This window comes from Rana temporaria, chromosome 3, assembly GCF_905171775.1.
Source record: "Rana temporaria chromosome 3, aRanTem1.1, whole genome shotgun sequence".
In the NCBI taxonomy this organism is placed as follows: Eukaryota; Metazoa; Chordata; class Amphibia; order Anura; family Ranidae; genus Rana; species Rana temporaria.
In genome coordinates this window covers 265881360-266169717 of record NC_053491.1, presented here as the reverse complement: position 1 = coordinate 266169717, position 288358 = coordinate 265881360, and the positions used below count along the sequence as shown (strand labels likewise).

At 44.9% G+C, this 288358-nt stretch overlaps 1 protein-coding gene across 1 annotated transcript; it reads right to left on the bottom strand.

Moving 5' to 3' along the window:
* Positions 1-131424: 131424 nt before the first annotated feature.
* Positions 131425-231777, bottom strand: LOC120932331 (solute carrier family 22 member 5-like). Its single transcript, XM_040344645.1, has 10 exons — positions 231243-231777; positions 183897-184000; positions 177907-178061; positions 176014-176185; positions 164656-164782; positions 154038-154138; positions 149712-149926; positions 139382-139564; positions 135408-135543; positions 131425-133026 (listed from the first exon to the last, which is right to left on the bottom strand). Exons 1-10 carry the CDS (start codon positions 231633-231635, stop codon positions 132948-132950), a joined length of 1665 nt encoding a protein of 554 aa, XP_040200579.1. The 5' UTR covers positions 231636-231777; the 3' UTR covers positions 131425-132947.
* Between the last annotated feature and the right edge of the window lie 56581 nt (positions 231778-288358).

Sequence of the window (288358 nt, the reverse complement as noted above, 5' to 3'; positions counted from 1 at the left end):
TGGGAGGGGTGAACTCATTTTTGGGAGATACTGTATATTTGCTGTCTTCAGCTTTCTATACTAGAAAGTGCACATCCTGTTAGAAATGTTCTCTTAGGCCCCGTACGCACGGTCGGACAAAACCGATGAGAATGGTCCGACGGACCGTTTTCATCGGTTCACCGCTGAAGTGGCCTGACGGCCTGATATGTGTACACACCATCAGTTCAAAACGCGGTGACGTCAAACACACGACGTGCTGAATAAAACAAAGTTCAATGCTTCCAAGCATGCGTCGACTTGATTCTGAGCATGCGCGGGTTTTGAACCGATGCTTTTCTGTACTAACCATCGGTTTGGTCCGATGGGGCAGCGGTCCATCGGTTCGGTTTTGAAGCATGTTTAGAAATTTTGTACCGAAGAAAAACAGACCGATAGCCTATACACACGGTCGGTTTGGTCCGATGAAAATGAACTTCGGTTCATTCTCATCGGACCAAACCGACCGTGTGTATGGGGCCTTACTGTTCAGCACTGGGTGTGGAGTCTGGGCATACACTGTGCGACAGCTGATTAGCTGATTGGAGGAAAGGCACCCCCCTCCACATAGGCAGTGGAAGGAAGAAATGTGCAGAGCTGTGCTGTGACAAGACAAGCTATTTGCTAATCTATTTACAGAACCCACCATCACAAATTTCAGGCTGGTTTTATCTCGGTTGTCGCATAATTTGTCAGAAGTTATCATGCAGAGAACGGAGCAGCAGAAAGACACGAGGGCTTTGGAGAGAGATAACTAATCATTACTGTATTTTGGCCTTGGATCTTTCAATATGTTTCAGTTAGACCCCTTTAACACTGAGGGCGTTTTGCAGGTGCTATAGCATTAAAAATAGAGCCTGCAAAGCGCCCTAAAACAGCTGCTCCTCACACTCCAGTGCCGTGCGCTGGCAGGGCGTCAGAAAAAGACCTGCCAGCAGCTTCTTTGGAGCGCATTAGGAGCGGTGAACTCACCACTCCTAATGCACTCCTGCCCATTGAAATCAATGGGCAGCGCCGCCGGCAAAATGCCAATGTAGCAGTGGTTTGCGGGTGGTTTTAACCCTTTTTCAACCGCTAGCGGGGGGGTTAAAAGTGCCCCGCTAGTAGCCGAATAGCGCCGCAAATCCAACGGTAAAACTCTGGGGGCGGCACAGTGTGAAAGAGCTCTAAGGTAGCTTTATGGCTCTATAAAATGGTTCACAAAATGGTTCACAAGGAGGTCAGGATTAAGTAACACAGATAGTTCAGGAGTCAGGCTTAAAGTGGAGTTTCCATCCCAAAAAGTTTTTTTCATTATTGTGCTCATTAGACCTAAAAAAAAAAAAAAAAAAAAAATTGTTTTTACTCACCTGGAAATGCCTGTTGCTATGCGGTCCCACGAAATCTACCTTCGGAATCACCTAGGATTCTGACATCATCTCCCTCGGCATGCTAATGCTCCTGGGAAATGTGTGTCATCATTTCCCAGGATACAGTGCGCTTCCCCATTATAACTCCACATCCAAGACTTCCAGGAAGTAAGTGCTTGTGGGCTTCACAATGCCCACAAGCAAAATGACAACGGTGTGGACATAGTTTTATAAGTTATCTTTTTTTAATAACTATGCGGAGCGGCGGTGGATTTTAAAATAGTAAGTGACCAGATTTATATTATAAAAAGGCATGATGAAAGGACATACATTTAAAAAATGCTAATTGTGGTTGGAACCCCGCTTTAAGTACCACAGAGTTCAAGGTTCAAGTGTAACACAGAGTTTAGGGGTCAGGATTAGTTAACTCCCTGAGTTTACGGGTCAGGATTAAGTAATTCCCAGTGATAAGGAGTCTGGATTAAGTCATATAAAAAATCCAGGGGTCAGGATCAAGTAACACAAAGAATTCAGGTGTCAGGATTAAGTAACAAATATAATAATGTAACCTCTCCCCACTGTCATTGCGACACAATTCACAAAAATTTGTATTCACGTGTGTGCAAATTGCCACAGTTGAATCTCCCACATTTATCACAAGCATCAAGTTCAAAAGATGATCCTTCACATAGTACAGTGCCATATCTCCCAACTTTCTGAGATCAGCAAAAGTATGCGGGCATAGGACACACCCCTTGCCACACCCCTTTTAAAGGAGACTTGTACAAAAAAATTAAATTGGTTAAACCCACAAGTGCTTTTTTACCACTACTATTCCTTTATATTGGCTTTTAGAATTTACAAATGCAGCAATTTAGAAATCGGATGAAAGGTTAACACCGGAAAACACTTTTTGATAGATAAAAAATGCATTTTATATACAACTCTATATAGATCAGATCAAAATGAGGGACAAATGAGGAGAATGTGGGACAGAGGGACATTGCTCCAAATCAGGGAAAGTCACTCGAAATCAGGGACACTTGAGAGGTATGCAGGGCTATAATACAGTGAATCTATCCTGCTCACCCCTAATCAGTGATCATGTGCCCAATTGCCCTCTAAAGTAGGGTGACCAGACATCTCTGGTTTCTGGGGACAGTCCCTGGATTGATGACACTGGGGGGGTATTTTTTCCATTATCTGTGCCCCTTTCTGATGATCATGTGCTGGTCGAAGCGGAGGAAATATTTCTTCAGTTTCGGGTGCATGCCCATTCCGCTCCATGTTCTTCTGCCTTGGCTCAAGTCCCAGCCAGCCGCCTGCCTATCGCCTTGCCTTCCCTGGCGGAGTGATCTTCCTCCGCTCCCCACCTGGTAGTAGCCAGGGGCCCAGAGAGTTGACAGGCTGTGAGGCGGGCGGCTGCGACAGGCAGAGAGTTGCTGATTGCCACCATTACCAGTAAAAATAAATATGTCCCCGGATTTCATTTAAAAAATTTGGTCACCTTACTCTAAAGTGTGCACAAACATTAATCAATTGTCAATAACGATCACTCAATACATAAAAAAGTGTCCAATACAATTATAACTTCTTCCCCTTGACCAGTTCTTCTTCATAATAAAACCATTTAACCAGTGGATCTTCAAAAACAATTCCCGCTAGTCAATAGGGCTTCCTTTATCACACCTTGGGAATCACACTCACCAATGCAACATGCCTGTCTTATCTCAATATAGGCAGAACAGTTTGGGTGAAACCTGGAGAAGTAATCTTTCTCTGCCTGCACTGGATTCTTGGGAGGATGGATGGATGACAGCCACAGAAAGACATCTCATATAGTGTGACATTTTTCATATAATTGTAGCACTTACTCAGAAGGAGCTGCTGGTTTGTTTTGGGTGGCATGTTACCTCATGGCTCCTCCGCCGTCTAGGGGTGTATGGTGAATATAGTAGTAATGGAATGTCCACGACAGGTGTCTTTTTCTGTGCTATTTATTACCCAGCCGGATAAAAACAATAAAACTTGTGGTGATAGAAGAGTTGAAGTAAAAGGAGAAAAATAAATAAAGGTCTGGTGTCACCAGAGACACACCTCCATCCCTGCATATAGACAGGGCCGCTGATAGGGCAGTACAACCAGCCCTGTTGTACCGGGCCCGCACAGATCAGCTGCACAGTGGGCCCGGCAGCATTACAGTTAATTGCTGCATTAAATAAAAATAAAAAAATCGAGTATGCTAAATTGTTCCCCCCGCTCCTACTTATTTGTGGAGTGGGGTTATACCATTTTCCTGGGCCCCATCAGGTCAACAGAGGGGCCCAGGTTCTCACAGAGGAGGGACTATTTTTTCATTTTCGTGGCGCATGTACATCAAGCCGCCCCGCTACTCAATTTGTCCCGACCGGTGGAGTGATACCATGATTCTCCGCCCAGCGCCCACCTCCAGTTCTCACTTGCCAAGACGCGAGGTGGCTGACAGGAAATATCTGAAGGAGATCGCGGCTGCAATGGACACAGTGAGTGGAGAATAGAATCTTCACTGTGTCCTAATATACAGTTTATGTCACAGCACAGCGGACTATTATCAGCATTTTAATAATCAGCACAGGCAGCACATCTCTATCATGGCTCTATACCACATGGCTGCTGAGGGTGCTGACTTTGTTATGGCTGTGCTACAATCTGTTGCACACAGTACAGCCATAAGTTAAAAAGTCAGTAAACAGCCATGTGACACAGAGCCATGATAGAGCACCTGTTTAATGTGCTGCCTGTGATGATTATTGTAATGCTGATCATAAGACGTTGAGATACTACTTTACACTTCAGTTGGGGGAGCAGTAAAAGTGCAGTGGAACTGCATTTTTACCACCCCCCAAACCAATCCCCTTTCACCGCTTCCCATTCAGTGATGTACTAGTACGTCGCTGGATGGGAAGTGTGATATCTTGGTCATCACTGCAGCAATGATTAAAGCGGGAGTTCACCCATAAATGTTTTTTTACCCTTAGATGGATGCTCATTTAGTCTAGGGGAATGGGCTAGTTGTTTTAAAATCCGAGCAGTACTTACCGTTGTAGAGGGCGATCTTCTCTGCCACTTCCGGGTATGGGTCTTCGGGACTGGGCGTCCTTCTTGATTGACAGTCTTCCGACAGGCTTCCGAAAGGCTTCCGACGGTCGCATCCATCGCGTCACGAGTAGCCGAAAGAAGCCGAACGTCGGTGCGGCTCTATACTGCGCCTGCGCACCGACGTTCGGCTACTTTCGGAAAATCGGGACGCGATGGATGCGACCGTCGGAAGCCTTTCGGAAGCCTGTCGGAAGACTGTCAATCAAGAAGGAACGCCCAGTCCCGCAGCCCATACCCGGAAGTGGCGGAGAAGATCGCTCTCTAAAAAGGTAAGTACAGCTTCAATTTTAAAACAACTAGCTGATTCCCCTAGACTAAATGAGCAGGAATCTAAGGGTAAAAATAGCAATTTACCGGTGAGCCTCCGCTTTAAGCTATCATTTTTTAGCCCCAGCAATGTACACAAACCACTAGCAGCTTGAACAAGTATCTGATCAAACTGATCTTGGTTTGATCAGATGCTTTGGCGGCCAGAGGTCAGATATAAAAGACCCCAGATCTCTTCATAAAGAGGACCTGCCATGGCTCTTGCTATCACAATGGATGTTATTTATCCCTTGTGAAGGAAAAAAAAGGTAAAAAATACAGTCTACATTTCTAATAAAATAAAATGAAAAATGTTTTTAAACTGCCCCCGCTCTTTCGTGCTTATGCACAATTGCGAACTCACAGGTTGGCCCCACATAAGTGTGTAAACAGCAACAAACCTGCATTTTGTTTTGAGGCGGGGCCAGGGGTGAGAGGTCAATGGCATGGCTGAAGGGGGCCCTGTCAGGTAGGCTGTATGGGGCCCCATAATTTCTAACAGCAGCCCTGCATATAGCGTCAAAAAAGAAAAATTCGCCCTTGGGACTTTGAGTGAGGTGAGCACTATGGAGCCAATAAAATAACAGGAGTAATTGCAGTATATGTTTAATTCAAGTAAAAAGCAGTACATACATTAATGTCATGAACATGAGCCGATTCATACAGAATACAAAAAATAGGTAAAATTATATTACAAGTAACTGTCCATATTGAAAAACACACAAGCATCAAGTGTATAACCGACGCGTTTCACGAGGCTTAGTCCGCTCTTCAGGGGTAGATGCTTGTGGTATACCTAAAATGAAAGGATAAAGTATGTAGTATGATATAAAGGGCACAGGGTAAGGGGGGGCCCCTGATATGTAAAACCCTATACTCACCGAATGGACATAGCCAAAGACCAGCGCATGTGAGGCTCCTAATACGGCGGCAGCAAGTGCCCTGCCAGGGAGCATCATTTTACCTATTTTTTGTATTTTGTATGAATTGGCTCATGTTCATGACATTAATGTATGTACTGCTTTTTACTTGAATTAAACATATACTGCAATTACTCCTGTTATTTTATTGGCTCCATAGTGCTCACCTCACTCAAAGTCCCAAGGGCGAATTTTTCTTTTTTGACGCTATATGCAGGGATGGATGTGTGTCTCTGGTGACACCAGACCTTTATTTATTTTTCTCAATTGTATCCGGGTGGAAGACACCCACTAGCCCAAAACTGGTCTGTGGTCACGCCATTAAAAAATACATATATGTATGCATTTTACATTTCTATCATGCACTAGCCGCCTGATATTCCAACTACATCTCACAATGGGCATATATTCCAACCCAGCTGATGTGCTGCTCTCTGCTGGTGGCAGTGTTTTTGTTTTGCTTTGGGAGTTGCGATGTGTATCAAGGGGGGCTTCATGTCCCCTGCTGTCCCCGCCTGCCCATTTGGGCGTGCGGGGCCACCTACACATCAGCGCCATGCTCATGCGTCAGCTGCATGACATCTGCGATTTCGCAGCATCACTGTGGCTGGAAGCATTATACCATCGAGATGACCCGGGGGAGTGTTTGGGCTTGTGCACCGCCTCTTGACAGTGGGCGGTCCCCTGCACTCGCTTCTTAGTCATCCGTACATGGCGTTGGGGGAGGAGCCTCTCAAGCTCTTCCAGAGCTCCTGTTATTTTATTGGCTCCATAGTGCTCACCTCACTCAAAGACCCAAGGGCGATTTTTTCTTTTTTGAAGTAAAAGGAGAAATAGCAGATTCAGGCGTACAATAGGGAAACAGTCCTGCTTCCAACAACACTTATGCCGCGTACACACCATCACTTTATGTGATGAAAAAAAACGATGTTTTAAATCATGAAATAAAACGGCGTTTTTGAAACTTCATTTTCAAAAACGACGTTGCCTACACACCATCGTTTTTTCAAAATGCTCTAGCAAAGCGCAGTTTTGTTCAGCACTCTTTTCCATTGAAGCTAGCTTCATAACTTGCTTCTGAGCATGCGCGGGTTTAAAAACGTTGTTTCAAACGTCGTTTTGCCCACACACTATCATTTAAATTGACACAAAAAACGACGTTGCTTCAATTTTTTTTGTCGTTTTTCACAAGACATAAAACTAAGTTTTCCCCCACACACTGTGGGCCAGATCCACAAAAGAGATACTCCGACTTAACTGCTGTTCAGTCTGTGTGTAACTTTGGAAACGATCCTCAAAAGGCTTTTTCCAAAGTTAGGCAGAAGATCCGGCATGTGTAATTGAATTACACTGCCGAATCTTAGGATGCAGTACCGCATCCGCCACTGGGGGCATTTCGAGTCGAAATGCCGTTTCTAGTATGCAAATTAGCACTTAAGGCGATCCACAAAGCTTTCCAGCTTCGTTTTTGCGCCGTAAGTGTTATTTTGCAAGTGTAAAATTAGGGCTGGTTCTACAAAGTGTAAACTAGTCACACCTTGTAAAAGCCCATTCCAGCGACGGCATTTGGTATGCTTTCCCGAGGGAGAACTCCACGGCAATTTGTAAAAACAAAACCGGCATGGGTTCCCCCCCAGGAGCATACCAGGCCCTTAGGTCTGGTATGGGTTGTAAGGGGACCCCCCCTACGCCGAAAAATCGACGTAGGGGGTCCCCCTACAATCCATACCAGACCCGTATCCAAAGCACGCTACCCGGCCGGTCAGGAATGGGAGTGGGGACGAGCGAGCGCCCCCCCCCTCCTGAGCCGTGCCAGGCCGCATGCCCTCAACATGGGGGGGTTGGGTGCTCTGGGGCAGGGGGGCGCACTACGGGCCCCCCCACCTCAGAGCACCCTGTCCCCATGTTGATGAGGACAGGACCTCTTCCCGACAACCCTTGCCATTGGTTGTCGGGGTCTGCGGGCGGAGGCTTATCGGAATCTGGGAGTCCCCTCAAATAAGGGGGCCCCCAGATACCGGCCCCCCACCCTAAGTGAATGGATATGGGGTACATCGTACCCCTATCCATTCACCTGTAGGCAAAAAGTAAAAGTTAATAAACACACAACACAAGGCTTTTTAAAATATTTTATTATTCTGCTCCGGATGCCCCCCCTGTCTTCGTTATTAGCTCAATTACCAGGGGGGGCTTCTTCTTCCGCTCTCCGGGGGTCTTCCACTCTCCGGGGGTCTTCTCCGCTCTCCGGGGGTCTTCTCCGCTCTCCGGGGGTCTTCTCCGGACTCCGGGGGGGGGCTTCTCCGGACTCCGGGGGGCTTCTTCCATCTTCTCCCCTCTTCCGCTGTTGACTCGGCGAACCCCGGTTCTTCTGCAGATGTCCGGTGCCTTCTTCTTCAGCGCTGGCTGCCTGCTATGTTTGTGTGTTAGCTCAATTTCTAACAGGCAGCCGGCGCGGTCTTCTGTGACGTCATCTTCTCTTCTGTTCTTCTCCCCTCTTCCGATGTTGCCTCGTCGCCTGTTGTCGCTGTAATGATGGAAGCGCGCCTTGCATCCCATTTATATAGGCATCACCGTCCCATCATGCTCCGGCAGGTACCCACGTGGTGGGTGCACGTGGGTAGGCACCCACCACGTGGGTACCTGCCGGAGCATGATGGGACGGTGATGCCTATATAAATGGGATGCAAGGCGCGCTTCCATCATTACAGCGACAACAGGCGACGAGGCAACATCGGAAGAGGGGAGAAGATGACGTCACAGAAGACCGCGCTGGCTACCTGTTTGAAATCGAGCTAACACACAAACATAGCAGGCAGCCAGCGCTGAAGAAGAAGGCACCGGACATCTGCAGAAGAACCGGGGTTCGCCGAGTCAACAGCGGAAGAGGGGAGAAGATGGAAGAAGCCCCCCGGAGAGCGGAGAAGACCCCCGGAGAGCGGAGAAGACCCCCGGAGAGTGGAAGAAGACCCCCGGAGAGCGGAAGAAGAAGCCCCCCCTGGTAATTGAGCTAATAACGAAGACAGGGGGGGCATCCGGAGCAGAATAATAAAATATTTTAAAAAGCCTTGTGTTGTGTGTTTATTAACTTTTACTTTTTGCCTACAGGTGAATGGATAGGGGTACGATGTACCCCATATCCATTCACTTAGGGTGGGGGGCCGGTATCTGGGGGCCCCCTTATTTGAGGGGACTCCCAGATTCCGATAAGCCTCCGCCCGCAGACCCCGACAACCAATGGCAAGGGTTGTCGGGAAGAGGTCCTGTCCTCATCAACATGGGGACAGGGTGCTCTGAGGTGGGGGGGCCCGTAGTGCGCCCCCCTGCCCCAGAGCACCCAACCCCCCCATGTTGAGGGCATGCGGCCTGGCACGGCTCAGGAGGGGGGGGGGCGCTCGCTCGTCCCCACTCCCATTCCTGACCGGCCGGGTAGCGTGCTTTGGATACGGGTCTGGTATGGATTGTAGGGGGACCCCCTACGTCGATTTTTCGGCGTAGGGGGGGTCTCCTTACAACCCATACCAGACCTAAGGGCCTGGTATGCTCCTGGGGGGTGAACCCATGCCGGTTTTTTCTTTGAAAATTGGCATGGAGTTCTCCCTCTCAGGAATGCATGCCGAGCGACGCTGTCATTTTTATTTTTTTTTTCCCCGACGCAACTTTTTTAAGCCGTCGCGATCCTCAAAACTCGGCGTAACGTAACTTTGCGCATGCGCAGTACGGCCGGCGCGGGAGCGCGCCTCATTTAAATGGGACTCGCCCCATTTGAATAGGAACGCCTTGCGCCGGCGGAATTTTAGTTACACAGCCTGAAATTTCTAGATAAGTGCTTTGTGGATCAGGCACTTAGGTAGAAACTTTAAGGCAGTGTAACTTAAATCGGATTTTTTAAGTTACGCCAGGTTTTTGTGGATCTGGCCCTGTCATTTTAATTGACGTTTTTCAAAACGTCGTTTTTTTTCATCACATAAAGTGATGGTGTGTACGCGGCATAAGTCTTCTTCGCCACTCCAACCGAAGTGGGTATAGCGTACCTGGACAGGCCTCTCTCACTGACCTGGCAGCCAGAGTATCACTCGGAACTTAGAGGAAAAGTCTCTGCCACAGACCCTCCTTAGGATTGAGGTAGAGGAGGTAATCCTCCTTACTAGACTTTGGCCTGGATCTCCTTCAGGTAGTTTGCAGGTTACCGACTGATAGGTGACCAACGTCCAGCCTTTCAGTAACCTATTTCCTTGATCCCGGTGGATTGTCGAGACCCTCTTGGATTGCCAGCCTCTCTTGGCTCTCCTCAGATGAACTCCCCACCGAACAGCTTCCTCTCACTGGGAACACGCTTGGGATCTTCTCAGGATGGGGACCCAGTCGTTTACTGGGGCCCAGCCACAGCTTAAATGTTCCGGACCAACGTGATCCCGGAAACCAGGAACACCGTGTGGCACGTGCACCCCGGCCTGGAAGGCCATTTCGCCGGGGCACCATGATGCAGTCACCCAAAAGGTGGGTACCGCACTCGAAGAAGTACCCAGACCAATGGCGTCTGTCCCATAAATACCCTCCCCCAGCATGCACAGCGAGGAGAAACCCTCCTGATAGGCTGCTGGGGAAAAGCACCAAAACCTCGACTCCACTGCTGCCACCCATCGTCCTGGGGTGGGAACAGCACCCCAGAAACAACAGAATGATCCCACAGCACAGCCAAGCTGAGACAGAGACCCCATTTGAACAGATTAACTGGATCAGAGCCAATTAACTCTCTGATCCCCCTTTAAATTTACAAAGCACTGGTACTTGGAAGTAACCAGGCGCTACATAATCATTAATTAAAAATAACATCTATACTGTATCTATATGAAAGCACTAAACCATGGAAAAGGCCAATACCTAATGAATCTTCAAACAAAGTTCACCACTGATTGATAGTGCCCCCTATACCATCCTTTAGGTACTGCACTCACCAATGCAGCATCTGTCAAAAAAAAGGCAAAAGCAGCTTGAGTAAAACCTGGAGTGATTCTCCACTGTCTGCGTATGTGACTGCTCCAGATTCCAGGGAGGATCGCCACCATAGAAAGAAATCTCACAAAGTATAACATTGTTTCATAAAAATATTTATTATAAAAAAATCTCTATATACTCATATAGAATTCAAAGACTGAAAGTGTTATGACACAGAGAAGGTTAATGCAGCAGAGCCCTGCAGATGTTTTGGGTGCTTACTGACAACCAAGTATTAAACTGGGGCATTGCACACATAATTCAGGGGTCATGTACTGTATAAGTAACGCCCAGAGTTCCGGTTCAAGATGAAGTAATGCCTGTGGTTCAGAATTAAGTAAAGCATAAAGTTCAGGGGCTGGGATCAGGATTAAAGTGGTTGTGAACCCTTATATATACCCAGTGAAGTGACTGGTCTCAGGTGAAACACAGAGCTGAAACAAATCCTCCTACAAAGGTTGTATCCATCTATCTGAAATCTTCTCTACATCCATTCAATCATAAGCTTGTCTGAACTGTCAGAAAAAAGGGCTGAAGTTACACTCTGCAGAGCACAGTGATGAGAGCTCTGAGACACCTCTGAGCTCTGCAACACCCCCCAACCACGCTCACTGGAGCACTGGGTTGTGGAGGGGGTGGGAGCAGCCGGTTCAGGCTCTCAGCGGCTCGTTGAGAGGCTGACTCTGGTGCCGGTCCAGGCATGTGAGCTGATCCCGACCATATGGTTGCGATCTTTCCCAAACCTGGACCGGCTCTGCGACAACAACCGACAATGGGCTTCAGCCCGCTGTCTGCTGAAAACGAGTCACAGGAGTACAGAACAAACTACACTCCTGTGATCTACAGGAGAAGTACAGCCAAATGAGTTTTGGCTGTACTTCTTCTTGTAAGGGTTGGGATTAAAGAAACAGAGTGTATGGGTCAAGATTAAGTAACAGAGGGGTATGGATTAAGTTCAGCACAGAGTTCAGCATTCCAAATTGATTAACACCCAGAAATCATGAGTCAACAAGGTTCAAGGTGATCTCAACATCTGGCTTTCAAATTCTTCTCCGCTTCTCTGTCCCAGTCATTCCCCTAGAGCAGGGGTCTCCAAACATTCTAAACAAAGGGCCGGTTTATTGTCCTTCAGACTCTTGGAGGGCCGGACTTTGGCCAGCGGGAGTGAAAATTTTCCTGGCATCAGTGGGAGTAAACATCTGATATTAGGGGGAGGAATAGTGCCCCATTAATGGTGGCAGTGGGAGAAATGGTGCTCCATTGTCAGTGTCAGATGGCAGAATAGTGTCTCATATCATTGGGAGGGATAGTGCTCCAAGGGTCGGATAAAGGCAAGCAAAGGGCCGCATCCGACCCTCGGGCCGCAGTTTGGAGACCACTGCCCTAGAGCCTGGCACTGTATATAATACATTTTTCTTGCTTTCTTGGGGCACATTCAATCTGTGGATTGTAATAGTAGCATATTTGAAATCTTTTTGGATTTATTTCACATTCTTTTGATGGATTGAGAAATTCATATGTTATAGTTTGGCACAGGGCACTGTATTGGTATTTATTGCACACCATTTGTTAATTGTTTGCACATTAATTAATAATCATAGACACATGTACATACTTTTTGTTTTTTGAGTAACAAGTTCACAGGATCAGTTGTGGTAAAATGTTTACATAAATATAAGTTAGCGCAATACACTTCACAAATACACTGTATATTAACCATTGCAGTGCACAGCCTCAAACTCAAGTCACAGGGGCAGATTCACGTACCTCGGCGCATATCTCCGCCGGGCGCAGCGTATCTAAGATACACTACGCCGCCGTAATATATATTTTTTTCCGAATCCTCAAAGAATTTGCGCCGTAAGTTACGGCGGTGTAGTGTATCTTTGGCGGCGTAAGGGCGCGGAATTCAAATGGATGTGATGGGGGCGTGTTTTATGTAAATACATCGTGACCCGACGTAAACAATGTTTTTTTTGAACGGCGCATGCGCCGTCCGCGGGGGGTATCCCAGTGCGCATGTTTGAAATTAAACCGGAACAAGCCAATGCTTACGACGGTGACGTCATTCTACGCAAATCCCTATTCGCGAACGTCTTACGCAAACGACGTAAAAAATTCAAAAGGCGAGGCGGAAACGACGGCCATACTTAACATTGAGTTTGCCTCATAATAGCAGGGGTAACTATAAGCCGGAAAAAGCCAAACGCAAACGATGTAAAAAAATGTGCCGGCCGGACGAACGTTTGTGGATCGCCGTAACAAGCTAATTTGCATACTCAACGCGGAATTCGACGGAAACGCCACCTAGCGGCCGCCGAAAAAATGCACCTAAGATCCGACGGCGTACTAAGACGTACGCCTGTCGGATCGATCCGAGATGCCGTCGTATCTTGTTTTGTAGATACAAAACAAAGATACGACGCGCAAAATTTGAAATTACGCGGCGTATCAAGAGAAACGCCGGCGTAATTCTTTTGTGGATCTGTCCCACACTGTGTAAGTGCCAGCCCTAAATAGCACATCAGATGCAACCTGGCTTGCACAGCAAAATGGCCCACCCACAGCCTCCCCTGTGGCATGATTTTGCATTGACGCGTTTTCAGTGTGACCTACTGTAAGTTGGAGAACCCAAAATGCAAATAAAATTTGATTTAGGCTCAACCTTCTTCTATACTTATATAAGTATTATAAGTATTAAGTTTAAGCCCAAAGAAAATGTAACTGGAATTAATACTTATATAAGTATAGAAGAAGGTTGAGCCTTAATCCATTTTATTTACTTTTTGAGTTATCCAACTTACAGTTAGGGATGAGCCGAACACCCCCCCCCCGTTCGGTTCGCACCATAACCTTCGAACAGACCGAACGTTTGCGCGAACATTTAGAACCCCATTGAAGTCTATGGGACTCGAACGTTCGAATTCAAAAGTGCTAATTTTAAAGCCTAATATGCAAGTTATTGTCGTAAAACGGGTTTGAGAACCTGGGTCTTGCCCCAGGGAACATGTATCAATGTAAAAAAAAGTTCTAAAAACGGTCGTTTTTTCTGGAGCAGTGATTTTAATGATGCTTAAAGTGATTTTTTTTTTTTTTTTAATTCCTTTAAATATCATACCTGCTGGGTGTCTATAGTATGCCTGTGAAGTGGCACGTGTTTAGAACTGTTCCTGCACAAAATGAGATTACTATAAGAAAAAAGTAATTTAAAACTGCTTGCGGCTTTAATGTAATGTCTGGTCCCTGCAATATGGATGAAAATCATTGAAAAAAATAGCATGGGTTTCCCCGCCCCCCTCCCCCAGGTCATTACCAGCCCCTTTGGCCCTATATACTTTGAACAGCAGTATACAGGCGGTGCAAACAAGACAGGGACTGTAGGTTTGCTGTTAAGTAGAATCTGTTTGTAATTTTGAACTGGTACTTCTTTAAAGTGTAGCTCCAGCCATAAAATCTATTTTTAAGCTTTTCTGAAAACATAGAGAAGGGTTATCACCCCTGTAACATTTGTTTTGCTGTCTGTGTACATCTGTTCAGAATATTGCAATTCACTTTCTGTCCCAATGACAAATGATTTTTTGAAAATGTGGGTTTTTTAGTGAAATAAGGATTGGTGATAAAGCATCAGTGGACATGAGACACCTCTTACAGAAGGGAATTTCCCTTCCTAGGGGTAGATTTCCTCTCACTTCCTGTTGTCTCCTTCCGTTTGCAAGTAGGAATCGTTTGTAAGTTGGATGTTTGAAAGTAGGAGCCTGCCGTATATACTCTGCATACATTTGGGCCCTAGGTGTTGGTGTTGCCACAACACTGTAAGTCCTCACAGTTATGCCGCGTACACACCATCGTTTTCTGCGATGGAAAAAAAACGTCATTTTCAAAAACGTCAATTTAATTGACCGTGTGTGGGCAAAAACGTCGTTTTATGTCTTCTAAAAAACGTCAGAAAAAAATTGAAGCATGCTTCAATTTTATGTGTCGTTTTTGGCCGACGTCGTTTTCTGTGTTCTAAACATTGACCGTGTGTACGTAAAAACGTCGATTTAAGCCCGCGCATGCTCAGAAGCAAGTTAGGAGACGGCAGCGCTCATTCATGTAAAACGACTGTTCAGAATGGAATCAGCACATTCGTTAAGGTGTTTTTCAGCTTATAGACAAGAAAATAAAGCACTTCTTTAACCCCTGCTTTTAACTGCTACCCAGAAATGGACGTTTGTTGCGGCTGATCTTGTTGCATAGTTATGACAAGCTTTTAATTAGTTTCTTTCTTGTTTGATAATGTTTATGTTTGTGTTCTGTTATTTAGTTGTATCTTCCATCTTAAACATTTTAAATATATATATTGGTCCACCTTTTTTTTTTTTTTTTTTTTTTTTGTCACCAATTTGATTAGTAATCTCTATTTTGTTTTTATTTAGGAGTGTGTGAAGTGTCTGCAACAACCTAATTTTTTAGTTAACTCACCCACAAGCATGTTTTTTTACCTTGTTAATGTTTGCATTATTTATTTTGTAATGGGTCTGCCCACTCAATACTGATCTCTCAAATCTACAATAAAGAAACATGTTGAAATTTGGCTGAAAAATTAATTTTTATTTTAGTCTTCATAAAAATTTAGAAAAAAAAAAAGTGGCAACCCAAAAACACAACATAATAAAAACAAAGATGCCAAGGTAGGCAGCACTTTAGAGCATGCTTGTTTTTTTCTGAAAACAAGGGTCCCCGAAGCCACAAATACAGCCTGTGAGTCCACATTAAAATTCCATCAGGGGCACCGTATTATTTCTTCGCCCTTTTCTTCCCAGCAGCCTTCCCTGCAGTCTTCCCTGCAGCCTTCCCGGTAGCCCGAGTCCTTGGGGGCTGGGTTCCTGGAGGAGATGAGGTGGCAGGAGCCATAGCAGCCTCATGAGGTGGAGGAGCAGGAGCAGGTGGAGGAGCAGGAGCAGGTGCAGGAGCAGGAGCAGGAGCAGGAGCAGGAGCAGGAGGAGCAGCAAGGACAGGAGGAGCAATCCGCACAATGTGGGTGTCGTCATCGAGCTGCCCCAGGGATGCCATGGTTATGGCTTGGAAGATGAGGAGTTCGCAGCGCACACGCTGGCTCTGCTCCAGATTGTACATCTTGGCTGCAATGAGCGCTGCGAACCCCTCAACTTCACTGGGTGGCTCTCGGATGGCTGCAGTAGCTTGGCGAAGCAGGCCCTGGGTCTCCTCCTCCATTTGTCGCATACTCCTGAGCCGTTTATTGGGATTGCGGAATGGAGGGATCCGGGAGATGGTATCCCGCCGGCGTGCCTCCTGGGTCCCACTGGGGCCTGCCACCTCCTGGCTCCCAGTGGGCTCTGCCACCTCCTGCCTTGCAGTTGGCCCTGGCTCCTCCTGGCTCCCTGTGGGCCCTGTCTCTTCCTGGCTCCCTGTGGGCCCTGGCTCTTCCTGGCTCCCTGTGGGCCCTGGCTGTTCCTGGCTTGGGTCTGCCTGTGTATGAAAAAAAGGAACATATGTTATTTGTGTTTGTCATTAATCACACACATTTTTACAATCATGAGTGATGCAAATTGAATGTCAATATATATTACACACAGGGTCGCCATCCTTAATTATGTGGCCCCTTAAACACCTTCAGACATGGTCCCCCTGGAATTATGTGGGTTGTTGCATGCCTAATTTAGTAAATAAGTGGCCTTTTCCCCAAAAATTCATTTAATCAATTTAGTGTCAACTAGATAGTACTCAAAAAGGGTGTCTTCCATCTGGGACCCCTTGCAGGTGTATTGCGTTACTCCCCCCCTACTGGCCTATCTGAAAATGCCACCCACTCCTTCATCAACATTATTAATTTGCCCATTTTGACCCCATCATGTTTTCCCACTACTGACTATTGATCCTATCCCTAAACTTACGAGATTCACATAGAATTTAGAACAATAGTAACATACATTTACCATTATTACTATACTTGTCATATACTAACTAAATTCAAACAAAAAACACATACCATTCTCCACGGCTCACAATTGGGGTCCTCCAGGAACTCTTCCTCTTCCTCCGAGCTTGTCTGCTCTTGTCTGCAGGGAACACTGGAGGATTGGCTGCTGGGAAGCTGGGAGCTACCTCTTGGGGGAAGGGTAGACATGGATGTCCTGGTCTCAATGTGGTCGTCCAGGAACTGCAGCTGACTATAGTACCACAGGGTTGGTTTGTATATGGAGTCAGCTGCAGCCCCAGACCTCATTGAGGCCAGGACTTGGACCCGTTGGGCCCTGTAGGTGCCCCTGATGGAATTGAGTTTATTTTTCACAGTGGCTGTTGTGGCGTTGGGGACCCTTGTTTTCAAAAAAACAAGCATGCTCTGTCTAGCTTTCTCCCTGGCATCTTTGTTTTTATTTAGTGTGCTTTTGGTTTGCCACAGAACTGGATGTTCCTTCCATTTTTGGATGAATTCTGTCAGGAAGTCCGCATCCTTGAAGGCATCCATTCTTTCTGCACATGAAACAGAAGCCAAAACATAATGTAATTAAAGGCACTAGCTTACTTCCCCTAACTAGCCCACAAACTCATTCCCTATTCACTATAATAAAGTCGGAATTAAAAACTTACGTCTCGTCGTTAGGAAAGATCGGGATTTACGACTTCTTCCACAGACTATGCAGGCCGTTTCCAAACACGTCCCATCCCTTTTACACTACGCACGCGTGACGCTCCGCACGACACCCCGCCCCTGACGTTCGGTATCGTCCTTTCCACGCCCCTTCTCTGTCGTTTGGTGAGTGAGAAAAGATGGACAACATGGAGGTGTATTCTAGCTCTAGCCAGGAGGCAGGCCAGGCCCAAACACGCCGCAGATTCCGCTGCAGAGCCTCCAACATGAGCTTTAATGAAATGGTGGAGATGGTCACCATATTGAGGAGGGAGGACTATGATGCCAAGCATGGCCCCTACATGCATCCCAATAAAGTAAAAGCCCAAATTATGGAGAAGGTCATCCGTAGGCTCCAGCGGAAGTTTGGGAAAACCAGGAGCAGAGAGCACCTGCGCAAAAGGTGGTCGGATTTAAAAAAAAGGGAACCCCACCAACTTTACAGAATTAATAGGGTGATTCGAAGAAGAAGTAAGTTTTTTCCATGTGTATTTAATTATTTTGGTGTGTTCTTTGTGCCATTTTTTTTTTTGGGCCAGGTTGACCATAAAATGAATATTATGAATGTGGACGCATGATGCAGTCGTCGTAGTCGTCGTTCATTCGGTGACTTTCAATAATCCAAGACCATATTAATGAGAAATGGCATCATGCCTAGTTTGCATGTGCAAAGGGGAGTTGAAGCACTGTATCTGAACAAAAATCGTAAATTTAGGAATTGTGGGCGAATGAACGACGACTCCTATGACCAATTAGTCGACACAAATATGAAAGTTGTGACATTTTTGGGGCTTAAAAAAAAGGTGTATTCAATTCTGGAATAGATGGAAATGTGTTTCAGCTTATTTTAGAGGAAACGTAAATACCTTGAGATTCACAAAAAGGAGCGTTTGCTACTCCTTTTTTTATTGAACATGTGTACTCAGTAGCACAATTGTTTGTCACAATCACAACCTATGTTGGGTCACACACAGGGGTGAGCAGATCCAGGGGAGACTTGTTTAGCTTACATATCTAAACTTAAAAATTGTGTTAACTGATTTGACATTACTTTGTGAATGGATTAAATATTGGTCTATTTTATTGATAATTGTTTAAAAATCAACAATAGTGACCTTTTGTTTAGCATTTCTTATTTTTTGGGTGTCATTTCATGCCGCTCGTAATGGTTGAACCTCATGTTTTCCCTTTCTTCAATCTTGTAGGGCACAATGAAGCAGAAAGGCAGGAGGCACAAGCCAATCAAGCCACACCCCCGAGGGATGTAGAGGAAGAGGAACCTGCCTCAACATCCGGTAAAGTAACATCTACCACATTTTCTGTGAATATAGATATAGGCATACAATCTTTTAACACATGTTTTGGTTCCACATTTCAGGAGGAAATCGGGCTGGTCAGGGACTGGACACGTATAGTGCCCAGCTCCTCATCGGCGAGGTTCTCACCTGCAGGGCCCAAGTTGAGGACATACGTCTGGCCTGCCGTGAAATACGTCACAAAGCAAAGACGCTGGAACGGCAGCTTAAAAATTTTATTAATGTTTTGGGGAGGGTTTAATTTTTGGTGTATTTTCTTTTTTCCTTGAATTTGAAAAAAAAAAAAAAAATTATATTTTGTACTAATCAAAAAAGACCAAAAAAACAAAAAAATTATATTATATTTTGTAATAATCAAAAAAGACCAAAAAAAAAAAAAAATTATATTATATTTTGTAATAATCAAAAAAGACCAAAAAAAAAATAAAATTATATTATATTTTGTAATAATCAAAAAAGACCAAAAAAAAAATAAAAAAAAATTATATTTTGTACTAATCAAAAAAGACCAAAAAAACAAAAAAATTATATTATATTTTGTACTAATCAAAAAAGACCAAAAAAAAATAAAAATAGATTTGTTGTACTAATCAAAACTAAAAAAGTAACAAATAAATAACATTTTGGACTCCAAACAATTTGTGTGTAGTTATTGGTATCAATGCAGACTCATTCAATTACTCAGGCATATTTGTAGAGTTATTAAGATTTAACACTCATGGGAATTTATTACATCCCAAACACATGGCTGGATGAGAACCTAGGAAAAAGAAACATTACCCCCCAAAACTTACAAATAACTAAAATCAAACAAATAAACACTGTTTCATCAAACAAAAAGTAAATTTATTTTTTTAATCAAGATCAGGCATTGCAATGGCCCCCCTCCCCATAAAATAGTCCACATAGGATTGACGCACTGCACGTGCGGTTTGGGGGGCCAAGCCTCTATGGCTAGCCTGATGTCCCGGCTCCGGAGCCACAAGATCAGCCTCATCAGGCAATACCGTCAGGTACGTTTGAGAATTTCTTTTCAAAAAATTGTGCAAAATGCAACAAGATAGTATGATATAATTCCACTTGTATTCCGCCATGTTTATTGCTGTTAAAAACAATCTGAATCGGCTGGCCATGATTCCAAAGGCATTCTCTACCACACGTCTTGCCCTGGCCAGCCGATAATTAAAAACCCTCCTCTCAGGGGTGAGGGTGCGTTGGGGAAATGGCCTCATGAGGTGGGGACCCAAACCAAAAGCCTCATCTGCTACAAACACGAAGGGCAGACCCTCTTCGTTCTCCTCCGCAGGTGGCAATCCTAGGTCCTCCAACCGAAGCCGTTGTGCGAACTCCGTCTCCGCAAAGACACCGCCGTCCGACATCCGGCCATTTTTCCCAACATCCACGTACAAAAACTCGTAATTTGCAGAGACCACCGCCATCAAAACAACGCTGTGGAACCCCTTGTAATTGAAGAAATGGGATCCACTATGGGGTGGGGGCACAATGCGGATGTGCTTGCCATCAATGGCTCCTCCACAGTTCGGAAAGTTCCAACGCTGGGAGAAGTCCGCTGCCACAGTCTGCCATTCCTGTGGCGTGGTGGGGAACTGGATAGAAAGAAAAAATAAAAAACATTAGAACAAAGATTTTAAACAGAATATAGCTAAAATTACAAGGGATCCCACCAACAATTCCACAAAAAAGGTTAGTATTAAAAAATAACATGTGAACAATTAAGCATATTAATCACCCCCCTCTGATGTTGAAAAAATATATTTAGGGGGAGTGGGGCTCAAGATGAGATGAGAAACAACCCCCCAAAAAATATCTAAATAAGAAAAATAATTATTAGTATGTATTTCAAAAATCTAGGGGGGGGGGGGTTTGGACAATGGAGGCCACAAATAAACGGGGATATAGGGACACACAAAATGCAGCACTACAATGGAGGCCACAAATAAACGGGGATATAGGGACACACAAAATGCAGCACTACAATGGAGGCCACAAATAAACGGGGATATAGGGACTATGCTAGGTGGGTTTGGCCACAACATAGAATGATGGACAGGTTGGCTAAATTAAATAAACATGTAGGGCTTTACTAATTGTGTAGAACAGCATACATAGAGACAAAGTGAGCATTCTGAGCATATTAGAAAAGTATTTTTTTTTTTTTTTTTTGGGGAATTAGTTTGACCATTGAAAGAACACCACTTACCTTAACATAGTCCTCCTGAAGAACCTGAATGATGGCCGAACAGGTCTCAGGGATTATGAGGCCCAGAGCCTGGGGGGAGATGCCCGTCGAGAACTTCAAGTCCTGCAGACTTCTCCCTGTTGCAAGGTAGCGCAACGTAGCAACTAGCCTCTGCTCAGCAGTGATGGCTTCCCGCATAACGGTGTCCTGCCTGGTGATATATGGCGACACCAAAGCCAAAAGCTGCTGAAATACGGGGTCAGACATCCTAAGAAAATTCCTGAAATCATCAGGGTTATTTTCTCGGATCTCCCGCAGCAGAGGCATATGAGAGAACTGGTCCCTGCGTAGCAACCAGTTCTTGGTCCACAACCTCCTCCTCACCCTGTTCATGGACCGTCGCTGGGATGCAGCACACATCCTAACAACAAGCACAGCACGATCTCGGCGACGAGTTCGTACCCGCAACATGGCTAGAAAACGGTCGTCAAATCAGATCAGACTAAAAATTACGCCCTGAAGTAAAGAATGGCCTTTGAAGAACGACCTGCTAAACAGCACCGTGCACACCAAACGTAATGCCTAAACAAATACGTCCTTAGTACAAGCACTGTATCACAGATCCGACAACAAATAGACAAACTGTACGACAGAAAACGAAATTTAAAGCACAGTCACTGAAAATCACGAATCGTATCTCACCAAACTTTTACTAACACGCAGCAACACGATATCAGCAAAAGAGGCCGTCTTCCGCATGGAAACAACCCTTTATAGTGACGTCGTGCGTGATTGACGGAACTGCGCTGTGCTAGAGCGTTGTGAAAAAGCGATGGTGTGTATGCTACGTCGTTGTTCAAATTGAAGTTTGAAAAATGACGTTTTTTTAAAGCACATAAAGCGTCGCATTTTTCCATCGCAGAAAACGATGGTGTGTACGCGGCATTACTCTTGGTGGGCGCAGGAATGAGCCCTGCTGTGAAATATTAGATCAATAATCGTAATTACATGCCCCTGTTGAACGGGGCAGAAAAATTGGGCCTTGCACTGGTGCTGGTGCCACAACACTGCAACCCCTCACAGATACTCTAGTTGGAGTGCAGGAATGAGCACGCTGCAAAGTATTGCATCAAAAATTGTAATTACATGCCCCTGTTAAACAGGGGCAACAAAATTGGACCTTAGGCACTGGTGCTGGTGCCACAACACTGCAACCCCTCACAGACACTCTAGTTGGAGCGCAGGAATGAGCACACTGCAAAGTATTGCATCAAAAATTGTAATTACACGCCCCTGTTAAACAGGGGCAGGAAAATTGGGCCTTAGGCACTGGTGCTGGTGCCACAACACTGCAACCCCTCACAGATACTCTAGGTGGAGCGCAGAAATGAGCCCGCTGCAAAGTATTGCATCAAAAATTGTAATTACACGCAAATGTTAAACAGGGGCAGAAAAATTGGACCTTAGCCACTGGTGCCCAGAACCAACAATTTTCTTACAAGCTATCAGCATGATCATTGAGGAGGAAAAGGATAGTCACTCAGCATAACAGGTATTCACTCAGCATCAGCATAGGCAGTCTTGAAGGGATCTGACATTTCAAAAAAAATGATTCAGTTACATCAGCATCAGGTGCTTGGTAGCTGGTGGTGATCCAAGCCTGATTCATTTTTATGAAGGTCAGTCGATCGACTGAGTCGGTGGAGAGGCGCACCCTGTGATCAGTTACAAAGCCTCCAGCAGCACTGAATGTGCGTTCTGAAAGAACGCTGTATGCAGGTCAAGTCAGTAGCTCAATTGCGTACTGTGCAAGCTCTGGCCAGTGATCCATCCTCAAGACCTAGTAAGCCAGAGGATTTTCGGTGGGAAAGGTGTCCAAGTCTGATCTTGCCCCTAGGTATTCCCGCACCATGTAAAACAGACGCTGGCGATGGTTGCTGGAACTGGTCATACCTTGGGGCTGTGGACTAAAAAATTGTCTTAACACATCAGTCAGATGGCCACCTTCTCCACCGCTCCTTCTGTGACTGACCGAAGCCTCAGCAACAAGTTGTCCAGGACCAGGATTTTGTAACCACCCAGTCTCTGGGAACGCGTTGCACAGACCTTTCTGCAAGGTCTCCCGAAGATGTTTAATCTTCTGCTCCCTCTGTGCCGGCAAGATAAGGTCCGCAACCTTACTCTTGTAACGTGGATCAAGGAGGGTTGCCAGCCAGTAATGATCCCTCTCCTTGATAGCACGAATACGAGGATCCTTCCACAGGCTTTGCAGGATCATTGAGGCCATACAATGTAGGTTTGCTGAGGCATTTGGTGCGGAGTCCTCTGGGTCACTGAGGACAACATGATCCGCAGCCACCTCGTCCCAGCCACGTACAAGTCCATGGGTTTCTTGGGACTGTAATTGATCCCTTGAAGACTGCTGCTGATGCTGAGTGCTAGGCTCCACCTCCATGCTGACACAATCCTCCTCCTCCTCTTCCTGTGTGATAGGCAGGCAAGTAGGAACACTGTCTGGATAATGGGGGCCCTGAGAGGTAAGGAAGTCCTCCTCTTCCTCCCTCTGTTCTGTCTCAAGGGCCCTGTCCATCATTTCACGCAGCGTGTGCTCCAACAGGTGAATAAGAGTGACAGTCTCACATATGCATGCACTGTCACTGCTCACCATCCTCGTGGCCTCCTAAAATGGTGACAGGACAGTGCATGCATCCCTGATCATGGCCCACTTGCTTGGGGGAAAAAACAAGCTCCCCTGACCCTGTCCTGCTGCCATATTGGCACAGATACTCACTGATGGCCCTCTGCTGTGTGTGCAGCCGCTGCAGTATGGCCAACGTATAGTTCCACCTGATGGGCATGTCACAGATTAGGCGGTTCTTGGGCAGGTTGTATTCCTTTTGGAGGTCTGCCAGCCAAGCACTGGCATTATATGGCCATCGGAAATGCACACAGACTTTCCTGGCCTGCTTCAGGAAATCCTGTAAGCCCAGGTACCTGCCCAAGAACCGCTGCACCACCAAGTTAGGGACATAAGCAAAACAGGGCACATGTATCAGTTGTCCCTGTCGCAGGGCGGAGAGGAGGTTGGTGCCATTGTCGCAAACCACCATTCCTGGCTTAAGCTGGCGTGGCGTCAACCACCTCTGAGCCTGCCCCTGCAGAGCTGACAGAACCTCTGGCCCAGTGTGGCTCCTGTCCCCCAAGCACACCAGCTCAAGCACCGCATGGCATCTCTTTGCCTGCGTACCTGCGTAGCCCCTTGAACGCCTACGGAGCACCGCTGGTTCCGAGGACACATCAGCACAGGAAGAGGCCACAGAGGAGGAAGAAGAAGAGGAGGGGGTGGAGGAGAGAGGTGTGTCACAACCAGTAGTAGCATTTTGGAGGCGTGGTGGCGGAACAACCTCCAACACTACTGTACTTTGTCCTGCGTCCTTCCCAGCTGCCAGCAGAGTCACCCAATGTGCTGTGAAAGATAGGTAACGTCCCTGTCCATGCCAGGGAAATTTGCCTGGTACAATCTGCCATTGGTGTACCGATAGTAGATTGCCCGCAAGTACTTGGCTGTGACACACCTAATTCTACACCTTCAGTCCTATCAGTGCAGGCTTCAGAGAGAACTGAGGGTATAGTGGGGTTAAAGATCCCAGCTGATGAGGAGCAAGGAGAGGTCCGCTTTGTTCTTTGGTGTGGGTCTTTGAGGTACACTTGCCAACGAACTGCATGGCAGGTCGACATATGTCTGGTCAAGCATGTGGTGCCCAAGCGGGTGATGTTTTGGCCACGCGAGATACGCTTGAGACATATGTTGCAAATAGCAGCGGTGCGATCTGATGCACTCATTTAAAAAAAGGCCCACACCAAAGAACTTTTGGAATAACGCTGAGTGACAGCAGTGCCCTGCACATGAGTAGCTCTGCGTTGTGATGCAGTCAGTGTGCCCTAAAGCTGGCCCCTGGAGGGAATCCTGCCTTGTTGGAGATGTGCCTCCTCCTCCTCTCTCCTATCAGGCACCCACATAGAGTCAGTGACCTCATCATCCCCTCCCTCCTCATCACTGTAGAAAACCTGGCAGTATGCTGCAGCTGGGGGAGCATGACTGCCAGATTGCTGTCCTTCTTGGGCACCCCCTATCTCTGGGCTCACGTTACTGCCTTCCTCTAGCTGTGTACCATCATCGGAGCCTTCAAAACGCTGCGCATCCTCCTGCAGCATGTACCCAACACTGTGGTCAAACAGTTCGGGGGACTCCTCAGGAGGACATGGTGGGGCTAAGGAAGGAGTGACTGATGCTATTGAGCAGAGGGAAGAGGCTGTGTTGGCAGCTGCTTTGCCAGACAAAGTACCCTGAGTCTGGGTGATAGAGGATGAGGAGGATGAGAACGGCTTGGTCATCCACTCTACCAAGTCTTCGGTATGTTGCGGCTCAACACGGCCAGCTGCCGAAAAAAAGGACGAGCGTGTCCCACGGCCATGTGCTGATGAGGATGCACTGTGTCCACGACCAGCACTGTTGCCTCTAGACGCAGAGCCTGCTTGCCCTCTTTTATCGGCTTGTGACTCTCTGCCTCTCCTTGTTGTCCTTCCAGACATACTAATGGCCTGCAGAGGACACAGACAGTACACCACGTGAAAGTACTTGCAGCAATATCCCCTGCCTGTAGTATTAATATGAGCAGATCCCTGCCTCTAGGAGTAAATATGAGAAACAACAGCTTTATGTTAGGTGCACAATGTGCAGAGGACACGGACAGTACACACACCACGTAGCTTTAGGTGCACACTGCAGAGGACACAGACAGTACACCACGTGAAAGTAATTGCAGCAATATCCCCTGCCTGTAGTATTAATATGAGCAGATCCCTGCTTTTAGGAGTAAATATGAGAAACACCAGCTTTACGTTAGGTGCACAATGTGCAGAGGACACGGACAGTACACACACCACGTAGCTTTAGGTGCACACTGCAGAGGACACAGACAGTACACCACGTGAAAGTACTTGCAGCAATATACCCTGCCTGTAGTATTAATATGAGCAGATCCCTGCTTCTAGGAGTAAATATGAGAAACACCAGCTTTACATTAGGTGCACAATGTGCAGAGGACACGGACAGTACACACACCACGTAGCTTTAGGTGCACACTGCAGAGGACACAGACAGTACACCACGTGAGAATACTGCAGCTAGCACAATCACTTGCCTGCCTGTCAGTAAATTAGGAAGAGCGGATCTAGCTAAACTATACAATGTATAAATATATATACAACACCTGGGATGCACATATATCCTCTACACACTGTGGGCCGGATTCAGATACATTGGTATCCACCTAATTCAAATGTGGATGATGTGGGCGTGTTTTATTTAAATTCACCCCACGAATTTGACGTATTTTACGAACGGCGCAAACAGTGTGCATGCTCGAAACTACGCCGCAAATCGTCAATGCTTTAGACGTGAGCGTAACTTACGTACAGCCCTATTCGCGAACGACTTACGCAAACGACGTAAAATTTTCAAAATTCGACGCGGGAATGACGTCCATACTTAACATAGTATACCCCTCATATAGCAGGGGTAACTTTAAGCCGGAAAAAGCCTAACGTAAACGACGTAACAAAATGCGCCGGGCAGACGGACGTTTCTGAATCGGCGTAACTACCTAATTTGCATATTCCTCACGGAAATATACGGAAGCACCACCTAGCGGCCAGCGGAAATATGCAGCCTTAAATACGACGGTGTAAGACACTTACGCCGGTCGGATCTCAGGGAAATTCTGGCGTATCTAGCTTTCTGAATACAGAAAGAAGATACGCCGGCGCTTTGTAGTACTTACGCGGCGTATCAATAGATACGCCGGCGTAAAGGCTATCTGAATCCGGCCCAGTGGCGCTAGGTGGCGCTTCCGTATATTTCCTTGAGGAATATGCAAATTAGGTAGTTACGCCGATTCAGAAACGTACATCCGACGGGCGCATTTTGTTACATCGTTTACGTTAGGCTTTTTCCGGCGTAAAGTTACCCCTGCTATATGAGGGGTATCCTATGTTAAGTATGGACGTCGTTCCCGCGTCGAATTTTGAAAATTTTACGTTGTTCGCGAATAGGACTGTACGTAAGTTACGTTCACGTCTAAAGCATTGACGATTTGCGCCGTAATTTCGAGCATGCGCACTGGGATTTTTTCACGAAGGGCGCATGCGCCGTTCGTACAATACGTCAAATACGTGGGGTCACAGTGAATTTAAATAAAACACGCCCACATCATCCACATTTGAATTAGGCGGGCTTACGCCGGACCACAGACGTTACGCCGCCGTAACTAAGGGCGCAAGTTCTTTCTAAATACGGAACTTGCGCCCTAATTTACGGCGGCGTAACGTATCTGAGATACGTTAAGCCCCGCGGAAAGATACACCAATGTATCTGAATCCGGCCCTGTAACTCTAAGGCCCCGTACACACGACCAAACATGTATGCTGAAACTGGTCCGCGGGCCAGTTTCAGCATACATGTTCGGTCGTGTGTAGGCGCGAGCGGGCCGAATTCCAGCAAACATTTGCCCGCCGGGCCTTTTCCCAGCGGGCAAATATTCCTGGACGTGTTTTAAAACCGTCCGCTGGAATCCTGCCCGCTCGGACATGTACGGTCGTCAGTACAGACCTACCGTACATGTCCGAACGCCCGCCGTCCCTCGCATGCGTCGAATGACTTTGACGCATGCGTGGAAGCCTTTAAATGGCAGGCCCGCCCACGTCTCCGCGTCATCGCCGCGTTATCGTCGCGGCGACGACGCGGACACGCCCCGCGTATTGTTTACGCGCGGACTTCTGTACGATGGTTAGTACAACCATCGTACAGAAGCCCTCTGGCAGGCATGTACGGTGAAAACGGTCCGACGGACCGGTTTCATCGTACATGTTTGCTCGTGTGTACCGGGCCTAACTGATTAGCCTGCCTGCCTGCTCTATCTACCTGCAATAAATGACACTCTCTCTCTGTCTTCTCTTAACCACCGCAACACACTACACAAGGCCTTCCTGCAGGCGGCCTTTTATAGTGTGGGACGTGTACTAAACCCCCTGAGCCATTATTGGCCAAAGCCACCCTGGCTTTAGCCAATTATGGCTCTCCGTTTTTTGCAAGCTGTGATTGGCCAAGCATGCGGGTCATAGTGCATGCTTGGCCAATCATCAGCCAGCAATGCACTGCGATGCCGCAGTGAATTATGGGACGTGACACGCCACTCGAATTTGGCGCAAACGACCCGTAACGTTCGTATTTTGATGAACTGTCAAACATACGATGTTTGAGTCGAACGTGAGTTCAACTCCAACACGAAGCTCATCCCTACTTACAGTAGGTCACACTGAAAAAGCATTGATGCAAAATGGTTTTGCTGGGGAGGCCTGTGCGGTGGGCCATTTTGCGGCAAGCTCAGGTTGCATCCGATGTGCTATTTAGGGGTGGCGCTTGCAAAATGGCCCACCCCACAGGCTTTCCCAGCAAAACCATTTTGCATTGGTACTTTTTCAGTGTGACCTAAGTTGGAGAATTTAAAAAGTAAATAAAATTGGATTTAAGTTCAACCTTCTTCTATACTTGTATAAGTATTAATTCCTATGACATTTTCTGTGGGCCTAAACGAATGATTGGCTCAGACCAGGGGTAGGTAACCTTCAAGAGATGGAGATCTATGTGAACAACACCAATTAAGTCAAAGACCACTGGGTACAGTGTCCCCCCCCCCCCCCCAATTTTTGTTGTTGAGAGGGCAGAGTTTAGGAGTGCGTTATGCAGAGAATGCAGGGTTCACCAGTGCATTACGCTTAGAATGCAGAGATCAGAAGTGGGCTGCACTCAGAATGCAGGTTTCAGGAGTGCGTTACGCTGAGAACTTAGGGTTCAGTAGTGCGTTGCAGCCATAATGCAAGGTTCAGGACTCAGGAGTGCGTTACACTCAGAATGCAGGGATCAGGAGTGTGTTACGTTCAGAATGCAGGGATCAGGAGTGCGTTACACTCAGAAAACAGGGATCAGGAGTGCATTACACTCAGAATGCAGGGATCAGGACTCAGGAGTGCATTACACTCAGAATGCAGGGATCAGGAGTGTGTTACGTTCAGAATGCAGGGATCAGGAGAGCGTTACACTCAGAATGCAGGGTTCAGGAGTGTGTTGTGCTCAGAATGCAGGGTTCAGGAGTGCGTTACACTCAGAATGCAGGGTTTAGGGGTGCATTACGCTCAGAAGGCAGAGTTTAGGAGTGGGTTGCGTTTAGAATGTAGGGATGGGGGGGGGGCTGATGTGAAGGGTGGTAGAGGACACTGCTATGGGGGTGGCCCTGCCCATAACAGTCAAGGAAAACATGTGTATAGGCACTGCAACCTTCCTACATGAATAGTAGACATATGAAAAAACAGGCATATAAAATGTGACCCACAATAGCATGCTTAGATTTTTTTCCAAACTAGAACATCATAAAAATAGTGGGTGTGACATTGTCAGTTAACGACGCAGTGCTGTATAGCAAAAAATGGTCTGGTCATAAAGGGGGCAATGCTTCAGGTCCTGAAAGTGGTTAAATTGAACCGAACTGTCTCCCAACTGTCTGCGTAACCCTCTGATCCTGACAACAATTTTTTTTTATTGTATATGTTTTATAACAGAAAGTAGAAAATATCTGTTTTTTTTTTCTCAACATTTTCTGTCTTTTTTAATTTATAAAGCGTAAAAAAAAAAAAAAACGCAGTGGTGATCAAATACCGCAAAGGTAGAGTGCAGCACAGGGCCCAGTGGCACAACTCAGCGCCTTAATGCGTAAATTATTCTGATAAGTGATTGGTTAATCTATAATATTGATCATAAAGGACAGCACACTATCTCAATATGCCAATATTAAACTAATAGATCTATAAATGCGTTATCATGTTCAAGTGACAGAACCAAGAAGATAACCGTGTGGACAGCAGCTATTTAAAATACATTGTCTATAGACACATGCAGCAAAACTATATAAAAAGATCAAAAACAACAACAATAAAGTCCAAAATTGATAAACAGCACTCAGCTATTGGTTAATATGTCCAATTTCATTTGGTGCATTCATTCAGGTGCCGGTTAGAAGATCTTAGATGTGAAGACAGTCTATAAAGTATCCTACACCTTTTAACAGAGAAGAACACCACGCGTGGGGCACACCCCCCTTTGGGGTACTCACTCACCAGAAGGCTAGATACTATAGGCAATGAAAGGTATCTTTACACAGGATCATCCGTTCACAAGATGGAATCAATGAGGGTAGAGCTCCATATAAAATACAAGAGGATACCAAAACATAGTGTAATCCCGTTTTATTTTTTAAAAAGCAAACAATCCCCTCACAATTGACATCCCCGCTCAAAATGCACGTACCATTAGTAGATGGCAATACACATGGTACGAAAGTGGTAGTAGATTCCGACTGGTGTCCGTATCCCCAGAGATTCGCTCTCAATTCGAAACACAAAGTCTCTTCCTGGGTGAGACGCCAGTGGAGCGCATAGATGGAGCGCACACGTCACTTCCGGATCGCCGCTGACCGGTTTCGTTGTCAAATCAACTTCCACAGAGGGCGTGGATCAGCAGTTTCAATGTCCCTATTATATACAGCTAACCATCCACTCAGTGGACGGCAGCGGCGCATACTATTGACGTGAAACATTGTCAAGGACCGCCCGAAGGCCAGAAATAAACAATCAAAACGCCTTTGTAATGCGCCCGGGACATATATTTTGCACAAGTGAGATTACAAAATGAATCAGCGCAAATTAATGCACTAATATCCCGAAGCTGACCTGTGGTTAACAAAGATCATGGAGCAGATCAAAATGTTCAGTTTATTATGTAAAATAGAACTAAATAAACTGGGGTCATGGGTCACCAATCGGAATCACTTCCTGAAGGAACGTTATACATATAAGTATACATAGGCCCTAAACCAACATTTGATCTGTAGATGTTTAGTCTACAAACATTCAGACTGCAATAACAGGTGTCTGAACATATAATTATAGCAACAATAATTTGATATATAGTCCAAACATATTTAAAATGGATAATAGCCAGAAGAAACAATTAACCCCATAATCATCTCTTCCATGAAAGGGAGATCTGCAATGATTAGTCAATAATAGGGCAGATTGAATGTCATTAAATGAATCATTAAATAAATAATAAATTCATACAATGGGACAGATTAATAATATATTCAATAATAAAAATAAAATGAATATAAAAATATGTATATATATATATATATATATATATATATATATATGGGCCCAATAGAACATAGATCATATATTAAAAAGGACATAAAACAATATATAAAACCATATAAAATGCATCATAGAACACAGATAAAATAGACTACAAATAAGAAAATATGTCTATAAGGTAAAAGACCATAAGCAATATAGGAAAAGGTACTAATGATAATAGAGATATTATAAGAACATTTAAAAATCACTTATAAAACAATTGATATCCAATTCTATGTTTAGGCCTCTCGGAGCGAGAGTATCGAGACATTGTATCCATTTCGTTTCAAGTTTAGATAACTCTCGTATCTTATTACAACCCCTCCAATTTGGGCTTAGATGTTCTATCCCCCAAAATCTAAGTCCAGTTGGATTTTCATCATGATAGATCTTGAAATGCAGAGAAACATTATGGTCCTTATAGCCAATTTTGATATTGGCTATATGTTCTGCAATTCTTATCTTTAACTTTCTTTTTGTACGGCCCACATAGAGGAGCTTGCATGGACATTCTAGTGCGTATACAACGTAGGTGGAATTACAAGTGATAAAATCTTTGATCCGAAAAATAACATCGTTATGAGACGTGATCGAGTCCAGACCTCTGACACGACAAGTCACTTCTTTGCAAGGACCACACTTCCTACATGCAAAGAAGCCGTCCATCTCTAAAAAGGTTGCTGCTCTACCTGGTGGATCGAGAATCTTCTTAACGATCCTATCTCCATAATTGGGGGCTTTTCTATAAATAAAATTTGGTTTCAATGGAATCACATTTCTCAAGATTTTATCGAGCATTAAAATATGCCAATGAGAGGCAAAAATCTTTTCGACTTCTTTATATTGTGAATGGAAGCCTGAGACAAAGCTCAATTCATGATTGGTCCGCGGTCTAATAGAAGGAATGTTGTTCTGATCGGCAGGGAGTGGTAATATTGACAATTGTTCTATAATGACATCCAACTTCTTTTCACAGTAGCCCTTTTCTACAAACTTATTCTTCATAATTTTGGACTGTAGAGAGTAGTCCTCATTACTTGAACAATTTCTACGCACCCTCATAATTTGGCCTCTTGGTATGTTTCTCAACCAAGTAGGGTGGTGTCCACTCTGTGTTGGTAGAAAACTATTAGCGTCTGTTGGCTTAAAGTAGACCCTTGTCCCTAATTTGTCACCATCTCTATAAATCTGCAAGTCAAGGAAATGTACACTTTCTTGATTGTATTCACATGTCAAGCTGATGTTCTGATTATTATTGTTTAATACACTTAAGAAATTTTCTAGTGATGTAAGGGTACCAGTCCATATAAAGAAGAGATCATCAATATACCTGCGGTACATCAATAATTCATCTCTTTTAACGTTGAATATTGTCTTATCCTCCCATTCGGACATGAAAAGATTGGCGATGCTGGGGGCAAATTTAGCCCCCATCGCAACGCCGGTCATTTGGGAGAAAAAAGAGCTGTTGTACCAAAAATAATTGTGGCTTAAACAAAAATCAAGAGCATTGTGTAAAAAAACTTTTTGAGCATGGCACAGGTCATCCCTCTGGCTTAGTGCCCAATTTAGGGCCAGCAGAGCGTCGTCATGTTGTACGATTGTATAGAGCGAGGCGACGTCTGCGGTTACCAAGTAGACTTCCTCTTTTTCGGCAAGGCTGATATTGTTTAATAATGACAAAAGGTCCTTAGTATCTTTCAAGTAGGCCCTTGTACATTTGACACTCTCTTGCAGAAAAAAATCGAGGTATTGTCCCATACGTGATGTTATTGAACCTATCCCATTCACAATGGGTCGTGCCGGTGGATGGAACTTGTCCTTGTGAATTTTGGGTAGGGTATAGATCGTTGGGATTCGTCCATTACTTGGTACCAAATACGTTCTCTCTCTGTTTGAGAGAACCCCTGTGCGATATCCCTTTTCTACCAATATTTTAAGTTCCGCTTCATATTGAGTAGTTGGATCTCTATTTAACCTTTGGTAAGTAGCGTCTTCCATCAAAATATATTTTAATGCTCGATAAAATCTTGAGAAATGTGATTCCATTGAAACCAAATTTTATCTATAGAAAAGCCCCCAATTATGGAGATAGGATCGTTAAGAAAATTCTCGATCCACCAAAGATTTTATCACTTGTAATTCCACCTACGTTGTATACGCACTAGAATGTCCATGCAAGCTCCTCTATGTGGGCCGTACAAAAAGAAAGTTAAAGATAAGAATTGCAGAACATATAGCCAATATCAAAATTGGCTATAAGGACCATAATGTTTCTCTGCATTTCAAGATCTATCATGATGAAAATCCAACTGGACTTAGATTTTGGGGGATAGAACATCTAAGCCCAAATTGGGGGGGTTGTAATAAGATACGAGAGTTATCTAAACTTGAAACAAAATGGATACATTGTCTCGATACTCTCGCTCCGAGAGGCCTAAACATAGAATTGGATATCAATTGTTTTATAAGTGATTTTTAAATGTTCTTATAATATCCAATCTCTATTATAATTAGTACCTTTTCCTATATTGCTTATGGTCTTTTACCTTATAGACATCTTTTATTATTTGTAGTCTATTTTATCTGTGTTCTATGATGAATTTTATATGGTTTTAAATATTGTTTTATGTCCTTTTTAATATATGATCTATGTTCTATTCTTGGGCCCAGATATATATATATATACATATTTTATATTCATTTTATTTTTATTATTGAATATATTATTAATCTGTCCCATTGTATGCATTTATTATTTATTAATGATTCATTTAATGACATTCAATCTGCCCTATTATTGACTAATCATTGCAGATCTCCCTTTCATGGAAGAGATGATTATGGGGTTAATTGTTTCTTCTGGCTATTATCCATTTTAAATATGTTTGGACTATATATCAAATTATTGTTGCTATAATCATATGTTCAGACACCTGTTATTGCAGTCTGAATGTTTGTAGACTAAACATCTACAGATCAAATGTTGGTTTAGGGCCTATGTATACTTATATGTATAACGTTCCTTCAGGAAGTGATTCCGATTGGTGACCCATGACCCCAGTTTATTTCGTTCTATTTTACATAATAAACGGAACATTTTGATCTGCTCCATGATCTTTGTTAACCACAGGTCAGCTTCGGGATATTAGTGCATTAATTTGCGCTGATTCATCTTGTAATCTCACTTGTGCAAAATATATGTCCCGGGCGCATTACAAAGGCGTTTTGATTGTTTATTTTCGGCCTTCGGGCGGTCCTTGACAATGTTTCACGTCAATAGTATGCGCCTCTGCCGTCCACTGAGTGGATGGTTAGCTGTATATAATAGGGACATTGAAACCGCTGATCCACGCCCTCTGTGGAAGTTTATTTGACAACGAAACCGGTCAGGGCGGGACTACAGCGGCGATCCGGAAGTGACGTGTGCGCTCCATCTATGCGCTCCACTGGCGTCTCACCCAGGAAGAGACTTTGTGTTTCGAATTGAGAGCGAATCTCTGGGGATACGGACACCAGTCGGAATCTACTACCACTTCCGTACCATGTGTATTGCCATCTACTAATGGTACGTGCATTTTGAGCGGGGATGTCAATTGTGAGGGGATTGTTTGCTTTTTAAAAAATAAAACGGGATTACACTATGTTTTGGTATCCTCTTGTATTTTATATGGAGCTCTACCCTCATTGATCCCATCTTGTGAACGGATGAGCCTGTGTAAAGATACCTTTCATTGCCTATACTATCTAGCCTTCTGGTGAGTGGGTACCCCAAAGGGAAGTGTGCCCCACGCGTGGTGTTCTTCTCTGGGAAAAGGTGTAGGATACTTTATAGACTGTCTTCACATATAAGATCTTCTAACCGGCACCTGAATGAATGCACCAAATGAAATTGGACATATTAACCAATAGCTGAGCGCTGTTTATCAATTTTGGACTTTATTGTTGTTGTATTTGATCTTTTTATATAGTTTTGCTGCATGTGTCTATAGACAATGGGCCTGATTTACCAAGCCTTTACTCCATGACTCATGGAGTAAAAGCAGGAGTAGCAGCCGTTTGGCCATTTACTAAAGAAATACGCTGCTAGTGCAGTGTATTTCCCTAGTTACTAATGTGCTCCGTGCGCCCAGGAGAGGGTGCATTGTGCACCAGTACAGACCTGGCGCACGGCACATTAAACTGTAAATTGCGGGGGTTTGGGCGGGAGTTTATTAGGGGGGGAGGTGGGGGGATGCAGGGGAAGTGAAGTGACATGTGTTTTAAAGTGTTTGGCGGGCCGAATTGAAAGGGAAAGTGTTTTTTGAAAACAGATCCCCGTACGCTTGCACAGTGCGCCTGAACCTCGGGAGGTTCATTTGCATACTGGGCATGCGCAGAGAGAAAAGTCAGGGATTCCCGTGCGCCTTGTCAGTACGCCGTGAAAATCTTGGTAAATACCAAGCGGCGTACCCGTGATTGCGCTGCGTGACGCGGCGCACGGGAATCTCCGAGCTGTTTTCAGCCCTGAAGGGGAACTCGGCGCCAAATTTCAAACTTGAAATCGGCGCGGGTCCCCCTTCAGGGCTACATTAGGCTCTTAGGCTTGGTCCGGAACGTGAGGGGTTAAACCCGCGCCAATTCGGCGCGGGGGTCCCCCCCAGATCCAAACCAAGCCCTCATCCCAAGCATGCAGTCTGGCCCGGACAGGAATGGGGGCGGGGACGAGCGAGCGCCCCCCCCCCCTCCTGAGCCGTACCAGACCGCATGCCCTCAACATGGGGGAGTGTGTGCTGTGGGGGAGGGGGGCACTGCCCCCCCACCCCACAGCACTCTTGCCCCCATGTCGATAGGGACAAGAGCCTCTTCCCGACAACCCTTGCCATTGGTTGTCGGGGTATGCGGGCGGGGCTAATCGGAATCTGCGAGCTCCCTTTAATAAGGGGGCCCCCAGATGCCGGCCCCCCACCCTATGTGAATGAGTATGGGGTACATCGTACCTCTACCCATTCACATGGGGGAAATGTAAAGTAAAAAAAACACACCACACAGAATAAAATATTTTATTAATCTGCTCCGGAGCCCCCCCTTTCTTCTTTAGCTCTCTTAGAAGGGGGGGTTTCTTCTCTCCCGATCTTCCGCCGGGACCCTGGGCTTCGGTGATTTCTGCCGGGGGAGGGCGCCATCCCTCGGTCCTCTCCGGAGCCTTCCGCCGGATGCCCCCACCCCATTTAAGCTCTTTTTCATTAGGGAGGGGCATCCGGACTTCGGGGTCTTCTGCCGGGGGATGGCGCCTATCCCCCGGTCTTTCCGGTGCCTTCCGCCAGGGTTCCGGTCTTCCTGGTCTTCTGCCGGGGGTGCGCCAACTCCCCGGTCTTTTCTCTTCTGTCTTCTCTGCTCCCTCTTCTGCCTGGCTCCCCCGCGGAGCCAGGGCTTTCTTCCGTCTTCTTTCTTCTCTCTTCCTTCTTCTGCCTGTCTCCTCCGCGGAGCACAGGGCTTGTGTCCGCTGTCTTCTTCCTTCTCTTCCATTCGATGTTGACACGACGAGGTCCGGCGCTAGAATGCCGTCTGAGCAGTGGGCATGGACTTATATAGGGCAATGCCACCATGTGACCTCAACCCATGTGACATCACATTCCCATCATGCCCAGGGAATGTGATGTCACATGGGTTGAGGTCACATGGTGGCATTACCCTATATAAGTCCATGCCCGCCGCTGACACGGCATGTCAGCGCGGAACCTCGTCGTGTCAACATCGAATGGAAGAGAAGGAAGAAGACAGCGGAGACAAGCCCTGTGCTCCGCGGAGGAGACAGGCAGAAGAAGGAAGAGAGAAGAAAGAAGACGGAAGAAAGCCCTGGCTCCGCCGGAATCTGGGGACCCCTTTATTAAAGGGGTCTCTCAGATTCTGATAAGCTCTCCGCCCGCATACCCCGACAACCAACGGCCAGGGTTGTCGGGAAGAGGCTCTTGTCCCTATCGACATGGGGGCAAGAGTGCTGTGGGGTGGGGGGGCAGTGCCCCCCTCCCCCACAGCACACACTCCCCCATGTTGAGGGCATGTGGTCTGGTATGGCTCAGGAGGGAGGGGGCGCTCGCTCGTCCCCACCCCCATTCCTGTCTGACCAGACTGCGTGCCTGGGATAAGGGCTTGGTTTGGATCTTGGGGGGGGGGCCCACGCTATTTTTTTTTGCGCGGGTTTAACCCCTTATGTTCCAGACCAAGCCTAAGAGCCTGGTATGCACCTGGAGGGAACCCACCTTATTTTTTTGGGGGGGGTCTGGAGTTCCCCTTCATGAACAGCGATCTGTCATTTACACATGTCAGTCCCACCCCCCCCCCCTACAGTTAGAACACACCCAGGGAACATATTTAACCCCTCTCTCGCACCTAGTGTTAACCCCTTCCCTGGCAGTGGCATTTTTTGAGTAAGCAATGCATTTTTTACAGCACTGATCGCTAGAAAAATGCCAATGGTTCCAAAAAAGTGTTCGATGTGTCCGCCATAATGTCGCAGTACCGATAAAAATCGCTGATCGCCCCAATAACTAGTTAAAACAACAAAAAAATAAAATTTGTAGACGCTATAACTTTTGCAAAAACCAAACACTAAACGCTATTTGCGATTTTTTGGAACCAAAAAGATGTAGAATACGTATCGGCCTAAACTGAGGGGTTTTTTAGTTTTTAGAATATATATTTTTGGGGATATTTATTATAGCAAAAAGTAAAAATAATTTTTACATATGTGGGCGGGACTTACGCAAGTCCCGCCCACATATATAAACATCGTTCAAACCACACATGTGAGGTATTGACGCGTGCCTTAGAGCGAGAGCAATACTTTTACCACTAGACCTTCTTTGTAACTATAAACTGGTAACCTGGAAAAAAAAAAAAAAGGTCGCCTATGGGGATATTCACGGAATTCATTTTGGCCCCATTGCAGGAGTGTTTCCAATAGTAAAGCGTGACATGTAAGGTATCTATTTACTCAGTGTAACATCATCTTTCACATTATCCCCAAAAATTGGGCTCACTTTTGTGTTTTGTTAATTTTTAACCACTTGAGCCCGGACCATATTTCTGGTCAATGACCGGGCAAGTTTTTGTGATTTGGCGCGGCGTCGCTTTAACTGACAATTGCGCAGTCGTGCGACGTGGCTCCCAAACAAAATTGGCAACCTTTTTTTTCACACAAATAGATTATTAAATGTGCGTGTTTACTTCTGTCTTTAACACCTCCCCTTCAGGCTGGAAAGCATCAGATCAGGGGAAACAAAAAAAAAAAAGCTCTCATTCCATTGCAGCTTGGTTCCTACATGTGTGATGAACTGAGCATGCTCAAACACTTAGAAAAAAAATATCCTTTCTTTTTAAAAGGTGAAAAACACTCATTGGATGCTCATAGAGCGTGGTTTGGCTTAATTGCAGGTGTGCCCAATTACAAGCTCACCCAAACTAGAGACTGCAATTTGTTCATGTGATTTCAATTGCTTCATTACTAGCACTGTTATAAAAAGCTTGGATCGATCAGTCCTCAGCTGCCCTCAGAAGGGGCAGGCTGGCAGAAATGCTGTTGCTAAACACAAATGTGGTTTGTTGCATGGGTTTTGTTTTATTTTGCCAATGGTTTTGGTTTATTTTTAAATGATGTTCACTTTGATGTATTTGTCTATGTGGCCTTATTTTATGAAAAATGTGTGAAGCTATGGTTATTTAGAATTTTGAAATGTATTTTTGTTTGTTTGTCTTTTTTTGCTTTCCTTGTTTTGTTGACCAATAAAAATTACTTTAAAATTGTTAAGTTTGTCTTTTGTTACTTTTTCATGCTACATATGTTGACAGCTGCAGCTGAACTAGGTTAGGGCCTAACAAATTATGTGTGATTTTTGTCTAAGCTTCTTTCCTGGTGTGTAATCATGAAATGTTTGCCATGTTTATTCTCCATGACTTTAAAGACAAAAACTGGTAAGTATTTAATTTTTTCTGCAGTGGTCCTCAGCCCTCAAGTACCCCCGACAGGACATGTTTTGTGGATTTCTCTTATCAAGAATTGCTGTCCAGACTGTATTTTAAAGCACATGTGCAAGATGAAGGAAAACCTGCAAACATGGCCTGTGGGGGGGGGGGGGGTTTGCTATTGGTGGACAGGCTTGACGTGCTGATTTACAGCACTGTGCTTAAATCTAGCGCAAGGCAATCCTATTCAAATTGTGGGTGTTTGAGGGAAGCCAAGTGAGTGTTAGAACCCCTGCTTTGTGTTTTTTTTTATTTTTGTGTTGAGCTTTGTGTCCCTTTTCTTAAAATTGGCTTCACTTCCTGTCACACAGCTGAACAGGAAGTGAGGTTAAAACCCTACCAGTGTCATTTCTTGGGGACACAGGTCAATCTAACTAGTGTCCCCATTAAGCAAATTGCACTCCAGCACTGTTGTGTACACCCCAAATCATGGGTCTTCAAACTACGGCCCTCCAGTTGTTCAGGAACTACAATTCCCATCATGCCTAGTCATGTCTGTGAATGTCAGTGCATTACAAGGCCTCATGGGATGTGTAGTTCTACAACAGCTGGAGGGCCGTAGTTTGAGGATCCCTGCCCCAAATGATTATTTAGTTTGGGGTTTAGTAAAGGCAAAGCCACTCTGCAGTACAAGCATAGTTGCTGAAAATCAGAGAGGAAGCACTGATGGTTTTAACATCCAATCCTGTAGAAGCAAAGTTGTTTTGTTTTCTTCCTTGCTTTGCACTTGTAGGAGTGGATTTGCCTTTAGTAAATGGACCCCAAAGTCCAAGATCCCTAATAATTTGGGGTGTACACAGCAAAATGCTAGAGTGCAATTTACATAATGGGAAACTATTTAGATTGATCTCTGTGTCCCCAAGAAAATATATTAGTAAGGTTTTACCCTCACTTCCTGTTTGGCTATGTGACAGGAAGTGAATGAATTAGAAAGGGTGAAGACACCTCACAAATGTTGTCACTATCAGGGGTGCAGACATCCCTAAAAAAATGAGCAGATAATACTTATTTGCAAATTAATAATTTTTTAGTTAACATTGGGTGGGGTGCTCTAACACACACATACCTACATATTAGCAACGCTGTATCCTGGCCTATTGGCATGGTTATATTTTCTTAGGGCTCTCAATAAAACTCTATGAAATTTGTGCTTAAACTAGAACCAGGGGCGGACTGACAACTCATGGGGCCCCTGGGCAATAGAAGATTATGGGGCCCCTCTGGCTTACAGATGACCACCACGCCAGGAGGTAGTGCAGAGGCGGGCAGCTAAAATCTTGGGATATTCACATTAAAAGCATGTCATTTTTGGACATATCAGGGACAGATCTAATAAAAACACAGATTTTTACATACTGTCCCTGGTTTTAATGAGCCTGGCAACCCGGATGGGGCCCCCTAGTGGCATGGGGCCCTCGGGCAGTGCCCGAGTGACTCAATGGTCAGTCCGCCCCTGACAAGAACTATAATCAACAAGTTTTATTTTCTTTAATTTTGGATAGAGTGAGGGAGGGTTATAGGCCCTGTCAGTTTATTTTGTATTATCTGTGTCCAATTGGGGAGATTTGCCTTCACTTCCTGCCCCATAGCCAAACAGGAAGTGAGAGAAAAACTATGCAAATTAACCACTTCCCGCCCAGCCTATGGCCGATTTACGTCCGGGAAGTGGTTACACAATCCTGACAGGACGTCCTGCAGGATTTCATGCCGCACGCGCCTGTGGGGGCACGCAGCGCGGCGATCGGTGATGCGGGGTGTCAGTCTGACACCCTGCATCTCCGATCTCGGTAAAGAGTCTCTCACGGAGACGGAGACTCTTTACCACGTGATCAGCCGTGTCCAATCACGGCTGATCACGATGTAAACAGGAAGAGCCATCGATGGCTCTTCCTCACTCGCGTCTGACAGACGCGAGTATAGGAGAGCCGATCGGCGGCTCTCCTGACAGGGGGCGTTCGCGCTGATTGTTTATCAGCGCAGCCCCCCCTCGGATCACCACACTGGACCACCAGGGATGCCCACCCTGGACCACCAGGGTGTGCAAAAACAAAAAAAATATAGAACAAAAAAACAAAAAGCATTAAAAAATAAGAAAAAAGATGCCAATCAGTGCCCACAAATGGGCACTGACTGGGAAAATCAGTGCCACCCCACAGTGCCCATCCATGCACAGTGCCCACCTATCAGTGCCCACCTGTGCCGCCCATAAGTATCCATCAGTGCCACCCATAAGTGCCGCCCATCTGTGCCGCCCATGAGTGCCCATCAGTGCCGCCTATGAGTGCCCATCAGTGCCGCATAGCAGCGCCGCCAATCAATGCCACCTCATCTGTGCCATCAGTACTACCTCATCGATGTCCATCAGTGCCATCTCATCGGTGCCCATCAGTGCCGCCATATCAGTGCCCGTAATTGAAAGAGAAAAACTTATTTACAAAAAAATTAACCTAAAAAAATAAAAAGGTTTTTTTGTTTCAAAATTTGCAGTCTTTTTTTAGTTGTTGCGCAAAAAAAAAACGCAGAGGTGATCAAATAACAACAAAAGAAAGCTCTATTTGTGGGGAAAAAAGGACGCCAATTTTGTTTGGGTACAGTGTTGTATGACCGCGCAATTGCCATTCAAAGTGCGACAGTGTTGAAAGCTGAAAATTGGCTTGGGCGGGAAGGTGCGTAAGTGCCTGGTATGGAAGTTGTTGCTTTAAGTAATTGTATATTTAAGATTTAATATCTCGCATATATGATATATGGTTAAAAATAAGAGAGTTCAATCGTCAGAGTGGAAGTTTCAACATAACACATTTATTAGAGCTTATACAAAGTCTAGTCTAACACACAGAACCTATCTATAGTCTCAAAACTCAGAGAAATAGGTTAAAATACATACATTTACATGAAGGAATACAGAGTATATTCCTCTAAAACCTTAGATTGCCAGCATGGGCAGTTGCTACAAGTAATTATCATAGTTACCCCTTGTACTAAGCCCCAGGCCTGTAGGCCAGCTCTCCATCAAGACATCCTTCCATCAAGTGATGGTTCCATAAAGTGAACTCCATTAATTTGTGCTGTGGAGTATATCTTTCTAAGCTGACGTCCCATTGGTTGGCCTAGCTAGGATCATGATTGGAGGACTGACTACATAAGTCAGCCCCCTTTCATGCAAATCCTGATGACTATAATTTTCCCAAGGTTAACAGGGTGTGGCTATCTTGATTGGACATCCCAGCATGGGGTCCCTCACATAAGGTGGTTTAATTCATTGGCTCCACAATGTCTGTTACCAAACAATGAACCTTGCTATATGCTAAATGCCATGAATTAGCATGCTAAATGAACCATATACTCTGTACTCTGACTGAGATATCTTCAGCCTCTACTTAGAGAAATATATTCATAATTAGAATATATATATCTTTATATTCATACACAGACACAGCCATATACATATATATATATATACCCACATATCTCTATTTAATCTAGATTACCCAAAAACCATATGGCAACAGATGGCCCCTTGTGGCCAGTTGAGAATATGAGACTCGGCCACACCTACAATAATGGTTTTATGTGTAATCTTTCATTTAAAACTTTTTGGCCTTGCCCTCTGAAATGATATACACCTCTGTGAAAAAAAACTTTTTAAACTTTCCGTCTCTACAGTTCATATTTTTGGATCCCAGTACTGGTAGTCATCACTTGTTCTGGATGTAATAAGTCCATAATAAAAATCATAAGATACCAAACATACAAAAAAAATTAAGGGTGGAAGAAAACTGGAGGATCCTTGTTCTCAACCGTCCAATAATAATAGTGCGAAAGTCCATAATGTCAATCGGGTCCTGTTTGCCTTGCTTCTGGGACAGCCTTCCTTGGCGATTCCAATTGGATACATCATACAGTAATGGCCTTTGGACCACCTTTATTGGCTTTCTGTGCTTGTACTTTATTAGTGTGGGCAAAGTTAGAGAAGGAAAAACACGAGTACTTTTACAACATATGCCTTCCAATGAATGCTTATCTTGTCATTCTGAGTATTAAGGACCTTTGATTAAAATTGTTATAGATATACTATGACCTAATATGAGGCCCTTTACCATTGTCATGTGTAACAATTTAACCTTCAGCCCGTCAGCCAGGTAGTCTGATTGCCATCCCCCATCTTTCTTCCTCCATTGTCATATGCCTGCAAGTAACTCTGCCCCGCCTTCTGCGGATTGCCCCTGTGTGTGTGTGTGTGTGTGTGTGTGTGACCCTTCCAGTTTCCAGGCGGATCTTGTTGCCATCGCAACTCACCACAAACTCCTTTTACTGACGCTGTGTTCAGTTATACCAACCCTGATGGGTTGGTGCCTGGGGGGTGCCCCACTTTGGTGCATATAGCTTGGCTACCATGTGTAGCTGCTGTATGAGTCCTGCCTTTAGCAGACTAGGGAAGAGGTCATCACTTTAAGAGGTCTCCGTGCAGATTTAGGCAGTGTCATGTAAGCAGACAAAAATAACTTGATTTCAGAATGTGGATAGGTGTGATGTTACCAGTTACTTGTGGCTTCAGGAATGATTAGACTAAATTACTTAAGTACAATTGTACTATACTCTGTTATTTGCCAATCACTATGAGTCTCACCAGTCCCAGTATATCTATATGATCTTTAAGCATTGCTTTTTGAACTTAGTTATGGCACAAAAAGAAAACTGACAAACATAAAAAAAAATTACCCATGACCACATACATATGATGACTGTCCAATATTAGAACTGTAGAGAGGATACAATGTCACCTATACCAGGAAACTAGTCACATGACTGTTGCTGACTATTGTCATAGTTGGTAATATCTACAATGTCACACATTTATATAAAACATTTATCCAGTGTCAAAAGAGAAGAAAAACTGTTGGAACTTTGTCCCATCCCCAAAATGATATAGGGAAGCTTTAATATTCTATATCAACATTTTTGTTTTGTTTTAACTGTTCTAAATGTTGTCCATATAATGTTACCCCTACTCCCCTCTTTTTTATTTTTTTTATTTCACCATAGCAACCTCCAGAATCACCAAAAATAAAGTGATATAGGAAATGAAGAAAAATAGTTTTCCTTAGAAGAAAAAGGAGGAAACAAAAAGTACCCCCAAAAGGGTATATACAAAAAAAAAAAAATTCAGATTCAATGCTGCCCCAACCTTTGTATTGTTAAAGAGCATTGAATATGTATTTTGTTAAACCAAAAAAACTAAATAATTAAAAAAAATAAAAATAAAAACAAGTAAACACTAAAAAATAAAATTGCATTGCTGTTATACAAAAGGCAATGTCCTCTCTGTAGTGATTACCATATTAATTGATTCTCAGTGAAAACCAATTTTCCAGCCCAACAGGCCACAGGAAGTGGTATCAGAGAGAGAAAGAGACCCGGCCCTGTTTAATGAAACAGACCACTAAAAAAAAATTTAAATATATTTTAGAATTTAGTTGGGCCTGACTCTAATTAATTCTATTCAAGGATTGTCCTTAAAACAAACATTAAAAAAACCACGATGTTTTAAGGTCCTCTGTGTTTCACAGTATTTTGATCAGTCTTGGTTTCGATCCTCTGTCCATGTGTGTATTTCTTCCTAAAATACAAAAGTCCAAACCATTAATAACATCTTACTGTACCTCTTCTGAGGAGGTTTATGGGCTAACTGACAGTATATGCTTGCCAGCGGAGGTAATAAGTCTATCACCGTAAGTACAGTGACCCATGTAACTGACTCCCTCCTATATCTGTATGTTAACAAACTAGTTAACAAATTATAGGAAAAACATGGTGGGATTTGTAAGTATTTGTAAGTACTTACCGTCTAAGAAGACCTCCTGCTGACCTACCCCCTTTACGCATATTACCAGCACCTGCGTCAATTTTGGAAGGAGAAAAACAGAGAAATATAGGACCTACTGGATCCATAATATGCCACAAGGTGCAGCATAATGTTTTATGTAGTTTCCAAGTGTCAGAGTGAATGACACTTCACTCTAACCCCAGGAAAGGAGAGGGAAAAACAAAATAAACTTATCTTGTACCTGTGCACAGGGTTTTTATTCGCGAATACATTTAAGTTATAGAAAAGTATAAATTTAAACTGGTACCAGTATTGAGCTCATTACAAACAAGAGATTGGGGGAGAGAGAGAGAAAACAATTATGAATTAAACAAACCGTACAGAGTATGCGCATTAGTGGGATTACACTTATTGATGGTCATAAAACAGAAAAAAAAAAATCAAAACAACCAAAAAAGTATTGTTTACACATGGACCATTCATACCCTTTCATTCCATGACACACACACACACCTTCGTTTATCTTGAATCCCCTAGCTTTGGTAATTTGCAAATGAATTGCTAGGTGTTTCTGGCCATTGGGAGAATACAAAGGGACCGAATAAGAGAAAAACAAAACCCTATACTTGACCTTTTGTTACGCATATGTACTGCTTTCTGTGATTCACCCTGAAAAAAAAAAACTTGCAGCAAAACAATTATTACTTATCCCACTTTTTCTTATTTAAAGCCAACAATACAACAGTCTTACAGGTACCTTGGTAAACTTTGATCTAGTGAAACTAAATGTCCTAGACATCTAGAACCCTTCTAAATTTACTCCATCCATTTTTCAAATTCAAGTCAATAATGTTTCTTTTAAAGGACTGGAATTCTTTCACAAACTCATCCCTTTCCTGTTTCATTTGCCTAATCTCATACTGTAAAGCCTCATTTTGGGCCTTAATATTTGAGGAAGGGATGTATGAATTTGTATTTTCATATTTCTTAGGCTTTTCACCCCAGCGAGGTGAGTACACTTCTACGTCACGCCTCTTTGTTGTATACTGATTTGGTTTTAATATCTTTTCACCAGAAGCTAAACAAAACTGGGAAATGTGTCCGAATAAACCACACGAGAAGCATTTTATCTTTTGTAAAGTATTAAAGCGTCTTTTAACAACTGGTGTGGTTTTAGGCTGAGAACATTCAATGGCTACAACCTGATTAACACCGTTTGCTGTAAGAGAAATGGAGGTTCTTTCAAAAGAGCTCCCATCTTTCAATGAGCTGTTGGCATTATCACCTACTCCAGACGCAGGTACTTTCCTGTTGCAACTAGAAATACTGAAACTTGTTGCATTACAATCTATGGTATGTGTAGATTGTACCGTCTGCACTGTGCTGGAAGATGCAGATAATTGTTCACATTTACTGTCTTCAGCATTCAGCCCCTGTATTGTTGGCTGCTGGTGGCTAGAATTCGTATTTGTCATAGAAACTCTTGGAGTACTGATTTTACTTTTGGCAATTTCTAGATCTTGCTTGAGAGAAATGGTCTGCAATACTAATGACCTATAATTGTTGGCTAACCAAAATGCAGCAAAAATTAGTGCGGTCTTACCCTCACGTTTGCTGTATTTTCTCTCTGTAAGTTTTATATTTACATACTCTTGTGCATGGTGCCATGGGCTTTTGGATTCCTCCATTGTCCTTATTATCTCTGCGCTATTTTTAACTTTAGCCATCCTGGCCATCAATTTCTCCATGATTAAAAGTTCAGTGGTGATACAATAATACACCACAGAGCCGACTATCAAAGTCTAGAACTTAGAATTTGCCCCAGAGTGCAGATACCAGTTTTAACATAACACTACTATCTTCACAGAATGAAGTCTACACCAAAACAAAAGGGCTAAGATCCACACCCACGGAACAATAGGTTTGCTTTAGGTGCACAATGGGAATGTAAACACAGCTATGTTTACCCCAATATTTGCTACACCCAATTCAGTTTAAAAAAAAAAAAACAAAAACATATCTCCCACCAACTTAGATTATTAAATTATTAGTACTTGGTAGGGTTTATCCAAAAAAAAAAAATCAAGGTATAAAATACAGTATGCTAAATGCACCTTATTTTATCCTAATAATCTTTTGCAGAAATTAGTTTCAGTTGCAAGCCTTCCACAGTCTTGTACTTTAACTAACAACAATGAGAATATTACTACTTGTAACTTTACACCGTTAGCAATAACACCTAAGTTAAAAAAAAAAAAAATCTTTTGTAGATTTCCAATGTCCTCCAAATTTAAATTTTAGTGGACATACGATTTAAATAAAACAAAAACTTGTTGGATTCTTTGAACAACAAACGTCCAGACCACTATTTCAGTGTCTTTCTACAGACAACAGACAACCAGCACGTTTCTGTGTCTTAAACAAAATTGTATAAATTGCAAAAAATAATAATCATTTATTTTTTTCCACAAACCCAATGACCCACTCTTTCAGTGTGTCAAAGCTGTTTCTATCCCGGTATCTCCTCCCCAATTAATGGTACATCCAAGATACATTATGATTTTGGGATATTAATGAAACACAACAAAAAAAAATCAAATCACCTTAGAAAATATTAACATATATTTTCCCTAGCTAGGATAGGATAAACTGACTCAGTTTGAACTCCTACTAACCTTAAAAATAACTTGTGGGTAAGCTGACTCAGCTTGAATCCCTTAGTAAAAAAACTTGTGGTGTATCTTGTCTCATAATACCCACTAAAAAAACAAAAATATTTACTTATATGTTCCCTAGATAGGATTGGATAAGTTGACTCAACTTGAATTCCTCCTACTAAGCTTTAATCTCTAATACACACAATATTCTGCTATTATATTAAATACTTCCAGTCTGTACATATTCTGTGGTCGCCACTGTTGCTTTAAGTAATTGTATATTTAAGATTTAATATCTCGCATATATGATATATGGTTAAAAATAAGAGAGTTCAATCGTCAGAGTGGAAGTTTCAACATAACACATTTATTAGAGCTTATACAAAGTCTAGTCTAACACACAGAACCTATCTATAGTCTCAAAACTCAGAGAAATAGGTTAAAATACATACATTTACATGAAGGAATACAGAGTATATTCCTCTAAAACCTTAGATTGCCAGCATGGGCAGTTGCTACAAGTAATTATCATAGTTACCCCTTGTACTAAGCCCCAGGCCTGTAGGCCAGCTCTCCATCAAGACATCCTTCCATCAAGTGATGGTTCCATAAAGTGAACTCCATTAATTTGTGCTGTGGAGTATATCTTTCTAAGCTGACGTCCCATTGGTTGGCCTAGCTAGGATCATGATTGGAGGACTGACTACATAAGTCAGCCCCCTTTCATGCAAATCCTGATGACTATAATTTTCCCAAGGTTAACAGGGTGTGGCTATCTTGATTGGACATCCCAGCATGGGGTCCCTCACATAAGGTGGTTTAATTCATTGGCTCCACAATGTCTGTTACCAAACAATGAACCTTGCTATATGCTAAATGCCATGAATTAGCATGCTAAATGAACCATATACTCTGTACTCTGACTGAGATATCTTCAGCCTCTACTTAGAGAAATATATTCATAATTAGAATATATATATCTTTATATTCATACACAGACACAGCCATATACATATATATATATATACCCACATATCTCTATTTAATCTAGATTACCCAAAAACCATATGGCAACAAAGTGGTTAAGGGAATCCAGTGCCCCCCCAGAACTAGTGTGTGGGTCCCCTGAAAATTACTGGGCGGGGTTATACAAAAACAGGGTGTGACCTTGACAGGAAGGGGTGGGTCATTTTTCTATTAGGAGGTGCAGATATGTAGTCAGGCCTAGGGCAGAACCAAACCTAAATATACTACTGCATATTAGGGCTTATTTAGACCGGAACCGATTTACAGCGTGTTTTTATATTGTGGGAGGAAACTCACGCAGGCACAGGGAGAACATGCAAACTCCATGCAGATGCTGTCACGGGCGGGATTCGAACCAACGACTCTTTTGCTGCTAGGTCAAAGTGCTATACACTACACCACTGTGGTGAACGAACATGATTGCAGCTGAAAGCATGAGAACTTTTATTTTTTTTTTCAATACCATGCTTTCCAGCCTTATTGACCCCGCCTCTCTCCATAAAGAGGACCTGTCACACACTAGTCCTATTACAAGGGATGTTTACATTCCTTGTAATAGGAAGAAAACTGATCATTTTTTTTTTATTTTTTTATTTCAGTGTAAAACATTATAAAACTAAATAAAAATAAATAAGAAAACCCCAAAAAAATTTTTTAAAGCGCCCCGTCCCGACGAGCTCGCGCACAGAAGCAAACGCATACGCGAGTAGCGCCCGCATATGAAAACGGTATTCAAACCACACAAGTGAGGTATCGCCGCGATCGTTAGAGTGAGAGCAATAATTCTAGCCCTAGACCTACTCTGCAACTCAAAAAATGCAACCTGTAGAATTTTTTAAACGTCGCCTATCGAGATTTTTAAAGGGTAAAAGTTTGACGCCATGCCACGAGCGGGCGCAATTTTTAAGCGTGACATGTTGGGTATCATTTTACTCGGCGTAACATTATCTTTCACAATATATAAAAAAATTGGGCAAAATGTATTGTTGTCTTATTTTTTAATTAAAAAAAGTGATTTTTATCCAAAAAAAGTGCGCTTGTAAGACCGCTGCGCAAATACGGTGTGACAAAAAGTATTGCAATGACTGCCATTTTATTCCCTAGGATGTCTGCTAAAAAAAATATATAATGTTTGGGGGTTCTGATTAATTTTCTAGCCAAAAAATTGTGATTTTCACATGAAGGAGAGAAGTGCCAGAATTAACCCGGTGGGCAAGTGGTTAAAGTACTCATGGCTATAAAGAATAGAGTCATTGCTCATTAAAAAAAAAAAAAAAAAAAGGGGGTCCCTCCAAATTAAATTACCAGGCCCTTCAGGTCTGGAATGGATATTAAGGGGAACCCCGCCGTAAAAAAACCCCCAAAAAATGGCGTGGGGTCCCCCCAAATATCCATACCAGACCCTTCAGGTCTGGTGTGGATTTTAAGGGGAACTCCACCCCAAATTGAAAAAAAAATGGCGTGGAGTCCCCCTAAAAATCCACACCAGACCCTTATCCGAGCACGTTGACCTGGCCGGCCGCAGAAAAGAGGGGGGGACAGAGTGCGGCCCCCCCCCTCTCCTGAACCGCACCAGGCCACATGCCCTCAACATGGGGAGGATGTCCCCATGTTGATGGGGACAAGGGTCTCATCCCCACAACCCTTGCCCGGTGGTTGTGGGGGTATGCGGGCGGGGGGCTTATCAGAATCTGGAAGACCCCTTTAACAAAGGGGACCCCCAGATCCTGGCCCCCCCCCCTATGTGAAATGGTAATGGGGTACATTGTACCTCTACCATTTCACCCCAAAAAAAATGTCAAAGTGTTAAAAATGACAGTAGCCGGTTTTTGACAAATCTTTTAATAAAATCTTCTTTTCTTCTTTCCTTCGGGTTTCTTCCGCTGCTTCTTTCTTGGGTCTTCTCGTCCACATCTTGCCCGACGTCTTCTTCTATCTTCTCCGTCCGTCCTTCAGCCTTCTGGTCACGCATCTTGCCCGTTGTCTTGTCCTGTCTTCTTCTCCGTCCTTCCGCCAGCCTCCTCGCATCTTGTGTCTTCTCCGGTCTTCTTCTCGGTCCGCCAGCCTTCTCGTCCCCGGACCCAGCATTTGAATTTGATTTGGCCGCCGTTTTCCCGCTCCTGGGACCCGCCCCCCTCTGACGCCACAAGTAAACTCCTTAGAAGGTCATGTGCGTCAGAGGGGGGCGGGGTCACATGAGTGTGACACGGCGGGAACTTCTTCTCCGGGCGGCGCGATTGAAATTGAATTCCCCCGCTGTGTGACGCTCTGCGACCCGGCCCCCCTCTGACGCACATGACCTTCTAAGGAGTTTACTTGTGGCGTCAGAGGGGGGCGGGTCCCAGGAGCGGGAAAACGGCGGCCAAATCAAATTCAAACGCTGGGTCCGGGGACGAGAAGGCTGGCGGACCGAGAAGAAGACCGCAGAAGACCCAAGATGCGGACGAGGAGGCGGACGGAGAAGAAGACAGGACAAGACAACGGGCAAGATGCGGGACCAGAAGGCTGAAGGACGGACGGAGAAGATAGAAGAACACGTCGGGCAAGATGTGGACGAGAAGAAAGAAGCAGCGGAAGAAACCCGAAGGAAAGAAGAAAAGAAGATTTTATTAAAAGATTTGTCAAAAACCGGCTACTGTCATTTTTAACACTTTGACATTTTTTTTGGGGTGAAATGGTAGAGGTACAATGTACCCCATTACCATTTCACACAGGGGGGGGGTCAGGATCTAAGGGTCCCATTTGTTAAAGGGGTCTTCCAGATTCTGATAAACCTCCCGCCCGCATACCCCCACAACCACCGGGCAAGGGTTGTGGGGATGAGACCCTTGTCCCCATCAACATGGGGACATCCTCCCCATGTTGAGGGCATGTGGCCTGGTGCGGTTCAGGAGAGGGGGGGGGCCGCACTCTGTCCCCCCCTCTTTTCTGCGGCCGGCCAGGTCAACGTGCTCGGATAAGGGTCTGGTGTGGATTTTTAGGGGGACTCCACGCCATTTTTTTTTTCAATTTGGGGTGGAGTTCCCCTTAAAATCCACACCAGACCTGAAGGGTCTGGAATGGATATTTGCCGGGAACCGCACGTCTTTTTTTTTTTTTGGTTTTTACGGCGGGGTTCCCCTTAATATCCATTCCAGACCTGAAGGGCCTGGTAATTTAATTTGGGGGAACCCCTACACATTTTTTTGTTTGTTTTATGAATGAATCCCTTTAGAATTGTCAGAGCCGACAATTCATTATAGCCGCGTGTGAATTTTTAAATGACTTTTTTCCTTCTGAATGTCACTTTGTGCAGGGGGAGTTCTAAGTGCGGGAAAAATGCGCTATTTCACATGCTGACATTACACCCCCCCTAGGTACGAAATTTAAAGGAATATTTCACTTTTATTGTTTCACTTTAAGAATTATTAATTTCACTGCTCCCGAAAAAACGGCCGTTTTAAAAAATAAAAAAAGCATTGATACATGTTCCCTGGGGCAGGACTGAGGTCCCCAAACACTTTTTAGGACAAAACTTGCAGATTAGCCTTTAAAATGAACACTTTTGATTTCTCCCATAGACTTCTATAGGGAGTTCGGCGCGGCTTTACATATTAGTTTCAATGCGCCGGCTGCTACGCTGGTTCATGCGCCCAATTAAGCCTCCACCCGGAGTACTAATTAACGCATGAACCAGCGCAGCGCACAGAGCATAGTAAATCAGGCCCATTGTATTTTAAATAGCTGCTGTCCACACGGTTATCTTCTTGGTTCTGTCACTTGAACATGATAACGCATTTATAGATCTATTAGTTTAATATTGGCATATTGAGATAGTGTGCTGTCCTTTATGATCAATATTATAGATTAACCAATCACTTATCAGAATAATTTACGCATTAAGGCGCTGAGTTGTGCCACTGGGCCCTGTGCTGCACTCTACCTTTGCTATCTTTACTTATATATTAACATTGTTATTTATATATTTGTTTACTCTAAGCAGCCATGGATGCGTTGTTATTCCTGAGTAGTAGAACTTTAGATCTCAATAATATTTTTTCAGTAGATGAACAAACACCTGCACAGGTTAACTACAATGGAGTAATGAATGCCTTGGGCAATTGTCTGGAAAAACAGGTCCGCACCTGGTGGGACATTTTTACCTTTGAGCAGTATTTGAAAGAGGATATCATAGCTAGAAGTTTGAGGTGGGAAGTTGCCCCTCAGGACGGTCTGACTGACCAATTATCTATGTCAGAGTGGTTAGAATTTTTTAATGGAGTAGGAAGGAAACTCCAGGAATTAATTTTAAAAAGAAAAAAGGAAAAAAATGTCTAAGTTGGAAATAAGGATTAATGAACTACAAAAGCAACTTGACCCTATTAAGGAGTCGCAACAAATTATTGATTTTAATATACGTATAAAAAATTAATTGGAAAAGGTAGACAAAGAGACACAAAAAAAAGAAAATCAAAAAGTTTCATCGGGATTTAAATGATTTTAGGACCAAATCTGTTTACTCATGGCAATCCACACATATAGGGCCAAATCCTCAGCCAGGCGGCGTAACTTATCTTTCAGCAGTTAAGTTACACTGACTTAAAGTTTTTACCTAAGTGCCTGATCCACAAAGCACTTACGTAAAAATTTCAAGCCGTGTAAGTTAAGTGCCGCCGTCGTAAGGCGTTCCTCCTCTCCGGGGGGCGTTTACAATTTAAATGAGGCGCGCTCCCGCGCCGGCCGTACTGCGCATGCGTGTGACGTCATTTTCCCGACGTGCATCGCGCGAACGTAATTGACGCCGGGCGGCTTTGTGGATTGCGATGGGACACTAAAGTTGCGACGGGTGAAAAAAAGACGCGCCGGGAAAACAAATAATTAAAAAAAAATGACAGCGTCGCTCAGCATGCATTCCTGAGAGGGAGAACTCCATGCCAATTTTCAACGAAAAACCCGGCATGGGTTCCCCCCCCCAGGAGCATACCAGGCCCTTAGGTCTGTTATGGGTTGTAAGGAGACCCCCCTACAATCCATACCAGACCCGTATCCAAAGCACGCTACCCGGCCGGTCAGGAATGGGAGTGGGGACGAGCGAGCGCCCCCCCCCCCTCCTGAGCCGTGCCAGGCCGCATGCCCTCAACATGGGGGGGTTGGGTGCTCTGGGGCAGGGGGGCGCACTGCGGGCCCCCCCACCCCAGAGCACCCTGTCCCCATGTTGATGAGGACAGGACCTCTTCCTGACAACCCTTGCCGTTGGTTGTCGGGGTATGCGGGCGGGGGCTTATCGGAATCTGGGAGTCCCCTTTAATAAGGGGGCCCCCAGATACCGGCCCCCCCACCCTAAGTGAATGGATATGGGGTACATCGTACCCCTATCCATTCACCTGTAGGCAAAAAGTAAAATGTAGTAAACACACAACACAAGGGTTTTTAAAATAATTTATTATTCTGCTCCGGATGCCCCCCCTGTCTTCGTTATTAGCTCAATTACCAGGGGGGGCTTCTTCTTCCACTCTCCGGGGGTCTTCTTCCACTCTCCGGGGGTCTTCTCCGCTCTTCGGGGGGGGTTTCTTCTTCCGCTCTCCGGGGGGGGCTTCTCAGGACTCCGGGGGGCTTCTTCCATCTTCTCCCCTCTTCCGCTGTTGACTCGGCGAACCCCGGTTCTTCTGCAGCTCTCCGGTGCCTTCTTCTTCAGCGCTGGCTGCCTGCTATGTTTGTGTGTTAGCTCGATTTCAAACAGGCAGCCGGCGCGGTCTTCTGTGACGTCATCTTCTCTTCTGTTCTTCTCCCCTCTTCCGATGTTGCCTCGTCGCATCTTGTCGCTGTAATGATGGAAGCGCGCCTTGCATCACATTTATATAGGCATCACTGTCCCATCATGCTCCGGTAGGTACCCACGTGGTGGGTGCACGTGGGTAGGCACCCACCACATGGGTACCTGCCGGAGCATGATGGGACGGTGATGCCTATATAAATGTGATGCAAGGCGCGCTTCCATCATTACAGCGACAACAGGCGACGAGTCAACATCGGAAGAAGGGAGAAGAACAGAAGAGAAGATGACGTCACAGAAGACCGCGCCGGCTGCCTGTTTGAAATCGAGCTAACACACAAACATAGCAGGCAGCCAGCGCTGAAGAAGAAGGCACCGGAGAGCTGCAGAAGAACCGGGGTTCGCCGAGTCAACAGCGGAAGAGGGGAGAAGATGGAAGAAGCCCCCCGGAGTCCGGAGAAGCCCCCCCCGGAGAGCGGAAGAAGAAACCCCCCCCGGAGAGCGGAGAAGACCCCCGGAGAGTGGAAGAAGACCCCCGGAGAGTGGAAGAAGAAGCCCCCCCTGGTAATTGAGCTAATAACGAAGACAGGGGGGGCATCCGGAGCAGAATAATAAATTATTTTAAAAACCCTTGTGTTGTGTGTTTACTACATTTTACTTTTTGCCTACAGGTGAATGGATAGGGGTACGATGTACCCCATATCCATTCACTTAGGGTGGGGGGCCGGTATCTTGGGGCCCCCTTATTAAAGGGGACTCCCAGATTCCGATAAGCCCCCGCCCGCATACCCCGACAACCAACGGCAAGGGTTGTCGGGAAGAGGTCCTGTCCTCATCAACATGGGGACAGGGTGCTCTGGGGTGGGGGGGCCCGCAGTGCGCCCCCCTGCCCCAGAGCACCCAACCCCCCCATGTTGAGGGCATGCGGCCTGGCACGGCTCAGGAGGGGGGGGGGGGCGCTCGCTCGTCCCCACTCCCATTCCTGACCGGCCGGGTAGCGTGCTTTGGATACGGGTCTGGTATGGATTGTAGGGGGACCCCCTACGTCGATTTTTCGGCGTAGGGGGGTCTCCTTACAACCCATAACAGACCTAAGGGCCTGGTATGCTCCTGGGGGGGGGAACCCATGCCGGTTTGGATTTTACAAATTGCCGTGGAGTTCTCCCTCGGGAATGCATACCAAATGCCGTCGCTTGAATGGGCCTTTACAAGGTGTGACTAACTTTACACTTTGTAAAAGCAGCCCTAGTTTTACACCAGGCAAACTAACACTTACGGCGAAAAAACTAAGCACAAAAGCTTTGAGGATCGCCCTAAGTGCTAATTTGCATACTAGCAGAGGCATTTCGACTCGAAATGCCCCCAGTGGCGGATGCGGTACTGCATCCTAAGATCCGGCAGTGTAAGTCCCTTACAGATGTCGGATCTTCTGCCTAACTTAGGAAAACTGCTTCTGAGGATCAGTTCCAAAGTTAGAACCAGAGATACGACGGCTTACGCCGGAGTATCTCTTTTGTGGATTTGCCCCATAGTGACTACAGGTGAGGATGAAGATTTGAATAATATGGAAATCCAACAGGGGTCGAATATGGGTGAATCACAGAGTACTGCTCATCAGCAGGGCACAACTCATCAACCTTCCAACGTTGTTAGAGCTAAAATGCCTCCCATACAAAAAGCCCCTATACATCAATCTACACCAAACAGAAAGGATACCAATTCTGGAAGAGGCAGATCTGGGAATCCCAGACCGTCTAATCACTCCCATGGACAATATTCAAACAAATATTATCCTCCTGTTTATAACAGGTTTGAACCCCTTAAGAGATGATAATAATAGACAATACTATCAGTTTCCAAAGCCTTTTTTAGGAAGAGGCAGAGGGTGGCAGAAGAGGGGCAGAGGTTCGAACCCTCACAGAGGGAGGGCCTCCTTGCATCCCCATCAAAACTCTCAATACAGAGAGCAACAATCCACATACAACGAGAACCAACAGTGGAGGGATCCATCTCAATGGGAGAAGGAACAACAAGCACAATCAAGACCAATGAGACTAGAAGAAGAGGATGTAGGGCGGGCCGGCTCGTCCAAAAAAAGAGGAAGAAACGAATACGAAAGGAATCACGATTAAGTGGCATTTTCAATCTAACAGATGTAGTCTTATCAGATAAAGAAACTAATATTTTAAATCTAGGACTAAAATGTGGTTTACATCGCCCGATCAATAAGTTTGAGACCTATATTGACGTACACAAATATGTACGAAGGATCAATATGAAAAAATATTTCCTGAATAAGAATCTTAATTTGATCAATAATCGCGGTGTAATAATCGGTTCGACATTAGCACCAATAGACTCTGGACTTCGTAATAAGTCACTGTTTAATCCCCTGGTAGGTTCTAATCAACCATTAGACGTTTTCAAAGGTCTGGTACTGCGAGATTTGGAGAAAATTACCCCAAAAAGAAATGTCAATCCCCGGTTTATCAAGGAAGGTATAGCATTACTCGAAAAAAGAAAAGAAATAGTAATAAGACCAGACGATAAGGGTGGAGGAGTGGTAATTATGACCAAAACTTTTTATCAAGATCAACTATCAAATATTTTGATGGAAGACGCTACTTACCGAAGGTTAAATAGAGATCCAACTACTCAATATGAAGCGGAACTTAAAATATTGGTAGAAAAGGGATATCGCACAGGGGTTCTCTCAAACAGAGAGAGAAAGTATTTGGTACCAAGTAATGGACGAATCCCAACGATCTATACACTACCCAAAATTCACAAGGACAAGTTCCATCCACCGGCACGACCCATTGTGAATGGGATAGGTTCAATAACATCACGTATGGGACAATACCTCGATTTTTTTCTGCAAGAGAGTGTCAAATGTACAAGGGCCTACTTTAAAGATACTAAGGACCTTTTGTCATTATTAAACAATATCAGCCTTGCCGAAAAAGAGGAAGTCTACTTGGTAACCGCAGACGTCGCCTCGCTCTATACAATCATACAACATGACGACGCTCTGCTGGCCCTAAATTGGGCACTAAGCCAGAGGGATGACCTGTGCCATGCTCAAAAAGTTTTTTTACACAATGCTCTTGATTTTTGTTTAAGCCACAATTATTTTTGGTACAACAGCTCTTTTTTCTCCCAAAGGACCGGCGTTGCGATGGGGACTAAATTTGCCCCCAGCATCGCCAATCATTTCATGTCCGAATGGGAGGATAAGACGATATTTAACGTTAAAAGAGATGAATTATTGATGTACCGCAGGTATATTGATGATCTCTTCTTTATATGGACTGGTACCCTTACATCACTAGAAAATTTCTTAAGTGTATTAAACAATAATAATCAGAACATCAGCTTGATATGTGAATACAATCAAGAAAGTGTACATTTCCTTGACTTGCAGATTTATAGAGATGGTGACAAATTAGGGACAAGGGTCTACTTTAAGCCAACAGACGCTAATAGTTTTCTACCAACACAGAGTGGACACCACCCTACTTGGTTGAGAAACATACCAAGAGGCCAAATTATGAGGGTGCGTAGAAATTGTTCAAGTAATGAGGACTACTCTCTACAGTCCAAAATTATGAAGAATAAGTTTGTAGAAAATGGCTACTGTGAAAAGAAGTTGGATGTCATTATAGAACAATTGTCAATATTACCACTCCCTGCCGATCAGAACAACATTCCTTCTATTAGACCGCGGACCAATCATGAATGGAGCTTTGTCTCAGGCTTCCATTCACAATATAAAGAAGTCAAAAAGATTTTTGCCTCTCATTGGCATATTTTAATGCTCGATAAAATCTTGAGAAATGTGATTCCATTGAAACCAAATTTTATCTATAGAAAAGCCCCCAATTATGGAGATAGGATCGTTAAGAAGATTCTCGATCCACCAGGTAGAGCAGCAACCTTTTTAGAGATGGACGGCTTCTTTGCATGTAGGAAGTGTGGTCCTTGCAAAGAAGTGACTTGTCGTGTCAGAGGTCTGGACTCGATCACGTCTCATAACGATGTTATTTTTCGGATCAAAGATTTTATCACTTGTAATTCCACCTACATTGTATACGCACTAGAATGTCCATGCAAGCTCCTCTATGTGGGCCGTACAAAAAGAAAGTTAAAGATAAGAATTGCAGAACATATAGCCAATATCAAAATTGGCTATAAGGACCATAATGTTTCTCTGCATTTCAAGATCTATCATGATGAAAATCCAACTGGACTTAGATTTTGGGGGATAGAACATCTAAGCCCAAATTGGAGGGATTGTAATAAAATACGAGAGTTATCTAAACTTGAAACAAAATGGATACATTGTCTCGATACTCTCGCTCCGAGAGGCCTAAACATAGAATTGGATATCAATTGTTTTATAAGTGATTTTTAAATGTTCTTATAATATCCAATCTCTATTATCATTAGTACCTTTTCCTATATTGCTTATGGTCTTTTACCTTATAGACATCTTTTCTTATTTGTAGTCTATTTTATCTGTGTTCTATGATGCATTTTATATGGTTTTATATATTGTTTTATGTCCTTTTTAATATATGATCTATGTTCTATTCTTGGGCCCAGATATATATATATATACATATTTTATATTCATTTTATTTTTATTATTGAATATATTATTAATCTGTCCCATTGTATGAATTTATTATTTATTAATGATTCATTTAATGACATTCAATCTGCCCTATTATTGACTAATCATTGCGGATCTCCCTTTCATGGAAGAGATGATTATGGGGTTAATTGTTTCTTCTGGCTATTATCCATTTTAAATATGTTTGGACTATATATCAAATTATTGTTGCTATAATCATATGTTCAGACACCTGTTATTGCAGTCTGAATGTTTGTAGACTAAACATCTACAGATCAAATGTTGGTTTAGGGCCTATGTATACTTATATGTATAACGTTCCTTCAGGAAGTGATTCCGATTGGTGACCCATGACCCCAGTTTATTTAGTTATATTTTACATAATAAACGGAACATTTTGATCTGCTCCATGATCTTTGTTAACCACAGGTCAGCTTCGGGATATTAGTGCATTAATTTGCGCTGATTCATCTTGTAATCTCACTTGTGCAAAATATATGTCCCAGGCGCATTACAAAGGCGTTTTGATTGTTTATTTCCGGCCTTCGGGCGGTCCTTGACAATGTTTCACGTCAATAGTATGCACCGCTGCCATCCACTGAGTGGATGGTTAGCTGTATATAATAGGGACATTGAAACCGCTGATCCACGCCCTCTGTGGAAGTTGATTTGACAACGAAACCGGTCAGGGCGGGACTACAGCGGCGATCCGGAAGTGACGTGTGCGCTCCATCTATGCGCTCCACTGGCGTCTCACCCAGGAAGAGACTTTGTGTTTCGAATTGAGAGCGAATCTCTGGGGATACGGACACCAGTCGGAATCTACTACCACTTTCGTACCATGTGTATTGCCATCTACTAATGGTACGTGCATTTTGAGTGGGGATGTCAATTGTGAGGGGATTGTTTGCTTTTTAAGAAATAAAACAGGATTACACTATGTTTTTTAAAAAATAAAACGGGATTACACTATGTTTTGGTATCCTCTTGTATTTTATATGGAGCTCTACCCTCATTGATTCCATCTTGTGAACGGATGATCCTGTGTAAAGATACCTTTCATTGCCTATAGTATCTAGCCTTCTGGTGAGTGAGTACCCCAAAGGGGGGTGTGCCCCACGCGTGGTGTTCTTCTCTGTTAAAAGGTGTAGGATACTTTATAGACTGTCTTCACATCTAAGATCTTCTAACCGGCACCTGAATGAATGCACCAAATGAAATTGGACATATTAACCAATAGCTGAGTGCTGTTTATCAATTTTGGACTTTATTGTTTTTGTTTTTGATCTTTTTATATAGTTTTGCTGCATATGTCTATAGACAATGTATTTTAAATAGCTGCTGTCCACACGGTTATCTTCTTGGTTCTGTCACTTGAACATGATAACGCATTTATAGATCTATTAGTTTAATATTGGCATATTGAGATAGTGTGCTGTCCTTTATGATCAATATTATAGATTAACCAATCACTTATCAGAATAATTTACGCATTAAGGCGCTGAGTTGTGCCACTGGGCCCTGTGCTGCACTCTACATTTGCTATCTTTACTTATATATTAACATTGTTATTTATATATTTGTTTACTCTAAGCAGCCATGGATGCGTTGTTATTCCTGAGTAGTAGAACTTTAGATGTCAATAATATTTTTTCAGTAGATGAACAAACACCTGCACAGGTTAACTACAATGGAGTAATGAATGCCTTGGGCAATTGTCTGGAAAAACAGGTCCGCACCTGGTGGGACATTTGTACCTTTGAGAAGTATTTGAAAGAGGATATCATAGCTAGAAGATTGAGGTGGGAAGTTGCCCCTCAGGACGGTCTGACTGACCAATTATCTATGTCAGAGTGGTTAGAATTTTTTAATGGAGTAGGAAGGAAACTCCAGGAATTAATTTTAAAAAGAAAAAAGGAAAAAAATGTCTAAGTTGGAAATAAGGATTAATGAACTACAAAAGCAACTTGACCCTATTAAGGAGTCGCAACAAATTATTGATTTTAATATACGTATAAAAAAGAAATTGGAAGGTAGACAAAGAGACACAAAAAAAGAAAATCAAAAAGTTTCATCGGGATTTAAATGATTTTAGGACCAAATCTGTTTACTCATGGCAATCCACACATATAGGGCCTGATCCACAAAAACCCTGCGTAACTTAACTTTTGACATTTAAGTTACACCGCCGCAAAATCTCTACCTAAGTGCCCGATCCACAAAGCACTTACCTAGAAATTTTGAGCGGTGTAACTTAAGTGCCTCCGTCGCAAGGCGGTCCTCCTCTCCGGGGGGCGTTTAAAATTTAAATGAGGCGCGCTCCCGCGCCGGCCGTACTGCGCATGCGTGTGACGTAATTTTCCCGACGTGCAGCGCGAGAACGTAATTTACGACGGGCTTTGTGGATTGCGACGGGACACTAAAGTTGCGACGGGTGAAAAAAAAAAAAGCACCGGGAAAACAAAAACAAAAAAGAAAAATTGTCAGCGTCGCTCGGCATGCATTCCTGAGAGGGAGAACTCCATGCCAATTTTCAAAGAAAAAACCGGCATGGGTTCCCCCCCAGGATCATACCAGGCCCTTAGGTCTGGTATGGGTTGTAAGGAGACCCCCCCTACACCGAAAAATCGACGTAGGGGGTCCCCCTACAATCCATACCAGACCCGTATCCAAAGCACGCTACCCGGCCGGTCAGGAATGGGAGTGGGGACGAGCGAGTGCCCCCCCCTCCTGAGCCGTGCCAGGCCGCATGCCCTCAACATGGGGGGGTTGGGTGCTCTGGGGCAGGGGGGCGCACTGCGGGCCCCCCCCCACCCCAGAGCACCCTGTCCCCATGTTGATGAGGACAGGACCTCTTCCCGACAACCCTTGCCGTTGGTTGTCGGGGTCTGCGGGCGGGGGCTTATCGGAATCTGGGAGTCCCCTTTAATAAGGGGGCCCCCAGATACCGGCCCCCCACCCTAAGTGAATGGATATGGGGTACATTGTACCCCTACCCATTCACCTGGAGGCAAAAAGTTAAAGTTATTAAACACACAACACAAGGGTTTTTAAAATAATTTATTAGTCTGCTCCAGAGGCCCCCCTGTCTTCTTTATTAGCTCTAATACCAGGGGGGGCTTCTTCTTCCACTCTCCGGGGGTCTTCTCCGCTCTCCGGGGGGGGTTTCTAATTCCGCTCTCCGGGGGGGGGGGGTCTTCTACGCTCTCCGGGGGTCTTCTTCTATCTTCGCCGCTCTCCGCTGTTGACTCGGCGCACCCCGGTTCTTCTGCAGCTGTCCGGTGCCTTCTTCTTCAGCGCTGGCTGCCTGCTATCTTCGTGTGTTAGCTCAATTACTAACAGGCAGCCAGCGCGGTCTTCTGTGACGTCACCTTCTTCTCTTCTGTTCTTCCCCCCTCTTCCGATGTTGACACGTCGCCTCTTGTCACTGCAATGATGGAAGCGCGCCTTGAATCCCATTTATATAGGCATCACCGTCCCATCATGCTCCGGTAGGTACCCACGTGGTGGGTGCCTACCCACGTGCACCCACCACGTGGGTACCTACCGGAGCATGATGGGACGGTGATGCCTATATAAATGGGATGCAAGGCGCGCTTCCATCATTGCAGTGACAAGAGGCGACGTGTCAACATCGGAAGAGGGGAGAAGAACAGAAGAGAAGAAGGTGACGTCACAGAAGACCGCGCTGGCTGCCTGTTAGTAATTGAGCTAACACACGAAGATAGTAGGCAGCCAGCGCTGAAGAAGAAGGCACCGGACAGCTGCAGAAGAACCGGGGTGCGCCGAGTCAACAGCGGAGAGCGGCGAAGATAGAAGACCCCCGGAGAGCGGAGAAGACCCCCCCCCCGGAGAGCGGAAGAAGAAACCCCCCCCGGAGAGCGGAGAAGACCCCCGGAGAGTGGAAGAAGAAGCCCCCCCTGGTATTAGAGCTAATAAAGAAGACAGGGGGGGGCCTCCGGAGCAGACTAATAAATTATTTTAAAAACCCTTGTGTTGTGTGTTTAATAACTTTAACTTTTTGCCTCCAGGTGAATGGGTAGGGGTACGATGTACCCCATATCCATTCACTTAGGGTGGGGGGCCGGTATCTGGGGGCCCCCTTATTTGAGGGGACTCCCAGATTCCGATAAGCCCCCGCCCGCAGACCCCGACAACCAAAGGCAAGGGTTGTCGGGAAGAGGTCCTGTCCTCATCAACATGGGGACAGGGTGCTCTGGGGTGGGGGGGCCTGCAGTGCGCCCCCCTGCCCCAGAGCACCCAATCCCCCCATGTTGAGGGCATGCGGCCTGGCTCAGGAGGGGGGGGCGCTCGCTCGTCCCCACTCCCTTTCCTGACCGGCCGGGTAGCGTGCTTTGGATACCGGTCTGGTATGGATTGTAGGGGGACCCCCTACGTCGATTTTTCGGCGTAGGGGGGGTCTCCTTACAACCCATAACAGACCTAAGGGCCTGGTATGCTCCTGGGGGGGAACCCATGCCGGTTTTGATTTTACAAATTGAGTTCTCCCTCAGGAATGCATACCAAGTGCCGTCGCTTGAATGTGCTTTTACATGGTGTTACTAACTTTACACCATGTAAAAGCAGCCCTAATTTTACACTTGCAAAACTAAAACTTACGGCGAAAAAACGAAGCTGAAAAGCTTTGTGGATCGCCCTAAGTGCTAATTTGCATACCAGAAGCGGCATTTCGACTCGAAATGCCCCCAGCGGCGGATGCGGTACTGCATCCTAAGATCCGGCAGTGTAAGTCCCTTACAGATGTCGGATCTTCTGCCTAACTTTGGAAAACTGATTCTGTGGATCAGTTCCAAAGTTAGAACCAGGGATACGACGGCTTATGCCGGCGTATCCCTTTTGAGGATATGGCCCATAGTGACTACACTTGAGGATGAAGATTTGAATAATATGGAAATCCAACAGGGGTCGAATATGGGTGAATCACAGAGTACTGCTCATCAGCAGGGCACAACTCATCAACCTTCCAACGTTGTTAGAGCTAAAATGCCTCCCATACAAAAAGCCCCTATACATCAATCTACGCCAAACAGAAAGGATACCAATTCTGGAAGAGGCAGATCTGGGAATCCCGGACCGTCTAATCACTCCCATGGACAATATTCAAACGAATATTATCCTCCTGTTTATAACAGGTTTGAACCCCTAAGAGATGATAATAATAGACAATACTATCAGTCCCCGAAGCCTTTTTTAGGAAGAGGCAGAGGGTGGCAGAAGAGGGGCAGAGGTTCGAACCCTCACAGAGGGAGGGCCTCCTCGCATCCCCATCAAAACTCTCAATACAGAGAGCAACAATCCACATACAACGAGAACCAACAGTGGAGGGATCCATCTCAATTAGAGAAAGGAACAACAAGCACAATCAAGACCAATGAGACTAGAAGAAGAGGATGTAGGGCGGGCCGGCTCATCCAAAAAAAGAGGAAGAAATGAATACGAAAGGAATCACGATTAAGTGGCATTTTCAATCTAACAGATGTAGTCTTATCAGATAAAGAAACTAATATTTTAAATTTAGGACTAAAATGTGGTTTACATCGCCCGATCAATAAGTTTGAGACCTATATTGACGTACACAAATATGTACGAAGGATCAATATGAAAAAAAATTTCCTGAATAAGAATCTTAATTTGATCAATAATCGCGGTGTAATAATCGGTTCGACATTAGCACCAATAGACTCTGGACTCCGTAATAAGTCACTGTTTAATCCCCTGGTAGGTTCTAATCAACCATTAGACGTTTTCAAAGGTCTGGTACTGCGAGATTTGGAGAAAATTACCCCTAAAAGAAATGTCAATCCCCGGTTTATCAAGGAAGGTATAGAATTACTCGAAAAAAGAAAAGAAATAGTAATAAGACCAGCCGATAAGGGTGGAGGAGTGGTAATTATGACCAAAACTTTTTATCAAGATCAACTATCAAATATTTTGATGGAAGACGCTACTTACCGAAGGTTAAATAGAGATCCAACTACTCAATATGAAGCGGAACTTAAAATATTGGTAGAAAAGGGATATCGCACAGGGGTTCTCTCAAACAGAGAGAGAAAGTATTTGGTACCAAGTAATGGACGAATCCCAACGATCTATACCCTACCCAAAATTCTCAAGGACAAGTTCCATCCACCGGCACGACCCATTGTGAATGGGATAGGTTCAATAACATCACGTATGGGACAATACCTCGATTTTTTTCTGCAAGAGAATGTCAAATGTACAAGGGCCTACTTGAAAGATACTAAGGACCTTTTGTCATTATTAAACAATATCAGCCTTGCCGAAAAAGAGGAAGTCTACTTGGTAACCGCAGACGTCGCCTCGCTCTATACAATCATACAACATGACGACGCTCTGCTGGCCCTAAATTGGGCACTAAGCCAGAGGGATGACCATGCTCAAAAAGTTGTTTTACACAATGCTCTTGATTTTTGTTTAAGCCACAATTATTTTTGGTACAACAGCTCTTTTTTCTCCCAAAGGACCGGCGTTGCGATGGGGGCTAAATTTGCCCCCAGCATCGCCAATCTTTTCATGTCCGAATGGGAGGATAAGACGATATTCAACGTTAAAAGAGATGAATTATTGATGTACCGCAGGTATATTGATGATCTCTTCTTTATATGGACTGGTACCCTTACATCACTAGAAAATTTCTTAAGTGTATTAAACAATAATAATCAGAACATCAGCTTGACATGTGAATACAATCAAGAAAGTGTACATTTCCTTGACTTGCAGATTTATAGAGATGGTGACAAATTAGGGACAAGGGTCTACTTTAAGCCAACAGACGCTAATAGTTTTCTACCAACACAGAGTGGACACCACCCTACTTGGTTGAGAAACATACCAATAGGCCAAATTATGAGGGTGCGTAGAAATTGTTCAAGTAATGAGGACTACTCTCTACAGTCCAAAATTATGAAGAATACGTTTGTAGAAAAGGGCTACTGTGAAAAGAAGTTGGATGTCATTATAGAACAATTGTCAATATTACCACTCCCTGCCGATCAGAACAACATTCCTTCTATTAGACCGCGGACCAATCATGAATGGAGCTTTGTCTCAGGCTTCCATTCACAATATAAAGAAGTCGAAAAGATTTTTGCCTCTCATTGGCATATTTTAATGCTCGATAAAATCTTGAGAAATGTGATTCCATTGAAACCAAATTTTATCTATAGAAAAGCCCCCAATTATGGAGATAGGATCGTTAAGAAGATTCTCGATCCACCAGGTAGAGCAGCAACCTTTTTAGAGATGGACGGCTTCTTTGCATGTAGGAAGTGTGGTCCTTGCAAAGAAGTGACTTCGTGTCAGAGGTCTGGACTCGATCACGTCTCATAACGATGTTATTTTTCGGATCAAAGATTTTATCACTTGTAATTCCACCTACGTTGTATACGTACTAGAATGTCCATGCAAGCTCCTCTATGTGGGCCGTACAAAAAGAAAGTTAAAGATAAGAATTGCAGAACATATAGCCAATATCAAAATTGGCTATAAGGACCATAATGTTTCTCTGCATTTCAAGATCTATCATGATGAAAATCCAACTGGACTTAGATTTTGGGGGATAGAACATCTAAGCCCAAATTGGAGGGATTGTAATAAGATACGAGAGTTATCTAAACTTGAAACGAAATGGATACATTGTCTCGATACTCTCGCTCCGAGAGGCCTAAACATAGAATTGGATATCAATTGTTTTATAAGTGATTTTTAAATGTTCTTATAATATCCAATCTCTATTATCATTAGTACCTTTTCCTATATTGCTTATGGTCTTTTACCTTATAGACATCTTTTCTTATTTGTAGTCTATTTTATCTGTGTTCTATGATGAATTTTATATGGTTTTATATATTGTTTTATGTCCTTTTTAATATATGATATATGTTCTATTCTTGGGCCCAGATATATATATATACATATTTTATATTCATTTTATTTTTATTATTGAATATATTATTAATCTGTCCCATTGTATGAATTTATTATTTATTTAATGACATTCAATCTGCCCTATTATTGACTAATCATTGCAGATCTCCCTTTCATGGAAGAGATGATTATGGGGTTAATTGTTTCTTCTGGCTATTATCCATTTTAAATATGTTTGGACTATATATCAAATTATTGTTGCTATAATCATATGTTCAGACACCTGTTATTGCAGTCTGAATGTTTGTAGACTAAACATCTACAGATCAAATGTTGGTTTAGGGCCTATGTATACTTATATGTATAACGTTCCTTCAGGAAGTGATTCCGATTGGTGACCCATGACCCCAGTTTATTTAGTTCTATTTTACATAATAAACGGAACATTTTGATCTGCTCCATGATCTTTGTTAACCACAGGTCAGCTTCGGGATATTAGTGCATTAATTTGCACTGATTCATCTTGTAATCTCACTTGTGCAAAATATATGTCCCGGGCGCATTACAAAGGCGTTTTGATTGTTTATTTCCGGCCTTCGGGCGGTCCTTGACAATGTTTCACGTCAATAGTATGCGCCGCTGCCGTCCACTGAGTGGATGGTTAGCTGTATATAATAGGGACATTGAAACCGCTGATCCACGCCCTCTGTGGAAGTTGATTTGACAACGAAACCGGTCAGGGCGGGACTACAGCGGCGATCCGGAAGTGACGTGTGCGCTCCATCTATGCGCTCCACTGGCGTCTCACCCAGGAAGAGACTTTGTGTTTCGAATTGAGAGCGAATCTCTGGGGATACGGACACCAGTCGGAATCTACTACCACTTTCGTACCATGTGTATTGCCATCTACTAATGGTACGTGCATTTTGAGCGGGGATGTCAATTGTGAGGGGATTGTTTGCTTTTTAAAAAATAAAACGGGATTACACTATGTTTTGGTATCCTCTTGTATTTTATATGGAGCTCTACCCTCATTGATTCCATCTTGTGAACGGATGATCCTGTGTAAAGATACCTTTCATTGCCTATACTATCTAGCCTTCTGGTGAGTGAGTACCCCAAAGGGGAGTGTGCCCCACGCGTGGTGTTCTTCTCTGGGAAAAGGTGTAGGATACTTTATAGACTGTCTTCACATCTAAGATCTTCTAACCGGCACCTGAATGAATGCACCAAATGAAATTGGACATATTAACCAATAGCTGAGCGCTGTTTATCAATTTTGGACTTTATTGTTCTTGTTTTTAATCTTTTTATATGGTGATCAAATACCACCAAAAAAAAGCTCTAAGGAATAATTAATGAATTTGTTACAACATCTGTTTGGAACTGTCTAATCCAATCAGCAGTTTAAGCCTAGAGAAAACATAATTTAACCACTTCAGAAGTTTTGGCTGCTAAATGACCAGGCCATTTTTTGCGATTCGGCACAGTGTCGCTTTAACTGACAAATGCGAGGTCGTGCAACGCTGTACCCAAACAAAATTGATGTCCTTTTTTTTCCACAAATAGAGCTTTCTTTTGGTATTATTTGATCATCTCTGCGGTTTTTATTTTTTGCGCTATAAACGGACACATCGGACACTCTTTTGGTCCATTGGCATTTATACAGCGATCAGTGCTATTAAAATGCACTGATACTGTAAAAATGTAATTGGCAGGGAATGGGTTAACAACACTAGGGGGCGATCAAGGGGTTAACTGTGTTCCCTAGTGTGTGTTCTAACTGTGCATAGGATGCATTAAGGTGAAAAAACACGTAGGTTTACAACCCTTTTAATACTTATATAAGTATAAAAGAAGATGGAGCCTAAATCCATTTTATTTACTTTTTGAGTTGTATGGCTTTGTGGAAGGCTCCCCGTTCTCACTTGTCCAAGGGCTATTAGACCCTGTAGGATGTTTTATAATGGCATTTTGACCTACGTTGGAGCCTGTGCACTGCAGTGCTTACCTAAATGGTATCCAGGACAAATCCAGGGACAACTGTCTGCCTAGGACAGACCACTCACAATAGAGACAGTCCCTGGGAAACGGGAATGAATGGTGACCTTATAAAAATGAGAATTGAGTGCAAAGCATAATAGAAATCTGACTAAAGTGCAGACACAAAGAAGGGAAGGTACACAGTTGGATCAAACAGACCGGAATATCTCACCTTAAAAACCCTTTCTTTCTTTTAATAACTGATAGTAAATGGCTCAGGATAACTTCCAGTTTGTGGCCCAGGGGATTGCCTTGTTGGGAAACAGCAAATATAGTGCCAGCAGAGCGCAGACAGACAGAAACAGACGACAACAGTACAAGAAGAAACAGGATACACAGCTGTCAAAGCCAAGGCAGACAAACAATATCTAAAGCTGCAGCCAATACAGGTCAGGTAATGCAAAATAGAAAGGCTTATCCGAAACACCAAAGGCATTTGTAGCTCCTGTACCCAGCCAGGTCTTGTGCCACTGGTCTTATCTTTAACCTGTCTGTGCAGTAGTAATGGTTACTTTCCACTTTCCTGCTACCTGTGAAAAATAGCTTTTTGAAAATACAAATTCCCTCAGTTTTATGATCTCCTGCCTCAGCAAATGAAATAATGACGTGTACTGAGCTTACTCAGAAATACCTAACCTTTTTAAAAGGAAATGATTTCCCTCTCTCTCTCAATTAAAGATTAAAAACATTCTTTATAGCCAGGAATTGTATCTCATTTGATTTCCTGTCTACTGCATGGGTCAAGGTCCATTGTGTTGATACTACTTTATACCACTGTACTGTAGTAGTGCTTTTACACCTTTTGGAAAATCTTTATGAGAAATGTATATTTCACATTTCACAAAAATGTATATTTTACATTACATGTAGTGTCTGCTACCCCTCTCTGCCAACCCCTCCATTGGCTGCCACTCACCCAACCAATTAAATTCCAAATACTAGCAATAATGTACAAAGCCCTCCACAACTTAGCACCCAACTACATCACTGTTAGGTCTCCCAGACCCATCGTGTCACGTATAGGGGTAAAGGGCCAATGACAGCGGCCCTTTACCACGTGATCAATGCGTCCAATGATGGAGGGATCACTTGTAAACAAACCAAAGCACGTCCGGTTCGGCTTCTCCCCTTTCCTCATACAGATCGGTACAGTGCGTGAGGGGAGGAAGTGCTGTGTGCTGGAAATTAAGTGCTCACAGCGCTGATCTGTGTCCATCCCTGGCTCAACCATCCACATTCATGCTCCATCCATGGCTCATCCATTTACATTCATGCATATCCATGCTCCATCCCTGGCTCATCCATGCTCCACCCCTGGCTCATTCATCCTCATTCATGCTTATCCACGCTCCATCCCTGGCTCATCCGTCCACTTTTATGCTCATCCATGCTCCATCCCTGGCTCATCCATGCTCCATCCCTGGCTCATCTATCCTCTTCCATGCTCCATCCCTGGCTTATCCATCCTCATTCATAAATGTAAAGACAAGAGGTACTCCCGCGCTGTCAGAAGATCCTACTAAGTGAAACTGGGGCGGTGTTTAAGCTAAGGGGACACTGCTGCAGACACCTAGTGATCTATCCTAAAAATAAAAAATGTGTCACACGAAAAAAGGTGGTGGCTGTGCTGTGTAACAGAGACAAGGGCAGGGGAGGGCTGGCAGGGGGACAGGGTGGAAATCTCCCCCCGGGCTGGTGACACTATGAACAGCCACCGGCCGCCACTACCAAATGCTGTTTTTGCCCAGCAGGAATATGCCTGCTGGAGCTCTGTTAACACAGGTCACGGCCGCTGCTCACCTCCCACTGTGCAGCCATGCCTGTGTCAGCTCCAAGGTAAATGGCTGCAGAGCTGAGCTATGTCTCGTCTCACACATAGCTCAGCCTCAGCGAGCACCAGCGCTGATATCCCCTTCTATCTCTGCACAGACACGGGGAGAGATAGAGCTCATCTGCTCCTCCTCCATCTGAGTCTGCCCTGCCCACACTCTCCAGGCATGTGTGGGCACTGGACAGGAAGTTTGAACCCAAAAAAGCATCAGACAGCCTGCCTGCGCCTCAGCCTCCATCCTGGTAAGCTCACCCTCTCTAGTCTCTCCTGCCTCCCAGTGTATAAAACGGGGTGCTCTGTGGACTTTGTTAAAGGGGAGGGGGGCAAGCTTTGGTGAGCAGAGACCCTCTTTACACAATAGTCCACAGCATGCACCCTTAAATCAAGTTTCCCAGAACACCCCTTACATCAGATCTGATGTATATGGGGTCTGTGCGGACTCTGATGTATATGAGGTCTGTGCGGACTCTGATGTAAGGGGAGGCTCTGTGCGGACTCTGATGTAAGGGGAGGCTCTGCACAGCCTCTGATCTAAGGGAAGGCCTCTGTGCGGACTCTGATGTAAGGGGGGCCTCTGTGCGGACTCTGATGTAAGGGGGGCCTCTGTGCGGACTCTGATGTAAGGGGGGCCTCTGTGCGGACTCTGATGTAAGGGGGGCCTCTGTGCAGACTCTGATGTAAGGGGGGCCTCTGTGCGGACTCTGATGAAAGGGGAGGCTCTGTGCAGACTCTTGTGTTCATGAAAAATCTTAGACTGTTTTCCTCGATCCATCACTTTTCCACGCTCTATGGGCCACTTGACTGGACTTGCCCCCCAGGCCTAAGGCTGACAGCCCTCCCCTGGACAAGGGGGGGAGGGGGAGGGCAAAGGAGATAGATAATGTGACTATAATACACACTATATGCATAAAAAAGTGTCTATATAGACTGCCAAATATTTCAGATCTCTGCCTGGATCGATAAGTGAAACAAATATCTCAGAAAAAACATAAATTACAATAAAGTGAGTGTCACACTGTACACAAACAAATAAATAATGCATAAATATATAGGCCCAGATTCACAGAGAGCGGCGTATCTCTGTGCGGGCGTAGCGCATCTCATATGCGCTACGCTGACGTAACATAGAGAGGCAAGTACAGTATTCACAAAGCACTTGCTCCCTAAGTTACGGCGGCATAGCGTAAATGGGCCGGCCTAAGCCCGCCTAATTCAAAATAGGAAGGTAGTGGGCGTGTTGTATTAAAATTAGCCGTGACCCCATGTAAATGAATTCCTGAACGAACGGCGCATGCGTGCGCATGCTCAGAATGACGTCGAATTTACACCCTAAGATACGACGGCTCAATGGCAACGACGTGAACGTAACCTATGCCCAGCCCCATTCACGTACGACTTACGTAAACGACGTAAAATCCGACGGCAGTTCTGACGTCCATACCCTAACATGACTTAGGCCAGCTATTTGGTGGTTTATCTTTACGCCGGACGAACGCCTTACGTAAACAGCATAGCTTACTGCGAAGGGCGCAAGTACGTTCGTGAATCGGCGTATCTAGGTCATTTACATATTCAACGCGTAAATCAATGGAAGCGCCCCTAGCGGCCAGCGTAAATATGCGCCCAAGATACGACGGCGTAGGAGACTTACGTCGGTCGGATGGAGCCAGAATTCAGGAGTATCTCATTACAAGAATAAGGCGCATAGATAAGACGGCGCATCCATGGACTTACGCAGCATATATAAAGATACGTCGGCGTAAGTCTTTGTGAATCCGGGCCATAGACTTAATATAATAAATAAATGTAAGAGTCAAGCAAAGTCAGCATAGAATACGTGCAAAAAAATATATATATATTATATATAATAATATAATAAATAAATAAATGTATATAGGAAAGTCTCTGAGTGATGGTCCCAAAAAAACAAGTGTTGAGAAATGCTTCAGTGTGCAAGGGACACCTCTTGTGACTTCTTAGCAGTTTTACCTCACAGCTGTAGCTTTAAGGACCTGATAATTCTCAAGGGATACACATCCGATAATATAATCAGCCAGGCGGTAGGAAACCCAAACCAGTGAGTATCCAATTTAGCTCTTACACCAGCTAGACTAAATGCCCAGCTGGTATAGAGAGATTCTCTGAGTGGTGAATCCAGGAAACCAGCACCCGTGTTGGGGGGTAAAAAACTCCAAAAGTGCACACGCCTCCAGTGATGCCAAGCAGTTTACCTCAAAGCTGCTTTAATGACAGCTTATAGCACCTCATGTGACACAGCAGATACTGCGATGAGCTCATATGCGGTCAGGGGAATCACTCTCGGATGACACCATGTGAAAAGAAAAGAGATGTACAGTACCTGTTGCCGAGAATGTGTTTCCAGAACGACGACATTTCGCACTCGCTGGAATAGAAAAAGCACATTCCAGCCAGCGCCTCATAGAAGCGACGGGGATCCGACTTGGATTCCCGCCGATTCTAGCCGTGGCGTTTGGTATGAATCATGAGGAGGAACTCCACGCCAAATTTTAAATAAAAAAACGTCATGGGTTTCCCCCCAGGGGCATACCAGGCCCTTAGGTCTGGTATGGGTTGTAAGGAGAACCCCCTACGCCGAAAAACCGGCGTGGGGGTCCCCCTACAATCCATACCAGACCCGTATCCAAAGCACGCCGCCCGGCCGGTCAGGAAAGGAGTGGGGACGAGCGAGCGCCCCCCCTCCTGAGCCGTACCAGGCCGCATGCCCTCAACATGGGGGGGTTGGGTGCTCTGGGGCCTGCGGCCCTCCCACCCCAAAGCACCCTGTCCCCATGTTGATAAGGACAGGGCCTCTTCCCGACAACCCTGGCCGTTGGTTGTCGGCATCTGCGGGCGGGGGGCTTATCGGAATCTGGAAGCCACCTTTAATAAGATACCGGCCCCCCACCCTAGGTGAATGAATATGGGGTACATCGTACCCCTAGCCATTCACCTGGCGAAAAAAAAATGTAAAAAAACACACTACACAGGGTTTTTAAAGTAATTTATTAGTCAGCTCCGGGGGCCCCCCCTCTTCTTTAGCTCTTTTACGAGGGGGGGCCTTCTTCTTCGATGTCTTCGGCGGGGGGGATGTCGGTCTTCACCACCGTCTGGTTCTTTTCCGCCAGGGGGGGCCCTTTCTTCTTTAGCTCTTTCACAGCGGCCCCCCTCCCGGGTTTCTTTGACGTCTTCGATGCCCGGGCTTCTGTCGCCTTCTTCTTCGATGTTGACACGTCGCTTCCTCCCGCTGTAATGCCGTGTGCGCGGCTGGCACCGATTAATATAGGCCTCTGATGACGTCACAGTCCCATCATGCTCCGTGCACCTGGAGCATGATGGGACTGTGATGTCATAAGAGGCCTATATAAATCGGTGCGGGCCGCGAACACGGCATTACAGCGGGAAGAAGCGACGTGTCAACATCGAAAAAGAAGAGAAGAAAGAAGGCAGAAGGCGACAGAAGCCGACAGGGGCCACTGTGAAAGAGCTAAAGAAGAAAGCACCCCCCCCCCCGGCGGAAGAGAACCAGACGGCGGTGAACCATCGATGGCTCACCCATTCACATTCATGCTCCATCCTTGGCTCATTCATGCTCATCCATGCTCCACCCCTGGTTCATCCATCCTCATTCATGCTCCATCCTTGGCTCATCCATTCACATTCATGAATGTGCCCACAGTGCTGATCTGTGTCCATCCCTGGCTCAACCATCCACATTCATGCTCCATCCCTGGCTCATCTATGCTCCATCCCTGGCTTATCCACCCTCATTCATGCTCATCCATGCTTCATCCCTGGTTCATCCATGCTCCATACCTAGCTCATTCATCCTCATTGATGCTCATCCACACTCCATTCCTGGATCATCCATCCCCTTTTATGCTCATCCATGCTCCATCCCTGGCTCATCCATCCTCATCCATGCTCCATCCCTGGCTCATCCATCCTCATTCATGCTCACCCATGCTCCATCCCTGGCTCATGCATGCTCCATCCCTGGCTCATTCATCCTCATTTATGCTCATCCATGCTCCATCCCTGGCTCATCCATCCTCATTAATGCTCCATCCTTGTCTCATCCATTCACATTCATGCTCATCGATGCTCCATCTCTGGCTCGTCCATCCTCATTCATGCTCATCTATGCTCCATCCCTGGCTCATCCATCCACATTCATGCTCCATCCTTGGCTCATCCATCCACATTCATGCTCATCCATGCTCCATCCCTGGCTCATCCATCCTCATTCATGCTCATCCATGATCCCTCGCTGGCTCATCCATTCACATTCATGCATATCCATGCTCCATCCCTGGTTCATCCAAGCTCCATCCGTAGCTCATTCATCCTCGTTCATGCTCATCCACGCTCTATCCCTGGCTCATCCTTCCCCTTTTATGCTCATCCATGCTTCATCCCTGGCTCATCCATGCTCCATCCCTGGCTTATCCATCAATAATTATGCTCATCCATGTTCCATCCCTGGCTCATCCATCCTCATTCATGCTCATCCATGCTCCATCCCTGGCTCATCCATGCTCCATCCCTGGCTCATTTATCCTCATTCATGCTCCATCCTTGGCTCATCCATTCACATTCACGCTCATTCATGCTCCATCCCTGGCTCATTCATGCTCACCCATGCGCCATCCCTGCCTCATCATTTCAATTCACATTCATGCTAATCCATGCTCCATCCCTGGCTCATCCATCCTCATTCATGCTCATCCATGCTTCATTCCTGGCTCATCCATCCACATTCATGCTCCATCCCTGGCTCATCCATCCTAATTCATGCTCCATCCCTGGCCCATCCATCCACATCCATGCTCCATCCCTGGCTCATCCATCCACATCCATGCTTGATCCATCCACATTCATGCTCATCCATGCTCCATCCCTGGTTCATCCATCCCCATTCATGTGCCATTCCTGGCTCATCCATCCTCATTCATGCTCCATCCTTAGCTCATCCATTTATATTCATCCATGCTCCATCCCTGGCTTATCCATCCTCATTCATGTTTATCCATGCTCCATCCCTGGCTCATCCATACTCATTCATGCTCATCCATGCTCCATCCCTGGCTCATGCATATCCATGCTCCATCCCTGGCTCATCCGTGCCACATTCATGCTCATCCATCCTCCATCTCTGGCTCATCCATCCTCATTACTGCTCCTCCATGCTCCATCCCTGGCTCATCCACCCTCATTCATGCTCATCCATGCTCCATCCCTGGCTCATCCATCCTCATTCATGCTCATGCATGCTCCATCCCTGGCTCATCCATACTCATTCATGCTCATCCATGCTCCATCCCTGGCTCATTCATTATCATTCATGCTCATCCATGCTCCATCCCTGGCTCATCCATCCTCATTCATGCTCATCTATGCTCCATCCCTGGCTCATCCATCCTCATTCATGCTCATCTATGCTCATTCATACCCATCCATGGCTCATTCGTGCCACATCAGTAATCATCCGTGCCACATCACCAGTGATCATCCATGCCACATCAGTGATCTTTAATGCCACATCAGTGACCATCCGTGCCACATCAGTGATCATCTGTGCCACATCCATGCCACATCAGTGCTCATCCATGCCACATCAGTGCTCATCTGTGCCACATCAGTGATTATCCGTGTTGCATCCATGCTATATCAGTGCTCATCCATGCCACATCAGTGCTTATCCATGCCACATCAGTGATCATCTGTGCCACATCCATGCCACATCAGTGCTCATCCATGCCACATCAGTGATCATCTGTGCCACATCCATGCCACATCAGTGATCATTCATGCAACATTCATGCCACATCAGTGTTCATCCGTGCCACATCCATGCTACATCAGTGCTCATCCATGCTACATCAGTGATCATCTGTGCCACATCCATGCCACATCAGTGCTCACCTATGCCACACCCATGCCACATCAGTGCTCATCCGTGCCCCGCCCATGCCACATCAGTGATCATCTGTGCTAAATCCATGCCACATCAGTGATCATCCATGCCACATCAGTGCTCATCCATGCCACATCCATGCTACATCAGTGCCCATCCATGCCACATCAGTGATCATCCGTGCCACATCAGTACTCATCCATGCCACATCCGTTTTCATCAATGCCACATTAGTGCTCATCCGTGCCACATCCATGCAGCTACAGTGCACTTTTGTGCCTCACAAAAGTATAATAGGTAGTCAAATTAGATTTGAAATGTATGTCCCTAGAACACCTGATGGTTCTATCTGCATGTTGGGCCTCTGTATATGGCCAGGCTGTGTAAAAGTCTTCCACATGTGGTATCACCATACTCAGGTAACAGAATATATTTTGGGGTGTAATTTTTGCTATGTACATGCTATGTGTTAGAAATGTTTTATAAATGGACAACTTTGTGTAAAAAAAATGTGTTTTCATTATCTTTCCACATTTTCCAAAAACTTGTGGAAAAAGTTACATGTTCAAAAAACTCATTATGCCAGAATATATGCTAGGGTTTTTACTTTCCAAAATGGGGTAATTTTTTGGGGCATTTCCATTTTCATGGTGCTCCAGGGCCTTCAAAAGTGTAATGCCGTGTACACACGACCGTTTTTCATGACGTGAAAAATTACATTTTTTAAAATGGTTAATTTAAACGATCGTGTGTAGGCTCCAGAGCATTTTTCATGACGCGAAAAATGGGCATTAAAAATTTAGAACATGCTCTAAATTATCGCGCCGTTTTCACGTTGTCGTTTTTCACGTTGTCGTTTTTCACGTTGTCGTTTTTCACGTCGTGAAAAACGCTCTTGTGTAGGCTTTAACGACGTGAAATCGGCAAAAGCAGCCCAAAGGGTGGTGCCATCCGAATGGTACTTCCCCTTTATAGTGCCGTCGTACATGTTGTATGTCACCGCGCTTTGCTCAAGCATTTTTTTTCGCGATCGTGTGTAGGCAAGGCAGGCTTGACAAGAATCACGTCGAAAAAAAAATTGTTTTTCTAGACCATTAAAAATGGTCGTGTGTACGCGGCATAAGAGGTAGCCTAGAAATGATATGTCCCTAGAACGCCTGATGGTGCTCCCTGCATGTTGGGCCTCTGTATGTGGCCAGGCTGTGTAAAAGTCTCACACATGTGGTATCACTGTACAGTGTTACATGACTGAGTAACTGTCATTCAAAATGTGAGCATACTTAAAGCTGAAAATTGGTCTGGTTAGGAAGGGGGTTTAAAGCGGGAGTTCACCCGAAAAACTATTTTTAACATTAGATTGAGGCTCATTTTGTCAAGGGGAATCGGGTGGTTTTTTTTTAAATCGAAGCAGTACTTACCGTTTTAGAGATAGATTGTCTCCGCCGCTTCCGGATATGGTCTTCGGGACTGGGCGTTCCTATTTGATTGACAGGCTTCCGACAGGCTTCCGACGGTCGCATACATCGCGTCACGAGTAGCCGAAAGAACTTGAGCGTCGGTGCGGCTCTATACGGCGCCTGCGCACCGACGTTCGGCTACTTTCAGAAAATCGTGACGCGATGTATGCGACCGTTGAAAGCCTGTCGGAAGCCTGTCAATCAAATAGGAATGCCCAGTCCCGCAGCCCATACCCGGAAGCGGCGGAGAAGATCATTCTCTAAAACAGTAAGTACTGCTTTGATTTAAAAAAAAAACACCCGATTCCCCTAGACAAAATGAGCCTCAATCTAATGTTAAAAATTAAGTTTTTGGGTGAACCTCCACTTTAAGTGCCCAGTGGGCAAGTGGTTAATGCACCCAAGTTTACAATGTTCAGCATCCTACGGAATACTACTATGGTAAAGAGAAACTTGCTTGGATTGCAGGAAAATGAAAATTGCATCTTCCATCCAGGGAGGCTCAATGTTACACAGTGCCACCAAACCAGCTGCTGACAATGTCCGAGCTTGCAACCACAATGAAAAAAATTACTTAAACGGTTCAGTGCACTTCTAGTCTATTTACATCATTGTCAATCAAGCCCTGATGAAGGGAGTGCTCTTGGACCCCCCAAAACACATTGGCTACTTGTTTTCCTCTTCATTTTTATTAAAATAAAAATGTATCTACACCCCATTTCCCCCATGGAAGCTGGCAACACATGTTCAATCCAATGCATCTGAATTGACTTCTGAGGAGAGGTGACTGTGAGTGCATTTGCTCCGTCGTGTGCTTCTGAACAGCCAAAAAGTGGAAATGACCCTACATTAAGAGATGTTTTAATTTTAGTGCAAGAATGTAGAATGTAGATTGTCACAATGTCTACATTGTGAAAATGTACATTGTCCAAACTGATGCAGTTACAGAAGAAGAAGAAAAAGAACAAGAAAGACAAATAGTAATCATGGTGAATGAATGCATTGAAAGCTGAATGTGTCGAAATAATATCAGAATTGTTGGAATTTCCGGAAAGAATTTAGGGGGTAATACAACAGAGTACAATGAGAAATTGCTTCTGTCTGTGTCTGGGAAATATATATTTTGTTTCCTGTTTGCACATTAAGTCCCAACCTGCCCTCCTCCAACTATGGGAATGCCAAGACTGATCTTAGCCAGATTTTTTAATTAGCAAGACAGAGACCATATTTTGTGAAAATCATGTGGCCTCAAGGTTATTGCAATAAATGTTGCAAAGATATCATTATATAAAGATTTCTCTGAAAGATTCTAAGGAAAATGGCTAAGTTCCAAGAAATTAAAAGACTTGCAAAAGCCGAAAGTGTCTTATGCCATGTTCTTATCCAGCATAGCCAGAAATTGTTGCTAAGGATGATACACATTTTTTCCAATAAACCAGCAGCTGATGATAGCTTTTGGCTGGGCAAATTTTACGTTTACAGTATTGTTTTTTATTTTCTCCTTTCTCCAGGACTCATGCCCCGTACACACCATCACTTTATGTGATGAAAAACCACGTTTTTCCATTGAAGCTCGCTTCATAAGTAGCTTCTGGGCATGCGCGGATGAAAAAACTTTGTTTTAAACGACGTTTTTGCTACACACGGTCAATTTCTGTGAAGTAAAAGTTGACGTTTTGAAAAACGACACATAAAATTGAAGCATGCTTCAATTTTTTTTGGTCGTTTTTTAGAAGACATAAAACAAAGTTTTCCCCCACACACGATCAATTAAATTGACGTTTTTAAAAACGTCGTTTTTTTACATCGCAGAAAACGACCGTGTGTACGCGGCATTATGAGTGCAGGACTTCAGTGTGTGGAGTAAAGACAGGTTGTCTCCTGGCGTGTTTAGCCACTTCAGCCCCAGAAGATTTTACCCCTTTCCTAAACCAGAGAACTTTTTACAATTTGGCACTACGTCGCTTTAACTGACAATTGCTCAGTATGCAATGCTGTACCCAAACACAATTTGCATCCTTTTCCCCACAAATAGAGCTTTCTTTTGGTGGTATTTGATCACCTCTGCGGTTTTTAGCGGTACTGCAACATTGCTACAGACAGATCAGACATTTTTTAAACATTTTTGGGACCATTGACATTTGCTTAGGGTGTCTTCAGCCTGGGTAATACACCTTTTACTGGCAACTCCGCTGCTTCAGGAGTTGTAAGGGGGCACTAGTAACAAACTGAAATTTACAAAGGAAAAGATTATCCATTTATGTGAAAAACCATATTAACTAAAACATAATACAAATGCAAAAGCTCACCAGACCATCTTGGGGTCCACACACTCAAAGGGGAGAATATACAATATCTCCCACTGCGGTAGATGTGGGAGCGGGATTAGGCAGGGCCTTAAATACTGTGGAGTACAATAATATAATATATAAGTGTGTTATGATAATGCTGTATTAGCCCAATTAGGGTTTATATCATATACGGTATCAAGTAATTAACTACTACACACCTAAAATAGGCAGCGGCTGAGGCTTGGAATGCTTGCCCAACAAAAGCACATCCTTAAACCTGTACACAAAATGCACATCCATGAAGTATAGTGGTATAGACCTCATATAGACCTAGTATATACTAAATTCTTATTATCATGCAACACTAGAAAAGTTTCTTGCCAAAACATAAATAAAAATGTCCCATGAATACAATAAGATCCCAAGCAGCCAAACATAGACCACCATATAGGTACCCAAATACTCACCCACTTGAATATGTAGTATACTGCTAGGATCCCCAGAACCTCAAAATTTCCATCACAAGGACCATACCACAGTGCTCTTGGTACATGGGTATTCATGGGCCATTGTTGCTAATGTTTTAGCAGAACATTTCTCCACAGTGTTGCATGAATATAAGGACTCTGGATGTCCACATCACTGCCTGAATGATGTAGACACTTCCAATAGGCTGTGCAGTGGTGGGATCCTCTCAGGATGAAGAAGATGGCTGACGACAGTGGAAAGGACTGTAGGGGACTGGCAGTCACAGTGCATTTGCATCACTGTATTAGGGGTTCCCCATACTCAGAAACAGCAGTAGTGAGTGACTTAGATAGGGTACACACGATAGGTTAGTCTGATGAAAATGGTCTGATGGATTTTTCCATCAGTTATCCGATGAAGCTGACTGATGATCAGTCGTGCCTACACACCATCAGTTAAAAAAACGATCGTGTCAGAACGCTGTGACGTAAAACACAACGAAGTGCTGAAAAAACGAAGTTCAATTCTTCCAAGCATGCGTCGACTTGATTCTAAGCATGCGTGGATTTTTAACCGATCAGATGATGTTCCCTAGAACGAAACGCATCGGGAAGGACTACTGATGACACTGTTTGTGATTTTATGAGCGCTCTTTACACCACTGCAAATGTGAGTGTATTTCTTTCTTTTAATAAATAATATAAAATTATTCGCAGAATTACGCTATGTGCGCCCTTTTTTTTTTCTTTTTCCTCCTTCCTTCAATATGTACTGAATGGATACTTTGACATGATACTTTAAATTTGGAGCCTCTTCATTGAACCTCCTGCATCCTTTGAGCTGAGTTTTATGCTAGGCTCTAGGACCCATGATACATCAAGATATCTAAGATATTCATATTGTGGCTGCGTGAAGGGGTTAGGTATGTTCCCTGGGTGTGTTCTAACTGTAGGGGGGTGGACTTACTAGGGGAAATGACTGATCGCTGTTCATACATTATAGACGGTCAGGCATTTCTCCCCTGACAGGACCGGGAGCTGTGTGTAACGAGCGATCGCAGGTGCTCGGCAGTGATCGCCACAACCGGGCACGCGCGCGGGAGTCAGGATCGAGGGGCGCGCAAGCGGCCCTAGTGGCCGCTTTGACGTGGCTCCCAAAATAAATTGGCGTACTTTTTTTCCCCACAAATAGAGCTTTTTTTGGTGGTATTTGATCACCTCTGCGGTTTTTATTTTTTGCGCAAAAAAAGAGCGACAATTTTGAAAAAATTTAATATTTTTTACTATAATAAATATTCCCCAAAAAGATATAAAAAAAAATATTTTTTTCTCAGTTTAGGCCGATACGTATTCTTCTTCCTATTTTTGGTAAAAAAAAATTGCAATAAGCGTTTATCAATTGGTTTGCGCAAAATTTATAGCGTTTACAAAATAGGGCATAGTTTTATGGCATTTTTATTAATATTTTTTTTTAACTAGTAATGGCGGCGATCAGCGATTTTTTTTGTGACTGCGACATTATGGCGGACACATCGGACACTTTTGACACATTTTTGGGACCATTGTAATTTTCACAGTGAAAAGTGCTATAAAAATGCACTGAATACTGTGAAAATGACAATGGCAGTGAAGGGGTTAACCACTAGGAGGCGCTAAGGGGTTAAGTGTGCCCTAAGGGAGTGATTCTTACTGTAGGGGGGCGTGGCTGTAGGCGTGACGTCACTGATCGTCGTTCCCTATATCAGGGAACAGACGATCAGTGTCACTGCCACACAGAAGAACGGGGAAGGTGTGTTTACACATACCTCTCCCCGTTCTTCAGCTCCTGTGACCGATCGTGGGACACCGACGGCGATCGGGTCCGCGGGTCCCGTGGGCGCGACACTTCGGACCGGCGCACGCGCGTGACCCCGCGACTGGGATCTTAAAGGCAACGTACAGGTACGTGCCTGTGCCCACCCGTGACCTTCTGCCGACGGTCACGGCAGGTCCTAAAGTGGTTAAACTACATTGTGGCACCCGCCACAGGTGTGCCCATTATATCCTTCATTATTTGCATAAGCTATTGAACCACTGGCAGCAATACCAGCTACAGTAAGTCATATATTCTTTGGATATTTTTTGTTTTAAATAAGGCTCTGTGGGTTAAAAAATAGTGCTACATGTATATGTGGATAATGCTCTTTTCTTATTAGGAGATACAGGCCATACTTAGAATATGTTATGTCTACAATTTCCACCTTTGGTCAATTTTCAGGGTTATTAATAAATTTGAGAAAAGTCTGTGTTTCTATCAATTGATTCATTAAAATCTTTGGGCCAGATTCACAAAAGAGATACGACGGCGTATCTCCTGATACGCCGTCGTATCTCTGTGATCCGCCCGTCCTAACTATGCGGCTGATTCATAGAATCAGTTACGCATAGCTAGCCCTAAGATCCGACAGGTGTAATTGAATTACACTGTCGGATCTTAGGATGCAATTTTATGCCGGCCGCTAGGTGGCCAGGCCATTGCAGTCGGCGTAGAATATGCAAATGACTAGTTACGGCGATCCACGAACGTCCGCGTTACCCGTCGCTCTAACTTTACGTTGTTTCCGTCGAGATACGCGTCGTAAAATTAGGGCTGAGCCCTAGGTGTTCTAAGCAATGTTAAGTATGGCCGTCGTTCCCGCGTCAAAATTTAAAAAAACACGTCGTTTGCGTAAGTCGTCCGTGAATGGCGCTGGACGCCATTTACGTTAACGTCTAAACAAATGACGTCCGTGCGCAGTACGTTCGGCGCGGGAACGCGCCTAATTTAAATGGTGCCCGCCCCATTTGAATTAGGCAGGCTTGCGCCGAGCGAATTTACGTTACACTGCCGCAAGTTTACAGGTAAGAGCTTTGTGAATCAGGCACTTACGCTGTAAACCTGCGGCGGTGTAACGTAAATGGGATACGTTACGCTGCTGTGGAGCAACGTAAATGTATCTGAATCTGGCCCTTTAAATCTACTACTTCCATTAAAATACTAATTTTTAAAAAAAATATCTAGGTCCTAAAATTTCTTCTAATCCTAAAACATATATGTCATCAAATGTAGATCCACTTATTTTTACATTTCAGGCTCAGGCGTGTATGCAGCTCCATCCTTAGTGTAGACTACTGTCCACAGCTAGTACAGTTGTGCTCATAAGTTTACATACCCTGGCAGAATTTATGATTTCTTGGCCTTGTGTTTTGGATCATTGTCATATTGGGATGTCCAAATACGCCCCATGCTCAGCTTCCTGGCTGATAAATGCAGATGTTCCTCCAGTATTTTTTGATAACATACTGCATTCATCTTGCCATCAATTTTGACCAAATTTCCTGTGTTTTGTAGCTCACACATCCCCAAAATATCAGCAATCCACCTCTGTATTTCACAGTAGGAATGATGTACATTTCATCATAGGCCTTTTAAATCTCCAAATGTAGAGTTTATGGTTGTGACCAAAAAGCTCAAATTTGGTCTCATCACTCCGAATGACTTTGTGCCAGAAGGTTGGATGCTTGTCTCTGTGCTGTTTGGCATATTGTAAGCTGGATACTTTGTGGCATTTCGGTAGTAATGACTTTCTTCCAGAGACTCGACCATGCAGCCCATCTTTCTTCAAGTGCCTCCTTATTGTGCATCTTGAAACAGCCACACCCCATGTTTTCAGAGATTCCTGTATTTCACCAGAAGTTATTTGTGGGTTTTTCTCTGCATCCCAAACAATTTTCCTGGCAGTTGTGGTTGAAAGTTTAGTTGGTCTACCTGACGTGGTTTGGTTTCAACAGAACCCCTCATTTTCCACTTATTGAATAGAGTTTTTCATTCTACTACTACTATTACCGATTGGCATTCTCAATTTCCTTGGATATCTTTTTATATCCCTTTCCTGTTTTATACAGTTCAACTACCTTTTCCTGCAGATCCTTTGACAATTTTTTTTGTTTTCCCTACGACTCAGAATCCAGAAACATCAGTACAGCACTGGATGAAAGATGCAAGGGTATGTCAGGAGCCCAGAATCTCATTGACCTTTTATACACACACACTAATTACAAGTAAACAGATCACAGGTGAGGATGGATACCTTTAATAGCCATTCTAACCCCTTTGTGTCTACTTGTGTGCATGTTATCAGGCCAAAATCACCAGGGTATGTAAACTTTTGATCAGGATCATTTGGGTAGTTTCTGTTGCCATTATGATCTAAAAAGAGTAAACACAGTTGATTGATAATAAATGGCTTCAGCCAAACACTAACCATGAGTGAAAGAAATGTTTTTGTGTTATCATTCATATTCTCTATAAAATGGCCAATAAATCATAAATTCTGCCAGGGTATGTAAACGTATGAGCACATCTGTGGTTCCAACCTTAAAAGATGATGTAGATGCCTCAGTTATTACATATATCGTATTTATTGGGGTATAGCGCGCTCCCGCGTATAGCGCGCACCCCTAAAGTTGCAGCGGATTCCTGTGGAAAAAAGTTTTTTTGTACTTACAGTTTTGGTGTCTTGCGCGGCGTCCATCGGCGGCCTCGTCGGGTCCGGCGTCCGTCTGCGGCTTCGGGTGTCCTCTTCATCGGGTCCAGCGTCCTTCTGCGGCGTCCTCCCCGCTCGTTTCCCGCGCCGAGTTTGAATACTGCGCCGACATATACAGAGCGCAGTACACTTGTGTATTGTCCGGCAGGCTCAGCAACTCTCGCGCTGACGTCCTGTACGTCCAGGATGTGAGCGCGGAAGGAGCCAAGACTGCCCGACTATACCCGAGTGTACTGCGCTCGGTATATGTCGGCGCAGTATTCAAACTCGGCGCGGGAAAGCGGGTATCGGCGTATACCGCGCAACCACGATTTTGCCCTGATTTTCAGGGCAAAAAAGTGTGCGGTATACGCCGATAAATACGGTACTTCATAACACATCAAAAAAATTTTTTTTTTAAGGAATAAATCATAGTATTTTATAGATCTTTTCAGGGATCTCTCTCATAAATATGTAGGATACATATAGAAACATTAGAATGCCAAACCAATAAGGGAGGTAAAGCTATCTCCAATCAGGTTATATTAGCTCCACAGATGCAACATATTGTGAGTTGGGGTAAGGGGACCCCTATTTTTCAAATGACAAATACAAATTTGAAGAACAATCAAGGATTTATTAGGGCATAAAGGCAGTTACTTTTTTACACCTGTAACTCTTTGTATACGGAAGTAGAGAAGTTGGAGGGATATATAATATAGAAACAATGGGGATGTTTTGCAATGTATGCAATTGTATTGCAATGATTTCTCATAATAATTTCAAGAACTACAGGAAGAGTTCTCTATGACTAAGCAAAGTTTTTACTAATATTTACTGTTGCGTCATGTAATAGGTCAAGTGAAGATAAGGTTAATTATATACAGTATTATAAGATTACAGTAATAGAGGATGTAGTGTTTTCTGATCATACATAAGATGTTATCGCTTCTATATAAAATATTTTAATTCATAAACCTCTGATGAAATATCCTTTGAAATGTAGAGGGCATTGGTCTTGAGACATAGGTAATGCAGAAGAGGACAAATGGTCAGAGAAATTATCTACAGTGCCTCTCAGAGAATAAGTTATCTATTTATTGTGCATAGGACATATAGAAGGTCACAGAGCAGGTCTCTGAGATAGTCCTAACTGTACTAGGTGTGACAAGGCCCCGGGAGGTTTTATTCATTTTATCTGATGATGTCTTAAATTGGTATGATATTGGAAAGATGTTGTGCAACATATCAATGTTTTTTTTTTTTTTTTAAACAAGCACTGTATGTAACTTATATACTTGCATTATAGGACATCTAGAAGTTCCAGAAAATTGTGAGTGTGGCCTAGTAGAACATTGTTTCTTGCTAGAAAATGTATTGCACAGAAATGAAAATGCCATTTCAATGGAATTGTGACAATGGAAGAATAGATATCGATACAATTTGAAATTGAAGCAGTTGACTTTTCAGCATAGGGAAGCTCTAGACAAATTTCAAAAGATTTGGGTGGAATGGTTTCAGCTTCCTTGATAAGAATATTATAAATGTTACAACCAGGTTCGCCCTTAAAGTGGGCCAAAAGGGGCAGCTTCCCCAAGCCCAGTCATTGCTGTGGGGCCTAAAGCAGCTCCCCCTTGAGCCTGCAAAAATACGTTTTTGCTTATTTTGTTTTACTATGTGATGCCATGCGATTGGCATCACATAATACTTTGCTCCTCCCCTGTCCTACTCTGCATGCTCCCCCCCATATCACTCCGCAAAACTTTCCCCAAACTTTGATACAACTTCTCCCCAGCTGCCCTCTGTCGTCACCCTAGAGCAGAGGTCAGCAGGGCCATCCATCCATCTGACACTCAGTGGGGCTCTCGTGCAGCCCCAGCACAGCAGCTGGGGATGTACCTGTGCCTGCAGGAGGCACAAGGGCAACAAGTGACTGCTGTGGTGAGTGGTGAGCCCCAGGGGTGTATTTAGGTTTTGTGCTGCCCTAGGCCTGACTAAACTTGTGCACCCCCTAATTTAAATATGACCCACCCCTTCCTGTCAAGGCCACACCCCTCGGGGTTTAAGACCCACCCTGAAAAGTGGGGACACTAGTTCTGATGGCCAGGGGGGGGGGGAATGGATTCCCTTATTTTGCATAGATTTCCTCTCACTTCCTGCTTGGCTATGGGACATGAAGTGAAGGGAAATCCCTGCAAAGGGACAGGGATGGTAAAAAAATTGAAGCAACCCCCCCCCCCCCGCCCCACAGTTGCAGAATGCCAACCGCCCACATACTGGAAGCAGTGTGGCCGATTTATGGGGACGCTAAACTAATTTGCCTAACAGTGTAGCGCAAGCCGGTGGGGACATTGTCCGTGCTGCCCCCCTGCAAAGTGCTGCCCTAGGCCTGAGCCTTGTTGGCCTAGGCCAGGATACAGCATTGGTGAGGCCCTGCTACAGGTACTGGAGGGAGAAAGCGAGAGAGAGAGAGACTTGTAAAGCGCAACACATGCGAACTGAATCGCCTCTGGGCGCTGTATCCATTTCATGGGTAAGGAACCTCTTGACCTCAGAAGAGATGGGTTTTAATCTTTCTCCTGAAGGCCAAGTGGTCCGACTCTAGTCGGATGGTGGTTGGTAGTGCATTCCACAGGCGAGGTCCCTGGACTGCAAATCTTCGATCTCCTTTGGACTTGTATCTGGCTTTGGGTATCTGGAGGAGGTTTTGATTGGTGGATCGCAGAATGCGATTGGGGTTATGGGCTTTTATTTTTTCGCATAGATACTGGGGGGCGTTGCCTTGAATACACTTATTTATTAGGCAGAGTGCCTTGAAAGTGATTCTGTCTTTTACTGGCAACCAATGAAGGGATCTCAGTGAAGGTGAGATTGATTCCCATGTTTTTTTCCCAGTCACTAGTCGAGTGGCCGTATTTTGAATGACTTGCAGACGAGTGATTTGGTATTTGGGGAGTCCTAGATAGAGGGCATTTGCGTAGTCGAGTCTGGAATTGATGATTGTTCCCACCACGACTGCAATGTCCTCTTTCGGGATAAAGGGCGCGAGTCTGCGTAGTAGGCGCAGCAGATGGTGGGATCCGCTGACTACTGACCCTATTTGTGCATCCATTGTCATGTAGGTATCGAAAATGACTCCGAGACTTTTGACTTTGGTGCTAGGGGTGATAGTTTTACCCAGAATGGGTGAGGGAGTCCATGTTGACGCGGGGTGATTTTTCCGGTTAGCGTGAAACAGGAGAAGTTCTGTTTTCGAACCATTGAGTTTAAGATAACGGTTTGTCATCCAGTTATCTATTAGAGTGAGGCATTTCTCTAGTCCAAGAGAATGATCCTTTTTGTTGCAGATGCGGAAATACAGTTGTGTGTCGTCTGCATAGGAGTGGTAAAGTAACTTCTGGTTACTGATGATTTCAAAGAGAGGGCGAAGATAGATATTAAACAAAACGGGCGATAAGGGAGATCCCTGAGGGACTCCGCATGACACCGTACGTTTTTCAGAAGTGAAAGACCCCAATTTCACTATTTGTGATCGGTTTTCCAAGAAGGAGGAGAACCAGGGTAAAACACCTTCAGCGACTCCGGCTACTTCAGCTAGCCTAGCCAGTAGTAGTCCGTGGTCTACAGTGTCAAAAGCCGCGCTTAGGTCCAGCAGTATCAGGAGACAAGATTCTCCTTCGTCTGCGGCCTCTAGAGCGTCATCCCATATTTTGAGCGCACGCTTTTTCTGCTTGTTACTTTGTAACTTTTACACATGGTACATGAGTTGCCAGCTGCTGGGAAGGCAGAGTCTTGTGGTCCCATAGCAGACTCTCCTGCCATAGATTAGTACTGGATGTGATTATTACACCAGGCAGGCAGCCCAGGATTCTGTTTAACAAGAAGAATGTATACAAGTCATAAAAGTCTTAAAAAATATATATTTGGGGGAGGGGCATTGTTTTGTATGATTTTTGTATTCATTTTGGATGCTTAGGAGTGTGCAACAAGCGTCCTTCTGGCATTTGTTTTTGTTTGCCCAAGGCCAGATAAATATTAAAGATGGCCATGGTTACAACCTCAGAAATATTGGAGTGATATTTGGTATATGGGTTTCTTTTTTTGACCAGGAAGAATAGGATATAGTATGTATGTGTAATGTTTTATATGTGTAATGCTAGGTTACGTTTTGCTTTTCTGTTTTTCTTTTCTTTTTTCTTTTGGGTGTGTTTTGTCTTGCAATCATATGTTTTTTTTTTCTATGGTACATTTGTTTGTTTAAATACTTTTGAATAAATAAAATATAAAGAAAGAAAAACATAACATTGGGTTTGCTTGTGCAAATAAAAAAAATATATATTTTATTGAAAGGTTTTCCAGTACAAAACATATGCAACATGACTGCACACCAGTGCACAAAGTATGGTCCATAAAGACATGGATGAGGTTGTTTGGGGTGGAGGAACTTGACTGGTCTGCACAAGTCCTGACCTCAACCCGATAGAACACCTTTGGGATGAATTAGAGCGGAGACTGCAAGCCAGGTCTCCTCGTCCACATCAGTACCTGACCTCACAAATGCACTTCTGGAAGCATGGTCAAACATTACCATAGATTTACTCCTAAACCTTGAACAGCCTTCCCAGGAGAGTTACAGTTAAGCTGTTATAGCTGCAATGGGTGGGCCAACTCAATATTGAACCCAACAGACTAAGGATGCCATTTAAGTTCATGTAGGTGTAAAGACAGGCATCCCAGTGCTTTTGGTAATTCAGTGTACCATCAGGACATGATAATGTTCACCTAGTCAGAATTTGACAAAGCCAGTATCCATCTCCCATCCCCTTCTACATTGTGTTTTACAAACTGTATTATAGTATGGCATTATTCTGCGTAGTACCAGTGGTGTCACTAGGGTTGGTGTCACCCGGTGCGGTAAAACATGGTGTCACCCCCCCTCTATCTAGGCTGCCCAGCACCAAGCAGGCAGCGCACGGGCATGGGGCGCACCCCAAACCAGCCCCTGTAAATGATAGTATAGGGCAGTATAGTGGCAGGTTAGGGTAGTATAGAGTGGTATAGTGGCAGGTTGGTGTAGTGGGGTGGTATAGGACAGGTTAAGGTGGTATAGGGCACGTTGGGGTGATATAGGGTAGTTTGGGGTGGTATAAGGCAAGTTAGGGTTGCATAGGGCAGGTTGGGGTGGTATAGGGCAAGTTAGGGTGGTACGGGGCAGGTTGGGGTGGTATAGTGCAAGTTAGGGTGGCATAGGGCAAGTTGGGATGGCATGGGAAAGGTTGGGGTGGTACAGGGCAAGTTAGGGTGACATTGGGCAGGTTGGGGTGGTATAGGGCAAGTTATGGTGGCATAGGGCAGATTGGGGTGGTACACGGCAAGTTGGGGTGGCACAGGGCAAGTTGGGGTGGCATGGGAAAGTTTGGGGTGGCACAGGGCAGGCTGGGGTGGTACAGGGCAGGCTGTGGTGGCACAGGGCAGGCTGGGGTGGTACAGGGCAGGCTGGGGTGGTACAGGGCAGGCTGGGGTGCTACAGGGCTGTTTGGGGGGGTACAGGGCAGGCTGGGGTGGTATAGGGCTGTTTGGGGTGGTACAGGGCAGACTGGGGTGGTACAGGGCAGGCTGGGGTGGTACAGGGCAGGCTGGGTGATACAGGGCAGGCTGGGGTGGTACAGGGCAGGCTGGGGTGGCACAGAGCAGGCTGGGGTGGTACAGGGCAGGCTGGGCATGTCAGCTAAAAAAAAAACGGGATGGGGTCGTCACCCCTCTAGCGGGTGTCACCCGGTGCGGACCGCACCCCCCGCACGCCCCTAGCAACGCCTCTGCGTAGTACAGAAGTGTTAATATATTTTCATATACTTTTTTTTTTTTGACTGTGCCAAAAGGGCATGTCTTAGTTGTAAATATTGGAAGAACCATAGTTTAGGTATGCCACTTAAGGACCTTGCCTGTTTTTCAGACTTGGTGTTTACAAAATTAAAACATTTTTTTTTGCTAGAAAATTACTTAGAACCCTCAAACATTATATATATTTTTTTCTAACACCCTAGAGAATAAAATGGTGGTCTTTGTAATACTTTTTGTCACACCGTATTTGCGCAGCGGTCTTACAGGCGCACTTTTTTGGGAAAAAACTTTCTTTTTTTAATAAAAAAATAAGACAACAGTAAAGATAGCCCAATTATTTTTATTATGTGAAAGATAATGTTACACCGAGTAAAATGATACCCAACATGTCACGCTTCAAAATTGCGCCCGCTCGTGGAATGGCGTCAAATTTTTACCCTTAAAAATCTCCATAGGCGACGTTTAAAAAATTCTATAGGTTGCATCTTTTGAGTTACAGAGGAGGTCTGGGGCTAGAATTATTGCTCTCGCTCTAAGGTCGTGTACACACGATCGGTCCATCCGATGAGAGAGGTCTGATGGACCGTTTTCATCGGTCCAAACCGATCGTGTGTGGGCCCCGTCGGTTAGTTAACCTTCGGTCAAAAAAATGAGAACTTGCTTTAAAATTTAACCGATGGACTGATAACCGATAGGTCAAAACCGATCGTTAGTATGCAAAAGCATCGGTTAAAAACCTGCGCATGCTCAGAATCAAGTCTACACTTGCTTGGAAGCATTGAACTTCGTTTTTTTCAGCACGTCGTTGTGTTTTACGTCACCGCGTTCTGACACGATCGTTTTTTTAACTGATGGTGTGTAGGCACATCAGACCATCAGTCAGCTTCATCGGTGTCACGGAGCCATGAACCAGACGTACAACAAGAGATAAGTGAAAATAAGAAGGCTTTATTGAAAATCAAGCTGTAAAGCAAAAGTCCAAACAGATGGTGAAACCGAAGCAGAGTCTTTGCGAAGCCAGAGGTCAGGAACCAGAAGGGTAGTCAGACGAAGCCAGGATCAGGAACCAGCAGGGTAGTCAGACGAAGCCAGGATCAGGAACCAGCAGGGAAGTCAGACGAAGCCAGGATCGGAACCAGAAGCAGCAGCAGTCTTAGAAGCATGTGAACACAGGTGGACCAAGCAAGGAACTGAAGCCACAGACCTCCTATATATATGAGCCAGGCATCCAGCTCCTCCCAGTGGGAAGGAGGAGCCGCAGGGTGGGAGGCTACAAGAAACCCAGAAACCAAGATGGCCGCCAGCACATGTCAAACGAAGGAGAACAGCAAGGAGGTAAGACCATGACAGTACCTCCCCCTCAAGGGCCCCTCCTCCGCGGAGCAAAAAACGGTTTCTGAGGGAAGCGTGCGTGGAAGGCTCGGAGCAAGGCAGGAGCATGGACATCTGCGGAGGGAACCCAGGAACGCTCCTCTGGACCATAACCACGCCAGTGAACCAAAAACTGCACCCGACCGCGAACCAGGCGTGAGTCCAGGATATTGCTCACCTCATACTCCTCATGATTGCCCACTTGGACCGGACGAGGCCGAGGAACCGAGGAAGTGAAGCGATTGCACACCAGTGGCTTCAACAGGGAGACATGAAACACGTTGGAGATCCGCATGCCAGGTGGAAGCGCAAGGGCATAGGCTACCGGGTTTACCCTGCGAAGCACTCGGAAGGGACCAACAAAGCGAGGAGCCAGCTTGGGAGTGGGCACTCGAAGGTTGAGGTTGCGGGTGGACAACCATACACGGTCTCCGACCTGGTAGGAAGGAGCAGGCGCTCGTCTGCGATCAGCCTGGAGCTTCTGGCGCTGCGCAGAGACCTCAAGGGACTTCTGGATCTGTACCCAAGAAGCACGTAGGACGGAAAGGTGATCCTCCACAGCCGGAATATCCTGGGGAGAGAATGCCTCCGGTAACACGGCAGGTTGGAACCCATAATTGGCCATGAAGGGAGACGTCCCAGAGGAAGAGTTCACCGCCGTGTTCCTGGCAAACTCAGCCCAAGGCAGGAGGTCAACCCAATTGTCTTGGTGATCGGAGACATAGCAACGAAGGAATTGCTCCAAGGCCTGATTGGATCGTTCTGCGGCCCCATTGGACTGAGGGTGATAGGCCGAGGAGAAGGAGAAATGAATCCCCAACTGGGAGCAAAAGGCGCGCCAGAACCTGGACACAAACTGACTCCCCCGATCCGACACAATCTCCTTGGGCAAACCGTGCAACCGGAAGACCTCCCTGGCAAAAATCGTGGCCAACTCTTGTGCAGAGGGTAACTTCTTGAGAGGAACACAGTGGCACATTTTGGAAAACCGATCCACAATCATGAGAATGACCGTATGGCCTCGGGATGCAGGGAGGTCCACGATGAAATCCATCCCCAGGTGTGACCATGGGCGTTCCCCGGTGGCTATGGGTTGCAGAAGGCCCAACGGAAGGTGCCGAGGGGACTTACTCTGGGCACAAACGGAGCATGCCGCTACATATGCGGCGATGTCGGAACGTAGGAAAGGCCACCAGAACAGACGTGAAACAGCCCAGGACAGCCGATTCTTTCCAGGATGCCCCGCGGTCTTGGAGTTATGGTAGGTTCGCAACAACCGAGTGCGCAACTCCTCAGGCACAAAACATCTGCCGTTGGGTCTCCCAGAGGGAGCACCAGATTGAGCCGCCAAAATCTGCTCACCCAGGGGAGAGGTCAGGCTGGTGCGAATGGCGGCCAGGATCTGATTTGGAGGTATGACCGAAGTCGGAATCGATTCCTCCCTGGACAGCTCGGAGTACTGCCGTGATAAGGCATCCGCCCTGATGTTCTTGGAACCGGGTAGGTAGGAGACCACGTAATTAAAACGTGATAAGAACAGAGCCCATCTGGCCTGACGTGGTGTCAATCTCTTGGCCTCAGAAAGGTAGGTCAGATTCTTGTGGTCCGTCAGGATGAGAACCGGAACCACCGAGCCCTCGAGCAAGTGCCTCCATTCTTTAAGGGCCTGCACGATGGCCAATAACTCCCTGTCACCAATCTGATAGTTGCACTCCGCAGGAGACAGTTTCCGGGAGTAAAACCCACAAGGAAGCAGAGGACCCTCTGGTGTTCTACGCTGAGACAGAAGAGCGCCTACTCCCGTCTCAGACGCGTCCACCTCGAGGACAAAGGGCAACCCAGGGTTGGGATGCGACAGAATCGGAGCCGACACAAAGGCGGATTTTAGGGCCTCAAAAGCTCGGATGGCCTCCAGCGGCCAGACCTGGGAATTACTGCCCTTCCTGGTCAGATCCGTGAGAGGCTTGGCCAGCATGGAAAAGTCCCTGATGAACTTCCGATAATAATTGGCGAAGCCCAAAAAGCGCTGCAGGGAACGAAGACCACTGGGCTGGGGCCACTGTAAGACAGCCGAAACCTTCTCAGGATCCATGGAGAACCCCTCAGCGGAAATGATGTAACCTAGGAAGGTTACCTGGGATCGGTGAAATTCGCATTTCTCAAGCTTACCGAACAGCTTGTTCTCTCGTAACCGTTGCAACACTCGTTTGACATCCAGAATGTGGGCCTCCATGGATTCAGAATATACCAAGATGTCATCCAAATAGACCACCACACACTGCTGCAACAGGTCACGGAAAACATCATTGATGAATTCCTGAAAGACTGCGGGCGCATTGCACAACCCAAAGGGCATAACCAAGGATTCATAATGACCGGTCCTGGTGTTAAACGCGGTCTTCCACTCATCGCCCGCCTTGATCCTTACCAGGTTATATGCTGCCCTCAGGTCGAGTTTGGTAAAGACCGTGGCCCCTTTAAGGCGATCGAACAGCTCGGAAATCAAGGGTATCGGGTAAGCGTTCTTGATCGTGATGCGATTGAGACCCCTGTAATCGATGCAAGGCCTCAACTCACCGCCCTTCTTTTTCACAAAGAAAAATCCAGCCCCTGCCGGGGACGAGGATTTGCGAATGTGCCCGCGTGAAAGCGCCTCCATCACGTACTCCTCCATGGCCTCATTCTCCGCTACCGACAGTGGATAGACCCTGCCACGAGGAGGAACGGCACCAGGTTGTAACTCTATGGCACAATCGTATGGGCGGTGCGGAGGTAGGGCAACCGCGCGCACCTTATCGAATACATCCCGGTACTCCTCGTATTCAGGAGGCAACAGAGAGTCCGAGGAAGTACACAGCAACTTGACAGGCCCATGGATGCAACTAGCCCCACAATGCGGTGACCACGAGAGGATCTCGGCCGATCTCCAATCGAAAGTCGGATTATGCTTCTGGAGCCAGGGGTACCCCAAGACCACCGAGTAGTGTGGAGACGAAATAACCTGGAAGCAGACCGACTCTCTGTGAACGGCACCAATGGCTATCCCCACTGGAAGGGTCTCATGAGTCACGTGTGATGGCTGGAGGGGTCTGCCGTCTATCGCCTCAAGAGCCAGCGGGGAACCTCGAGCCTGCAGAGGAATGGAATTGGCGGCAGCGAACACACTATCAATGAACAGACCACCAGCACCAGAGTCCACCAACGCCTGGGTCATCACCGAACCCCCGACCCAGGAGAGGACAACAGTGATCAGTGGTTTGTCAACATGGGAAACCGGGGACGAGGAGACTCCACCCAAGATCTGCCCCCGACAGGATCTCAGGTGCGAGCGTTTCCCGGACGGTTCGGACATGCCAACCGAAAATGACCACCGAGACCACAGTACATGCATCGGCCCTCGCGTCTCCGGAGTGCCCTCTCCCCCTCGGACAGGCGAGCAAACCCCAGCTGCATGGGTTCACCCCCAGACAAGTCAACCCCAGGAGGCGTGGGAGGAGAGGGAGGCACGGGTGGGACAGCAAACGTAGGCGCCAATCTGTTAGGAGGCCTCCGCAGGCTCTCCTTAAAGGAAGGTCTCTCCCTGAGTCTGGTGTCAATCAAAATCAGGAAAGAAATAAGAGCCTCGAGCTCCACTGGTAGGTCCTTAGCTGCAACCTCATCCTTCAAGGCATCCGAGAGACCATGAGAGAAAGCAGCGACCAGAGCCTCATTATTCCAGCCCACCTCTGCTGCCAGGGTACGAAACTCAATAGCGTATTCGGCTACGGATCGTGAACCCTGTCTGACGGACATAAGGAGCTTCGCAGCAGAGGCAGCGCGAGCCGGAACATCGAATACCTTCCGAAGAGAAGCAACAAAACCGGAAAACTCGGCAACCACCGGATTGTTGTTCTCCCATAAAGGGCTGGCCCAGGCCAAGGCCTTGTCCGAGAGCAGCGAGATCAAGAAGCCCACCTTTGATCTCTCAGTAGGAAAGGCATGTGGCAGCAACTCGAAATAAATGCCCACCTGGTTAAGGAAAAATCGGCACTGAGTTGGCTCTCCCCCAAAGCGCTGTGGAAGGGGGGCAGAACCGATCATACCCCGAAACACCGCAGGCGCAACAACAGGTGTCGGGGTAGACTCTGGCGCAACAACCGGAGCGGCAGTAGGAGCGGGCCCAGGAGCGACCACCGACCCATCGGCAACGGGAGCGAAATGAGCCGTGCGTTCAAGCAGGGTTTGCAACGCCACAGCGAACCGACCCAACAGGTGATCCTGCTGATCAAGTCTGGCAACCAGCGTGGGTAGCGAGGATGGCCCTGTACCGTCAGAATTCATGGCTTGGTCCTAATGTCACGGAGCCATGAACCAGACGTACAACAAGAGATAAGTGAAAATAAGAAGGCTTTATTGAAAATCAAGCTGTAAAGCAAAAGTCCAAACAGATGGTGAAACCGAAGCAGAGTCTTTGCGAAGCCAGAGGTCAGGAACCAGAAGGGTAGTCAGACGAAGCCAGGATCAGGAACCAGCAGGGTAGTCAGACGAAGCCAGGATCAGGAACCAGCAGGGAAGTCAGACGAAGCCAGGATCGGAACCAGAAGCAGCAGCAGTCTTAGAAGCATGTGAACACAGGTGGACCAAGCAAGGAACTGAAGCCACAGACCTCCTATATATATGAGCCAGGCATCCAGCTCCTCCCAGTGGGAAGGAGGAGCCGCAGGGTGGGAGGCTACAAGAAACCCAGAAACCAAGATGGCCGCCAGCACATGTCAAACGAAGGATAACAGCAAGGAGGTAAGACCATGACAATCGGTGAACCTTCGGACCATTCTAATCGGATGGACCGATCGTGTGTATGCGGCCTAACGATCGTGGCGATACCTCACTTGTGCGGTTTGAACACCGTTTTCACGAATGCGTTTGCTTCTGCGCGCAAGCTCGTCGGGGCGGGGCGTGTAAAAAATGTTTGGGGGTTTTCTTATTTATTTAATTTATTTTATTAATTTTTACACTGCTTTTTTAAAAAAAAATGGGTCACTTTTATTCCTAATAAAAGGAATGTAAACATCCCTTGTAATAGAAAAAAGCATGACAGGTCCTCTTAAATATGAGATCTGGGGTAAAAAAGACCTCAGATTTCATATTTAGACTTAAATGCAATAAAAAAAAAATAAAAAAAATTGTCATTTGAAAAAATGACAACAGGAAAATATTCCTGTAACCACTTCATTACTGGGCACTTAAACCCCCTTCGTGCCCAGACCAATTTTCAGCTTTCAGAGCTGACGCATTTTGAATGACAATTGCGCGGTTATACAACACTGTACCCAAATTATATTTTTATCATTTTTTTCCCACAAATAGAGCTTTCTTTTGGTGGTATTTGATCATCTCTGCGATTTTTGTTTTTTGCGCTATAAACAAAAAAAGACAATTTTTTTTTTTAAAAAACACAATATTTTATACTTTTTGTTATAATAATATCCCAATTTTTTTAAAAAAAAATAAAAATTTCCTCGGTTTAGGCCGATACGTATTCTTCTACATATTTTTGTTAAAAAAAATCACAATAAGCGTATATTGATTGGTTTGCGCAAAAGTTATAGCACCTACAAAATAGGGTATAGATTTATGATTTTTTTTTTTTTTTTTACTAGTAATGGCGGCAATCTGCGATTTTTTTGTCGGGCTGCGATATTGCGGCGGATGTATCGGACACTTTTGAAATTTTTGAAAATTTTGGGACCATTCACATTTATACAGCGAACAGTGCTATAAAAATGCACTAATTACTGTATCAATGTGACTGGCAGTGAAGAGGTTAACACTAGGGGGTGAGGAAGGGGTTAAATGTGTATCCTGGGTGTGTTCTAACTGTGTGATCGGTCTCCTCTCTCCCTGACAGGACGTGGAGCTCTGTGTTTACACACAGAGCTCCACTTCCCTGCTGCCACCGCCGATCGCGGGTACCTGGCGGACATCGCAGCTTCCCAGCAATGCGCCGGGCACAGTGTTTCCCCGCTGTGCGCCCCCAGCGGCGCACACAGGGAATGTAAACAACAGGACGTCCACCCAGCACTTGAGAGCCGCGCTGTGGACGTCTTTCGTCTATAGTGCGGATCTCAAGTGGTTAAGAAGCATGGGCGGAAGTGACATTTTGACTTTGCTTCCGCCCTGCTATGCTATGGAGACGGGTGGGGGCCATCTTGCCATCACTCGTATCCTAGCAATGCAGGCCGAAGGACTCGATCGCCTCCGCCGCTGCCGACGGCTTCGGTAAGCGGCGGAGGGCGTGGGAGAGCTGCGGGAGGGGCCCTCTCCCACAACCGATAAATTGACAGGACCGCTCACAGGAAAGATGGATATCTCGGTTGTGGCAGCGGCTGCTGCCGTTACCGAGATATCCATTTTTAAAGTGCTGACGTATATGTACGTGAGCCGGTCCTTAAGTGGTTAAATAATTCTTGAATGTTTTGAAAAGATTGTGTTTGATTTTGATAGAGTCGGTGGATGTAAACTAAACTAAAAAAAAAACGTAACTTGTGTGCGTTAAATATAATAATAATATTACATTTATTTAGATATTAAGTAGATCAACATAGCACAATTACTAGATTACTTATGCCATTTGATTCCTTTCACTGAAAAAATATGTAATATCTGATTACAATTGTTTCATATCTACTAAATGAGGATCAGAGGGGGGGTTACAGTGATTGTGTAAATAGCACTCGCTTTATTATGCCATTCTGTCAATCCATCTGACTAAAGTCCAAATCTGAGCAATCTTGTTTTATCTACTCATGTGTATTCTTTACCAGTGTAGTCTAGATATCCCAAACCTTGTTTTACTGCCCCTGAACCATTCATCCTCCCCTAATCCCCCTTTCCTTACCTCCAATAAATGATAAGACCACACACAGGGGTGGATCCAGAGTCTTGTCTCGGGAGGGGCACTGCCAGAAAATACATATTTTTTGTGGGCATTTTATCAGGGAAATGGCTGGTGTTGGCGATTCAATCATCCCTGCACCATGGTTGTTATGGTGTCAGGATGATTGAAGCGCATTATTTATATTATTACACTGTTATATAAAATGAAATAGTTCAACTCACCATAATGCAAAATCAGTGGAAGCCCTGAGCGTGTGACCTGCCACACACTGCGGATGGTCACTTGCCACGTCACCTGCCACACATTGCGGATTGTCCCTTGCCACGCGTTGCGGTTGTCACTTGCCACGTCACCTGCCACACCTTGTTGATTATCGCTTGCCATGTCACCTGCCACACCTTGCAGATTGTCACTTGCCACGTCACCTGCCACACCTTGTGAATTCTCACTTGCCACGTCACCTGCCACACCTTGTAGATTGTCACTTGCCACATTACCTGCCACACCTTGTAGATTGTCACTTGCCACATCACCTGCCACACCTTGTGGATTTCTTTCCTCCTCTTTTGCATGTGACTGAATACAATTGGAAACATCTGATCGCTGCTGGAGGTTGTTGTAACCTGATCACATTGAAGTGAGAGTTGGCAATTAAGGAAGGAGCATTGCAGACTGACTGATTCATTATCAGGACTTTTTCATGATCTTTTCACATTTATTTTTTGCACCAGGCTTAATTGCTTAAATTTATATGTACGATTTATACTGCACATGAGTTGATATGAGCGCATCACCATTATTTCAAACCTTGTGGATTGTCACTTGCCATGTCACCTGCCACACCTTGTGGATTGTCACTTGCCTGCCACCAGATGCAGATTGTCACTTGCCCCTTCACCTGCCACAATTTGCGGATTGTCAGTTGCCACGTCACCTGCCACAGCTTGCGGATTGTCACTTGCCACATCACCTGCCACACCTTGTGGATTGTCACTCACTTGCCTGCCCCCAGATGCAGATTGTCACCTGCCACGTCACGTTTTTTTTTTTTTTTTTTAGGGGTCTGGAGGCCCACATTATATATAATTATTGTTATTATTAAAGGGCCCGGAGGCCCCCAGACGGCAACCCCTCCCTTTTTTATTTATTTTTTATAAAAAAGTTTTTTTATATATTTTTCATTTATATATATATATATATATATATATATATATATATATATATATATATATATATATATGTATAATTATTATTATTATTATTATTATTAAAGGGCCCAGAGCTCTCCAGGGCCCCCGGATGGCAACCCCCCCCTTTTTTTTTTAATAAAAAAATGTACATTTTTTTTTATATATTTGTTTTTTATTAAAGGGCTCAGAGGTCCCCAGGGCCCCATGTGGCAACCCCCCCTTTTTTAATTATTTTTTTATAAATGTTTATTTTTTTTATTTTTGTTTATATTTTTTTATTTTTTATTAAAAGGCCCAGAGGTCCCCAGGGCCCCGGATGGCAACCTCCCTTTCTTTATGTATTTTTTTTATAAATGTTTATTTTTTTTATTAAAGGGCCCATAGGTTACTTTTTTCTTTTTATTAAAGGGCCCAGAGGTCCCCAGGGCCCCGGATGGCTACCCCCATTTTTTTATTTATATATATATATATATATATATTTCTTCTTTTTTTTGTAAAGGCCCCCCCCGCTTCTCAATTTCAGGCGGCAGCACCCCCCCCTGGTTCTCTGCTCCATGCCTTAAGCTGTGTAAGGGGCCCCAAAATTCCTGATGGCGGCCCTGCGCATACCTCCCAACACGCACGGATTCTGCGGGACTATCCAGCACAGACAGCTTCTTCCCGCAGTCCCGAGAAAGGGTTAATTTTCCCGCACTGCAAGAGGAGGCAGCACGGAAGCAGGAGGAACCGGAGCGGTGTGTGGAGGACTGTGGCTGCTGAAGGGAAGAAAGCCGACAGCCGGGCTAATGACAGTCTGTGAGTCTGTGGCCCCCGCTGTCGGCACAGGTGAGAGGCACTCCCCCCACTCAACAACTGCAAAACACCCCCAGGAGGAACCGGAGTGTGTGTGGATGTCTGCTGATGAGAAGAGAGCTGACACATTCCGTGCACAGGTGAGAGGCACCCCCCCGCTCAACAATTTTAATGCGCACCCCCCCGTTCAACATCTTCGATCCCCCCCCCAATTCTCGGCTCCAGGGGGCCCCTTCAACACTCAAGCCCAGGGGCCCCCACCACCCTAAGTCCTGCCCTGCCTGCCACACCTTGTGGATTGTCACTTGCCATGTCACCTGCCACACCTTGTGGATTGTCACTTACCACGTCACGTGCCACACCTTGCAGATTGTCACTTGGCTGCTAAGGAGGTGTTTTGGTCTCTTGCTGTGTCCCAGACTCCCAGAGTCAGGCAGCAAAGAGATAATGTAATCTCTCTGCTGCCTGCACAGTGAGGACGGAAGTTACTGTAAGGATGTAGGGCGGGCGCAGGGGGGGTAAGAGATGATCTCATCTCTCTGTTCCCCCGACTAGCTGATTGGCCAACTGCCACACTGAGCCTGATCTCTCACTCTCATCTCAACTGCCAACACACTGAGCCACCCAGCCAGCTTACTTTCAAATTTCCCGCGTCGTATCGTTGTTTTGAATCCTCAAAACAAGATACGACGGCTTCTGGGTTAGATCCGACAGGTGTACATCTTCGTACGCCTTCGGATCTAAGATGCAATACTTCGGCGTCCGCTGGGTGGCGTTTTCCGCGTCGGGTATGCAAATTATTGATTTACGACGATCCACGAACGTACGCGCGGCCGTCGCATTTTCTAACGTCGTCTGTAGTCGGCTTTTTCCGGCGTAGAGTTAAAGCTGGTATTTTTCAGCGTATACATAGACTTGCCATGTTAAGTATGGCCGTCGTTCCCGCGTCTAAATTTGAATTTTTTTTTTTTTTTGCGTAAGTCGTCCGTGAATAGGGATGGACGTAACTCACGTCTAAGTTAAAAAAATGACATCCTAGCGACGTCATTTATCGCAATGCACAGCGGGAAATTTCGGGACGACGCATGCGCAGTTCATTCAGCATTTAAATGAAACCCAACCCGCCCAATTTCAAATCCGCCGCCAGAAATACACTACGCCGCTGTAACTTAACTTACGGCGCAAATTCGCTGAGGATTCGAATATACGCCAGGTAAGGTACGGCGGCGTAGAGGATCTCTGATACGCTGCGCCAATCTAAATGTATGTGGATCTGGCCCTCGGCCTCAGTCTCCAATCTATCAGAAAGTAATTTGAAAACTTCACATAGATAGCAACAGCAAAAAAATTATTTTAACCATTCAACCATTCCTTACATTTCCTTACTGAAAACAAAAAAAAAAAGACATCTTTAGATTCTCTTTAAGGAGCTCATTGATGGTATGTCTGTGCTTTATCTGAAAGACAAAAATAGGTTAATATTGTGTAAGTAGGAAATGCCTTACAGGCAAATAAGGCCCAAAATGCAAGTCAGCACTTATCATTAACTTGAAAGTTATACAGAAACTATAATTACCTTTATTTTTTTTATAACAGAGGACTTTGTTCTGTAGTGCATTTTTTAATATATTAGGGTGTCTAAGTTATTCAGATAAACAAAGTGAATCTATGCAGTCTACTGATGAAATGAGTTCAGTCAGTACAAAGATCAGAGATTTGCCAAATGACTATCATAAATATGACATTACTAAAAAAAAAATTATTGTCCATTGAGGAAAACAGGTGTAGTCATGCCCCCGTAGGGATTGCTGAATGTTGTGGTTCACCTGTCACCCTGCCCAGCTAGACATTTCTCAGTCATTCAAAGACAAAAACCAGTCCATAGCTTTGTTTTGTTTTTATTTGAGGGGATTAAACTTGGATGGGTATTTGGGAATTATGTGATGCCCATGAATTTTCAGTGCAAACTTGCTTGGGACTCCTATATACACTCCAGTATATACACTTCAATCTTCTTCCCAGTGCAAGCACTTGCTGCACACTGTTCCTCCTCCAGCACTTCACTTGCTGCAGATTGTAACTCCACCAGCACCTCCCTTGCTGCAGACTGTTATTCATCCAGGCTAGATAGCATCGCATAAGTAGGCATGACATTGCTTTAGACAAGCCTAAGTGAACTGCCTTTTGCGGCCAGGGACCCTATGCCCCTGTGGTGTAGAAATAGTTAACTGCAATCTCCCAGTTCTCTCTGGCGTGCCTTCCCAGTCCTCCCGAGTCCCGACTGTGCTCACTCACCAACCCTCCCGGCTGCGACCAGTAGTCCTCCCTGGAGACTCTTAGAAGTGTTCTCTCCCGCTGTCCTCTGCTTGCTCTCTCATGTACATCAGGATCTCGTCACTCTTCCTGGATGCACCCAAGCCCCAGCCCAGGGTCACCCCCCCCCCCCACACTAAGGAGCTCCCCATGGGCCCTGACAGTCTCCACACTCTCCCACTTAAGCTCTTCCACCTGACAACTCCTCCCCAGCTGGGCTGACCCCAGTATTTAAGGAGGCCTGCCCCATGCCAATTCAAGTTGGGGATTCATCAAGGCTCCTTAAGATACCCCAGGCAACCCCACCTTTCTTCCTCTCCAGTTTCTAAAAATAAGAGGGAAGTGACAGTGAAGTGATGCGGCCTGAGTCACCAACTGCTACCCTGAGCCACTCCCAGCCCAGAATGAAAACAAACAGGCATAGCAACCAGCTAGCCCTGCCTAAATGTACATACTTAATAACACAAGATTACAGCGCTCAGGGTGTTCATTGAGGATAATCAACATGAGAAATAGATGCAAGGGTATAATAACAGCAGCATTTCATGAAATAATATTAAATGTTAAAGTCCATAAAAATTAGTACAAGAGTCCATGCCAATAAGATGTATTCACCAGGCAGATATCAACAGGTAACCAAGGGCTGCTCTCCAAGAGTGAAGTCAACTCGAGCATACATAGGAAAAGAAAGACAGGAAAAGCGCATCTAAGTTATCTGGTTTAATTGTAATAACAGGTGCAGGTATCCAACACTTACATTTAAGATAACAGGAGCAAGGATTGAAGTGGTAGTAGTCAGATGGAGCCAGGCTGTGCCTGCAATCTGTGAGAATCTCCGTTCAGAAGCCGGGGGAGCCGAGTCTGCAGTCGTATGAGAGCGCTGTTAGAAAAGCCGCTCGTCTGCTGGGTGGTGACGTCAGAGGGACGGTGGCTGACGAGGATCACAAAGGGTACACAACGCGTTTCAGAGCGTGCGCTGGTCTATGGAGAGTCCTGCGCGCTCATTTCTCAAGTGTAAGGAGCAAGGAAGTTGGGAGGTATAAAAGGGAGTCATGGGATGGTTCACCAACCAATAGGAAGCCTTAAAATACGATCGGCTTGAGTAATACAAGTCAGTTATAGCAAGAGAAAATACAAAAGGAAAAAATAATAATAATAATAATAATAATAAATACAAAAGATCGCACTAATTTAGTAATTAAAATGGACCTGTTATACATCGTATTGGGCCAGCATGGCATGGAAAAATCATGCTCAGCAATATACAAATCAAGGGAGACTAAAGGGTCAGTATCATCGCTTCCTGCAGACACATGAGAGAAGAGCAGGAAGTGCCAGTAATAAACGATTTATATGGCAAATATAAAAGGAAAAATAATATATTAACATCATGGCATATAATAACACACATAAATGATATAATATAATAAGGCAATGTAATAAGTCAACAGTAGGGTAAAACGACAATAGTGGTCATGGTATCATTGGGAATGTTAAAATTCTTTAAAAATATGTCATTTAAAAATAAAAATAAAAGCTGATGATGAAAGATATCACTCATATAATGGATTACAATAACATTTTGTATATAATCAAGGATAATATACTATGTATGCAACGTTCCATCTACTTTAAGTAGAAATTATTTTTTAGAGAATGGTGTTAACGTCCAGTTCCTCGTTTAGGCCAAGGGGGGCAAGGCAATTGAGTGTAAAAATCCAAAAGGTTTCACGCTCGCATAATCGCGAAAAATGCTCAGCTTCAGATAACTTTTTGGGTATGGACACGATGACCCACACCCGCAGGCCATCAGTAGACTGATCGTGGTGTTGGAGAAAATGGCGTGGCACACTATGCTCATCACAGCCCGCCTCAACAAGACGTCAATGAGTACCGAAACGCTGCCTAAGAGGGTTGATTGTACGACCCACATATAATAATTTACAAGGGCATGTAAGGCAGTATATGACATGGTCAGTAGAGCAATTATAGAAGTTTTCTAGATGATAGGTTTTTTCTTTATGGACAAATTCTTTTTGACCAAGAGTTACAAAGTGACAAGTTTTACAGCGGGGGTTTGTTACATCTATACATCCCTGTAAGGGGGATCAGACAAGTAACACTAGATGTTGTGGGATCTTTAAGCCTACTGGGAGCTATTTTGTTTTTCAAAGTTTGTGCCCTCCTATAAGTAATTTTTGGCTTGTCGCATAAGGTAGTAACCAAGTAGGGGTCTTGTTTTAAAATATTCCAATGTTTGGTCAAGATGTGTTCCATTTTTTTGTATTGTTCGTGATACCCAGTTATGAAACGAACAGTAGGTATTTCAGGTGTTTTTTTCTGTTTTGGATTTTTTCCAGGAAGGAAAGTGTTATGGGCTTGATCTATAAGTGATTCGGGGTATCCCTTTTCCAAGAATTTTTGTTTAAGATGTTTACTTTGGGCGATATAAGCGCTATCTCTCGTGCAGTTTTGTCGCAATCTGCAGAATTGTCCCTTGGGTATATTTTTTATCCATAATGGGTGATGACAACTGTTGTAATGTAGGTATGAATTACCAGCAGTAATTTGGGGGGCGTGGCTTGGCGCATGGAGCAGTGAGACGTGCCTGCTCACAGCTCCCGGGTCCCTTGGCTCCACGGACCATATACTGACCAGGAAACCCGCCTAAAACACCACCTATGGGGAAGGACAAACACCGGGCATCGAGGGGCACCTGTGGGAATAGAAAAGGAGGCGATTTGGATGATCTTTTTGTGAGATTCAGGGCCGCCACACAGCGCCGTTTGGAATCCAAGATCGCGCTGCCGTCTCCAGTCCGCTCCGAATCATCCCTGAACACACAGGTGAGCACCCACAGCCTCTTCCGACTCCCTGAGTACCCTGAATTCCCCTCCATGCTCACCATAAGCAGGTCCAATGCCTCCCTAGGCTCAGGGGATGGCTGAGCCCACCAAAGCAGACTTTGAGAACTGTGATTGAAAAGGCTTACAAAAAAAAAAATCTCTGATCTTAAAAGAGACATGGGAGCCCGCTTTGAGGATGTAGATAATACCTCTGTGCAGGATCATGACAAAATCCTCAACACCGCCGTCATGCTGCAACAACTTTCCTACCAACAGGACGATATCGAAAATCTCAACCGTTGCAACAATATCCGCATACACGGGATCCCTGAAACGGTAGACTCCAAAAACCTGCACCTGTGACGGCTATTTTAAATCAACTGCTGCAATGTCCCAAAGACGACCCCATTGAACTGGACCGCGTGATGGAGTGAGTAACTTATACAGCGCTACAAATGCGAACTAAATCGCCTCAAGGCGCTTGGCATCTATTTTCCTTCTGTTTAACCTTCAGAATAGATGGGTCTTGAGTTTTTTTCTGAAGGCCAGGTGATCAATTTCCGTTTGGATGTTAGTTGGTAATGCTTTCCACAGTCGAGGTCCTTGGACTGCAAAACAACGTTCTCCTTTGGTCTTATACCGGGCTTTGGGGATTTGTAGTAATTTTTGGTTGGTTGATCGAAGAACTCAATTGGGGTTTTGGGGTTTTATTTTCTCACTTAAATATAGGGGTGCGCTTCCGTGTACACATTTGTGCGTCAGGCATAAGGCCTTGAAAGTGACTCGGCCCTTTATGGGCAGCCAATGGAGGGATCTCAGGGACTGGGTGATTGGTTCCCAGGGTTTTTTTCCCTGTTACCAGTCGTGCCGCCATGTTTTGGACGACTTGGAGACGGGCAAGCTGGTATTTTGTGAGTCCGAGGTAGAGGGCATTTGCATAATCTAACCTGGAGTTAATGATTGACCCTACCCCTACTGCTGTGTCTTCTTTCGGGATGAAGGGAACAACTCTTTGAAGGAGACGTAAAATATGGTGGGAACTGCTAATTACTGATCCTATTTGTGCATCCATTGTCATGTCAGAGTCAAAAATGACTCAGAGACTTTTGACTTTGGTGGTGTTCAGGTAGTCCTTGCCAGTTTCCTTCGGTTTGCATGGAGTTGAATGAGTTCTGTTTTTGCTCCATTGAGTTTGAGGTGACTCTCCGTCTTCCAGTTTTCTATCTGGGTGAGGCATTGTTCTAATACGGGGTATTGGTTCTTTTTGTCGCCGATACGAAAATAAAGTTGCGCGTCGTCTGCGTAGGAGTGATAGAAGGTCTTGATTACTAATAATTTTTAGGAGTGGGCGGAGGTAAATGTTGAATAGCACAGGCGATAGGGGAGATCCCTGGGGGACTCCGCAAGGCACGCTACGTGATTCAGATGTGAAAGGTCCTAGTTTCACTATCTGGGATCGATTTTCCAGGAATGATGAAAACCATGGTAGATCCGAGTCTACCATTCCAGCTACCTCTGTGAGGCGAGTTAGCAACAGTTTGTGGTCTACTGTATCAAAGGTCCAGCAGTATCAGGAGACAAGATTCTCCGTCGTCTGCTGCTTCGAGGGTGTCATCCCATATTTTGAGAAGCGCTGTTTCCGTCCTGTGACCTGGACGAAAACCCGATTGTAGTGGGTCCAGGAGTTTGTGGGTGTCTAAATGGTGTTGTAGTTGTTGTACTACTGCTTTTTCAATAACCTTGGAAAAGATGTTGAGGGAGGTTATTGGTCGCCGATTGTTTGGGTCTAAGTTTTTTTTTTAAAGGGGTTTAATTATGCCTTGCTTTAAGGGGGTCTGAACTATGCCTTCTTTAAATGATTTGTTTATAAGGTGAGTGATTGCGGGTGCCAAAATATCGGCACATTCTTTCACCACTTTTGTGGGAATGATGTTATTGGGAGATGTACTATCTCAGAGACTTCCGATGATATTTTTAGTGGTATCGATGGAGATTGGTACTAATGTACAGGACAGGACAGGACTTCGGGTCCTCGGACCCCCGATCCCTCCTTTGTGCGAGATACCCTACACCGGGTCTACTTTTACACTATCAAGGAGGACATCATGAGGGCTGCTAACTCTCAGACCACTATTTTCTTCAACGACACCCCTGTGATGCTTCTCCCAGACCTATCACGCCAGAGGCTGACGATGAGGAAAGCGTTGAAGCCGCTTACACAGCTGCTGCAAGCCAATCAGTTGAAGTATCAATGGCGATTCAATTTTTATCTCCGGGTACACCATGAGGGCAAAACCACCATCTTCCGCACTCTAGGAGATTTGCCTTCCTACCTCAGCACGTTAGAGCTTCCACAGATCTCTCTCCCAGAATGGTCGTTAACACCAACTACCCCTGGCCTACCCTTTGCACCTCAATGGCAGAAACAGGGCCCGCAAACGCAACTTCAGGCCTATGCCTCAACATTCCGGGGATATGCCCCCGCAGGATCCCAACGATTGAATACGGCTGGTTCGCTATTTTCTGTTCTTTTGCCTTTACAGGGACTACCCTTGTGACGACACAGGGTGACCGCAGACACGATTTTTCATAGTCTGCTCCCCCTGTATGTTACTAACCTAGTTTTTTTTAGTACTGTTTTTGAACTTCCTCAATCTGTTAATGGTTTCTTTTTTACAACAGTACAATCATCCTATGATCTGGACTATTGTACCTGTTCCACACATGTCGTTTTTCATTACCTCTCTCCAGGTGGCTTTGGTTGCCTTGCTCATACCCTGGGCCTCCCAATATGTGAAATTTTTCTACTGCTTCACTGTACATGGTTTTGTTTTGCTAATGCTCGCCGTTACTAACCAATATTTTGTATTACCATTTTCATACTGTGCTGCTTGTTTAATGGTTTTGGGGACCAGGGGGCTACCCTGCCTAGGTTTCCCTCGCACCCCCCTTTTTTCCAGTGCCATTATGGACACTGGTGGTATACTGCTTTATATCACGATGTAAGGCCTTTTTGTCACTTACTTATAGTTCTTTGGAGCCACCCAGTGGCCTTTTTTGTTTATGCTCATTTTTTTCCAAATTTGCCCTGTTGGTCGCCTTCCCCACTGACCCAAAATTTACTCTATTCATTATTTCTATTTTCCATTGTTGGTTTTGGGCATACCTCCCAACTTTTTGAGATGGGAATGAGGGACACATATTGAAAAAAGTATATAGGCATAGGACACACCCCTGCAACGCCACCTTAATAGGAGATTATACAAAAAAAAGTTGTTAAAACCACAAGTGTTTTTTTTTTTTACTACTATTATTACTTTATTCTGACTTTTGACATTTAAAAATGCAGCAATTTAGAAATTGGACGAAAGGTTTAGCATTGGGAAACACTTTTTGAAAGATAAATAGTGCATTTTATATACAACTATAAAGATCAGACCAAAATGAGGGACAAAGGAGGAGGAATGAGGGACATTGCTCCAAATCAGGGACAGTCCCTCGAAATCAGGGACAGTTGGGAGCTATGGTTTTGGGGACGGTGACCATGATCCAGCTGATTACCTTTATATATATTTGGTTCTTCTGACCTATGTCACGCTCTCTTTTTCTTCTTTCTGTTTGCTTTTTCTTTTTTCTTCCCTTGTCTGCCCCCCTTCTTTCTCTCTCTCTGGGCCTCCCTTGGCTTTGCTTTTCCCACTAAGAGCTGCTGACCTATGAGACACCTGATGTGCCTACCGCCCCCCTTTCCCTTACACTAATTTTACTATGGCTACTGTTAACCCGATTGCTTAAGCACCTTTCAACAACCTGGAGAAGCGGAGCCAGGTTCTGTATCACTTCCATAAAATGCGCTCAAATATTTTTTTCTCCAAGAACCGCACTTTCGTTCAGGCTCTTGTGTATAGTGCCTGTTGCATAGAGAAGGTACTTCTCTATGCAACAGGCACTATACACAATACTATACTCAGGCCAAATCTAAAGGGGTATCCATCGCTTTCCATAAATCTTTCAATCCTGAGGTCCTAGACTCTCTTATTGACGCAGCTGGTCGCTTCACTTTTCTTAAGCTGAAACAAGACAATTTTCTCTTTACAGCAGCCAACATAAACGTACCTAATGTGGACCAGGCTCGGTTTCTCTCATCCGTTCTCACCAGACTCCTCATTTGGGGGTCCCTGCTTTATCGTCTGTGGAGATCTCAACATTGTTATGTCCCTATCTGCAGACACTTCCTCGGGAAAGTCCCCTGTTTCTTTATCTACTCTGACATGCATCAAATCCCTACTATACTCATCTCATCTGGTTTATGTTTGGCGTGTCCAGCATCCTACAGAGAGAGATTACAGTTATTACTCAGTGGCACACAACTCCTATAGCAGACTCGACCACTTTCTGATATCACAATCCCTACTAGATACTCCCCTCCAGGCATCCCTTGGACACCTACTTTGGTCTGACCACGCCCCTGTCTACTTGACCCTAGCGCGCCCCCCGGCACGCACTGAAGGGTCAATGACAATCTGCTGCGGGACTCCGTCTGTGTAGCGGACGTCTCCAAAACCATTCGGAACTTTATATCTGACCACTCCTCCGACACTACCTCTCCTCTCATTCAATGGGAATGGGCCCTGAAATATGTGGTTCGGGGTGTACTCATACAGCATGGCCCCTGCCTCAAATGGATAAGAACGGATGATATCCATCGTCTCCTCGCCACCATAGCGGAACTCGAACCCCTCCATAAACGGGACCTAGACCCTGCCATGTTTGTCCAATTATCGAATGCCCATAGAGTCCTGCTACAACTGTTGAACTCGCATTCCCTGAAAAGGCGTTCGATGGAGTAAATTGGAGATTCCTCCGACTCTCGCTAGAAAAATTGGGCTTAGGTACTACTTTAATTTCTAAAGTGTGTCCCTGTACTCCCAGCCGTCTGCCTCGGTTTTGGTGAATGGATCTGCCTCTGAGCCATTTGACATTACCAATGGCACCCGGCAGGGTTGCCTCCTTTTCCCCCTTTTATTTGTCATTGTTATAGAACATGGGTGCTCAACCTGTGGCTCTCCAGCTGTTGCGGAACTACAATTCCCATGAGGCATTGCAAGCCGCTGAGAGGTACAAGCATGTCTCCCAAAGGCTGAGGCATTATGGGAATTGTAGTTTTGCAACAGCTGGAGAGCCACAGGTTGAGCACCCATGTTATAGAACATCTAGCGCGTGCCATCCGGCAGAACGCCTCCATCCAAGGTATCCAAACACGCTCCTCCCATCATAAGCTGTCCCTTTATGCCGATGACCCCCTGGTTTATATACAACACCCCCATACCTCCCTACCGTCCCTTTTCCATGAATTCTGTCGGTTTGGCTCCTTTAGTAATTTCAAACTCAACATATCCAAGACTGAAGCCCTCAATATTTCCCTCCCCACCTCCACAATGCCTCATTATGGTTTTAATTTTTATTTTCAATGGCAGACAAAGGGAATATCATATCTAGGGGTCATCTTTCCCTCTAACTTTTCCAACCTACTTTCCTTGAATTATGTTCCTCTGCTTTCCCGCATACGGAAGGGCTTAGAGGAGTGGGGTGGTTCCACCTTGCCGTGGTTTAGATGGATCAATACCCTTAAGATGGACACACTGCCTAAGCTTTTATACATTTTCCAGACGATCCCCATTATGGTTGCTAAGTCCTTCTTTACATCCCTACGCTCCCTCGCTATCAGATTTATGTGGAACCGGGGGTTGCCTAGGGTAAAATACAACTTACTTACCCTTCTGAGGCTGCAGTGTGGGGCGGGCCTACCTGATGGTACCCCGTCCCTTCCTGAAGTCTTCTGTTGCCATAGAACAGAACTTGGCACCCGTAGACTTCCGAGAACTTCTCTGGGGGTATAAAACTGACCTTGCCCGCCTGCCCTCTCCCTCACCGTTAACACTCGCCTCTCTCAGACTCTGGTATAATAGGGGTTTGTGCTCCACTCTGTCCTCTAACCCTTCCCCGCTGTCCTCCTTGTTTGAGAAACCCCGCTTTCCCCCAGGGCATAGGAACAGCAACAATGGGGCCCTTTAAACACCCAGACTGGCCCCAAGCTATCTCTTTTGTACACCCGCTGCAAGGGACACAGGTCACATCGTCAGGTTCCCATGACTGGCTCACCACCCCCCACTTATCCACGTTCACAAAACATCTACATTCTTCCTCCCAAACCCACTGCTTCTATACTGAATTTGAATGTCTGTGCTCCCTCTCTGAAACACCCAGACACCTTCTCTCAACCATATACTGTCTCCTACAAGCTCTTACATATGATGACTTACCACCTTACACCAGGATGTGGTCTGCAACCTTGGGAGAGGACATCCCCCGACCGGATTGGCAGACCTTGTATAATTTTTCTCACAAATCAACAATTTCCTGCTACTCTCAGGAAAAGAACTACAAGATTCTCTCAAGATGATATAGGGACTCATCCACATTACACAACAGGTTCCCATCTACTCCAGCCTCTTGTTTTCAATGTATTTCCACTACAGTGACCTATCTACATGTCTAGTGGGAATGCGAGAGGATCCATCCCTTTTGGATTCAGGTATTTGATTGTTATAATAAGATTTATGATGAAATACTGACACATTCCCCTAAGATTCAATACTCCCTGGGTCGATAACTTGGCAGAAACAGAATCTCCTCTGTTTTTTTATGTCCTCAGCGAGACAGCTCATCCCATCATTTTGGAAGACAACCACCACTCCTCCCTTTTCACAATGGGTCTCGATTATGAACGATACCATGAGAATGGAGGAGATGCTGGCCCTTGACAACGACACCTTTGATAAATACAAGGTACTGTGGTCCATCTGGCTTCTCTTCTCCGCCTCTGATACTCTCGCAAACATGCTGTCAACCCCGATACGATCACCCTAACGTACAAACTGACAGTGGGATGGGCAGGGCACATTACCTAGGGTCCCCCCTCACTGTCCTCTGGTAACTCCTTTCTACGTATATCTCTACAGCAGCCCTTATGCTCTTCTTCGACTATCTTTCTTCTATTCCTCTCCTGTTTCTTCCTTCCTCTTTTCCTCTCTTTTTCAATTCACGCCCATCTTTGGGTCGCTCTCCCTTTTTCTTCCCCCTTATTTTTTTTTATTTCTAATTTTTTTTGTATACAATTTTATTATGAATGGGGCTCTCCTAGCCGGAATCACTCTTTCCTTGACACTCGTCAATGTTAATAATATACTGTATGACAATAGGAGTTAAGCTGTGGGCGATATGTTCCCGACATGTTCCCTTGCGATTGTCACCAGATTGTAACTTTAGACGTTGTTCCTTGTATTGTCTGTTAAACTACCAATAAATATATTTTCAACTCTAAATTTACATACTTACTCTAGCACATGGGTGCTCAACCTGTGGCCCTCCAGCTGTTGCGGAACTACAAGTCCCATGAGGCATTGCAAGCTGCTGATAGTTACACGAATGACAACCACAGGCAGGAGCATGATGGGATTTGTAGATCCACAACAGCTGGAGGGCCACAGGTTGAGCACCCATGCTCTAGCACCTACCTAACTAGAGGGTACTACACAGGAATTTAAACAGTCAAGTTATACTGCTTCCTACAGGTGGTTGAGCACCTACCAAACTAGAGGGAGCTATACATGAATGTTTAAACAGTCTAGTTATACTGCTGCCTACAGGTGGTTGAGATACTGGCAATTTTTTTTTTTTTTTTTCAGTCAGTATTTATATAACTTCCCCAACGTTCATGCTTTTTAAAATGTTATAATTTTTTTTTTCATCTGTTCAATCAACATACAAGGTACACAGTTTTTTTTCATAGCTATCACAGTAGCTATCAGGATCGGCTTTTCCTTTTCCTCAGCAATAGCTTTGAAGGCCATACAAAAACTTTTCCAGTTGGACTGGAAGACTGCAGGGCTAGTCTTGAATGACGCTGCATTATGGTATTTTACAGACCTTTGTGTACTGGGTCAATCAGCCAGAGTGCCATCTGGGTTCAGGACTGTTGCACAGTGACCCAGTCTCTGAAAAATCCCTTTGTGAGTAAGGCCAGTCAAGCAGAAGCACTGGAAGCTATGGTATCTCACTGTTGCGCAGTTGTGAATTAAAACAAATCTCTCCACTGCTAGTTTTTCGACTAAGAATTAAGGCTGAAGGGCTTGTTTCATGAGTGGAGTGTGCACACACGCAAAGCTTTTTTCCCCACCATTCAACCTAGAGAAAACATCATCTTACTGCTGCTTCTGCTTCTAAAGCACTACACAGACCATCCGGTCTCTAGACTTGTTACACTGCATGCCTACAGGGACCTGGTCACTTCTGGCCCTCTGCAACCCTCAACACCAGTAACTTGGGTTTGAGACTTTGTCAGCTCTGTCAGGTGAGGCTGAGGCCTCTAACTTGCCCACATTCGTCATTTTGTGCCCAATTAGGGAGCAATATTCTTTGGGAGGCTCTAAGTTTGCTGACAGACAACTAGACTCAGTAGGAGCATTTGACTCAGTTGCCCTATAAAGGAATTTGTCTCATCAGACCAGCTTTTCACAGTCATTAGTTATACCACTGGGAATTGTAATGCATCACTTCCTCAATGATGGAGGTCAGCAGATGGTATAGAGGAACCCCACTCCAACTATTTCCTTCATATACTACAGTAAAAGTACCTCATATACAGTCAGAACCTACCTCCCATTTAAGACAGTCCACAATCCCCTCTCCTCAGCCTTCTGTGAAAAGGTGTTCTCCCACCTCTAGAAATGGGGGGCTGCTTGGTAATGCTACTGGGTCTTTTAATAGTTTCCTTCTTGGCATTTGGGTACTCAGGTCTCCATCTGTAGTCTCCACTCTAGGCTTTTGAGTCAGGCACCCTCTTTAGTTGCCCCTTCCCTTTACCGCACCCTGTAGTGCATCTTCCCAGTTTTTTTTTACAGTTCTCCGCACCCTGGTAACTCTGGTTTCTACATTGCTGGGTGCCTATCCTTGGGATTGGTATCCTTTCTGAACTTATACCTCCCTGGGCCCTCTCCTTAGCCCTATCCCTCTCCTGAGAGACCTCTTGATCTACAAGGTCAACAGGGATCATTCATTAAGGTTCCCCTTCCTAACAAAGACCTTCTATCAGCATCCTTATTGTGGAATAGGAATAAGCTTTATGTTCGACTCGAACATCGGGTGTTTGCCCGTTCGTTGAAAAACGAAGATTATGGGGCATTCACAGGAAATTCAAGGGGAGCGGAATGCCCCATAATGTACTACGAGACCGCAGTGCATTGCTGTATGATGATTGGCCAACGCATGCACCATGACCTGCATGCTTTGGCCAATCCCATAAATGGCCAAAGGCAGAGTGCTAAGTCTAAGTCCACGCTTCAAACTATATAAAGCTGCCTGCACGTCGGCCCTGTGTAGTGTGTTGTTGGCATGGACGGAGAGAGAGTGTGATTTAGATTGAGCAGGCAGGCAGGTTATTCAGTTAGCTGCAGTGTATTTTATATATATATATATATATATATATATATATATATATATATATATATATATATATATATATATATATACTCTGCATCCAGTGTAGCCTATATCTGACTGCAGACCATTCCTGGTGTACATTTTCTAACATACTTCAGGCGGTGTACACAATACAGTGCACCCATAGTTGCTATTAAACTTCTGGTGCTGTACACAATACTGTGCACCCCTAGTTCAGTTGCTACTACGTTTCTGGTGGTGTACACATTACACAATAAGTGCACCCATAGTTGCTATTAGACTTCTAGTGGTGTACACAATACCGTTCACCCCTAGTGCAGTTGCTACTACTTTTCTGGTGCTGTACACAATACAGTGCACCCATAGTTGCTATTACACTTCTGGTGGTGTACACAATACTGTGCACCCCTAGTACAGTTGCTACTACTTTTCTGGTGGTGTACACAGTACACAATACAGTGTAGTGTGGTTTTGCTAAACAAAATTTACATCATGTCCAGAAGGCCACCAAGGAGAGGCAGACGCTCACAGGCCACTAAAAGAGGGCAAGCAGGCTCTGTATCTACAGTCAACAGTGCTGGTAGTGGACATGGTGCATCCTCTGCACGTGGCCGTGGGGCACGCTAGTTCTTTTTTTTCTGAAGCTGGCAGTGTTATTGAGCCACAACATGCAGAAGAGTTGGTGGAATGCATAACAAAGCCGTCCTCATCCTCTGTCACTCAGGCTCAGAGTACTTTGCCTGCCAATGCAGCTGCCAAAGCGGCCTATTCCATCAGCTCCTTGTCAACAGTCTCTCCTTTCCTAGCTCCACCATCATGCACGGAGAAGTCCCCCAAACTATTCGACCACCGAGTCTGGTACATGCTGCTGGAGGATGCATAGCGATTTGAAGGCTCAGATGATGGTACCCAGGTTGAGGAGGGGAGTAACGTGAGCCAAGAGAGAGGGGGTTCCCAAGAAGGACAAGAAACTGGCAGTCATGTTCCCCCAGCATACTATAAGGTTTGCTTCAGTGACGAACAGGGAGGGGATGATGAGGTCACTGACTTTACTTGGGTCCCTGATAGAAGAGAGGAGGAGGTACATCTCCAACGAGGCAGTGAAGATGGTGGTCCCTGTCCCCAGAGGAGATGGTGGTGCCTGTCCACAGGGGAGATAGTGGTGCCTGTCCCTAGGGGAGATAGTGGTGCCCGTCCCCAGGGGAGATGGTGGTGCGATGGTGGTGCCTGTCCCCAGGGGAGATGGTGGTGCCTGTCTCCAGGGGAGATGGTGTAGGGTAAGGATTGGTGTATGGGAGAGATGGGGTTGTCAACCTCACTGTGACTGTGGTGTACTGTCAGGTTGATGCAGTGCAGTACTAGATCTTGGCCAGCATGATCTGGCTGTGCCTGGCTGCCCTCCAAGTACTTGGCCATGGTCACTTTGGCTCCCTCTAGCAGCACAGAGGACGATTAGCATCAGAAGCTGCATCTTCACTCCATGGGCTCTCTTCGTGAGGGGGCAGGGGGACTGGGAGACAAGCCTATGATGTTCTCCAGTAAGCTTACATAGGGCTACACCAGTGTGCTGGAAGTTTGTCCGGCACAAGAGGACTCTGTCTAAAGAAGGGAATGGATTTGACTCGGGGGGGGTCCCAGGACTGGGGAAGACACTAGACTGAGCAGCATTCTATGGGGCAGGAGAGAGGGGTCAGCAGAGGATGCTGATGGAGACTGAATAGCAGCTGCCGAAAGGTGCTTTACTAAACAGAAAAACTGTAGGATACACAATACAACACAGTTAATAGTTTACAAAATATGCCTACAAATATAATATGTACACATTAAGTAAACTAAACAGTTATAGCCGGTTCACACTGGGGCGACTTGCAATCCGACTTCATGACGCCTCAAGTCGTCCCAAGTCGCGCTGTAGAGGAAAACAATGGAAGTGAATGGGAGAGGTGTTAATACACACGACTCAAGGCGATCCGACTTCAGAAAAGGTTCCTGTACTACTTCAATCCGACTTGTAGGCGATTTGTACCCATTGATTTCAATGGAAGTCGCCTGCAAGTCTGATCACGGTCTTAACTGAAGCGACTTTCCAGGAAGATAACATACATTTCTCAGGCAAACCTCTCCTGACCCCCTCCCCCTCCCTCTCCCAGAGCTGATTGTTGTTTTATTGGCCACTGGAATGTCTCCTGTCCTGGAGACGGCTTCAAGTCGTGTTGTAAATCGCCCCAGATCACCCTGTGGTTCATGTTCAAGTCGTGTCGGAGTCGCCCCTGAAAGTCGCGCTGGAAGTCGTGTCGCCCCAGTGTGAACCGACTCTAACTCAACTTCGAGGTCAAGATGTAATATGCTTCATAGTTCCTTGCTCAGTCCAACTTAAAATGTCTCCAAAGTTATCTAGCTTCCGGCAGCTATGTGTGACTCCACCGTTCTTACCAACACTTCTGTCCGACCACGTTTCTTTCAAAAGACCCCAAGCCCATCCCAACAACCTATCCAACTGGTTTATTTACATGTCAATGCAGGGGAAGAGCCTCTGTAAACATATGCTCTTAAAATCGAAATCTATATTATTCTTAAAAATGTTTTATAGGGTGTACCTCCACTTTAACACTGCATCCAGCACTGTGCTGCATATAAAATGTCAACGACCTTGATTTTTTTTTCCCCGTAGATATCGTTTAGCCGTGGAATTCACCGCGGCTTCCGGGTAGGGAATCCCGCTGGAGTGGGCGTTCCTATTAACATGCCAATCAATTGGCATGCTAAACGACGGCGCACACAGCGCGTCACGACTTCCCGAAGGAAGCTCGGGTCGGCTCTATTCGGCGCCTGCGCACCGGCGCCGAATAGGGCCGAGCCGACGCAAGCTTCTTTCAGGAAGTCGTGACGCGCTGTGTGCGCCGTCGTTTAGCATGCCAATTGATTGGCATGTCAATAGGAACGCCCACTCCCGCGGGATTCCCTACCCGGAAGCCGCGGTGAATTCCACGGATAAACGATATCTACGGGAAAAAAAAAATCAGTGACATTTTATATGCAGCACGGTGCTGGATGCAGTGTTAATTTTTTTTTATAGGGTGAACCTCCACTTTAAGGACTGCTTAACACCGATATACGTCGGCAGAATGGCACGGCTGGGCACAGACACGTACCTGTACGTCGCCTTTAAGTGCTCAGTCGTGGGCGGCGAGCTCGCGACCCGGTCCGAAGCTCAGTGACCGCGCCCGCGGAACCCCATCGTTGCCGGTGTCCCACGATCGGGTCACAGGAGGTGAAGAACGGGGAGGGGCAAGTGTAAACAAACCTTCCCCGTTCTTCTCTGTGGCTTGTCAATGATCGTCTGTTCCCTGTCATAGGGAACAACGATTGGGGACGTCACACGTCCAGCCACGCCCCCCTACAGTAAGAATCACTCCCTTAGGGCACACTTAACCCTTAAGCGCCCCCTAGTGGTTAACCCCTTCACTGCCATTGTCATTTTCACAGTAACCAGTGCATTTGTATAGCACTTTTCGCTGTGAAAAAAATTACAATAGTCCCAAAAATGTGTCAAAAGTGTCCAATGTGTCCGCCATAATGTCGCAGTCACGAAAAAAAAACGCTGATCGCTACCATTACTAGTAAAAAAAAAAGATTTAGCTATTGACAACTGTAAAAGGTTCTTCCGAGAAAGAACTGGATGGACAGAAATACAAATCCTTTGGCGAGTAAATAAGCTTACTTATATGTACCGTATTTATCGGCGTATAACACACACAAGCGTATAACACGCACCCTAACTTTAAGAGGGAAGTTTTAGGAAAAAAACTTTCCACAACCCCCTGCGTATAACACAGAGGCACAGTTTACCCTCCATTTTCAGGGTAAAAAAGTGAGTGTTATACGCCAATAAATACAGTACTTAACCTGTGTATTTAGCTGTGTCCCTGGAGTTCAGCTTTAAGGGTATTCCATCATGAGCCACAGCTCATTATGTGAGGCCTTTGCCTTTCTGCCATCTTTTGTGTTGTTCATGGCAGGAACCCAGCAGGTATTCAGCACCTGTCTATACACGTTATGCATTGCACACTTTCCACAAGTGACCACCAGCCACTAGAGCCCTTAAAAGTATGGTAAAGTATTAAAACCTACATAAGTATAATTTTTATAAATAGTATACATGCCATTTTCTTATATTATACTTATGCCTCTGGGTTTGTAAACACGTTTAACATTTTCCTAGGCATCCATATTTAAATCACAAAACGCTTAAAATTCCCATCACCAATTAGCCATACAATTCCATAACTTATGTTTTGGGCCCTGAAAAGCATTCAGTTGTCATTGTTGCTGTTTTTATTTTTAAAGGATAAGGAACTTGAATAAAATGGCAAAATACACCACTGAAAACAACGAATGTGAATGAATTTTTTTTTACCATATGTATGTGAATTCTGTTCTGTAGTGTTATTCATAGGCATCAGTCACACGGTACAGTTGGGCAGAATAGATGACTCCAATAGTTGCTAGTTCAGTTTAACAGTTTCGTTGCCACCTACCCACTCACTGGACAGTGAATTAGTAGTGTGATAAAGCCAACTACTATCCAATGGGCAAGCAGGAGTCAGGTACGTGGACAGTACCCAGGCTGCCTCACACATGGCCACTGCGAGCGGCTGGTCTACCCACAGATTACACAGGTTCCCGGGCCTGTACCAAAAACTCTTCTAAACCTGTAATCTACTGTGCAGGGATGGTGGCTGGGGACCAAACCCTCCGATCTGCCTTAATGAGCTTGTATAACCCCTCAGTCCCCAGGGTTATCACATGCTGAGCCTGGCACCTGCTTCCAGGTCTGCACCAATAACATTCCTTCTGCTACACTTCCCAGGCCAGGGCTGGAATCATTCTTGCCAAACCAATCTTTTAATCTTCTACTAGGAGGTGAGCTGCCATCTAGATAAAGGAAGGCCCGTAGACGTGGTGTATCTGGATTTTGCAAAAGCATTTGACACCGTTCCCCATAAACGTTTACTGTACAAAGTTAGATCCATTGGCATCGACCATAGGGTGAGTACATGGATTGAAAGCTGGCTACAAGGGCAAGTTCAGAGGGTGGTGATAAATGGGGAATACTCAGAATAGTCAGAGGTGGGAAGTGGGGTCACCCCGGGTTCTGTGCTGGGACCAATCCTGTTTAATTTGTTCATAAACTACCTGGAGGATGGGGTAAACAGCTCAATCTCTGTATTTGCAAACAACTCTAAGCTAAGCAGGGCAATAACTTCTCCACAGGATATGGAAATCTTGCAAGACGATCTGAACAAATTAATGGGGTGGGCAACTACATGACATATGAGGTGGGCAACTACATGACATGAGGTTTAATGTGGAAAAATGTAAAATAATGCATTTGGGTGGCAAAAATATGAATGCAATCTACTCACTAGGGGGTGAAGCTCTGGGGGAATCTAGGATGGAAAAGGACCTGGGGGTCCTAGTAGAGGACAGGCTCAGCAATGGCATGCACTGCCAAGCTGTTGCTAACAAAGCAAACAGAATATTGGCATGCATTAAAAAGGGGATTAACTCTAGGGATAAAGCGATAATTCTCCCACTCTGTGCACCAGTCCCCATGAAGCTATGAATAAGCACTTTTGAAAGTGTGAAACGCGCCAGATCCTGTATTCCGTTGTTTGCTGTGGCTTGCATTTTTGGATTATTACCGCTTTTTAATAAAGGCATTGATTTTGAGTGCGGCGGTCCAGAATTTTCTCCTCACCAAATTGCCTCATGAAGGATGTACTGGAAATAGAGCGAGTACAAAGAAGGGCAACAAAGCTAATAAAGGGTCTGAAGGATATTAGTTATGAAGAAATGTTGCGAGCACTGAACCAATTCTCTCTGCAGAAGAGACTCTTGAGAAGGGGATATGATTTCAATTTACAAATACCGTACTGGTGATCCCACAATAGGGATAAAACTTTTGCGGAAGGGAGTTTAATAAGACACGTGGCCACTCACTAAAATTAGAAGAAAAGAGGTTCAACCTTAAATTGCGTAGAGGGTTCTTTACTGCAAGACTGGCAAGGATGTGGAATTCCCTTCCATAGGCGGTGGTTTTCAGCGGGGGGCATCGATAGTTTAAAAAACTATTAGATAAGCACCTAAACGACCACAACATACAGGGATATACAATGCAATACTGACATACAATCACACACATAGGTTGGACTTGGACTTTTTTGAACCTCACCTACTATGTATGTAATTCAACTGAGGGATGGCAACACAACGCAAACCGCCAAAGAAGAAACAGTAAAACAAAACACTACAGTGCCTGCAGTTTTAAAGCCATCAGCTGGCCTGTAACAGCAAGGGGTATGGGACAGAAAAAGTCATAGCCAGTGCTTTTGGATTATCTAAGGCAGGGGTAGGCAACCCCGGCTCTCCAGCTGTGGTGAAACTACAAATCCCATCATGTCTCTACCTCTAGTAGTCATGCCCGCATTTGTTAGGGTCTTGCAATGTCTCATGGGACTTGTAGTTTCAAAACAGCTGGAGAGCCGAGGTTGCCTACCCCTGATCTAAGGGATCAGAGCATTCAGCACATTGGGTACCCTTGTTTCAAGGTCCTTCCAGCTGGGTAGATAGTGGGTTTGTGCCTAGCATCCACTAAGTATTTGTCAGAGACAGGATCAAACCAGTGGGTAGTGCTCCTACTCTGTATAGAACCCTGTGGTCATTGTACTGTGTTGCATTTTCTAGGTGAGCGCCTAATGCAGGTGACAAACCATATTGGGCCCAAAGCAACATTACAGGTTGGCCCCACATCTTTCTGGCGGGGTCTAGGTACAGTCCCCCAAGGCTCAACCGAGTTGTCAACCCATCTGAAAAGCTGCTAAATGGAAGCCACAGTGGCTATAAGCATCTTGAAAACATGAAGGATGCAAAAAAATAGCAAATAGACAATAAAATAAGTTTACTTCTTTCAGAGCAGAGGGGAAGTATATGTATACTTGAGGGCACTAGCAAAAAAAAAATGGTGGCTTGCTAGGAGTGGGAAAGGTGGGACAGGTTATGCTAGGGCTGCACTTACAACTTCGTGCAATCATATGAAGGTAGCTTCATAACCCAATAATCTAGGGATAAGATTCTGTATCCTGTAAAGTACGATAAAGAAATATGTATTAGCAGCTTGCCTGAAGTCTTGCTATGAATTTTAGCTCTGCGCTCTCTCACATAAGCCACATACATTGCACATTTTTATGAAAGTAAAAAGTTCCCCCCTTCCCAAGAAATGACAATTTTTTGTTCTGAAAGGAATACAATTTATTAGATTTATTTCCATTACAAAATCTGACTTTAGTAGTTTTAATTTGTTTTTAACAGATATAGAACATACATCCGTACACACATTTTGCATTGATGTGCTTACATACACTTCAAGTATTTTAAAAAAGTGCTAAAGAACATTAAAAATAAATACAAAGTAAATCAGTGGAAATTACAGGCTTAAAAATCACTTTTAACAAGTGATTTACAAACATAAATGGATATTACAATTTGTATACATAACTGTACAAGAGGATTTGGATTTGCTGCTGATAGAAGGGACTTACCATAGATTAGTGCAGACAATGCATTCCTATGACCCCCCTTTCACACACTGCAGTTCGCAATAATTACAAAACAAAATGGTTTCCTACATTTGGAAAAAAAAAAAATAAGTTGACAGCATCAAGGAGCGATGTATCACAGCTTTCTGAACATAAAGTTGATTGCAATAGACAGTTTCATAGCTATAAAAAAGGCAAGAATTTACTTCCGCAGCTAAACACAGCGGCATGTAAATGCATGAAACTGATCACTGTGCCAGGAGTGGTGGATTTTCGAAATAAAAAACATGCATTTACAAGCAGCAGAACAGTATGTGTGAAAGAGGCCTAAAATAAATACAATAAAAAGCCTCTACTGTCAGAAACTAAAGGTATAGTTTTAACTCAGGGCTCAAAATTTCAAGCCCTGAGCTACTTACAAGCCAGGCCTCAAGGGTTACTCGCCACCAGATGTCCCACCCAGCCCGCCCCTAAGTCCACCCCTAATCACGCTCTCATAAAATGACACTCAAATGTTTTATGCAGAATTAGGTTATTAAAATAAATATTAACAACAACTGTATCCATGCCCACCAATGCAGGCTGCGTGTGTCCACCATGCAGCCTTTTGTCCACCAATGCAGACTTGAGCCTAATGCCCACCAATGCAGCCGTGTGCCCAGTGGCCACCATGCAGACTTGTGCCCACCAATGCAGTCTTGTGTCCACCATGCAGCCGTGTGCCCACCAATGCAGCCTTGTGCCCACCATGCACCCACCAATGCAGTCTTGTGTCCACCATGCAGCTGTGTGCCCAGTGCCCACCAATGCAGTCTTGTGTCCACCTTGCAGCCGTGTGCCCACCAATGCAGCCTTGTGCCCACCATGCACCCACCAATGCAGTCTTGTGTCCACCATGCAGCTGTGTGCCCAGTGCCCACCAATGCAGTCTTGTGTCCACCTTGCAGCTGTGTGCCCACCAATGCAGTCTTGTGTCCACCTTGCAGCCGTGTGCCCAGTGCCCACCAATGCAGTCTTGTGTCCACCTTGCAGCCGTGTGCCCAGTGCCCACTAATGCAGTCTTGTGTCCACCTTGCAGCCGTGTGCCCAGTGCCCACCAATGCAGTCTTGTGTCCACCTTGCAGCCGTGTGCCCAGTGCCCACCAATGCAGTCTTGTGTCCACCTTGCAGCCGTGTGCCCAGTGCCCACCAATGCAGTCTTGTGTCCACCTTGCAGCCGTGTGCCCAGTGCCCACCAATGCAGTCTTGTGTCCACCTTGCAGCCGTGTGCCCAGTGCCCACCATGGAGCCTTGTGTCCACCTTGCAGCCTACCTGTGCAGCCAAAGAGAGGAACAGGAGAGCCACCCAGGTGATCAGAGTGCAGTGGGGGAACAAAGTGATAACAGCTTTCATTTCAATAGCCGTGTTCCCACCATGCAGCCATAACTATGAGCCCTTTTTGAGCCTATGGTAGCTAACTGCCTGTTCTCTAATGGCTTAATTTCCTCAGTAATCCCAGTGTACGGTAAAATATGAATATAGGGCTCAAAGGGGGAAAGTAAAGGGGCTCATATTTAGCCTGGAGTGAGGCTTAAATCCTCAGGCAAGCAGCTACTGTAAATACACAGCTGAAACACTCAAGTAAAATGTTTTACCTTTCAAATTATTTGCGAGCCATTTCTGAGATCCATTTCAGGAATACAGCCCAGCCTGCTACTTGATCAGAGCGCAGCGGGGGAACACAGTGATAAAAGCTTTAATTTCAAAAGCCGTGTTCCCACCGCGCAACATCATATACAGCCCCGCCCCCTGGCCGAGGAACTTTGATAGACAGATCACCCGTCCAATCCCAGTGACGGATGATCTGTATCTGACAGCGAGCGGCGGGGAACGCGGCTATTGAAATGAAAGTCGTTATCACTGTTCCCCCCGCTGCGCTCGGAACACCTGGGCGGCTCTCTCTCTGATCGCTGGGAGGACTCCCATTTGACACAGGCTGATGGCTCGCCCCCCCCCCCTGACTCCCACGCAGCCCTTCCTCGCCAGACCTCAGAATCCACTTGCAAAATGCGAACAGGCGAGTGGATTTTTTGAGGGGTGGTTTAACTGATCAAAAACTGATCCTAAAGTTTATTTTTTTATTTTGAAGAGAGTGAAGAGGGATTACGACATCTGTATTTTTATTGCGGTCTTTCCCCCCATAATGGAGGCTTACCCTTTCTATTTGTCCTGTTTTCCGTTACCATTGAAAGTGAAATTCACAAAAAAATTCTAAATTTTGGGTTGTCCTCTGAAAAGAAACAGGGAAAATCTTCCAATTGGGACCTTCTGGTGACCTGGGGACTCCGAAGGATGCCCTTAATTTGCTGGGAATTCCCCTACTTCCTGTTTTGGCTATGGGACAGGAAGTGAAGAAAAATCTCCCCAATGTGACACAGATGGAGCAAAAAAACTGACAGGGGTTATAACCCTCCATTACTCAAAAAAAAAAATCACACACATTATATCTCAACTTTGATGAGCCAGTTAAGGATATTTCTAAGAGTTAGTGTGGCCTAATTCCTAAACAACTTAATATTCCAGAGGTGGAAACAGGAAGGTCTTTCCATACCAACCAGATCCCAGTTGTCTACGTTTCCTTTTCACATTTCAGCATTCTAGAAAACAGGGCCTGTTTTGTATAGGATGTGTGAACTAAAATACATTTTTGGTTCAACAGTTGTCACTAAACTTACCCAACCCATCAACTGATCAACAGACTGGTAAACTAGAAAATAATTTTGACCATTTGATCCATCAGTTTGGGGAGTGCAGGGAAAAATAAGGTGTTCTATAAACATACAAATGTTCCCTGATCTGTACATTACTCGTCAGATTGGGTAAACACAAAAATGTATTTCAGTTCTAAGAAATGGATTCAAGTACAAGACAAACTAGTGGCAAATTCCTTCATTATATTATATTTGACAAGACAGGAAATCTGTATGAAAGAAGCAGTTTGAAAAGTAAAAAGAATGATTACCTAGGAAGTGAACTGATTCCAAGTATTCTTTTGACTGAAGGAAACATGTGTTTGTATATATTTTGTAGTTCCGGAAATATGGTGACACGATCTGGAATTACAGAAAAACCTAGCACACTGTGTTCTGTAAGGTGCTCTAAGATCTAAAAAGTTAACGTGGTGTTCCATCCAAAAATTTTTAAAACCAGCTACACATACTGCAGCTGCTGGCTTTTAATAATAGGACACTTACCTGTCCTGTAGTGCAGTGATGTCGGCACCCGCAGCTGATGTTTCCATCAGCTGTCAGGTGCTGCCGCCGCCATTGCGGGTAAGGGTAACCGGCAGTGTAGCCTTTTGGCTTCACGCCGGGAACCCTACTGCGCATGCGCGAAGCCCCGCTCCTCTCTCCTACTGGCCCGGTAGCTGAGGGAGGAAGAGGGAGCCCAAGTCGTGACGTCAATATACATGGCTGAGGCTCCCGGAAGTGGGAGAGAATACCAGTCAAAAGACAGGTATCAGATGAGTGGAAGTTCCACTTTAGAATTGAACGCTGCTTTAAAACATCAAAAGAAATGTCTTTTTAAAAGGGGAAAAAAAGGAGTAAAAAAGTGTACCTGTAATGAGATTAATAAACCAAGAGCACCTTGAAACCCAGACCACTATTATGCACATACCCTCCCATGACTCATTATCAGGGTATTAGTGTGATGGGCAACTGCTAGTACTAGGCTCTAAAGACAAATTTTACCTTCATGCATTCCTTGCATTAAAGTAAAAAATGCCCCAGTAGTTGTATCACCACACCCACCTCTATAAATACTTACCTGAGCTTTTTCTCGATCCAGCGCTGTGCTCATTTGTAGCAGTGTTCTCCCTGCTCTCATAGGTAACATATGCAGCCTTTCAAAGCCATTGGCTCCCGTTGCCGTCAAATAAATCCTGCGAGTAGAGAGTGGGGCCCAGCCGCACAGTGTGTGTCTATGGATTCAGCTCAAAAGCGTGCCTGCATGAGTGCTGGAGGGGGACCGCAGAAGAGGAGGAAAAGGGGCGCTCTGTTGCACAGAGCAGATAATAACATGTTTATTGTTTTAGGGGGAAAAAAAAAAAATTGTCTTTATAACTACTTTAGGGGCCAACTTCCTAGCTGAGGTCAGTATTTGGATAAAAGAGCTCTACAGGAATCAGGGCGCCTTAGGTGATTTAATAAAGCTAAGTGAAGGAATCCACAAGGTGATATTTTAACATCATTACAGGTTTGCTTTAAAAAAATTTGCACCAGAATTTCAGTGAATTATTTAATATGCTGGACAGTGAATACAACACAAAATATAATCAGCTAAAAAACACGTGACACATATTTACATTACACTGGGGAAAACAGAGAACACAAAAAATAAAGAATAAACTACAGTAGAACCTCGGATTGCGAGTAACGCGGTTAACGAGCGTTTCGCAAAACGAGCACTGTATTTTTAAAAATCCTAACTCAGTTTGCGAGTGTTGTCTCACAAAACGAGCAGGATTCAGGCCAAAGCGGTGTGCAGTACCGCGTTTGGCCTTAGGTGGGAGGCGCCGGAGCCGAACAGTGCCGATCTGAGCCGTTCGGAAATGCTTGGAAAGACTCAGTTTCCGTGGTCAGCAGAGCTGTCCTCGGGCATTTCCAGCCGTTTCCCCCACATCTGGCCACATGCGGTATTGCATGCCATTGAAGTCAATGTGGAAAGAAATATTTTCGTTTCCATTGACTTCAATGGGGAAACTCGCTAAATCAAGTTGAGATTTTTTTTTTTTTTTGCTGTACCTGTCAAGGTTTAAAGTGGATTTAAAAACTCTATTCTCATTCTATGCATGAAGGTAAACAAGCTTCTGTGTGCAGCAGCCCCCTTTTCCCAGTGCCCCCAATACGCCCCTTAGCTCCCTCTCGATCCAGCGATTGTGCACGACAGCAGAGCATCTCCCGGGTTCCTCATTGGCTGAGACATTGGCTCCGGCTACTGTTAATCACAGCCAATGAGGACAGAGCAGGGGGTGGGGCCAAGCCACAGCTCTGTGTGTCTTATGGACACAGAGGGGGGCTTGGGAGGGAGCATGCACTAGTGCCCCCAGAGCAAGTGGTTTGCTATTGGGGACATTGGCTAAAGAGGAGGAGGCAGGAGCACCAGTGGGAGACCCGAAAAGAGGAGGATCGGAGCTGCTCTGTGCAAAACCACTGCACAGAGCAAGTATGACATTGTTTATTATTATTATTTTTTTTTTTTTAACCTTTAATGTTGCTTTAATAAAGGAAGATTCTAAAAAAGAATTCTTACAGCAAAGTGCACATTACAAACTAATACTTCCTTCAAAGCAAACTTGTACTGAAGAAATGATGAGCTGCAATTGCTGACCTGCCCTCTTTCATGCTGATCTAATGGCTTCAGTGCTGGCTCAATTACCCTTTATTACCGGTGTATTCCACAATGCACAGCATACAGTGGAGGGGGATCTCCCAATAGCCATAATCTCAGGGAGTTCCATAGGTCATTTTTCCAACAGTACATGTAATACATACAAAAGATATCTAGTGTGTACCTTTCTCTTTGGACAGGTTTCTGTCTGTGCCCCTTCTATTATATGATGCTTACCTTTTATAATGTTTGACTTCCTGGGTCAGACAGGATCAGCTAAGGCACCCTGAAGAGCAGCTGCACATAGGATCAGAAATACTAAATTTCTGAATTTGTGGATGGCAGTTAGAAGCATAAAGACACCACAAGATAAAGTATGTTTTCACAGAATGAGTTGCAGTATAACGTTATATATATATATATATATATATATATATATATATATATATATATATATATATATATATATAAACGTTATTTTTTTTTTATTATTATTTTTTTTTGCCTAAATTAATTTAGTTAAAAATACTAATTCCTACATGTTAGTTTAACAGGTAAAAGTATTCTCGCCTCTTTCCTGTAATACTACAAATGCGCTGGAGTCACATGGAAATGACTGTAAATTGGCTATTTCCAAGCTCCTTATAGAAGTTAATAGAGGAAAATATGTTTTGTCCCTAATAAAAGACCCCCCCCCCCCCCATATAATTTATAAATATATATATATATATATATATATATATATATATATATATATATATATATATATATATACATATATACACATACACATACATACACACACACACACACACACACATAGATACATACATACACACATTACCATATAGAAACTACCTGACTTAAATAAACCCTGAGTAAAAGACTAGTGTTATTTGTTTTAGGTGAAAAATCTTATGTTCATTAAACTTTTAGGATAAGAAGTGAGTGGAGGATACTTTAAATAGGATTTTAAAAAATGTGGTGTTATCAACACTTTGTTATACTTGTACAGATGGTACAAAGCCTTCACGTAACTAACATATATATTATTATTTTTTATTTTTTTTAACCTTTAATGTTGCTTTAATAAAGGAAGATTCTAAAAAAGAATTCTTACAGCAAAGTGCACATTTCAAACTAATACTTCCTTCAAAGCAAACTTGTACTGAAGAAATGATGGAGCTGCAATTGCTGACCTGCCCTCTTTCATGCTGATCTAATGGCTTCAGTGCTGGCTCAATGACCCTTAAATGTGGTGTTATCAACACTTTGTTATACTTGTACAGATGGTACAAAGCCTTCACGTAACTAACAAAGAATTAATCTTAACTAGAAAGCGAATAGTTATAATATAAACTATACATTTCTTGCCATTCATTATCCAGTGCAAAGTACTAGGAAAATACTTTTTTCTTTTTGTTGAAAACACAGGGGAGACAAACTTTTCGATGCATAAGTAAATGTAGTTCCAAGTGAATTTAGTGTAAATCACCAGACTTCTTTAAAAAATAGAATGTGACATGCTTGGGCCTTAAAAGAAGGGGCTTGTCCTGAAAATTTGGATGTTAGTGCAAATAAAAAAGTATCACAGACATTTTGTTGCAATTGCATTAATACGGTTAGAGCCGGTTCACACTGGGGCGACTTAGGATCCGACTTGAAGTCGCCTCAAGTCGTCCCAAGTCGCGCTGTCGAGAAAAACAATGCAAGTTAATGGGAGCGGTGTTAATACACACGACTCGAGTCGCTCCGACTTCAAAAGAAGTTCCTGTACTACTTCAATCCGACTTGTAGGCGATTTGTACCCATTGATTTCAATGGAAGTCGCCTCCAAGTCTGATCACTGTCTTAACTGAAGCGACTTTCCAGGAAGATAACATACATTTCTCAGGCAAACCTCTCCCTCCCCTAGAGCTGATTGTTGTTTGATTGGCCACTGGAAAGTCTCCTGTCCTGGAGACGACTTCAAGTCACGTTGTAAATCGCCCCAGATCGCCCTGTGGTTCATGCTCAAGTCGTGTCGGAGTCGCCTCTGAAAGACGCGCTGGAAGTCGTGTCGCCCTAGTGTGAACCGACTCTTACAATCACCTCAAGCATTAGAGCAACAAAAATATTGAACAAAAAAAATGCACCAAAACACCTGGTCAGGTACATATTTTTAATGTATTTTTTTTTAAAACTGGGAGACCACATCCTCTGTCCATTAGGAGACTATAGAATAGAGCTGAAAACTCTTGGAAGACTCTGACTGGATGAGCTTCTGTATTGTGTTTGCACTAGAAGGGATGTAACATCACAAGTGGTGTCACAGCACCTCCTTGTATAGAGGCTTGGACACGGCTGAAACACCTCGCCCTGCAGCAGAAGATCACTTCCATTGTAGTCAATTATATAGATTACTATTAGATGTGTTCTGTTACTACACAGCTGAATAAGGGGCCTGGTCAGGTCAGTTGAGACACAATTCAGAATAATCCCCAGGTCCAACCAATCATGTTGGACTATTTCCATTACTCTTGTGTGTAATATACACACGTGTCAAATGCTTGTATAAGTGAACGCAATGCCATTCAGATTATCTGCAAGCGCAAACCGGTGAAAAAGTTGTCAACATGCTAATGCATCCTTGCTAATCCAACTTGATCTTATCTTAACATGATGCTAACCATTTACCAAGCCAATGTTTTCTTTGGGTGTCCCAATGTACCATCAAAAGGGGAATAAAGCTCTCCTAAAGGCAAATGTTTACTTTGGCTTTTACCAGTCAACTGTTGTATAATAAAAAAAAATTGATATTTTAATTGGCAAAAGTTGTTGGTTATATTTTAATATACATATCTGGGTATATTTTTCGTAATTTCTTTTGAATGAGTCTAGGAAAATTATATATGCATTCAAAATTGCTACCAAATAAGAGTTCTCTTTGTCCCAAAAAAAGACATACAATACATTAGGGTGAACTACAAAATACTCGGGTGACACTGGGATTTAGGGAGAAAAAAAACCCTGGGATTCAAGTGCTTATTCCAGATGGTTTAGCTTGATAATTGGTCAACCAGTTTCTTTACAGAACGAGCCCTGCTTGAAATCAACAGTACAAGATGTCCATACAGTTACTAACACAGGAATCAAACATCCAGGTGGATGCTTATTCCCGCTAAAAATCCCAGACAACCAAACTGAAACCAGAACTCCAATAAGTTATTGGCGTGTACAAACCATTTCACACATACTAATCATATAAAATAAAATACTTTCCAACACAATGAAAATGTAGTCATTGAAATACATTCATTGTACATTCATCAGTTTGAAGCAGTCGTACCTTATTGATTAAATTATGTTCCTCATGGTTGACTGACTGCTTTTTTCCAGGTGCAAGAGGAACATAATGGTCATTGCGGAACTGATCATGGAAGTATAACTGATAGCTTAGCCCTAGCAGCTTTTCATTCATAGTATAATAGGTCCAAATCTTGACTTTTATAAGGGACTTATGAAAACAATCCAAACCATGAACCTTCTGGAAGAGCTGAAGGCACTGTCAGTAGTGTTGGTTTCTTACAGTTTTTGTTGGATAACAGTCAACAGAAAGCTGTGCATATCCACAGAGAAACTCATCAAATAAATAAGCCCATACATGTAGGAAGGAAGACTGCTCGAAGTTTTATAATGCAGTGTTTGAAAGGACTTTCATATTTCCATTTTTCTGCTTTGAAACAGGAATTCCTCTTTTGTACTTAAACCTGAAAAAAAAAACCACATAGTTTGTTGATAAACATGTTGCTGCACCTTTTTGCAATCTTCCACATAGTATTTATTGCTTATCTTAGGGGTGCCCAACCTTTTGAAGAGCGAGGGCCACTTTAGCGACTTGATTACCAGTCGCGGGCCACAATGAGCAGACTCTGCTTATGCAAAGGGGACAAGGACACAGCCCGCTCTACTCTATGGGCCCTCCAATCTGATCTGCTCAGACGGAAGAACGGATCCCCTTTGTTTTTGTTTTTTTCCGGATCGAATTGGAGGTTGGCGGGTGTAAACAGACAGAAGACGGTTTACATCTGCCATTCCACAAAGGTCCGATTGGGTCGGATCGATTGTGTGAAAGGGGCCTAAGGCTGCTTTCAAACTGATGCGCTGGGGTTTACAGCAGCGCAGTGCATCTGTGGCTTTCCTGCAGGTTAGCTGCATATTGCCTTAGGCTTCTATTATATACTGCAGGTGTGGTGCACTTTCTGAAAGCTCACCAAACCCGCAGGTAATAACAGAAGTCTATGGCTCAGTGAAGATAACCCGCAGGTGCACTGAGCTGCACCTGCAAATCAGTTTGAAAGCAGCTCAGTAACCACTGAAAAACAGATATACCCAGATATATACACTGAAATTTTAGTAAAAAAAAAGTACCTATAATAACAGTCTTCCATTCATGTATCGCCGACTGTTACTGTCCCTGGCAGAGTTCATTTGGTATCACTCCGCCTGTGACAGGGGGTGGTGCGTTACAGGAGGCAGCGACTTATGCTTCTCTGCTTCGCAGCCGCTTTTATCCCTTACCGCCGCATTCATTCAAAAGACAGATGCTCAGAGATTGCCAACCAGTCATCCTAGAGCAGGAGGTCGTGGGCCACATCAGAGGGCTCCACGGGAGACTGGTTAGGCACCCCTGGACTATCTTATAAAGTGTCACTGAATTAACATTTCTCTTTTAGGCATGAAGGAACAGCAGGATCAGTAGTTTTACAAAATGATCAAGAGTTACAACCAACTATGATTTGTACCATTTACTGAAAGGTAGAACACAATGTGGGTCAAACCCTGGTGCTTGTTCCAACTTATAACTGGGAGCAATAAAAGACTGCTGGAGAAAAGAAGAACTGTATCTTTCATTGTTCTTATAGAAATCGATGTGCCGATCCGAGCGGAAGGTCATCTCCCTCCTTCCACCGCAGCCTTCTGGGACACATCACAGCTCTTAGAAGGCTGTGGGACCATTTAAAAGTGCAGCACGGCTTGTGCATACGCAGTGGAAAACCCTTGCGGCTTCACCGACGATTTCCACTAATTAAGATCTTTAGACAATTACGTGTCCTTATATTAACCACTTGCCATCTGGCGGCTGACTATTTACGGCCGCAAGGTGGTTTTAGTCTGCCGAGAGGCCATCAATATACGGCCTCCGGGCGCGCAGGTGCCAGTGCGCGTGCCTGGCGGCCGCGATGTCCGCCAGGCACCCGCGATCGGCAGTCACAGACCAGGGACGTGGGATCTCTGTGTGTAAACACAGAGATCCATGTCCTGTTAGGGAGAGGAGACAGATGGTGTGTCCCTTGTACATAGGGACAGTCATCGGTCACCTCCCCCAGTCAGTCCCCCCCCCCACAGTAAGAATCACCTAGCAGGGAACATATTTAACCCCTTGATCGCCCCCTAGTGTTAAACCCCTTTCCTGCCAGTCACATTTATACGGTAATCAGTGTATATTTATAGCACTGTTCGCTGTATAAATGTGAATGGTCCCAAAAATATGTCAAAAGTGTCCGATGTGTCCGCCGTAATATCGCAGTCGTGATAGAAATCGCAGATCGCCGCCATTACTAAACGTAAAGAAAAGGGAAAGTCTATACCTCACAGGGCACTGCAGATAGCATTAGTGGGTAGAGCTTACACAGTACTGATAACTGCTAAAATCCTAATAGGTCTACTAGAATATATTCAGAGATTAATACACCTACAAATTATAAAAATAAAATAACGTTGTTGCCCTGTCTAAGAAATAACATTTGTCATAAATATTGGATTGTCAACTATATTGGAGTCATTTTTCAGACTAGCTAACATTAAATTATACTCGCCACAAGCACGTGATTGTAAAATATAGGGAAATAAATATCTAACAGATAAAAACATTGCAGTGCACACAGATTAATAAGCAGGGTTAAATGAAGAACAGGAACATTTTAAACCGTATTACAAGTCACATGTTTCACTTTGTTCATTTAGAAAACTATGAGGTTAGAAATGCTTTTGAACATCTGCAATTCAATTGTATTTGTCCATCAAGTACACAGAGAGAACAGGTCTTTGGGGCTAAATGTGCCAGAGTCATACAAAGAAACAGACATACCCTTTCACTCTGAGCATCTCCTCAATCGTATCCGGCAAAGGCATGCCATTTGTCTCTGGGAGGAAGAGGGAAAAAATGCCCACAAGAACTGTTAGACTGCCCATCAGGACAAAAGGAAGATGTCTATCATAGGCACCTAAGAAAGTAAAGAAATCAAGGTCAGACATGTTACAATTCCATATTACTACTTTTAGCCAGGCTTGTCACTTTTAGAATTTGACTGAAAGAGCTCCAGACTGTTCTAGATTCCATAAATCCACAATTTTAAACAGCTAAGTATTTCAATAATTCCATCTTACACCTTTATGCTACATATAGTATACTAAAAAGTGACCCAAGGTGAAATAGCAAAGAAGAGAAGGATATGGGAATCTGACCTGAGAATACACTCACAAAAGACGGCAAAAATCAGTGACAAATTGAAAACTGGGGCTCGATCATCCAATAAGGAGATCTAAGTCCATAACTCACCCATTCACCCTCCACACAACACAAAGAGACCCCCCCACCCCAAGCACATATACAACCCCCACTGCTATCAATAATCCTAAAGATTTCCACACCATGCGGTGGTTCCCTGTAACTACAGGTGAAAGTACCACCGTCTAAGTGGGAAAAGTTGCAAAAAAGAAAAGCTCAAAAATGGGGACATGAGAAGGATCCACTATATAGTGGTATAGTAATACTGCTCAATTGGAGATAAATGGCAAGTGATAAATCAGATGAGAGAGATATAGTCCCAGGGACCGCAGACAATTCTACTAGGCTGGAGAAAAAAAATAAAAATGGTATATATATACATATATGTCTCTGCTCTTCAGATGGGTCGCCACGTCTGGCGTAAACAGTTATTCAATTTCCATCAGATAGTAACTGATAAGGAGGCATTCAACAAAAATATATATTTGAGACACTGTAGTAGTGATCATTATGTATCAGAGTTCACCTATGCTGCACTTAAGAGGACTTTGCAACAATGTAGCCACAATTAATTGACGGGTTCCCATTACTTATGGGTAGTGTCCATTCAAATATATCAAGTAGATATGTCCATCAGATATTGAAATCTTGTAGAACTGCTAGTGGCAATTAGGCTTACATGAATATTGGATGTGTTGATATATATACACTGTTGGTGAGCAGATAATTGATCAGCATTCCACAGAAAATAAACGGTTGAAGTTGTACTCACTGTTGGGCTGTTATGTGTAGCTCAGAGTCGTAGCTACCACATCAAATCTGTACTCACGTGCTGCCAGAGAGATTTGCAGCCGAGCCATCCATCCATGTGTAGCACACAGAGCCTGAAGCACTCCTCCTCAGTGCAGTAATGATAGGTGAATAATATAGTAATGTCCAGTATAGAACTGTGATTATACAATGTCTTCAATGATGTTGGGCAAATACCAATCTCCAAAGTTGAGAATAAAGAATGTATTAGGTCTCCATGGGGTCAGTCTCTCCAATTTGAGCGTGCAAGTTATGTTCAGATTGCACTGTTCATGTCTCCATGTGATGCTTTTCCTTAAGTTGCTTAGTGGCTCAAGGTAACCATGTTACCGAGCTCCAAAAGACGAAGTTCCTAGTTCTAAAGGAACGAAACATGTAAACTCTTGGGGTACAGGGACCCCCCGATGCACATTTTGAACCTCAGTGCTTTTCTTTCTTTTGGAGCTCGGTAACATGGTTACCTTGAGCCACTAAGCAACTTAAGGAAAAGCATCACATGGAGACATGAACAGTGCAATCTGAACATAACTTGCATGCTCAAATTGGAGAGACTGACCCCATGGAGACCTAATACATTCTTTATTCTCAACTTTGGAGATTGGTATTTGCCCAACATCATTGAAGACACTGTATAATCGCAGTTCTATACTGGAAATTACTATATTATTCACCTATCATTACTGCACTGAGGAGGAGTGCTTCAGGCTCTGTGTGCTACACATGGATGGATGGCTCGGCTGCAAATCTCTCTGGCAGCACGTGAGTACAGATTTGATGTGGTAGCTACGACTCTGAGCTACACATAACAGCCCAACAGTGAGTACAACTTCAACCGTTTATTTTCTGTGGAATGCTGATCAATTATCTGCTCACCAACAGTGTATATATCAACACATCCAATATTCATGTAAGCCTAATTGCCACTAGCAGTTTAACAAGATTTCAATATCTGATGGACATATCTACTTGATATATTTGAATGGACACTACCCATAAGTAATGTGAACCCGTCAATTAATTGTGGCTACATTGTTGCAAAGTCCTCTTAAGTGCAGCATAGGTGAACTCTGATACATAATGATCACTACTACAGTGTCTCAAATATATATTTTTGTTGAATGCCTCCTTATCAGTTACTATCTGATGGAAATTGAATAACTGTTTACGCCAGACGTGGCGACCCATCTGAAGAGCAGAGACATATATGTATATATATACACCATTTTTATTTTTTTTCTCCAGCCTAGTAGAATTGTCTGCGGTCCCTGGGATTATATCTCTCTCATCTGATTTATCACTTGCCATTTATCTCCAATTGAGCAGTATTACTATACCACTATATAGTGGATCCTTCTCATGTCCCCATTTTTGAGCTTTTCTTTTTTGCAACTTTTCCCACTTAGACGGTGGTACTTTCACCTGTAGTTACAGGGAACCACCGCATGGTGTGGAAATCTTTAGGATTATTGATAGCAGTGGGGGTTTTATATGTGCTTGGGGTGGGGGGTCTTTTTGTGTTGTGTGGAGGGTGAATGGGTGAGTTATGGACTTAGATCTCCTTATTGGATGATCGAGCCCCAGTTTTCAATTTGTCACTGATTTTTGCCGTCTCGCTTTTGTGAGTGTATTCTCAGGTCACTTCTAGGGTACTATACCATTATTGGTTACCTGTGTGTTTTAAATGCCTTTTATGCTCTATTTTTTTATATTTAATAAAACGTAGTAATAACTCTTAAGGGTGTGCAGCAGTCATTTTTCTTTTTTTCTCTCTTGGTACAAGGTGAAATAGCACATGAAGACACGCAACAGTGTGTTAGTTATAAAATGGGGAAACATTTCCCTCAATAGCTTGCATTCACACCTTGCTCACACCAGCTGTCAGAGATCAGTGTGATCAATCACATCAAATTTTTTATATATATATATATATATATATATATATATATATATATATATATATATATATATATATATATATATATATATATATATATATATATATATATATATATATATATATATCAATCACACACATACATACATACATACACACACTGTATTTGTTTTCTGCAATCAGCATAGTCAGGAGTAGGGGGGGGGGGGGGCATACTGTCCAACCATGCTGCTTAGCATTCACTGGATGGATCAGAATGGGACCAAGTACTACACCTGGCTCCCTTGGAGATTTAATGAAGATTTTTATAAAATGTTGTGATACTATTTCTTTAAAATAGTAAAGAAAATTTGTATTCTTTTTTTGTAATTATGAAGGTGCGGGACATTGCCGAATTACTTTGTCTAATGCCTACTGTTTGAATTAAAAGAGAATTTAAGGAGAGCCAGACCAAAAAAATGTGTAAAAGACAGCCTGGCTGCCTTAACACAACATCAATAAATTACTGTATTTATTGGCGTACAACACTCACTTTTTTACCCTGAAAATAAAGGATAAACTGTGCCTGCGTGTTTTTTTCCTGAAACTTCCCTCTTAAAGTTAGGGTGTGTGTTAGACGCCGATAAATACGGTAATTTGGACGTTTATTTTTTGGTCTGGCTCTCCTTCCATTTATGTACGCCTTTTCCTGGTAACCTGAAGTACTCACAGTAGGGTAGCCTTTTTTTTTTCATTGGAGTTTATGGTTTGAATTCATTGCATGGTTACATACACAGATACACAGCTGGCTAGGTGGATAAAAACAAATGTCACGTTCGCACCTAAAAGTATTTATTGGAACAAATCTTACCAAGGTAAACAAAATAGGGGGATAGAATGCTGCCCAATCTGGATGCCATAGAACTGGCCCCAATTCCCATGTTCCTTACTACTGTAGGGTAGAGCTCAGCAGTATACACGTATACCATGGAGAATGCTGCCGTTATACCAAATTTCCCAAGCATGACCAGTACAATGGACAAGATGTTCAACTCTGCAATGAAACATACAACGATTATCCTTTATACTGAAAGCAAAGTCACTACAATCTCACAATCTTCATTATGTGCACTAAAATCCAAGCTCTGGTTGGTTAGTATGAACAAGATAGACACTTTCCAGCAATTGATATTCATTAGGCCCACAATTATTATACAGGACTTATATAGTGCCAACAGTTTGCACAGCTCTTTACAATAAAATGTCAGACAGTACAGTTACAATACAATAAAATACAAGAGGGTTAAGAAGGCCCTGCTTATAAGAGCTTGCAATCTAATAGTACTTTCATTTATTTCACAAAATATTCCTCAAAAGAGAAAAACAGCTTGAAGCAATATTAGGCCTCATGCACACTGGATGCTTTTACAGCTGCCGTTTTTGGCTTCAGACATTTTTTTCTGCAGCCAATAAACTCCCCAGCATGTTATCCTGTGTCCATGCACACATAGGATTTCATCAGCGTTTTGTGGCAGGGGTGTTTTCAGGCTGGAAAACACCCCCAGAACTAGTGGGTTTGAAAAGGAGTGTTTCAAAAATGCTCTAATGATGAAAAACATGATTCTGCATTAATGAGTGTTTTTTGGGGGTACAGTTTATAGCTATAGTTATAGTTTTTGTGGGGGTATAGATTTGCTAAAAATGAAATGCTAAAAAACGGTGAAAAACTTGCGTTTAACGCTGCAGTCTACAACTAAATCTACTGACATTTTTATAACGTCTATTGTGCATGAGGCCTAAAGGTTACAAAATCAGAACAAAATATAGAAATCTAATAAACAGAGGAGATCCTTTCATCAATTCAGGCTCAGAATATGATAAAAAAAACAAAAACAAAGAAAAAAACAAATTTGCAGTCACGTTCAGGTACAAAAGTATTAACAATTCCAGGGATACAGGCAGCTATAAAGTTATATGTATTTATTTTATTTTTTTATAGGCCTTCTCCATCTTCAAAGCCTTCCTATTAATTCTTTAACCACTTCCATACCAGGCATTTACGCCCCTTCCTGCCCTAGCCAAATGTTCAACTTTCTGCGCTGTCGCTGTTTAAAATGACAACTGCGCGGTCATGCTACACACTGTACCCAAGCAGAATTTTTATCATTTTGTTCCCACAAATAGAGCTTTCTTTTGATGGTATTTGATCACCTCTGGGGTTTTTATTTTTTGCTATACAAATAAAATAATCTTTTTTTTTTTTTTTTTGTTATAAAATTTTGGAAAAATAGGATTTTATGCTCACGGTAAAATCTCTTTCTCCGAGTTCATGGACGGACACAGCCTTAATCTTGACTTAGTGGGTATTAGCCTTCCTTTAGGAGTTGACTAGGCAGAAACTTATATATAAAAGGTTAACTTCTCATACACCCTCTGGGCCCTCTGGGTATAACCCCTCTCTCTGCATCTCGCAGATCAGTTCGTCAAAAAGTAGTACAAACATAAAAAGGAGGGGAGGGTGCTGTGTCTGTCCATGAACTCAGAGAAAGAGATTTTACGGTGAGCATAAAATCCTATTTTGTCTTTCGTTCATGGACAGACACAGCCTTAATCTTGACTTAGTGGGACTTCCCAAAGCAGTGTCAAAAAAATGAGGGGTGGGAACAGCAAAAAAATAAAACTTCACCCCAAAAAACAGAGCTCCTCCACTGAGTTGCAACTCTAAACAGCCACCTGCAAAACTTTGCGCCCGAAAGAAGCATCTGAAGATGCACTCACATCAACCTTATAGAATTTGGTGAAAGTGTGGGCGGACGACCAAGTCGCCGCCTTACACACCCGGGAAACAGACGTTTGATGTTGGAAAGCCCAGGAGGCACCTATTGCCCTGGTCGAATGTGCCATGATAGGAAAGGGGGGCGCCCTACCCCTTATGGCGTAAGCCTGAATTATTGTTTGTCGGATCCACCTAGAGATGGTGGCCGATGAGACCGCTAGGCCCTTCTTGGGCCCAGCCACCGAAACAGTGAGTCTGACCTCCGGAACGGAGCAGTGGCAGCTAAATACACTCTCAGGGCTTGGACAACGTCCAAGGAATGCAACGCTGTCTCCCTAGGGTGCGACGGGTTAGGACACAAGGATGGAAGTACAATGTCCTCATTGAGATGGAAGGCCGAGACGACCTTAGGTAGAAAAGATGGCTGCAGACGCAGCACCATCTTATCCTTGTGGGAAATTAGGTAGGGAGCCCTACATAAGGCAGCCAGCTCAGAGACTCGACTGACGTGACCGCCACCAAGAAGACCACCTTTTGAGAAAGTGTCAATATGGGAATCTCCGTGATCTCTTCAAAACGGAGCCTTCTGAAGCACCGAGAGAACCAGGTTTAAGTCCCACGGAGGTAGTGGAGGACGGACTGGAGGGTCCACATGTCGGACCTCCTGTACAAAAGTTCTCACTAGAGAGTGAGTCGCCAGGGGTCGCTGAAAGAAAACAGCCAGGGCAGAGATCTGTCCCTTAACCATGCTTAAGGAAAGTCTTTGGTCCACCCCGCGCTGTAGGAACAGAAGTATCCTGGACACAAAATAAGTCCGTGGATTCCACCTCATCTCTTCGCAAAGTGCTAAGTAAGCCCTCCAGGTGCGATAGTAAATCCTCCAAGAGGATAACTTTCTAGCCCTTCTCATGGTAGAAATTACTGAATCCGACAGGCCCGGTCTCTTAGTACCTGACTTTCAATGTCCATGCCGTTAAAGCCAGCGACTGTAAAGTAGGATGCAGTATGGGACCTTGTGACAACAGGTCCTATCTCTCCGGTAGACGCCAAGGGACGTCTGCTACTAACCGCACTAGATTGGCGCACCAAGGGCGCCGAGGCCAATCCGGGATGATTAGGATCACTGGAATCCCTTTTGCCTCTACGCTGCGAAGTAGAAGAGTCAGGAGCTTTAGAGGAGGGAAGGCATAGATTAGCCGATACTGACTCCACGGCGCCACTAACGCATCTGTGGCGTCAGCCCATGGGTCCTTCGACCTGGCCACAAACCTCAATACCTTCCGATTGAGTCGAAACGCTAGGAGATCTACATCTGGCGTGCCCCATCTCTGGCAAAGGAGCTGAAACACAGAAAGGGTCCCCGTGAGGAAAGGTGGTTAACGACAATGAGGCTAAGGCAGAGGTGACTGGAGTATTCTGGCTTACCTTGGAGCTGTCCTGGCTTGCAGGATCTGCAGGGCAGGGTGGAGAAGCATCAGACATGGTCAGCCACCAGGATTCTCTGCTTAGAGGAGCCTTTTTAATTGCTTCTTGCTTAAGCTCTGCCCCCAGCTGACCCCATGTAGGTTGGTGGACATACTTGCACATGCCGCAGTTGCTGGTGTCCTCCTTCCTGACCTTTCATTAGGGAGGGGGGCTCTGCTGTTTTGTCCGGGAATTAAGTCACTGGACGTTTTTTTTTCAGACTCCGGAAAAATGGCTGCCGACAGGAACCGCGTGACCTTTTCCCCCACGCCGGCACCATCTTTTTACTCCCTGTAGTGTGTCCACGAAAAGAGGAAACGGCTCTGTTGCGATGGAGTGCTGTGGGTGGGTTGGGTGCCGTTCGCTTCCTTCCAGAGCTGCCGCAGGGGGGGGGGGGGCCTTCGGGAGGCGGGTGAGCCCGCAATCGGGTGGTGGTGATCGGGCGGGTGGATGGACAAGCATCCCCAGTGAATACACTTACCCGCTCGACATCTCTGTGGGATCCAGCCACACTGGGTTGCAGCAGTAGGTCCCTCCAGCATTGTGGTATGGGGAAAAGCCAGTGCTTTTGTTTCAGACTGGTGGGATGATTGCAGGGGTGAAATCTCAGGCAGAGCAAGTTTTTTTATGCTCAAAATTGCTGCTCCTGCTCGCTGTCCCAAGGCCCGTTTGGCTGAATGGGATGCTGGCAGGGGGCCTCCTGCTACTAGCAAAAAGACAAGGTAAAATAATAAACATTTCTTGCAGCTCCTGTGGGTCCGAAGGAAACACAACAACTGAGGCACGCAGGTGAGACTGTGAAATTTATAATGATGGACCTCTGTTTCCTGTTCCAGGGAGGAGGAGCCTCTCGGATGCTGCCCTGGAAGACGATTCGAGAAAAAAAATTAATCCGGCTTGGTCTGAAACATATCTAAGGTAAAAACAATGCCAAGGTATCTGAAAGTACTTGTGTTCTTCAAATAAATTCCTGTACCCCCAAACATGGGTTAAAACAGTTGTAAAGGCTGAAGGTTTTTTTACCTTCATGCATTCTATGCATGAAGGTAAAAACCTTCAGTATACAGCTTGTACCCCCTCAAAACCACTTGAATATTGAGCTTGTTAGCAGGATATCCATCTAGCATCGTGCATGAGAGCAGCTGCTGTCCCAGCTCTCTGCTTCCTCATTGGCTCAGAGATAGCTGCGGGAGCCATTGGCGCATGGGACCAAGTGCCGCTGTGTATCTTATAGACACAAAGCACGGTTCGGGAGCTCAGGGGGAGCCCAGAGAGTATGACACGTTAATTTTTTAAATTAGAGCCTTTAGCATCACTTTAATCTTGATTGGGGAAGAATCAAGATCATATGAACAAATCCTTGCAATGAATGCAGGAGAATAGAGTGCCTGGGCTAAATGGAAGAGAGTGGTATACACTGCAAATGGAATGTCACATACTTCATTGTTCTGTGCACTAAAGAAACCGGAATCTGACATTTCAATCTGACTATGCATTGACTCCACATGAGGTCTGTCCTCAGAGAAGATGAGAGGCCTACAAAACATTACAAGTGCAAATTAAATTTATATATAAAACGTTTCTTTGACGGACTAGGGTGTAGATACAGCGATATTCACCTTATATTTCTATATATTTTTTAAATGCACATTATATTGCATGTGATTTTCCATGCCATTGGTACAACCCACAAATGTGGCCCGTCAATGACAAACTTGCACTAGAGTGGTATATCAGCCGACTTGGATAATGTTACATTATTTTTATTAGATGAAAAAAAATGCTATACTGAAAAATACTGCTGAGAAGTGATCACTGCAAAATAGTTTGCTTTTTGTGTTATTTGCTATTTTAGGCATCTGTGGAGAAGGTGTTGCAACTCAGCAACCCTCAGTGGTGGTTTGTGCTGTGAAACTCTTGGCACCTATTTTGAGCTACAACAATAGCCAAGAACAGAGGAAATACCCTAAGATAAATCTATTTTGCAGCTGGCACCCCCTGATTATATCTATGTATAGACCACTGCCTTGGAATTCCTTGACTGCACACTGACTGGGTGTCCTTGAAGAAGGGGAGTCCAGTGGTGCAGAGCCAATTTCATTGCTGTGAGCTTCAAAATATTGATGGGGAGTTTTTCTTTCCCTGGGTGACCAGGTTTCCTGAACTATGAAAAACTGGAACACACCTTTCCAGTCTGTGAGGCTGGCATCCGTCATCACCTTCCATGAGTGTGAAATGACTTTCCCTTTTCCAAGGCTGGATTGGCAATCCACCAAGCTAGAGAGATCCTCGCTTGGTTGGAGGGAAGCTGAGAAATGGAGTGGGTTTATTCTAGGCCAGCAGAATGTTGTGTTGGAGAGGCCTTGAGTGGAACTCAGGGACGGGAACAGGCTTGAATAAGAAGACCATAAGGCCCAAGGCTCTCATGGAGAATCTCACAGAGGGATGTCTTTTGGATCCTAACATCTGAGCATTAAACCTTAGAAAGAAAAAAAGAGAGGAGGGAGGGAAGCGCACCCAAGTGCAATATTATAACGTTTTTTTTAATAGCGCAAACATAAATGCACTTACAGAAATAAAGGCATCATAGGCAAATCTGTCAGGTAAAGGATCCTCCTTGAGGGGTGCCAGTAATCTGGTTTTCCCCAGTGATCAGCTGTGTTTTCTCACTGCACAGGATGCTGTCTGCAGGGCAGAAAGTGAAGGAGATCCTTTACTTCCTGCCCTGCAGACAGCATCCTGTGCAGTGAGAAAACCCATGCTGTTTTTTTTCAATTACTTTTATCTGTATTGCCCTTTATTTCTGCAAGTGCATTTATGTTTGCGCTATTAAAAATAACTTTATAATATTGAACTTAGAAGCGTCTCCCTCCCTCTCTCTTTTACATTACTCACAGAGTTCCTTGGATACGCTCTGAATTTTTCCCAAAGCATATATGGACAAATTCCAAACAAAACAAATAAGACAATATCATACTGAACTATATCACAGGTGTTCTCATTGTCGTGTGCTAGATAAACCCTTTCTTCTTAAAACTTTAGAAAGAGGAACTTGTTTGCTGCAAGAAAAATTTTAAACCTGGATCATGGCTAGGAAGAGGCCTAAGTATCCATACAAAGCACGAGCAGGGTTAGCACAAAAGCGCCCCTGAGGGCGTATAGCGTTTTTTCCCCCCCCCCCGTTCCTGTTCAGTCAGTTTATCTGAGAAATAGGAGACATACCTATGGCTGAGCCGGCGGGGGACAGTCTGTCTCCCTAAGCCGCTGGCCTTCATCTGAGTACTTAAAGACGTTGTATAATTGCACACGTCTCAGTATACGTCTCCTGCCGTTGTTGGCTGGAGAGGATCAAGTCCTCCATACGACTGATCTCATCTACTTTGTTTAGCCATAGAGCTATGGTCGGCGGGTGAGGGGATTTCCAGCGGAGAGGCACACAGGCCCTGGCTGCGTCTAAAAGGTGACGAACCACTGACTTTTTACAGACTCCAGGCGACATGTCGGTCGCGTGTAGGAGAAAGTAAGCCGGGTCATCCGGTACCATACTCCCTGTAAATTTTTGGGTGATCCGGCGCACCTCTCCCCAGAAGCCCCTGAGCCGCGGACACGACCAAAATATGTGCAGTAGGGTGCCTCTATCCTGCTGGCATCTCCAGCAAGTGGCGGTTGTTTCGGGGAACAGTCTATTCAGAAGGTCAGGGGTCCTGTACCAGCGTGTGAGGATTTTATAGTTCGTCTCTTGAGTTTTCGCGCACAAGGACGATTTGTGTGTGAAACGGACTATATTTTGTTTTTTAATGGCCGACAGCTGCGTGCCCAGGTCTCTCTCCCATTTAGCAAGGGCTGGGATCTGGTAGAAGGAAAACTTTTTAATGAAGAAAAATAAATTTTGCAAGAAGAGATTATATTTATCTCAAGAGAGTAGAAAAAATTGTCCATCTTAATAGGGCACTAGCAAAAAAAAAAAAAAAACTGAGGCATGCTGGGTAGAGGAGGTTATATGGTGGCTAGCTTACAATTTTGTTTTATTAACAAAGTACCAAACCTCCTTTAGGCTGCGGTATTTAATTTCCTATGTCCCGCAATGAACGATAAAGAAAATACAGATAAAGATTTATTTATAAATACAGAGCTACATTCATTTGTGTATTTTATATCTACCTGTAGATCAGCTTTAAAGTAGAAGTCCAGGGTAGAACTAAGCTTAAAATGGCTCCTACCCACTTAACACCAATTCAAACACCCCTGTAAAAGGAAGATGCTTAAACTTGCCTATTCTCAGAGCGTTAAGGTCTGGTGAAGTGATCTTCCCAAAGGCCAGCTTCAAGGGAGAGGAGAGAGTACCAGCAACAGATGAACTGCTTGGGCAGTGACGTCACCCATAGGCTCACTATGGGGCATCCATTAGTTGTCCCTCCTCAACCCTAAAGCCAGCTGCTGGGGGCCGATCACGTGACTGGATCACAGCGCACTGAGAATAGGCAAGTATAAGCATCTTCCTTCTACAACAGGCATGTCCAAAGTCAGGCCCGGGGGCCAATTGCGGCCCGCGTTCTGGTTTAATGTGGACCCCAGGGCCACAAAAGATATATACTGTATTTATCGTCACTGCCTCGGATGGGACAGGGAGGGGGGTGGGATGAGTGCCGTCAGATTACATACATGAAAATCTCCTCTTTACTCTGCAATAGGAAGTCCCGTCTCCTGGGATGCCATTGGATGACTGTTCTGTCTATCATAAGACAGCAGAACTTTGTATTAAAGAGGCTACCGTGTAAACAGGAGATTCTCCTGTATGCAATCTGTTGGCGCTCGTCCTACACCACTCCCCTCCCTGTCCCATCCGAGGCTGCAGATAGGCATCGATCAGGCTGCATTTGTGGCAACGGCGAGGCTGCATTCGTGGCAACGGCGAGGCTGCATTCGTGGCAACGGCGAGGCTGCATTCGTGGCAACGGCGAGGCTGCATTCGTGGCAACGGCGAGGCTGCATTCGTGGCAACGGCGAGGCTGCATTCGTGGCAACGGCGAGGCTGCATTCGTGGCAACGGCGAGGCTGCATTTGTGGCAATGGCGAGGCTGCATTCAGAGACTGCATTCAGAGACTGCATTTATGGCAATGGTAAGGCTGCATTCATGGGCACTGACCCTTATTTTGCTTCACAGTTTTTAATTCAAAATTATTATTTTTTTGTCTGAAACTTACCTCTTAAAGTGAAGCTGCGTGTTATACACCGATCAATACGGTATATCCAAATAACACGCCCAAGCTCATCTCTTCAGCCACAAAGGCAAGATAATTCTTGTTGGTCAGTGTATTAGTGCTCAGACGAAGACACTTAGACCGAGTTTTAATGGTTCAAAGAATTTCAAGCAAAATGGTCGGCCCTCACGCATGTTCACTTCATCAAATCTGGCCCTCTTTGAAAAAAGTTTGGACACCCCTGTGCTACAAGGTAGTTAGTATTGTTTTTTCGAAGGTGGGTGGGAGCCTTTTTAAGCTTAGTTTGTTTAAATCACACAACAAAGCTCCCACCTCGACAACTGCAACTCCCTCCTCACAGGATTACCCTTACATATGCTATCCTCCCTCTAGTCCATCATGAATGCTGCTGCGAGAATTATCCACCTTGCCAACCATTCAGTGTCTGCCCACCCTCTCTGCCAATTCCCCCCCCCCCCCCCCACTGGCTTCCACTCACACAACAAATTAAATTCAAAATACTAACTTACAAAGCCATCCACAACTCTGCCCCTAACTACATCACTAACCTAGTCTCAAAATATCAACCAAATTGAACTCTACGTTCCTCCCAAGACCTCCTGCTCTCTAGTTCCCTTGTCACCTCCTCCCATGCTCCCCTCCAGGATTTTTCATGAGCCTCTCCCATCCTCTGGAACTCCCTACCTCAATCTGACTATCTTCTACTCTGTTTGCTTTTAGATGATCCCTGAAAACCCTTCTCTTCAGAGAAGCCCATCTTGCTCCTACTTAACGACTGTACTTCATTTTCTCCATCAGATCAGCCCCCACAGTTATTACCTTTTGCATAACTTGATTCCCCCTGTATCAAATTGTATTGTAACTGTACTGTCTGCCCTCATGTTGTAAAGTGTTGCACAAACTGTTGTCGCTATATAAATCCTGTATAATAGCCTGGACTTCCACTATAAGTGCCTTCACAGGGTAGCCCCCAAAACAACCCTGCCTGCTTTATTATGCAAGACCAAACAGACTCTGTGTAAGCACACTGTGGTCCATGGCTTTCCACCCTCCTTGTTGGTTAATGTGGCCATCTACCATACCATAAAGTGCTCACTGCAAGACTTATAGATGAGCCAATTCTTGAAATAGCATGGAGGTAAGACCGATAAAACACATCGCCTGCCCATATTATTCTTGAGTTCTCATTTAACCTAATGAGGTGTCTTCTAGAAATCTGCCTTCAACAGGGCTTCATTGCTGCAGAACCGTTACTGATTAAAAAAAAACCAGTAAGGCTCCATGTACATGGGACGTTCTTACAACTGCTCCTAAATGATTTAACTTGACAGATAGTAATCCACGTTTAAAATGCCTGTTTTTCCGCATTTACATGTCGAGTTTAATGGCGTTTTGCTGCGCTTGCGTTTAGAAGCATTTAAAAAATATATAATGATAATAAAAAATGTATATATATATATATATATATATATATATATATATATATATATATATATATATATATATATATATATATATATATATATATATATAAACTGTAAACGAGACTGTGTTCATGGTCACATAAGATGACATTGAATGTGTTCAGGGGCAGTTGAAAAAAGCGTCCAACTGCCTCTGAACTCGCGTTTAACCGCAAAAGTGTACATGAGGCCTAATGGTTCTGCAATTGTTGAATAAAAAAAAGGATTACAATATTGGCAAATAATGTAAAATGTAAATACTAAGCACATCTCACCTTGAGGCACAAGCTGGATTAAAAGAAGAACCACACCCCCAAGAAACAGTGTGCTTGACGTGGAGTATCTGCGAGAGAAGCTTCGGAGCAGCACCCATGCTATGACATATGCAGGGACTTCAATGATAGCAGACAGGAAACAATTTATGTAAGGGTCACCATGCAAATTAGGAGTATTTAGTGATAATCCAAAATATCCTACAGATATAATCATCCTGTAAAAGATATATTTTGAAAGGTGATGCAAAGGTAAACATCTTCGGTAACTCAATGCAAATTAAAGCCCAACTCTCACCAACTTATTTATTTTTTTAAATTACGGATAGACTTTGAAAAAGGAAATTACTGTTAACTTTCTTTTGCTGTCCTTGACCCTTTGAGGGGATATTGTCATACCTATCCCTTAAAGTCTAACGTCAGGACAAGAACTGAGGTGAGTGGTCATTGCAATTTTAGTTAAAATGTTGCTTTGTTTCAGGCTGTGTCCCCATTGGGGAGATTTCCAATCACTTCCTCTACCAACAGAAAAAAATAAAATAAGAAGAAGAAGAGTTTTGGCTTGAGTTGGGCTTGTATGTAAAACAAGGAAAAAAAAGACCAAATTACAAACTCACAAAACATATGTATAATCTGGAGGTGTAGTGCAGTGTAAATAGCATTCTGAAAAAGAGCAATGTAGAAATCTAACAGCTTGCCAATAAAAAAGAGATTTAAGTGAATACATATTGCTTTAAGTGGGCTACTGGCCATACATGGTTAGATTTGTGGTCGAATGCTCATAGAAAGATCAATCAGAATATTCTATGTCCCCCATTCGGCCTGTTCCACTGAGGGTGCAGGTCAGGCTAGGAGTCCGCCCTGACCCCCATGTAATCCACAGAACAAGTAGAGAAAAATCTTAGCCACTGTACACCTTACAAGCCCAGAATGTAATAAGTGATAGCTTCTGACTTTACAACCCCTTTAACCTCCTCGCGTCCGTGCTATAGCCGAATGATGGCTACAGCGTGGACCTACATTGCCGAGACGCTCTTCCCTATTGCACGCTTCACGCACGCCCCCTGTGGGGCACGCTCTGTGATCACTGAGTCAATAAGAATCAGCTGATCACAGATCGGAGTAAGGGGCCGATCCCGCCCCCTACCACGTGATCAGCTGTCAGCCAATGATAGCCGACCACGTGATGTAAACAGAAGATCGGTAATTGTTTTTTTTTTTTTTTTCCTCACGCTGACAAAGTGACGTGAAGAGAAAAAAAAGCTGATCACCGGCTTCTGTGAAAGGGACAAAAGGGACATCGGTCCCAAAGAGAAAGAGCCACAGCCACCTCATCTGTGCCCACCAGTGCCACCTGCCAGTGCCGCCCATCAATGCTCACCAGTGGTGCCAATTAGTGCCCCCCCATCAGTGTACATCAATGAAGGAGAAAAACGGATTGCAAAATGTTATAACAAAATATAAAAGTTTTGTTTTTTTAAATTTTCAGGCTTTTCTTTTTCTTTTATTGATAAAAAAAATGAAACAGCAGTGATTAAATACCACACAACGAAAGCTCTATTTGTGGGAAAAAAAAATCTATATAAAAAAATTAATTTGGGTACATCGTTGCATGACCGCGCAATTGTCATTCAAAGTGTGACAGCGCTGAAAGCGGAAAATTGGTCTGGGCAGGAAGGGGGTTTAAGTGCCCAGTAAGCAAGTGGTTAAATAAACAGGTTTTGATTACAATATGTGCGATTTTTCCCAAATGAAAACCACATTCAAAAGTAAGAATTTCATTCCTTTGAGAAAAAAGTGTTTCATGCTTCAAATGTTCTCATCATTATAGTCAAAAACCAACCTTGTTTTGACCTCAGTACTCATTAGAAATCTGAACCAGCCTCGGGTTTAGTGGTGCTGTTAGATTGTTGGCTATTACTGGCAATAAAGTTATATTATATGCAGGTATATTTTCACTTTATATAGTAGTTAATCACATTCAACTGAACATGTTCTATAATGTTGAAGACCTTTAGCAAAAAAAAGTAACCAAATTGTAGAAGAAATTGAGCACAAATCAACTGCTTGCCACCCACCCACAGCAGATTTACTGTGGGTCACCAGCTTGCTTCTGGGTTTTGAGCGCACGTGCACGCATCACCCACCGACAGCAGATTTACTGTGGCTCACCAGCTTGCTTCTGGGTTTTGAGCGCACATGCACGCATCCCCTACTGTGATTGAACTTACTTACTGACCAGCTTGCAGACAACCAAATCAACCTGTCTAACAGTATGCGTTAAAAGTAGGGTTGTCCCGATACCGAGTATTTGCGGGAGTACTTGTACTCCCGCAAATGCCCCCGATGCCTGGCCGAATACTTGTCCCCCCCCCCCCCGCAAACCCGCCGTAGCCGCGTTAATCAGCGTGCGGGGAACATTACAGCTTTGGTTTAAATTGCTGTATCCCCGCCACGCCGCGTATAGACACTGCCCCTTGCGTGGGATTGGACGGAATATGTGGGGGACATGGCTGCATTATGTGGGGGACATGGCTGCATTATGTGGGAGACATGGCTGCATTATGTAGGGGACATGGCTGCATTATGTGGGGGACATGGCTGCATTATGTGGGGGACATGGCTGCAATATGTGGGGGACATGGCTGCAATATGTGGGGGACATGGCTGCAATATGTGGGGGACATGGCTGCAATATGTGGGGGACATGGCTGCAATATGTGGGGGACATGGCTGCATTATGTGGGGGACATGGCTGCATTATGTGGGGGACATGGCTGCATTATGTGGGGGACATGGCTGCATTATGTGGGGGACATGGCTGCATTATGTGGGGGACATGGCTGCATTATGTGGGGGACATGGCTGCATTATGTGGGGGACATGGCTGCATTATGTGGGGGACATGGCTGCATTATGTGGGGGACATGGCTGCATATGTGGGGGGACATGGCTGCATATGTGGGGGGACATGGCTGCATATGTGGGGGGACATGGCTGCATATGTGGGGGGACATGGCTGCATATGTGGGGGGACATGGCTGCATTTGGGGACACATTTAAAAAAAAGTATCGGTGAGTACATGAAAAAAAGTATCGGTACTTGTACTCGGTTCTAAAAAAATGGTATCGGGACAACCCTAGTTAAAAGCATGGGTTTTGTCGGCACGCATTTGCAAATACATGTGTAACCCACAGAGCCTTATGAATTTATGAAGAAATTCGATTTTTTTTTTTTTATCGAGTATGTTTTATAACAGAAAGTAGACAATATTGTTATTTTCAAAATGTTCTGGGCTTTTTCATTGATAGAATAAAAATACAAAAAAACTGTGGTGATCAAATACTACAAAAAGAAAGCTCTATTTGTATGAAAAAAATTATAAAAATATAATTTGCGTACAGTGTTGCATGACCACACAATTGCCAGTTAAAGTAGCACAGTGCTGAATAAAAAATAAAATAAAATGCTAAATAGCAAAAAAAAAAAAAAAAAAGGTTGAGTGGTTAAAGTGGTTGTAAACCCTAATGCCGCATACACACGATCGGTTCGTCTAATGAAAACGGTTTTCATCAGACAAACCGATCGTGTGTGGGCCCCATCGTTTTTTTTCCCCCCATCGGTGAAAAAACGTAGAACCTGTTTTAAAATGATCTGATGGTTAAAAAACCGATAGAAAAAACGATCGTCTGTGGGCAAGTCCATCGGTTAAAAATCCACGCATGCTCAGAATCAAGTCGACGCATGCTCGGAAGCATTGAACTTCATTTTTCTCAGCACGTCGTTGTGTTTTACGCCACCGTGTTCTGACACAAACGGATTTTTAACTGATGGTGTGTAGGCAAGACTGATGAAAGTCAGCTTCATCGGATATCTGATGAAAAAATCCATCGGTCCTGTGTACGTGGCATTACAGACCACTTAGACCTACAGGTAAGCCAAGATTATGGCTTACCTGTAGGTGCAAGAAATATCTCCTTAACCCATACGGTTAAGGAGAGATTTTCCCCAAAACCAATGTCTACGGCGCATGCAATGTAATACTGACATAAAATCACACACATAGGTTGGACTTGATAGACTTGTATCTTTTTTTCAACCTCGCCTACTATGTAACTGTGAATGTAACTTTCTTAACAGCATTGCCAAGTTGGTGACCTTATGATTTTTCAGTGCAATTAGCAAAAACAGCTCAGTCACTGACCTGCCCCAGTCTGCTGATTGGGCAATGAAAGAGCAGCAGCAAACAGATTTATTAATCACTTTGCTCACATTTTTACAGTGGTAAATGTAGATTCTTCATTATCGCCTGCGAGTTTGCTACCCACCAGAGAAAAATTGATAGAAATGTCACAATACGGATATTCGTTGTTTTAATGAGGTCCAAAAAGGTGTAAGGCTTGTGAGACTGGTCCTTCACATCCTGCAGCTGGAAATAAAAAAACAAGAAATAAAAAAATAATAGAACACATTATAAATGTAACACAAGACGCACTCCCTGGAATTCATAAGGATCGGCGCAGGCAGCGGTACATACAAGGGTTGGTCTTGGCTAGCTCCACTTTACATTTGGCGCATTTCAATGTGACACAATGTAAAAGTGGCACATTTAGGACTACCTGAATTGGGTACACAAGCCACTGTCAGAACCAATCCAAAAGTGTAGCAAATGCTTCATGAATTTGGTACCATACATTAACTAGAGGAATTAAACGCCAGAAAAGTGGCATAGCAACTTTATTGAATTGAATCCCCCGTCCCAATTGCAATTAAAGGTTATTTAAAATGTTCCTTTTTTTTTCAAATAGGTTTTTAATAAACAAATCTTATAAAATATGAGATTACTTTTTCATGAGGGTGTGTATTTCTTTCCTTTTTCAATCTGCAGCAGCTGTACTTTTCTGTAAAATTCAATGCAATATGGCAACCCGGAGGCCCTATGTACACAGTTGACGTATAGAACCAGGTTTGTCATTTCCTGCTTGTGTAATTGGCTCACTTAATTTTCCCAGACACAACATACAAATCAGATATTAGGCATCCTCTGCAACAAAAATTACATTTGGCAAGATGCTCCCAAATGGTTAATCACTTCTAAAGGGATGCAGACTCTGCAACTTTCCTTATTAGAACACTGCAAGTTCACCAGCTGATTAATATTGAAAAAGGCACTCCTTTTCAGATTCACTCAACAGCTATTTATTCAGGACAATAAAAGGTAGGACTCAATGTTTGTTAAAATCCTTGCAATGCACAATGCTCACCCAGTAGAGATTGTTTTTTTTTTCTCAACAAAAGTGGAGGTACTCTTTATAATGGCTTTCTTATGTGCATACATTTTTGACTGTGATAATTTTAGAGGTAGTAATGTTAAATGTGCAATCCCCGTTGAAGTCACGTGAGAGTGATGTAACGCGTAGGACGCAAGCGTACAGACACTGGAAGTGACGCAACAAGGTCCCGAGCTCGCTGCTCGTTTTTATGCAATGCACTTTACATCTTTTGAAATGTGAGTACCTTTTTTATCTAAATAAATTGTTAAAGGTACTACACCAAGAGGCTCTGTATTCTCTTATTTCTCCATCCATGTTTGAGCCCCCGAGTGGCCCGCCATTCCGCACCCACACATTACTGGAAACTCTGGAGAAGAAAAGAGGAATCCCCTCCCCCACTTCGAATGACCTAGCATTCCACCATATCTTTCAATGCTGCTTACCTTACAGCAGTAAGGTAAGAAGGTAGTACACCCATGGGTGTTACTTACACTGAAGAGCCACCTCTCAAAGAAGTCACAGTGCCACCTGTTACTGTTACAGAGCACCAGCAACACTACACTCTGCACCTTGGATCCAGAGGAATTGATTTTCCCCTTCCGAGATTCGCCAGCACTTTAGCACCTTTTGCCACACTCACAATGGACTTTATTTTCATTTGTTTCTAATTCTACATGCATTGTTTTTTTTATTCTAATTATTATCAATTTTTGAATATTTATTATCATTGCACTTTATATCATTGCACCTGTAGTCACTTGTTTGCAGCACAGCAGCACTTTATATATCTATTTATATAATTTATTCTCTCTGCATTCATATATCTAGGTTTACATGTTATTTCATGAGGGAGCGCAACACCACTATTTGATTTTTTTGTGAATGTTAAATGTGCAATGTTCTATGGGAATTTTTTTGTCAAATAAAGAATCGAAAAAATGTGCAATGTCTAAATATATATTATAAATAGGGGTGCAACGGATCACAGTTGATCCGTGATCCGAACGGGTCACCCCCGTCGGATCGGAACACACTGTGATCCGCAGGTTTGCCACGGCTCCGGAGCTAGGCCGAAGCAGCGGCCTTTCCTAATGTTACGGCGGTGGCTCCGGAGCTAGGCCGAAGCAGCGGCCTTTCCTAATGTTACGGCGGCGGCTCCGGAGCTAGGCCGAAGCCGCAGCCTTTCCTAATGTTATGGCCGCGGCTTCGGCCTAGATCCGGAGCCGCGACCATAACGCTAGGAAAGGCCGCGGCTTCGGCCTAGCTCCGGAGCCGCCGCCGTAACATTAGGAAAGGCCGCGGCTTCGGCCTAGCTCCGGAGCCGCGGCCATCTTGGTACACTCGGCGGCGGCCCTCCTCTGTTTACACCCACAGAGGAGGAGCCGGCACTCGTGGGACACAACGCTCGGGGAGTGTCTGTCGGTACCTGTTAGAGGGGGGCCACTGTACCAAAAGGGGGGTCACTGTACCAAAAGAAGGGGGGCCACTGTACCAAAAGAAGGGGGGCCACTGTACCAAAAGAAGGGGGGGTCACTGTACCAAAAGAAGGGGGGTCACTGTACCAAAAGAAGGGGGGGTCATTGTACCGAGAGGAGGGGGGGGTCACTGTACCGAGAGGAGGGGGGGTGTCTGCACCGAGGGGGTACTATAGTTGGTGGGGGGGGGGGACATGTGCATATTACAGTGGGGGGGATTTTTTTTTTTGCCGATCCGAAAAATGATCCGATCCGTGACTCCTGATCCGAGGAACGATCCGAACCGTGAGTTTTTTGATCCGTTGCACCCCTAATTATAAATAAAGCAGCGTGCCATAAGAAGACAGCAAATTTCAGTTTCCTAAAAAACAGAAAAACAAAACTTAGCCTTCACAATCCCCATGGGGCTGTGATGTTGTTTAGCTCTTAAACTACAATTTCCAGATGTGTCTCTGGCTGCACTACTGCAATAAGAAACATGGTACGAGACCACATTAAATGTCAACTAGCAAAGGATTCCTAGGCATTCAAACTAATTTGAAGCTTTACTTGCATATGCCAAGAAACCTGGAACGCTACCATATGTGTCAGGGTTTTGGAATAAAATGTATTTGCACTACTATGCCTCAATACACAGTCTCTTATAACAGGAAAATAAAAAATGCAAATCAATAAAAGGTCTTTTTTTTGGTATACATTTAGTTAAATGTTTTTTAAAAGTATAGCCGCCAATGTATGAATTAAATGTGCTACAAGAGTATTTACTGTATACAGTCTAAACCAGGGTTGTCAAACTCCATATCATCGTAGGCCGCATAAGCAGGATAAATATTGTTTCACGTAGAGCTCCGTCTTTGGGTTGTTCCCTGGCCCCTAGCTTTTTTCATACCAAAGCTCCTTGATCGGTCACATGGCTATATTGCAAGGGTCAACAAATAGAATTTTATTTTCCCCAATTGATAAAAAAAACAAAACACTGCGCTAACAAAATAATAAATAAACGTGAGGGAGTCCCAAAATTGATATAAGGGAAAAGAAGCTGCCAGTACCAATTACCTAAGAGACCAGAAGTAAATGAACAATATATAAAAATAAGGTACAGCGCTAAGGTGAAAAAATCATTGATGCCAATAAGTGAACTATATGATGTCTAAAATAACAAAGAAAAAGATTAACGTGTGTTGAAACAAACAACTGTGAAGAAGGAAGTTCCAAACTAAAACTATTAAAGTCCATAAATTGTGATTCATATCATGCTGGACGATCCACCAAGAGAACACCTAGTGAGCAAGATGTAGTCTCCTTACCGCAGATGGATGACCGTCATTACAGCGGTCTAAATGGGCACAGGTATATTTAAAGTCTTCCCGGGTAGACTTGCTTCAAATAAAACAGGCAATGACTCCAAAATGAACTCGCTCCAGAAAGTGAGTTGGTGCTTCAATAACTCATGGAATGAGAAACTAAAGGAAACACCATAGCGTAATACTGCTTAAAAGTGGGTTTAATTGACTATTAAAGTTGCACTTACAGTTAAGTTGAAAAAGTAGTGCAGTAAGTATAAATGTAGAGGGAATGCGGCGTCTCCTCAAATTCTCTCCTGTCTGCTAGGCTCCGTAACTGCGCGTCTCCTTAATCAAAAGACGTGATGACGTTTCACTCAGCAAGGCCACACCTACGCGTTTCGTCATCAAAAGATGTTGTCGGGGATAGGTTGCTGGTCTCACGTCATCACGATGCCCTTAAATAGCAACACAAATCCATTTTGACTGTGGGCGGATGCAAGGGCTTAATGGAAAAAACACACAGGACGTCAACGTAATAAACGTACGACGTAATGGGAGCATGGCAGAAGTAAATAGGAGCATAGACAAGAGAGTGCCATCTTGTGGAAGAAATGGAGAAAACACACAAAACAGAGTCCAGCGTTGGGAGAAGGGAATAGGGAAGACAAACCACAAGCCTCCATTAAAAACCTTATTTAGAAAGTATATAATGAGAAATGTAAATATATTTAAATACAATAATAACATTTGATAAATTAGCATGTAAAAAAAAAAAAAAAAAAAAAAAAGTATTTAAATTAAAACATGTGCAACATGATTAATAATAAAAAAAAAAAAATGGTTAAAAACAATAGGTGGAACGCCTACGCAATATTTAAAAAGCAGTTAATATCCCAGTCTACGTTCAACCCATGCGGAATGAAAGATCTCATATCAAATATCCATTTGGTTTCAAGTTTGGATATTGAACGAACCTTATTAGTGCCTCTCCAATGTGGGCACAAATTTTCAATAGGTACAAAGAGAGTCCCCTTAGTTTATTGTGATATTTTGCATAATGTTTTGATAAATTATGCTTGGGGAAACCATGCCTAACATTACCCACATGTTCCTCTAATCTCACATGGAGGGCTCTCTTAGTCCGTCCAATATACTGCTTAGAGCATGGGCACTGTATAAGATATACGACACATTCACTAGAACATGTAATGAATGAGTCAATATTATATATCTTATTGGTCTGAGTAGATTGGAAAGATTCTAACTTCCGCCCTTGGAATGAATTAATTTGACAAATCTTGCACTTCCGACAGGGGAAAAAATCTTCCATGTTCTGAAAAAAATGGATAGTATTGGGAGGGTCAATGACATTAGGGGCCACTTTGTGACGCAGAGAAGTGCAACTTTAATAGTCAATTAAACCCACTTTTAAAGCAGAGGTTCACCCTAAAAACACGTATATACCATTCAATCCAGCATACTGCCGACATGTACAGTATGCCATTTTTTTTTTTCGGTTTACATACCGTAGTATAGGTATTTTCCCCCCGGCTTCCGGGTAGTGAATCCCACGGGAGTGGGCGTTCCTATTCAGAGACTAAGTGATTGACATATGACAAAAGCTTCATCCCCGGTGCAAAAGGCGCGTCACCAGTTTCTGAAAAAAGCCAAACGTTGGTGCGCAGGCGCCGTATAGAGCCGACTCGACGTTTGGCTTCTTTCGGAAACTGGTGATGCGCATTATGCGCCGGGGGTGAAGTTTTTGTCATACGTCAATCACTTATTCTCTGAATAGGAACACCCACTTATACTACGGTATGTAAACCGAAAAAAAAAAAAAAATGGCATACTGTACATGTCGGCAGTATGCTGGATTGAATGGTATATACTTGTTTTTAGGGTGAACCTCTGCTTTAAAAGTGGGTTTAATTGACTATTAAAGTCAATTAACACAGTATACTGTACATGTTGGCAGTATGCTGTATTGAATAGTATATTCTTGTTTTTAGGGTTGAAGCACCAACTCACTTTCTGGAGCGCGTTCATTTTGGAGTCATTGCCTGTTTTATTTGAAGCAAGTCTACCCGGGAAGACCTTAAATATCCCTGTGCCCATTTAGACCGCTGTAATGACGGTCATCCATCTGCGGTAAGGAGACTACATCTCACTCACTAGGTGTTCTCTTGGTGGAAGAAGATTTCTTTCATTCGTCCAGCCTTTACTATGATATGAATCACAATTTATGGACTTTAATAGTTTTAGTTTGGAACTTCCTTCTTCACAGTTGTCTGTTTCAACACACGTTAATCTTTTTCTTTGTTATTTTAGACATCATATATTTCACTTATTGGTATCAATGATTTTTTCACCTTAGCGCTGTACCTTATTTTTACTATATTGCAAGGGTAACTATAGGTGTGGGGCAGCGAGATGTGCCTGTTGCAACCATATTTTTGGTGGCACCACATTCAGCGCCACTGCCAACCACAAAGTGTATAATATTGGGTCCTTCTTTAACTACAATACTAGCCATGTAATTTATTTAGTTGCATGTGCTATCTGTAATATGCTGTATGTGGGAAGAACCACAAGACGCCTTAGAGATCGGTTTCAGGAACATATCTATAGTGTGGAAAATTATTTTTGTCCACCAATGTGGCCAAACATTTCAACAGGTGCCATCATGGGGACAAAACAGCTATGCGGGTCCAGGTTATTGAAAAAGTTAGGGTGTCCAGGCAGGGGGTGATGCAATCCGGTCCCTGTGTCGGAGGGAGGTATTCTGGATATTCTATCTGTAGACTCGCATTCCGCTCGGTCTTGAGTGGGATGTCAGTCATTTTTATGAATGAGTCTCACTGTGCCTCCCTCCATACATGAGGACAGAGGCTATTATATGCCCCATCTCCGTGCATGCTGGTCATAACTTTATCACTTGTTTTACTGGTCTCTCCACTATGTATTGTATAACATTTGGGTTGGAGGATCATTGTACATCTTTATCGATCTAGGTATGGATTCTGTTGGATGGTGTGGGTGACCTTATGTCTTCACTTGTGTAGAATTCTGTGATTATAGCTGGTTCCTTGTCTGGGTTATGGATAATTTACGAGATAGTTTTTATTAAATGATCTTTTTTATTAAATGATCTTTTATTTTTTTATATTTATCCATGAATGTTTACTACCATCTCCATTTGCATGCATCTTTGTATGGACGTACTGGACCGAAGTTTATATATTATATATATATATATATATATATATATATTACACACACACACACACACACACACACACACACACACACACACACACACCCCGTTTTTATTTTATTTTATTTTTTTTCCTCGCATCAACAGGATAGTTGCCCTCAAAGGTCTGGCTGTGTGCTAGGCGTGCACTATGTATGCAGGGTTTAGGGGTGCCTTACGTACAGAGTTTAGGAGTGCGCTATGTACAGAGTGCAGTGGTCAGGATTACCATATGTACAGAGTTTAGGAGTGTGCTACGTACAAAGTGCAGAGTTTATGAGTGTGCTGTATACAAATGCAGGGTTCAGGGATATGCCTTATACAGAGTGCAGGAATTAGGAGAAGAGGGTGAGAGCTAGAGCTGGCTGAAAAACTGTAAAGGCCACATGACATGGCCTGGCAGGCTGGATTCGGCCCGCAGGCCTTGCGTTTGCCTTATGTTTTCTAAACAATTACCTGAACTGATTTCACAGAAAAGTAAACCCAAGTATGATAAGAAATAGATTTAGTGTGTAATCTCACAGACAACTATTTTAGAATCATTGCTGTGCAACTAGATAAACAATACACATTATCTGAAGTAGTGTGCAAGAAGTCTGCATTCTGTACATTTGTTCGTGGGTGTATACTGCCCTAAACATTAGTATCACTCAGTGAACCATTCAGCCACTGCAGCTTTCAGCCTCTCAGATTTTTACAGGCTGCCAGTAGCGGGGCTGGACAATTCACTGGTGTCTTCTGCCAGCACAAAAATGCAAAAATTGTATGCACCAGGGGCTAAATGCCTACAGATTTTATAATGCTCAGTTTAAGCCAAAAAACGAACTCCTAAATAAATAACCAGGTAGGCAGTGCAATGTCTGCGACCTAGGCACTCTGATATGTCGCTTCAGACGGAGCACTTTCCAGGAACGAAAGGACCTTGCAGGGGTTTTCAGCATTACACTTTGACAATATTTCAGCCTCCTGGTTATTTGGTCTTCCCAGACTAAAAGCTTTCCTCTCAGGTGTTAGCCCGTTTGATCACCGTCTCTCTCTGTGCAATATAGTCTGGTCAAGGCACCTTTATACAGTATACACTCCTTGTGTGTCTGCACTTACATATTTACTTCCTGCAGCGCGTCCCACTGGCTGTAAAGCCTGATTCCATTTGTGGGACAACACCCACCTAACACTTATTCTCACACCTGTTCAGAGACCCTCTACAGAATGAACCATTCTATACCCAATCACGTGCATTTTTACAGTGACCGAGCAGGTTACAAGACACTTAAAATTTTAGTGGATTAACCACTTCAGCCCCGGAAGGATTTACCCCCTTAGTGACCAGGCCATTTTTCTTTTTTGCAATATGGCATTGCGTCTCTTTAACTGACAATTGCGAGGTCATGCGACGCTGTACCCAAATAATGGGTACAATAATGGTATTTTTTTTCTCCACAAATAGAGCTTTCTTTTGTCGGTATTTGATCACCTCTGCGTTTTTTGCGCTAAAAAAAAAGACTGACAATTTTGAAATATATACTTGTGGTATAAATACATATCCAATAATTTTTTTTTTAAATAAAAAATAAAAAAGGTATTCATCAGTTTAGGCCAATATGTGTTGTTCTACATATTTTTGGAAAAAATAAACAAAAAAACAACACAATAAAGCGTATCTTGATAGGTTTGCGCAAAAGTTACAGCGTCTACAAAATAGGGGATAGATTTATGGCATTTTTATTATAATTTTATTACTAGTAATGGCAATCAGCGATTTTGAGCGTGACTGACATTGCGGCGGGCAGATCGGACACTTGCCACTTTTTTGGGACCAGTGACATTACAGTGATCAGAGCTAAAAATATCCACTGATCACTGTATAAAGGACACTGGCAGGGAAGGGGTTAACACTAGGGGGTGATGAAAGGGTTATATGTGTCCTCTAGGGAGGTGTTTCTAACTGAGGGGAGTGGACTGACTGGGAGGGGGGAGAGAGAGAGAGGGGGAGAGAGAGAGAGAGAGAGAGAGAGAGAGAGAGAGAGAGAGAGAGAGAGAGAGAGAGAGAGAGAGAGAGAGAGAGAGAGAGAGAGAGAGAGAGAGAGAGAGAGAGAGAGACACAGACAGACAGACAGAGAGAGAGAGAGAGAGAGAAAAAGGAACAGACAATCTCACTGTACTCTCCTGTTAGAACGGGCATCTGCTTTGTTTAGATTGGCAGATTTCCATTCTGCCTCTCTGGAGGAGCGTCCGTGGGTGGCCGGCGAACATCGCCGAATATATGCATTAGGCAATCCTTAAGTGGTTCTGCCCAGGTTCACACTGGGCTGCGGGACTGAAGTCGTGCAAGGTCAGCTGAACTCGCACAATTTCACTCCCGCTTGTCAGTCCCGATTTCGGACGTGATTACAGCGGCATCTGTGCAGTTTCTGCACAGATGTCAATGTAAATTGCGGGGCTGAAATCGCAAAAAGTAGTACAGAAACTACTTCTTGAAATCAGTGCAGCGTAGATGTGGCATTGTACCGATTAGGACATGTCAAATCGCATCTCAAATAGCACCAGTGTGAACCAGGGCTAAAGGTCTATATTAAAAAGTACTCTCCGTGTCACCACTGTTTAATATGGTGTAGAAGAGGTGTGCAAGAGTGGCTGAACAAAATTTGTAATATTTTGGCAGGTAAAACAGTTTAAATGTATCTATTTTAGCTGTGTATTGAGCTGGATGTCTACTTCAAATTAAATTAATAGAACTATACGCAAAACCTTTTCATTCTAATTTTGGATAGAGTAAGAGAGGGATATAACCCCTGTCGGATTGTGGAGATTTCCCTTCACTTCCTGTCCCACAGCCAAACAGGAAGTGAGAAGAAACATCTACAAATTAAGTGGGGACCTCCAGGTCACTAGAACTAGTGTCCCAGGTGGAAGACTTCCCCTCTATTACAGTTCTGGGGACAACCCAAAATTTAGGGTCTTCTTTTACTTTCAGGACAAATAGAGAGGGGGAATCTATCTATCTAACAGGGGCATAAACAATAACAACTTACAAGTGTTCTAATCCCTCTGTATTCTATCCTAAACAAAAAAGTTTTGCCTTTAATTATACGTTAACGCAAAGGTCCACCTGAAAAAAAAAAAAAAAAGCCAGCAGCTACAAATACTGCAGCTGCTGACTTTTAATAAGGACACTTACCTGTCCAGGGTGCCGCAATGTTGGCAGCCAAAGCCAAGCAATCGCTCGTCTCTCGGCTGCCCCCGCCATCGGTGAGGGAATCAGGAAGTTAAGCGGTGTGGCTTCACTGCCCGGTTCCATACTGCGCATGCGCGAGTAGCGCAGCACGTCCTCACTGGTCCCTGCTGTGTTCTGGGACCAGTGCATTTCCCAAAACACAGCAAATACCTGTATTATACAGGTATCTGCATCCCCCCTTGCCCTGAAAGGTGCCAAATGTGACACCAGAGGGGGGAGGGTTCCGAAAAGCCGAGGTTCACTTTTTGTGTGGACCTCCGCTTTAAGGTTTATACTATATGTGGATCACAGTGCCTTTTTTAAACCTGAGTCTTTACTGCTTGTTTTCTGAAATCAATTTAGTATATCTGCACGCAACATAAGAAAAGAAGGGCAACAGGCTGACACTATGGCATATATTGTACAGTAAAGCTATGGATGTTACCTCAGATACACTGAATATTATTTCTGGTGCCGTTATACCATTTTTCTTGGCTGCTTTCCTTATTATATTTTCAGCCTCTGCAATTCTGCCTTGAGATATCAGCCATCGTGGTGACTCTGGGATAATCCTGCAACAAAATGTTAAATGAGGTGAAGCAACGTTATGTAAAATCACATTCAAAGTTGTGCCAAAAAAGAAAAAAGGTTATTTTGGTGCAAGGTTAGGTTTTTAACCAACTGTAGTCACACATTCCCCCATACAAATATATATATATATAATGTATGTGTGTGTGTGTGTGTGTGTGTGTGTGTGCGTATGTGTGTACGCGTGCGTGTGTGTGTGTGTGTATATAATAAATACAAATTTATAACATTTATAAAAAATATATCAAAATTTATACTAAAAATAGTATTTTGTTTTGATCTTAATCTTATTTATAATTCAATGACATTCTCATTACATTCAGCTATTTGGAAACCGATAATATGACCTATAACTTCTATTTAACATTAAACAGCTCCATCTTGAGGGCAAAAAAAATATTGAATGCTTTTCATGAGATTACTAACTTGAAATACCCAAAAAAACTCTTAATGGATAATGTTTTTATACACACACACACACACACACACACACACACACACACGTGTGTATTACATTATTTAAACATGAAAAAACATGGTATCTCAATACATTACTGTTTAACCCCACAAAACTGATGTGTATTAGAATTTGGAGAATTATTAAAAAGGTAATCACCCAGGCATAGTGAATGGTGAACCATGAGTGATCTGCTATTGTTGCTAGACAAGCAGAAAATAACTTCACCCAAATGTGACCAGGAAAGAATGTGCATTCTGGTAAATTGGTGGGTCAAAAGAACTAGTATGCTGCCATTAATGCACAACCATGGGTCATCTATAGGCCATATTTAAAGAGCCTAGACTTCAAGTGGTTTAAACAAGCCAACTTGCCGTTTCTTTCAGTCAGCGCCCAGTTTTCCAGGTAAAATGATCCGGGTGGCTCCACACATTTACTACACTGTGAAGGTGCTGCAATTTACTCCCTGCCCCTCATGATCCTTTAGGGACCCCAGTAAATTATTCACTGTGGAGATTGGAAGCATATTGAAGTACATATGTTCCCCGAGCTGCCCTGCAATCACTGAACATGAAGAACTCGGCTCCTTTTTTATTATTATTTTTTACTTTGATAAAAAAAGGTACATTCAGTTTTATTAGCTGCAGTGTGATGTGATGCAGTGGACAGTATTGCTCCACACAGCAATCAATTTACTGCATGCTTTATTTTTTCAGCACACACCTCCGCAACATGGTTTTGTGAACTGAATGAATAGGAAGCAAAGCATTTGCTTTGTCTATGTCAGGGGTGTCCAAACTTTTTTCAAAGAGGGCCAGATTTGATGAAGTGAACATGGGTGAGGGCCGACCATTTTGCCTGACATTCTTTGAACCATACACACGGTCACACTTTTTGCCAACCAACTTCAAAATCTGCAAGTTTTCTAATTTGTCTGACCATGTGTATGCTCCATCGAACCAACTTTTTCAGGTTTCATCCAACAAAAAGTTGGGTCTGCAAACGGACCAACTTTTCGGCAACAAACGTCCGATGGTGCTTTGTGTGACCGTGTGTACAGCAATCCAACCAACTTTTGGACAAAGTGCAAATACGCATGCTCAGAACCAATGTTAAAAGCAACAAACAATAGCAGAAGTTAACCAAAGGGTGGCGGTAAAGAGCAGAAAATAGCAAAAAAAAACACGTGATGTTAGGAAAGTTTTAGAAAAGTTTGCAGAAAAGTCTGACTGTGTGTATGCTATGGGTGTGGCCGGACAAATCAATTAGGAAAAAAATCCAAGGGAAATTTTGTTGGATGTCTGACTGTGTGTATGAGCCTTAAGTGTGTTAGTTCGAGTACTAATACACTGCCCAACACAAATTCTCTTGCCTTTGTGGCTGTGTGTGGTGAAGAGATGAGCGCGGGCGTGTTATTTGGTTATACAGTATTTATCGGCGTATAACACGCACCTTCACTTTTCAGTTTCAGTGAAAAAAATAAAAAATAAAAAGCTGTGAAGCAAAATAAGGGTCATCAATGCAGCCTAATCAGTGCCCATCTGCAGCCTTGCCATTGCCATGAATGCAGCCTCTCCATTGCCATGAATGCAGCCTGATCAATGTCCATCTGCAGCCTCAGAGGGAAGGGGGGGGGCGGCGGAATGAACACCAACAGATTACATACAGGAGAATCTCCTGTTTACACAGCAGCCTCTTTAATCCAGTTTCTCCCGCCTCCTATGATAGACAGAGGAGTCGTCCAATGGCAGCCCAGTAGACGGGACTTCCCATTACAGATGTCGCTGAGTAAACAGGAGATTCTCCTGTATGTAATTTGACAGCACTTGTTCCCCCTCTCCCTGTCCCCTCCGAGGCAGCGCCGATAAATACAGTATATATCCAAATTACCAGGGGGGCCACATTAACCCCTTCCCGACCGCCGCATGTACATATACGTCGGCAGAATGGCACGTACAGGCACATTGGCGTACCTGTACGTCCCTGCCTAGACGTGGGTCCGATCGGGAAGACCCCCCCCCCCCGCGACTTGCGGCGGTCGGGTCCCCTCGGGGAGCGATCCGGGACGACGGCGCGGCTATTTGTTTATAGCCGCTCCATCGCGATCGCTCCCCGGAGCTGAAGAACGGGGAGAGCCGTATGTAAACACGGCTTCCCCGTGCTTCACTATGGCGCTGCATCGATCGAGTGATCCCTTATATAGGGAGACTCGATCGATGACGTCATTCCTACAGCCACACCCCCCTACAGTTGTAAACACACACACACAGTGTACACCAAATCCTACAGCGCCACCTGTGGTTAACTCCCAAACTGCAACTGTCATTTTCACAATAAAGAATGCAATTTAAATGCATTTTTTGCTGTGAAAATGACAAAAATCCCCAAAATTTGTCAAAATTGTCCGAAGTGTCCGCCATAATGTCGCAGTCATGAAAAAAATCGCTGATCGCCGCCATTAGTAGTAAAAAAAAAAAAATAATAATAAAAATGCAATAAAACTATCCCCTATTTTGTAAACGCTATAAATTTTGCGCAAACCAATCGATAAACGCTTATTGCGATTTTTTTTACCAAAAATAGGTAGAAGAATACGTATCGCCCTAAACTGAGGAAAAAAAAATTTTTATATATGTTTTTGGGGGATATTTATTATAGCAAAAAGTAAAAAATATTGCATTTTTTTCAAAATTGTCGCTCTATTTTTGTTTATAGCGCAAAAAATAAAAACCGCCGAGGTGATCAAATACCACCAAAAGAAAGCTCTATTTGTGGGAAAAAAAGGACGCCAATTTTGTTTGGGAGCCACGTCGCACGACCGCGCAATTGTCTGTTAAAGCGACGCAGTCCCAAACTGTAAAAACACCATGGGTCTTTAGGCAGCAATATGGTCCGGGGCTTAAGTGGTTAAACGGGAACGGGGGCCGCAATTGGCCCCCAGGCCGGACTTTGGACATGCCTGGTCTATGTGTTTGGACTGCACCAGTCCAAAAAGCACCCGATATAAACAATCTCTCAAACTCCTGGCTGAAATGACAGCTAAACATGCACAGTCCTGTGCTTGAAGAGCTGGAGCAGAGGTCAGGGGAGACATTTGTAGTCCAATGGACCCTTGATGTCTTCAAAACTAAAAACTTAACCTGCCCATGCTATCATACACTAGTCTTGTTAGCCTCCTTGTTTGTGATGGAGATAAAGTTAGAGGGGGAAAAAAAACTAAAAACGTGTTTGAATTATGATAAAAAAAATATATATATATATTTTAAAGCAACCTCTTAACTGGCACATACTTGTGAATGCAATCACTGTAAATGTCAGAGTGAGAACAATAATTCTAGGGCTATAGTTCACGATTAAAGGGGTTGTAAATCCTCAATGTTTTTCACCTTAATGCATTCTATGCATTAAGGTGAAAAACCTTCTGTAGTACAGCAGCCCCCAGATCCCCCCTTATACTTACTTGAGACCTATCTTTCCAGCAACGAGAACAAACTCAGAAGCTCCAGCCGCTGTCTCGGGTCTTCATTGGATAGATTGATAGCAGCAGCAGCTATTGGCTCCCCCTGCTGTCAATCAAATCCAGTAAAATGGTTCCATTGTACTGAATAGAGCACGACTTGTCAGGCTGACAAGTCGCCGGACAGGTCGCCCCTGTGTGAACCGACACTTGGTGTGCATGAGGCCTAAAGCGAGACAGGTTTGGCATCGATTTATACAACCCCATCTTTTATATTTTATAAAAAAATGGGATTACATTGCGTGTGTGTGCTAAAAGTAATTCCAGTGTATTTTTTTTCTCTAAAAATATGGGATTTAATAAACATTCAGGCTGGGTTCACACTAGTTCCCTGCATCCAATTCGCAATAGCGCATGAGATTGTGACCAACTCTCTATGTATTTGGTTCACATATCTCTGCTGTGGCTCTGGTGTTTTTGCACCGGATCCTGTGCGTCTTTTGGTCCGTTTCAAGTTCGAATGCTGAAATCCGACCCGAAACGGTGAACGGGGACGCAACGGACCCCCTGCTGTGAGCCTCATGCGGCTGAGATGTGAACCCAGCCTTAATCTACAGGGTCCCTGCTTTTAGAAAATATATAATTTGTTTAGGATTTTAACCGCTTGTCGATCAGCCGCCGTCATTATACTACCACAAGGTGGTATGATACCACGGATGGTCCGTAGGTGTACGTCGGCGCGGGATCTTGCTTTTGAGGGTGTGGGTACGCTCCCATTGGCCAGCGGGGAACCAGATCGTCCCCTGCAGTGACAGGCCTGTGTAAAGCAGGAAGATGGATCTGTGCGTTTCCCCAGTCACACATTCCCTCATACAGTTAGAACATACAGTGAGGGAACTCCTTAAATCGCCCCTGATGTTAATCCCTTCCCTGCCAGTGTCATTAGAACAATAACAGTGCATATTTTTAGCACTGATCACTGTAATATAATCACTGGTTCCCCCCAAAAAAGTGTCAAAAATGTCAGTAAAGTGTCTGATCTGTCTGCCGAAATGTCGCAATCCCACTAAAAATCACTGATCGCTGCCATTACTAGCAATAAAAAAATATGCCATAAATCTATTCCCTATTTTGTAGAAGCTATAACTTTTGCGCAAACCAGTTACATAATTGTTCGTAAAAAAAGCAATAAGCAGCAGAATACATATTGGCCTAAACGGATGAAGATATTCTTTTTTTTTTTTTTTTAATTAGTTATTTTTTAGGGATATTTATTATCTGGCCTGATCTGGAGCTTATTGAACAAATCTGCAAGTTGACAGTATTTGCATACAACCATTGGTACTTCCCCCAGTATTCAAACCAAATCCACCAATGAAAGCAAGTTACTCTGTAGGGCCACGCCAGTGAAATTACCCTTCCCGTCAATTCCCCAGCGATCTAAACTCTTCTCTCAATAATAAATGGGATTCTGCGCAACGTATCACACAAACATGGAAAGTGTAAACAAAAAACAAAATCAAAATAATGAGTGAATACTAAATAATGAATGATGAATAATAATAATAATAATAATAATAATAATAATAAGAGAGCTCGCAAGCTCAGTAAGGATGAAGCCAAAAGTGCAAGTGCAAAAAAAGTCCCAAAAATATTAAATTAATGAGTGATAATATCACCAATACCAATAAGGAATGATAAAGTGGTGACGTGCAAAATAGTCCTATAATGAATGAATAAGAGAAGCTGCCAAATGGAACTGCTGTTGTTGCTGAATCTCCACTTAATCAGATCAGGATATGTAGACAAACACACACATCCCTCCCTGGGCTCACAGGACTCTTACCTCCAGGCTAATAATAAAGGGCAGCCATCTAACATAAGCCTCCCTGGCAGTCCTCAATGGATGATCACAGCCAATCCTCCTTCAGAACGGGTGTATGTTTCCTCAACTAGTCCAGACAGTGCTCAGACCCGGATGGAAAAGGAGAAAGCAAAACAAAAGGAGGGGCTCCAATAGTGAAGTAGGTAAGACTCAGGGGTGTTTATTAAAAGAAATAACTGTGCTTACATCAAGCGCAATAAAATCGTGCAGCAATGTTTTAAAAAAACGAGCGGCGTCCACAGCGCCAGCTTACGTCACTACAGGTGTACGTCCGTCCAATCCCTACGCGTTACGACACGGGATCACGTGTCTTCATCTGGGGAACCTGATTGGCGGTGATGGTATTGTTTATATATCCGGAAACCGGAAATAGTATCGCGGCCATTTTGTTGGAGTCCACAGCGCTGTATATGCTGTGCCCATTGATTGTAATGCAAAGCCATACAAAACAATTAAATTAATGACTCGGCCTGAGTATGACTGAAGGAACGGCAGTACAATAAAGACAATCACTAGTACAGTAGCGTATGCTACTTGGAGCTGCACCATGGACCGATAAATATTTTTAAAAATGATGTATATATTAATTTTATTGAGGTAATACACCAGCTCAAAGGGAGGGGCAGCCACCGAGGGCCAGCTTAAACGGGACCAACCTCCTCACCTTAAATGAGACTAATATGGGATACATAATACATATATATATATAGAATATAGAGTATATATGTAAACTAGAGAGAAATATGTATTAGAATTAAAATAGCTATATTATATAATTAATATATAAAAAAACTATATAAAATGGGACAAACCTATAAAGTAGGTATAGAATATGGGAATAAAATCCTAAAAAAATTATATTAAATAAAATTCATAAAAAATGTGGTGGTCGCACACCTGGTTTGTCGCATAAACCACAAACACCATATATATATATATATATATATATATATATATATATATATATATATTATATATATATATATATATATATATATATATATATATATATATATATACATACATATACACACACACACACACACACACACACATACTATTCTATTATCAAGCTAAGGATGATCTCATTAAGCAAAAAAAAATAAGTCAACTGCTTCCTCAATAAGTCAAAAAGAATCTAAATGGATTGGCCACACTATGAGTACATTGGTACCAGGAGGAATGAATGTTGAATTTGATCTCAACTGCTTCCTCAGCAATTTCTGATTTTAGCCTTACATTGTATAGGACGTCATTGTATCTGTTTACTATTTTTTTTTGCTTAATGAGATCATCCTTAGCTTGATAATAGAATAGTATGTGTGTATATATATATATATATATATATATATATATATATATATATATATATATATATATATATATATATATATGTTTGTGGTTTATGCGACAAACCAGGTGTGCGACCACCACATTTTTTATGAATTTTATTTAATATAATTTTTTTAGGATTTTATTCCCATATTCTATACCTACTTTATAGGTTTGTCCCATTTTATATAGTTTTTTTTAATATATTAATTATATAATATAGCTATTTTAATTCTAATACATATTTCTCTCTAGTTTACATATATATTCTATATATATGTATTATGTATCCCATATTCGTCTCATTTAAGGTGAGGAGGTTGGTCCCGTTTAAGCTGGCCCTCGGTGGCTGCTCCTCCCTTTGAGCTGGTGTATTACCTCAATAAAATTAATATATACATCATTTTTAAAATACCGCGATACTATTTCCGGTTCTATAAACAATACCATCACCGCCAATCAGGTTTCCCAGATGAAGACACGTGATCCCGTGTCGTAACGCGTAGGGATTGGACGGACGTACACCTGGAGTGACGTAAGCTGGCGCTGTGGACGCCGCTCGTTTTTTAAAACATTGCTGCACGATTTTATTGCGCTTGATGTAAGCACAGTTATTTCTTTTAATAAACACCCCTGAGTCTTACCTACTTCACTATTGGAGCCCCTCCTTTTGTTTTTCTTTCTCCTTTTCCATCCGGGTCTGAGCACTGTCTGGACTAGTTGAGGAAACATACACCCGTTCTGAAGGAGGATTGGCTGTGATCATCCATTGAGGACTGCCAGGGAGGCTTATGTTAGATGCCCTTTATTATTAGCCTGGAGGTAAGAGTCCTGTGAGCCCAGGGAGGGATGTGTGTGTTCATTTGTCTACATATCCGGATCTGATTAAGTGGAGATTCAGCAACAACAGCAGTTCCATTTGGCAGCTTCTCTTATTCATTCATTATAGGACTATTTTGCACGTCACCACTTTACCATTCCTTATTGGTATTGGTGATATTATCACTCATTAATTTAATATTTTGGGGACTTTTTTTGCACTTGCACTTTTGGCTTCATCCTTACTGAGCTTGCGAGCTCTCTTATTATTATTATTATTATTCATCATTCATTATTTAGTATTCACTCATTATTTTGATTTTGTTTACACTTACCATGTTTGTGTGATACGTTGCGCAGAATCCCATTTATTATTGATTACTGTATCTGTGTATTGTAGACACTATTAGGTTTTGCTGCACTGTATTTATTTAGTTCAGGTTATTATTCATTAAGGGTTCATAGTAGCGCAAAAGCACTAATCACTTTAAACTCTTCTCTCCCCGAGGGAAAACCAGGGAAAGCCTTCCAATGGTGTTATAGGGAATATTGGGTGCAAACTTTCCCTTACTGTTCATTCTATCCCAAATGAATAGTGTTGTCTTCGTCAATGGTGATGCATATTCCGATAACCCCCTATAAAAAACTGGAATCCAGCGGGCTCCGGCCAAGTTCCTAACTGCTAATGTTTTCTCCAAGGGCACCCAAATTTTACTAGCAGAGTCATGGCACCAGTTCATTATACAAACCAGGGCAATGGCTCCATAATAAAACGCTATATCTGGGAGTCCAATCCCACCCTCCCATTTTGGTCTCCTCAAAATCTCACGTGCCAACCTTGGATGTTTATCTCACCACACAAAGGTCATAAAAGCCCTTCGTATTTGTTTAAAGAATATCTGTGGTTGTGTTATGGGTACGGTATGTAAAACATAAATAAGCCTGGGAATTGCACTCATTTTAAGCGCGTTTACCCTTGCAAACCATGTCAGAGTATGACTTGTCCACTTTTGCAGGTCTTTTAATATGGATACCATCAAAAGGTCCATAGTTTAGATCATATAGGCGCTTTATATCTGTATAGATATAGATCCCTAAACAGAATATAGAATTAAGGCGCCAAACAAAAGGAAAAGATTGTTGCACTGTGGTCCACATCCTCAAAGGCACATGGTTTGGCATTAACACTGATTTCTCAATATTAATTTTAAAGATAGATATAAGGCCAAACGTGTCTATTTCCAACATCAGTTCTGTCAAAGGCCCCGTACACACGACCGGTTTTCTCGGCAGAATTCAGCAAGAAACTCGATGGGAGACGTATTCTGCCGAGAAAACCGGTCGTGTGGACACTTTTCGCCGAGAAACCCGTCGGGAAACTCATCGAGCCAAAAAGAGAGCATGTTCTCTATTTCCTCGTTGGGCAATTGGAACATTTGGCTCGACGAGTTTTTTGACAGCCGAACAAGGAACTCGACGAGCAAATCTATGTGTTTTGCCCGTCGAGTTTCTCGGCCATGTGTACGCGGCCAAAGACTTGAGAAGAGAGGTACAACAGTAGATCTGCGTAATCCGAGATCTTATGTTCCTCTGATCCAATACAAATCCTCTTATTTCCCCTAATCATGCGCAGAAAGGGCTCCAGCACCATAGCAAATAACAATGGGGACAGTGGGCATCCCTGCCTAGTACCATTCCGTATCTCAAAATAATCTGGTAGTCTACCATTAACTTTAACCATTGCTCTAGGATCTGTATACAGTGCTGCCACCTATCCCATCATCCACTCTCTCAGACCCATCTCCCTCAAAACTCCGATCCCACCCTATCGAATGCTTTTTCAGCATCCATTGAAATGTGCCCAACAGATTTGCCTCGCCGGATTTAAGATCACCCCGTGGTGGGATAGACGAGGAGGATATATTTGAGATGTTTTGTGACTTCTCGGTCTTGCCGATGCCATCGCTGCTCCCCCCCCCCCCCCCATAGTTGGTAATTCGGCTTTTAGCCCTGGACTCTATGACTCTAGATTCTGGGAACTCAAATTGATGGCATGATCTTAGGCCCGTCATTTCATTACCAATGGTTGATGGATGACCAGAAGGCAAGGCAAATAAATGATGATCTGGCTTTTGCAGGTTTGTCGTTTTGGCAAAAGGTAAACTAGACCACTTCATTGGCTCTCTACCCCCTCTTGAGCCCTTTCAGAGGCGTCTTACTACCTTTAAATTACTATATCTGGACCAATCTCCAATGCAGTATGCAGTCTCTCAGGCCTACCAATTGCTGTTAGCCACACAACCGGATTTCAAAATTCCTTATACCACCAGATGGGAATGGGAATTAGGGCTCCGCTTACAAAACCTCAATCTGCATGAAACACCAGGAAGCTGGGTTTAAGGTGTTGACCAGGTGGTATCATACACTGGTGAAGATCCATAGAATGTTCCCCCGGTGGTCGGATCTTTGATGGAGATGTGGGGAGGAATCTGGTTCTCTTCTTCACGTCTTCTGGTCCTGCCGCCTTCTGCAGTAATTTTGAAGGAGGATCCAGTTGAGAGCAAGGTTTACAGGAAATCTATCTGGCCTCTCCTGCTCACAGCTGCGAAGAGTTGCACCCCGCTGTGCTGGAAGAGACACAGCCACCGTCAGGCTGAAAAAAGTAGCCAAAATCAATATGATGGAGGACTTGAAACTTCTGAAAAAGTGGTTTTATTGGCACGGCTTTGTCTGTTCTGAGGAGTATGTGGAACTGGTGACTTAAATCCCCAAGAGTAGGGGTCTATAATACTGTCACCCCAGGCCTGGAGGAGTGGCTGATTGGAGCCTCTAGTCCACACCCCCCCCTTTTTTTTTCCTCTTCTCCTTTCCCCACCTCTTCTCCTTACCACCCCCTGCCTTTGCCGTTTTCCTTTTTCTTACTTGTTTCTCTCTTGCTGAGAGGCCCCTAGGGTCTTTTATGATCTTTCTTCTTAAAACTGGTGTATACCGTGTTTTTAAAAAGGTCATGCGGGATACAGAAACTTCCTAGATCCTGACGCTTAAAGTCTGCACCTTTATACACAGAAGCTTTGTGTGCTGTAGACTTATTATTCATATTGTTTCTTGTTATACACACACCACAGTTGTGGCTGTGTGCTCTCTTTAAATAAAGTATTGGAAAAAATAAATAAAAATCAGATGTAATATCTTAGTGTAATCCAAATGAGGATAATGAGCAAATATCATCATTTATAAAGAAATGCCCAGCAATGGCTAAACTTACCACCACAGAGGAATGCAGAACAATCCAGGAATAGTGAGGGCCAGCAGAAGCATCCGCCAATCTCTAATGAAGAATGCTATAAGTGGCAGTAGCATGTATCCAATGGCATAGAATATGCACACTCCCAGCGTGGAGAATATAATGCGCACGGACTTGCCTAGTATTTCTGCACCTAGTTAAATGATGTCAAGAAAATTATGTTAGTACAAGTTCTTCTGATAGCATCCTAAGATGAGCTACAATACAAACATCCCTTTTATGAGAGGATTCCTGAAATAAAATTACAATTTAATTTGCCATCTACATGGATTCCCATTGCAGTCTTTTTAGTGGCGTTACCACATTGGTTTTCACATGGCAAATGTAGGCAGTGCAGGTACCATTTCCTATTAATTGTAACTACACGTTTAACAACAAAAAAAATTGTCAGTGCCCAACTCAAGAAACCCCCTTTTCCCTATTCAAATACTCAATACAGTAGCAGTGTGGACCTGCCCTTCACTTCCTGGTCCTTGGCAACACCAAGCAGTGTTTACAGCCTGTCTGAAGACAGGTGCCTCCACTATACTGCAAAGGAACAGATTTGGGCTATAGAAATTAATGGAAGTGTCCTCTAATCACATTCCTATGAAAAAATTGTTCATGATTGTCCAAAGATTTGAGGTAGAGACACACTGATGTCGATATCGGTATTGGTACTGATATTAAAGCATCTGCACAAGTACTACAAATGCTCTGATACCTCTGCAATGCAATTTCAGCCTATACAAAATAAATTGGCTCAAATCGCGGGGCGATTCCTGTCCAAATAACATGGGGTTTCCTTGTCAGAGATTTCAGCCTGGGTTCACACAGGAGCGGTGGGGTAATTCGTACAGGAATCATACCGAATTCCTGTTCAAATCGCATGCGATTCTTTGCAGTGTGATTTTTTGCAGTGTGACTTGAGCCCATTAATTTTGTATGGGATCAAATCGCATCACAAAAAAAAACCCCAAAAAAACGGTGCAACCCTAGATTGAAGTTCCCCAAGATAAATCCTATTTAGAGCTGAACTTCAGGCAAATATTAGGCTACTTTCACACAGATGTTTTTCAGGCACTAAAGGGCTAAAAATAGCACCTGTAAAAATGCCTCCACTGCCACCCCAGTGTAAAAGCCAGAGTGCTTTCACACTTGAGCGGTGCACTTGCAGGATGGGAAAAAAAGTCCTGCAAGCAGCATCTTTGCACCACTCCGAAAATGCCCCTGCCATTGAAATCAATGGGCAGCACCCTGCTAGCGTCCGTAAAGCGCCATTAAATATAGTGGCGCTTTAACGCTGAAACCCCCCTGCCCCAGTGTGAAAGTGCCCTTAAAAAAACATTAATAAATACAGTTATATATACACACACACACACCATATATTATAAAGTCATACATTTATTTTTATGTGCGACAAAAATAAATATCAGAATCTGATTTTATTTCAGCCTCTTGTAATCCACTTTACAGAATCACTCTGATTGGCAAAGGAGCCAGTCAGTTTTGCTGTGTGTACATGTGCTGACAAAGAACATGATAATTGCAGGAGAGAGCAGAGAGATGGCCTCAAGTTAAATCTTAAGCAGGACCATACCTGCATGGAGTTTCTGCATGTACTCCCTGTTCTTTCCTCCTGGTACTCCCGTTTCTTCCCACAATTTAAAGACATGCTGTATGGTTAATTGGATCCTGTCTAAACTGACCCAAATACTTGTATGTATGCATGTGAGAAAGGAACCTTAGATTGTAAGGTCCTTGAAGGCAGGTGCTGTGTAAATTATTAATAACATGTAAATACCTGTAATAGATTGAAAAAAAAAATATTAAAATCTACATTAGGCACTGTACTTACACATACTGCATCCTTACCAAGTATGAAAGCTGCCACATAATTGGAAATCTGTCCCATGCCAACAATGAGGAATAAGACTGCAAACATCTCCCAATTGATGGAGAAGACTTGTACTATGCTGAATCCAGTCTGAACAGCCATGGTAACAAACAAGACCCTTTTCCTTCCAAACCTTTAAAAATAAATGAGCAAACATTAATGAGCAGCATATTTCATCATCATTATGGTCCATTGAACAAGTCTTAGTGGCATGCAAATATTAATCATCTCATTTTCCACAGAACTGTGAAGTGTGGAGGAGCGAGACATACTACTAGACAGGTGAAACTCGAAAAAATTCGAAAATCGTGCAAAAGTTCATTTATTTCACTAATGCAACTTAAAAGGTGAAACTAATATATGAGATAGTTCAAGACATAATTTGTCATAATTGTGATGATTTTGGCTTACAGCTCATAAAAACCCCAAATCCACAATCTCAGAAAATTTGAATATTGTGAAAAGGTGCAATATTCTAGGCTCATGCCTACGTCTATTTTTGACATTTAGAGCTAGATTCACGTAGCTCAGCGTATAGTTTGGCCGGCGTAGCGCATCGCAATAAGGGGCCCAGACCATTATTCACAAAGATCTGGCGCCGTACGTTGCGCCAGCGTAGGGTAAATAGGCAGGCGTAAGCCCGCCTAATTCAAATGTGGAAGGTATTGGGCATGTTGTATTCAAAGTAGCCGTGACCCCATGTACATTTTTTCACTAACTATCCGCGCGCATGCTCAGAGTCACGTCGCATATACTCCCTAAGATACGTCGGCTCAATGCTTTCAACGTGAACGTAACCTACGCACAGCCCCATTCACGTACCACTTACGTAAACGACGTAAAATTTGACGGCTGTTCCGACGTCCATACTTTAACATTGGCTGAGCCTCATATAGCAGGGGTAACGTTACGCCGGACGTAAGCGTTACGTAAACGCCGTAGCGGGCGCAAGTACGTTCGTGAATCGGCGTATCTAGGTCATTAACATATTCTATGCATAAATCTACGGAAGCGCCCCTAGCGGCCAGCGTAAATATGCACCCTAGATACGACGGCGTACTAACACTTACGTCGGAGGAAGCTAGAATTCAGGCGTATCTAGCTACCAGAATGGCACGCATAGATACGACGGCGCATCTTTCTACTTACTTTCTACTTACGCGGCGTATCTATAGATACGCCGACATAAGAGCTACGTGAATCTAGCTCTTGGTGTTTACAAGTTAAAATCCGTATTTTTTGCTAGAAAATTACTTATAACCCCCAAAACACACACACACACACACACACACACACACACACACATGTGTATATATATATTTTTTGCAGAGAATCTAGAGAATAAAATGGTGATAGTTTTAAACACAACTTTTTGGCAAAAAGGACACTTTCATGAATAAAAAACGAAAAAACTGTAAAGTTAGCCCAATTTTTTTGTATAATGTGAAAGATGATGTTACGCCGAGTAAATGGATACCAAACATGTCACGCTTTATAATTGCATGCACTCGTGGAATGGCGACAAACTACGGTACCTAAAAATCTTCATAGGCGACTGTAACGAAACGTCCAACACTCAACTTGAGTGCTTTCGTCATATACCGCTTCCTCCCAGTCTTAATATAGATATCAAATATTCCAACTGCTAACAAGCACAAAACAAGACGATACTTGTTTGATTGCTGAACATGGACCGTTTATTAGAACCAAAATACAAGTCTTATATACAATAAGGAGGAGGTTCCTACCTCCTGCTCATATTACTCTAACAACACACCTGTAACCAGAAACATAAATTAACTAATCCCTTAGAGCAGCTGATGTGACTGCGTGCCCTCCTGAGCATCGTTATGATTAATCAGGATTTCACTACAGGTCAGACTTGTCACCGAGCTTCACACAGTAGATTATAAATTATCATAAGTATAGCACAGGACACCTTCACACAATAGCAGGAGCTCCAGCAGGAGTCAGCCCGTCTCCTACACTGTACAGAGGCCAATGGGATATGCTCTCTCAACCAACATGTTGAGTTCAGAATCAAACAGGTTTCCTAACCTTTCCAAGGGATTCTGGGTTCCACGGGCCCTCCCGTCACAGCAACGCTTTAATTGTTTTTTTTTTATGGTTACCAGGTTAGAGTTACAGAGAAGGTCTAGGGTTAGAATTATTGCTCTCGCTCTGATGACCGTGGGGATACCTCACATGTGTGATTTGAACACGATTTACATATGCGGGCGTAACTTCCATATGCGTTTTCTTTGCTGCTCGAGCTCGCAGGGACTGGGGCGATTTACATATTTTTTTCTTATTTATTTTAATATTATTAAAAATTTGTTTTTTTGATCACTTTTATTGCCGTCACAAGGAATGTAAACATCCCTTGTGACAGCAATAGGTGGTGACAGGTACTCTTTATGGAGGGATCAGGGGTCTAAAAGACCTCCAATCTCTCCTTTGCACTTTAAAGTATTCAGATCGCCGAAAACGGCGATTCGGAATAATGGCAAGAACGATTCTTCATGAATCCATGCTGATTACTGCTAATGATACCATTTTCCTTACTAAAATCTATTATATAGTCCCTTATCATCCCCTTCAAGAGCTTGCATACTATTGATGTTAGGCTAAGTGGTCTGTAATTCTTATGCGTACACACGACCGTTTTTCGGGGTTGTAAAAAATGAAGTTTTTAATGGTCTATAAAAACAGTTTTTTTTTAACCCGATCATTAAAACGGCCTTGCCTACACACGATCGTGAAAAAAAAATGCTCTAGCAAAGCGCGGTGACGTACAACACGTACGACGTCACTATAAAGGGGAAGTTTCATTCGGATGGCACCACCCTTGGGGCTGCTTTTGCCGATTTCGTGTTAGTAAAAGACGATTCGCGCTTTTCAGTCTGTTACAGCGTGATGAATGTGCTTACTCCATTACAAACGCTAGTTTTACCAGAACGAGCGCTCCCATCTCATAACTTGCTTCTGAGCATGCACATTTTTTTCACGTCGTTAAAGCCCACACACGACTATTTTTTTTACAACGTTAAAAACGTAGTGAAAAAATAGAGCATGTTCGAAATTTTTAATGCCCATTTTTTACATCGTGAAAAATGCTCTGGAGCCCACACATTAAAAAAAAATTAATTTTTTACAACCCAGAAAAACAGTTGTGTATACGCGGCATTAGGGATGTATTTTGGCCCTTTTTTTAATATTGGCACTACATTGGCTTTTCTCCAATCAGCCAGTACCATTCCAGTCAGTAGACTGTCAGTAAAAATTGAAATACAATGGTCTGGCAATTACTTGACAGAGTTCCCCAAGTAACCTTGGGTGCAAGCCATCTGGTCCCGGTGATTTGTTAATGTTAAGTTTCCCAAGTCTATTTCTAATTCTATCCTCTGTTAGCCATGAGGGTGCTTCCTGTGATGTGTCATAAGGACAAACACAGCAGTTTTGACTAAAGAAGTCCCCCTTCCCCCCCTCCGATTCCCTCATAAAGACTTAGCAGAAGAATAAATTCAATACCCTTGACATCTCCCCATCCTTTGTAACCAGATGTCCTTCCTCATTCTTTATGGGCTGTCCTCCCTTTTTTACTGTTTATAGACTTAAAGAATTCCTTGGTATTTTTTTTTTGCTCTCCTCTGCTATGTGTCTTTTGTATTCTTACATATCTCATTGCATTCTTTGTAAAGTCTGAATGCTGATGATGATTCCTCAGCCTTTTTTGAAGGCCTTCTCCTTTGCTTTTATTTGCATTTTTACATTGGAGTTAAGCCATCCAGGACTTTTGTTCACTAACTTTTTGTTAGTCAAGATGTAGGCACGAGCAGCCAATAGCCAATTGAAAAATCGACTCGTAAGCACCCTAATATTAAAAGTAAGCAGCTACAGAATTTTTTTCTGAAGGAGCCTGGAGCCCTTCTTTAATATATTCCATGCATTAAAGGAGTTGTAAAGGAAAATGTTTTTTCACTTTAATTCAATCTATGCATTAAGGTGAAAATACATCTGCTGCTGACGCCCCCCCCCCCCCCGAGCCCCCGTTACAATTACCTGACCCCCTCGAAAGTCCCGCGTGGTCCCGATATGCTCTTCACCGCTCAGCCTGGCCACTGATTGGCTAGAGCGGATGGATTGAGAGCAGCGCAGCCATTGGCTGGCGCTGCGGTCAATCACATCCAGTGATGCGGCGCGCCGAGGGACGGGGCCGAGTGATACAGTGAGCGGCTATGGCTGCTCTCTGTATCACGGGAACGCGTCCGCAATTAGTGACCACCATGCGAGCTCTCGCATGACTGTGGTTACTAATTGCGGGGAGGACCAGAGACAGCCGCCGAGGGACCCAGAAGACGTGGATAGGGGGCACCCTGTGCAAAAGGAACTGCGCAGTGGAGGCAAGTATAACATGTTTGTTATTTAAAAAAAAAAAATTCCTTTAGTGACCATTTAAGGTAAAAAAACTTTTGCATGCAGGTCCCCCATAGCCCCCGATCTCGATCTAGCAATGTGCTCTCTCTCTCTCTCATTGCACAAAACAGGGAAGTATAAGATATTTGTTATAAAAAAAAAAGTTTACCTTTAGAATCCCTTTAACGTGCAACTATGGTCAGGCTATGGACATTCAAATACTTACATAATGAAAATTTACAGAAAAATCAATGAAGCCATTCAAAACAGTTCTCTCAGAAGATTAGCTTCCTCCTTCCAGGGTTCCCGCTCTGTTTTTCCATTAGGAATTAGGATAAAATTCTACCAAGTAACTGCTGGAAAGGGGGGGGGGGGGGGAGGGGAAGCTGAGCTGCTGAGAAAACAAAAATATTAATGCTTCTGTTGTAAACTTTGACGGATGGATTACTATGCATATTCATAATTCTTGAATCCTAGCTATGGATTACCCCCCACCACTAAACAATACCCCCGCCTTCTCTAGCAACCTCATATAAAAAAAAAAAAAAAAAAAAAAAAACACACACACACTAAAATGCCAAAATATTTAAATGAATCTCAGGTCACATGGGGCCCTGGGTCCCAAGTCTGCCATCTTCTGGACTGCAGAGTAGGAGGGTCCTATCTTTGGGTGCCTATGTCACTGCCTGGTGATGTAGACCCTTCTAATTGGGTCCATCAGAAAAATCCTTACAAAGTCCTAATGTCATGACATGGGAAGAGTGTGTGTGGAGGTTTGGGTCAAAGACAATATTCTTCAGTGGTGGGCCCAGACCCATCAGGGGTTCCAGTGACTGAAGGTTAAAGTCAGTAAGAAAGGGTTTTAACAAATTGGTAAAGTGGAGTTCCAGGCAGAAATTGAAACAAAAGCACACTCCACCCCCTTTGATTTTGGATATTTTTTTTTCTTCTTTACTGTATACCTTTTTGGCATTTTCTTTAGGACTTCCGCCCCATGTCATCGCGGCAAGGCTACGTCACTTCCGCAAATTTACTGTGCCCTCCTCCTTCCCCCTGCTGCCTTCTGGGACCTGTGTGTCCATAAAAAGACGATGGGACTATTCACAAAGCGATGCGTAACTCGCTCAGTAGGAAACTGTGAAGCTGCAACGCTTCCCCTAGTAGGGATGCCGGCGCCTGCACCCGGAGCCAATGGATGAGTTGACTTTGTGTGCCGACATTGCAAGTTTCCTGGGCAGGCAAGTGTCCTTATATTAAAAGTCAGTAGCTACAGTATTTGTAGCTGCTGACTTTTAATTTATTTTTTCACCCAGGCTGGAACTCCGCTTTAATGAAATAGTTCATGGGTGGGAAGGTGAGAAGTGGCACCAAAATTTGTCCAAAGTTGGGCTTGAAAATTGAAATAAAAAAAGAAGAGAAACACGAGTCTTTAACTAGGTGTCCGGATCCTTGCTTCATGGTTTCAGAGTCTTCTTGGTAAGAATGAGATACTGTATAATCTAATGCAATTGATCAAGAACCAGTTTAGGGAAGAGTATTGCAGTGAATTTACCTGTCTGACATCTGTCCTGACACAAATGAACCAATGAGAACTCCCAAAAAGAAAAGTGAGGTAGTTAATGGTCCTTTCCAGTCATTTTCACAGATCAAGTCCCACTGCAAGAAAGCAAAGAGTAAAAATGAGTATATGTCCTTTCCGATTAAAGGAAACGTGTGCTGTAATAAATATGGACGCTAACACCTTCTTACAAATGTTAGTTTTGTCTGGCTCTGATGATCTAATGGCATCAATACTTTCTGAGCCACTTCCCCATATCAAGCATGCAGATTAAGATTCCTAAATCCACTCTGACTTTGCGTCCTGCATATAATATTTCAGGGCAACAACTAATTATTAAAGCAAGAGACAGCCAGGCAAAAAGAACTTTCAGAATGAAGTCAGCAGCTCCCATTTTTCTCTCATGACTTTGGTCCCTTTACTACTCTTAAAGCGGAGGTTCACCCTCAATAACAACTTCAGCTTATTCACACCAGCTCCGTATTTACATACACATTCCGGTATCCATCATTTTTAAAATGGTTCCAATACCTGTATTCAGTAGATAATAGCAGGCACTTCCTAGTGTCCCTCCCGCGGGAGTGGGCGTGGCTCTTTGTTTCTCGGCGCCCCAGTGTTCGCTAGGACAGGATTGCAATGTCTCCTGGGAGCACAGTGTCACGCTTCCCAGGAGACGATTCCTAACACAGAATGCCGAGATATCGCAAGATTTTGCTCGCCGGCCGTTGTGATGGCAAACGTGTAGTGTTGACGGCGCCGCTCGCCGTCAACACTGCCTATGCGTGGGATAGAGCATTCACAGAATCCAGGAAGTATTTGCTTGTGGGCTTCACAGTGCCCACAAGCAAGATGGAACCTCACAGTACATTTTTTTATAAATACTTATTTACGGCCGAATTCGCATGTGGATGCCTAGAAAATTCAGAAATGCGAGTACACTGTTAATAGCAGTAGATGCACAGGTTAAAAAAAAAAAAAAAAAAAAGATTTCCCGCGGAACCCCCGCTTTAAATAAATACTACTTTAATACATTAATTTTGAGATTATGACTGATAAATGTTTAAAGTGTGTGCATTTAAAAACAGCTTGGAATAGTGGAACCTGACTTTTAGGGTATACTGAAGGAATAGACATTATAATCTGCTTCTTTATTCAAAGCTAAAATTCCTGTCTACCTGTATATGTGGGCTTATTATTGCATTTAGTGCAAGTCCCATTGTGGCAACAGTGATGTGGATGGCTGGCTAAAAACAGAAAATGCCACCTGCAGCCATGACATGTTTTTGGAGGACTAATATTTGTGATTGAGAAGGGGGGTGAAGAGTCTCTGGCCACTGGGACAAAAATATCGGACGGTTTGGGTAACAGTGAATGGTAGTACAACTTTGAAAGGCAATAATTGACATTTATGACTGCCACAAAGCCATGTATTTCAGGTTACAGTGGGTCGTCACCAAAACAGGAATAGAGGGGAGATTGTTTATTATTTGGAGCAATTTCTTCTCAGTTCCTGGTTTGGCTTTGGGACAGGATGTGGCGAGAGATCTTCCCAACTGAACACAGATTGCAAAGTTCCACTTTAAATATACCATTGAAAAGGGTCATGATTCCGGAATAGCTGTCTGGCAAGTCCAAAAGAAAACCCATTACATTTAGTGGGCCGATGACAATGGCTGAGCGTACACGAAGTCATCAATTAGCATTATTCCCAGTTCTCTCTGTGTACTACAGAACACTCTCTCCCCTCTTTTGTTATGTAAATGGGTATTCTATAGTGCCAACACTTCCTGCCCTCAGATTACAACACTTCGCTGTCATTTTTGGATTCCGTCTCTTTATTTTGGGGGGCTTGTTTTCCTTCATTTTTACCTGGTCAGCCTTCCAGTAATGCCCTGTGCCAAGAGGGCAACCCTGCACCTCATACTTATGGAGGTGCAGGGTTGCCCTCTTGGCACAGGGCATTACTGGAAGGCTGACCAGGTAAAAATGAAGGAAAACAAGCCCCCCAAAATAAAGAGACAGAATCCAAAAATTACAGCGAATTGTAAGCTACGATATATTGCATTACTGGACATGTTAATAGGGGTTCCTAATAGAACTCAGTATGAGAAGTCTTATATGCTCAAGGATGCATCATAACATTGGTGTACACATATGCAATGGTGGTAAACCCTTTTGTCTTCCTTAACAGCTGGGAAAAATGGCACACTCATTCATAACAGCTTCGCAAAATTACGATGTAGTATATTCAGGTTCTCTGAAAATGTCCCTAGTTCATTAATGTATGCAGGGGAGCGACAAGAGTGTAGCCCTCATCTGGAGCTGCTCTGCTCCGATTCTAGGGTATACATCCTCATGGACCATCTATGTTATCCTAGAAGTGGGCACATTGGACATGGAATCAGAAAACATCAGGACATCATGGCTGCGATTGATATCACTACTGGAAGGATCAAAAGGTGTGAAGTGTATTCTTTTGCATTGGCAGGCGATTTATTATTTTGTCATAGGCTTACACAGAGGGGTGGGGGGGCAGACCGGATGTTGACAGTGTTTAAAAAATAACTGATTTTTCCCTTCCTCCACTTCTGACACTTTAACTTCCCTGCAGTAGAATACATTTCGGGCCAAAACTGTGAATGCCCTTAAGGCCCCTTCCACATGGGGCGGGTCTGCCAGCACAGCGGGAGATCTCTCCGTTGATCGCCGCTGAGCTGGCGGATGGCAGGTCCCTCTCTTCTCACTGAGCGGGGAGGGGCTTGTGGAGCGCCGCTGCTTTTCTATGGAGAGATCGGACGAAACATCAGATCTCACCCAAACCGATCCACCATGGATGGATGGCTACGCATCACCATCTGTCTGATTTTAGCGGATCAGATGTCAGCGGACATGTAACCACTGATATCCAGCGCTCCATAGAGAAGCATGGAGCAGCCGTTTAGGTCCACCGAATAAACTGACATGCGGACCCGTGTCAAAGGGGCCTTACACATACAAGTATTTGTTTGACCCTAAATCATCTGACAATCTCTAAAATACAATGGTAAGCTTCAGTCATGTGTCTAACATTCACACTTCCTTTTTTTCAATCCTATTCATTTGTGTATGTGGGTGGGTGTAAAACTTCAGAAAACAGAACTGCATGGATTTATTATAACAATACATTTTCACATGTCCAACTAAAGAAGAATTCTTCTATTACTCTATAGCTTTTTATCAGTCTTCTATTTGCTTTACATTAGGCAGACATCATAGGGCAAAGTGCTGTAAAAAAAAACAGCAAATTAATCAACTGGCACAAGCTGTGCTTGTAAATATATCACGATTTCAGTGCACTTTAGCCTCAGGAAAGCCGATTAAATGGAAAAGTTAAATGTAGGTGAAAGTGCACAAAGCTTTTATTTAATATTTCTATCATCAAAAGGACACAACACTAGGTAAACACCACTTATGCTAATCAGGTCGTTATAAACGGCACAAACAATTGGCTACTAATTTCTGCAAAAAAATAAGCAATATGTAAAGTAAATGCAAAGCAGGGAAGAAAATCCACCACATCCCTTAGTAAAAACAGAGCACATAGTACACACAAACACTAGTTTGGCACACAGTTTACCCTTTGATCACCCTAGATGTTTAACCCCTTCCCAGCCAGTGTCACTAGTACAGTGACAGTGCATATTTTTTTGCACTGATCACTGTATTAGTGTCACTGGTTTCCAAAGTGTCAAGTGTCACATTGTTTGCTGCAATATCGCTGTTCTGCTATAAGCCACTGGTCCCTGGCATTACTAGTGTAAAAATAAAATGTATTAATTAATTAATTCCAGTATTTATCCCAAAGTTTGAAGACGCAATACCTTGTTATACAAGAACCAGCAGAGAGCAGATCCCGGTCCCCTCCCCCTATGTGAATGAGTCTACCCATTCACCCCAAAAAAAAAGGCAGCCACGTGTCGTGACGGGGGTCTCATGGTGACGTCACTGGGCGGCCACGCCCCATTGTTATACAAGAACCAGCAGAGAGCAGAGCACAAAGACGGGAGACAGCGTCTGAGGAGGACCGGGTCGGTGGGGGAGAAGGCAGCAACGACGGAGAAGACCGAAGACCGGAGGAAGAAAACCAGAGGAAGAGTTTTAGTAAAGGACTTGTCAAAACAGTCTCTGGTTTTTATTTACACTACCCTATACTCATTCACATGGGGGGGGGAGAGAGAATCTGGAGGCCCCTTTATTAAAGGGGGCTTCCAGATTCTGATAAGCTCCCTGCAGAACCTGACAACCACATCCCAGGGTTATCGGGAAGAGGTTCTTGCCCCTATGGTGCTTTGGGGTGGAGGGCGCAAAACCCACCCCGCCCCAAAGCACCCACACCCCCATGTTAAGTTCATGTGGCCTGGTATGATCCGGGGGTGGGCACTCGCTGGTCCCCCCTTTTTCCTGACCTGCCAGGATGCATGCTCGGATAAGGGTCTAGTATGAATGGGGGGGGGGGGGGCACACACATTTTTTGCTTTTTTTTCCCATTTTGGCGTGGGGTCCCCTTTCAAGATCCATACCAGACTTAAGGGGTCTGGTATGGATCTTTGGGGGGGGCACGCAGTTTTTCTTTACAAAAAAATTGGTGGAGGGGTTACTCTTTAAGAACATGGTTATCTGACTTGGATGTGACCTTGATTCAAATCAACAGGCTGAAAGCACGGCTTAATGCTGCGTAATGTTTAAAAGCATTTGTCGTTTGAAATGCCAATAAACTACAGTCCTGAAAGCAATTTATCTGCTTTAAAAAAAAAAAAAAAAAACACACAACTTCAATAAACTCAACTTCCTCTAAGCTTCTATAAATAATGACAATGTATGTACACATTTGATGATATCATTGGGGAGAGTTCAGGGGCTTGTGAAAAAAAATGCCTAAATGTTCCTTTTTTTTTCTTAGCTTTTCCCCCATAGGAAAAAAACTTTAACAATATATCAGGATTCCAACATAGCTCCAGGCATTAAACAAGGTACTGATACAAGGGGTAAAGTTAAGGCCCCATGTACACGGGACGCTGCTAAACGTACGTTCAGAGGCACTTGGATGCTTTTTTCAACTGCCCCTGGACTCATTCAGTGTTATCCTATGTGACCATGTACACAGTCTCGTTTATTGCCGTTTTTTAGGCAGTTTCCTTCGAAACCGAAACCCCCCCAAAAAAAGAAATACCGTAGATGAAACACAGAAGATTTCCGCTAGGGATGTCCCGATACTAGTATCAGTACCGATATCGAGCATTTCCCGAGTACTTGTACTCAGGGGGAAATGCTTCGATGCTTCACTCGATACCTGGGCAGTCAGGTATGGGGTGGTGGGGGGAGTTACAAGTCTTCTCCGTGCCGTCTTCTACCCCCATCATCAGCTCCCCCCCTTCTGTACTGCCTGTTCCCATCGTCTTCTCCCCCTGTGCCGTCTTGTCCTTCTCCGTGCCGTCTTGTCCCCCCTCCATGCCGTCTTGTCCCCCCTCAATTTGTCAGGATGGAGAGTGGAGGTAGGAGCCGCTTAACCGGGCTCCTAACTTTTCGGAATGAACAGAGTCAGTCATCACTGACTCTGTCCATTCACATAACTGAGCATCGTAACCTGTGTTTACGATGCTTTAGTTTATGAATGGAGAGGAGCTTCTCTCCATTCATTTCAGCTGAGGCTGCAGAGAAAGGGACTGGGGAATGTGTGTCCTTAGTCCCTTTCTCTGTCTTAAAGGGGAGATGTCAGAGGTCTGTTAAGACCCCTGATATCTCACCAAAGACTCCCCAACAGGGCTGATTAAAAAAATAAAAAATAAATTGCAATAAATAATTTAAAAAATAAAATGTTTCTTTAGTTTTTTTATTTACAACACACTGACAATCCACTACCCATCCCCCCTCTCTAAAAAAAAAAAAATACCGCCACTATCGCATGAAAAAAAAAAAAAAGTATCGGTATTCGGTATCGGCGAGTACTTTAAAAAAAAAAAAAAAAAAAAAAAAAAAAGAAGTACTCGATCTCAAAAAAGTGGTATCGGAACAACCCTAATTTCCACGCTTCAGACGCCAAACGCCTTTTGTTCAGGCGTTTTTCGTTTTTGCCCATTTAAAAAATATATATATATAATGTTTTAAACGCGTCTAAACTAAAACGCAGCAAAACACCGCTAAACGTGGCATGTAAACACGGCAAAATGGACGTTTTAAACATGGGTTACTATCTGTAAAGTTTAATCATTTAGGAGCAGTTGTAAAAAACGTCCCGTGTACATGGAGCCTTAAACTACAGCAGCTGTAGGGCAAAATGTATGCAAACAGGAAACAAAGTAAAGTGGTAAGTCATGAATTTTTTTTTATTACAAAGTGCCTGAGGAATGATGAGCAAAACAGAGGCATTATTGGAGTATGTGGCTTACAGTGAAAACTTGATGCGTGCACGGAAAGCTCTTCCCTTTAAAACTATGGAATCTGAAACCCCGCCTCCTGCGCCAGGCGATATATAAGACAAGTGTCCTGATTGAGAGGCCTCGAACATGAAATAGCGTGCATAGCAGGTTGATGCCGGAAAGCTCCGTCTGAGAATTTAAGGTCTAAAAGGCACAGTCCAAAATGTAAAAACAAAAATAAATAGAATAGAATAGAATATATAAAAAAAAAAAAAAAGTTTACCCCCACTTAAACTTTTAACTGTGTTCTATTCAGTTTTTTAAAACCGCAAAAAGCTGAAAAGGAGGAGTCGATAGGTGACAAAACAGCAGGGGTACTGAAGGATTCTGGGAAGCTCATCTCATAAAATCTAACAGTTGGACCCCTTTCACACTGGGGTGTTTTTCAGGCGCTTTTGGGCTAAAAAAATAGCACCTGTAAAGTGCCTGCAAAACGGCTCCCCTGCAGTCTCAGTGTGAACGCCCGAGTGCCTTTACACTGAGGCGGTGCGCTGGCAGGACATAAAAAAAAAAGTCCTGCAAGCAGCATTTTTGGAGCGGTGTATGCCGCTTCTCTTCCACTCCTGCCCATTGAAATGAATGGGCACTGCTGCCGAAGCGCCTGCAAAGCACTTCTGCAGCGGTGCTACACGGCGCATTTAACCTCTTCATCTGCCGCTAGTTGGGTTATATGCGCCCCACTAGCAGCCGAAAAATGATGGTAAAGCACTGCTAAAACTAGCGGTGTTTTACCGTCAACGCCTGCTCGCTCCAGTGTGAAAGCAGCAGAGTTCCGCTGAAAAAATAAATTTAAAAAGTCAGCAGCTACAAATACAGTGGGGCAAAACATTTAGTCAACCACCAATTGTGCAAGTTCTCCCACTTAAAAAAAAAAATGAGAGAGGCCTGTAATTGTCATCATAGGTATATACCTCAACTATGAGAGACAAAATGTGGAAACAAATACAGACAATCACATTGTCCGATTTGTTAAGAATTTATTTGCAAATTATGGTGGAAAATAAGTATTTGTTCAATATCAAAAGTTCATCTCAATACTTTGTTATATATCCTTTGTTGGCAAAGGTTTTCTGTAAGACGGTTCACACACAGCTGGCACGACTTTGGGGGGCGACTCGGCAAGGCGATCTCAAGACGACTTGAGAGGCAACTGTGATAGACGTGAAACTAAAATGAATATTTTTGTGTTATGATTAGAACCACTGAAATGGAGTGTATATTTTCCTTGAAATGATTCTTCAGATTTTGTCAGATATGTTCTTAAAGTATATTTTAACTTGGATGGACATACAGAGAGAGCTGTTGAAATCAAAAAGCAACTCCATCCACTCACTCACTCTGTGTCCCCCCTCCCTCCTGGATTCCTCAGTTGTAACAGGAAAAGCCTTCCCATCCCCCACATCCTGACTTTTACAGACCCCAGAAGGAGCCTGTATGACTTTTGGAAGAACATGAAATGGACTTGTGAGGAGAAACCACCCTTCTATGAACTGGCCAATAAAAGACTCACAAGGGTGATGGGGAGGGATTGATGGGTGTGTATTTTGTGACATCATGAAGTCAATAAATCTAAGAGGAGAAGGCCCGCCTCCCTCTCCTCTTTCATTATTTTACTACATTCTCTGTGTGTGCATCTGTCTGTTCTTCTCTTCTCTCATCTTCCAGCTGTGCACTTCAGCTCCAGACCACAAGAAGCTGTGTGTGTGTGTGTGTGTGTGTGTGTGTGTGTGTGTGTGTCTCTGTTTGTTTCTGCTTATTTTAACAGATTATAGCAGTGAATCATGGCAAATCCAAATCAATTGACGCTCAACGTGCTTCTTTTGGACTTCAAGGACAGACTTTGTGGACGCACAAGAAACTGGCTGAGAATTGAGGGACCGTCTACCATTGAAAGGGGCGTCATGAACCCCTAAACACGGTAAGTGCGAGTTTTTTTTTGGCTCCCTTACACCGTGTTACAGGCTGGACGGCCTCTGTTCCCATCTAGTTTGTCTACAAATTCCGAGCCTTTGAAACAGACGGTATAATTCTGGTCCAGAAGCGAACCCCGGTTTGTGTTGATTCACTGCTATTAATTTTTTTTGGTGTCTTGCTGCCTGTGAGTAGAAGGGTGCGAGTAGCTTGAGTAGAAGGGTGTGAGCTTGTGGGTTGTTTGCTGCCTGTGTGTAGAAGGGTGAGCTTGTGGGTTGTTTGACTGTGTGTGAAATCGGCCTACTAAGTTAAGGTACTGGTCGTGCATCGTCTCGGATTAAGCCGATGTGATAAAGGGGTGTGCACGGGGAGTGCATGCTGGCTGGGTTGAGCCTGGGACAGCTCTAAGGAAGTTGGCTGCGAAGATATGGGTTTGTTTTATTTTATGCTTGTGTAAAAATATTCCAAACCTCCTTGTTTAGATTAATTGGGGAACTGGGATTCTGGGGTTTATTTGAGTATGTCTGTGGTGAGATATTGAGTCAGCTTTTCCACATTTTGTCCTTGCTTTGAATAACGCGGGGATTTTTGTTTACTCAACTTCCCTGTGCTAGGAAAGGTGGGGGCTGAGCTGGAGGAGGTCGTTTTTGTGTGGCTTCTGCTAGCTGGCTATTTGTGTACATTTGTGTGTCTTAAATTGCTTTTTCCCTTACACTTCTGCCTTTTGTTACAGCTGGCTTGCAATAGCTAGCTTACTTAACCCTTTATCTGGACAAAGGCTGCTAAATTCTGTGTCTGGCTTCTTGTTCTGCTAACTGTGCTAATTTGTGACCTGAAACCTTTTGCTTTTCATCACAGCTGGATACCAATTAAGGGTTTTCTGCCTAGCAGTCTTAACTCTTTGCAGTCTGAACAGGAAACTTTTTCATTTCTGTGCCTTTCCTAGTTAATTTTTTTTGCTGGGATGATCCTTTTGTCTTTCTCAGTATGTATGTGTTTTTATTATGCTGGATAACTGTGTTTGACTGAATAGAATACCTGGCTTTCTTGTTGTATGTATTGACTGCTGTTGGCACTGACTTTTGTTTTTCATCTACAGAAGTCTGACGTTTTTCTTTATAACTTCTGACTCCCCTTCTTCTTCGTCTTCCATTTTGCTTTTCTTTGGCTTTAGATTTTTCCCGCCTTTTCTGAAAAGCTCCTCCCCCCTCTGCCATCTTTTTCTTAGCTCCTCCCTTTCTTCTCCCTTTTTCATAACCACCCCCCCCCCCTCCGCAATCTTCTTCTTAGATCCTCCCGTCTTCTCCAAATCTTTGCCGCTCTTTTTTCATAGCTCCTCCCCTCTCCACCATTTTCTTCTTAGATCCTCCCGTCCAACCCTTTCTTTGCTGCCTACTACACAGCCCCCTATCTTCCCCTCCCTCTATGTAGCATGCTGATTGTACTGACTGTGCTAGAAGTGATTTGATTGCGTCTAATGGTACATTGTGTCTGTAACATATAACTTATGGTGTCTTTCTTTGCATGCACTTTTCGTTTGGGTTCTCAACTCTGTGCTGGAATCGAACTCTTTCTTTCTTATTTCTTTCTCCTTTCTTCAACCCTTTTTTTTCTTCTTCCCATTGAAATTCATTGATCCCTTTTCCCAATTCCTTGTTGGCAAGTGGTGAATGAATTCTTCTTATTATTATTTTTGCTGTTTTTTTTTTATATATATATATTTCTGGGATGCCTCCCTGATATAATATATACTCCTGCCCCCTCCCTGGTGGGGGGATAGAACTGGGTGTGTGAGGAATGTGGGAGGTCCAGACCCCTGCATCCTGCCCGCCCTGAGCTCTGCCACATTTGCAAGTTGGAGGATAGCCCCCCTCTTCCCCCCCAGGGACGACAACCTAGGAGACAGTTTTTTTGTAACACAGAGTTTTTTTTAACAAAGGGTTGACTTGGGATATTGCAACTGTTTCTGTACAATTAAAATTGGTCTGAATATGCCTGTTACATTGTACGCTGATTTATCAGATAATTCGATTTAACTAGAAATAATGGGATATTTCTCCTGAGGTTTAAAAAATATGGAACAGACATTTGATGCACATAATAAGCAATTGTTAAGTCTTTATTTTACAGTTAAAATCTTCTACAGAGAATTAATTTAGGTGAATTATTTCGTCCCGTTTTTTTTTTTATCCTTTTAATCGGATGGATTGAATGCGTGTTCTGTGGGGACCTGTCCCATCTGGGTTGCCCACTTACACTTACACTGACGATGCCATGCACTGTATTTTGACTTGATACATAGAGGGCTTTTTGCCAGTTTTGAAATTTATAATGTGATACCCAGGGCCTGTTATTGTCTTTTCGTTTCCCTCATGTTCTGCCCACGATGCCTGCTGGAAGCATGGGCCCCGCCCGACTGCTTGAGGCCGTGCCCCTTCCTTCCCCTTACGTTCTGCCCAACTGTATGCCCCGCTGGAGGAAGCATGGGCCTGCCCGGATGCTCTTCCCTGCTGAAGGCTTTGCCTCGTTCTGAACGCAGATGGTGTCGCCTCCTGCCCGCTGCCCATACTGGATTCTGTGCCCTCCGGCCCACGGGCCTTCTTCTTCATGCCCTCCTTAGTCTGTCCAGGGGGGGGTAACTACAATGCCACTTCGCTGGACAGACACGTAAGGGAGGAGAATGATGTAGATGGGAGTGGCAGACCTACCTGAAGGTAGAATCCGCTCATATGCTGTCCTGTGTGCCCCAACCTCAATGCCTTGACCTCATGGGGTGCCCAAAAGCGGTAGAGAGAGTGTGTAAATCCTGGCGTTCATGACTACAGAAGCTGTGTTCACAAGTCACAAATGAGGGATGAGGAGATTCTGGGTATCACATTGGAACAGTAGAACATTTTACATAGTACATTTAAATGGTTTTATTCCACATGCTGTGCCATGCCATCCTCAGGGTTAAGTGGGTAAGTGGCCCCAAGGGGGGAGCATTCAATACATTATCCCTTTCTGAAATCTTGTTTGAGACAGTCTCTAGATTAGATTGTTATGAGCTATGATTATGTGACCGCTTTTGAAAATAGGTAACTAATATTCGTGTACGAGTTTTTTCTCGCATTCCTGATGTAGGTACCGATAATTACCAATATCCCCTGGGTGATGATTAAGAGGTTCCTTCGAAAATATTCTCTGGAAGATGAGTGATATTATGGATTGTGCCGCCCAAATCTGAATGAAATTATATATCTTTTTTTCAAATACATGGGATTGTGACCACTGGGGTTTGTGGGTTGGAATATCTCAAAGGGGGGTCCCGGTTACATGGGGTAATTAGTTAAATAATGTCAGAGTGTAAAGAAGTTCTCTAATGAGATAATTAAGTTTAATTCTGCCTGTAAATGTTTATGAATATGTTTACCCCAACAACTGAAAATGTATTATGACATGTCAAAACATGCATGGGATTAGAACAAAGGTTTAATGGGAAAATTGTTGATTGAGATTGTGTGAAGAATTGTATACAATTCAGTCTATGGTAAACAACATGGTATTTTATATTTAACTGAAATCCTACAGATCTGGTTGTAAGAATTAATAAGTAGAGGTTTGAGCAATGTTTACAACAGATTCTAAACTTGGGTTTGGTTTATTATAAGGTTCCCCAGGAAAAATATTAAAATATGAAAGTTATGTTCAATCTAAAAAACTTTATAAAAAATATTATTATAAAAATTGTAAAAATAAAATTAAAAAATAAACAAGTTTTAAGAGTTATTATAAAATGACATTTCTGATAAAATATAGATTGTGAGTAATTATGAGTGACTTTATCAGTAGAAAACAATGGTCGGTTCATGCGCAGGGACTGGTCAGTGGATTTCATGAGATTTGTCCTCTAAGCGATCTTTTGTCGCTATTGGAAGTTAAGGAATGTCATGTTATAATGTGGTGTACATGATTTTTGGCAGATGTACAAACCAAATATGTTTTAAAATTTTTGAAAAAGAGTTAAAAATGAGAAAAACGATGCAATTCGATTGGATTGTATATGGTCTAAAACTTGTACAATCTGCTCCAAGCATGGGGGGGGACAGATGTTTTCCCTTAAGAGGTCATTAACAGCAGATCAGGTTACAGGCTGTGGTGGTTTACAGGAGTGAGTGCTAGCTTGAAATCCGACTCCCAGTGTAAACATCCTCAACTTTGCCTAGTTTGAAGGGAAAAATAAATAAATATCAGAGTTTATGTTAAGTAAACTATGGAAGCGTATTATGAGGGTAAATCTTTCTTTAATAATAAAAGGTAATTTGTACACAATCATTAGAAGATCTGAAAGAAAGCCCTTATTAATAAAGTATTATTTTTCTCTTTCTTTTCCTTTCTTTCTTTTTCTCTCTCTCTCTTTCTTTCTTTTGCTCTTTCTTTCTTTCTTTCTCTCTCATTCTTTCTTTCTCTCATATGTTACTAAACTGTGGGTTTTTTGCACCATTTGGTTTGAAGAATACCTTACTTTGAGGGTGTCATTTTAAAGAGAATGATAATGGTGTGAATCTGCATAGCTTAAGAAAGTCAGTTAAAATAGTTTAAAAATAAAAATACAATATGGATAGATGATGCAGATGATGATGATTTATGGATTAAAATGTCACTTTCTAGGCTTCAGATTGACGAATGTATTAATGGAAGAATAATTGGTCTCTTATATTTGGATCCATGTAGGGGAACAATGAAACTTCTGTATGTTCGTTTATGCTGAAGGCTGCTATGTTTGTTTAAACAGACATGCGACAAGAATATTCATGCTGCATGATCAGTCCTGAAAACTAGTGTAATGTAATAAAGTTTCTTTAGGAAATAAAATATTTAGGACAGAGCCCAATATAAAATTAAAATGCTAATGAAGGGAAATATAGTAATTTGGTGGGAACGGATGCTTTTATGAAATTTAACTTAGTAATGTAAATGTAGATTGGATAAATTCTGGTTGCTATGGTCAATAGAGGTTTGTTAACTATAAACAAGGATGCATTCCAGTATATTACTGAACACCTAGAGGCCACTACACAAATGACTTTGTATACAATTATGGCCTTATACATGATATTAGGTGAACAAGGGGGGGCATTTAGAATGTCACCTGCGGACAATATTTTGGGTGATAACACATTTGTACTCAAATAGGTATAGCAATTCTGTTTATATTGGTTATGATAATGTTTTGTTATATTGACCATGTCCTCCATTACCGTCCTTGTCTGTTAAGAAATAACAAAGAGAATGAACTGATGAAATATTCATTTCAAGGGGGGGCTGTGATAGACGTGAAACTAAAATGAATATTTTTGTGTTATGATTAGAACCACTGAAATGGAGTGTATATTTTCCTTGAAATGATTCTTCAGATTTTGTCAGATATGTTCTTAAAGTATATTTTAACTTGGATGGACATACAGAGAGAGCTGTTGAAATCAAAAAGCAACTCCATCCACTCACTCACTCTGTGTCCCCCCTCCCTCCTGGATTCCTCAGTTGTAACAGGAAAAGCCTTCCCATCCCCCACATCCTGACTTTTACAGACCCCAGAAGGAGCCTGTATGACTTTTGGAAGAACATGAAATGGACTTGTGAGGAGAAACCACCCTTCTATGAACTGGCCAATAAAAGACTCACAAGGGTGATGGGGAGGGATTGATGGGTGTGTATTTTGTGACATCATGAAGTCAATAAATCTAAGAGGAGAAGGCCCGCCTCCCTCTCCTCTTTCATTATTTTACTACATTCTCTGTGTGTGCATCTGTCTGTTCTTCTCTTCTCTCATCTTCCAGCTGTGCACTTCAGCTCCAGACCACAAGAAGCTGTGTGTGTGTGTGTGTGTGTGTGTGTGTGTGTGTGTGTGTGTGTCTCTGTTTGTTTCTGCTTATTTTAACAGATTATAGCAGTGAATCATGGCAAATCCAAATCACAACTTGCGAAATGACTTCTGTATTGAAGTCAATGCAAGTCGCCCCCAAAGTCGTACAGGAACCTTTTTCCAAGTCGGAGCGACTCATGTCGCTCCTATTAGAACGGTTCCATTGAATAGAGCAGACCCTGACTTGTCAGGCGGCTGAGTCACCTGACAGGTCGCCCCTGTGTGAACCAGCTCTAAGTCTTCACAAGGTTGTCACACACTGTTGCTGGTATGTTGGCCCATTCCTCCATGCAGATCTCCTCTAGAGCAGTGATGTTTTGGGGCTGTTGCTGGGCAACACGGACTTTCAACTCCTTCCAAAGGTTTTCTATGGGGTTGAGATCTGGAGACTGGCTAGGCCACTCCAGGACCTTGAAATGCTTCTTACAAAGCCACCCCTTCATTGCCCAGGCGGTGTGTTTGGGATCATTGTCATGCTGAAAGACCCAGCCACGTTTCATCTTCAATACCCTTGCTGATGGGAGGAGGTATACGCTCAGAATCTCACGATACATGGCCCCATTCATTCTTTTATGTACATGGATTAGTCGTCCTGTTCCTTTTGCAGAGAAACAGCCCCAAAGCATGATGTTGCCACCCCCATGCTTCACAGTAGGTATGGTGTTCTTTGGTTGCAACTCAGCATTATCTCTCCTCCAAACACAAGTTGTGTTTCTACCAAACAGTTCTACTTTGGTTTCATCTGACCATATGACATTCTCCCAATCCTCTTCTGGATCATCCAAATGCTCTCTAGCAAACCTCAGATGGGCCCGGACATGTACTGGCTTAAGCAGGGGGACACGTCTGGCACTGCAGGATCCGAGTCCTTGGCGGCGTAGTAAGTTACTGATGGTAGCCTTTGTTACGTTGGTCCCAGCTCTCTGCAGGTCATTCACTAGGTCCCCCCATGTGGTTCTGGGATTTTTGCTCACTGTTCTTGTGATCATTTTGACCCCACGGGGTGAGATCTTGCGTGGAGCCCCTGATCGAGGGAGATTATCAGTGGTCTTGTATGTCTTCCATTTTCTAATTATTGCTCCCACAGTTGATTTCTTCACACCAAGCTGCTTGCCTATTGCAGATTCAGTCTTCCCAGCCTGGTGCAGGTCTACAATTTTGTTTCTGGTGTCCTTCGACAGCTCTTTGGTCTTCACCATAGTGGAGTTTATAGTGTGACTGTTTGAGGTTGTGGACAGGTGTCTTTTATACTGATAACAAGTTCAAACAGGTGCCATTAATACAGGTAATGGGTGGAGGACAGAGGAGCATCTTAAAGATGATACAGGTCTGTGAGAGCCAGAAATCTTGCTTGTTTGTAGAGACCAAAGACTTATTTTCCACCATAATTTGCAAATAAATTCTTTCCAAATCAGATTGGTGTTTGTTTCCACATTTTGTCTCTCATAGTTGAGGTATACTGTACCTATGATGACAATTACAGGCCTCTCTCATCTTTTTAAGTGGGAGAACTTGCACAATTGGTGGCTGACTAAATACTTTCTTGCCCCACTGTACTGCAGCTGCTGACTTAATATATGGACACTTACCTGTCCTGGGCGCCCGCGATGTCGGCATCCGAAGCCGATCTCTTCCCTCGGCTCTCGGGTGCTGCCCCCGCCATCTTCGGTAAGGGAAATCGGGAGGCAGGCAATCAAAACTTTTGGAGCTTTATTCATTAAAGTGTATTTTTTCCCCAAAAATTGCGCTAGAAAGACTGCTGCGCAAATACCGTGTGACATAAAATATTGCAACAACCACTATTTTATTCCCTAGGTTCTCTGCTAAAAAAAATATATATAATGTTTGGGGTTCCAGGTGATTTTCTAGCAGAAAATACAGGATTTTTACTTGTAAGCAACAAGTGTCAAAAGATTTATAGCCAGATTCACGTAGGCGGCCACAACGTTAGGCAGGCGTAGCGTATGGCATATACGCTACGCCGCCGTAAGTTAGAGAGGCAAGTGCTGTATTCACAAAGCATTTGCCTCCTAAGTTACGGCGGCGTAGCGTAAATGGGCCGGCGTAAGGGCGCCTAATTTAAATGAGGAACAGGGGGGCGTGTTTTATGTTAATGACTCTTGACCCGACGTGATTGACATTTTAACGAACGGCGCATGCGCCGTCTGTGGACATATCCCAGTGTGCATTGCTCCAAAGTACGCCGCAAGGACGTATTGGTTTCGACGTGAACGTAAATTACGTCCAGCCCCATTCACGGACGACTTACGCAAACGACATACAAAATTCGACACAGGAACGACATCCATACTTAACATTGGCTAGTCCAACTTTTTGTTGGACTAACTTTACGCCTGAAAACGCCTTACGTAAACGGCGTATCTTTACTGCGACAGGCAAGCGTACGTTCGTGAATAGGCGTATCTCGCTGATTTAGGCATTCTAGTCGTAAATCAGCGTATACGCCCCTAGCTGCGGCGTAAGTAGAAAGCCAAGATACGAGGGTGCAGACAGTCGTATCTTAGCTAGATTTAAGTGTATCTCATTTTGAGCATACACTGAAAGATACGACGGCTTGGATTCAGAGTTACGCCGGCGTATCTACTGATACGCCGGCTTAACTCTTTCTGATTCCGGCTATTAGTCTTTAAATGGTTAAAACTGAGAACTTCTACACAGGAGTTCAGTTCATTGATAAGTAGAAAATGTTTATTATTTTCTCACACTTGGCAGGCTGCCCAGAGAGGAGACAAGTGCTCCACGGGAAACTTCAGGCAACTTGCAATGACTTCTATGATACAGAAGCTATTTGCAAGTCGCGCTGAAGTTTTACATCGGCTTTTTTTCCCCCAGCATAATCGGCCGATGCCGATTAATTAAAAAGTAACCTCTCGTTTACATACTGTACCTGGTTTTACTGAGCCTCACAACCCTGAATGGACCCTTAGCGGCATGGGGCCCTCGGGCAGTGCCCAAGTGGTCAGTCTGCCCCTGGGCCTAACAGTGCAAGACAGGCACTTACTACGCAAGTGTTTTAGTTTTAGTTATGCGCTATCCACTTACTTCCAAGCTACACTACAAACACAAGCAATGAATAAGCAGCAAAAAGGAGGTCACATTTGTTGATTACACAATATGAACACTAGTTAGTTTACACAATAGTACAATGTCAACGATATTACTAGATGGCCAGCAAATGACTGCAACAACCTTTATTTCTACCGTTTTTAGTTACCATGTTAGGTATTATGTTTGCTTGTTGCTCAAAGATATGTCATATTAAAAGTTTTGTTTGCTAATATACAGTAATTAGCCTTCCATTATACAAATTTATATTGTATACCAATACAAAAAATAATTATATATATATATATATATATATATATATATATATATATATATATATATATATATATATATATATATATATATATATATATATATATATATATATATATATATATTATATATTATATATATATATATATTTTTTTTTTTTTTTTTTTAAATTCCAAGATAAGCTTACTTGGAGGGGGGGGGGGGGAGAAACCTACATGTCTTATGAAAAAATTTCACTTACGAACCTACAGTCCTTAACGTAATCGTAACTCGGGGACTGCCTGTAGTGTTACTAAACCCAGTAATATGAAAATGGTTTCTCTGCCCCCCAGCTTATAAATCGTATTTTTACATTAAAATACTGCCGCTATATACCTTTTTTTCTGATCTGTATACCACAGTCCAGGGCTCGACAAATCCCGGTCGCCAGGTCGCCATGGCGACTAGAAATAGTGTCCTGGCGACTTGGCTTGGAAGGTGGGCAAAAAAAAAAAAAAGGGTTTTTTTTTGTGAGCTGGCGCCATCTGGTGGTGAGCCGTTGGTATTACAAGTTATTACCACCAGATGTGAGCTGACGCCATCTGGTGGTGGCCGTTGGTATTACAAGTTAAGCATTACAAGTTAAACAGCAATTCTAATGTCATTTTTCACTATTTTTCACTGCCATCTTCTTCCCTCTAATTACACATGGACTGAACGTTGGGAGACAATTATTAAAAATAAAAGGAAACATTTGGCCCGTCTGCATACCCCCCTTTCCTGACCTGCCGAACTGCGTGCTCAGATAAGGGTCTGGTATGGATTTTGGCATGGGGGCTCCCCTTAAAATCTAGGGGGTGAACTCCACGCCAGCTTTTTTTTTTTGGCGAGGGTTCCTCTTCAAGATCCTCAGCGCACAAGTCGCACCGCAAGTCGGATCATCATGATCTGACTTGTGGTGCACCGTCTATTAAAATCAATGGGCTCTCATAGGGAAGCATTGCTTTTGACATGTAAAAAAAAAACCGCTTAATGCGGCTGTATCCAGCGTTAAGCCGCATTTAGCAGCATCGGACTCTTTTACAGCTCTAAACGCTGGTCCTCGGAACGCGCTGGCCCTGGGATTTTTTTTATAGGGATTGAAATCGCCTATGCCACTTACAGCTCCTAAAAGCCTGTCTGTGCATGGACACATAAAATAACATGGAAAGGCGATTTTAAGTTGCAAGAAAAAAAAAAAAGTCTGATGCCGCGTACACACAACCATTTTTCATGACGAGAAAAATACCAGTTACACTTACGGTAGCTGTTTTTCTGTAAGTCTTACAGGACGGCACCTTGAGAGTAGACTGGCTCCACCTGACAGGAAACACAATCAGAAAGAGGTTTAAAAGCCCCGCCCCTCCCCGTGCACCTCAGTTAGTGATAAAGTAACCACCATAAGAGCACGGGAACCAGTATATAAAAATACAAACCATATAAATTCCTCAGGGTGGGAAATAGGCCTGCCGTCCTGTAAGACTTACAGAAAAACAGCTACCGTAAGTGTAACTGGTATTTTCTCAAGTCGTCTTCCAGGACGGCACCTTGAGAGATAAGCAAGTAACCCTCAGGCCTACCTTAGGGCGGGACAACTGCCTGCAGGATTCTTCTGCCAAACGTCAAGTCTTGGGGTGACAGAAGTTCCACTCGGTAGTGTTTGAGAAAGGTGTTCTGGCTTGACCACGTTGCTGATCTACAGATTTGTTCCACTGAAACTCCTGCTCTCTCTGCCCAGGAGGTTGCTATAGATCTCGTGGAATGTGCCTTGACTTTAGGTACTGTTTTGCCAGCTTTAATGTATGCTAATGAAATTGCCTGTCTTATCCACCTAGATATAGAGGCTCTAGATGCTTGGCAACCCTTTTTCTGTCCTGAAAAATTAATTAGCAAGTGAGATGAGCGTCTGAACTCGCTCACCCTTTCCAAATAACTTAACAAACAGCGTCTTACATCCAAACAGTGGAAGGTCTCTTCCCTTTCGTTCTGTGGATTTGCGCAAAATGAAGGAAGAATAATTTCTTGTGACCTATGAAATTTCGTTGCCACCTTAGGTAGGTACAGGGGATCCTGACTTAGGACTACCCTGTCTTCAAAAAGACGAAAATAAGGCTCTTTGATTGAGAGCGCCTGCATGTCTCCTATTCTTTTGGCCGTAGTAATAGCCAGAAGAAAGGAGAATTTAAATGTCAACAGCCTAACCGGAATGCTGTCTATCGGTTCAAACGGAGGTTTGGATAGATGGTCTAGAACCAAGGTGAGGTCCCAGGGGGGAACCCTGGAGATTTGAATAGGGGATAACCTATCCCTAGCCGACAGGAATCGCTTGATCAGCGGATCCAGGGCCAGCCTCTTGTCTAAAAAGTAGGACAAGGCGGCTACCTGTACTCTTAAGGTTCTTGTGGCTAGTCCTAGATCAACTCCTTCCTGGAGAAATTCCAGGATGACAGATATTTCAGGTAGTGGGGCTTGCCTGGCTGCACACCAGCGTGAAAAAACCCCCCAGGTCTTAGCATAGATTTTCCTAGTGACCTCCTTATGACTAGCCAAAAGGGTATTTATTACCTTCTCCGAACAACCTCTCCGCTGCAGGTTCCACCTCTCAAGTACCAGGCCGTCAGACTGAAAAAGTCGGGCTCTGGGTGAAAGATCGGTCCCTGCCGCAGAAGGTCCACTCGGACCGGGAGAGGAAGGGGGGGAAGAACTGACCAACGTTCTAACATTGGGAACCAAGCTCTTTTGGGCCACTGGGGAGCGATCAGGATCAGCTTCCCCCGTGAGCGACTCAGTTTCTGTAGGACCCTTGGGATCAGACTCAGGGGAGGGAAAGCATAGGCCAGCTGAAATGTCCAGGCCTGGGCCAACGCATCCACACCCTCCGATCCCTGATCCCGGGAGAGGGAGAAGAACCTTTCTACCTTCCTGTTCTTCCTGTTCGCGAAGAGGTCTATCTCTGGGTTGCCGAAACGATGTCGAACCCAGTCGAAGACTTCTCGATTTAATTCCCACTCCCCCTGGAGGATGGGTTGGCGGCTTAGAAAGTCCGCTTCTAAGTTTAGGACTCCCCTGATGTGGATTGCTGAAAGGGAGAGGACTCTCTGTTCTGCCCAACTCAGAATTTCTAAGGACAGCCTTAGGAGGGAACGGGACCTGGTGCCTCCCTGGTGATTTATGAACGCCACCGTGGTTGCGTTGTCGGAGAGAATCTGTATTTCTTGGTTTATGACTCTCTCCTCGAACGCCTCCAAGGCCTTCCCGACCGCTAATAATTCGCGGAAGTTGGAAGAGGACCTGCTCTGTTGTCGATCCCAGCACCCCTGGGCCTGGAGACCCGACATGTGGGCTCCCCACCCCCAGGAGCTGGCATCCGTGGTTATCCTGAGAGGATTTGTCTGGTTCCATGGGAGGCCTTCCTCCAAATTCTGAGGAATAAGCCACCACCCCAGTGTGCATTTTACTGACTCCGGGATGCTGACCCTGGAGTCTAGGGATGAGTCCTTCCCGTCCCAGGAGGAGAGCAGGAAGGCCTGCAGGGATCTGTAATGAAGCTGGGCCCATGGGACCGCTGGGATGCATGAGGTCATCAGTCCCAGTAACCTCATGATCTGTCTGAGGGAAATTTCTATTGACCCCATGACGGACCTGACCACTGACCCGAGTCTCTGGATCTTGTCCTCTGGAAGAACCAGCTTTTTCTCTATGGAATCTATCAGGAATCCCAGATACATTTTTCTCTGTTCTGGGAGGAGAGAAGATTTTTCTCTGTTTACAATCCATCCCAAAGATTCCAGAGTAGTCAGGACGGTGGCCAGATCCGAGAGAAGGAGTTCTCGGCTGGGGTTGAAAAGCAGTAGGTCGTCCAGGTAGGGGACAAGGGAGATCCCTTTCAGATGTAGAAAAGCGACCACCTCTGCCAGGACCTTCGTGAAAACCCTTGGGCTGGAGGCCAGACCAAAGGGGAGTGCGGTGAACTGCCAGTGCTGAATCCCCTGAGGGGAGGCAATGGCAAATCGGAGGAACCTTTGATGGTCCCTGAAGACTGGGACATGGAGGTAGGCGTCCCTCAAGTCTATGGTTACCATAAAGACTCCTTCTAACAACAGTCCCTTGAGACTGTAAATGTTTTCCATGCGGAATTTCTTGTAGAGGAGAAAGGTATTTAAAGGTTTTAAAATTTATGATCAATCGGAATTTCCCCGAAGGTTTGGGCACCATGAAAATATGTGAGTACACCCCCTGACCCTGTTGTCCTGGCGGAACTGGGATTATGACTGCCTGCTGAGCTAGATCTGTGACACTTCCCAGAAGGGCAGCTGCCTTGAGGGGATCTTGGGGTAGATGAGTGAGGAGAAATATTGGGGGGGGAAGTTGTCGGAATTCCAATCTGTAACCCTCCCTCACTATTTGCAGAATGTGAGGACTCCGTGTTATACTCTCCCAGGCTGGAAAAAATTGGGAGAGTCTTCCCCCGACTCTTAAGTCACTTGGAGTCCTTACCTGCGGGTTTGGGATCGGGGAAAAGGATACCCCCTTTTGGCTTATCCTTTCCCGCGATCCAACGCTTATTAAAGGCCGATCTTCGGTCAGAAGGTCGGTTTTTATTCTGGGGGCCTCGAAAAAATCTTCTCCTGTTAGGTCTAGGTTTTGGGGGGAACCGTTTCCCCTTTTCTGAGGCCCTAGTTAGAGCTTGATCAAGTCCTGCCCCAAAGAGAAGAGTACCTTCAAAGGGCAGGGCACATAGACGGGTCTTGGAAGCAAGATCACCTTCCCACGTCTTGAGCCATACCGCCCTTCTGGCGGCGTTGACGAGAGCACCCGTCTTAGCAGAGGATCGGACTGTTTCAATCGATGCGTCTGCAAGATAGGCAACCGCACTGCCTATGACTGTAAGAGAATCTCTAATTTCTTTAAACTTGGAGGTCTGAGGTACATGCTCCAGAAGTCTGGTTAACCAGGTATCTGCATTCCTAGCGATGCAGGAAGAGGCTAAAGCGGGTCCAAGGGCGGCCGTATTAGCCTCCCAGGCCCTGCGAAGGGAGGTGTCTGCCCGCCTGTCTAAGGAATCCTTTAAGTTCCCTGCATCTTCAAACGAGAGGTCAGACTGCCTGGAGAGTTGGGCTAGAGATGCATCTAGTTTAGGAGTTTTAAACAAAGTATTTTCTAACTCCTCCTTAAAGGGACAGCGCCTCTTCCAGGTCTTGTACCTTAGTAGTTTCTTTTCAGGCTCAGCCCATTCCCTCAGAACTATATCTTTAAGTGACTGATGGACTGGGATAACCTTTGGCTGGGGTTTAGCTAAACCCTGGTACATTCTGTCCTGAGGTGACACCAGCTCTGCTGGCTGCTGGATCCCCCAGAGGCATAGACAGCAGACAGCAGACCCCCCATGTCATCTGTAGAAAAAATATATTTGCCTGATCTGGCATCCTCATCCTCAGAATGACTATCAACTACCCCATCTTCTGGAGCCTCTGAATCTTCGGTGTCAGATAGGAGAGACTCCCTAGCCCTGGAAACTCGTGGCACTGGGGTGGATGAGCTCTCTTGAGAAGAGGGGCCGGCTGCTATGGGCTCAGGATCCCTATTTTTTAAGGTGTCCTTAAATTCCTTTAATGTGGAGAGCATTTGGGATTGGACAGCTAGGAATTCTTTCATAATCAGGGAAGTTTCCTTTGCTGTCAATTTTTGTATGCATTTGGCACAAAGAAGTTTGGAGTAATCTGCAGCCAGCTTAATGCTACAGTTACCACACCTCTTGGTTTTGGAAGTGTGTTTTAGGGAGAGAATAGCAGCTTCCCCCTGGGCAGAAACCTCCTCCCCTGTAAGGGGAGAAAAAAATATATCACAGTTCAAACATCAAGTGTGAGAGGAGAGGAGAGGAGAGGGGGGGGGGGGGGGGGAGGGAGAGGACCCAGTCCAATATGCCCCCCTGACATTCTGAGGCAGACTCACCCTTGGTGGTGTCCTCGGCAGCGGCTGCTAGCGAACGATCCTCGCGCGCCATAGCGAAGTCGTGTAGGCGCCACTCTCCTCCTTGCTGCAGTGAGAACAGCGAGGAGCCGACGCCGCTGGCGGCCGCCATTTTGGTGAAGACCGGAAGCGGAACTTCGTCATCACCGCGCGCCGCCTGTGACGCGGCGTCGACTGCTGGCTCCATTCGAAAATGTCCCCGGGAGGACAGTACACCGGAGCCACGCTGAGGAAGCCCTCACACCCGCCCAGCAGGTAAGGGGTCCTGGAGGAGAGGGAACATGGCCACATAGGAGTACTGGAATAGCCACTATCCCAGGGATTCCTACAGAAAGGAAAGAAGGGGGGTATTGTTTGCAATCTTCCTCCCCCCCCCCCTATCACACGGGGAAAACCCCCCGGGACAGGCATTACACCTTTAAGCTGAGGCAGGGACGGCCCCCAGGACCCACTGCTCAGTACCCGGAGGGGGACCACCAGCCCCAGGCCTTAGGTCTGATAAAAAATAACAAACTGTTTCGCTGGTGGGAAACACAATCAATAACTGAGGTGCACGGGGAGGGGCGGGGCTTTTAAACCTCTTTCTGATTGTGTTTCCTGTCAGGTGGAGCCAGTCTACTCTCAAGGTGCCGTCCTGGAAGACGACTTGAGAAAAATGACATTTTTTAAATTGGTCATTAAAAACGATTGTGTGTAGGCTCCAGAGCATTTTTCTCGACGTGAAAAATGGCCATTAAAAAGTTAGAACCTGCTCTGTTTTTTCTCGTCGTTTTTCACGTAGTGAAAAACGATCATGTGTAGGCTTTCACGATGTGGAAATAAAAGCGCATGCTAAGGAGCAGGTTATAAGAAAATTTGCATAATCAGCCCCAAGGGTGTCGCAAATCGAATGGAACTTCCGCTTTATAGTGCCGTCGTACGTTTTGTACGTCACAGCGCTTTGCTCAAGCATTTTTTTTTTCATGATCATGTGTAGGCAAGGCAAGCTTGACAATCGCGTTCGAGAAAAACTTAGTTTTTTCCATGACATTAAAAACCGTCAAGTGTACGCGGCATTACACTGCTAAAAGCAGCTGTAAAAATGCCTATGTGCATGAGGCCTAAATCCTGAACAATAATAATAACAACATCAAGAACCACTAGACATTGCCGCTGTAACTCTTCCATACCATTCTTGGTATTGTCTTTTTTTTATTCAATTGATTTCCAATTTTAAATGTATGAATAAATAATGAGCGGTTATGAAGTGTAGGCCAAAAACTGACATGAAAAAAACTTGTGCGCTGCATTTTGATGCACTAAACTGTTTTTTTCCCCCCCATTTAAAGAAACTGAACAAGGTCCTTAAAAAAAAAAAAAAAAGCATAACATTACATCTGAAAACACAATAATGTGCATTATTGCAACATAACAGAATAAACAAGATAAGCCAAGGAAGAAATGCAAAATGTACAACACTTTTTTGTAAGGAAAGTTTAATGTATTGTTTTGATCTAATCTAGATGTACATAAAAAAAAAAAAAAAGTTACTAACTAAATGACATGCTTAGCCTTTACTAGTGATATAAAGCATTGTAAATGTAATCTGTGTTGAAAATGATTAGAACTATCAGTTTTAGGCAGAGGTGCCGAGCACACAGAAGGCGGTTCAGGAGCCCATGAGTCATATCACGCGCACATTTCAAAGTCAGCTGTTGTGGTTGTTTGGTGGATCAAGTTTTGTCATTGACAAGAATATGACAGGGAGGCAATCCTAGACTGGCTGGTTTCCTAATGCTGGTATGCAGGGTCAACACAACACCATTTCAGTCCTCATAGAATCATAGTTGATCTCTAGCATTGCAACAAATAACAGCAAAGGCACCCTACTACATGGCTAACAATAAACAGTGATAGTTGTGAACAAGGATGTACATCTCAGTTATTCGTCGACTGCCATTTGTTCCGCAAGGTACTTTTTTCAACCTTATTTTAACCACTTAACCACTTAAGACCCGGACCTTTAGGCAGGTAAAGGACCTGGCCAGTTTTTGCGATTCGGCACTGCGTCGCTTTAACTGACAATTGCGTGCGACATGGCTCCCAAACAAAATTGGCATCCTTTGTTTCCCACAAATAGAGCTTTCTTTTGGTGGTATTTGATCACCTCTGCAGTTTTTATTTTTTGCGCTATAAACAAAAATAAATAGAGCGACAATTTTGAAAAAAAAAATCAATATTTTTAACTTTTTGCTATAATAAATATCCCCCAAAAACATAAAAAAAAAAAAAAAAAAAAATGTCCTCAGTTTAGGCTGATACGTCTTCTACCTATTTTTGGTAAAAAAAAAAAAAAAAAAATCACAATAAGCATTTATCGATTTGTAAACGCTATAAATTTTGCACAAACCAAATTAGGGGTTGGTTTTATTGCATTTTTATTAATATTTTTTTTTTTACTACTAATGGCGGCGATCAGCGATTTTTTTCGTTAATGCGACATTATGGCGGACACTTCGAACAATTTTGACACATTTGAGACCATTGTCATTTTCACAGCAAAAAATGCATTAAAAATGCATTGTTTACTGTGAAAATGACAATTGCAGTTTGGGAGTTAACCACGAGGGGACGCTGAAAGGGTTAAGTGTGACCTCATCTATTTCTAACTGTAGGGGGGTGTGGCTGTAGGTGTGACGTCATTGATTGTGGTTCCCTATATTAAGGAACACACGATCGATGACGGCGCCACAGTGAAGAATGGGGAAGCTCTCACACAGCTCTCCCCAATCTTCAGCTCTGGGGACCGGTCGCGGGACTCCAGCGGCGATCGGGTCCCACGGTCACAGAGCTTCGGACCGAGTTAAGTGTGACCTCATCTGTGTTTCTAACTGTAGGGGGTGTGGCGTCATTGATTGTGGTTCCCTATATTAGGGAACACACGATCGATGACGGCGCCACAGTGAAGAATGGGGAAGCTCTCACACAGCTCTCCCCAATCTTCAGCTCTGGGGACCGATCGCGGGACTCCAGCGGCGATCGGGTCCGCAGGTCCCACGGTCACGGAGCTTCAGACCGTGTCGCGGGCACGCACCTGTGACCCACGGCTGGGCACTTAAAGAGGACGTACCTGTACTTGCTTGTGCCCAGCCGTGCCATTCTGCCGACGTATATGTGCAGGAGGCGGTCCTTAAGTGGTTAAGGACCGCCGCACGACGATATACGTTGACAAAATGGCACGGCTGGGCACAAGGGCGTACATGTACGTCCCCTTTAAGATCCCAGCAGTGGGTCCTCTTCTCCATGACCATCCCTGCGATCGGGACACAGAGAGGAAGAACGGGAAGAGGTAAGTGTAAACAAATCTCTTCCCATACTTCCTAGTGAGCCTGTCACTGATCGTCGTTTCCTATGACATGGAACAGACTATCAGTGACATCACACGCCCAGCCACGCCCCCTAACAGTAAGAATTACTCCCTTAGGGCACACTTAACCCCTTAGTGCCCCCTCCTGGTTAACCCCTTCACTGCCAGTGTCATATTTACAGTAACCAGTGCATTTTTTAGCACCGTTCAAAATGTCAGATGTGTCCGCCATAATGTCGCAGTCACGATATATATAAAAAATAAAAGCTGGTCGCCGTTATTACTAGAAAAAAACAATTATCAATAAAAATGCAATAAAACTATCCCCGATTAGGTAGACGCTATCAATTTTGCGCAAACCAATCAATAAATGCTTATTGTGATTTTTTTTTACAAAGAATATGTAGAAGAATACGTATCGACCTAAACTGAGGAAAAAATAAAACATTTTATATATTTTTAAGGATCATTATTATAGCAAAAAGTAAAAAATATTGAATTTTTTTCAAAATTGTCACTTTTGTTTAATAGTGCAAAAAATAAAAACCGCAGAGGTGATCAAATACCACCAAGCTCTATTTGTGGGAAAAAAAAAAAAAAAAAGGACGCCAATTTTGTTTGGGAGCCACGTCGCACACGCAATTGTCAGTTAAAGTGACGCAGTGCCGAATCGCAAAAAGTGGCCTGGTCTTTAAGCTGCATAATGGTCCGGGGCTTAAGTGGTTAAATGTTTCTCAAAGCGGAACTTCTGTCATTTTTTTCAACTTTCCATCTATTAAATCTTCTGCCCTTGTTGTTTTAACTTTGGATAGTGTGAAGCATATGCTTCAGTGTAATTCTCCCTACTTGTTTTAGTTATATTATGTGTGTTAGAGGTAAAAAGGGTTTATGTGTTACAGGCTGATTGAAATGTTAATGACCCTTCTTCAGCCAGCTCCCTAGTTCAAATGGTAATTGATTTAGTGTGTTGTGTGGAAAAGCCCTGTGTTTACTGGTTACTGTGATTAGATAAGTGGCTCATGTTAATTATGCTGATTGCTTCATTGTGGTAATTATCTCTCTATATGCGGGGTCGAGCTGTCTAGTTAATGTATTTAGTACAACTAGTAATTAGCGTCACTGATCTCATTGTCTAAAGAAATGTGTCTTGAAGAATCGGCACCGAGATGTCTGCCTGTCCTCTGTATTAAGAGCCCCCACTGTGTGAAAAGGGGGTGGAGATTTCATTGTTCTTTGATTGGTGATTAGCTTGTAAACGGTATATATAACTAGCTGAATGCTGCCATTAAAGCTGTCTTGTTCCAGCAGTAAGCGTGACCCATGTGTGGCTTAATGGGCGATCTCAGGAATATTCATCCTAGTGGAATATTGGGTGATGTTCTTATGGAAGAAGGGAATCTTTGACGGGGATATCATACCAATACCGTCACAATTGGTTGGCAGCAGCGGGATTTTCCCTTCTACTCTCCTTTACACCCGGATTCCAAGCAGACACTGGAAGAACTACTGGAAGTTCGTGGAAGGATTGCTAGCAACAAAACCAAGCGGGTCATCATAGCAGAATCAATGGAGCTAGACCAGGAGGACGGGATTGCAGCAACGCCAGCAGTACAAGAGATGGAGACACCAGTGATTCAGGAGGAGGCCAACAAGCTAATGAGAGAGAAGCTAGCATGGTTCGGTCCGAACCCAACGGCGGATGTGGTGCTGAGAGTGATGGAGCTACAGGAGGCTAAAGAAATAAGAGACGCAGAACTACAGTTAAAACTGGCAGCAGTCCGACAAGCAGCCGCACATTCTCCAAACAGTGAGTACAGCACAGCAGACACAAGGAAGATTCCGTTTAGCGCTTTTAAAGCTTTTGATGAAAAGGACTGTGAAATTGATAACTACCTGGCAGATTTTGAGAGACAATGTAACCGGCACCGAATAGCTAGAAGAGAGTGGGCTGCAATATTGTCAGGCAAACTGTCAGGCAAAGCTTCTGATGCTTTCCGGACCATGCCAGATCAGGATATCCATAGCTACGCCAGGGTTAAAGAAGCGCTCCTGGCTCGTTATGCAGTAACCCCAGAGTCCCACCGACAGAAGTTCAGGGACTCACGCAAAACCACAGAAGACTCTTACGCGGAATGGGCATGCCAGTTATCCCTGTCGGCCTCTAACTGGGTTAACAGCAGCCAGGCCACCACCGCAGAGGACATTTTGCAACTAATGCTCCTGGAGCAATTTTACAATCACATCCAGACGGATGTCAAAGATTGGGTGAGAGATCGCAGGCCCATGACTCTACCAGAGGCCGCGAAGTTGGCGGATGAATATGCGGATACTCGCAAGACAAACCAGGTCACACCACGGGTACAACCTCCACGACCAACCGCGCCCTCACACCCACCAGCCGCTAGATACCAACCTCCTAACAGACCGGTGACATCTAGCCCTCGCTATCCACGCCAGGAGGACAACGAACAACGCTGCTTCCGGTGCAAACAGCTGGGTCACTTCAAGCAGAATTGCCCCATGAATGACAACACCAGGTCAAATTGGTCTCAACCTGGGTACCGCCCACCAGCAGCAGCCCATTGTGTAGACTCGGCTTGGGATCCCCAGGAGCTGGGTCCAGAAGAACCATTGGACACCCTTTACGAAGTCCTCACGGTACAATCTGTTATTACGGACAACAGGGAACACCATTGTCAGCTGGTCATGGGCGACAGCCATGAGCCGGAGGGGCCCTGGAGGGAGCTGGGCAGAAAGAGGCACCGCCGGCCACCCTCCAAGAAGAAGAGGTCCTGGAAGCCGTATAACAAGCTGACATGGGAGGAGAAGAAGCGACTGGAGGAGAGGGAGTCGCAGCGGGCGTCCCAGATGCGGGCCGAGATGTTCGCCAAGGGCCCACCGGTGGCCCCTTACACCACCACCCAGTTCCTGATGATGAAGGACCACGTGGAGAGCCTGCAGGACATGAGCAAGCAGGAGCTGATCCGTGAGTACATAGAGCTGGAGGAGTTCATAAGCCGCATGGAGGAGGAGAACAACCACCTGAGGTCACAGTGGGGTGACCCCCCAGGCTCCATGAACTGGAGATGGAGCTGGAGAAGCTCAAAGAGGAGAACCGGCGGCTGCGGAGGGAGCAGAGGGTGGCTGACCCTATGGGGCACTGATTCCCCCCCCCCCCCCGGACTCTGAGCACCAGTGCTACAGCATTTCAACAAATATAACTTTTTCTTTTTTTATGAATCTCCTGTGATTGTCACTTCAGAGCCATAACCTGCCCCCTCCCATAGTGGGACACCTAGACGGCGGTGCACAGACCCATTCGCTGTCTTCACACTGACTTCTGGTGACTCTGCAGATTGCACAAAGACTTGGGGACTGACCGGCGTGTGATCTGACGACCCGGTGGCATACCTGAGTCTAAAACAGTTGCCAAGGGAGGTCAGTCACGCCAAACAGAGTTAACATCGGACTAAAAGCTCTGAACCCGTCAACCCTACTGGACCAGGGAAGGTCCAACCGGGTTTGCCGGAGCAGGGAGAAAAAGGGGGGCCATTGTGAAGCATATGCTTCAGTGTAATTCTCCCTGCTTGTTTTAGTTATATTGTGTGTGTTAGAGGTAAAAAGGGTTCATGTGTTACAGGCTGATTGAGATGTTAATGACCCTTCTTCAGCCAGCTCCCTAGTTCAAATGGTAATTGATTTAGTGTGTTGTGTGGAAAAGCCCTGTGTTTACTGGTTACTGTGATTAGATAAGTGGCTCATGTTAATTATGCTGATTGCTTCATTGTGGTAATTATCTCTCTATATGCGGGGTCGAGCTGTCTAGTTAATGTATTCAGTACAACTAGTATTTAGCGTCACTGATGTCATTGTCTAAAGAAATGTGTCTTGAAGAATCGGCACCGAGATGTCTGCCTGTCCTCTGTATGAAGAGCCCCCACTGTGTGAAAAGGGGGTGGAGATTTCATTGTTCTTTGATTGGTGATTAGCTTGTAAACTGTATATATAACTAGCTGAATGCTGCCATTAAAGCTGTCTTGTTCCAGCAGTAAGCGTGACCCATGTGTGGCTTAATGGGCGATCTCAGGAATATTCCTCCTAGTGGAATATTGGGTGATGTTCTTATGGAAGAAGGGAATCTTTGACGGGGATATCATACCAATACCGTCACAGATAGTAAAACATTTTTTTTTCTGCCAGTAAATACCTTATACAGCCCACTTCCTGTTTCCTGTTTGGTCATTAGCCTAGGCTTATGACATCACGCACAACTCTCTCGCTCTCTCGTGAAAGTTTGCCAGGAAGGGAGGGGGTGAGTCATAAGAGGGCCAATGAGAGCTGCAGAGCTGGAGGTGTCTGTGTAAATCCAGGAAGTAAACAGGCAGCAGCTTCAGCTGCCCACAGTTAAAATGGTTGCAGCCAGACTTAGTGGATGGAGATTTCTGCAACATATTTGGCAAGTACTGAATCACAGTATATATAATATGCAAAGTGGTTGGAGGGAAGTTTCAGAATGGCACAGATGTTTTTATTACAGATTATGTGAGCAGCCTGCATTCCTCTTTAACAGCCATAGGTAGTAGTAGTCATTTTTCAAACCAGTTTAGGCAAGTTTAGCAGCAATTTTTGTTTGGGAGTTTTTTTATATTTATTTTTTTGGTCAGAATTTTATTTTCATTCTAGCCATTGAAATGAATTAATGCTGAAGTTCTAAAGTAAGGCGATTTTTCAGGTCACTATTTTTAGCCCTTTAGCGCCTGAAAAACGCCTCAGTGTGAAAGGGGTCTATGTGTACATGGACACATAGGCTTTTATCGAGTTGCGTTCAGGGGCTTTGGTAACAAAACGGCAAAAGCTCCTACATGCAAGTTTAGGAGCAGCAGTGTGCATGAAGCCTTAGGCGAGTTTAGGAGCAGTTGGGCATTTCTTTCAACTGCTCCTGAACTCTCCTCTGTTATCCTTTCAGTACATGTACACAGGGTCGTTTCTAGGCTTTTTTTGGAAAGCAAAAAACGCTGAGTTTAGAGGCATTTCATGCACCAAAAGCTTCTAAACGCGGTAACTCGCGTTTCGTTTACAGGCGTTCTTTTTTACCCAAATTTTTTAAAAAAAATATATATTTTTTTCTTTTTTTTTTCTCTAAGAAAACGCTTTTAAAACGCTGAAAAACTGACATTTTAAACGTGGGTTACTATCTGTCAAGTTAAATCGTTCAGGAAAGGTTGTAAAAAAGTGTTCTGTGTACATTTTCCAGGGTAGAGTAAATTTTGCACCGATATCCCTGTGGCAAAAAACTTTAGGGAATAAAGAACACTTTTTATAAGTGTTGTGCCTAAGAGCTGCCCAGCAGCACTGTCAAATTAAACAGCTGAAAAGGAACCAACTCTAGTAAAAGGAACAAAGGAGACTGGATAGGCCAGGAAGATGCTGATTGAACCCTAGTTGTGTTTAGCCGCTCCCACCATTTAGGGGAAGAGCAGGGACCTACACGGCAAGAGATTTTTACTGGGAACTGCAGAGGTGGTCAGGAGTGCATGAGGGGCTCAGGGTTGCTGCTGCTAGACTGTGTTAAAAGCCAGTATATGAATAAAATGCTACTGGCCAAATATATATTTATAAATATTTTTATAAGGCAGGTCCACACAGCTACTGAGATAGAGCACATTTTGTTTTTCGGGCTGGAAGTCCATCAGAGTGACAATGTCCCTAAACGTCCCGATCTTTTAACCTAACCCAAATGATTAAGGCCCCACACAGAGTAACCATTAGATTTTCTGCAGATTTTTGTCAGATTTACCAAAACCATGTAGTGCAAGGGCCTGCCTGGTTGCATACAAATTGAAACTCTGAGAGTCGGTTCACACACAGGCGTCACGACTTTGGGGGCGACTCGGCAAGACGATCTCAAGACGACTTGAGAGGCAACTTGCAAAATAACTTCTTTATTGAAGTCAATGCAAGTCGCCCCAAGTCGCCCGCAAAGTCGTACAGGAACCTCTTTCTAAGTCTGAGCGACTTGCGTCGCTCCTATTAGAACGGTTCCATTGAATAGAGCGGACCGCGACTTGTCAGGCGACTCAGCCGCCCGACAGGTCGCCCCTGTGTGAGCCGGCTCTTAAGGTTTGACCTCATATTATATGGTTTTGGTAAATCTAAAGGAAAAAAATCTAAAGAAAGTTGTATAGTGTGTATCCAGCTTAACCTTTCCTCAAGGACCCTTTCACACTGGGGTGGTTTGCAGGCACTATGGCGCTAAAAATAGCGCCTGCAAACCGACCTGAAAAAGCGGCTGCTGTTTCTCCAGTGTGAAAGCCAGAGGGCTTTCACACTGAAGCGGTGTGCTAGCAGGACCGCTCCAAAAGGACTTCTCCATCTTTGGAGCAGTAAAGGAGTAGTGCGTTTACCGATCCTCCACCGCTTCTTCCCATTGAAAGCAATGGGAAACCGCGGCTATCCTGCAGAGGCGCATTGCGGGCGGTATTAACCCTTTTTCAGCTGCTACCGGGGGGTAAAACCACACCGCTAGCAGGCGGATACCTCCGCAATTCTGACGGTAAAGCGCTGCTAAAAATAACGACGATTTGCCGCCACCGCACCTCCCGCCCCAAGGTCCACTTCCAATTCTGCAACAAAAAACAAATAGTATGAGACTTCTGCAAAAATCGAAGGAATAAAAGTTGCATTTTGCTAAACTGTAACCAAAAGAAGGCAACAGTACCACTGGAAACAAATAAACACTTGTCTATGGTTGAATTCACACCGTATTGCGGTAATAGTGAATGACACCCCGTTGCACATATACAGCAAGAAGAAATGCACTTGTGGCATAGCATACCCCAATGGACAGAGGGGCATGCTCTATGCATTATGTTGTCAACAATACCGCAGGTGAGGCAGTGGTTTATGGCCTCTGAATCACATGATGTACAACTGAGCTCCTACCCTGTTACAACACTAGCATTTTACACAAATAATCTCTGCTCACAGAACTACAAGACACACTTTTTTTTTGAAGCTGGCAGTGAGTTGATGAAACTCCTCAAGATGGCACTAGTACCAGCCATGGAAATAGCAGCTATACAACGTGGACCTTCATCTGACCCCCCTCACAAAACTATCACACAATCACAATGCTAGCAGCAGCAAATAAACAAAATCACTTCTATTCTCATCAAGCCCATACTCCTATTAATTACTTCCTGGTTAAAGTGTTTGTAAAGCCTCAAGGCTGCTGGCAATCAAATCCAGTTATGTGCGAGTGGCAGGCGGGGCCGAGTACCGCTGTTTGTCTATGGACGCAGTAGCGGGACTCGAAAGTGAGCCCGCGCGGATGCCCCCAGGGAAAGTGGCACCCGATGAAGAGGAGGGGCCTGGAGCGCCGAAGGGGGGGGGGGGGGGGGGGGGCACCCCAGAAGAAGAGGATTGGGGTTGCTCTGTACAAAACAATTGCACAGAACAGGCAAGTATAGACAGGTTTGTTATTTTTCTATAAAAAAAAATTGGTTTTACAACCCCCCTTTTTAACCTACCAATCCTTAGGAAAGATTTAAAATCCAAGATGCACCCCACCACTTGGTCAGACCATGCTCCCTTTTCTTTAGAAGTATGCTTAGAACCTAATAAAAGCAATAACGTGTCATTGGCAAATGAACGAATACTCCCTTAAACATGAACCCCCCCAAACGCTACCTAGTGTGTTACAGAAAATGTGGGATCAGTCCCCCACACCGTTATGCGATACAGCTCAGCGCAACACTCTTCTCACAATGGAATTGCACCAGTCAGAAAATAAACTGGCCTTCCATCCCTTAAACTCTTAAAATGCTGGTCATAAGAACTCAAAAGAAGTAGAGGATATGATAAAGGCCACAAGGCTGACACCATAGGTGTGCACAGCCTATTGCATTAGGGTGTGCACCCCAAACACCCATGCCTATCTCTGCAGCCTCAGCTGCATGGGACGGTGAACGAATGGTAAGTGCTCTACGCTGAGCGGCTTCCTGTTCATTCACAAGCTGAAGCATAGAACACAGTTTACTATGCTTCAGCTATGAATGGACACAGTGAGTGAGTGAGTGAGTATGTTCACTTTGTTCATTTAGAAGATGAGGGGCAGGTAAATTACATATTTACTGCCCCCTTCCCCCATTTCCATTCTGAAACATTCCCGGCAGCATCTGGAAGGAGAATAAAACAAGAAATTGGTCGCACACTGGAACTCCAAATTATCTTGATGTCATCTTTATTGTCAAAAGGGTCAGACAGATACAGGCAATGGTAGACGCGTTTCACAAGCGATAGCTTGCTTGTTCACAAACAAGCATCTGGAAGGAGAGGACGGAAGCCAGCTGTGGGGGGGCAACACGGCAAAGGGGTGTAGCCCAGGCAGTAGGGGGAATCTGCACCACATGTAGTGGTTAGGGTGTGCCCAGGCACACTTGGCACACCCCTTGCGCATGCCTATGGCTGACACTCTCCTTGCTCAGAAGTTACAAGCAAAGATGATTTTCCTTCAGCAATAAGAAACAATAATGGTACACTAATATATGACCCACCCCTCCAAAACCTCAAGACCAAGCAGATATTTCTGGTGATTACTATTGCCATTTATAGAGCACAGTTGGAGGATCAAGTCAAGCTACAATAAACCAGCGTTTCTCTGTTTCTCCACCTTTTTTCAGTCAAGACACCCTTTAAAATTCCATACACAGTCTCAAGGCACCCCATTCTAACAGGTAAAAAAATAAATAGTTTACATAATGCAGCAGCATCCACAAATATCCACCCAATGAGGCAATTTATTCTTCCAAAGAAAATATACCTTTACACACTAGTACCGATTAGCATTCCAGTGTTGCTCTTTTCCCAATTCTCTCCTTAACTCATAATGTGACCCCCAGTGCCCGCAGAGGGGGGGCAAGGGAGGGGCAATCAAGGGTGCTTTGCAGGTGCCCAATATCCTCTGTATAAATCAACCAATGATGCAATTGGATGTTAGGATACGGAGGCTGGAAGGTTGTAATGGTGCACCATGAACACCTGTGGCTTTGTTCATCTAAAAGGCAGGTTTTATCCACCCGCTGGCTTGTATACATTCTTTGGGGTTTTGTCAAGGCACCTCTGAAAAAAACATGAAGGCACACTGACTGAAAAAGGCTGGATTAGACACAGAAAACACATATTAATGACTACCTAGATATCATTAAAGCGGAGCTCCACCCTAAAGTAGAACTCCCGCTGATCGGAACCCTCCCCCCCTCCGGTGTCACATTTGACACCTTTCAGGGGGGAGATGGGTGCAAATACCTGTCTAAAGATAGGTATTTGCACCCACTTCCGGCCATACAGTCTCGGGTAAACTGCGGGCATGACGTCACCTCCCGTCCCCCCCCCATCCCCGTTGTGTTCTGGGGACACTCGGCTCCCAGAACACAGCGGGAGTCAATCGGCAGGCGTAGCGCAACTCACGCATGCGCCGTAAGGAACCAGGCAGTGAAGCCGGAGCGCTTCACTTCCCGGTTCCCTCACGAGGATGGCGGGGGGGCAGCAGAGTGACGAGCGATCGCTCGTCCTCTGCTGCGGATGGCGCTGGACTCCAGGACAGGCAAGTGTCCTAATATTAAAAGTCAGCAGCTGCAGTATCTGTAGCTGCTGGCTTTTAATAGTTTTTTTTTCAGCGGACATCCTCTTTAACCATCTCAAATTAACCCAGAGAATGGGCAGAATCGTTTTAACCACTCTGCAGAGATGGAGCACTTACTGCAGTCATCAAAAATCTACCAAATCAAAGTCCCAGGACCTGACAATTAAAAGACAGACATTCTCACAAATCCTTACAGCCTCTCTTTTATTCTGTTTATTCATTCTGTTGGCAAAATTGTCCTTCACTTCCTGTCATAGAAATGAAACAGCATGTTAGAGGAACATTTTCAAAATGAGGGGGAAATTCTTTAGATAGTTGTGTCCAGTGAGCAATTTCCCCTCTCCTTTTGTTCTGGAGTAATTTTGGATTTCCTCTCACTTTCTTTGTTGATAATGGTCACCAATAAAAAAAAAAAAAAAGGGGGGGGGGGGGTTAATGTTCTTAGTAAGGACACAGGCAGCAATACAAATCTAACAAAGTATAACCCTTCCCCATTTTAAATAAAAAAAATAAAATAAAAGGGGAGGACCAACATGCCAACATCCAATAATTGGAGAAAAAGGATTGAGAGAATGACGCTCTCAAAAAAAAAAGCGGACTTTGCAGCCACAACACGATGCAGTAATTTCATAATCGATTATTTGTTTCAGCCCTAGTTTCATATGGTTGGTGAGAGGTCCATTAAAAGGTACAACCAAATAATCAACAGGTCAGGTTCATGAACTCCCCCATGCTTGCTTGTCAACGCATTTCACACCTAATTGCTTTCTCAGGACATATTCAGTAGGTGCTGATATAGAATTAAAAAAAATATACAGAAAAGAAAAATAGGAAAATTAATAAGTATTAGGCCCCTTTCACATGTACGGATCCCGTGAGGATCCATACATGTCTATCCGCTTGCTCAGTGGGGATCACACATATTGAAAAGAACAAACACACAGAGAATAAAAAAAAAAAAAAAAGTTATAAAATGATATGCTTGCCTGAATGACCATGAAGATCAAGTAATGGGTGAAACTACACAAAACAAAGGAGAGCCAAATCAGTCCTTCCGGGAATCAAGAATTCAAATATTGAAGGCGTTCACCTCTCACATAGGACACCTGCACCACCAAAAGTCCATCCTTCCGGGTGACAAAAAAGAAGTGGCAGCTCTACAGATAAAATAATGCTCTTGGATAAATGTTTTAGGGCCAGTTCACACCAGATGCAGTTCCGTTTTTTTTTTTTTTTTTGCACCAATACAGTCAGGGTCCTTTCAGACGTCCTTTTAGTTTGTCCTGTCCGCTCCGTCGGCTCAGCGGGAATCCCCGCTGAGCTGTCGGCGGATAGGGCGGTCCCCGCACACAGTGCAGGGACCGCCCTATCTCAGCTCCGCTCTGCCCTATGGGGAACCGGATGCAGACGGACCGTCTGTCCGTCTGCATCAGTTCCGTTCCGCCGGACGGAAGAAAAATAGGGTTTTCTTCCGTCCGAAAACCGGATCCCTACGGACGCGGACGCTAGCGGATGCTCCATCCGCTAACGGACGCGTTCCCATAGGGATTCATTACAAGTCCGTTAACGGACTTGTAATGAACGGACAGGCGGAACGGACATGTGAAAGGGGCCTAAGTTCCGGCCACTTTCTGCACCGGAAACTGACTGCACTGGTGTGAACTAAAGCCATTGGAATACACGGAAAACATTGTGCATGCATTTTTAGTGCAGAAATAAAGCACACGGAACTGCGTCTGGTGTGAACTAGCACTAGAGAGTATTTCTTAGGCTCCAAGACCCATTTCACACTGGAGGCATTTTTCAGGCGCTTTAGAGCTAAAAATAACGCTTGAAAAATGCCTCATCTGCAGTCCCAGTGCGAAAGCCTGAGTGTTTTCACATTGGGGCGCTGCGCTGGCAGGACGTTAAAAAAAGTCCTGCAGGCAGCATCTTTGGGGCGCTCTAAGAGCGGTATATAAATCGCTCCTAAAGCACCCCTGCCCATTAAAATCAATGGGCAGCGCCGCCAAAGGCGCTTTCAACCCTTTATTCAGCCACTTGCCTCTAAAATGCTCCAAACCAGTGTTTCTCAATTCCAGTCCTCAGGCCCCCCCAACAGGTCAGGTTTTCAGGATTTCCATTATTTTGCACAGGTGATTTGATCAGTTTCACTGCCTCAGTAATCACCACAGCCTTTTCACACTTTCAGCCCTGGTTCACACTGGGTACGATTTGGAACGATTTGAGATGCGATTTGACATGTCAAATCGCATCTCAAATCGGCGGCAATTGTCGGCAATGGCACTGTCCTAATCAGTGCGACGCCGCATCTGCGATTTCAAAAAGTAGTTCCTGTACTATTTTTTGCGATTTCGGGCCGCGATTTACATTAAATTGCGGCCGAAATCGCGGCAAAATCGCGGCCGTGAAATCGCGGTAAAATCGCGCATTTTACCGCGATTTTTAATTCGCAGCAGTGTGAACCTAGGCTGACACTGCTCCAAACGAACATTTCCCAAGTCAGTTGGAGCTCTGTGCTGGGGGGGGGGGGGGGGGGGGGGGGGTGAATCAAGCACAGGAATCCAATTAGGAACATCTGGAGATATAAAAAGTGTCCCCATGTAATGAGCAAGCTCATTCAATACTTATAAGCATTGTAGTAAGGGGCTTAAAAATATTGCCTCATAAATATAAGGGTTAGAAGATGTATAATCCAATAGTGGTGATTAAAGATATGGGTGCTTTAAAGATCTGTATGCCAATAAGGTGTTTGATTGCTTCAGTTAGCCATTTTGTTGCTATTGACCAACAGAGCAACAGGAATCCATTGACCTTTTATGCCATACAATTACCTTACCCGAACCCTTTGGCCTTCGTTCCTAACTTCCTCATTACGTATCAAATACATTTCCGATACTAGACAGTATAAGACAAAGATGTATTTACTCTTTGCCATATCCATAGAAACCTTAGCAGCCCATATTCCTACTACAAATACATGGCAAATGATTTGTCATTTCCCCATTTATGGGTGGTGTCTTACTTCAACCACCGACTACCTTACCCAACCTTCATAAAGAACTTCCAATCTAAGGGGGAAAAAAAAAATGGGAGGATATCCTAGGGCAGGGGTGTCCAAACTTATTTTTAAAGAGGGCCAGATTTGATGAAGTGAACATGTGTGAGGGCCGAACATTTTGCCTGACATTCTTTGAACCATTAAAAGTCGGTCATCCGAGCACTAATACACAGCCCAACAAGAATTTTCTTGCCTTTGTGGCTGTGTGTGGTAAAGAGATGAGGTCAGGCGTGTTATTTGGAGATATAGATTATATATATATATATATATATATATATATATATATATATATATATATATATATATATATATATATATATATATATATATATATATATATATATATATATATATATATATATCTTGTGGCCCCAACGAATCCCTGAGCACCACTCAGGACTAAGGATGAGCTTGGGTGTGCTATTTGGATACACCGCATGTATCAGCGTATAACACGCACCTTCACTTTAGGAGGGAAGTTTCAGGGAATAAAAATTTACATTTTGAATAAAAGAACTGTGAAGCAAAATAAAGGGCCAGTGCCCACTAATGCAGCCTAATCAGTGCCCATCTGCAGCCTCTCCATTGCCTTGAATGCAGCCTCTCCATTGCCATGAATGCAGCCTCTCCATTGCCATGAATGCAGCCTCTCCATTGCCATGAATGCAGCCTCTCCATTGCCATGAATGCAGCCTCTCCATTGCCATGAATGCAGCCTCTCCATTGCCATGAATGCAGCCTCTCCATTGCCATGAATGCAGCCTCTCCATTGCCATGAGTGCAGCCTGATCGATGCCCATCTGCAGCCTCGGAGGGGACGAGGGGCGGGACGAGCGCCAACAGAATACATGCAGGAGAATCTCCTGTTTCACAGCAGCCTCTTTAATACAAAGTCCCGCCTCCTATGATAGACAGAGGAGTCGTCCAATGGCAGCCCAGGAAACGGGACTTCTTATTAAAGATGGGGCCACAAAAAATATATATATCCAAATTGCAATGGGGGGCCACATTAAACCGTAACGGGGGCCGCAATTGGCCCGCGGGCTGGACTTTGGACATGCCTGTCCTAGGGAGAGAGTTGTCATTACAACATATACAAAGAAAATACCTACAAAATGCGTTGGTATTATAGTGCTTTTAAATGAAACCACAGCTATCCAGATAGATGCTGGAGAGGTAAAAACACACAGAAGAACCCTGGCACAGATTTATTGTCTTTGACGGGCTCTGATTCCTTTCTGGTGACAGGTAAATGACCTCCTCACACATCTTCTGCACTAACCCACGAGTGGCACGTCTTCCCAACTAAGGAAAGTTATCTCAGATGTATTGACCGCAGCTCAAAGTCTAATAGCTTTGAGGTGGAAACCAACACCCCCCCGACTATTAATAGCCTTATCGTCATATAAGAGATGTACAAATAATGGAAGTGCTCACTGCGAGGTTTCTAAACCACCTTGACAAATGGATAAAGTCTTGGAAACGCGAGACGCTCTACTTCCCAATCTACTATAAAAAAGGTTTTCTGCAGTCAGACAGGGCTGTTTTCGAGCCCCACGTCTGATGTCCTCCTAGTCACCTTCCCTCTTGGGCAGGCCATACATGTTTCCAATTCCAAACAAATTTTCTTTCGAAAATCTTTTCAAAAAAATTCCGTTCAAATTTCGCACCATTAGTGGGACACACCAATGGCTGATTTTTGTGCGGCAATCTAATTTGAGTGATCGGACATGTTGGAATTTTTTTGAAAAAACAAAACGATTTTATAATAAATGATGGGAGAAACGTGTGAGAAATATAATTGAATAGGAATGCACATGGATGCAAGAAAAGAGAATTCCCGGAAAGAAAAGAAGATTCCCAGACACCAAACTTCTTTTCTGTAGCAACATGAGGTGAAATTGAAGGTTTGGTCGGTCGAATTTTGAAAAATCAATGGTGGCGCCATCGGAATAACAAAACGCACAAAAATTCTGAGGCCCTGAGAACGAATCGGCAGCTGCCGGATGGGGAGGGTAGAGATTTCCGGTCTCTCTACGGTATGACGTCACACCCGGGTAAACAAAACTGCAATCGCGGCTGAAAGCATGAGATCAGTGAATTTTTTTTTCATGATCTCATGCTTTCCGGCCTGGAAGAGAGATGTGGGGTCTTATTGTCCCCGCCTCTCAACGTAAAGAGAACCTGTCGCACACTATTCCTATTACAAGGGGTGTTTACATTCCTTGTAATAGGAATAAAAGTGATCAAAAAAATAATAAAAATGTAAAAAAAAAAAAAAAAAACGCCCCTGTCCCCGGTAGCTCGCGCTCAGAAGTGAACGCACACATAAGCCCGCCCACATATGTAAACGCCGTTCAAACCACACATGTGAAGTATCGCCGCATGCGTTAGAGCGAGAGAAATAATTCTAGCACTAGACCCCCTCTGTAACTCTAAACTGGTAACCTGAAAAAATAAGCGATTATTTGCTCTTTTTGTACTTATTTTTGTTTTTTTAACCCCATTATGTTACTAAACATCTCAGGCCGGGTTCACACCTCTGTTTTTTGGCGCTTTTTGCAGAAACACACTACAGTTCATTTACATGTTTTCCTATGGGACACGTTCACATCCATCATTTTTTTCAGCTGCTGCGTATTTGGAAAGGGCAAGGACTTTTGTACCCAAAACGGTGCTATTTTTTTTTTTTTTATTCAATATACTTCAATGGAGAAGCTGCAGAAAAGCATGTAATGTGTTTTTGCGACAATTTGTGTTTTGTAATCTGCCCAACAACAAATTGGCCCCAAAAAAATGTAAAAATAATTATTATTATTTTTTTTTTTTTAAGGCCATTATCAGATAAATCGAAACAATAATCGGCCAACTAATCGATTATGAAAATTATTGTTAGTTGCAGCCCTATATAGATATAGATATAGATATATAAATAAAATGTTTGGGGTTCTGAGTAATTTCTAACAAAAAAAATTATGATTTCTACATGAAGGAGAGCAGTGCCAGAATAAGCACGGTATGGAAGTGGTCAATTCCTCCTTTTACACTTGTATGACTGCAAAGTCGCACGACTTGAGTGCATCTCTTACACCTCATTCACACCCCATTCACACGTGTTCGACTTGGAATGCGACTTTTGACATCAAAGTCGCATGACTAGTTGTACCCCATGTTTTCCAATGATAACCATTCATATATGTGTGACTTAAAGAAGAACAACTTCAAATTAGTTCATGCACTACTTTGGGCCGACTTTCATGCAAATTGAGAAACATAGACTTCAATGTTAACCCTTTTAAAGTTGCATGAAAGTCATACCTGAATGTTTTACATGCAACAGTGGGTCAGACTTTGCAGGGGGACAACAAGTCACAGCCAAGTCGTTCCATTCCAAAGTAGTGTTAAAGCTGGAGTCGTAAAAGTGTGAAGGGAGCCTGACGCAACTTTCTATGGGTGCAACTTTGGATCTGACCAATGATAATGGACAACTGTTTCGACTTTTATGTGACTTTTCAGGATTTACATTGCAGTCTATGGCATGAAAGTCGGACCAAAGTAGTGCAGGAACCTTTTTGTAAGTTGCACATATTTGACCATGTCATTGAAAGACATTGGGTGTGACTTTTCATGCAACTTTAGTGTCCAAAGTAGCATTACAAGTTGCACAAATGTAAATAGAGCCTAAAGCCTCGTACACACGATCGGATTTCCATTTTGGAATTTTATGCAAAGAGCGTTGGCTGTAAACTTGTATTGTATACAAAACGGCAAAACATTGTTGGTCAACCTACACGGAACAATGTGTTTTTTTTTCCAGCTTTTAACGCCACCCTTTGGGCAACTTCTGCTAAGGTTGTCTTGGGCCCCTTTCACACTGGGGCGGGAGGTGCAGTGGCGGTATAGCGCCGCTAAAAATATCGGCGCTATACCGTCGGAATTGCCGCGGGATTCGGCCGCTAGCGGTGTGGTTTTAACCCCCGATAGCAGCCGAAAAAGGGTTAATACCGCCTGCAATGCGCGGTTTCCCATTGTTGCCTCAGTGTGAAAGCCCCCCGGCTTTCACATTGAGAAGGCTGGGCAGGAGTTTTTCAGGCGGTATTAAGGCGCTATTTTTTAGCGAAGTACAGCCTGAAAAACTCATCAGTGTGAAAGGGGCCTTATGGTTAGCAATGGTTCGGAGCATGCGTGTTTGTACTTTGGATTTTTTTTTCCAACGGACATGTGTACACACGATTGGATAATCTGACATCACACATTTGTTGTCGGAAAATTTTAAAACAATCTTTCCCACATGTATTACATTGTTTATTATGTGCTTGATGTGCGTTATGATGCACATGTTATGTATTATGATGATTTCATGCGTGTTATGATACACGTGTTATATGTATTATGAAGTCTTCATGTGTGTTGTAGGAATTATGATGCCTTCATGTGTGTTATGATACACGTGTTATATGTATTATGATTGCTTGACGTGGGTTACGTGTGGCTTGTACCATCAACACAGACAGTGCTGACAGTAGAAGCCATTGTGTTCTGGTGGGGGGGGGGGGCAGGCGTTCCTACCGGGAGAGCAAACTGATTATTGCTAGTGGCTATAACAGCCGCTGGCAATAATCGCATGTAAAATCCAGCAGCCTGGTTGTACCCAAGTTGATCAAAGGGGTACATTAAAGGGGTTTTCCACCCATTTTGTAAGTTTATTAAAAGTCAGCAGCTACAAAAAGCGTAGGTGATGGCTTTTAATAAACCGACACTTACCTGCTCCACGGCTCCAGCGACGCGCCGAACGGGGCTCCGCTCCTCGCCCCCCCTCGCCGGCGTCTTCATGCTCAGTGTGGGCACCCGGCCGTGACAGCTTTCGGCTTCACAGCCGGGCACCCACTGCGCATGCGCGAGCGGCGCGGCCCGGCGCCATCTGATTGGACAGGCGATCGCCGAGGACCTGTCACGTGTCCTGGGCGATCGCCTACAGCAACCCCTTCCTGTAGGTGATTAAGCTTAATCGCCTAGGCGATTAGGCTTAATCGTCTACCCGGAAGGAGGAAGTGGGACAGGAAGTCCCACTCCTCCTGAAGCCCCCACTCCCCCCCCAAAAAAATGACATGCCAAATGTGGCATGTAAGGGGGTGAGGAGTGGGATAAGCGGAAGTTCCAAATTTGGGTGGAATTCCGCTTTAAGCCTGCCCATACATGGTTCGAATCTCGGTCAGTTCCTGCTGAATCGGGCAAGAGAGTCAAACTATGGCTGGCTTTAGACCTCATGCACACTGGACATTTTTCAACTGCTCCTAGGGGTGTCTGGCATTTTTGTCCCTGCCTCTTAACACACCTGTATAAACCATGCACACATAGGCTTTTAGCCTAGGTCCACACTGACAGCGGGAATGAAAGGAAATCACACAATTTCATTCCTGCATGTCAGTCTTGACTTCATGGCCGATTTAAGAGACATCGGTGCAGGTTGATGCACAGATGTCTATGGAAAGTGCACCCCGAAGTCGCCAAAAGTAGTACAGAAACTACTTTTGGGAATCAGTGCAGCGCTGCAAATGTGGCGTCACACAGATTCGGACGCTGCCGTTGTCGGCAATTGCCGCCAATTTGGAATGCGATTTGACATGTCAAATCACTCCAATGTGAACAAGGGAAAAGTCTGTCTGTGGAAATTAACCCTTTTATGACTAAGCCTATTTCTGACATTTGGTGTTTACAAGTTAAAATTTGTATTTCTTGCTAGAAAATTACTGTAAATGTAAACATCCCTTGTGACAGTAATAGGTGGTGACAGGTACTCTTTATGGAGGGATCAGAGGTCTAAAAGACCCCAAATCTCTCTGTTACACTTCAAAGTATTCAGAACGACGAAAACGGCGATTCTGAATACTGTATATATATTTTTTTTAATCCGGTGCCATTGGCTGCCGAATAAACTGGAAGTGACGTTGTGACGTCGCTTCCGTGTTTACATTCAGGAGACTGAATCAAAGCCATTTACGGCTTCGTTCCAGTCTGTGGCTAGGGCCGGAGGTGGTGCATTGTGGATTGGGTCTCCCGGTGGGATGGGAGGCTCAGTAAGAGCGGCAGAGGCGGCGGGAGGGGGGGGGGGGTGTCCTTTCCCGTTCCTCCGGTATAACAACCGAGTGGCTTTTAGCTGCATCGGTTGTTATGCCTGGATCGCCAAGCGCCTGCTCTAAAACAACGGTACCGGGATGATGCCTGCAGCTTTGGGCACCATCCTGATATTAACCCCGAAAGCTGAGGCCGCATATGAGCGTACGCTCAGCGGCAAGGGGTTAAGGATGAGTTCCGGTGTGTTCACAAAGCCCACGTGCAGAGTTTGCCAGGAAGTTGGCACTGCGCTAATCGCAGGCAGTGAGACATTGTCCCGATGCGCACCTGCAGAGATCGGGAAATGTCTCACTGCCTGTGATTAGCGCAGCGCAGTGCCGACTTCTTAGCGGGCTCTGCACACACGCCGGAGCTCATCCTTAATTGGTGTAAACCCGTCTAAACACATGTCTAGAGCTTGAGCCTTAATTCATTTCAATGGCCAGAATAAATGACCTTTCTGGCCAATGAAATGAATCAGCATCCAAATGCTTGATGGGACTAAATGCGTTAACAAGCGTCAAGCGTTTTTTCTGCTAAAAATTCCACAGCCAGAAGGAAAGGCATCTAGGAGAGATAAAGAGACGTCCAGCTAGGGCTAGGGTTAGGGTTAGTGTTAGGGCTGAAGTTTGGGGTTGGGGGTTTTCCCATTAAGAACAAGGCTAGGACTCAGAATTTGGAACAGGGACCTCCCCCAGAGGTCAAAGATCAGAAGCCAGGTTCCCAGAGGTCAAAGGTCACGGGGCATGGTTGACCCACCCCCACCAAAGTGTACCGCCTACCTCAACTAAGTCTGGAATGAACAAGTTGGAAAAAAGTGCTTTCCCCGACTTGTTCATTTCCCGGTTAGTTGGGGTAGGCGGTACACTTTGGTGGGTGTGGGCCAACCACGCCCTGTGACCTTTGACCTCTGGGAACCTGGCTTCTGACCTCTGGGGGGAGGTACCTGTTCCAATTCCTGAGTCCTAGCCTTGTTCTTAAAGGGAAAACCCCCAACCCCCATTCACATCTTTGTTTTTCTGTTTGATGCGTCTACCATTGGGTTGGAAAACGCATCAAACAGAAAAACAAGGATGTGAATGAAGTGTAAAGGCCTGTACACAGGAAGAGAAAAATACGATGGTGTGATATCTGATGGTTAGTACATAGCTTTACAGAGCTGATCATGACATTCCGTCAGATATTATCTGAGGGGACAAACATGAAATATTTTCTTGTAATCAGTACAGTGTTTGTCCAGAAATACAACACATGACATCACTTGGGAATTTTTATTCTGTCGTAGGAGAATTTTCAGAACTTTAGTAGCCTCTTCATTTCCGATATGGAGATTAGTATGCCAAAAAGGTAAGTGAGTGTGGATGAGGGAAGAACACATACCTTGGTGTGAGTGGGCTCTTAGTAAGTGGGGTGCAAGTAAGGAGTATGGTGGAAACAGACCTGATAGAGGTGATTGGAAGAAAGTGAAAACTGACAAATATGAACAAGCTGACTGCCAAGATTTATGAAGGCCATCCGATCACACTAAGTCCAGGCTGAGGAAAGGTGTCCACCTGCCCCCCATTGTCCCCCCCTCACCTCAGTGATGACAGTGGAGTGATAGATGTCCTTGTCATAGTCCCATCCATCCAGACACTTCTCCTTCTCTAAGTCACTGACATTGATATGTAGTCCAGGAAGAAGCCCCACATCAGAGAAGTTCCTCAGGGTGTCCAGCTTGTATCTCCAGCACCTGCTCTGTACCAGAGCCCCATCCTTCTCCTCCCAGGGGATGCTGACATTCCTCCATGCCAGGCTCAGGTTGGCATTTTCCGGTACACGGCACCGGTGCTCAGGGGTGGCTGCCAGGAACACGGCGGAGAGCCCGGTGAAGCCATTGGGGATGATACTGGCACTAAGAAGGAAGAAGATGGTGAGCTGGAAGGGACCCCACTCTCCAAGGAAAGAGATCGCCTCATCGTAATCACGCATGACTGTCAGCGGGCGGGGAGAGGCGGGAGCGGAAGAGGACGAGCGATACACACAGGAACCGGGACCGGGCTCATAGGACGGCCATTTACTATGCCCGGTGTGTATACACAGGCCTCACATGGGGGGGAGGGGAGGAGGAAACACGGGGCGGGCTGTACTGGGCGTGTACACACCTCCAGTGACAGAGACACTATGCACGCTGACATTGTCTCCTCCTCTATAGGGGACACTCACTCTTCACACTGACATTATCTCCTCTATAGGGGACACTCACCCTGACATTGTCTCCTCTATAGGGGACACTCACTCTGCACGCTGACATTGTCTCCTCTATAGGGACACTCACCCTGACATTGTCTCCTCTATAGGGGACACTCACTCTTCACACTGACATTATCTCCTCTATAGGGGACACTCACCCTGACATTGTCTCCTCTATAGGGGACACTCACTCTTCACACTGACATTATCTCCTCTATAGGGGACACTCACCCTGACATTGTCTCCTCTATAGGGGACACTCACTCTGCACGCTGACATTGTCTCCTCTATAGGGGACACTCACCCTGACATTGTCTCCTCTATAGGGGACACTCACTCTTCACACTGACATTATCTCCTCTATAGGGGACACTCACCCTGACATTGTCTCCTCTATAGGGGACACTCACTCTGACATTGTCTCCTCTATAGGGGACACTCACTCTGCACGCTGACATTGTCTCCTCTATAGGGGACACTCACTCTGCACGCTGACATTGTCTCATCTATAGGGGACACTCACCCTGACATTATCTCCTCTATAGGGGACACTCACCCTGACATTGTCTCCTCTATAGGGGACACTCACTCTTCACACTGACATTATCTCCTCTATAGGGGACACTCACCCTGACATTGTCTCCTCTATAGGGGACACTCACTCTTCACACTGACATTATCTCCTCTATAGGGGACAGTCACCCTGACATTGTCTCCTCTATAGGGGACACTCACTCTTCACACTGACATTATCTCCTCTATAGGGGACACTCACCCTGACATTGTCTCCTCTATAGGGGACACTCACTCTGCACGCTGACATTGTCTCCTCTATAGGGGACACTCACCCTGACATTGTCTCCTCTATAGGGGACACTCACTCTTCACACTGACATTATCTCCTCTATAGGGGACACTCACCCTGACATTGTCTCCTCTATAGGGGACACTCACTCTGACATTGTCTCCTCTATAGGGGACACTCACTCTGCACGCTGACATTGTCTCCTCTATAGGGGACACTCACTCTGCACGCTGACATTGTCTCATCTATAGGGGACACTCACCCTGACATTATCTCCTCTATAGGGGACACTCACCCTGACATTGTCTCCTCTATAGGGGACACTCACTCTTCACACTGACATTATCTCCTCTATAGGGGACACTCACCCTGACATTGTCTCCTCTATAGGGGACACTCACTCTTCACACTGACATTATCTCCTCTATAGGGGACAGTCACCCTGACATTGTCTCCTCTATAGGGGACACTCACTCTTCACACTGACATTATCTCCTCTATAGGGGACACTCACCCTGACATTGTCTCCTCTATAGGGGACACTCACGCTTCACACTGACATTGTCTCCTCTATAGGGGACACTCACCCTGACATTGTCTCCTCTATAGGGGACACTCACCCTGACATTGTCTCCTCTATAGGGGACACTCACTCTGACATTGTCTCCTCTATAGGGGACACTCACTCTGCACGCTGACATTGTCTCCTCTATAGGGGACACTCACTCTGCACGCTGACATTGTCTCATCTATAGGGGACACTCACCCTGACATTATCTCCTCTATAGGGGACACTCACCCTGACATTGTCTCCTCTATAGGGGACACTCACTCTTCACACTGACATTATCTCCTCTATAGGGGACACTCACCCTGACATTGTCTCCTCTATAGGGGACACTCACTCTTCACACTGACATTATCTCCTCTATAGGGGACAGTCACCCTGACATTGTCTCCTCTATAGGGGACACTCACTCTTCACACTGACATTATCTCCTCTATAGGGGACAGTCACCCTGACATTGTCTCCTCTATAGGGGACACTCACTCTTCACACTGACATTATCTCCTCTATAGGGGACACTCACCCTGACATTGTCTCCTCTATAGGGGACACTCACTCTTCACACTGACATTGTCTCCTCTATAGGGGACACTCACCCTGACATTGTCTCCTCTATAGGGGACACTCACGCTGACATTGTCTCCTCCTCTATAGGGGACACTCACTCTGCACGCTGACATTGTCTCCTCCTCTATAGGGGACACTCACTCTGCACACTGACATTGTCTCCTCCTCTATAGAGGACACTCACTCTGCACGCTGACATTGTCTCCTCCTCTATAGGGGACACTCACCCTGCACGCTGACATTGTCTCCTCTATAGGGGACACTCACTCTTCACACTGACATTGTCTCCTCTATAGGGGACACTCACTCTGCATGCTGACATTGTCTCCTCCTCTATAGGGGACACTCACCCTGCACGCTGACATTGTCTCCTCCTCTATAGAGGACACGCACTCTGCACGCTGACATTGTCTCCTCCTCTATAGGGGACACTCACCCTGCACGCTGACATTGTCTCCTCCTCTATAGGTCACACTCACTCTGCACGCTGACATTGTCTCCTCCTCTATAGGGGACACTCACCCTGCACGCTGACATCGTCTCCTCTATAGGGGACACTCACTCTTCACACTGACATTGTCTCCTCTATAGGGGACACTCACCCTGACATTGTCTCCTCTATAGGGGACACTCACTCTTCAAACTGACATTATCTCCTCTATAGGGGACACTCACCCTGACATTGTCTCCTCTATAGGGGACACTCACTCTTCACACTGACATTGTCTCCTCTATAGGGGACGCTCACTCTTCACACTGACATTGTCTCCTCTATAGGGGTGTCACGGAACCATGAACCAGACGTACAACAAGAGATAAGTGAAAATAAGAAGGCTTTATTGAAAATCAAGCTGTAAAGCAAAAGTCCAAACGGATGGTTAAACAGAGTCTTGCGAAGCCAGAGGTCGGGAACCAGAAGGGTAGTCGGACGAAGCCAGGATCAGGAACCAGCAGGGAAGTCAGACGAAGCCAGGATCGGAACCAGAAGCAGCAGCAGTCTTAGAAGCATGTGAACACAGGAGGACCAAGCAAGGAACTGAAGCCACAGACCTCCTAATATATGAGCCAGGCATCCAGCTCCTCCCAGTGGGAAGGAGGAGCCGCAGGGTGGGAGGCTACAAGAGTCCCAGAAACCAAGATGGCCGCCAGCACATGTCAAACGAAGGAGACAGGAGAGAGGTAAGACCATGACAGTACCTCCCCCTCAAGGGCCCCTCCTCCGCGGTGTAAAAAACGGTTTCTGAGGGAAACGTGCGTGGAAGGCTCGGAGCAAGGCAGGAGCATGGACATCTGCGGAGGGAACCCAGGAACGCTCCTCTGGACCGTAACCACGCCAGTGGACCAAAAACTGCACCCGACCGCGGACCAGGCGTGAGTCCAGGATATTGCTCACCTCATACTCCTCATGATTGCCCACTTGGACCGGACGAGGCCGAGGAACCGAGGAAGTGAAGCGATTGCACACCAGTGGCTTCAACAGGGAGACATGAAACACGTTGGAGATCCGCATGCCAGGAGGAAGCGCAAGGGCATAGGCTACCGGGTTTACCCTGCGAAGCACTCGGAAGGGACCAACAAAGCGAGGAGCCAGCTTGGGAGTGGGCACTCGAAGGTTGAGGTTGCGAGTGGACAACCATACACGGTCTCCGACCTGGTAGGAAGGAGCAGGCGCTCGTCTGCGATCAGCCTGGAGTTTCTGGCGCTGCGCAGAGACCTCAAGGGACTTCTGGATCTGTACCCAAGAGGCGCGTAGGACGGAAAGGTGATCCTCCACAGCCGGAATATCCTGGGGAGAGAATGCCTCCGGTAACACGGCAGGTTGGAACCCATAATTGGCCATGAAGGGAGACGTCCCAGAGGAAGAGTTCACCGCCGTGTTCCTGGCAAACTCAGCCCAAGGCAGGAGGTCAACCCAATTGTCCTGGTGATCGGAGACATAGCAACGAAGGAATTGCTCCAAGGCCTGATTGGATCGTTCTGCGGCCCCATTGGACTGAGGGTGGTAGGCCGAGGAGAAGGAGAGATGAATCCCCAACTGGGAGCAAAAGGCGCGCCAGAACCTGGACACAAACTGACTCCCCCGATCCGACACTATCTCCTTGGGCAAACCGTGCAACCGGAAGACCTCCCAGGCAAAAATCGTGGCCAATTCTTGTGCAGAGGGTAACTTCTTGAGAGGAACACAGTGGCACATTTTGGAAAACCGATCCACAATCATGAGAATGACCGTATGGCCTCGGGATGCAGGGAGGTCCACAATGAAATCCATCCCCAGGTGTGACCATGGGCGCTCCCCGGTGGCTATGGGTTGCAGCAGGCCCAACGGAAGGTGCCGAGGGGACTTACTCTGGGCACAAACGGAGCATGCCGCTACATATGCGGCGATGTCGGAGCGTAGGGAAGGCCACCAGAACAGACGTGAAACAGCCCAGGACAGCTGATTCTTACCAGGATATATGCCGCCCTCAAGTCGAGTTTGGTAAAGACCGTGGCCCCCTTAAGGCGATCGAACAGCTCGGAAATCAAGGGTATCGGGTAAGCGTTCTTGATCGTGATGCGATTAAGGCCCCTGTAATCGATGCAAGGCCTCAACTCACCGCCCTTCTTTTTCACAAAGAAAAATCCAGCCCCTGCCGGGGACGAGGATTTGCGAATGTGACCACGGGACAGCGCCTCCATCACGTACTCCTCCATAGCCTCATTCTCCGCAACCGACAGTGGATAGACCCTGCCGCGAGGAGGAACGGCACCAGGTTGTAACTCTATGGCACAATCGTATGGGCGGTGCGGAGGTAGGGCAACTGCGCGCACCTTATCGAATACATCCCGGTACTCCTCGTATTCAGGAGGCAACAGAGAGTCCGAGGAAGTACACAGCAACTTGACAGGCCCATGGATGCAACTAGCCCCACACTGTGGTGACCATGAGAGGATCTCGGCCGATCTCCAGTCAAAAGTCGGATTATGCTTCTGGAGCCAGGGGTACCCCAAGACCACCGAGTAGTGTGGAGACGAAATAACCTGGAAGCAGACTGACTCTCTGTGAACGGCACCAATGGCTATCCCCACTGGAAGGGTCTCATGAGTCACGTGTGACGGCTGGAGGGGTCTGCCGTCTATCGCCTCTAGAACCAGCGGGGAACCTCGAGCCTGCAGAGGAATGGAATTGGCGGCAGCGAACTCACTATCAATGAAAAAACCACCAGCACCAGAGTCCACCAACGCCTGGGTCGTCACCGAGCCCCCGACCCAGGAGAGGACAACAGTGATCAGTGGTTTATCAACACGGGAAACCGGGGACGAGGAGACTCCACCCAAGATCTGCCCCCGACAGGATCTCAGGTGCGAGCGTTTCCCGGACGGTTCGGACATGCCAACCGAAAATGCCCACCGAGACCACAGTACGTGCATCGGCCCTCGCGTCTCCGGAGTACCCTCTCCCCCTCGGACAGGCGAGCAAACCCCAGCTGCATGGGTTCACCCCCAGACAAGTCAACCCCAGGAGGTGTGGGAGGAGAGGGAGGCACGGGTGGGACAGCAAACGTAGGCGCCAAACTGTTAGGAGGCCTCCGCAGGCTCTCCTTAAAGGAAGGTCTCTCCCTGAGTCTGGTGTCAATCAAAATCAGGAAAGAAATAAGAGCCTCGAGCTCCACTGGTAGGTCCTTAGCTGCAACCTCATCCTTCAAGGCATCCGAGAGACCATGAGAGAAAGCAGCGACCAGAGCCTCATTATTCCAGCCCACCTCTGCTGCCAGGGTACGAAACTCAATGGCGTATTCGGCTACGGATCGTGAACCCTGTCTGACGGACATAAGGAGCTTCGCAGCAGAGGCGGCGCGAGCCGGCACATCGAATACCTTTCGAAGAGAAGCAACAAAACCGGAAAACTCGGCAACCATCGGATTGTTGTTCTCCCATAAAGGGCTGGCCCAGGCCAAGGCCTTGTCCGAGAGCAGCGAGATCAAGAAGCCCACCTTTGATCTCTCAGTGGGAAAGGCATGTGGCAGCAACTCGAAATAAATGCCCACTTGGTTAAGGAAACCTCGGCACTGAGTTGGCTCTCCCCCAAATCGCTGTGGAAGGGGGGCAGAACCGGTCATACCCCGAAACACCGCAGGCGCAACAACAGGTGTCGGGGTAGACTCTGGCGCAACAACCGGAGCGGCAGTAGGAGCGGGCCCAGGAGCGACAACCGACCCATCGGCAACGGGAGCGAAATGAGCCGTGCGTTCAAGCAGGGTTTGCAACGCCACGGCGAACTGACCCAACAAGTAATCCTGCTGATCAAGTCTGGCAACCAGCGTGGGTAGCGAGGATGGCCCTGTACCGTCAAAATTCATGGCTTGGTCCTAATGTCACGGAACCATGAACCAGACGTACAACAAGAGATAAGTGAAAATAAGAAGGCTTTATTGAAAATCAAGCTGTAAAGCAAAAGTCCAAACGGATGGTTAAACAGAGTCTTGCGAAGCCAGAGGTCGGGAACCAGAAGGGTAGTCGGACGAAGCCAGGATCAGGAACCAGCAGGGAAGTCAGACGAAGCCAGGATCGGAACCAGAAGCAGCAGCAGTCTTAGAAGCATGTGAACACAGGAGGACCAAGCAAGGAACTGAAGCCACAGACCTCCTAATATATGAGCCAGGCATCCAGCTCCTCCCAGTGGGAAGGAGGAGCCGCAGGGTGGGAGGCTACAAGAGTCCCAGAAACCAAGATGGCCGCCAGCACATGTCAAACGAAGGAGACAGGAGAGAGGTAAGACCATGACAAGGGGACACTCACCCTGACATTGTCTCCTCTATAGGGGACACTCACTCTTCACACTGACATTGTCTCCTCTATAGGGGACACTCACTCTTCACACTGACATTGTCCTCTCTATAGGGGACACTCACACTGACATTGTCTCCTCTATAGGGGACACTCACTTTTCACACTGACATTGTCTCCTCCTCTATAGGGGACACTCACTCTTCACACTGACATTGTCTCCTCTATAGGGGACACTCAATCTTCTCACTGACATTGTCTCCTCTATAGGGGACACTCACTCTTCACACTGACATTGTCTCCTCTATAGGGGACACTCACACATTGTCTCCTCTATAGGGGACACTCACTCTGCACGCTGACATTGTCTCCTCCTCTATAGGGGACACTCACCCTGCACGCTGACATTGTCTCCTCTTCTATAGGGGACACTCACTCTGCACACTGACATTGTCTCCTCCTCTATAGGGGACACTCACCCTGCACGCTGACATTGTCTCCTCTTCTATAGGGGACACTCACTCTTCACACTGACATTGTCTCCTCTATAGGGGACACTCACTCTTCACACTGACATTGTCCTCTCTATAGGGGACACTCACACTGACATTGTCTCCTCTATAGGGGACACTCACTTTTCACACTGACATTGTCTCCTCCTCTATAGGGGACACTCACTCTTCACACTGACATTGTCTCCTCTATAGGGGACACTCAATCTTCTCACTGACATTGTCTCCTCTATAGGGGACACTCACTCTTCACACTGACATTGTCTCCTCTATAGGGGACACTCACACATTGTCTCCTCTATAGGGGACACTCACTCTGCACGCTGACATTGTCTCCTCCTCTATAGGGGACACTCACCCTGCACGCTGACATTGTCTCCTCTTCTATAGGGGACACTCACTCTGCACACTGACATTGTCTCCTCCTCTATAGGGGACACTCACCCTGCACGCTGACATTGTCTCCTCTTCTATAGGGGACACTCACTCTGCACGCTGACATTGTCTCCTCCTCTAAAGGGGACACTCACCCTGCACACGGACATTGTTGTCTCCTTTATAGGGGACACTCACTCTGCACACTGACATTGTCTCCTCCTCTATAGGGGACACTCACCCTCCACACTGACATTGTCTCCTCTATAGGGGACACAAAATCTGCACACTGACATTGTCTCCTCCTCTATAGGGGACACTCACTCTGCACACTGACATTGTCTCCTCCTCTAAAGGGGACACCATGCACTGTGATATTGTTCCTCCTTACACAGAGGACACCCACCCTGCTCTGGGACATTGTCTTTTCCTCTATAGAAGATACCATGCTGTATGACACCATACACTGTGACATTGTTCCTCCTTAGTTGGGTGCACTCACCCTTCATTGTTATTTCCTCCATAGGAGAAGTGCACTCTGCTCAGTGACATTATCCATTCCTACATAGGAGACACTTCTCTGCTGTGTGACACTGTCACTTATTCTATAAGAGACACTCATTGTCTCTCCTTTAGTGACATAGTGTGGTTTTTCAGCACTAGGGATGAGCTTCGTGTTCGAGTCGAACCCATGTTCGATTCGAACATCGTATGTTCGACCGTTCGTCGAGTTACGAATGTTACGGGCCGTTCGCGCCAAATTAGAGTGGTGAGTCATGGCCCATAATTCACTGCGGCATTGCAGTGCATTGCTGGCTGATAACTGGCCAAGCATGCACTATGACCCACATGCTTGGCCAATCACAGCAGGCAAAAAAACGGAGAGCCATAATTGGCCAAAGCCAGGGTGGCTTTGGCCAATTATATCTCAGGGGGTTTAGTACACGCCCCACACTATAAAATTCCGCCTGCAGGTTGGCCTTGTGTAGTGTGTTGCAGCGGTGGTTAGAGACAGAGGGCTAGATTCACGTAGATCAGCGGATCTTTAGATCCGCTCGATCTATCTGTTTTAAGATACGATGCCGCAAGTTTGAGAGGCAAGTGGGTAATTCACAAACCACTTACCTCCAAACTTGCGGCGGCGGATCGTAAAACCCCAGGCAGAATTCAAATTCCGCGGCTAGGGGGAGTGTACTATTTAAATCAGGCGCGTTCCCGCGCCGATTTAAATGAGCATGCGCCGTCCGCGAAATTTCCCGGCGTGCATTGCTCCCACTGACGTCACTAGGACGTCAGTAGTTTCGACATGAGCGTAACTTGCGACGCGCGGTTTTTTCTGAATCGGCGTACGCAAACGACGTAAAAAAATTCAAACTCAACGCGGGAACGACGGCTATACTTAATAGAGGTCGACCGATATATCGGCCGGCCGATATATCGGGCCGATATTCAGTCATTTTGGAGAAATCGGCATCGGCCGATTATTATCCAAATGTGGCCGATATTTAGCAGATCTGCATCAGCAGAGTGTGGAGAAGGAAGGAGGAACATGGGGTTCCCCCTCCCTTCTCCACACTGTCTGCAGAGCAGTGCCGTGTGTGTGAAGGAGAATGGAGCTGTCGGACTGATGTCGGGGTGGGCGGGACCCGGGGTGGGCGGGACTCAGCTGTCCAACACCAGCCAATGGGATGAGATCATTGGCTGGATAGCTGCTGGGTCCCGCCCACCCCGGGTCCCGCCCACCTCCAACATCACGATGAATCTGAGCTTCTCTCTCTCTGCTCTCACAGTACATAATGTAGCTGAATGTGTGAAACTCTCTCTTCATACAGTTTCACAACTGCTGCAGAGAGAAAGAGGAGCTCAGATTCGTTGCGATGTTGAAGGTGGGCGGGACCCGGGGTGGGCGGGACTCAGCAGTTATCCAGCCAATGATCTCATCCCATTGGCTGGTGGACAGCTGAGCCCCGCCCACCTTCAACATCGCAATGAATCTGAGCTCCTCTTTCTCTCTGCAGCAGTTGTGAAACTGTATAGAGTTTCACACATTATCCGCTACATTATGTGCTGTGAAACCTGCCAGTGCCATCTGCTAATGCCAACCAGCCAGTGCCACCTGCCAATGCCATCCAGTGCCACCTGCCAATGCCATGCCAACTAGTGCCATCTGTTAATGCCATCCAGTGCCACCTGCCAGTGGCAACGCCATCCAGTGCCACCTGCCAATACCATCCAGTGCCACCTGCTAATGCCATCCAGTGCCACCTGGCATTGCCAATGCCATCCAGTGCCACCTGCCAATGCCATCCAGTGCCACCTGCCAATGCCACCCAGTGCCATCTGCCAGTGCCATCCAGTGCCACCTGCTAGTGCCAACTAGTGCCACCTGCCAAGGCCATCCAGTGCCACCTGCCAATTAGTGCCACCTGCCAGTGCCAACCAGTGCCATCTGCCAGTGCTAACTATTGCCAATTAGTGTCACCTGCCAGTACCATCCAGTGCCACGTGCCAATTAGTGCCACCTGCCAGTGCCAATTAGTGCCACCTGCCAGTGCCAATTAGTGCCACCTGCCAGTGCCAATTAGTGCCACCTGCCAGTGCCACCGCCACCTTAGTGCCACGTGCCAACCAGTGCCACCTGCCAGTGCCATTCAGTGCCACCTGCCAATCAGTGCCATCTGCTTTTGCCAATTGGTTCCATCCAGTGCAATCTGCCAGTGCCAATTAGCGCCACCTGCCAAAAAATAAAAAATCGGCCTAAAATATCGGCTGCAAAAATCGGCATCATATATCGGCCATCGGCCGCCCCAAATTCTAAATATCGGCATCGGTATCGGCCAGAGAAAAACCCATATCGGTCGACCTCTAATACTTAACATTGAAAAGTGAATACCCTGCGCTGCCAATAGTGTGATGATGGTAGCTGCTAACACAGCTTATTCAAAAAAGCAAAAAGTGACAAAAAGATATATAAGTGTAGCGCTTGTAGTGATATGTTAAATATCAAAATACCATAGTATATGTAATAAAATTACACAGAAACAAATAAATATAAAACGTAAATAAACGATATGTACAACCCTTTTAGAAAAAGAGAAGTGCCAATAAATGAATAATATAGTGTACTTGATGTAATATCCAGTGAAAAACAAAGTCCGACAAAACGTAGTGTTCAAAATAATTGATAATGTTGAAGTTCATATTTTCCACATATCATTCAAGTGAGTGAATAAGATGAAAAGATGCGTGACTTCTAAAACGATATAATCCCACCACCGATAAAAGTGCAGGCTTACCGGAACTTATTGACCACTAGTGGCATATGCCAAGAGAGGTCAATCAAGGCTTGTTATGACGGATGTCAGAAAACGATCCTTGGCCGGGAATTGTAGACCCAATTGGATGATGTATCCGTGGATGGAATAGGTCCCCAGGGACAGACTGGAAACTGTACTGGTGTAGGACTCTCAAAACCAATTGGTTCAGTGAAATAATGGTGCATGAGAGGGAGAAAAGAGAGGTGGCCACATAGCGTAACTCCGTATGATAAAAAATTGCGTATTTATTCACAGCTGACAAACTTACATTTGGCTGATGTAAAGATTTCTTGCATGCAAAAATGGGGCGACAGTGGAGTCCTCCCAGGACTTAAAGGACTTATACAGGCATACCCCACTTTTAAGTACACAATGGGACCAGAGCATGTATGTAAAACGAAAATGTACTTAAAGTGAAACAATATCTTTTTTCACTTCTAGGGTGTAGTGGGGGGGGGGGGTTGAAGTGGGGGTGTCAGGAGCTGCAGTTGAGGTCTCAGGGGCTGTAGTGGGGGTATCAGGGGCACACTGGAACAGGGCGGGCTATGCTCTTGGAGCTTCAGCTGCTTCTACTGCGGCTGCAAAATGTGTGTACAGTACTTGTAAGGCATTTTACATACACTCACGGGTATGTCCTTACTCGCGAGTGTATGTAAAGTGAGTGTACTTAAAGCGGGGTATGCCTGTACTTAACATTGGCTGCGCCTCATAGAAGCAGGGGTAAGTATACGCCGGGAAAACCGCTACGGAAACGTTGTAACAACACTGCGTCGGGTCCGCGTACGTTCGTGAATTTGCGTATCTCGCTGATTTACATATTATTCAGCGTAAATCAGCGGGAACGCCCCCCGTGCCATTTTCAAATTGAAAATAAGATCCGACGGTGTTACAAAGTGTAACACTGTCGGATCTCAGCCATATCTATGCGTAACTGATTCTATGAATCAGGCGCATAGATACGACCAGTGTAAGTCAGAGATACGACGGTGTATCAGGAGATACACCGTTGTATCTCTTTGTGAATCTGACCCAGAGACTCCATTCCGGAATCCCCAAACCAGAGGAGAGAGAAAATACAGGGATGCACACATACGTACCCGTGCAGTGGTGGAACACACATTTGGCATCCTGAAGTCCCGTTTCCGATGCCTGGATAAGTCCGGGGGGACCCTGTTGTATTCCCCAAACTTTGTGTGCCAGATCATCGGTGCATGTTGCGTGCTGCACAACTACGCCATGAGAAACGGCCTGGAGATTGACATACGTGATGACCTGACCCCCGAACCACACAGTCACCCCCTGCCCGAGGCTACCCCGTCTGCTGAGGGAAAAGCAGTCAGGAGTTGTCTCGTGGAACATTTCTTTGCAAGTTAAACACACACATTTATCATGGCACAAGGAGAATGCATGCATGCACACCACTGTGGTCCCTAGCTCACACACACCACATCCACATCACATTGGATTAGCCCAAGTCCACCATGCAGGAGTTGGGAGCAGCAACGCCACGCCTAGGCTCCAATTATGTCGCTGTCCATTCATACCACATTCACACGGCCGTGGGGATAAATTCTCCCCGACGAGCCAGGGTGACACCCCTTACTGGCAGGAGTGTCACCCCCACATTTACTCACCAGTCACACTGTAGCCTGCACTACTCCCCATGTGCAGGGATTATACCAAAAAAAAAAAATCATAATCTGAGTCAAAATAATAAAAACACTCATCACCTGAGTATACAAAGAAAACAAAAAACTCATCATTTGAGCATAAAAGAAAAGCAAAAAAAAAATCATCTGCCCTGTCGTGGGCTGTGCCTTGTGCCTAGGCTCCTGGGCCGCAGTTGCCTGGGGGGAGCCTTAGGTGGGGGGGGTGGGTTGTCTGGTGGAGGTACATCCCCCGGTCTCTTCCTGGCTGCCCTCCAATGCCAGGGCAATGCGGTGGAGGTAAGTATTTGTCACCGCCTGCATCCACAGCTGGCGGGTGGTGGTGTTGCGCAGGTGGCGCCGTGTCTGCCTCCCCTCCTCTTATACGGCAGCTGCCAGGCTCCTCCCCTCCACCTGCATGGCAGCCGTATTGGCCTGGACTGCCTCTGCCAGGCTCCGGACCTCTGTTACAAGGCCTCATGTGGTGGCCTGCAGCTCCCCCAGACACGTGACAATACCTGTGCAATTGCCAACCACATCCTGCAGGCTGTCATTGATGGCAAAATTCTGACCCGCCTGCTGGGTGAGGGCCTGCTGCACAGCTACGGTACAGGCAGCCTGGGTCTGAGCCGAGGAGGCCAGGCTCTCTGCCACATGGTGAAGGTTCCCCACTAAGGCAGCCAGATGGTGGGTTTGGCGGGCCTGGTCCCTCGCCAAATTCTCCTCCAATGCCTCCGGGACACCCCTTGTTTTTCTTGTAGCCTTCCTTGGGGCAGGAGAGGCTTGGGGCAGGCTGAATAGGGTGGCACTTGAGGGGCTATCCCTGATGGGGGAGGAGGTTTGGGAGGGTACAGGTATGGGGGTCTCCTCCACTATGAAAAACCCTTCCTCCATAGTGACTTGCTCCTCCTCCACTTCCTCTACAGGTGAGGTGGGGGCACTCTCGGGCAGGGATGGCGTCGGTCGCCCTGCAGCCGACAACGGCCCAGCTCCCTCCTGGACATCTGTGGATGACACAAAACATTCACATGTTGGTGGACCCACACACTTGTCACATGTTCCCTTGCCCCCCCACACATGCTACACACCAGAGAGAAGATAAAACACACTTACCTGTCCTCAAGGGCTGATCAACCGAATCAAATCCCTCCAGGCCCTCAACCATCTCCCTCTCCAGGCATCGGGCAATGACCAGCTCATCAGTGATGTTGGTGGCTGGTCCACCTCCTGTGCCACTGGCATGCCTCCTGATCTTGCCCAGCTTTAACAAGACGCCGCAGATCGTTAATCTTTTTCGTGTTATCCCTGGGGGTCTGAACCTCAACGCCAAGGGCATTCACTTGTGTGGTTATCTCCAGCAGGATACGATCTTTTTCCACCTTGCTGGTAGTGCCAGTCAGTGCCCCATAGAGGCACGGGCCATACTTATTGAGGCCCTCGATAATAAGAGCCTTCTCCTTATGGGAGAAATTGAGCTTCCTCTGACCCTTACCAGTCACCACTGGTGCAGACATGCCTCAAGAAAATAGCAAAAGTACTAGCAGTAAAAAAAATGCTTGTGTACTTTTTCACTTGACGGGTGCATGTCTGGGCGTATTTATGCACTGGGCATAGGCTTTGGGCCGGCGTATCTTAGGGGTTACGCCGGGCGTAGTTGTGAGCATGCGCAGATGTGTGCAGTCAATTCGTCCACGTCACAGCGCATGCGCCGTTTAAGATACGCCCAAAGTAAACCACTGTGACACGGTCAGACCATCATTTGCATGGGGTGACGCCCACTTACACTTACGCTGCCCTACGCCGTCGAAAATACGTTACGCTGGCGCATCTTGGTGAGTAATAGCTTTCTGAATACAGTACATGCCTCTCTGCACTGGTCCGGCGTAGTGTAAATAAGATGCGCTACGCCGGCATAAATATAAGCCAATGTATCTGAATCCAGGCCACAACAGTGTGTAGAGGATATATATGCATCCCAGGTGTTGTAAATATATTTATACATTGTATAGTTTAGCTAGATCAGCTCTTCCTAATTTACTGGCAGGCAGGTGATTGTGCTAGCTGCAGTATTCACACATGGTGTACTGCCTGTGTCCTCTGCAGTGTGCACCTAAAGCTACGTGGTGTGTGTACTGCCTTTGTCCTCTGTAGTTTGCACCTAAAGCTACGTGGTGTGTACTGCCCGTGTCCTCTGCAGTTTGCACCTAAAGCTACGTAGTGTGTACTGCCTGTGTCCTCTGCAGTGTGCACCTAAAGCTACGTGGTGTGTGTACTGCCATTGTCCTTTGCAGTTTGCACCTAAAGCTACTGGATTTGTACTGCCCATGTCCTCTGCAGATTGCACCTAAAGCTACGTAGTGTGTACTGCCTGTGTCCTCTGCAGTGTGCACCTAAAGCTACGTGGTGTGTACTGCCCGTGTCCTCTACAGTTTGCACCTAAAGCTATGTAGTGTGTACTGCCTGTGTCCTCTGCAGTGTGCACCTAAAGCTACGTGGTGTGTGTACTGCCTTTGTCCTCTGCAGTTTGCACCTAAAGCTACTTGGTGTGTACTGCCTGTGTCCTCTGCAGTTTGCACCTAAAGCTACGTGGTGTGTACTGACCGTGTCCTCTGCAGTTTGCACCTAAAGCTACTTGGTGTGTACTGCCCGTGTCCTCTGTAGTTTGCACCTAAAGCTACGTAGTGTGTACTGCCTGTATCCTCTGCAGTGTGCACCTAAAGCTACATGGTGTGTGTACTGCCTTTGTCCTCTGCAGTTTGCACCTAAAGCTACTTGGTGTGTACTGCCTGTGTCCCCTGCAGATTGCACCTAAAGCTACATAGTGTGTACTGCCTGTGTCCTCTGCAGTGTGCACCTAAAGCTACGTGGTGTGTTCTGCCCGTGTCCTCTTCAGTTTGCACCTAAAGCTACTTGGTGTGTACTGCCCGTGTCCTCTGCAGTTTGCACCTAATGCTACGTAGTGTGTACTGAAAGTGAGGTGTATTTCCGCGCCAAGGGTAATAAGTAAAAAATAATTAATCACAGTGTGAAATAATATTGGCTACTTATGGTGACAAGCAGCTCCTCTGGATCAAAATATAAGATTAATATTGTGCAATTGGATAGAATGTGTGAAAGAGGGCGCTAGTGTGAATAGTACCTAGCAATTGGGACACCCTCGCTAGGAGGATCCCAAAGGTCAGGGTGAGATTAATAAATAAATTAAATTAAACACTCCAGTGAACAAAAAAATCCAACATTGACTAAATCTCTATCTAGAGATGTACGGTGAGTACATAAAACCAAAATCAGTGAAATAATTATATGCAACAAGCTATTGTCTCAGATATAAATAAATAGGTCAAACCAATGGGTGTGAAAGGATTGTTGTGTGTCTCTTGAATAACACCACAAAATACACAGTCCATAAGAGATCGCCTTCGCAGGATAATTCAATCAATAATCATGCAATGAGTCCTAGTGATACTGCAGCCACCACCATCTATTGAGACTTCACCCGATGTGCTCTTGACAGGGAATGCGCTTACCAGATTAAGTGGACCCCTTTAATGAAAAAGTAGGTCTGCAAAGCTGAGCAGGTATAAGTGCCTGCACACTAATCACCAACCGTTCAGACTGCCACGATAATTGAACCAATGGTATCCCAGGAATCCATCCACAAAAAACAAGAGAGAGCTATAGTGCATTAACGCTTTAATAAAACATCATAGAATAGAAAGCTGATTGTCCCCTTACTTGTGTGGGTGCCTGCCCGGCACTAGGACTGCATGCGTCGTACAAGGGACTCTTTCTGGACCTCACAGGTCGCTGTATGTGGAATGTACAAATCGTATCTGCAGAGTCTATGTGCGGGATCAGCTGGGGAGCGAGGATGTCAGACTAGCCACCGACATATGTTTCGTGGATTTCCACGTCATCAGGGGGGCGTGTCTGACCGCCGGGGATTATGGTATATGTAGGCAGAGAGGAGCCAATGAGAATTGTTAGTGGGCGTGTGCTACCAACGCATGCAATCCTACCATCGCGCGGCATCACCACATCCAATGGCTCAAATTGTATACACATCTCCATTACATTCTGACATTTGTTTTGCCAGTGGTGGGGGTACTTATAACATTAAAATCACTAAGTAAAAACTGAGCTGTTAAACTATTATTACAATACATCGGTAAATATTCAATTTATTGTCCCATATCAATGGTTGTCATGTATTGGCATATCTATATAGACCTATTAATTACTCAGATGTTATATTCTTCAGAAATTAGTTGAACCTTTGTTACAATACTTATTTTAAAATTATTAAAAATATAAAAAAGAGATGATTTGAAAACGATTTTTTGAGGAAAGGAAATTCGTTATGAGAGGATGTTCAGCATAGGGGATATTGCTGCCATCTTGTGGAATAAAAGTATATTGTTCCTATTGGAATTGGGGCTGATTTACTATTCTCTGTGCGCTGCGCTGGTTCATGCCTTAATAAGCCACACATGCCAAGCTTACTGCTGGAACAACACACACTTTAATGGTTTTCTTCTCAGCTTTTTATACAGTCCAAGACATTCAAGCAACAATTAAATCTCCACCCCCCCTAATCACACTCTAAGGCTAATTACTAAAACATTCTAGACAGGTCGGCACCGACCGACAATTATCATGTCTAATCACTGCACATTCCTTAAACAGCATAACAATAAACCACATTCACACACTTGAGTTTCCTAGGCAGACGTTTCGTCTGCATCCAGTTTGACACCTATTAACACCTCTGAGCATCACTAGGTTGTAGACAGCGTTGTCACACAATTAAAGGCCTTTCAAAAGCTAGCCTTATTTAACATATGAACAGTCTTTACAGAGATAGATGAGTCACACATGAAAACACCTGTTACCTCTAACCCACAGCATTAAATTAGCAGGGAGAATTAAACTGAGACATATAGGCAATTGCATCACAACATGTATCAACACTTATTTTATTTTTTAAAACGGCCGTTTTTTCGGGAGCAGTGAAATTAACAATGCTTAAAGTGAAACAATAAAAGTTAAATATTCCTTTAAATTTTGTACCTGGGGGGGGGGTGTAAAGTCAGCATGTGAAATAGCGCATTTTTCCCGCACTTAGAACTGTCCCTGCACAAAATGACATTCAGAAGGAAAAAAGTAATTTAAAATTCACACGCGGCAATAATGAATTGTCGGCTCCCGGCAATTCTAAAGGGATTCATTCATAAAGAAAAAAAAATGTGTAGGGGTTCCCCCAAATAAAATTACCAGGCCCTTTAGGTCTGGAATGGATATTAAGGGGAACCCCGCCGTAAAAAAAAAAAAAAAATGACGTAGGGTTCCCCGCAAATATCCATACCAGGCCCTTCAGGTCTGGTGCGGATTTTAAGGGGAACTCCACCCCAAATTTAAAAAAAAAATGGCGTGCAGTCCCCCTAAAAATCCACACCAGACCCCTATCCAAGCACGTTAACCTGGCCGGCCGCAGAAAAGAGGGGGGGACAGAGTGCGGCCCCCCCTCTCCTGAACCGAACCAGGCCACATGCCCTCAACATGGGGAGGATGTCCCCATGTTGATGGGGACAAGAGCCTCATCCCCACAACCCTTGCCCGGTGGTTGTGGGGGTCTGCGGGCGGGGGGCTTATCAGAATCTGGAAGACCCCTTTAACAAAGGGGACCCCCAGATCCTGGCCCCCCCTGTGTGAAATGGTAATGGGGTACATTGTACCCCTACCATTTCACCAAAAAAAAGTGTCAAAAGTGTTAAAAATGACAGTAGCCGGTTTTTGACAAATCTTTTATTATGTTCTTTCCGCGGTTCTTCTTTTCTTCTTTCATTCGGGTTTCTTCCTCTGCTTCTTTCTTGGGTCTTCTCGTCTCATGTTGCCCGACGTCTTCTTCCATCTTCTTCTCCTTCCGTCGACCTTCTCGTCCACATCTTGCCCGGCGTCTTCTCCGTCCGTCGGCCTTCTCGTTCCACATCTTTTTCTTCCCCGGACGCAGCGCTTGAAATTGAATTAGCCGCTGTGTTCCGCTCCTGGGACCCGCCCCCCTCTGACGCCACAAGTAAACTCATTACAAAGTCATGTGCGTCGGAGGGGGCGGGGTCACAGAGCGTCACACGGCGGGGGAATTCAATTTCAAGCGCGCCGTCCGGAGAAGAAGAAGCCGCCGCACTATGCGGACGAGCTTTCAATTGAAGTTCCCGCCGTGTGACGCTCATGTGACCCCGCCCCCCTCTGACGCACATATACCACATGCGGACTTTCATATGAGTTAACCTGTGGCGTCAGAGGGGGGCGGTGTCTCAGAAGCGGAACACGGCGGGGTCTTCAATTTCAAGCGCAGCGCCCAGAAGAACAAGAAGATGTGGGCGAGAAGGCCGACGGACGGAGAAGAAGATGGGAGAAGACGTCGGGCAAGATGTGGACGAGAAGACCCAAGAAAGAAGCAGAGGAAGAAACCCGAATGAAAGAAGAAAAGAAGAACCGCGGAAAGAACATAATAAAAGATTTGTCAAAAACCGGCTACTGTCATTTTTAACACTTTTGACACATTTTTTTGGTGAAATGGTAGGGGTACAATGTACCCCATTACCATTTCACACAGGGGGGGCCAGGATCTGGGGGTCCCCTTTGTTAAAGGGGTCTTCCAGATTCTGATAAGCCCCCCGCCCGCAGACCCCCACAACCACCGGGCAAGGGTTGTGGGGATGAGGCTCTTGTCCCCATCAACATGGGGACATCCCAAAAACCGCGGAAAGAAGATATTATTAAAAGATTTGTCAAAAAACGGCTACTGTCATTTTTAACACTTTTGACAAATTTTTTTGGTGAAATGGTAGGGGTACAATGTACCCCATTACCATTTCACAACCACCGGGCAAGGGTTGTGGGGATGAGGCCCTTGTCCCCATCAACATGGGGACATCCTCCCCATGTTGAGGGCATGTGGCCTGGTACGGTTCAGGAGAGGGGGGGGTCGCACTCTGTCCCCCCCTCTTTTCTGCGGCCGGCCAGGTTAACGTGCTCGGATAAGGGTCTGGTGTGGATTTTTAGGGGGACTCCACGCCATTTTTTTTTTAATTTGGGGTGGAGTTCCCCTTAAAATCCACACCAGACCTGAAGGGCCTGATATGGATATTTGGGGGGACCCCACGTCATTTTTTTAAGGCGGGGTTCCCCTTATTATCCATTCCAGACCTGAAGGGCCTGGTAATTTAATTTGGGGGAACCCCCACACATTTTTTTGTTTTAGTTTTAATGAGCAATGACTGTATTCTTTATAGCCATGAGTCCTTTTAAAGTTTTTTTTTTTTCACTTCAGAAATGACATCTTGTACAGGGACAGTTCTAAGCATGGGAAACATGCGTGTACCCCCCCCCCCTCCACCCCTGTATGAAATTTTAAGGAATATTTCACTTTTATTGTTTCACTTTAACCACTTCCATACCGCGTCTATTCTGGCACTTCTGTCCTTCCTGTAAAAATTATATTTATTTCCTGGGAAATTACTCAGGACCCCCAAACATTATATATATATATTTTTTGCAGACACCCTAGGGAATAAAGTGGTGGTCATTTTTTATTTGATTTCCAACGGTATTTGTGCAATAATTTTTCTAACGCCTTTTCATGAATTATAACAAAACAGTAAAGTTAGCCCAATTTTTAGGGATAATGTGAACGATGATGTTACACCGAGTAAATAGATACCTAACTTGTCACGCTTTAATATTGCACACACTCATGGAATGGCGCCAAACTTCGGGACATAAAAATATCCATAGGCGATGCTTTTTTTTACAGGTTACCAGTTCAGAGTTACAGAGGAGGTCTAGAATTATTGCTCTCGCTCTAACGCACGCGTCAATACCTCACATGTGTGGTTTGAATGGTGTTTACATATGTGGGCGGGACTTACATGCATGTTCGCTTCAGAGTGCGAGCTACTAGGGACAGGGGCGTTTTTTTTATTTATTTTTTATTTTTTACCTAATATTTTTCTTTTTGCACTTTTTTGTCCCTTTTTTTTATTTTGGATCACTTTTATTCCTATTACAAGGAATGTAAACATCCCTTGTAATAGGACTAGTGTGTGACAGGTCCTCTTTATGGAGAGAGGCGGGGTCAATAAGGCTGGAAAGCATGGTATTGGAAAAAAAAAGATCTCATGCTTTTAGCTGCAATCATGTTCGTTCAGCACAGTGGTGTAGTGTATAGCACTTTGACCTAGCAGCAAAAGGGTCGCTGGTTCGAATCCCGCCCGTGACACCATCTGCCTGGAGTTTGCTCTCCTGTGCCTGCGTGGGTTTCCTCCCACACTATAAAAACATGCTGTAAATCGGATCCGGTCTAAATAAGCCCTAATATGCAGTAGTATATTTAGGTTTTGTGCTGCCCTAGGCCTCATTACATTTCTGCACCTCCTAATAGAAAAATGACCCACCCTTCCTGTCAAGGCCACACCCTGTTTTTGTATGACCCGCCCAGGAATTTTCAGGGGACCCACACACTAGTTCTGGGGGGGAGGGGGGCACTGGATTCCCTTAATTTGCATAGTTTTTCTCTCACTTCCTGTTTGGCTATGGGGCAGGAAGTGAAGGCAAATCTCCCCAATTGGACCCTGATAATACAAAATAAACTGACAGGGCCTATAACCCTCCCTCACTCTATCCAAAATTAAAGAAAATAAAAAGTGTTGATTATAGTTCTAGTTTAGGCACAAATTTCAGAGAGTTTTATTGAGAGGCCTAAGAAAATATAACCATGCCAATAGGCCAGGATACAGCGTTGCTAATATGTATGAATGTGTGTGTGTGTTAGGGCCTCCCACAAACACCACCCAATGTTAAATAAACAATTTTCTTACTTTGCAAATAAGTATTATCTGCTCATTTTTGGGGGATGCCTGCACCCCTAATAGGGTGAAGACACCTCACAAATGTCTACTTCAAATTCATTCACGTCCTGTCACATAGCCAAACAGGAAGTGAGGGTAAAACCTTACTAATGTCTTTTGTTGGGGACACACAGATCAATCTATATCAGTGGTCTCAAAGTACTGGTATGTGAGCTGGCGCCATCTGGTGGTGGACTTTGGTATTACAAGTTAAGCATTACAAGTTAAACAGCAATTCTAATGTCATTTTACACTATTTTCACTGCCATCTTCTTCCCTCTAATTAGAACCCCCAAACATTATATATATTTTTTATCCTAACACCTTAGAGAATAAAATGGCGATCGTTGCAATACTTTCTGTTACACCGTATTTGCGCAGCGGTCTTACAAGCGTACTTTTTTTGGAAAAAATTACACTTTTTTTAATTAAAAAATAAGACAACAGTAAAGTTATCCCCATTTTTTTAAATATTATGAAAGATAATGTTACGCCAAGTAAATTCATACCCAACATGTCACGCTTCAAAATTGCGCCCGCTTGTGGAATGCCAACAAACTTTTTTACCCTTTAAAATCTTCATAGGCGACGTTTAAAAAAATCTACAGGTTGCATGTTTTAAGTTACAGAGGAGGTCTAGTGCTAGAATTATTGCTCTCGCTCTACCAATCGCGGCGATACCTCACATGTGTGGTTTGAACACCGTTTACATATGCAGGCGCTGCTCGCGTATGTGTTAGCTTCTGCGCGCAAGCTCGTCGGGACGGGGTGCGTTTTCTGGCTCCTAACTTTTTTAGCTGGCTCCTAGATTACAAGCAAATTTGTCAAACCCTGACTTACACCAGTGCAGGTGGTAATAATGTGCTCGCTGACACCAGTGCTGGGGGTTAATAATGTGTTCGATGACACCAGTACTGTTGTTTTTGAAGTTTAAAAGTTTGCATGCGGCCCCCCATGGCATATGAAAACTTGTCTTGTGGCCCTCAGGTAATTTGAGTTTGAGACCCCTGATCTAAATAGTTTCCCATTATGGAAATTGCATTTTGCTGTGTACACTAGAGGTCGACCGATATATCGGCAGGCCGATATTTGGCCGTTTTGGAGAAATCGGCATCGGCCGATTTTTATCCAAATTAGGCCGATATTTAACATGGCCGTTAGCGGTGCCGCGGATTGCCGCCGTGGTCACAGCATCAGGAAAGGCCGCGGCTTCGGCCTAGCTCCGGAGCCGCGGCCATCTTGGTACACCCAGCGCAGCGGCCCTCCCCTCTGTTTACACCCAGAGGAGGAGGGGCCCGCTCACTGCCATCTGCTGACTTTTTTTTTTTTTAGCTTTAGGAAGTCGGCAGCGGGCCTGTAACCGCCAATCGGCGGCCGCCGCTGCCGACATCCTCCACTCTGCAAAAAAAAATGTCCCCTGACTGCTGCGCGCCCTGCCTCTGCCTACAAACCCCAGAATGCAGCGAGGGCCGGCAGTTAGTCAGTCGGGGGACGTTTTTTTTCCAGAGTGGAGGATGTCGGCAGCGGCGGCCGCTGATTGGCTGTTACCGGCCCCCTCTGCATTCTGGGGATTGTAGGCAGAAAGAGGGGCAGCACATCAGGGACGAATGGAGTCTTGTGCTAGGCTGGTGGGCATTGATAAATGACTGACATTGGGCTGTACTGGTGGGCACTGGTTGGCACTGATGAGGTGATGCACTGGTTGGCACTGATGAGGTGATGCACTGGTTGGCACTGATGAGGTGACGCACTGGTTGGCACTAATGTGGTGACGCACTGGTTGGCACTAATGTGGTGACGCACTGGTTGGCACAAATGTGGTGACGCACTGGTTGGCACAAATGTGGTGACGCACTGGTTGACACAAATGTGGTGATGCACTGGTTGGCACAAATGTGGTGACGCACTGGTTGGCACTAATGTGGTGATGCACTGGTTGGCACTAATGTGGTGACGCACTGGTTGGCACTAATGTAGTGACGCACTGGTTGGCACTAATGTGGTGCACTGGTTGGCACTGATGAGGTGACACTGATGGGCTGCATTGGTGGGCACTGATGAGGTGGCACTGATGGGCTGCACTGGTGGGCACTGACAGGCTGCACCCCACCTCTCCACCCTAAACAATTATCTCCTCCCCCACTCTCCACCCTAGGTTTTTTGATGAGAAAAAAAAAAATCGGCCAAAAATATCGGCCGCAAAAATCGGCAACACATATCGGCCATCGGCCGCCCCGATTTCCAAATATCAGCATCGGCCAGAGAAAAACCCATATCGGTCGACCTCTAGTGTACACCCCAAATTATTAGGGATCTTGGACTTTGGGGGTCCATTTACTAAAGGCAAATCCACTTTGCATTACAAGTGAACAAGCAAGGAAGAAAACAAAACAACTTTGCTTCTACAGGATTGGATGTTAAAACCGTCAGTGCTTCCTCTCTGATTTTCAGCGACTACGCTTGTACTGCAGAGTGGCTTTGCCTATACTAAACCCCAAACTAACTAATCATTTGGGGTGTACACAGCAGTGCAATTTGCTTAATGGAGACACTAGTTAGATTGACCCCAAGAAAATACATTGGTAGGGTTTTAACCTCACTTCCTGTTCAGCTGTGTGACAGGAAGTGAATCCAATTTTAAGAAAAGGGACACAAAGCTCAACCAAAAAAAAACACAAGCAGGGGTTCTAACACTCACTTGGCTTCCCTCAAACAGCCACAATTAGAATAGGATTGTCTTGTGCTAGATTTAAGCACAGTGCTGTAAATCAGCACTTCAAGCCTGTCCACCAATAGCCCCCCCCCCCCCCAACAGGCCATGTTTGCAGGTTTTCCTTCATCTTGCACATGTGCTTTAAAAGACAGTCTGGACAGCAATTATTGATAAGAGAAATCCACAAAACATGTCCTGTCGGGGGTACTTGAGGGCTGAGGACCACTGCAGTAAAAAGAAAATACTTACCACTTTGTCTTTAATTTCCTGGTGAATAAACATGGCAGAAAACATTTCATGCCTACACACCAGGAAATAAGCTTAAACACAAATCACACCTAATTTGTTAGGCCAAACCTATTTCAGCTGCAGCTGACTGTAGCATGAAAAAGTAACAAAAAACAAACTTCAAAATTTGAAAGTAATTTTTATTGGTCAACAAAACAAGGAAAGCAAAAAAGACAAACAAACAAAAACAAACACACACACAAACAAAAATAAATAAAAAAAATCAAAATAAACATAGGTTAACCGTCCCAACATCTTCAGAAATGTTTTTCAAAATAAGGCAGCAGAGATAAATACATCAAAGTGAACATCATTTAAAAATAAACAAAAAACATTGGCAAAATAAAAATAAACATGCTCCAAAACACATTTCTGTGTACTTGCGTAAGTCCCGCCCACATATGTAAACACCGTTCAAACCACACATGTGAGGTATTGACGCGTGCGTTAGAGCGAGAGCAATACTTTTAGCACTAGACCTTCTCTGTAACTATAAACTGGTAACCTAAAAAAAAAACTTTGCCTATGGGGATTTTAAAGTACTGAAGTTTGGCCCCATTCCATGAGTGTTTGCAATAGTAAAGCGTGACATGTTAGGTATCTATTTACTCGGTGTAACATCATCTTTCACATTATAGCCAAAAATTGGGCTAACTTTAGTGTTTTGTTAATTTTTAACCACTTGAGCCCCAGACCATATTACTGGTCAATGACCGGGCCAGTTTTTGTGATTCGGCACTGCGTCGTTTTAACTGACAATTGCGCGGTCATGCAACGTGGTTCCCAATCAAAATTGGCGTCTTTTTTTCCCCACAAATAGATTTTTTTTTGGTGGTATTTGATCACCTCTGCATTTTTTCTTTTTTTTTGCTATAAACAAAAATAGAGCGACATTTTTTTTTAACAAAAAAAAATCATTTTTACTGTTTGCTATAATAAATATCCCCAAAATTATCTAAAAATAATATTTTTTCCCTCAGTTTAGGCCGATACGTATTCTTCGACATATTTTTGGTTCCAAAAAATCGCAATAAGCGTTTGATTGGTTTGCGCAAAAGTTATAGCATCTACAAAATAGGGGTTAGTTTTATGGCTTTTTTATTATATATTTTTTTACTAGTAATGGCGGCGATCAGCGATTTTTATCGGTACTGCGACATTATGGAGGACACATTTTTGGGACCATTGGCATTTTTCTAGCGACCAATGTTCTAAAAATGCATTGCTTACTATAAAATTTGTCACTGGCCAGGAAAGGGGTTAACACTAGGGGCGAGGGAGGGGTTAATTATGTTCCCTGGGTGTGTTCTAACTGTAAGGGGGGTGGGACTGACATGGGGAAATGACAGATCGCTGTTCATACATTGTATGAACAGACGATCAGGCATTTCCCCCCCTGACAGGACCAGGATAAAGGGGAACTCCGCGCCAAATTTCAAACAAGAAACCGGCGCTGGTCCCCCTCCAGGGGTACATTAGGCTCTTCGGCTTGGTCTGGAACATGAGGGGTTAAACCCACGCCGAAAAACAGCGTGGGGTCCCCCTGATTCAGACCAAAACCTTATCCCAAGCACGCAGTCTGGCCCGGACAGGAATGGGGGTGGGAACGAGCGAGCGCCCCCCCCCCTCCTGAGCCGTACCAGACCACATGCCCTCAACACGGGGGAGTGTGTGCTTTGGGGGAGGGGGCACTGCCCCCACCCCAAAGCACTCTTGTCCCCATGTCGATAGGGACAAGAGCCTCTTCCCGACAACCCTAGCCGTTGGTTGTCGGGGTATGCGGGCGGGGTGCTTATCGGAATCTGTGAGCCCCCTTTAATAAGGGGGCCCCCAGATGCCGGCCCCCCACCCTATGTGAATGAGTATGGGGGACATCGTACCCCTACCCATTCACCTGGGGGAAAAGTGTAAAGTAAAAAAAACACACCACACACATTTTTAAAATAATTTATTAATCAGCTCCGGGGCCCCCCTTTCTTCTTTAAGCTCTTTTAGAAGGGGGGTGTCTTCTCTCCCGATCTTCCGCCGGGGCCCTGGGCTTCGCCGATTTCTGCCGGGGGAGGGCACCATCCCTCGGTCTTATCCGGTGCCTTCCGCCGGGGCCCCCCAACCCATTTAAGCTCTTTTACATTAGGGGGGGATCACATTCCCTGGGCATGATGGGAATGTGATGTCACATGGGTTGAGGTCACGTGGTGGCATTGCCCTATATAAGTCAATGCCCACCGCTCAGACTGCATTTCAGCACCGGACCTCGTCATGTCAACATCGAATGGAAGAGAAGGGAAAAGACAGCGGAGACAAGCCCTGGGCTCCCGGAGGAGCCAGGCAGAAGAGGGAACAGAGAAGACAGCGGAGACCAGCCCTGGGCTCTGCGGAGGAGCCAGGCAGAAGAGGGAATAGAGAAGAAAGCGGAAAGAAAGCCCTGGCTCCGCGGGGGAGACAGGCAGAAGAGGGAACAGAGAAGGATCCTCGTATTCGTGCTATCAAGGAGAGGGATCATTACTGGCTGGCAACTCTCCTTGATCCACGTTACAAGAATAAGGTTGCGGACCTTATCTTGCCGGCGCAGAGGGAGCAGAAGATGAAACATCTTCGGGAGGCCTTGCAGAAAGGTCTGTGAAACGCGTTCCCAGAGACTGGGAGGTTACAAAATCCTGGTCCTGGACAACGTGTTGCCGAGGCTTCGGTCAGTCACAGAAGGAGCGGTGGAGAAGGTGGCCGTCTGACCGATGCGTTCAGAATTTTTTTTAGTCTGCAGCCCCAAGGTATGACCGGTTCCAGCAACCATCGCCAGCGTCTGTTTTGCATGGTGCGGGAATACCTAGGGGCAAGATCAGACTTGGACACCCTTCCCACCGAAAATCCTCTGGCTTACTGGGTCTAGAGGATGGATCACTGGCCAGAGCTTGCACAGTACGCAATTGAGCTACTGGCTTGTCCTGCATCCAGCGTTTTTTCAGAACACACATTCAGTGCTGCTGGAGGCTTTGTAACCGATCACAGGGTGCGCCTCTCCACCGACTCGGTCGATCGACTGACCTTCATAAAAATGAATCAGGCTTGAATCACCACCACCAGCTACCAAGCACCTGATGCTGATGTAACTGAATATTTTTTTTTTAAATGGAAGATCCCTTCAAGACTGCCTATGCTGATGCTGAGTGACTATCCTTTTCCTCAATGATAATGCTGATAGCTTGTAAGAACATTTTTGGTTCTGGGCACCGCCACCAGTGGCTAAGGCCCAATTTTTCTGCCCCTGTATAACAGGGGCGTGTAATTACAATTTTTGATGCAATACTTTGCAGCAGGCTCATTCCTGTGCTCCAACTAGAGTATCTGTGAGGGACTGCAGTGTTGTGGCCCCAGCACCAGTGCCTATAAAGACGCTTTATAATTGCACGCACTTGTGGAATGGCAACAAACTACATAGTTACATAGTTAGTCAGGTTGAAAAAAGACACAAGTCCATCCAGTTCAACCACAAAAAATAAAACAACAAAATAAAAAACACAGTAAAATCCTATACACCCAACTCCATACCCACAGTTGATCCAGAGGAAGGCAAAAAACCCCAGCAGAGCATGATCCAATTTGCTACAGCAGGGGAAAAAATTCCTTCCTGATCCCCCGAGAGGCAATCGGATTTACCCTAGATCAACTTTACCTACAAATCTTAGTACTCAGTTATATTCTGTACATTTAGGAAAGAATACAGGCCTTTCTTAAAGCAATCTACTGAGCTGGCCAGAACCACCTCTGGAGGAAGTCTGTTCCACATTTTCACAGCTCTTACTGTGAAAAAACCTTTCCGTATTTGGAGGTGAAATCTCTTTTCCTCTAGACGTAAAGAGTGCCCCCTTGTCCTCAGTGTTGACCGTAAAGTGAATAACTCAACACCAAGTTCACTGTATGGACCTCTTATATATTTGTACATGTTGATCATATCCCCCCTCATTCTCCTCTTCTCAAGAGTGAATAGATTTAGTTCTTCTAATCTTTCCTCATAGCTGAGCTCCTCCATGCCTCTTATCAGTTTGGTTGCCCTTCTCTGCACTTTCTCCAGTTCTCCGATGTCTTTTTTGAGAACTGGTGCCCAAAACTGAACTGCATATTTCAGATGAGGTCTTACTAATGATTTGTACAGGGGCAAAATTATATCTCTGTCTCTGGAGTCCATACCTCTCTTAATACAAGAAAGGACTTTGCTCACTTTGGAAGCCGCAGCTTGGCATTGCATGCCATTATTGAGCTTATGATCAACTAAAACCCCCAGATCCTTCTCCACTACAGATCCCCCCAGTTGTACTCCCCCTAGTATGTATGATGCATGCATATTCTTAGCCCCCAAGTGCATAACTTTACATTTATCTACATTAAACCTCATCTGCCACTTAGTCGCCCAATTAGACAGAGCATTGAGGTCGGCTTGTAAATTGGAGACATCCTGTAAGGACGTTATTTCACTGCATAGCTTGGTGTCATCTGCAAAGACAGAAATGTTACTTTTGATCTCAGACCCAATATCATTTATAAATATATTGAAAAGTAAGGGTCCCAGCACTGAACCTTGGGGTACACCACTAATAACCTTGGACCATTCAGAGTAAGAATCATTAACCACGACTCTCTGAATTCTGTCTTTCAGCCAGTTTTCTATCCATTTACAAACTGATATATCCAATCCTGTAGACCTTACCTTACACATGAGCCGTGTGTGCGGAACTGTATCGAACGCTTTTGCAAAATCCAAATATATCACGTCCACAGCCACGCCTCTGTCCAGGGTTTTACTTACCTCTTCATAAAAGGAATAGGAAAATGTATTCTTACCTGAAATTTTCTTTTCCTGTAGTCCGTAGGCGGCACACAATGGGTTAAGCTTTCCATCTAACCCCTGGAGGAAGAAAACTTAAACAAGCAGTGAGACAAGTTTAAATTGATTAATTGAACACAGCAAGACTACCTGTCCTGCCCCTATAAATTCCCCCCAAGAACACACACAGTCATCTTATGCAGCAATATAGTAATTTTAATGGGAGGGAAAACCTGTGCCGCCTACGGACTACAGGAAAAGAAAATTTCAGGTAAGAATAAATTTTCCTATTCCTGGTCGTCCTACGGCGGCACACAATGGGATTTGCAAAGCAGTGCAAGAAAGAAAGGGAGGGACATCAATGTTTTAAGGCACCCTGAAGCACTCTCGAGCCAAAGGCCGATCCCTCGGACGATACTACATCGATTCTGTAGTGTCTTATGAAGGTGTTCGGTGAAGCCCACGTAGCCGCCTTACAGATCTGGTCCATTGGAACATGATACCTCTCAGCCCAGGACGCAGCTGTAGACCTTGTAGAGTGAGCTTTCAAAAGAAGAGGGGATTCTTTGTCTTCCAGAAAATAACAATGTTTGATGGTGTCTCTTATCCATCTTGCTAGCGAAGATTTACTCGCTTTTTTCCCCTTGTTTGGCCCTTGGAACTGTAGGAACAGGGCCTCAGACTGTCTGAACTCCGAGGTTCTCTGTAAGTAAGTAGATATGGTTCTCTTTACATCCAAAAGGTGTAGGTCATCCTCAGAATCATCTTCAAACACAGGCAAAACAATTTCCTGATTGACATTCGTGGACGTGGAGACCTTGGGAAGGAAACCCGGCATAGTTCTTAGAACAACTGCATCCGAAAGCAACCTGAGATAGGGTTCTTTGGATGACAGGGCCTGAAGCTCACTTATTCTTCTGGCGGATGTAATTGCTACCAGAAAGATACATTTGAAAGTGAGGAACCTTAAGGATTAACTCTCCAGAGGCTCGAAGGGAGGTGATGTTAGCCTTTTTAGCACTAAAGGTAAGCTCCAAGCTGGTAATGGCTTATGGAAGGATGGTCGTAATTTAATAATTGCTCTGAAAAACCTGCTGACGAGAGGTGTTTTTGAAAATATTCCGTTCAGGCAGGAGTTAATGGCGGTCAGCTGTACCCTCAGAGTGTTCGGCTTCAGACCCTTTTGGAAGCCCTCTTGTAAGAACTGCAAGAGAGACACCACTTGCTCAGGAGAAGATGAATTCCTGGCGCACCAGGCCGAGTAGAGGGTCCACACTCTATTGTAGACCTTCAGGGTAGCAGGCTTCCTAGAGGCTAGAAGGGTAGCTATAACCTCCTGAGATAGGCCTTGAGCCGTCAAGGCTCTGAGTTCAAATTCCATGCCGCAAGCTGGAGTTTCCCGAGGTCTGGATGGAGCATCTCCGATTGAAGAAGAAGGTCCTTCTGGATGGGTAATTTCCAGACCTGATTCTTTGCCATATTCAAGGCTAGCGGGAACCATGCCCTCCTGGGCCAAAATGGCAGGATTGCTATTGCCCTCACCTTCTCGTCCCGAATTTTCTGCAGCACTTTCGGGATCATCGGAATCGGGGGAAAGATATAGACGAAGAACTTCTTCCAGTTTATTGACAGAGCGTCTATCGCTAGCGGGTTCCCCACTCTGGATAGGGAGCAGAACTGGAGAAGCTTCTTGTTCCGAGAGTTGGCCATAGCATCCAAATCTGGCAGACCCCACATGGATGTGATCTTCCTGAAGACCAGAGGGTTCAGCTCCCACTCTCCCGGGCAGATCGAATTCCTGCTGAGCCAATCCGCTCTCACATTGTCCACTCCTCTGATGTGGATGGCCGATAGGGAAAGGAGGTTCTCCTCCGCCCAGCGCATGATGAGGGCACATTCCTTCTGCATGGAGGGGCTTCGTGTGCCCCCCTGTTTGTTCAGGTAGAACACTGCAGCTAAGTTGTCTGATTGTACCTGAACAGCCTTGTGGAGAACCTTGGACTTGAAATGGATGAGCGCTTTCCTGATCGCCGTGAGCTCTTTCAAATTCGATGACATTTGAAGCTCCTTCTGTGACCAGGCTTCTTGTACCCAATGATCCTCTACATGGGCACCCCAGGCTGAGCCTGAGGCATCCGAGGTGAGGACCGTCTGAATCTGAGTTTTGAGAGATCTGCCCTGTAGGAAGCGTTGAGGGTGCAACCACCACAGGAGATCTTTCTTCACTGGAAGAGAAATGTTGATATTCCTCTCCAAAGAGTCTCGGCTCTTGTCCCACTGGGTCAAAATGCAGTTTTGTAGCATCCTGAAATGAGCCCTGGCCCATGGAACAGCTTCTAAGGATGATGTCATCATTCCTAGTATTCTCATCGCTTTCCTCACTGAGCTGTGATCGGTTTGCAGGAGACCTTGCACCGCCCGTTGGAGATTGGTAGTCCTCTGATCTGAGAGGGACAACTTCATTAGAAAGGTGTCTATCGTGAACCCGAGGTAGGAAATGACTGGAGTAGGGTCCAGAGAAGACTTTTTCAGGTTCACTAAGAACCCGTGGGTATCTAGCATTTGAAGAGTCTTGTGAAGATGTTGCTTCAAGACGGCTTCTGAGGGGGCCCTGACTAGCCAGTCGTCTAGATAGGGAGTAACACATATCCCCTGTAACCGCAGAGCCGCAGTCAGAACCACCACCACTTTCGTAAAAACTTGAGGCGCCGAGGTGATGCCAAATGGAAGGCATGTGAATTGAAAATGGAGAATCTGGTGATCGAGGAGGAGAGCGATCCGAAGATATTTCCTGTGTGCTCTGAGGATAGGGATATGCAAGTATGCATCCTGAAGGTCGACTGACGCTAGGAAGTCTCCTCTTTCCACGTTCGCGATGGCGGACCGAATTGACTCCATTCTGAATTTGTGTTTGACAAAAAACTGATTTAGATAAGACAGGTCTATTACTAGCCTCCATCCTCCCGAGGCTTTGGGTACCGGAAATATCGGGGAGTAGAGACCTTGGAATTTCTCTTGATCTGGAACTCTTTCTAGAGCGTGCTTTCTTATGAAGTCTTCTACTAACTCTAGAACTACTGGATTGGAGGGTTTGTTGAGCATGAACTTCTGAGGTGGGAAAGAACTCAGCTCCAGAGAGTACCCTCTTGTGATGATGTCCGTCACCCAGGAGTCCGATGACGTCTTTCGCCAGACCTGAGAAAAAAACCTCAGCCTGCCCCCCACTGGAGGAGAGGTGCTGATGGCGTCAAGATTCCTTGGGTTTATTAAAGGGCTGCTTCTTGGCTGTCGCCGGATCCTGCCTTTTTTTTATAGTAGGATCTTCTGCCCCGAAAGGAATAGTTCCTTCTTGGGTGTATCTGGATCTCCCAAAAAATGGCTTATTAGACTTTTTCTTCTCTAAGGGAAAAGCAGCGTCTTTTTCCTCATTGTAAGATTTGAGAATATCTTTTAGATGAGGACCAAACATAGAAGAAGGATGAAAAGGCATGTTAATGAAACTAAACTTGGATGGCATGTCACCCGTCCACTGCTTTATCCAAAGCGCTCTCCTGGTTGCGTTGGACAAAGCGAGGGATCTGGACGAAAACTTCAGAATATCCACAGGTGCATGACACAAAAATTCCGCAGCAGACTTCATCATGTCAACCCCTTTCAGCAAAGAGTCCCTGGACACTCCCTCTTCTATATCCAGAGATAATTGGCTCAGCCAGATCCTAAGAGCTCTAGCTACAGGAACTGAGGATGCCGCTACCTTGGAAGCGGAAGCTGCGGCTAGGTAGTTATTTTTAGCCAGGCCATCTGCCTTGCGCTCTAATGGGTCGGACAATTTGGAGGATTCGTCTGAGGGAAATAGAGATTTTTTTAACCATCCGGGCAGCCGCCAGATCAAGCTTAGGTGGATTCTCCCATTCGGATGAACATTTGGGGTCCAACCTATATGTAGTTTTTAAGCGGGCCCCCACGTCAGACCTTCTATCAGGGTTGGCCCAGTCCTTCTTAAACCAGTCATTTAAAATAGGGTGAGAAGGCAATCTCATATCCGGGATCTGTGGAAAGTAGTACAACTGATCCTTCTTTGGTCTGGCTGACACGTCTTTAGAAGACTCTATAGTGTCCTTTACTGCAGAGAGTAATTTGGGAAACTTATCCCTGGGCAATAAGTATAAATCATCATCCAAATCGTCGAATAATACTTCCGGACTGGATGAAGAGGCAGAAGATTCCCCAGAAGTGTTGGATGCAGCAGGGGACACATCTCTGGGAACCCTCTTTCTTTTCCTTTGCCCCAGGGAGTCTTTAAGTTCTTTAAAGGTATTACACATCTCATCTTTAAACCAGGCTAGGAAAGCATTGGTCTGCCCTCTATCTGATTGATTCAAGCAAGTTTCACAGGTGTCTCTAGTATATGATTCTGGCAAAGGTTGTTCACATTTGCTGCACATATTATGTCTAGACTTCCTTGTAGCTTTACCAGAGGGAGCCATCTGGAAAAACAAACAGAGAAAGGCCCCCACTTCTGTAATACAATTGCAGAAAAAGAACACAGAGAGACAAACCTCAGACAGTGTCTTACCTCTGACCGGCCAAGGGATCTGCTGCCTAGGCTGAGTGCAGCGATTGCAGATCCCACCAGTCAGAAAAGGCCCCAAAACAGGAAATGACACGGATAGAGGGAAGGCCCTGGGATCCCACACAAACAATTCCGGCTGCCCGTACATCAAACTATCAGTGGAAGCAAAATTGTAATTTACCTTGCAGCCATGTTCCTCCGCTTGTGGTCCCCATTGCTGACGCGAAATCCGGCACTCCCGGAAGTGCGTCATAACACTGCGCCGACCTTTCCGGAGACTTCCGGTACTGCGGCGTGTATACACCCTCTGTGTCCATCTCGTACTGGTCTTTTCGACGGGAAAACATGGCGGCTTCCTATACCGGACCGAGGGATGTCGGGGTGCAGGCTGAGGGACCGGAGATAGCATCCGGTATACGGCCGCCCCTACGCTCAGCAACCCAGAAGCACCGGGTGTGAGCACTTGCCTCACGAATTCTTCATCTGTAGGTAGAAGAAAAATAAAATACGTCTGTGTGTGTTCTTGGGGGGAATTTATAGGGGCAGGACAGGTAGTCTTGCTGTGTTCAATTAATCAATTTAAACTTGTCTCACTGCTTGTTTAAGTTTTCTTCCTCCAGGGGTTAGATGGAAAGCTTAACCCATTGTGTGCCGCCGTAGGACGACCAGGAAATCAGGTTTGTCTGACAACTTCTGTCTTTCATGAATCCATGTTGTCTGCTGCTTAAATAGTTTTTTTCCAGCAAGAACTCATCCATGTGGTCTTTTATTAAACGTTCCAGTATCTTCCCAACTATAGAAGTTAGACTAACAGGTCTATAGTTACTTGGTAAAGACTTTGTTCCCTTTTTAAATATGGGCACCACATTGGCCCTGCGCCAATCCAGTGGTACTATTCCTGTCTTTAATGAGTCCCTAAATATTAGATACAGTGGCTTTGAAATGACGGAGCTCAACTCACCTAGGATCCGTGGATGGATGCCATCAGGTCCAGGTGCTTTATCCACCTTTATTCTGTCTAAATATTTCTGGACCATATCACTTTTGAGCCATTGTGGATTTGAGGCTGTGTCACTCCCACCCCCATTTTGGACATGAGCTCCCCCATGCTCCATTGTATACACAGAGCTGAAGAAAACATTTAATAAATTTGCCTTCTCTTTGTCCCCAGTCACCCACTCTAGATTATTTTGTAAGGGGCCTACATGCTCAGACTTCACCTTTTTACTATTAATATATTTAAAGAATTTTTTGGGATTTGTCCTACTATCTTTTGCAATCTGTCGTTCGTTTTGAATTTTTGCATCCTTGATTTCCTTTTTGTATATCCTGTTATATTCTTTGTAACATTTAAACAACACTAGTGTTCCTTCATTTTTATATTTTTTAAAAGCTACTTTCTTATTGTTTATAGCTTTTTTAACTTTGACCGTGAGCCACATAGGTTTTATTTTTAGCCTTTTAAACTTATTGCCCATGGGAACATACTTTGCAGTGAGGTTCCACACAGTCTTTTTGAAGAATTCCCATTTCTGTTCTGTGTTCAGCTGTGCCAATAGTCCCTCCCAGTCCAAGTCCTGGAGAGCAGCCCTCATCCTTGGAAAATTTGCTATCTTAAAATGTAGTGTTTTAATATTTCCTGTATGTATTTCTTGCTTATAGTTAACATTAAATGAAATCATGTTATGATCACTGCTACCCAGGTGTTCCTTTATCTGAACATTAGTAATAAGCTCTGCATGGTTTGAGATTATCAGGTCCAACAGGGCATCATTCCTAGTTGGGGCCTCAATAAACTGCACCATAAAATTGTCCTGCAATAGGTTTTTAAATGTTTGTCCTTTAACTGTCCCAGAAGTGCCATTAATCCAGTCAATTTCTGGGTAGTTAAAATCCCCCATTATTATCACCATCCCAGACCTTGCAGCCCTTTCCATCTGTGCAAAGAGCTGAGTCTCCACCTCCTCATTAACATTGGGTGGTTTATAACAAACTCCAATGATTAATTTTGAACTACGCACATCTGTATGCAGTTCCACCCATAATGCTTCAGCCTCATCACACTCTCCATCAACCAGGTTCTCTTTCATGCTTGCTTTGAGGTCACTTCTCACATAGAGACATACCCCTCCACCTTTCCTTTTTACCCTGTCTTTCCGAAAGAGAGCATAGCCAGGAATATTAATAGCCCAGTCATGTGAGGATTGAAGCCAAGTTTCAGCAATACCGATTACATCATAGCTCTCCTCATGCACCAGAGCTTCCAGCTCACCTGTTTTGCTTGGCAGACTTCTGGCATTGGTGAACAAACACTTAAATGTATTGTTACATTTTTCTCTGGTGTTTTTCATATAATTTATAGTAGTACAAATGGCACTATTATTTCCAATGGCTGTTTGCAACATGGGAACTTTCTTGTCACCTGCCATAACCCTTCCCCCATCTATCCCCATTCCACTCTCCATTAATGTCTGACCACTAACTAACCTGTCTGCTCGATGTAATTCTAATTCACCCTCCCCCCTCAATCCTAGTTTAAATACTCCTCCAGCATTCCCATAAACCTCTCCCCCAGCACAGCAGACCCCCTTCCATTCAAGTGCAAACCGTCTTTAGCATATAGGTTGCACCCCAATGAAAAGTCAGCCCAGTGCTCTAGAAACTCAAATCCCTCCTTCCTACACCAGGTCTTTAGCCATGCATTCAGCTCTCTAATCTCCCCCTGCCTTTCCTGTGTTGCGCATGGCACAGGCAATATTTCAGAGAATATCACCTTGGAGGTCCTTCCCTTCATCTTGCAGCCTAGTTCTTTAAATTGATTCTTAAGGAGCCTCCACCTTCCATGTATACTGTCATTGGTTCCAACGTGGACCAAGACAGCTGAGTCATGCCCAGCCCCTCCCAGTAATTTATCCACCCGGTCCACCACATGCCGAACCCTGGCACCAGGGAGACAGCAAACCATTCGGTTGAAGCGATCCTGGTGACAAATTATTCTATCAGTCCTCCTGATTATAGAATCCCCTATTACCACCAACTGTCTAGGCCTACCTGCACTCCCCTCCCCACCTCTACTAGATGGGTTGCTCTCCCGGCTGTTAGGGGTAGCAGTAACATCTAGGGCTGCCACCTCCACATCATCACCCAACTTGGCAAATTTGTTTTGATGCACAAATACAGGACTGGCCTTCCCTTTCTTCACGCCCCTTCCACTCCCTCTAACTGCATTAACCCATCTCCCTATCTGATAATCCTGACTTGCCCCTCCACCCTCCACATTAACCTTACTGACCACTTGCTCAGCGAGCAGAGGACCCCTTTCAAGGTTGTCATTTCTACCCAGTGTTGCAACTTGCTCCTCCAGATCTCTAATACGAGCTTCCAGAAGGGCAACCTGCTCACATCTGTCACAGCGGTATCCATCTTGGAGCTGTTGCACCAATTTTGCATACATGTGACACACTGTGCACTGAGCAAAACCTTCAACCCTGCTAGCACTCATTTCCCAGTTACAATATAATTACTTGTATGAAGATTAAGATGATACTTACAGTTTTAGAAGACTCCTGTCTTAACTCTTGTTTTAAACTCCTGGTTTTTAACTCTTCCACTTGTATTCAAAAATTCCACTTCTGATCAGAAATTCCACACCAGATCTCAGCAAGGAGCCAGCTCTTATGGAGTTTTTACAGACACTTATATACTCACCTGTTAACAATTAGACACTCCCCTGTTAACAATTAGACACTCCCCTTAATTAGCAGAAAGGAAAAAAAAGCTGTTTAAAAAGTGTCAGAGAAAAGAGACAAACAATTCAACACTTGCAGCAGAAACAGTTAAAAGCAGCTAAAAGCAAATCCTGGTTTTTAACTCTTCCACTTGTATTCAAAAATTCCACTTCTGATCAGAAATTCCACAACAGATCTCAGCAAGGAGCCAGCAAGCTCGAAGACGCATATATGCATTCGCTCGGCGTAAAAGGTTTAACAGGGGCATGTAATTACAATTTTTGATGCAATACTTTGCAGCGGGCTCATTCCTGCGCTACCAACTAGAGTATCTGTGAGGGGTTGCAGTGTTGTGGCACCAGTGGCTAAGGCCCAATTTTTCTGCCCCTGTTTAACAGGGACATGTAATTTCAATTTTTTATGCAATACTTTGCAGCGGGCTCATTTCTGAGCTCTAACTAGAGTATCTGTGAGGGGTTGCAGTGTTGTGGCACCAGCACCACCACCAACAAAGGCCCAATTTTTCTGCCCCTGTTCAACAGGGGCATGTAATTACAATTATTGATCTAATATTTCACAGCAGGGCCCATTCCTGCACCCACCAAGAGCAACTGTGAGGACTTACAGTGTTGTGGCACCAGCACCAAAGGCCCATTTTTTTCTACCACTGTTCAACAATGGCATGTAATTCGAGATTTTCCTAGCTTGTGACGGAAAATATTAATTATATGAAGACAGGAGGCGAGTATCTTATGCATTATCTTTCTTTAATAATGCCCATAGCAGAAATACAGTAAACATTTATTGTAACTTAAAAAATTCAAAGAACTACCCTTCCCAGCAGTCCCTGGGCCAGTGTAGCCCCTCCCAGACCGTAGCCTATATAAGGGACTGTCTGAGGTAACCTATTCCTCTTTCTTCATGCGAATTAGTGTAAACAGGAACCGAAAGTCCAATTAGACATCTCCGCGGCTGCCGGGAACCTTCCGACCGGAACACAACATCCGAATCTGGAGGAAACAAAAGGACAAGGCCAACACGGACCAACTTCATCCGGACCAACTTCATCCCAACGGGGACTATAGGAAACCCAAACCATTCGGAGCCGACCGGTCAGTTGTCCTCTGGAACATGGACCAACGGATTCAGTCAACGGCATCCCGACTCCGGATCTGGAACGCAGTAGGAACCTCCATCTGCGGTGAACTAAACCCATGGATCGAAACGGACAGCAATCCCAACGGGGATAATGAAAACGAACTCCCGGGCGTACCAGCCTCCGACTTGCAGGGTGCGTGGTTCATCAGTCTAGAACGAGAGAGAGACAACCTCGTGACAGGGTTGGGTTGGGAGGGAAGATACTCACCTCCTGTCTTCATATAATTAATATTTTCCGTCACAAGCTAGGAAAATCTTGAATTATACATCAGACAGGAGGCTCATATCTTATGCAAGTTCAAAGCTATAACAATGCATATGACCAATAACAATCAAAATAATCCACAACACTGACATAGATATGTGTACCTCCTGTTCAAAGCGGGATTGGCGGAAAAGCGGTCACTGACAACAGTCCGCCGCTATAGTAAGTCACAGAGGAAACCGGGAAGAGAGGATTAACGTAGGAAACGAGGAGTTGAAAGACTTGCGAAGATCGCAGCGAGGCTGTCAAGGACATATAAGTCTGTAGACAGCGGACCACATACAGTTGTGGATGTGCGGGGAAGAACGGGTAGAAAACCGATCGAAGTACCGTCTGGTCCAACGCACGACGGAAAAAGACTTGAGTCTCTGAGGCGAGGAATGGATATGTCCAAAGCCTTGACGTCTGACCCACGATGATGGAAATCAGACACAAGAAGACAGTAAGCTCGAAAGACAGTACCCTCAAAACAGAGTGTCAACGTCCCCCAGCCCGAGAACATGATCATGACCTTGGAAAAATCCCAAGTGTGCTGGTACATTGGGCGACTTAAACTTAACGCCTTCAAAATTGACACACCAACGGATCCAAAGAGTCCGCCAGATAATTGGCTATTACAGACCCTGGCGCTTGAACGGGGTCGACCCGTCATTGATCACACCAAGTAACCCAGAGTCCCCAGGTAGATCGAGATGCCGATCTAGTCCCGGGGCCCAGTCCAAGGCAGGGAATCCCTAGCTGTTCCCGAAAGGTCGTAGTCTGCGACCGGAACCCCGATACTAACCATGTGAGGAGAGGTAGGATGTGCTTCGTGAGTAGAGGGTGCAGATCTTCGTTCGGACCAGCGAGGAGGTGGGGGGAATGAGGAAACAACCTGGGGAGTTCCACCGTCATCCTCAGAAGTTGGGGAAACCATGGCTGCGTCGGCCACCACGGAATGAACCGCACGACTGATGCCCTCCGGCTCGCTAAGTGAAGGAGGACCCTGAGGGTCACCGGGAACAGGGGAACGCGTAATGTGTCCCCTGTGACCACGTTTGGTGGAGGGCGTCCACATGGTGCGCCTCCGGATCCGGCCTCCGGTTGTAAGAGCGCGGAAACTGGTGGTTGATACAGGGAACGAACAGGTCCATAGAGAAGGATCCGCAAAGTGAGCGAGGATCAGGGACCCTGACCGGTGCGGTCGCCAATCGTTGGAATCGGTCAGGTAACGAGAATCCAATCTGCCACCCTATAGGGATAGTCTGTGGCATATCCCGCAATCGGGACGATGTTGCATTCCAGGCAGAAGTGCCCGAAGTCTTACTAGATCCGCTAGGATTCTGGATCAGGGGCCCACCAAGCGTACTGCGGGTACGTTGTCCGAACGCAATAGCACACAGCAGATGGACGTGCGTGGCAACAGACTTCTGATGGCAAAAAAAAAGGCCGTCAGGGGTGTACGTGTTGATGTGCAGCCGAGGGTTCTCTGCGGACCACGTCCTACCGGAGGACGAGGGACTGCACCGAGCACCCCAGCCGAGGCGGCTGGTATCCGACCCTATGACGAAATCCGGTGAGGAGTTGAAAATGTCTCGCCGTTCCGTTTGACGGCATGACGTAACCACTACCGTAGGTCCACCATGGCTTCACTTAGTTTGTATAGCGAAGCCCCTAGCGAAGATGTAGAGTCTCGAGTCTCTGGAGGGTTCGACAGTGAAGAGGGGCTGGAGAGTGGCCTGGATTGACACCGGGAACAGGCCGACTGAGCGAGTCAGTCCGCGTAAGGACACCCGCTGCTGCCCAGCATGATACTGATGTCTTTGCGGATGGCGGCTAATTGGGTATGGGTAGCCGAAGGATCGCTCGGTTGGTGTCCACCAAGAACCCCAAAAACTCTATCTCCTGAAATGGGGAGATAATAGGTGTTCGTGATCTATGAGGAGTCCCAGATCGCAAAGCGATCCGACCATCCAGGAGGCGTGTTCGCTCGCTAGGCGAGGGGAACCAGCCATTAGAAGTTAGTCGTTCAAGTAGATGTTCAACCTCACCCTTGTTCCACAGGGCAGTAAGTTGGTGAGATTTCTCAAGCTCCTACCGGACGAAAAACCGCCTTTCTTCTTCCTGATCGGGAAGATGTTGTTGAGGAAGTTCAAAGAGAGCGGGTCCATCTCTACTATCGGCTGTTTGGTCCAAGGTCTAGCAACCTGTTGTCCATTAGGACGGTGTTTAGGTTTGAAAAACCGAATGGGATGGTGAACCAGGTATACGCCTGGTAATATAACTCCATTTGTCCTACCGTCTTAAAGATATCATCAATTAGCGTGATCCCATTGTGTTAGGTCAACCGGCTTACAGAGGCGGTAGCCTGCTCACTAAGGCGTAGGGTTAGGTGATAGGTCCAGAGATCTAAGACCCAGTACTGTGAGGTCCCAAAGGCCCTCTCTATTCCCTTCCTGGAATACTGAATGATTATGGGATCCACCTCTGGAGTGAGCACCACCGTATTTGGTAATGGAAGGGTGAGTATTCCACCCTCAACTTGTCCGGTTAGCGTACCGATCGATCTCCGGGTCCATCATTCGATCTATTGGATCACCTCAGGTAGAGGTGCCCAGTCACCGGAGTGTGGGTGGCCAATCACCTCCTGATCGAAAAATGGTACTCCACAAGAGTCCAATAAGGTTTTACCCTGGGACCTAGGGTTGGCGTCGTCATGGAGCGCCATGTGCCCACTGCTCACATAATCATCATCATTATCATCATCATTTTCATCCTCAGACTCAAAGGTGTTAGCCGCCTCGTACTCCGCGGACGACTCTGGAAGAGTCCACGAGGAGTCTGGCTCAGTCCGTCTAGCGGATCGCTGCCTCTGCATGTGCATCTCCCCGAGGCTCGGGGGTCGATTGGAGTCTGGGAAGGCAGTGGGTCGGCAGGCCCGGGAGGGTACTGCCTGGGGCATGTTATTTACTTCCCCTGCCGGGGAGTCCGTGGGTCGGCAGTCCTGGGAAGGTACTGCCTGGGGCATGTTATGTACTTCCCCTGCCGGGGAGTCAGAGGGTTGGCAGTCCTGGGAGGGTACTGCCTGGGGCATGTTATTTACTTCCCCTGTCGGGGAGTCAATGGGTCGGCAGTCCTGGGAGGGTACTGCCTGGGGCATGTTAATTACTTTCCCTGCCGGGGAGACGGAGGCCACATTAATGTGACGGCGCATACGGGACGCCATGCCCTACTCAGGGGCGTTATATCCTTGCCGGGAGATCCGGACATAGGGGTGCATGTGGGTTGGAACAACCGATGCCCTGGTAGTCTGGACGGACCTACCGACCAGCTCAGGAACCAGTGCAGCACTGAGGTAGGTAGGGCCTTTCAGGGCTGCGTCCACCACTTCAGTGGCACCAGTAGGGAGTAAAGGATCTGTCGCCAGCCACAGGAGAGGAGTCAGCTGTCTGCGGACAGCACGGCCGTGCAGCACAGGAAGATACGGAAGTTATGTACTATAACTTGTATAGTAATTTCTATAATTCATTCAATTATTGTTATAATTTGTTTATTTATATATATATATATGTATTTATTTATTCAATTATATATAAAGTATAGTTTAATAGATTATATTTTAAAATTTGTTTATTATATATATTTATATTTATTTATTTATTCAATCATATAGATTGTATAAATTATTTATTTATAGACATTTATGTTCAATGATTTACTCATTCGTATAATTATTTAAATTTATTATTTATTTACATGTATTAATATATTCATTATATGTAGAATAGACTACAGGGGAATAAATTCCCAGAACAAGAACTGATGTTTAATGTAACTGAAGGTGAAGGAGTGACAGAAGCAGGGGAGGGGAGGAATTCCCCACCAGCTAGGTGTGAGTGACAGAAGTTAGATGAGGGGAGATATTCCCCTCCACAAGGGGAGCTAGACGTGAGGCTCGGGGCCGTAGTCTCGCGAGACTACGGCCTAACGTGATTCGCATAGATCAGTGAGATCTACACAGATTTCCAATCATACAGCCGCCCGCACCCTGGCGTGGCGGCGATGGGGAGAGACGGCCTAGCACACGGAGGATGGGGTCCCCAGGACAGGTCCGCAGCAATGGCGCCGTCGATTCGCGACAATAGCGCGATTGGTGCAGGGAGATCCTCACCGCCACGCCCCCCTCAGAGATGAGACGCTCTGAGGAGAAGGAGAAGAATGGAGGTAGGAAAAAAGGCGCCGAGATGTTAAAATGGCGCCGTCCTACCTCCAGTCAGAAAACGAGCAGTGTGCAGAGCGCACCGGGGGGAAACAAAAGAAGCAAAGCAGCGGTATATTGTAAAATAAACAAATAAAGAAGCCCAATGACTGTAAGATGTACACATCAGAGGAAACCGCGTTCTCTACAAAACGGGTGGCACAGATAGCAAAGTGGGAAAAGCATACAGCAAAAACTAAACGTTTATCATTTTTAGAAATATCAGTTGTGCTTCATAAGACAGAAGGTTGATAGAACAACACACAGATGAAGGTCTGAGGGGATCAGAGGTTATATACAGATACAGGTGGAAGTTGAAGGGAATAGCGGAGGAGGGAAAAACCTCCGTAGCTGTAATAAAAGCCAGGGTGGGAGGGGGGGGGGATCCCCAGCACCCTGTGGAAAGACGATGTGACATTAGGATCTACACAAATTAAAAAGGCTGCTGATAACCAAATAACAAGCAAGCCTACATAAAAATTATAAACATAGAGTAATGTACTTATCTGAGTTCTGGCTATGAGCAGAAAGAAAGAGGAATAGGTTACCTCAGACAGTCCCTTATATAGGCTACGGTCTGGGAGGGGCTACACTGGCCCAGGGACTGCTGGGAAGGGTAGTTCTTTGAATTTTTTAAGTTACAATAAATGTTTACTGTATTTCTGCTATGGGCATTATTAAAGAAAGATAATGCATAAGATATGAGACTCCTGTCTGATGTATAATTAGAGTTCTTGATATAATAGTTCACACAGCAGGGTGTTCCAGCGCCTGTCGCCCACCAAGACTAACTGTGAGGGCTTACAGTGTTGTGGCAACACCAACACCTAGGGCCCTTATTTCTGCAGAGTATATACGGCAGGCCCCTACTTTCAAACATCCAACTTACAAACGACTCCTACTTGCAAACGGAAGGAGACAACAGGAAGTGAGAGGAAATCTACCCTTAGGAAGGGAAATTCTTTTCTGTATGAGGTGTTTCCTGTCCACTGATGCTTTATCACCAATCCTCAGTAAAAAAAACACATTTTCTAAAAATATTTTGTCATTGGGACAGAAAGTGAATTGCCATCTTCTGAACAGATGCATACAGACAGCAAAACAAATGTTACAGGGGTGATAACCCTTCTCTATGTTTTCAGAAAAGATTAAAAATAGATTTTATGGCTGGAGCTACACTTTAAAAAAGTACCAGTTTACAATTACAAACAGATTCTACTTATCAACAAACCTACAGTCCCTGTCTTGTTTGCATTGCCTTAATAATGCTGTTCAAAGTATATAGGGCCAAAGGGGCTTGTAATGATCTGGGGGGAGGGGGGGAACCCATGCTATTTTTCTCAATGATTTTCATCCATATTGCAGGGACCAAACATTACATTAAAGCCGCAAGTAGTTTTAAATTACTTTTTTCTTATAGTAATCTCATTTTGTGCAGGGACAGTTCTAAACACATGCCACTTCACAGGCATACTATAGACACCCAGCAGGTATGATATTTAAAGGAATTTTAAATTTTTTTTCACTTTAAGCATCATTAAAATCACTGCTCCAGAAAAAACGACTGTTTTTAAAACTTATAAAGCGAAAAACGCACTGAGTAGGTAATGAAACCATGTCAGTAGTGTAGGACTTTTAGTGGTGTTTCGTGTCAGAAATAGGTGAGCTAATAATGTAACATAGAAACATATATAGAAAAGTATCAAAATTTAATATAAATACACGAAAACAAAATGAATAAAAAATACAATGACAGAAATCATTGATTGCCCTGTTGCAGATAAGATGTGACAATAATTAGATGAGTAGAGGGCTGTTTTTAAAACTTTTTTTTTCCATTGATACATGTTCCCTGGGGCTAGACCCGGGTTCTCAAACTCGTTTTCCGACAATAACTTGCATATTAGGCTTTAAAATTAACACTTTTGAATTCGAACGTTCGAGTCCTATTGACGTTAATGGGATTTTAAATGTTTGTGTGAACGTTCGGTCCGTTCCAAGGTTCTGGTGCGAACCGAACCGGGGGGTGTTCGGCTCATCCCTAGTCAGCACCAGGGGGAAGTTGGATTTTAAATACCCCCAGATATCCCCCACTCTGATCACACCCCTAGATACCCCCACACTGATCATACTTGGGGGGGTATGATCTAGGGGTATGATCAGAGTGGCGTATCTGGGGGGATACCCCACCCTGATTATAGCCCCCACTCTGATCACACACCCTCAGATACCCCCCACTCTGATTACACCCCTAGATACCCCCACACTGATCATACTGGGGGATATAATCAGGGTATGATATTATACCCAACCTTAATCATACCCCCCATCCTAATCACCCCCCCTGATCATACCCCCAGATGCCCCTCACTCTCATCACACCTCCCAGATACCCCCACTCTAATCACACCTCCCAGATACCCCCTACTCTGATCATACCTCTCGGACACCCCCCACTCTAATTTCACCACCCTGATAATACCACCCACTCTAATCACACCTCCCAGATACCCCCATCCTGATCACACACCCCAGATACCCCCAGTCTGATCACATCCCGAGATACCCCCTACGCTGATACACACCATTTAGGAACCTGAAGGGAATCTGCTTGAGGCATGTGAAATTGCACCAGCTAACTTGTGGCAAATGTTCAATGTAAAAGTTGGCCTAATTTGCAAAACTACACCTAAATGATTATAAATATTTAAAGCATTAGATAATTACCCAGTAATAAAAGTACCGTATTTTCCGGCGTATAAGACGACTTTTTAACCCCTGAAATTCTTCTTAAAAGTCGGAGGTCGTCTTATACGCCGGTAACCTAATATGCTTACCTTATCCGTGACATGCAGATCGCGGCCGTCCATTTTTCAAAAGCCACGCCTCCTCTTTCTGCTGTTCCGTGATAGGCGGAACACTCAGCTTCCCAGGAGACACTGGCCCGGATTCACATACATCGGCGCATATATATGCCGCCAAAGCGTATCTCTTTTACGCTACGTCGACGCAACGCAGAGAGGCAAGCATGGAATTCACAAAGCAAATGCTCCCAACGTTGCGCCGGCGTAACGTAAATTCGTAGGCGTAAGCCTGCGTAGGTGGAAGTGGGTGTGACCCCATGCAAATGATGGTCCAAGCGTGGAGCAATGTTTTACGCCCGGCATATCATGAACGGAGCATGCACAGTGACGTGGATGTATGACTGCACCCCTGTGCGCATGCTCACAACTACGCTGGCGCAACTTCCTGGGTTACGCCGAGCGCATAAATACGCCCAGCCATACACCCGTCCGGTGCAAAAGTACACCAGCTTTCTTCTCTTCCCCCCTGTAGCAGAGTACTTTTGCGCGGAGCCATGGCTAATGTTCAGACTGAGAGGGACAGGAGGAAGAAAAATTTCACACCAGATGAGAGGGCTGTCCTCATCTCTGCCATAGAGAAATTTGATGTTTTCCTCCATGGCGCCCAGAGTGCCCAGACCAGCAGGGCCAGGAAACAACAGATCCTGGAGAACATCACCCTGGATGTTAATGCCCTTGGTCATGAGTCCCGGACCACTAAGGACATTAGCAAGAAAATAAGTGACTTGCGTCGGCTTGTCTGGGATAATGTGGCTGCCATCAGAAGGCAGCACGGGGGGCGGACCACCATCTGCTGTAAGGTTGACCCCGGAGGAGGTTATCGCCAGGTGTCTGGAGTGGGAGCAAGTGGAGGGCCGGGAGGGCTTTGACTCCACGGATCCGGACTTGAGGACAGGCAAGTGTTTTTCATCCCCCATCCGGTGTGTAGCATGTGAGGGGGTGGAAGGGAACATGTGACAAGTGTGTGGGTCCACCAACATGTGAATGCTTTGTGTCATCCACAGATGTGCTGGAGGGAGCGGGCCCGTCGTCAGCTGCTGGACGACCCATGCCATCCTCGGAGGAGTGTGCCCACACCTCTCCTCTAGAGGAAGTTGAGGAGGAGCAAGTGGACTTTGAGGAAGGTGTCTATCTCCAGGAGGAGAACATCATCCCTGGACCCTCCCAAACCTCCTTCCCCATCAGGGGAAGCCCCTCACCCTCCTCCCCCATTAGGGGAAGCCCCTCACCCTCAGGGTCCACCCCCATCAGGGAAAGCCCCTCAAGGGCCTCCCCGTACAGATAGCCCCAAGCCTCTCCTGCCCCCAGGAAGGCTACGGGGAAGACAAGGGGTGTTCCTGAATCCCTTGTGGAAAATCTTGTGAGGGAACAGGTCCGCCAGACCCGCCATATGGTTGCTATAGCCGGGGACCTACGCCGTGTGGCAGACAGCCTGGCCTCCTCAGCCCAGATAACTGACAGCCTGCAGGATGTGAGTGGTAACTGCGCTGCTCTGGTCACCTGCGTTGGGGAGCTGCAGGCCACAACAGCAGGCCTCGTGGCAGAGGTAAAGAGCCTGGCAGTGGCTATACAGGCCAATACTGCTGCCATCGATGCGGAAGGGAGGCAGACGAGGCACCACCAGCGGCACACCACCACCCGCCAGCTGCGGATGCAGGCGCAGACTAATGCTGTCCTCACCCGCATTGCCCTGGCGTTGAAGGGCAGGCAGCCAGCACCTGCCAGGAGTGGCAGACCTGGGGATGATCCTCCTCCTGATGCCCCACCCGAGGCGTTTACCCAGACAACTGAGGATCCGGAGCTGTGGCACCATGCCTGGCCCACGACAGGGCAAATGAGTACCTTTTTTTTGCTCAGGTTATGAGCTTTTTTATTTTGGAGTGTCGTGCACAGAAGGATGTGCCGGCCTCCAGTAAGGGCATGCCATGTCGGCCAATGGCATGAACCCTTTTTTTTTTCTTGTGACTGCAAACGGTCAGTAGTGCAGGCTACAGTGTGACTTGTGTGTGAATGTGGGTGACATACCTTCCAGCAAGGCGTATTACCCTGGGTCATCAGGGAGAGGTTAACCCCAATGACCGTGTGAATGTGGTATGAATGGACAGTAACACCATTGGGGCCGTGGCGTTGCTGCTCCCAAGTCCTGCATGGTGGACTTGGGCTAATCCAATGTGAGGTGGATGTGGTGTGTGTGAGCACAGGACCCCAGATGGCAAGCCCACTTTTTTTCTAATTTTTTGAAAAAAAAATTGGGATATTTTTTAATTAATTTTTTTAATCTTTTTAGTTCCTTTTTTTCTATATATTTTTCTGTATTTCTTCTTTCTCAATTCGCGGCAGCACACCCCAGGCCCATGCCTGAAGCTGTGTAAGGGGCCCCATAATTCCTGCCTGGCGTGTTGGCATACAGGTGTGTTATCCTGCGTGTGGTTGCTCAGCTCGTCCGTAACGGTGCTGCTGCAGCTGCTCTCCAGCTGACCTGTACACGTCTGGTGCTGAGTTACACCTGCTTTATGAGGAATAACTTTAGGCCGGACTTAGAACTTACACGCACATCGCGTAGCCTGCATCGGGCGCATGTATGTTTGTGAATCGCCGTATCTCCCTTATTTGCATATTTGAATAGGAAATCAATGGGAGCGCCAGATGCGTCCAGCGTAAATATGCGCCCACGATATGCCGGCGTAGGAAAGTTACGTCGGTCGGATGAAGTTTATTTTCAGGCGTATCTAGTTTTGTGGGCACGGCGCACAGATACAACGGCACATAGTTACACGAGATATGTCGGCGTAAGTGCTTTGTGAATCCGGGCCACTGTGTTTAGTGTTCCGCCTATCACGGATGCCCTCTCGTCCGAGACCGAGGACGAGAGGGCATCCGTAATAGGCGGAACACTGAACACAGTGGGGCTGATTTACCAAGCCTGTGCGCCATGACTCACGGCGCACAGGCAAGAGTAAAAGTGTTTTTGACATTTACTAAAGAAATACACTGTCAGTGCAGCGTATATCTTCATTTACTAAAGTGCTCAGTGCGCCCAGGAGAGGATGCATTGAGCACTACTATAGACCTGGCGCACGGCATATTGAAATGTAAATATCGGGGATTTGGGCAGGAGTTTATTAGGCGGGGAGGTGGGGTGATGCGGGGGAAGTGTAGTGACATGTGTTTGAATGTGTGTTGCGGGCCGAATTGAAAGTGAAAGTGACTTTTGAAAAACGATCCCCGTACGCTTGCACAGTACGCCTGAACCTCGGGAGGTTCATTTGCATACTGGGCATGCGTACAGAGAAATTTCCTGTGCGCCTTGTCAGTACGCCGAGAAAATCTTGGTAAATACCAATCGGCGTAGCTGTAATTCCTGTGCGTGACGCCGCGCACGGGAATCTCCGACCTGTTTTCAGCCTGCGCTGACCATGAAGGGGACCTCCGCGCCAAATTTCAAAGCAAAAACCGGCGCGAGTTCCCCTCCAGGTGCATACCAGGCTCTTAGGCTTGGTCTGGAACGTGAGGGGTTAAGCCCGTGCCGAAAACCAGCGCGGGGTTCCCCCCAGATCCAGACCAAACCCTCATCCTAAGCACGCAGTCTGGCCGGACAGGAATGGGTGTGGGGACGAGCGAGCGCCCCCCCCCCTCCTGAGCCGTACTGCCCTCCCACCCCAAAGCACTCTTGTCCCCATGTCGATAGGGACAAGAGCCTCTTCCCGACAACCCTAGCCGTTGGTTGTCGGGGTATGCAGGCGGGGGGTTATCGGAATCTGCGAGCCCCCTTTAATAAGGGGGCCCCCAGATGCCGGCCCCCCACCCTATGTGAATGAGTATGGGGTACATCTCACCCCTACCCATTCACCTGGGGGAAAAGTGTAAAGTAAAAAAAAAACACACCACACACATTTTTAAAATAATTTATTAGTCAGCTCCGGGGCCCCCCCTTTCTTCTTTAAGCTCTTTTAGAAGGAGGGTGTCTTCTCTCCCGATCTTCCGCCGGGGCCCTGGGCTTCGCCGATTTCGGGGAGGGCGCCATCCCTCGGCCTTATCCGGTGCCTTCCGCCGGGGCCCCCCAACCCATTTAAGCTCTTTTACATTAGGGGGGGCATCCGGACTTCAGCGACTTCTGCCGGGGGATGGCGCCTATCTCCCGGTCTTGCCGGTGCCTTCCGCCAGGGCTACGGTCTTGTTCCTCGTCTTCTGCCGGGGGTGCGCCAAATCCTCGGTCTTTTCTCTGCTGTCTTGGCGTTCCCTCTTCTGCCTGTCTCCCCCGCGGAGCCAGGGCTTTCTTTCTGCTTTCTTCTCTGTTCCCTCTTCTGCCTGTCTCCTCCGGGAGCCCAGGGCTTTCTTTACGCTTTCTTTTCTGTTCCCTCTTCTGCCTGTCTCCCCCGCGGAGCCAGGGCTTTCTTTCCGCTTTCTTCTCTGTTCCCTCTTCTGTCTGGCTCCTCCGCGGGGGCCAGGGCTTCTCTCCGCTGTCTTCTCCCTTCTCTTCCATTCGATGTTGACACGACAAGGTCCCGCGCTGAAATGCCGTCTGAGCGGTGGGCATTGACTTATATAGGGCAATGCCACCATCTGACCTCAACCCATGTGACATCACATTCCCATCATGCCCAGGGAATGTGATGTCACAAGGGTTGAGGTCACATGGTGGCATTGCCCTAAATAAGTCGATGCCCACCGCTCAGATGGCATTTCAGCGCGGGACCTCGTCGTGTCAACATCGAATGGAAGAGAAGGGAGAAGACAGCGGAGACCCTGGGCTCCCGGAGGAGACAGGCAGAAGAGGGAACAGAGAAGAAAGCGGAAAGAAAGCCCTGGCTCCACGGGGGAGACAGGCAGAAGAGGGAACAGAGAAGAAAGCAGAAAGAAAGCCCTGGCTCCACGGGGGAGACAGGCAGAAGAGGGAATGCCAAGACAGCAGAGAAAAGACCGGGGATTTGGCGCAACCCCGGCAGAAGACGAGGAACAAGACCGGAGCCCTGGCGGAAGGCACCGAAAAGACCGGGGGATAGGCGCCATCCCCCGGCAGAAGTCCGGATGCCCCCCCCAATGTAAAAGAGCTTAAATGGGTTGGGGGGCCCCGGTGGAAGGCACCGGATAAGACCGAGGGATGGCGCCCTCCCCCGGCAGAAATCGGCGAAGCCCAGGGCCCCAGCGGAAGATCGGGAGAGAAGACACCCCCTCTTCTAAAAGAACTTAAAGAAGAAAGGGGGGGGCCCCGGAGCTGACTAATAAATTATTTTAAAAATGTGTGTGGTGTGTTTTACTTTACACTTTTCCCCCAGGTAAATGGGTAGGGGTACGATGTACCCCATACTCATTCACATAGGGTGGGGGGCCGGCATCTGTGGGCCCCCTTATTAAAGGGGCTCTCAGATTCCGATAAGCACCCCGCCCGCATACCCCGACAACCAACAGCTAGGGTTGTCGGGAGAGGCTCTTGTTCCTATCGACATGGGGGCAAGAGTGCTTTGGGGTGGGGGGCAGTGCCCCCCTCCCCCAAAGCACACACTCCCCCATGTTGAGGGCATGCGGTCTGGTACGGCTCAGGAGGGGGGGCGCTCGCTCGTCCCCACCCCCATTCCTGTCCGGGCCAGACTGCGTGCCTGGGATAAGGGTTTGGTCTGGATCTGGGGGACCCCACGCTGTTTTTCGGCATGGGTTTAACCCCTCACGTTCCAGACCAAGCCGAAGAGCCTAATGTACCCCTGGAGGGGAACTCGCGCTGGTTTCTTTGTTTGAAATTTGGCACGGAGTTCCCCTTTATGCTGGTCCTGTCAGGGGGGGAAATGCCTGATCGTCTGTTCATACAATGCATGAACAGCGATCTGTCATTTCCCCTAGTCAGTCCCACCCCCCTTACAGTTAGAACACACCCAGGGAACATAATTAACCCCTCCCTCGCCCCTAGTGTTAACCCCTTTCCTTGCCAGTGAAATTTTTATAGTAACCAATGCATTTTTAGAACATTGGTCGCTAGAAAAATGCCAATGGTCCCAAAAATGTGTCCGCCATAATGTCGCAGTACCGATAAAAATCGCTGATCGCCGCCATTACTAGTAAAAAAATAAATATTAATAAAAAAGCCATAAAACGAACCCCTATTTTGTAGACGCTATAACTTTTGCGCAAACCAAATGCTTATTGCGATTTTTTGGAACCAAAAATATGTCGAAGAATACGTATCGGCCTAAACTGAGGGAAAAAAAGATTTTTAGATAATTTTGGGGATATTTATTATAGCAAACAGTTAAAATGATTTTTTTTTTATAAAAAAAAAATGTCGCTCTATTTTTGTTTATAGCAAAAAAAGGAAAAAACGCAGAGGTGATCAAATACCACCAAAAAAAATCTATTTGAGGGGGAAAAAAGGACGCCAATTTTGATTGGGAACCACGTCGCACGACCGCGCAATTGTCAGTTAAAACAACGCAGTGCCGAATCACAAAAACTGGCCCGGTCATTGACCAGTATATTACTGAAAAAAAAAATGTGCATGTTCGCTTCGGACTGGGAGCTACTAGGGACAGGGGAGTTTTAATTATTATTATTTATTTTTGTTACGTAATAATTCACTAAGACCTCCCCTTCAGCCTGGAAAGCATGAGTTCAGGGGAAAAAAACACAGCTCTCATGCTTTCAGCAGCCATTGCAGCTTTGTTCCTGCATGTGAGCTGAACTGAGCATGCTCAGGCAGTTAGAAATGTTTTACTTTCTTTTTGAGGGTGAAAATCACTTGGATGTCTCTGAGCATGCTCATAGAGCGTGGGTGGGTTAGTAATTTAAGGACATCCTTACCAGGTGTAACCACTTACAAGCTCACCCAAACTAGAGACTGAAATTTGTTCATGTGATTTCAATTGCTTAATTACTAGCACACAAGCACACATGTTATAAAAAGCGTGGATAGAGCAGTCCTCATCTGCCCTGAGTGGGGCAGGCTCGCAGGAATGTCGTTGCTAAACAGAAATGTGTTTTGGAGCATGTTTATTTTTATTTTGCCAATGTTTTTTGTTTATTTTTAAATGATGTTCAATTTGATGTATTTGTCTCTGCTGCCTTATTTTGAAAAATATTTCTGAAGATGTTGGGACGGTTAACCTATGTTTCTTTTGATTTTTTAAATTTAGTTTTGTTTGTGTGTGTGTTTTTGTTTGTTTGTCTTTTTTGCTTTCCTTGTTTTGTTGACCAATAAAAATTACTTTCAAATTTTGAAGTTTGTTTTTTGTTACTTTTTCATGCTACAGATTTTGACAGCTCCAGCTGAAATAGATTTGGCCTAACAAATTAGGTGTGATTTTTGTCTAAGCTTCTTTCCTGGTGTGTAGGCATAAAAAGTTTGCTGCCATGTTTAATCACCAGGAAATTAAAGACAAAGTGGTAAGTATTTTCTTTTTACTGCAGTGGTCCTCAGCCCTCAAGTACCCCCGTCAGGACATGTTTTGTGGATTTCTCTTATCAAGAATTGCTGTCCAGACTGTCTTTTAAAGCACATATGCAAGATGAAGGAAAACCTGCAAACATGGCCTGTTGGGGGGGGGGGGGGGTATTGGTGGACAGGCTTGAAGTGCTGATTTATAGCACTGTGCTTAAATCTAGTGCAAGGCAATCCTATTCTAATTGTGGGTGTTTGAGGGAAGCCAAGTGAGTGTTAGAACCCCTGCTTGTGTTTTTTTTTGGTTGAGCTTTGTGTCCCTTTTCTTAAAATTGGCTTCACTTCCTGTCACACAGCTGAACAGGAAGTGAGGTTAAAACCCTACCAATGTCTTTTCTTGGGGTCAATCTAACTAGTGTCCCCATTAAGCAAATTGCACTGCTGTGTACACCCCAAATGATTAGTTAGCTTGGGGTTTAGTAAAGGCAAAGCCACTCTGCTTAACATTGGGTGGTGTTTGTGGGGGGCCCTAACACACACATTCATACATATTAGCAACGCTGTATCCTGGCCTATTGGCATGGTTATATTTTCTTAGGCCTCTCAATAAAAATCTCTGAAATTTGTGCCTAAACTAGAACTATAATAAACACTTTTTATTTTCTTTAATTTTGGATAGAGTGAGGGAGGGTTATAGGCCCTGTCAGTTTATTTTGTATTATCTGTGTCCAATTGGGGAGATTTGCCTTCACTTCCTGCCCCATAGCCAAACAGGAAGTGAAAGAAAAACTATGCAAATTAAGGAAATCCAGTGCCCCCCTCCCCCCCAGAACTAGTGTGTGTGTCTCCTGAAAATTCCTGGGCGGGTCATACAAAAAACAGGGTGTGGCCTTGACAGGAAGGGTGGGTCATTTTTCTATTAGGAGGTGCAGAAATGTAGTGAGGCCTAGGGCAGCACAAAACCTAAATATACTACTGCATATTAGGGCTCATTTAGACCGGATCCGATTTACAGCATGTTTTTATAGTGTGGGAGGAAACCCACGCAGGCACAGGGAGAACAAACTCCAGGCAGATGGTGTCATGGGCGGGATTCGAACCACCGACCCTTTTGCTGCTAGGTCAAAGTGCTATACACTACACCACTGTGTTGAACGAACATGATTGCAGCTGAAAGCATGAGATCTTTTTTTTATTTATTTTTTCCAATACCATGATTTCCAGCCTTATTGATCCCGCCTCTCTCCATAAAGAGGACCTGTAACACACTAGTCCTATTACAAGGGATGTTTACATTCCTTGTAATAGGAATAAAAGTGATCCAAAATAAAAAAAAGGGACAAAAAAGTGCAAAAAGAAAAATATTAGGTAAAAAAAAATAATAATAATTAAAACGCCCCATGTCCCTAGTAGCTCGCACTCAGAAGCGAACGTGCATGTAAGTCCCGCCCACATATGTAAACACCATTCAAACCACACATGTGAGGTATTGACGCGTGCGTTAGAGCGAGAGAACTAATTCTAGCCCTAGACCTCCTCTGTAACTCTGAACTGGTAACCTGTAAAAAAAAATCAAGCATCGCCTATGGATATTTTTATGTCCCGAAGTTTGGCGCCATTCCATGAGTGTGTGCAATATTAAAGCGTGACAAGTTAGGTATCTATTTACTCGGTGTAACATCATCGTTCACATTATCCCTAAAAATTGGGCTAACTTTACTGTTTTGTTATTTTTTAATTCATGAAACTGGGGCCCAAAAAAAAAGGCGTTAGAAAAATTATTGCGCAAATACCGTTGGAAATCAAATAAAAAATGACCGCAACTTTATTCCCTAGGGTGTCTGCTAAAAAAAATATATATAATGTTTGGGGGTCCTGAGTAATTTCCCAGGAAATAAATATAATTTTTACATTAAGGAGAGAAGTGACAGAATAGGCGCGGTATGGAAGTGGTTAAAGTGAAACAATAAAAGTGAAATATTCCTTTAAATTTCATACAGGGGGGGGGGGTACACGCATGTTTCCCGTGCTTAGAACTGTCCCTGTACAAGATGTCATTTCTGAAGTGAAAAAAAAGTAATTTAAAAGTACTCATGGCTATAAAGAATACAGTCATTGCTCATTAAAACTAAAAAAAAAAAAAAATGTGTGGGGGTTCCCAAAATATCTATACCAGGCCCTTCAGGTGTCAAAAGTGTTAAAAATGACAGTAGCCGGTTTTTGACAAATCTTTTAATAATATCTTCTTTCCGCGGTTTTTCTTCTTCTTTCATTCGGGTTTCTTCCTCTGCTTCTTTCTTGGGACTTCTCGTTTCATCTTGCCCGACGTCTTCTCCCATCTTCTTCTCCGTCCGTCGGCCTTCTCGTCCACATCTTGCCCGGCGTCTTCTACCATCTTCTTCTCCGCCCGTCGGCCTTCTCGTCCACATCTTCTTGTTCTTCTGGGCGCTGCACTTGAAATTGAAGACCCCACCGTGTGACGCTCCTGGGACCCCGCCCCCCTCTGACGCCACAGGTAAACTCATATGAAAGTCCGCGTGTGGTATATGTGCGTCAGAGGGGGCGGGGTCACATGAGCGTCACACGGCGGGAACTTTAATTGGAAGCTCGTCCGCATAGTGCGGTGGCTTCTTCTTCTCCGGACGGCGCGCTTGAAATTGAATTCCCCCACCGTGTGATGCTCTGTGACCCCGCCCCCCTCTGACGCACATGACTTTCTAATGAGTTTACTTGTGGCGTCAGAGGGGGGCGGGTCCCAGGAGCGGCACACGGCGGCAAATTCAATTTCAAGCGCTGCGTCTGGGGAAGAAAAAGATGTGGACGAGAAGGCCGAAGGACGGAGAAGACGCCGGGCAAGATGTGGACGAGAAGGCCGACGGAAGGAGAAGAAGATGGAAGAAGATGTCGGGCAACATGAGACGAGAAGACCCAAGAAAGAAGCAGAGGAAGAAACCCGAATGAAAGAAGAAAAGAAGAAGCGCGGAA

Excerpts from the sequence above, each read along its gene's own strand:
- LOC120932331 (XM_040344645.1), bottom strand. The coding sequence starts at position 231,635 with ATGCGTGATTACGATGAGGCGATCTCTTTCCTTGGAGAGTGGGGTCCC. Across the intron at positions 178,062-183,896 it reads TCAGGACAGATGTCAGACAG|GTTTGGAAGGAAAAGGGTCT; the intron begins GTAAATTCACTG and ends TTATTTTTAAAG. Across the intron at positions 139,565-149,711 it reads AATCCAGCTTGTGCCTCAAG|AGTTGAACATCTTGTCCATT; the intron begins GTGAGATGTGCT and ends GTTTCATTGCAG.